The sequence below is a fragment of the Amphibalanus amphitrite genome, unplaced genomic scaffold, assembly GCF_019059575.1.
Source record: "Amphibalanus amphitrite isolate SeventyFive unplaced genomic scaffold, NRLGWU_Aamphi_draft 000069F_arrow, whole genome shotgun sequence".
NCBI classification, from domain to species: Eukaryota; Metazoa; Arthropoda; class Thecostraca; order Balanomorpha; family Balanidae; genus Amphibalanus; species Amphibalanus amphitrite.
In genome coordinates, this window is record NW_024881565.1 from 237,925 (window position 1) to 447,500 (window position 209,576).

The 209,576-nt window shown below is 51.2% G+C and overlaps 14 protein-coding genes and 2 long non-coding RNA genes across 49 annotated transcripts; 8 read left to right on the forward strand and 8 right to left on the reverse strand.

Moving 5' to 3' along the window:
* Positions 1-5,601: 5,601 nt before the first annotated feature.
* LOC122378986 (splicing factor, suppressor of white-apricot homolog) lies at positions 5,602-19,976 on the reverse strand. The gene is made up of 18 exons (XM_043360761.1): positions 19,894-19,976; positions 17,002-17,212; positions 15,708-15,877; positions 15,231-15,436; positions 13,589-13,802; positions 13,329-13,387; positions 12,690-13,032; positions 12,346-12,507; positions 11,889-12,071; positions 11,525-11,743; positions 11,189-11,359; positions 10,369-11,020; positions 10,136-10,210; positions 9,824-9,907; positions 9,340-9,438; positions 8,748-9,068; positions 7,358-7,631; positions 5,602-5,955 (listed from the first exon to the last, which is right to left on the reverse strand). Exons 2-18 carry the CDS (start codon positions 17,151-17,153, stop codon positions 5,902-5,904), a joined length of 3,438 nt encoding a protein of 1,145 aa, XP_043216696.1. The 5' UTR covers positions 17,154-17,212; positions 19,894-19,976; the 3' UTR covers positions 5,602-5,901.
* A 534-nt stretch (positions 19,977-20,510) lies between these two features.
* Positions 20,511-31,365, reverse strand: LOC122378987 (YTH domain-containing protein 1-like). Of its 11 annotated transcripts, none has more exons than XM_043360771.1 (4): positions 31,232-31,333; positions 24,299-24,997; positions 23,823-23,955; positions 20,511-22,525 (listed from the first exon to the last, which is right to left on the reverse strand). In XM_043360771.1, exon 4 carries the CDS (start codon positions 22,500-22,502, stop codon positions 21,120-21,122), a length of 1,383 nt encoding a protein of 460 aa, XP_043216706.1. In that variant the 5' UTR covers positions 22,503-22,525; positions 23,823-23,955; positions 24,299-24,997; positions 31,232-31,333; the 3' UTR covers positions 20,511-21,119. The 11 variants fall into 11 exon arrangements, with proteins under 11 accessions (XP_043216706.1, XP_043216704.1, XP_043216699.1 ...); XM_043360769.1 differs by having other exon boundaries at positions 23,819-23,955; positions 31,195-31,315; XM_043360764.1 differs by lacking the exon at positions 23,823-23,955 and having other exon boundaries at positions 24,802-24,997; positions 31,232-31,365.
* Positions 31,366-33,655: 2,290 nt separating this feature from the next.
* Positions 33,656-41,340, reverse strand: LOC122378989. 8 transcript variants are annotated; one of them, XM_043360774.1, is made up of 8 exons: positions 41,169-41,260; positions 36,385-38,894; positions 35,983-36,082; positions 35,582-35,694; positions 35,195-35,305; positions 34,739-34,953; positions 34,254-34,422; positions 33,664-34,051 (listed from the first exon to the last, which is right to left on the reverse strand). In XM_043360774.1, the coding sequence occupies exons 2-8, from the start codon at positions 36,611-36,613 to the stop codon at positions 33,726-33,728; spliced, it is 1,263 nt and encodes a 420-aa protein (XP_043216709.1). In that variant the 5' UTR covers positions 36,614-38,894; positions 41,169-41,260; the 3' UTR covers positions 33,664-33,725. The 8 variants fall into 7 exon arrangements, 5 of the variants coding, with proteins under 5 accessions (XP_043216713.1, XP_043216712.1, XP_043216709.1 ...); XR_006256109.1 differs by having other exon boundaries at positions 33,656-34,030; XM_043360778.1 differs by having other exon boundaries at positions 33,656-34,030; positions 41,169-41,340.
* Positions 41,341-43,160: 1,820 nt separating this feature from the next.
* On the forward strand, positions 43,161-58,342 carry LOC122378991 (RRP12-like protein). 2 transcript variants are annotated; one of them, XM_043360780.1, is made up of 11 exons: positions 43,161-43,224; positions 47,864-48,033; positions 48,252-48,450; positions 48,615-48,741; positions 49,112-49,297; positions 49,632-51,178; positions 54,855-55,865; positions 56,123-56,292; positions 56,690-56,836; positions 57,171-57,534; positions 57,871-58,342. In XM_043360780.1, the coding sequence occupies exons 2-11, from the start codon at positions 47,886-47,888 to the stop codon at positions 57,971-57,973; spliced, it is 4,002 nt and encodes a 1,333-aa protein (XP_043216715.1). In that variant the 5' UTR covers positions 43,161-43,224; positions 47,864-47,885; the 3' UTR covers positions 57,974-58,342. The 2 variants fall into 2 exon arrangements, with proteins under 2 accessions (XP_043216715.1, XP_043216714.1); XM_043360779.1 differs by having other exon boundaries at positions 43,191-43,228.
* A 2,564-nt stretch (positions 58,343-60,906) lies between these two features.
* On the reverse strand, positions 60,907-67,493 carry LOC122378992. Its single transcript, XM_043360782.1, has 6 exons — positions 67,137-67,493; positions 66,204-66,338; positions 65,212-65,433; positions 64,506-64,723; positions 63,842-63,976; positions 60,907-62,632 (listed from the first exon to the last, which is right to left on the reverse strand). Exons 1-6 carry the CDS (start codon positions 67,438-67,440, stop codon positions 61,814-61,816), a joined length of 1,833 nt encoding a protein of 610 aa, XP_043216717.1. The 5' UTR covers positions 67,441-67,493; the 3' UTR covers positions 60,907-61,813.
* Positions 67,494-67,987: 494 nt separating this feature from the next.
* Positions 67,988-93,957, forward strand: LOC122378993 (intraflagellar transport protein 172 homolog). 2 transcript variants are annotated; one of them, XM_043360783.1, is made up of 34 exons: positions 67,988-68,400; positions 68,869-69,012; positions 69,275-69,387; positions 69,778-69,963; positions 71,471-71,558; positions 72,904-73,005; positions 73,420-73,532; positions 77,361-77,528; positions 78,547-78,686; positions 78,957-79,161; positions 79,285-79,400; positions 79,643-79,821; positions 80,043-80,186; positions 80,474-80,669; positions 81,296-81,388; positions 81,620-81,769; positions 83,454-83,634; positions 83,923-84,125; positions 84,325-84,482; positions 84,698-84,766; positions 85,016-85,160; positions 85,877-86,067; positions 86,294-86,476; positions 86,756-87,057; positions 87,184-87,364; positions 87,534-87,740; positions 87,963-88,080; positions 88,363-88,507; positions 88,682-88,794; positions 88,989-89,080; positions 89,441-89,614; positions 89,861-90,076; positions 90,524-90,877; positions 93,305-93,957. In XM_043360783.1, the coding sequence occupies exons 1-34, from the start codon at positions 68,362-68,364 to the stop codon at positions 93,431-93,433; spliced, it is 5,337 nt and encodes a 1,778-aa protein (XP_043216718.1). In that variant the 5' UTR covers positions 67,988-68,361; the 3' UTR covers positions 93,434-93,957. The 2 variants fall into 2 exon arrangements, with proteins under 2 accessions (XP_043216718.1, XP_043216719.1); XM_043360784.1 differs by lacking the exon at positions 84,698-84,766 and having other exon boundaries at positions 68,005-68,400.
* Positions 93,958-94,339: 382 nt separating this feature from the next.
* On the reverse strand, positions 94,340-96,996 carry LOC122378994 (dynein intermediate chain 2, ciliary-like). The gene has a single exon (XM_043360785.1). It carries the CDS (start codon positions 96,828-96,830, stop codon positions 94,713-94,715), a length of 2,118 nt encoding a protein of 705 aa, XP_043216720.1. The 5' UTR covers positions 96,831-96,996; the 3' UTR covers positions 94,340-94,712.
* Positions 96,997-97,269: 273 nt separating this feature from the next.
* LOC122378995 (tafazzin-like) lies at positions 97,270-104,903 on the forward strand. 3 transcript variants are annotated; one of them, XM_043360786.1, is made up of 4 exons: positions 97,270-97,321; positions 98,159-98,287; positions 98,745-98,893; positions 104,080-104,852. In XM_043360786.1, the coding sequence occupies exons 3-4, from the start codon at positions 98,747-98,749 to the stop codon at positions 104,476-104,478; spliced, it is 546 nt and encodes a 181-aa protein (XP_043216721.1). In that variant the 5' UTR covers positions 97,270-97,321; positions 98,159-98,287; positions 98,745-98,746; the 3' UTR covers positions 104,479-104,852. The 3 variants fall into 3 exon arrangements, with proteins under 3 accessions (XP_043216721.1, XP_043216722.1, XP_043216723.1); XM_043360787.1 differs by having other exon boundaries at positions 97,319-97,616; XM_043360788.1 differs by lacking the exon at positions 97,270-97,321 and adding an exon at positions 97,331-97,616 and having other exon boundaries at positions 98,745-98,892; positions 104,075-104,903.
* Positions 104,904-109,734: 4,831 nt separating this feature from the next.
* On the forward strand, positions 109,735-111,876 carry LOC122378999. Of its 2 annotated transcripts, none has more exons than XM_043360798.1 (2): positions 109,735-110,533; positions 111,089-111,876. In XM_043360798.1, the coding sequence occupies exon 2, from the start codon at positions 111,136-111,138 to the stop codon at positions 111,772-111,774; it is 639 nt and encodes a 212-aa protein (XP_043216733.1). In that variant the 5' UTR covers positions 109,735-110,533; positions 111,089-111,135; the 3' UTR covers positions 111,775-111,876. The 2 variants fall into 2 exon arrangements, with proteins under 2 accessions (XP_043216733.1, XP_043216734.1); XM_043360799.1 differs by having other exon boundaries at positions 109,735-110,427.
* Positions 111,877-134,607: 22,731 nt separating this feature from the next.
* Positions 134,608-135,504, forward strand: LOC122378974. Its single transcript, XM_043360732.1, has one exon. The coding sequence runs from the start codon at positions 134,608-134,610 to the stop codon at positions 135,502-135,504; it is 897 nt and encodes a 298-aa protein (XP_043216667.1).
* Positions 135,505-155,288: 19,784 nt separating this feature from the next.
* Positions 155,289-158,595, forward strand: LOC122379001. Its single transcript, XR_006256112.1, has 4 exons — positions 155,289-155,491; positions 156,567-156,730; positions 157,099-157,174; positions 157,964-158,595. It is a non-coding gene; the product is annotated as an uncharacterized LOC122379001 (long non-coding RNA).
* An 897-nt stretch (positions 158,596-159,492) lies between these two features.
* LOC122379002 lies at positions 159,493-162,277 on the reverse strand. The gene is made up of 3 exons (XR_006256113.1): positions 162,009-162,277; positions 160,913-160,986; positions 159,493-160,352 (listed from the first exon to the last, which is right to left on the reverse strand). It is a non-coding gene; the product is annotated as an uncharacterized LOC122379002 (long non-coding RNA).
* A 10,297-nt stretch (positions 162,278-172,574) lies between these two features.
* Positions 172,575-175,252, forward strand: LOC122378998 (mitochondrial import inner membrane translocase subunit Tim29-like). Its single transcript, XM_043360797.1, has 3 exons — positions 172,575-172,789; positions 173,410-173,511; positions 174,757-175,252. Exons 1-3 carry the CDS (start codon positions 172,741-172,743, stop codon positions 175,182-175,184), a joined length of 579 nt encoding a protein of 192 aa, XP_043216732.1. The 5' UTR covers positions 172,575-172,740; the 3' UTR covers positions 175,185-175,252.
* Positions 175,253-175,350: 98 nt separating this feature from the next.
* LOC122378997 (protein diaphanous homolog 1-like) lies at positions 175,351-182,484 on the reverse strand. 7 transcript variants are annotated; one of them, XM_043360791.1, is made up of 7 exons: positions 182,443-182,484; positions 181,852-181,983; positions 181,260-181,492; positions 178,802-179,008; positions 177,684-177,869; positions 177,059-177,263; positions 175,351-176,839 (listed from the first exon to the last, which is right to left on the reverse strand). In XM_043360791.1, exons 2-7 carry the CDS (start codon positions 181,878-181,880, stop codon positions 176,539-176,541), a joined length of 1,161 nt encoding a protein of 386 aa, XP_043216726.1. In that variant the 5' UTR covers positions 181,881-181,983; positions 182,443-182,484; the 3' UTR covers positions 175,351-176,538. The 7 variants fall into 7 exon arrangements, with proteins under 7 accessions (XP_043216726.1, XP_043216728.1, XP_043216724.1 ...); XM_043360793.1 differs by having other exon boundaries at positions 182,455-182,481; XM_043360789.1 differs by having other exon boundaries at positions 181,852-182,032; positions 182,443-182,461.
* Positions 182,485-183,706: 1,222 nt separating this feature from the next.
* LOC122379003 lies at positions 183,707-197,162 on the forward strand. 3 transcript variants are annotated; one of them, XM_043360801.1, is made up of 10 exons: positions 183,707-183,781; positions 187,714-187,934; positions 190,421-191,732; positions 191,904-192,103; positions 193,380-193,563; positions 194,132-194,280; positions 194,476-194,595; positions 194,995-195,206; positions 195,460-195,644; positions 196,102-197,162. In XM_043360801.1, exons 2-10 carry the CDS (start codon positions 187,788-187,790, stop codon positions 196,251-196,253), a joined length of 2,661 nt encoding a protein of 886 aa, XP_043216736.1. In that variant the 5' UTR covers positions 183,707-183,781; positions 187,714-187,787; the 3' UTR covers positions 196,254-197,162. The 3 variants fall into 3 exon arrangements, with proteins under 3 accessions (XP_043216736.1, XP_043216735.1, XP_043216737.1); XM_043360800.1 differs by lacking the exon at positions 183,707-183,781 and adding an exon at positions 184,051-184,138; XM_043360802.1 differs by lacking the exon at positions 183,707-183,781 and adding an exon at positions 187,314-187,508.
* On the reverse strand, positions 196,833-205,512 carry LOC122379005 (lysophospholipase D GDPD1-like). 4 transcript variants are annotated; one of them, XM_043360805.1, is made up of 8 exons: positions 205,469-205,512; positions 202,783-202,939; positions 201,553-201,595; positions 201,043-201,227; positions 200,473-200,690; positions 200,078-200,211; positions 199,489-199,588; positions 196,833-199,054 (listed from the first exon to the last, which is right to left on the reverse strand). In XM_043360805.1, exons 2-8 carry the CDS (start codon positions 202,913-202,915, stop codon positions 198,902-198,904), a joined length of 966 nt encoding a protein of 321 aa, XP_043216740.1. In that variant the 5' UTR covers positions 202,916-202,939; positions 205,469-205,512; the 3' UTR covers positions 196,833-198,901. The 4 variants fall into 4 exon arrangements, with proteins under 4 accessions (XP_043216740.1, XP_043216739.1, XP_043216738.1 ...); XM_043360804.1 differs by lacking the exon at positions 205,469-205,512 and adding an exon at positions 204,350-204,616; XM_043360803.1 differs by lacking the exon at positions 205,469-205,512 and adding an exon at positions 204,207-204,490.
* Between the last annotated feature and the right edge of the window lie 4,064 nt (positions 205,513-209,576).

Below are 209,576 nucleotides of genomic sequence, written 5' to 3' on the forward strand. Positions count from 1 at the left end.
TCGGCAGGTGTCTGCTGATGCCGACACAGACCCGCCGGCCGGCCCAACATCAGTCAGACACCGGACCGCTGACGTCACCACTGAGCGCCCATCGGCGGCCAATTAATCACCTAGGCCCGCCAGCTGAGAAAACGGCCGAGCACAAAGCACGCACCGGTGGAAACTCAATGCCGCACGCGGGCTGAACCAGTAACCAATAACCAGGTCACTGCCGGAGGCGCGGGTCACGAGGTCGACCGCGGGGCACTGACCCCAGCAATGGAGAGCAGGCCGCGACGCGTCCTTCGCACACACGTCGCTGTATTCTCGACTGTATACATGAGTGTTTAAAACCGTGATCTCATCCTAGCGAGGTGGGTCTAAGTAAAGCCTGGTGACGGCCGATGGCAGGTTAGCGCGCTGCCGTTGGGTGCCGTTGGGTAGAATCAAGGTAAATGTTTGGCCCGAGCGGCGCTGCGGGGTTTACGCGGCGGGACAGAGCGGCGCGCCGGCCCGATTTACCGCCGTGCCGCGCTCAAAGGTCGCCCTGTGAGCGGTTATCGCCTCTCGGACGACGGAGCCACGCTCCGTCAGGCGCCGAGGGCTCCGCCACCGCCCGAGCCATGAGTCAGACGGTAGTGAGCTCTGTCACAGTCGGCCGAGTCGTGAGCCAGTTGGTAGCGGGTCCCGGCACCGGCCGTCGACCCGGTGGCGAACCCAAACTGCGCCACAGGTGAGGCGGAAACAGACGAGGGTGGAAACAGGTGTTCTGACAATGGCAGCCTCCTCCCTCCATACACACACGCTGCGTCAACATTACGCAGCAGACGTTTCCTTTGACCGCTTCCCATGGCGATAAATCATGCCTTCGCCCGTCACCGGCAGGCTACCGAGCCACAGCGGCACGCCCAACCGCTCGGCTATTACCCTAACTAGGGCTGGCTGGCCGGCGCGGCGCCTCCGCCGCAGACCGTTCGATTAGTTATGCCGCGGCACCCCCAACCCCGCTACCATGCAGTTGACCGTACTGGTGAGTAGGGGTCGATCGGAATAGGGGAGGGATACCCGAATTCGACGGGCGATCACCCTGGCCTCTGAAGAAGTTAACTATCCCCATTTGATACAGCTAAGCACAGCGTTCTCCAGCTGAGCATAATATATTAATTTCTTATTCACAGTCACTCTCAGCATTTTTAACAAAGATATTGATCATAAAATCGTAGCTCACCGTGGACTGGTGAGATTGACCCAATGGCCTTCAAATTCATGACTGACCAGCTGTTCCGTAACGTTGCTTCACGTTGTCAGCACTCATATTTTGGAGAAGTGAGTGCGAGAATTTTGCGCAAGGAGGACAGTTTCGCATAATTGTTTCGGAAGTACTTCGGATAATTGAATTTTACCGACTTTCGCCAGAACAAACAATGATGAAGAACATGTTTAAATAACTTCCTTCATTGATATCTTCCCAGTTAAAGGTAGTGTGCCACCTTTGAAAGATTTCCCATTTTATTTTTCCTAGGATAAGAAGCTTCTGTTTTTACCTAATATCGCAAAAAAATCAAAAATGGGCCTGGAATAGTGCCTTTTTCGCCTAAAAGTTTATCGGTTTTTCGATATGTATAACAACTGTGGTGGGCTGAACTGCAAACAGGCGTCGGCAACAATCGCGAATGCGGCGCACATGTGACAATAAGCAAAGGTCATTATAGAGTTACGACGTACGGGAATGAGTTATCAGCTGTCTAATCGTAGACAACACAATGTCGAGCCTTAAACTGTAAGCCTGTATTGGTATTGTTTCTTTTATTTGGCTGTCGAACATTATTTATGGTTTGAAATATGATTTTATGTAAAATAATTGATATGCAAAAGCCGTCTCTTAAGTTATGACCCCATTTCACCACACGCAAGTGGCAGAAATGACAATGATCAGCTGACGCATTTTTCTCGGCCGAAGTCAGAGCGCGCGGCCCGACGCACCACCACCGCACCACAAAGTATGAGCAGAAGCCGCGCCCAAAGCCAGGGCCCCGGTAACGTGAGGTAGCCGAGTCGGGGCAGCGTGCGCTGACCCAAGCCGGGGCCGCAGCTTTGGGCGCGGTCTACCGCATCCCCGCGGGCAGCCCCGGGCTATCACATGACACCGGGAGGACACGCGGCTCCGGCTTGGGTCAGCGCACGCTGCCCCGACTCGGCTACCTCACGTTACCGGGGCCCTGGCTTTGGGCGCGGTCTACCGCACCACCTAACAGACGTGTTCGAAACCGCAGGAGATGATGATGAACGGGTTTATCGAAACTTGATTGGATGAGCATATCGGTAATAGCGATTTCAGTGTGTGCATTTATTGTTCATAGTGGTGTGAAATGTGGTTGGGGTACGACCGACAACCCGTCGGGGCGAATTTCGCACTGGGGTACTCAAAATTTGAAGAATTTAAGACGTTTCCATGAGTTTTGAAGGTATGGATAAGTTCTAAAAATCCGGTTCTCCTTATCTGGGCCATTAACTCCATACGGTCCAGGAAAGCTGGCACACTACCTTCAAGAGCCACCGTCAGATTGTGGCACGGAAGTTGACAACCAATGTCACTTTCCGTTCAATACTTTGCATGGGACAGAGCGTACCCGCAGTCATAGGGGTCATGGGCTCAACACACGTATGCTGAGTCAAATATCCTGCGGACGCAGGATAAAAAAGTAAGCTCATCATCTAATATTGGATAGAGCCGCAGACCATGTAAGAAACCTTTATGAGAAAAAGCGATAAGCTGCGCCGAGCAGCAGCTCAGGACAGGCTGCTATTTATCCTGTCTATCTCATCAGTTCTGGATAGCTGATGGGATATTGGCGCGATATCAAGCAGAGCTGCCATTAGCCCGAACTACAGCAGCCGACAGTCGGTGTTGGCGGACAGGGCGCTCACAGCTACTGTTGGGACCTCAAAAACAATAAATCCTCCCCCCCCCCCCGAGCACTGATGAGTCAGTGACTCGGTTTGCCAGCTCAGAGACTCGTGAACACTTCCGCGAGAGCTGAATCTGAGTCAGAGGACTCGGTACAAGATTTGACGCAGCATATGTACAGTACAGCAACAATATCAACTATTCCACGGGGAGTACGATAAGAGGGAAAGAAACGAGCCAGATCCATGTATCAAAATTACCACAGTCGCTGTGGACAAAGCAAGTGACCGCATACTTCCGGATTCGTAGCTTTATTTATCAAAAAAAAAAAATATATATATATATATATATATATATATATATATATATATATATATATATATATATATATATATATATATATATATATATATATATATATATATATATATATATATATGTTACAGGGAGTATGAGAAATCAGTTAGTTTGCAAACTACCTAGGGAGTTTGCAAACTCCCTGAACGATCAGGTAGTTTGCAAACTCCCTAGGTAGTTTGCAAAGTCCCTAGTTAGTTTGCAAACTCCCTAGGGTTGTTGCAAACTACATAAGTAAAATGCGAAAACGACGAAACAACAGCCATATACGAGTACATATGTAGATAAGACGCGATGAATTGGTTTAGAGCTCAGAATGAAGCTTGACAGCAACGGTGCATAATGAGACGATGTGGTGTTTTGATGACGCTCTTTCGCAGCTTACTATTTATTTTTGTCTTGCTCGCAAATATCACCTTACAGATTAATGTCTGCCCTTTTTCTTGTAGTCGACAACATGTTACGTTGTCATCCACCTCCTTTCCTTGGACGTCAGCGGCCTCTCCTCCACCGGTCTGGCGTCCATCAGAAAGCGGATGACGTCGCCATGTTCGGCGTCTTCCACGACTCGAGAGTTATTGCCGCTCAGCGCTTCCTCCCACTCCCGGAACCTCTGATCGAACAGTTCGTGAGACATCCCCACAAAACCACAGAGCAACCACAAAACAGAAACTGCGATCACTATGCTGCCTCTCCACACTCCGCTCAGCACTGATGACCCGCCTGCACTGAGCACCGTTCACCAGCCGTGACCCAACAGCGCCTTTCATCCGTATCCCGCAGGCACACACTGACCTGACCTGTCAAGCTCGGGCCAGTCGACTGCTGGCTACCAGGGTCGGGTGGAAGCGGGGCGTTGGGTTTACTAAAGATGACATCCTGATTTCTAACCCGCGCCCCGTAGGGGGGGGGGGGCGAAACGGCCCCCCCTGTCCTTTTCCGTTAATATCTCCTAAACGGCTGCAGCTATCGCCATCAAACTTTCAGGACTTCTCCGGGCATCAATTTTACACATTGTGACCAAAATTTTCCAGAGGCTATGATAGGTTGGCCATAAATGACGTCAGAATGACGCAATGTTCTGCCATTTTCGACCGAAAAAAGTGCTTCGCGAGAAGAGCTGTCAGACCTACAGCTTTCAAGATATAAAACAATGATCAAGACTTAAAAGGTGTGAAATCAACAGGGCTACAAATCTGCAATCTCGGATTTTTGAAATTTTTGATTTTTGACCCCCAAAAATGAAAAATGAAATTGGATATATTACCCAAAAAATCAAAAAAGTTTTTTTTTTTTAAGTTTCGAACAAACGGAAAATATATGATAGTACCTACCAGTCAACCCAACGCCCCGCTTCCACCCGATCTTGGTATATAGTCAGCAGTCGCCTGCCCCGAGCTTGACAGGTCAGATCAGTGTGTGCCTGCGGGATACGGATGAAAGGCGCTGTCGAGCCACGGCTGGTGGACGGTGCTCAGTGCAGGCGGGTCATCAGTGCTGAGCGGAGTGTGGAGAGGCAGCATAGTGATCGAAATTTCTGTTTTGTGGTTGCTCTGTGGTTCTGTGGGGATGTCTCACGAACTGTTCGATCAGAGGTTCCGGGAGTGGGAGGAAGCGCTGAGCGGCAATAACTCTCGAGGCATAACTCGAGTCGTGGAAGACGCCGAGCATGGCGACGTCATCCGCTTTCTGATGGACGCCAGACCGGTGGAGGAGAGGCCGCTGACGTCCAAGGAAAGGAGGTGGATGACAACGTAACACGTTGTCGACTACAAGAAAAAGGGCAGACATTAATCTGTAAGGTGATATTTGCGAGCAAGACAAAAATAAATAGCTGCGAAAGAGCGTCATCAAAACACCACATCGTCTCGTTATGCACCATTGCTGCCAAGCTTCATTCTGAGCTATGAACCAATTCATCGCGTCTTATCTACATATGTACTCGTATATATGGCTGTTGTTTCGTCGTTTTTGCATTTTACCTATAGGTAGTTTGCAACAACCCTAGGGAGTTTGCAAACTAACTAGGGACTTTGCAAACTACCTAGGGAGTTTGCAAACTACCTGTTCGACCAGGTACTTTGCAAACTACCTAGAGAGTTTGCAAACTACCTGATCGTTCAGGGAGTTTGCAAACTCCCTAGGTAGTTTGCAAACTAACTGATTTCTCATATTCCCTGTAACATATATATATATATATATATATATATATATATATATATATATATATATATATATATATATATATATATATATATATATATATATATACGCTGTTTTCTAGACAATTCACAGATCTTCCTGATATCCTTTTCCATTTCACTCCTCTCACAACACACCAAAGACCGTTGAACAATACAAATACTATATTTCGTTTTGGACCGCCGCCCACCATCAGGGGTGACGGAGCGGTCCCATTACAGCACGGTCACAATCTCACAGCGGGAGTCAGTGCCAGCCACGGCCGACCCGGCTCCGGGCCAGCCGACGGACGGCTCACCGGCATACAGGGTCACAAGGTCAGAGAACGGGACACCGCCCGACACACACACACACACACCGGTACGAACACTGACATCACCACCAGCACCGACAAGGGTGCTGCAGATACCGGCATCCACGCTGGAGTCGCTCCCTGCCCGGCGCGGCCGGAGGGTTCACTTACCCAGCAGCGAGCCCTTCATCATCTCATGCACCTTGGCCTTCAGACCCTGAAACGAGCCGACAGCAGACCGGTGAGGACCGGAACTAACGAACATACTGGGGTGTAGACAATGGACGAATGAGGACCCAGGCATAGGGGAGGCGGTGTTACAGTACATTGTCCCGCTTCATCTCCTTCACACAACAATGCATCGTCACCCTGAAACGCATTAGACGAAAACACCATCTCACAAAAGTTTACACGAAGTCTAAAAGAGCGGAAAAATCAGCTGACGTGGTTCAAATGTGTGTTTGAAAAGTTGGTAGCGCTGTGAACTGCGCACTAAATGAGCTCAATCAGAACGCTGAGCCGAACAAAGTTTGACAAACCGGGACCGGGACCCAAACCCATAACGAGTCCTTTTCCTCTCGAGCTCTGTGCGTTAAGTTATTATCAGTGATCAATTGGGCTAAAGGCAACGTGCTTTCCTTCATTTGTGCATCGTATGATAAAAGATGGTGTTGTGTACGCATTTAATTTGTACTTTCTATCAAGAATCATCCGTCAATTTTGCATGGGAAGTTAGACTGGATAGCTTTTGATAGTTGGTGGGATGTTTCTTTAGTCGCTTGTGGAACGAACATTATTCCCTAGCGGAGGACGGAGCCGGATATTTAATATCTCGTATCTCCAGCACATGACAGCGCTGCATGAAAGCCTCGAGAAACGATCTCATCGGTCGGGCAGCACTGCGCCAGCACGGCGATTCAACGGAGACCACGGCTCTCGCAGCGCTAGAGAAAGTCTTCTGACCCGGTACATACATCCTCCAGCGATTTACAGCACAGGCCGAAAGAGCTCGGATATAACGCCACATCACAACAGCCGGCAGAGCATATCGCATTCGAGCAACTCCCCATGCTTCAATTTCAACCCAGCCGGAAATCCCAGCACTTAACTCAGCCGGACCAGGTTCGTGCACATTAATTGCTTCCATTAACATATATGCATGAGGCACTCTGGTATTTTGCATTTTACGTCGGATTCTCATTATAATGTTCCTCCTAAAATCGATGTCCCGACAACGAGCCCAGGAAATACGCTGTCACTGACAGACGCCTTCGCATTTCAGCTTTCGCTTTATCATCTAAACCCTATTAAAACTACGTGGAACTCGACGAACAACGCCAATTCTTAAACCGAAACTTTCCAATGGGAGCTTTGACCCAAAGGAGATTATCGATAAACGGCCATTAACACCTGACTGGCTGCCGGGTCGTCCCTCCTCCCACCCTCCTCTGCCCAGGCTCCCATCCCACCCCGGCTCCCGCCGTCGGCTGACCCACCTCTCCCATCCCACCCCGGCTCCCGCCGTCGGCTGACCCACCTCTCCCATCCCACCCCGGCTCCCGCCGTCGGCTGACCCACCTCTCCCATCCCACCCCGGCTCCCGCCGTCGGCTGACCCACCTCTGCCATCTGCGCCACCAGGCTGCTGCTGGCGGGGTCGGCCCCGCCCGCCCCGGCGCCCGCCGCCGGCCGCGCCGCCCCCGCCGACAGCCCGTTGGCGGGGCCGGCCGGCCGTCGGCGGTCCAGTTTGCGCTTCAGCTGTGCGAAGGCCTCGCGGGTTCTGCGGGCCTCTTCCTCCCGGTTGGAGAGCGGCCGCTCCTTGGGGCCGGACACCGGCGGTCGGTCCCGGTCAGAGCCGGAGGCTGCCCGGCCCACGGACCGCGGCGAGCCAGACCTGCAGAGGCGACAACGGGAGACCGTCAGAGGGGGCTGACACGGGCTGAATGTATACAGGGCCTCGTTTCATAAAAGGAATTACTTACGGCGTTCCGTCAATTATGCCAGATTTGGCGTATTTGATGCCAATTCGGTTTCATAAAGCCGGAGACCGGAGTAATTCACGCCATCGAAATAACGGAGCTTCATTTACGGCAAATGCTCGATTCCGGACCAATTGATGCCATTTGGGTTTCATAAAACGACGTAATTAACGCCAAATATTTTATCAAGCTCTTGATATCGGTGGTGTAAACTACGCACAAAAATGTTGCGTGAATTTGAATTAATGTGAAGATTCGAAGCTAATTTTTAATATATTTTATAATGTTGAGCCCGGTGAGGAAGAAAGAACAGCCAAAATGAGAAAAAGAAACCGCATATCTTCCGTACCAGTCGCTTTTTGTGGCCGCTATCGGAATTTTGTTTATTCGCCGCGCCGCGCCACTTTCGTAGTTAGGCACTTCTGCTTAGCTGGCTTTCTGCTGTTTTCAATATATTGATTTAATAAAGGATGGTCATCAATATCAATTTTGTTTTTTCATAAATAATTTTTTAAGATTTAAATTCAACATAATTGTTTTATAATTTCTCGTAAAAAATAAGTGTTGACATGAAATTGTAATTTTGTAGGACGCTTGATAAATTACGGTAACTACGCAAATGTGCTTAGTTACGGAGGTGTAAACAATTCCAGTTGTGGCTTTGTGAAACGGCTTCATTTGCGCTCCGTAGTTTGAAAGGGTGTGAATTACGGAAAGGTGTAAGTTACGGCAGAGCTTTATGAAACGAGGCCCAGGAGCACGAACAAACGAATCTGATCGTAAGTATCGTAACGAAGGGTCTGATACAAAATGGCAAAATGATGTTCACGGATTCTGTCAACATATAATACAGTTCACGTAACTTGGCAATCAAATGAAATGGCACCCTAGTCTTACTACACTACCAACAGCTTCATAGGCAGCAATCAGCTTATCATCCCGCGTCCCGCCCCTTTACAGGCATATACACAGTAACGATGTAGAAACAATCCCTCCACCCTCCCCGCCACTGAGATTTCCGCCGTAGTTACCTGGAGGAGGCGGCGGACCCGGAGCGGGATCCGGACCCGGAATCGGAGCCGGACTCGGATCCGGAGCCGGACGCCGATCTGGACCGGGACCGGGATCCGGCCGGTGACCAGGCTGCCGACGGTACAGGCGTGGGGGACGTGACGCGGGGGGTGCTACCGGCCGTCTCTGCAGCCGGCGCCGGCTCCGTCTCCGCGGGCGCGGCCGACTCCTCGCCAGGAGCGGGGTCCGCAGCGGGGTGCGCCGGTGGAGAGCCGGCTGCTATGGGCACCTCCCGTGGCTGAGAGAGCCGCCTCTCCGGCGAGTCCCCGCCGGTCAGGTCACTGAGGAGCGGAGATACAGGTTAGGTCAGGTCACCAGACAAACCAATTACGTAATTCAGAAAGACACAATATTTACCATGGTACCAGCTTTGTCTCGACCCACACATCACCATCAGGGCAGATGCGAAACATTGAGACGGCCCGCTCTCCAGGTTGGTATGCGTGATTCGGCCAGGAGATGTAACAAAGCCCGACCCTTACCCTACCTCTGGCTGAGCAGGGTCCCCACAGCTCCAAAGTACACTCTTTACGAGCTGCTCGTCACACTCACATCACATCGCCAGACGGAGCGACGACCGGCGCCGGGCTCACAGCCACCTCCGAGATGGACGGCTCACGGTCCAGGCGGGCGGCCGAGCGACTGCGGGACCTGGCAGCGGCGTCATACCAGTGTTAACGGAGGGACCCAGCGGACGGTCAGCCACTCAGCGAGGCAGTCAGCGAAACACGAGCGCTACGGGCGGCCGTATGGACAATCCAAGCGACAGCAGGCGGGCTCGAGAATGTTGCACGAAAAGGTAGTATGATTGATGGAAGAATAAAGGCATGCCTGACTGATAGGCTTCAGGTCTGTACCTGGACGCTAGAGTACACTAACATATCTAGTTAAGAGTACTTAAACATTAATGGTTTGATGAGAAAGAGTACAGCCCAGACAGTACACGAAATGACAGCCTTGCAAAGAACTCATTACCGAGCTAATACGGAATTATTCAATTCATCAAGCGCTTTTCCCTTAGCAGTAACGTACGTACCTCTTTGATCGTTTGCTCTTCTTTGACTTGTGTTTATGTCTCTTTGATGATCGCGATCTCTTCCGCTTGCTTCGTGCCGGAGATCTAAAAATGAAACATAAAACGGATAAGTAAGCGATCCAACTAACTCACCGATTCTTAAACGACGCCAAAATAACGCGGGTCAGTCGCTAATGTATTGTATGTATTGTACTGCATCGCACACATCGTGGCAAGCCGATCCATCCGAAAATGGCTATTATGGTCAGCCAGGCTCGGTTCACTAGGAACAGTCACCCCAGGAGTAATGGCGAGGGTAGGACGACCACCTACCGTGACGGTTCGCGTCGGGCCGACCGTCGCCAGCGCGACTCCTCCTCTACCGGTGTGATCTCGGACGACAGCAGTCTACCGGCAGCGGGGGACACACAGTCAGTGGTCAGTCAGTCGGGTCACACGTCCTCACGGACACGGACATTTAACTGCATCTCAGGTTAAACAAATATGATGGAGCAGTTACTTGAAACTAGAAATTGAATTCGGCCTAGCCCTTTTCACCTTCCTACCTTTTGTAGGAGGCCGGCGGGCTGCGCGGCCTCTTCTTGTGTTTCTTGTGCCGGCGCGGCGAGCGGGAGCGGACGGGAGAGAGGGACGCCGGTCGCTCCTGCTCGCTGCCCGAGTCGCCCTGTCCCCGTCGCCGCCGGTGTGAGGAGCGCTTCTTGTGCCTCCTCCGGTGGCGGCGCTCCTCCCTGCGCTCCCGGCTGTCCGCTCGCCGCCGGCTGCCGGTGGGCTCCCTGCTCTCCGCGCGCCGCCTTCTGTGAGCCGGGCTGTCCCGACTGTCCCGTCTGCTCAGAGCGGGGCTGTCCCGACCGTGTCGTTTACTGGGCGCGGGACTGTCCCGACTGTGCCGTTTACTGAGCACGGGACTTTCCCGACTGTGCCGTTTACTGGGCACGGGACTGCCACGGCTTTCTCTCTTGCTCGCACTCCGATCTCTCTTGTCCCGTTTGCTGACGCTGCGACTCCGGCTGTCCCGTTTACCGACGCTCCGGTCGCGGCTGTCTCGCCTGCTGACGTTCCGGTCCCGGCTGGTGCGCCGTCCCGTTTCGGGGCTGCTGTCCCGCCGGCTGGCGGGGCTGCTGAGACGACTGTCGGAGCCGTCACCGTCGGCACTGGCGCCACTGCCGGACGGCAGCTCCGGAACAGAGTGGGGCGAGTCTGCGGACAGGGGTGGAACGTCACAGTCAGAAACCGGTGACATCAGACAGTAGGAAATGGATTAGCGACATCCTTTAAAATAACGCTGCCTTACTTACATCACAATATAGCGAACCGAATCACTACCTGAAAATATCGTCGTGCCCGCAGCTTTTGCACTCCACTCACCGGAGTCCACCAGTTTGTACTTGTCCAGATCCGCCTCGTCCCCCGAGTCTTCCTCTTCCTCCTCTGTCTGCGCTCGGGAGGGAGGACCCTCCGCCGCGGCCGGCGGTTCCGAGCCGCCTCCCGGGTCCTCCTCAGAGCCGGACGGCAGCGGACCCGGTGGCAGCTGGGGACCTAGAGAGGGGACCCAGGGTCAGAATTGAACGAAAAACCGGTAATAATATCTGAAATAAAATCAACTTTTACTTACTTCATGCAGTCACCATACGATGAAGCAGACTTAAGGTCAACAGCTTTCCAGGAAGATTACGCAGAGTGGGTACCCAGAGTTCACGTTACCTATGACTGGCTGTTTGATCTTGTCCACGTCCTGCCGGAGTTTGGCCAGGAACTGGGCGGCGCGCCGTTTGCGGTCCATCTGGATCTCGTCCCTGCCGACTCCCGGCGCGGGCGCGACAATCGGCACCTGTCGAGACTGCCGTTTGGTCGGCTCGGGACGCGCCGCCGCTGCCGCTGCTGCCGGTGCTGGTGCTGGGGTCACCGCAACGGCCGCAGCAGCTGAAAACAAGTAAAAGATGTCAGCCGCCAGAACTCGAAGACCAACAAACATGCATGCAAGGCTCGTTAGTGTCGCAACCGTCGCACCTTCACCAAACTCATTGTTCTGTGCTCACATCTCAGGCAACTATTCTCCAGGTCGTACCTTTGTCCGGTCGCGAGCCGCCGTTGGCCTCCGCGGTGGCGCCGGCCGCGGCGGCCGCTGGTGAGGTCTGCGCGCCTCCCTCCTCTCCCTCCTCGTCCTCACTCTCCTCCAGAGGCAGAGCGCTGCGCTCCAGCGGCGCAGAATCCTTCTCAGACTTGGCGCGGATCGAGAACGACACCGGCACTGGATCGAACGAAAACTCGGTCAGAATAAATTCGGCACATATAATTCCTCAGCGCAGAAAACGATTAGCAATGTGATTCATAGCATGCTCAAAAATAAGAAAACAAAGCAGGTGATAGCATCTGTCACACAGCTAACAAAATAACCAGGCTTTGAACTGATGAAAAGCACCATTGCCAACTACGTAGAAAAATACACAATTTTCTCAAGTTCAGGAAAAAAATAACGAATTCACCGAAATACGAACAACAGTATTTTTTGTGATATCACTAACCGGGTTTGTTTCCCTTGTCCTCAGTAGTTTTGGCTGCGGCCGGTGCTGCCGTTGTCGCCGCCGGCTTTGACTTTCCCAGGTCCCGTTCATACTGCTCCAATTTGTGGCGGTAGTAGGCGTGGTGGGCGTGCGAGTCGCGCAGGAAACTGAACCGCTCGTCGCCTGGAAAACAGTTCGGGAGCAGACGCCATAAAGGTGTTATAATGCAGGCAGGGTCAGATCACACATCTACATTTCCTTATTACTTGGTGTTAAAAAAGAGGCATCAAACGATTACAAATGCAAAATACGCAGCACATGGCGGGAATCGTTGTGCAGCCGCCGTTACATCGTACGCCACTCACCGCGTCCCATCACGATGCCCTCGAAATCTCGGCCGTTCTTGGCCACATAGCTGGCCATTTTGTCGATGATCAGTTTGACGTCGGCCGGCGGCAGGGCGGGGGCGGTGGCGGGGGCGGTCCGCCCGGCCGCCTCCCGAGGACCGGCAGCGGCGGCCGGCGAGCCCGCGCGGCCCGCTGACGAGTCGGCGGCGGAGGCGGAGGGGGCGGCGGCGGGCACAGGGCTGGAGGTGCCGCTGCCGGTCGGACTGTCGGCAGCCTGGCGCGACGAGCGGATGTTCTTGACGAGTCGCTGGTAGGCGCAGTTGGCGGACGGCTGGTACATGCCGTCCGCCCGACCCGGAGCCTGGCCGTGGGCACAGAGGTGGTGCGGCGTTAGAAATTTTGATAATCATATTTTTGTCCCTAGTAAAAAAGTTATGTCCCTTATCAAGAGTACAACGCCTCACAGTATGTGACAACGCACAATCTGACATAGACTAAGCACTTTCCCCATACTTTTTTTTAAATCCCTAGATAAATTGCATCAGAAACCCAATGCACGCACATATTTTAAAAAATGTAGAAAATGATGAGAGAGTGCAGCAACAGCTCCGTATTTAAAGAAGACTTGGCCACAACCCAACCTTGGCTCTGACTCACAATGTCCGGGCGACTGAGGTTCAGCGCCGGGTGAAGGTACGCCTCATCCTCTTCCTCTTCTGAAACAAAAAAAAAAGGCTTGACATCACACAAAACTACACCGACAACACTTATACGCAAACATCGAAACAACGCCATGCCTAACAGTCAAATGCATATCGCATATGTTCACATCACATGCATGAGAGCTTCGCATTCATGAAAGTAAAACTATCCGCCTGCACCGCTCGCGCGCGCCGCCCGGAGCCGCCGCCACGTACCGTTGGGTTTCGGCGCGCCGATGGTGTACCGCCCCGCCTTGATCATCACCACCATGTGTCGAAAGAACGGCTGAAGCGGGTCGTCGAACGCCAGAAAGTCGAACATGGCGTTCTCAGACTGTTTGGCCTTGATGAGGATCTCCATCTGCGGCCCCTGACGCGCCACGAACAGCGCCGTTCGCTCGATGATGTCCGCGTGCCGCCGCGTCGCCGGCTGCCGGGCACCGTCAGAAGTTACACAGTGCCCGGTGCCGAGCGGACTGGGAGGGACGCAGACTGAAGGTTTGCTGCTCAAAGCCAGGATTGTCGTATTAGGGAACCTCTTTGTCGTGTTAACCCGCGCCCTGCTGGGGGTCCTGGATTTCCACGCCCTGCTGGGGGGGGGGGTGTTTGAACACCCCCCCTTGTAACTCGGCTCCTGGGCCACGTAGCGATACGCGGAAGGCGGCGTTCGAAAGAGCGTAAAAAATAATGACGAAATCACTTCGGTCAATTTTTTGGTCAGGTCAAAGGTCAGGTCACCAGAGGTCATTGAAGGCAAAATTTCGCCGATTTCCAGGTCGAATGTCGAAAATTTCCAAGAAGCCAACGCATAACTCGGGAACCAATAGAGCTACAGCGCCGCGGAAAAGCGCATTCGATAGCCCTATTAACGCCCTTTCTGAGTAATTCTCTCAGATTTGACCTAACGTCAACGGTTTTGCCTGCAGGGGGCAAAAACTGCAAAAATAGCCGATATTTTCGAAAACAGTTTTTCTGCAATAACTTTTGACCCAAGCCTTGTACGAGCTTACTTTTACCGGCATCGTGTTCCTCTCGTCAAGACGCATCGAATGAACTATAACTTGACCTTGAAAGGTCAACTTGAAAATTTGACCTCAGGTCAAGGTCATGACCTGACCGGAAAGGGTCATGTTGCATATCAGTCGATCCGTATCGTCGAGCTGAACACATCTAAGGCGTTTTCATCGCTCTAGCATGCCTCTATCAAAAGTTATTTGCGAAAAACTGTTAGATACCATTCGTGACCTAAGATGACCTCAGGGCATAAACAAGGGTCACGGACACCATTTTCATGTTCAGTGTGTCTAAACCACTTGTAATTCGGTGTTTGGGAGTGTGTATAATGTCTTTCATCCAAAAGAGGCGCATTTCAATTTTCTCCCATTGACTTATAATGGGGAGGTCGCAAAATTGACCTGACCTTAGGTCATCGATATCAAAATTCTGAGATATACATTTTGTACATGCTATTTCTCTGAGCAATCGCTGAAAGTTTCAAAGCGATCGGTCACTCGGTGTAGCTATGACAGACATTGAAAGTTTTTATGAGGTGAGGTCACTTCAAGTGACCTGGTGACCTGACCTTGAATGACCTTGGTCTGAAATTTTCACAACATGTGTAGAATTGATGTATGATAAGGTGTACCAAAAACGGCGGCGCTCCGCGCCGCCGTTTTTGAGATATTCGCGAAAAACCACAAGGGGGGGTGTTCAAACACCCCCCCCCCAGCAGGGCGCGGGTTAAAGCTAAGCAACTGCGTCAACGGTTTTACCGCAATGGTTTAGGAGATCAGGGACACAGTTGGTGTTTCCAGCGTAATGTCACAGCCCCGGTCCCCGTTTTCCGGCCCAGCCCCACCTGCGCCATGTCAGCGGGCACGTTAAGCGACGTGGGCGGCTCGTAGGGCTCGTCGTCCACGGCCGGGATAGCTGCGGCGGCAGCAGCCACCGCCTCCGGGGCAGCCCCGGCGCCGCCGGCCGCCGGCGCAGCGCCATAGCTGAACCCGATCTGGTTGTAGCGGCCAGAGTCGCCGGCCAGCGACTGAAGACGCTTCCACTCCTCCTCTGCCAGAGTCGGGGACAGGCCGGAGGGCGACGGTCATTCAGAGGCTAATAAGCGACGCCCCAGATAATATGCATTGTAGGTACAGTTGTTTATGTCATACAAAACAACAAAAATTACGAGAGCGGAAGACCTTTGAAGGCTAGCAAACACGCCATTTACGTTACGCAGCAGGCGAACGAGATAGCTATAACCGACTGTTATACTGGGTTTAACGGGCCAGTAATTTGTTAGCCATCGGTGTCAGTCGTCACACCTGTGGCCGGCACCGACCTTCGAGCATGCGCTCCTCGTCCTCGTCCTTGTAGAGGGCCATGTAGCGCTCCTGGTCGACCACCTCCTCCAGTTTGCGCTCGCGCTCGGTGAGCCCCTGCCAGCGGTCGTAGCCGCCGGGCGGCGGCTCGTGCGGCCGCAGGTCGGAGAGAGCGCCACGCCCGTCATACCTGCAGCAGAGGCGGCGCGTCACACGACAGCCGGAAGGGAAGGCGCCGCGCGCAGACGGGTGACGGAGGGGGACACATGGTACAGAGGCAGCGGCCGGGACGCACCGCCGGGGGTCAGCTGGGTATGTACAGGGATAACCGGGTGGTCAGGGATAGCAGCACTGAGGAAAAGCAGCGATCGTTTAGACCGAAATACGGCCCCTGTTCGTCCCGACAACGCGCTGAAAACGGATGCAGTCAAAGTCAATCAGAAATGCTAGCAGTCGCCTGCGGCGGTCGGTAGTAGCCAAGCGTGTACGAATGACATGATAAATCGCAAAATAGGTAATTGTCAAATCGATCATTAGATGGCAAGCAAAGAAAAAAAAAGTACTGGCCACTCAAAAGTAAAATAGCCTTTTCTAACAGGTACCTTGAAGTTTGATAAGAAACAGCTACTTACCAATGGAAGACATGCGACATGACATTTGTCTACAAGTGTGAGTGTGTTGTTTACAGAAAACAACAAGTTGTCGAGCAGCTGAAAATGTTTTAAGCAAAACTGTTATGCTTACTCAGTTAACAGATAATGACCAAAGACAAACCAAATTATACTTCTTACAATGCCCTTTGCTCAATCATTAGCAGTGATTCAACTGGGTCACATCGTTTAGATGGAAATGCAGCCTGAACATGTGGGGACTAAGTGGGATGAGTAACAAGTTCTGAAGAACAGACGCTATAATCATCCAGCAATGAAATGGTGTTACAAAATTCGCCTATCTTAAGCCTATTTCCTCCCATACTTACCGAAGATACCCTCATACTTACCGTCCTTACCCATACTACACCCCTGCGCCCTGCCTCAGCAGGCCCGCCGCTCCTCAGGTCGGCGCTGTAAAGGCTGTGCAGGATCGGTACGCAGACTGTGGACAGTGCACGCCTCCCGCGGTCAGAACATCACAACAGCTCAGTCAGGTACGAACCTAAGCCGGCATGGATCGCCAGCACCGTCTCTCCCGCTCGCTCAGAGCGCGGCCGCAGGCCAATGAAGCTCGCACCAGCGCACACCACATGATAATCGCGGCATACTTCTTCGGTAGCGCGGCACTTGTGTTAGGAGGTGGTGAGGGAAACCAACGGACCTGTCAATCTTCAATGTTTCGTCCGCCATCCAGGGTATGAGGTGTTTGCCGCTGTCGATGAACAGCGCCTTCTCGTCGTCCCTGAACAGCTTGCAGGCGTATCCGAAGACTAGCAGCTCTTCTTCGCGCCCTTTCTCCGCTGGCACCTCCATGGTCGCGCCCTCAGTGGTGTACAGGCTGACAGTCACAGTCCAGCAGAAACAGTGTGTCCCTGAAAACCAGACAGAATATTTCAGTATTTGATCAACTTGGATGTATCTTGCATGTGACCTGCAATTCCATTGATATATATCGATGTAGCACCTATAGATGCCATCAGAAATGTTATGTTCTCGACAAAAATATCCTTCAAAGTCCAACAACTGGGACATTCAGGTTTTCATAATAGGTAGATATGTGATAACAATGTATTCTAGTCCCTATATATCAAACATCCCACTATAGATTCAAGTACCTAAATGCTTTTGAAGCCCAGATTTTTAGCCTTAAGATTGTTCAGACATCAGTGGCTATTTTCACTGGCATAACTGTCAGCTTGCTTTATTTTCTTAACCTCTCAGCTTGGTCAACAGAAAAAATGAAAATTGACTTCGCTGTTGTATCCTGGCAAGTGTCTCATCAAAATATTCTGCTCTCCAAGGCCTACAGCCTGACCAGAGATGCGACAAACCAGAGTTATTGGAAAGGGCACTGGGCGAGGCTCTTTATGAATTCACTCACTGATAGACCCAATTACTTATATGCACAGTTTCCTAAGCCTGCATATGATGCTGAGTACCCACTCCGAAATAAATGTTGCACTATACATATTAGGTATGGTTTATGATGATTGAAGATGCCTTATTAGTAATTACAGCCATAATATGTAGGCATTGTATTAAGTGAGCTCAGAGCTGTGTCTCTACCTGAGACTGCAAATCTTTTAATCAGGGTTCTTACAGTACAAACTCCTTTAATATTTTCTAACCTTATTGTAGGCTCAGAATAGGAATGGGAACCCAACCAACCAGGTGAGTTAATGAGAGATGTGAAACCTTGCATGGCAGAACTTTCTGTTGGTTGTGGAATAGGCCTCAGGGCACTGGGCATTAGTAGAGCAGACATCACACAAAAGTTTTCCAACCAAGAAGATCATTGCACTGTAGGTTTGTAGGTTAGATTAGGTCAGGTCAGGTTAAGTTAAAGGGGACTTTTTCTGCACAATTGCCAACAAGTCAGCATCCTGGACAAATCTTTGCATGCATGACTGTCTTCAATCAGAGTAAATGGAATAAAGGTAACATAGCTGACCTGGCCTAACCTAAACAGACATGTTTTAACCCTCATTTGTGATTTGACCATGTGCAGAAGAAGAAAATACATTAAGTAACATCATGGATGAAATATTCCTGGATAGGACACTCCCTATTCCCCAATACTAGCGCCGGCGACCAAGCGGCCGCCCTGGTGGCGGAGCTCCGAAACATCGGCGGCGAGTGCGCCGGCGGCCGCCGCACCGGCTTGCGTGCTAAAAACGCGGTAATGGAGGGCGAAATTAGCGAACCTTAGCTCATAAGACACGATTTCAGAGACTTCACACATATTTTAAGTTCTTTCTTATAATTATTATGGCTCCATTTAGTCACTATCACATACGGAATCATTACTTGATGCTCATAAACTGAGCTGGTATCCTCGACTTGCCGATGCAATTTATCATCAAATATCATCGTTCCTCGGCAGTCAAACAAGTTCCTATTGATGATTTAATACAAATATCAACTTATTTTCATGTTATCGCATGAAACTTCACTTTATTCTAACATTGGCTCTTCGGCTGTAATCACGAACCCTCACTTGTCAGCAGAATTTAAGCAACTTCTGAAATCAAAACTGGGAAAAGAATATGTTCATGACATTCCTCAATTCCTGTTCTACCAGGTTCACAAAAATTGTCATCAAAATCGGTTACAGGTAAGTAGTAAACGACAAAAGTATACAAAAAGACACGCTCCGCCCATAGCCCGCAATGCTAAAATGGCGCCAGCGCCCTCGCCGTCGGGAAATCCGCCGCCGCTGCCGGGTGGTCGGAAAATCAGTGGAGTGTCCCATCCAGGAATACCTAATCCATGGTAACATGATGGAATATTTGCGGCAGCAAACATTAAAGGGACCCTCCCACCTTAACATTAGTTTTGAGTTGAGATAGCCAAGTTTGCGGCCAGGCTCAGAATCCACCATTTATCCTGGTCGCAACCCCCGCAGCTTTATGGTGTTCAAGAAATTTCTTCCCTTTACTTGCAGGGTGGGACCAGCGTGGTCCCCATCTCTTAACCATTACGGGAATCTGATGACGTCATCAGGCTTTCGAACGTCCGTTAAATGTTTGACTAAAACGTTTTGTAGCACGCGGTGGTATATGCTGCTTTGCGCGCAACAAATGCCGCACTTTCAAACAAAGTCGCTAGGAACAGCGGAGATCCCAAAAAGTAAACAAAAGTAAAAGTCTAATATCTTGAAAACCGGTGAATATTTTTCGATGAAATTTGGTAGAAATTTGTTTTTGCTCTTTCTGAACCGAGCGACATCACTTTCATGCCAATTCATTAACTTTTTTGAAGGTGGGAGGGTCCCTTTAACCTGATTATCTTCACAAAGTGTTTGCTCACATGGCAATGTTTCATTGAACATATGTATGTTGCAATTTACATCCTGAATAATAAAATTTAAAAAAGCAAAAAAACAAAGAATGTAAAATGATTTTCGTTCATACTTTGGCGCATGCGCGACATATACGAACGACGCTAAAACCAGTAATATCACAAAAAGTGCGCATGCTATTGACATATAATAGCTTTGAATAACAAGATATTCACGCCGTCTCATATCTACCCTAAATCTGTTTTTACCAACCTCAGATGATTGGCCAAAGCTTAGCACCGAGATCCACACACATTGGAGTCTGAGCGTACCACAAGCTAATAATAATAATAAATCCAAAATGAAAATAACAGCTTCAGGTGAATAATTACGTCACTAGTTCTGCAGACGCTTTTGCATCATGGTCCGTGCTCTTCATATCTATGGTCCGTGCAGTATCATCACGTGTCGTGTTGGTTGACTTGAAAAGTATGAAAACAAGTTGGTTCAGAGCTTTTTTAATGATTAATCATAAACTGCTTTATTTTACTTATTTTTCACTCAAAGCTACAAAAGTGGCCAGTGAGCCCGATGACCTCCCGTCCCGTAGGTAGTTGATCATTCCGTAGGTATACAGAACACACGTATCGTTCTGAATCGTTCTCATTCCGCAGACACAGGTATCTGTACACCCTGACGCGTATCGTCCCATCGACATTCTACATACATACCCTAGTGCCATCGTCCCAGGACCTACAAAAAAGAGCTGCCGTGCTGCTTTCAATCTGTCTAGCTAGGCTGTGTGCAGTGATTCATCAGCACCACTACAAAAATCGCTTGCCTATCTCCGTGCTTCGGAGACGTCCTTTGATTCTGGTAGAGTAGAAAAGTTCAGAAGCTTTCGTGTGTATTATGAAGAGTAGGATGACAAAACATGTGATCCCAATGCGACTCTGATCTAAATGCTGACAAAATGTCATCTACATCGGCGCGAGGGTAACGTGCCTGCGTCGGCCCTTTGCTCAAATGAACAGGTGATAAAGTGGGTAAGACCACAATCACAAATATGCTGTCCAATGCCGTGAAGCGTCGACGAAACGGTGAACCATCTGTGCCACTTTCAAAGGCACACCTGCTGGTGTGAGTGGTGTCTGCAAGAAAGGCAGAATGCCCCACTCCATCGAACAGCCAGTTTTGTCGCCTTGACACATCTGCTGTTGTTCTCGCACATCGGAAAAGAGTGCGATGCATCACCAAAGCAGACAGACAGTCGACTGACCGACACCGAATCACGCAACGTCGCGACGCATTACCGGCATCCTTATCCGCGCATCTCGCAGTACGCAAACCTAGGTGACGCTCTACTGGTCAGCAAGCGATGACAAAGCCCGCCCCGGTGCTCGAACGACCAATGACTGATTCCGGCCGCTGGCAGCTACTTCGCGGCACTGCAGCCCACCGATCAGGCCCACAGCACCGGGCGGCGGCGGCGGCGGCGCTCAGCGGCGGTCGCGGTGCCGACGCTCGCGGCTGCGCTCACGCCGGCTGGACGTGTGTCGCAGGAACTCCTCAACGGAGCGGTCGTACTCGGACATGCGGCGCTCGGCGCGGCTGGGCGCGGCCGGCGGCGGCGGCACGAACTCGGGCAGCGGCGGTCCGTCGTAGTAGCGCGGCGGCGCCAGCGGGTCGAACAGAGCCGGCGGCGGGTACGGCAGCGGCGGCAGCGGGCCGCCGCGCGCCGCCAGCTCACGCATCAGCTCCGGGTAGATGCGCGGCACCGGCTCGCGCGGCGGGTAACGAACCGGCGAGCGCTCGTGTGGCGGCGGCCGCTCGCGCGCGTACGGGTGGTAGCGCGGCGGTCCCGAGTCGCGGCGCGGCGGCGGCCGCGGGTAGTGGTCCTCGTAACGCGGCCGCCGGCTAGGCAGCCGCGGCGGTTCGCGGGGCGGCGCGCGGGGCCCGCCCCGGCCGCGGAACCCACCGCGCTCGCGGAAGTCGCGGCGGGCGCGGCGCACCGGGATGGGTGCCGGCATGGTGAGCGGCTTGCTCGTCTTGACGGTGCGGCTGGCGCGCTTCGAGTCCAGCAGGATCGGGTTCATGTCGATGGTGAGATCACGGGCGAAGCGGCGGCACAGCTCCTCGGCGACTCGCGGCTCCACCTCCTGGCCGTCGCGGCCGATTTTCACCGGCTTCCCGTTGTTCCACGGGTTATACAGGTGCGCTGTCTTGGGGAACGGCAGCTCGTTGCGGTTGATCCAGGCGACGCGGAACACGCCACCGAGCGCTCGCGCCGGTAGTCCCGGTGGCAGCACCCAGTTGACGGGAGACAGGTCGCGGCGCGACTCGTTAGAGATGCGGCAGAACCCGCAGAAGCGGCCGCTCTCCTTCACTGAGAATATAAGCAGCACGTTGCGGGACTCGCGGAACGCCTGGTTCAGTTTGGCCTCGTTCTGCGGGGGCGTGCTCCATACACCGCGCGCCTTGGCCAGCGTCACGTTCTCCTCGTTGTTGGATTTGATTATGAAGAAGCGCGCGTCACGGAACAAGTAGTTGAGCTTGGTGAGGTAGCTCTCGCGGCTGCCGGAGGTGGCGCCGGCCGCGGCAGCCGTCTGCCCATTGGTCGTCTCCTCGGCGGCGGCTGTGGCGGCTGTGGCGGCGGCCGGTGGCGCGCTCTTGGCCTCCCTCTCGTCCTCGGAGGTGACGCTCGGCTCGGAGCCGTCCTCGTCCACGTCCACGCTGAGCTCCGAGTGGAGCGACTTGGACGAGCCGCTGCTCACCTCCGAGCGCGTGTCGTAGTTATCGTCGGCGGCGGGCGCGGCTGTAGCGGCCGGCGGCTCTCCGCCCGTCTCCTCCGACACGGGGTCTGCAGCAGCGTCCACCTCCATGGCCGCTCACCAGGACAGCTGCTCTGTAAGGGGCGGGCGGAGGGGGGACCTTAGTCGGCGGGCGGGGATATCGGCGGACTAGGAGGGTGCATCCCACACGGACAGATGGTTCGGAGGAGGAGCATCCTCGGAATCGGCAGCTCTGGATTCCATTGGTATTGGAAGCCTCGATTAAGAAATTTCTTTAGACGAGCCAGCTGTGATGAATACGATGCAAATCGAGGCGCAAAAAATGTCTTATTTCAGCAATAAGGTTACCTATCATAATGGTGTAAGGCAAGAAAAGGATGAGGAACGATTTGTTAAACGGTCCTACTGAATTGTCTTTTAAACCTTCTGAGAATTGTTGGATTAGAAGTTAGTGCACCGTACATTTGTCGGAGTAGTGATTTAGGTTATTTATTATAAGCTAGAGAAAAACCTGTAAAAGAAACACTGAAAGCAGAAATTTTGACGTCGCAAAGCCATTCAGAGTAATATCCTGCTGACATTAGGTAAAAGTGTAGAGTATAATGCGTTCAGCTGATGAGCATATATTGTTGGTTTTTAATGTAAGGGCAAAATTGAGCGCGTCAGAGAGTGTGTGGAGCGGCGGGCCGGAGAACCAGAGTGCGCGTTAGGCCAGTCCGCCGTATGTTTGCCTCCGGCGGGAAAGGCGTGCCCGCCGGGTGAAAGGCAGCGGCTGGCCGGCACCTTGGACTCGCGGGCCCGTCTCTCGTGGCATTTGCCAGTGCGGTGTCGTCGGGGCAACATCTTTCGGTAAGCGAACTTTTCCCTCCCCCCTAAATTAATGCCGCAGCGCCCAGGCGCTGCGGAAGTCCCCGACAAATGTCCTGGATTTTATTTGGCGTTCCGACCCGCCGCAAATAGCGGTGGGCACCCCCGTTATATCCAGGGCCGTCTCGTCTAAATTATGTTCATCGGCGCGGCGCGTAGGGTAAATGAGCGAGCGATTGAAAGTGTGATGTGTGCTGTGCGCGTGAGCGATGGAAGTTGAGGAGTGATCATTTTATCCCGTAAATCTAAAATACATAGAGTTCGGAATGTGAGCGAAATATTTCAATGGGGTAAAGGCAGATGCCGGGCTGATACACGGTGAACGTGAACGAACAATCATACGGGCCGCTTAGTTTAATACACCCGGGTGGCAGGCGGGCATTGTAGAGTAACTTTGATTAACGTAATGTCTGTACATGGGGGGAACCAATAAAAGGTTGCAGGTTCCGATGCGAGAAACCCCTACATTAATTGAAATCCCTACGTCATATTTTTAGTTTAAAAAAAATCAGTTTAATGTTTTGTCTAGTTCCACTTACTTACCTGCGCCTCTGAAAGAAAGTATGTTCATGAGCAGCATAAGACAAGCAATGCAAACACTGATCAAATGAAGTTGTTTTTCAGAAAATCAAAATGAAGGAAAAAGCAAAACTATTATAGAACCTCATTTCAGCAGCTATTGAACACAGAAAAGGAAGTTGTTAAACTTAACAGGACAAACATTTGCATATGCCATAGACAATAGACAGCACAGACGAAATGCCTGCTGTCAAGGTCGCCTTGCATTTAGGTACTTAAGTTGAGTACATTGAAACATAGCCTTGATTGAAACATTCCTGGATCAAACGTAAAAAGTTCGATTAAGAAATAACCGTTGATACAGCTGGCGAGTTAGTTTTTTACAACTGCAAAAAATATACTTTACAATATCATAAAATAAATAATATGGTAGTAAATGATAACAAGTGACTTCCAACAAAATAGTGGCAGAAATTGTGAAAGAGGTCACTGGTGCACACATTGTTACAGCCATCGTGTGGTGCGGTCAACAGACACCACCACTCGTCTCCACCGGTCCCAGAGAGTCCGTCCCGGCACTGGGTGAGGCGGCCGGCGTCCACTCGGCGCGGCACACACTGGTGGCGGCGTGCCGTCTCCACTCACTCGCCGCCGCTGGGCGCTAGTCCGACAGTCCCGCGCCGCCGGGCGCCGCCGCCCGGCCGGCACACAGTCCAGCCGCAGCCGGCGCGGGCCGAGCCGGCCAACAGATACGGGTGTGTCGGGGGCGGGGGCCGGCCGGGCGCCCGCGCGGCCACACCGTCCGTCCGTGGTGCGGCCGGCGGCCCCGGCACCCGGTAGCTCGTCCATCACACCCACCCAGACACACACAGCCCGCGACCGTCCCGTCCGACAGTCTCTGCACCACACCGACAGACACACACACACAGAGAGACGGGGAGAGAGCGGCAGACAGTCCAGTCCTCGGGTGCAGCTGGCTGCAGGGCCGGCCGGGCCCCAGTACCTGCGGAGGGGCGGCCCCAGCCTGCGGTCCCGGCCCGGGCCGAGTGTGCTGCCAACACTCCACTGGTGTGCCGCCGCGGCCCGCCGGTAGCGCGCCTCGCAGGGGAGGCCGAACGGCGGCGGCGCCAGACCGGTCCAGACACTGGCCTCTGAGCAGCTGCTCTTCAGCTGTCAATCACGGCTTCTGACTCGGTCCGCTGAAAAGAACAAAATTTCTGATCAGGTAACATATCAGCAATTGTGTCTTTTCTGTACTGAGTGAATGAACTGCACTCGAGTCACCAGCTGTTTTCTGGCAAACTTTTGATGACATAAGACAGCGATGGTGACAGCCTTTATCGCAACCGAACCAAGAGTCGTCTCACATTTCCTTGGCGTGCTATATTCGTCAGAACTTCTTCGTACTCGTACATATATTCGTCCATCGTATTTCTTCAGCTCCTTAAATAGTCCTCCCAAAATCATGGGTCAAAGGTGGCAAGTAGGGGTGAGTCACAGAACACACGGTAAGCTGATGAGGTGAAATCAGCAAACATTGACCCTCGAACTTGTAGGGGAGGGGGTCGAACGCGGAGGTCTCAGCACAGAACAAAAGGGAGGACCTCGTGCGGTTGGTCGGGCGGCTGAAGGGACTCGATGCTCATTCTGCGCTCTATCTGCTCCGCAATAGTCTATGGCTCCCCAAGCTTCAGTACTTGTTGCGGGCTGCGCCATTTTTCCAGCATCCTGCGCTGCTGAAACAGCTAGATGAGGTCATCAGAGCGGCGATTGAAGAGCTAGTGAATGTCAGATTCAGCGACATGAACTGGGAACAGGCCTTCCTACCTACCGGACTCGGAGGGCTAGGACTGAGGAGAACGGAGGAAGTCGCGCTCCCGAGCTTCATGGCTTCGCTCCACCGCTGCCAGCAGCTGCTACATACCATCCTGCCAACAGGCTTCGCATAAAATCTTAAACGAGCTGAAGCAGGCAGAAGAGTGGCTCGTAAAAGCTGGCGGCAAGATGGCTCCTGCAGACGACACACGCGACCGACAGAAATCCTGGGACGCCCCGATCGCCGAACACCAAAGGGACCGCCTTCCGCTCGCAGCCAACCAATTCGACCGCGCTCGTATCCTAAATAGGCGCAGCGACGCCTGAAAGCGGAGCATGGCTCAGAGCTCTCCCGTCTTCTAGTCTGGGAACCCACCTGGACAATGAGACAGTGAGAATCGCAGTCGCTCTACGTGTCGGCGCCGACGTTTGCAGCGGCGTCCACGCCTGCATGTGCGGCTCGCCTGCCGACGTCAAGGGACATCACGCTCTCACTTGTCAGTTCAGTGCTGGAAGATTACCGCGCCACACAGCTCTGAACAACATAGTCAGACGTGCTCTGCTGACCGCAGGCATACCAGCTCAGCTCGAGCCGTATGGTGTCGACCGGGGCGACGGAAAGAGGCCAGACGGCATGACCATCTACTCATTCTCGCATGGCCGTTGCCTAGTTTGGGATGCGACATGTGTCAATACATTCGCAGACTCAAGACTGGGAGGTGCCGCGCTGAAGTCTGGGGCGGCGGCCAAGAAAGCAGAAGACGGGAAGCGCCGAAAGTACGCCCAGCTCACCCAGCGTTTCAGGTTCGAGCCAGTTGCATTGAAACAGACGGCGCCTGTGGTCCTACGACCAAAGCCTTCCTCCAAGAACTTGGTGCTAAAATTGCGGCGGTCAGCGGCGACCAGCGAGAGCTGGAGTGGCATTGGCAGTGACTCTCCATCGCCATTGTGAGAGGTAACGCCGCTTCAGTTCTCTTGGAGTGTGCCACTGATCCGTCCCAACAACACCTCAGCGCCGAACGCCCCGACAGGGAGAATGCTGAGCAATAGCTGGCGACGACGACCGGCTCGAGGCGGTCTGGCTGCTCGGGTGGTTCCCGGTTAGTGGCAAGCCAGCAGAGGTGGTCGCCGCCGTCGCCGAAGAAGTTGGAGGAGGAGAGCAGGGCCAGGGGTGGACTTCTGTCAAAATGTCAGGGAGGGTCCACGGTCCAGGCCGGCCAGATGGAGGCGGGCTGGATGCAGTACCATTGACTTACATAGCAGTAATTCGTTTTCAGGGGTGGGGTCCTGACCCCCCCCCCCCCCCCCCTCGAGATCTCTACCTCTGAGCAGGGCGCTGTAGCTGTACGGCGGCAAGGCGCACACGGCTCGCGAGCTACAGCTGACCCCAGCCGCAGACCCCGACAAGCCCGGCAACGATCCGCTCTACATCGGACTTCCCAATTACGGTAACTCGTGTTACCAGAACCCCACCCTGCAGGCACTGCTAGGACTGTGTCCGTTCTTGAACGACATGATAGCGGTGCACTCGGGCCCGGAGAAAGACAAATGTCACACGCTGCACGCCGTCGCCAAGCTGATGGTGCTCCGCGAGAAGCCCCTCAGCCATTGCGTCTCCAGCCACCTCAGCAACCTGCGTGACGTGTTCGGCGACATCGACCCAGCCTTTCGCGGTACCGAGATGCAGGACGCCAACGAGTTCCTGCTGCGCCTTCTGGACACGATAAAGGACGAGACCGACGCCCGCCAGCCGTCCACAAATCAATCGGGGGAGGTTTGGTCAATCGTTGTCATTTTTAGCACGTGCTATTTTTGTCACACGTGCCAAAAATGGCAACGATTCTGCTGTTTTTTTTTTTACAACGATGAAGCCGATTTCACTCCTCAGCGAGGAAATCACGGTTTTGGAAAGATAAGCACTGATTTTCGAAAAGAAGTGCTGCCATCTGGTGCAAGAAGAAGAGGCCAGCTTTAACATGCCCGTTGTTTGTATGGTAGTTTGTTTTGTGGCCTGAAGTTGGAACTTAAAATTGAAGCATCCGAAAATGATTAAAGGGACCCTCCCACCTTAACATTAGTTTTGAGTTGAGATAGCCAAGTTTGCGGCCAGGCTCAGAAACCACCATTTATCCTGGGCGGTGTTTCACGGGCTGCTGCTACCACGCTGCTATCAAATTGCGCGAGCTGACGTCACACTTGTGGTAGTGTTGGAGCAATGGGCCTGTTGATGTCTCCATGGAAACCCAATTTGACAAGTCGTAAAATCGGCGTGCTGCTATCACCGGTGAAACAGGGCCCTGGTCGCAACCCCCGCAGCTTTATGGTGTTCAAGAAATTTCTTCCCCTTACTTGCAGGGTGGGACCAGCGTGGTCCCTATCTCTTAACCATTACGGGAATCTGATGACGTCATCAGGCTTTCGAACGTCCGTTAAATGTTTAACTAAAACGTTTTGTAGCACGCGGTGGTATATGCTGCTTTGCGCGCAACAAATGCCGCACTTTCAAATAAAGTCGCTAGGAACAGCGGAGATCCCAAAAAGTAAACAAAAGTAAAAGTCTAATATCTTGAAAACCGGTGAATATTTTTCGATGAAATTTGGTAGATATTCGTTTTTGCTCTTTCTGAACCGAGCGACATCACTTTCATGCCAATTCATTAACTTTTTTGAAGGTGGGAGGGTCCCTTTAATATTGATCGAAAACATGATGTTGATGAAAAAATAATATGTTAGTTGAGAGAGGAGGTCATTTTATCCAGATGTGGTGGTTTACTTCTTGAAATTATTTTTGCTAATTGACGGCCGCGCATCATCCGTCATTGCATGGCGGTCGTCATAAACAAAAATAATTTCAAGAAGTAAACCACCGCATCTGGATGAAATTGCCTCCTCTTTCAACTCAACATATTCTTATTTCATCAAAATTATGTTTTCGATCAATATTGATCATTTTCGGATGCTGTAAATTGAAGTTCCAACTTCAGGCCACAAAAAAGGGTATACGTCAAGAGTCAACGATGGACTACCATGCAAACAACGGCCATATTAAAACTGGTTTGTTCTTCTTGCACCAGGTGGCAGCACTTCTTTTCCAAAATCAGTGCTTGTATTTCCCAAATCGTGATTTCCTCGCTGAGGAGTGTAATCGGCTTCATCGTTGCCAAAAATAGCTGACAGCGTTGTCATTTTTGGCAGGTTGCCAAATATGGCATGTGCTAAAAATGACAACGATTGACCAAACCTCCCCCGACTGAAATCCCGTCCGAGACAATTTCCAATTCCAAACCATGGAGAACTTTATGTGCATCAGGTGTCACAAAACGGTGCCGAGGCGGCAAGAAAGCATCACCTGGTTTGTGAACATGCCGCGTCGCCAGGGCAGCGAGGTGCCAACGCTGCAGGACGCGCTTCGATTGAGCATGCAGCCAGAGCGGCGGGAGTTGCTCTGCCAGCACTGCGGCCATGACGAGTGTCTAGTCACCACCAGTCAGCCAGCTGCCCAGGACGCTGATCCTGCAGCTGAACCGATTCTTCGTCCTGGGTGATGAGTCCCAGAAGATCCAGGCCAACGTAAGCATCCCAAAGTTCTTGTCGCTCAACGAGTACGTGTCAGGCGACGTCAAACGGCCGCCAGAGTGGAGATGCAAAAAGTCACTACAGGCAACCTGTCCTGTCAGACATTCAGGAGCAGGCCAGGCTGGAGCGACCGCCGGTTCTCTTGTTGCCGCCTCCTGCGCCAGCGCCGCTCTCGCCCACCCCGCCCAGGCCCCTACCGCCGCCTTCCCGGCGGCGACGGCCATCCCCACCCGGACGCCGCCACCAGCGCGGGAGCCCACGCCGCGGGCAGCGGCCAAAGCGCTCCAGCCACTGCTGGCCGCCCTGCTTCCGTCGGTCGCCGGCGAGCTGGTGGCACGGGACGCCGAGCCGGACTCGTGGTCGGCGCGGTCCAGCACGGAGGAGGAGGACAGTGGGGTGCAGGGAGCTATCGCGAAGGCGCAGGAGGAGGGCGAATCGGAAGACCTGGCCGCCGAACAGGGGCACCTGTCCGAGTTCCGTGCGGAGGACGACCAGTCGCGGCGCTCGTTGGACCTGGACGGCGACAACTACCGACTTGTGGGCGTGGTCAGCCACCGCGGTGGCGCCACGCATTCGGGCAACTACGTCGCTGACGTGTACAGCGCAGGGCGCGGCCACTGGTTTCACTATGATGATCGCAGTGTCAGCTGCGTGCAAGAGTCGGACGTGCTCGGAGACGGCCACCAAACCGCCAGAAACGGTTACATCTTTTACTACCTTCATATCGGCCTGTGCAGCCAGGTGTTAGCCGCTACGGCACTGGGTCATGGGCGGCACAGTTCCTTCCCGACCCCGGCTCCGGCAGCACCCGAGCCGTGGAAGGAATCCCCGGGGGCGGAGTAAAACGGCCAGGTGACCTGTGTGGACCGGGCGCTAATGCCGAACACTTGGGTTTGTCATCATTGTGAGTGTTTGAATATTGTGTATGCATGGGTATGTGAAAGCAGGTAGACCACCATATTTTGATTGATGCGTAACACATGTACCGTGTGTTTACAGCCATGAATATATAATAGCTCGGTAAATACATATTACATGAGGTCCACTAAAAAAAGCAACTTGTGCAAGGGAGCATTCAGTAAAATAACAATGTGAAATACACAGCCCTAAATCAGTTGGGGAAACTATGAGGAGCCAAACAAACAAAAATTGGATTAGCCAATCAATGGCTGGAGTGGGCGGGGCGATGACCATATATGGTCATAAAATCAGACAACTTCATCTTTTCAATGAATCCTAGCATTCAAATGAAAAAATAAGGCATAAGAATGTTTTTTGACCACACAAGGCCTATTATGCACTCACTCGTTATGCACTCACTAATTATGCACTCACTCGGTGCATAATTAACTGGCGGCTCTAAATCGCAGAGTTACAACGCAAGGTCAAACAGTGATTGGCAAATATGGCGGATTGAAACAGATGCTCCAAAAATGTAAACAGTAGGTACCATGGTTTAAAAATGTCATTATTTTTATTATTTTGTTTATGGTTTTTCTAACTGTGGTTTATTGTAATTAAATTCAATCTTTTACCAATTTTCTTTCAAAACACCAATCCATTTTTTGAATGGCCAGCTGATTGACGATTGTGATGCCCAGAACCTGCAGAAAAGCCGTTTTCCTATAGCCATATTCGAGTCAATTCGCCGAATTCAATCAAATCACGCTAATTCCCAGGGAAAAATGGAAGCCTTTTCTCTCCGATAAGCGGACGCGATACCACAAGTGCCGGCTTGTTATACCATTTTTCACCCTTAGTAGCGGGGGCTGCATTTATGCCCATATATGGTCATCAAAAGTCAATTTATTGACCAATCAATTTTTTGACATTCGCCTCGTAGTTTCCCCAACTGAAATGAGTAATGTAATGATATATTTTCAGCTGAATAATACCTCAACCTACTTAAGTACTTTTAAACCTACTTTTGAACGGTACTAGTGAACAGTATAATAACCACTAACTTGCTGCATATGTCAATGTTTTGCTGGATATTAAGCCCTACCTGTTTATACTGAATTTCTTTTTCGCGTTGTTATTACCAATTTATTACAGCAGTTCAAGTTTCCTTTTGAGGGTGAGGGGGTTTATATAGCCTTGGGTGAGGGGTTCCGTTCCTCCTCTTCTTCGATTCAAGGGACGACGGTGAAAACAGGGCGCCTGGGGCGATTTCATCAAGGTTCGTTAAATTTACACGTGACGTTTGGGATATAGAAGGCCCATGGAGCGGGAGAAGTTCCAAATGTCACGTGACTTATATGCCCTCCGGCGCCCTGTTTTCACCGGCGTCCGATCACGGACGTATAAATAAACTGGACTGACAATCCCAATGGACCTCCTATGGAAGATAGTGAAGCCGACAAGGCGCCATTTTACGTTGCCAAAAAACCGTGCTCTGGAAGGTCATCGAGCCAATACCATTAGAATTGCGTCCAAACGGATGATCGGATCGAGATGCTGATGGTACCGTTCGACGGGTAATTCCTTGAGGCAGGTGATGATGGATGCCACATGTCACCCGGTGTCACAAGGCGCGTGCCACGTGCCGACAAACTTACAAAGGGCAAAAACCTTTAAGCGACGCTTCAAATCAAACGAAGGGCGGCACAGGTGCCAAACTCACAGGTCACATGTCCCAGTGTTCGACCACTAACATATGGTATGCTCGGCATCAGGGGGTGCGGAATGCACGCGCTAGTGGCGAAAAACATGTTTTGAGGAGGCATCCTCCGATTCCGGAAAACCTTGACCTAGGCACACCAAATTTGGCACACCGACACTTCTGGACACGCGCTTTAAGGTGATGTACAAATAGGCGTGCTGGGGTACACGGTGCACGTGCTGTGCACGTGCAAACCTTTTGATGTTGCACTCTGTGTCACATATGCGGCTAGGGCAGGTAGCGCTGGCAAGCTCAAAGTGCCAAATTTACACAGGCCATCCAGAATGTATTCCAGCATAGTTATTGAGCATATCCATCTCCTGGTGGCCCCCAAAGGTGCGCTGTGCACGTGCAAAAAATTATCCGCGCCGGGCGGTGGGGATGATTGGACACCCTATGTGGATTTATGTAAATATCTCGAAAACGGCGTTGTGTAGCGCCGCTGTTTTCGGCACACCTTTTCATACATCTTTTTCACAAATGCTGCATAACTTTCAGACTTAGGTCGCTCAAGGTTAGGTCACCAGGTTACGTCCAAGTGGCCTTACCTTAGGAAAAATTATAATGCCCGTCATAGCTACACAGAATATACAGTCGGCTTAAAACGTGCAGCAATTGATAAGACCAACAGTATATGTGTAGAGTACCTACCTCTACCTCGAAATTTCAATATCACTGACCTATAGGGTTCTGTTGATTTTGCGACCTCAGACCACCAGCACGGCAAATCATCTATTTTGTCAAATTCGGGCTCCTAAACATTTTGCTACCCAGCAACGCAACTTTACGCCTCAATCGCCGGCCAGCGCAGCATAGGCATCTTTGCTATCTACGTTGTTTGCGCCTGCAGTAATACTGTACCGCAATAACCATTATCTTCATCTTTCACCCATAGATGGCAGTAGCAAAGCGCCTGCATCTATGCTGTGCCGCAGTGCTCTTACAATACGAGCTGAGCAATGAGCATTGAGCAAGCAAGTGATATTGAAATCATAGGCGGCGGAACGAGGGGGGCACCGGAGCACCGTGCCCCCCTTTCATGGCATTTTAACATAGGCCTTTACCCAGCCAACAATAATATGCGGGGCCCACGCTGGCAAACCTCGGGCAAGCCCACAGAAACACCTTGGGCTAGCCCAACCTCTAAGTACGTTTCTGCTCGGCGTATGACACAAAAACGCCAACCAAAAACGTACTTCAGCCACCACGGGGCCCTAGCTGGCATGCCCGCATTCAGCCCACGTTCTGACGCACTGTGTGGGCTATGCCCGCGTTGCGCCATGCCACTTCAAGCCACCGCAAGTGTGGCCCCACGCGGGCTCTCGCGTCTCAATTGCGCGGGCTGCCCGCATTGCGCCCGCCATCCACCGACGTGTGCGGGCTAAGGTGGGTTATGCCCGCGCTGCACCTTGCTCTTTTGAGCCACCGCAGGTGTGGCCCCATGCGGGCACCGGCAGCCGGGTAACGCGGGCTGCCCATGCTCAGCCCTAGTAGCGTCAACCTTCGTACCGCATTGAATAACTGTGGGCCCAATGTGGCAGAGCCCGCATTTTTGTGCGGGCATGCCCGGATGTTGCCCTTATTGCCTATAGGAATTCATAATGGCTCTCAACTGTGGCCCCATGCGGGCATGCCCACGTGGGCTAGCCCACCCTAAAACGTACCGGGCCCCATATGGGCTGCACGTCGCTAAGCCCAACCTGGCAGTGGCGGTTCCAGCCACCTCCCCCCCCCCCCCACCCCCGATCAGTGGCGGTCGTTTGACCGCGAGCTTGCGCCTCGAATCATTTGCTCAAACAGTTCGTTCTGACATTGTAATGTATTGCTCAACACTTGACTATACGTATATACACCGCCGCGCTGGTATCCTCCATCTACCATTGCTCCATGGGGAGTTCAGCCTCTTCGGCTTCAGCCTCTTCGGCTTCAGCCTCTTCGGCTTCAGCCTGGCGGGTTTCGAAGTCAGGCTGCCGGACCTCCAGCGTCTCGAGGTTCTCCACCGGCTGCAGTGGAGGTCGGTCGGTCGGGGCCTGGCCTGCCACTGACGGGCCAGCTGCCTCCTTGGTTTTTGAGAGCCTTCGGAGACGTTTGCCGTTCCGATCCCGGCTGCCGGAGAGCCAGAGGCCCACGCACCTCCCGACGGCGTCTCGGTTGGCGCCACCGCAGCGTCTCAGTGTCTCTGCCAGAAAAGCCACCCAAACTGCGTCATTATTTTGTGTGAACAAGGGAGGGATATGGGAGGGTGTACAAAGCACACCGATACATCAGAAAAGAATATACTGCATTTAAGAGACACGTGAAAAAAGAAAAAAAGCGCTCCGATGAATGGCAAACGAAAAGCAAAACATCGATAGCAAAAGCAAACATGCACGCAAATACACGCACACACAAGCATCACTCACCGCAGATAACGTCGAAGAGGACGGTTTCCGCTATAGCCCTCTTCCCATTCTTCCCTTTCAGGGAAAGGTGCTCGGACAGATCGGCCGACACAGTGCCGCGCATTACAGAACGGACGTTCCGCTCCAGGTCCGATCGGGCCATGGTGCAACACGCGCTGAGTTGCTCCACCTGGAAATGAACGCCAAATGATTAAGAAGTAAAATAACGCATTGGCAAAAACCCGTGACCTGATTCACGATCGAGTTATACCCCTACCGTGCCCCTATAATTTTTTTACGCGATTCACGTGATGATAGCTTGCCAGGTGAATTCTAAAATTTTGTTTTATCCAGGGAATAAATCATGGGCCAATCTGAGAAAACTTTTTGAAGGTGGTAGTCTTCCTTTAAGGGCACGTTTACTCCGGAATCATGTTGCTATAAATATTGACTTTTCCCCAAAATGGAACACTACAGCACTACTAAAAAAGGTATAAAATACTTACCACCTCGTTAAAGAAGGCCCTCTGCGAGTGCAGCTGCTTGTCCAGCTCATCCAGCTCCGCAAGGGTTTGGAGTGGCGCCATCCTCCGGGGTCTTGTCTGGGAATTGGAGATCTCCGCCCGCAGCGCTTCGATGTTGGCTCCGTTCTGTTTGACGACGTTTAGTATGCCTTCGACCGTCTTCAATATCTTCCCCAGAATGACAGTTTGACGAGCATCTAAAAGGAAAGTCACGATAAACTGAGCAGCACAAACGACCAGACTGGAGTTTTGGTCTTATATGTTATCTATGATCTTATCGATAATAAAAGTAGGCAAACAAATATCATTAAAAAATTACTACCAGTACAATACATACAACTATTCATTGTTTTTGGTACATGCTTAAAATTATTGTTGCACTATTTCCGGGATCAGTTATGTCGCAGGTTCTTTTACAATGCATGCAGGTGTACGTACCTGACGGCTGTCTGGGAGCACTCGTTGGCGTACTCGCTGGAACGCTGGCGGTCTGGACACTTGGTGATGAATTCGCAGGCCTACTCAGGGAAGTGCCTTGCCCCCCAGAACCTGTGAATGAATAACGAAAATAATAACAGTTTATTGTAAATTCCATCAGTGATGCCAACAAAACTACATTCAATCTGGAGCCAGACGTGAGTTAAGGTCAGGCTTACATTAGATCCCAAATTAAAAATATTGAAAGCTTATAGCACGCGAACCTGACCAGCTATTCGATGACGCAGAAACACATTACGCACTAACAACAACCGAGGCAACCACACTGCTCTCTTTCTCCTGATTGCAAAAGTCAAGTAGTCTTTCGATGTTGAAATATATGCTTACCGTCTAAGCCAAAGGTTCGTGGAGCGGGTGGTGGACGAGAAAGTCCAGTTGGCTCCCTTCGAGCACGGGTTCCGGTTTCTTCATCTGAATCGTCATCAAAACGTGGATTCCTCCTGTAAAAGTCACATTGAACATGAATGTCAGTAAAATAGGGGAATCATTTTAACACTACCCACTGCCAGTACCCCCCCCCCCACACACACACACACACAGCTATACACAATCAAGTTTATCTGTTGTCTGCCTTATCACAGCTATAAAGCAAAATGCTCGAAGGTACGAAATGAATCCGCCCGAGGGCACGGCATAAGTATGCTCTTGATAACCAGGGAAAAACGCCACCTTCGTTCTTTAATATGCCATTTCAATTGCCATTCACTGGTGTCATTCCTGGATTTTACCTCCTTATACGGGTAGTTGCTTCGACAGCTTCAGCCTCGCTGGTGAGATCGCTCTCCTCTTCGGCCTTCTGCGCCTTCCTTCTTGCCAGAAGTAAATCATCTGCAAATTATTTGTGTATCGTTAATACAAAACTCAATGCGGTGAACTTGTGGAAAGCATTTGATAACTTTGCGTGGTTGGACAACGTAAATGTAAGACAACAAATGCACTTGCGTTAGACAGCCAAAAAATGATTTCATTAAAGCCGACCTGGTTGTGTCTCACACTTCGCTCGTATTCCAATATTCAACCATGTTGCGAGAAATCCCAAACCAGCATTTGGCGAGATGCAATCAAGTGTTCGGAAAGGGATATTTTCAACTTTGCCATGTGGAAAATTGCTTCTAACGATAATCACTAACCTGTAGCGAACAGTGAAGTTGCCGGGTGCCTGGTCCACTGCCCGGTCCCCGTTCTGACAGGCTCCGCGTGAGCCTTCAGGAGGCGGTCGACGGCCCCACTCGTCTTGCAAGGGGGCCAGAATACGAAGCCTCGCGGTTTTCGAGTCGCCTCATCTTCTTCACCTGACCACCATTTCTTACTAACGACGGCTACTTCGGGCGCGTCGGAAAACGCGACGACCCGAAACATGTTACACCTAAACGAAGGGATTGGAACATAACATTTTACAGTGTCACTCAATGGCACTGCAGGAACTCTTATAGGTCAGCGTGTTCCATCAAGGACATACACCATCAGATACTCACAGCACATACCATGATCACACACAGTGCTAAGTTGAGGCAGTATAATCAAAATGGTCATGGATGACTGGTACACACACATGATACGTGGCATCGAGACTACCGTTGGCTAGAACGCATTTCTGAACTACATTCATTGTGTCAATCGATACTGTTTCACAACACTGCGAGAGGGTGTGCACTTTGTAAATACCCAACTTTGATGAATCAAAAGGGTAAGTGTAGAATGGTTCGTGCGATCGGAAACGCTGTATGACGAGCACAGTATCGTCAGTAGTTTTCAGTATGTTTCGGATAAGTGCTACACAATTACCATTGACCAGAACACAGTTATCACCCACAGATGTCGACAGTGTCAGATTGCCTACAAGCTTATGGTACTGATTCTGGACACGAGCAGTGCCGTGTGGAACTGGACCATCCGCGTGTGCCTTTGTCAACCTGTGTGCTTTTTTCAGGACATGCCTACTGCCATACACATCCCTTTCAGCTATACGCTTCATTAGCTGGATGGCGGGGGAATTCGGGCGACGCACAGCTCGTTTGAGTTGGTACAAGTAGCTTTCATATGGAAAGCAAGAAACAGAATCCAAACCTCCATAAGTAACAGCGTCATCTGCTAAATGCACAAGGCCGTGTACATTGTAACCAACATATGCGTTCCCGAACAATATGCCGAAATTTTTCACAAATGTCACAAGAAGCTCTCCAGCATAACTAGCATGTTCCTTAGCCAACTTGTCCGATAACAATATAGTCATTGCACTAGAGTACAGCAAGAATAGGTCATACATTTCCCCGGGGACGGCTCCCCTGAGAACAATGATGCCTGTGTACAGCATAAACTGTCGGAGCTCTGTAGCTTTCCAAATTCGAAACTCATAGAGACTGCGAGGTTTACGGGCAAACTCGACAGGAATTTGCGAACGAAGGGCACACAGTCTATCAGATATAAGTTCTACAGTACGAGCTGGAAAGCGTGCTACTAAAGGGCCACATAGCCAAAGTCGTATCATAAGTTTCATCACACCTAAGCAGCACAGATGCATGTAGTCCAGAGGTATATTTCGGACCATGTCCAACGGCAATGCCAGAAGTGGAGAGGGCTCATGATGATGAGGCTCATTATTCATAGACTCAAATGATTGATGAGTTCTTCTGGCTGCATTCACTTCAGGGAATGTCAGGCGTCCAGAAACGTACAATCCTCTCGTCTCACATCGTTCACAAGAATAATAACCGGAGTGTCCTTTAATACACTTCAGAAATGCCCTTGCTGGTGCATCACACATTACACTGTCTAGTACAACTGTAAAAGTTTTTTGACCATATGCGAGTCCGTGTTCACATAGAGTCTTGCAGTCCAGGATAAAATCTTTCAAGTAGGCATGAAGAGGTGGTTTTTGTTTGCCACAGAACAGTGCTATTGTGAACACATCTTTGGAAACATTTTTTATCTTTCCTAAAATAGGCCACACCACCACTTGTGAGCTACGAAAAAGAGGTAAACCATCAATATTGACTTGAAGTTGAAGCGTGCTCACAGTTGGCAGATTCGGTAGCTTTTTCAACAGACCTCTTATCGTGTTTGATAGGCCAAAGAAATGATATTCTCCTCCACCCATGACAAGAGGCTTTTCAAGCTGATGCGTTGCCAGCAGGGTTGCCACATGTTTGGGTAAATTTAGAGCGGAGTGAGCACTTAGAATCAGTAGCAATGCAGTCAGGGCTGCATGTGATATACCATAATCAATCGCCCATGTAGCAATCTTGCGCCTCAGTCCAGGGCCACTAAGGTCACCATCAGAGTCTGCACACTCTTCATTGCCCTGACAGTCTTCAAAGACATCAGGTTCTGAATCACCATCAGAGATGGAACAGTCGCTCAAAACCAGGTCATTATCAAAGGCATCATCAACAATCTGATCCAATTCCTCATCTCCTCCAGCAAGCTCACACATCAACATGTCAGCTGGGACAGATTGAATTTCTGCTGTAGCCATGTTTGCTGCACCATTGGTGGCGACAGGTTGAAACTCCATCTTTCCATCTTCCTCGCCCTGCTCAGCCCGCATGTTTGTTGCATACTGACTTATACTCTGCTTATAATACCTGTACCGTGTGCTTCGGCTAGCTTGCTCCATCGGATCCGAGCTTGATTTATACACCTGCACAATAGAGGCAGGTGGATAATGAAATCATCTACGCACATTAGGCCCGTTCAAATTTTATAAAGTTTTTAGAAACCCAGCTCCCCTGTTTTCTGATTGCTATATGGACCAATAAATTACTTGCACGTGATTGCAGGACAGTAATAACAGCACTAACCATTTTAAATTGTTGCTGGATAATATAAATCTATATTATATAAGAGCGCCCTCATCTAAATTCAGATTTTTTTTGCAGTTGCAGGACCAATTTTTCAGAGGTGACCTCTCCCCTCTCCAGCCATAGCAGGCAAGGTATGTTTCAGTGCCCCCAAATTGGGCATTTTGGGAATAGATAACAACCAATGGATGGTCATTTTTTCACTGTCATTAATAATGACAATTTTTAATCTGCTGCTGCATATTTGCACAACAAATGCTTCTAAAAACACAAACAGGATGCAACAATCAACCAACTCAAAAAATAGATTGTGAGAGATTGTTACAGGCAACTTTCACCGGCTGACATTTGTTCTCTACAAAGTTGTTTGAAGCAGTGACATGAATAGACCTGTCATTCACTTAGCATTAGGGTGTGGCAAGACCCGGGGGCATCTTAGCATACCCGTAATGCAAGACGCCCCACTTGCAAGGGTCTAGGAGAATCTCTCTACCTCGCTATCAGTCGGGCGCACTGTGGTATATTCGTCCATTTATAGAAACGTTGCAATATTTGGAAATGATGACCCATATATAGAAACGCTTGTTCCAAATATGGAAACGCTACGTTTCTATATTTGGAAACGGTAGGTGCACGCTCACCTGTTTGACAATTAGCGCAAGCCCCTGCAAAAAAAGCTCAGTAAGTGGTTACCACCAATGGAAAGCCAGCATTCTGTTCTATAAATTCAACAATGGTTATGTTGATTCAATGTTGGTCCTGGAAATGCGACAAAGTTTTCTGTATAATTGGTGAAGAGGATGGACTGAAACAGTCTATATAATTGGAGAGAATGAAGAGAAAAAACTTCCATTAAGGTTCCCTTCAAATATGACGGCCAAAACTTGATTTTTGGCAGAATATTGGCTAATTTGGGCTAAATAGATGTTTTGTTTTGGCAAAATTGATGTGTCATTTTCACCTGAGTGCTTCCTTGATGCCACTAGATGGCATTCCACTATCTAGAAAGTTAAATACGCAAGGCAAGTGTTACGTCACTTTCGCTGTGGAGACCGCAATCAGCTGCTGGGCACAACCGCCTAAAAATTATATAGCAAAACCCATAGTCAAATATTTATATTTCGATTCGCCGCCAAACTGTTACAAACTTTATCTGCAAATTATATGTTCACTGTTAAACAAAATATTTTTTTCATATGAGCCCATAAAAACATTCTGATATATCCTAAAAGAAAAGTTATTTCATAAAGAAATTCGAATATTTGACGTCAGTTCGTCTCAATTCGTCAGCTGTTGCTGAGTTTGTAAGCTGATTAAAAATAAACAAACTTTTCAACTGGTAAGTTAGTAACAATTTTTGCTTTATAAAATGTGTAGAGGTATTTTATTATTATTTACATTTAATTTTATTGTTTTTCCATTAAAACATTTGTGACTATTATGTCACACCTATTTGAAACAACTGCGCCATAACCGTAAGCAAAATCTTTTGACGAGATAACATTTCTTACACAAAGTGGCTGAATAATTCTTTAGCTAATTGTGAAGGCAAAAATTAGGTTTATTGCAACTGGTAAGTTTCCAGACAAAGTTTGTAGCATCAAACTGGCAAATCGACGATGTGATTCAGCCCCATTGGCTTTAACACAGGGCCGTCAGCCAAGTGTGCCCAGCAGCTGACGACGATTGTATTTGACGTCACGACTTGCCTTGCGTATAACACATCTTGCTTTAAAATAAATCGTCCGGAATGATCAGCGCTTCTGAGCGTGTCCATTTATGGAACACAGTGTTTCTATATTTGGAAACGTTTGCAAATATAGCAACATTTTTATAAATGGAACGGAATTACCACAGCACACCGACTGATATTGCGTCAGCCGAAAATGATTATTTTGATGTTTTTTGATAGACAAAAGATCAGGCTATCAAACAAAAGCAAAAAATGGGTGCCGGGTGGAAACATGATCATTGTGCTGGTGGTGTGGAATCAAACCTTAACCGGGGTGCGCTAGACGACTCTCCCCTACCCTGACCCACCCTGAATCCCACCAGTGGATTGTGATCAAAATTGATCAAATCATCTTAAGCATTAGACATAGATGGAACCTTACCTTGTCTAAATACAACCAAGCTTCAACCCACGGTATATATAGCACTATCAAACCCAACCTTCCCTAACGAAGTTCGCGTGCTCCGCCCGCTACGCTGATCCTCAATGAAAAATGGCGGAAATGGCGGACCGGTAGTGGCTTGGGTAGTGGTGCATTGGTGGCGACGGCGTCTGTTCGCAAAATAATATTGTAAATGTAATAAAATAATTAAATAATAATGAATTGATTGAAACTGACTATATAAATTCATGATGAAGATTTTTGATGTCAATTTTCAATATTTTTTTATAAATTTTATACAAAAATGAAAAACAAATATTTCAGCTATGAATAAAAACAATTCACTAAAATAAAAACAACGCACTGCTCGGTGACATAATATCATTTTAAGGGAGAATTCAGCTAATTATTCTTGAAACCAACATTTCACATCTTATTTTTTTAATTCCACCACTATACCCGCGCGGGATGCTTTGTCCGGCTTGTCCGACGAACCCGCAGTCAGCCCACACAACGCCCGTGACGGAACTTTCATCGGGCAGCCCGCGCATTGCCCGTAAAAAAACTGCATGGGCTGAGCCCACCCTCTGCCCACGTTCGTCATGCCCATACGGGGCCCTCGTGGGCACAGCCCGCAGTCAGTCCATGTTCGCCATGCCCACACAAAGCCCTTGCTATGTCTGACGAAAAAAACTCCTAACTGGGGCTAAGTTGGGCTGCGCCCGACTCCTGCCCACTTTGCCCGCACTGTGCCCACGAAAAATGTTGGCTGGGTAGAAAGAATGGGACCAAAAGTCGGCAGTGCCCCCCTTTAGGTAATTGAAGGTGTTCCGCCGCCACTGATTGAAATTCCGAGGTAGAGGTACTCTACGCATATACTGTTGCTCTTATCAATCGCTGCACGTTTTAAACCGATTGTTCAGTCTGTGTAGCTATGACGGGCACTATAACTTTTCTTAAGCTAAGGTCACTTGGACGTAACCTGATGACCTAACCTTGAATTACCTAAGTCTGAAAGTTACGCAGCGTGTGTGAAAGAGATGTATGAAAAGGTGTGCCAAAAACGGCGGCGCTACACAACGCCGTTTTCGAGATATTTACATAAATCCACATAGGGTGTCCAAGCATCCCCACCGCCCGGCGCGGATAATTTTTTTTTGCACGTGCCGAGCGCACCTTTGGGGGCCACCAGGAGATGGATATGCTCAATAACTATGCTGGAATGCATTCTGGGTGGCCTGTGTAAATTTGGCACTTTGAGCTTGCCAGCGCTACCCGCCCTACCCGCATATGTGACACAGAGTGCAATATCAAAAGGTTTGCACGTGCACAGCACGTGCACCGTGTACCCCAGCACGCCTATTTGTACAGCACCTTAAAGCGCGTGTCCAGTAGTGTCAGTGTGCCAAATTTGGTGTGTCTAGGTAAAGGTTTTCCGGAATCGGAGGATGCCTCCTCAAAACATGTTTTTCGCCACTAGCGCGTGCATTCCGCACCCCCTGATGCCGAGCATACCATATGTTAGTGGTCGAACACTGGGACATGTGACCTGTGAGTTTGGCACCTGTGCCGCCCTTCGTTTGATTTGAAGCGTCGCTTAAAGGTTTTTGCCCTTTGTAAGTTTGTCGGCACGTGGCACGCGCCATGTGACACCGAGTGACATGTGACATCCATCATCACCTGCCTCAAGGAATTACCCGTTGAACGGTACCATCAGCGTCTCGATCCGATCATCCGTTTGGACGCAATTCTAATTGTATTGGCTCGATGACCTTCCAGAGCACGGTTTTTTGGCAACGTAAAATGGCGCCTTGTCGGCTTCACCTGAATGGAGGTGGTTGCGGGTCCAGTTTATTTATACGTCCGTGCGTCCGATTCAAGGCTTCGATTTCAGTTTTTTTTCTCATGCAATAAATATTTTATAAATCGGCCTTGAGGCCCATGACGTCATTAGTTTTTTGTCTTCATATCCTGCGCAGATAAGACATATTAACACGCGACCAATGCCAATGCGTGAGTGTGGTTTTGGGGGGACACGGACACTGAGAGTGGTCGGGTAGGTATTTTATTCTTATTTTTTGCTGAATCAAAAGATGAAAAATGGTGTTCAGTCATCAGTGATCATACGTATAATTTTTAGGTGGTCACTGCTTTTTATTCCAACCCCAGCCAGCAATTTTACTCCGGGCCCAAGCAGGCTTAAGTGCGGCTTGCCCGAGATTTTAGTCGGGCTAAAGTCGGCGTATGACACAAAAACGCCGACTAAACCGACAGAGCCGACAGATAACAACCTGTTGTCCACTCATCAGCATGGCTTTCGTCCGGGCAGATCGTGCAGCACCCAACTACTAGAAGCATTAGAAGATTGGAGTAGGGCCATCGAACAAAGCAACCCAGTGGACGTCATCTACCTTGATTTCCAGAAGGCCTTCGATTCCGTGCCACACCACAGACTTCTCAGTAAGCTCCAGAGCTACGGGGTGTCCGGCAAACTACTCTCACCTGGTTCTCTCACCTGGTAGGGTTCTCCTTGCCTAGCAGCCATAAGGATATGGTAGTAGACATGATGGGAACCCATGATCAAAGGACACGCCAGTTCACCAACAAACATTGCCCGTCGTCTGTCGCTGTGGTTTAACTGGATTTGATGTGTCCACTGGTAACATGTCTGTGTAGAACAATCACTGATTTCCTGATAATAAATGCTTTTAACAAGTCGTTGAAGTGAGTTGAGTGAGTTGGAACTCACTCAGCAAACTTGTACAGGTCATCATGTATCGCTCGAGACAATGCAGTTTTGAAGGTGCTCAGGCTTCCTGCGGCTACTTCATTATCAGGCAGTCCGTTCCAGAGGGCTACGCTTCTGTGTGAGAAACATCGCTTGCGCACATCTGAGACTGGCTTGGATCCAGGCGTTCCTCACAAACAGAAAGCAGCAGGTAGTCATTGATGGATGTCCCTCGAACTGGACGGAGGTCGCTAGCGGCGTACCCCAGGGCTCTGTGCTGGGACCCTTGCTCTTTCTGGTATATGTGAATGATCTGCCAGACGTGGTCCACCACCGTGAAATTGTTTGCCGACGACGCGAAGCTGTACACTTGCACTCGTCTTCCTAGCGATTCGGCCGCCTTACAAACGGATCTTACGTCCTTGTCACGATGGTCTGATTTATGGATGATGCCATTCAACCAGAAGAAGTGTACAGTGCTGCATCTAGGAACAAGAAACTGTGGATCTGCTTACACACTGGGCAACACCTCCCTAGCCAGCACACGCCTTGAAAAGGATCTGGGAGTCCATGTGGACGCCGAATTGAAGTTCCGTGAACATGCTGCATCAGCAGCGGCAAAGGCAACTCAGCTCCTCGCAGTAATCAGACGGTCATTCTCCCTCATTAATGAGATCACCCTGCCTCTTCTCTTCAAGACTCTGGTTACCTAGAATACGGTAACCAACAGAGCGGACCAGCGACTGATTGAGAGAGTGCAGCGCAGGGCAACCAGACTGGTTGAGAACATCCGTCACGAACCCTACGTGCAGCGGCTCCGAATGCTGAAGATGCCCTCACTCTACTACAGGCGACGTAGAGGAGACATGATATTCATGTACCAGCTGTTCCACGGGGGGCTCGATACCGACCCTGAAACATTCTTCACGCTGGCCGATGGAGTTACTCGTGGGCATCCATACAAAGTCAGGAAATGTCCAGCAACCTCGAGAGTGCGACGATCCTCGTTCGCTCTACGAGTCGTGAACGACTGGAACCGACTCCCGTCTGAGGTGGTCTGCGCCCCATCGCTGAACTGCTTCAAGGCGAGGTTGGATGCACACTGGTCCCACTTACGATACACCATTCCCGATTCCGATTGATCCTGGACAAGCCAAATACCAGGAGCTCGATGAGATCGGGTACGACAGGCTCTAAGCCTAAAAATCCCGATACTGTAAGGTAAGGTAAGGTAAGGTAAAGCCCATGCTCCGCCGGAGGTATGCCCGCTCTGCGAGCTCTGGACAGCCGTAGTTTAGCCCTAGTTGTGCGACGATTGGCGGTAGCCCGATGTAAGCCCGAGCAAAACGTGACTGGCGCAGAAATGCGCATGCGTGAACAGCCGATCAAGTATGGCTAAACTCCGGCTTTACTCCAGTTCGAAGGGGTTCCTATGTCCTTTCCTACACTCGCCTATTCTCGCCCATGACTGACTCTACAGTAGTGACGAGGAACCCAACCAGGTGAGTCAACCAAGTGAGCCAAAGGAGACAGCCAGCTTGATCAGCCCGCGCTCCGCCCAAGTTGAGCCTGCTTTGGATGCGCGGGCGGATGTCGGGCTGAGCTGCAGCTGGCCACACTCGGGCATAGCTGCGGCATACCCAAGCTCAGCCCAAGTAAAAAATGCATTGGTTTTGATCGAAGTGGGCAAACCCAAGCTAAGCCCAAGCTGCCCGAGGTTTACCATAGTTTAGCCCAAGCGAATTGCTGGCTGGGACCGTGTTCACTGTTCAGTGTGTACTGTGTGTATCAGTATTGCTCAGGCTATTTGATTATTGAAATTGTGTGATCAATTTGTGTTATTTCGTCTTACTCTGACCCTCAGGTCTTTTCAGTTAACACTAAATATTACAATTTATAAGAATAAAGAATGTCCTAATAGAGATCGAATTCATTGTGCTAGATCATAGATGTCAATGTCAGACTCTTTACTCTGCAGTGCTGATAGGCAAGACTGGAAAAAATACACGTTATGCCGAATATGTCCGGCGTAGTGGCGGGATTGCGCCGAAAATTTCGGCGCACGTCCGGCGTAACTTCGCTTGTGCCAAATTCAGCGCATGGCGGCGGACGAATTTTTCGGCGCAGGGCGGTCGCATAATTTTTTACGAAAGACAGTCACCGAATTTATGCGGTACGCTGGTCAATCTAGCAGCAGATTCGCCCCGCGGGCGGCTCTGGAGAGGTTGCGGGACGAGACGTCCCCGCCCCGGTCGTCGCGTGCTGGAACTGGCGAGCCGCCCTGAGTCTACTCAGCGGAGGAATGGCCGCCCAGGTGAGGCCTCAACCTTCGGCGTAGAGATAGGTATGGAAAACCTTGTTGAACGTCGCCAAGCGTCGTTAAGCAGTAGCAGTGGGTTCCTGCCCACTGCAGTATCGAGGGGAATGAGAGCGCGGACGACCTGGCAAAACAGGCGGCTGCCCTGCCCTCAAACGCCCGATCGCTGACCAGGGCGGTTCATTGTGCGGCCTCGCATCAGTGGCGCGACAACTGCTCAGAATCACTATTCAAGCCACTCCTCGGGAGCACGCCGCCGCTCCCTATCCCCGGAGAGGACCGAGAGGATGCCATTTTGGTGCACCAGATGAGGGCGGGCCACCGGGGCCGCTCGCTCCAGTACGGCAGCGAATCGGCTGTCTGTACTCCGCCGCGTGCCAGCAGTGCCCAGACAAGCGGTGCCCAGCGGCGCTCTGCACCGTGAGCCGAGAAGCGGCTGATGTGCCGGAGCACGTGCTGCTCCGCTGCCCGGCCCTCGCTGGCTCCCGCCGAGGTATTGGGTTTACGTGGAAATAAAAAACTCATTCGAACGCTCAAACATGGGAGAGCGTACAAGGCCCCAAAACACTGTCTGGTTGATATAGCCTTGATCAGTAGATGTGCGCATGTGCTTTTTATGAAAAGGGCTTAATTTTCGCACAAATAGGCACCTAATTTTTGGCGCAAATCACGCAGAAATTTCGGCTCAAAATCGCTTGCGCCGAATTTCGGCGCAAGAGGGTCTCACGGGCGTCCGGCGTAGTGTATGGATGTTTTCCAGTCTGGCTGATAGGGGGGCAGGGGCCACTGGAAAAAAATTAATGTTACCAGTGATGCCGTACTGTCATAATCGCCTGCCATATTGCTGAAATGTGTGCACTGCCGCCTAACTTGGGCGTAAAAAGATGTAGTAATTGTCAGATAATTGTGCACAGGATAATTGTGAACTGTATTGTCCTTTGTACCTATCTCTTTTTTCATTGCCTCGTCCTCTTTGTGGCACAAAACAAGGGTGATTTTTACGGTCCAGATTTCAGCTCGTGACCACCACTTTATCTGGCTGCTTACGTCGTGTTGCTGATGCCTCAAACATGGACTGACCACGTTTGGGATTGAAGGAGCTTGAGGCAAACCTGTCAGAAATACTGTAGGGGCGTTTTGCCAGGAGCCTGCGCTGCCAGAACATTTCCTTGGAATCTGAGTGAGATCTGGGCCTAATCTTACCAAATGCCGTGAATGCGCATTCACGGCATTTGGGAACATTCATAACTATTCCACATTCACTTATTTATTCGTTCAGGCAACATTCATAATCATTCACGCTATTAAAATCATTGGACAAGATTAGCTGGATGTAAATAAAAAGGATATATTAGATATCAATGCCGTAAACTCCGGCCGGCCGGTGCTGCCAAATCCTATTTACGGCATTGGTAAGATTGGGCCCTGGATCCGGCACCTCAACTGGGGCCAAACCGGTCGGAATATTTCACGGCTCAACATTCCTGACCAAGAGGTCTGTCGATCACAATTCCAGCTTGAGTCAATGTGATCTTCTTCCTTTTGTGCCTTGAAACTATCTGGATGGTGGATACTCTTAGCCTTAGGTCTTATTTCATAGTGCAATTAGCTATGTATTTTTGTTTTATTTCATAACATTGTGTCTCACAGGTGATCTCAAGCTGGCGTGAAGATGGGGAAGGTGCACATCCGACAGAAGGGTCGCAATAAGGCCTACCGATGGGCCAAGGGCCACAGCTCGGACTCCAATCCACCGCTCAAAAAGTTCAGACAGAATGCTCAAGCTGGCTTCTTTCAGCCTTTGGGTGAGCCAAAGAAAGGTGAGAAACAGTCATTACCTGTTCTTGAATTAATAGCCGCTAAGCTAAAATAGGTACAGGATCGACCTATTTATTGCCTGATGGAAAGTTATGGAGAATGAGTTTGTGTGTTTTTGTAGATGGCTCACTAGTCAATATTCCCTTTACAGTCCGGTAGAAATCGATGACCAGTCTGCCACTGACCCCTGTGGCGGGTTCCACTCCCACCTCCTCCCCAGGCGGTCTGACGACGGACGCGCTCTCCAAGCATGACGCCGTGCTCGGTGTCTCCGAGCTGAGGAACATTGAGGACGTGGTTGAGGAGGATCAGGAGGACGCGCTCTCGGAGGGCGCGCTCACACTCGGCTCGCTCGGACAGGCCTCGTTCCGCACGTTCGCCACCGACTTCACACAGTGCACCGTGCCGTCGTTCAGCAAGTAAGGAAAGGTCTTAGATCGCCATGTCCAAACTCAGCAACATGCTGCCTGAATGTTAGGGCTGAAAGTCGGGATGCCACATCCCGACTTAGCGTTAGACTCACCTGTGTACTGTACCTCGATGTTTGTCTTTTGTGCCTTCAACGTCTGCACATGGTTCGCAGACTGCTCACGACTGTTCGGAAAGACTCGCCCATTTACAACGAGATGCTGGCGATCCTGGCCGCCGTCACCGAGGTGGTCAAGGAGAAAGAAGGTCAAGAAACCGTCACCGAGTATTTCGGTGCCCTGGTGTGTATAATGCGTTTTTTTTTTCTACGGATTTCATGTAGAATCAAATCTTAAGGTGTGTGGATACCAAGAGGCAGCGTTAACGAATTCATATTGGTATTGAACGCATTTCTCATTGAATGAATATTCGTATTATTTACATTATAATATGTCATATAAATCACCCTACCAATTCTAAATATTGGAATCTTTTGAGCATCATCCAGATTGCAGGCGGTTTTGTCTCTCGTCCGTCCCATCTGGGACAGATACCAGTGCCTGTCATGTCTGACAGTATGTCTGTCATGACGGCGCCGTGTGTACCAGATGTCTCTGTGCTCAGCTGCAGTCCGTTTGTCGGTGTCTGTCATGTCCGTCCCGTCTATGACAGATGTCGGTGCTCGAGTCCACTGAGGAGGAAGGGGTGCAGCTGCAGGCCGTCTGTCAGCTCCTCTCGCTCGGTATCAGGCATACCCCTCGGCCCGTGCTCATCTCAAAGTTCTCGCTCTGCTCCAAGCTGCTGATGGCGCGCCTCGAGGCCGTGATGGCCACAGGCACCGTGCTGCTCATCAAGTCGGTCAGTAGCAGAACTTCATTATTCGGGCGGTTGGCTAGCTTCCATCATTGGCTTATATCTTTATTCTATATGTAGGCGCTGAGTGTGAATGAAAATTTTAAAGATAAACGTCAGTATTATTTTCATAAATTCGAGTTTTCATTAAATTTGCATTTAATGCTAAGCCTTACCTAAAAGAAGCATCTTAGGTACGGAAAGTTACTACGACAGATCTCATTCTGTTGTCATTCCCTCGGCTGTGATCTTCGAGTGTCGTGTACTGTTTTTTTTTTCTGTTCCTGCGCTGCTGGCTGTCGCTCCAGCTGCAGCTCCTGACACGTTACTGCTCCGGCAGCTGCTGGAGTGTCTGGCGGTGCTGCTGCGCGCCCAGCCGGCCGCCACATGGGCGGAGCCGTCCACGCTGCAGATGTACTCGGGCGTGCTCAGTTTCGTCATCCACACGCGGCCGAAGGTGCGCCGCGCCGGCCAGCGGGCCGTCATCTCGACACTGCTCGGCTCGGCGTGTATGCGCCAGGACGAGGAGAGCCCGGCGCACCACCCGGCCGCGGCGACCACGGCCCAGTTCTGCCGGCAGCAGATGGAGCAGTGCGGCGGCGCCGGCCGCGCTGTCACCACGCTGCACGTCCTCACACTGCTGCGCGCCGTGCTGCACACCTTCCCCCGACAGCAGCTCAAGGCCGTCATCGAGACCATGCTGAAGCTGATGACGCTGGCCTCGCCGCTGGTGAAGCGCTCGTGTCTGCAGGCGCTGCAAGCCATGCTGGTGAACAGTCCCGACCGGCAGACGCTGCCGCCGGCCATGAACGCCCAGCTGGTGTCGGCGCTGTACGACTACCAGCCGCCGGTGGGCGACGCGGCGCCGCTCGTCTCCTGGCTGTCCGCCATGCACGCGGCACACACCTGTCTGTACGGGCGCGACCAGCAGCTGGGAGCGGCGCACCTGCCGCGGTTCTTCGCCGCCGCCGCCGCCTGCTGGGCCTCCAGTAAGCCGGAGGTGCGCACGGCCGTCACCGAGGCGCTCTCGGGCCTGATCGACGCCGTGGTGGCCGAGCTGGACGCGGATGGCGAGCCGGCAGCGCGCACCTGCTTCCAGTCGCTCATGGACGGACTGCAGTTCCAGTATGTGGACGCCTGGCCGCTGGTGCTGCGAACGCTGAGCAAGTTTTTCACGTCGTACGGCGCGCGCTGCCGGCCGTTCGTGGGTCCGTCGCTGGTGACGCTGGCCGAGCTGCGCGACACGGAGCAGTTCACCTACACAGCAGAGCTGGAGGCGGCCATCGGCGCGGCCGTCTCAGCCGTCGGGCCGCGCACACTGCTGGAGCACGTGCCGCTCCGCATCGCCGGCGACGAGAGCGACGACCCGGAGTTCTCGCGCAGCTGGCTGCTGCCGGTGCTGCGCGCCGCCGTGCGCGACACAGAGCTGGCCTTTTTCGCCGAGTACTTCCTGCCGCTGGCGCGGGCGCTGAAAACGCACGCCCAGCAGCTGGAGCAGGCCGACGACCGACGCATGTGCCGCATCTACAACACGCTAGAGCTGCAGGTGTGGGACTTGCTGCCCGGCTTCTGCACGGGAGCCCTGGACGTGCCCGACAGTCTGAAGCGGGTGGCACGCGCCCTGGGCTCTCTGCTCACCGAGCGCGAGGACCTGCGGCTGGTGGTGCTCTCCGCGCTCCGGCTGCTCGCCACCAAGTCCAGCGACGACGAGGCCTCGCGCGCCGAGGTGGCCAGATTCGCCAAGAACTACCTGCCGATCCTTTTTAACCTGTACATGACGCTGCCGAGCTCAGGTCCGGGTCAGGGCCACCGGGCCGCCGTACTGGAGACGGTCACCGCCTACCTGACCGTGGCCGACCACGATCTCATCAAGGCACTTGTCGACAAGTGAGTAACTAAGCCGCCGAGTGGTCACTGGGGGCGGGGCAGTTCGAGATTCCATATTGGTTTTAATCTACATGAATTTCCACTCTTGATATTGTCGTTAAATATGAAACTGACGGGCTTAGGTACTTAACTTGGTAACGAACTAAATATTAAGGTAACATGTTATTGGTTAGCCTTATTTTTCGTTTTTTATGGCCTGGGGGCCGGGGGTCTTTACAAGAAGGTATGCTGTCTGATCCGTCTGCTCCTCTTCTACAGGTTGTCCCAGAATTGACCGAACATTTATTTTCTGGCTAAAAGTACGATTGCGCTCGATTCTTATTAGATACGAGCATTATACTTTTGTGGGACATCCCTTAGCTATCGAGCTTGGAGACTGTGTGATTTTAAGTCAACTACATTATTTGTTGTATTGTATTATCCAGAGTCAGCAAAGAGTAGTCCCTTTCCGTTTTTAGCCTTAGCTGCCAAAAGGCAATCATGGTAAATAAAGTGCCGTTCTCAACTTCGTAAACGGGCTTTCGGCATGGTTCTTGCTGGAGATCTCCAGCAGCTCATCTGCAAACAGCTAGGAGTGTGCAAAGCGCAGTTATATCAGCGAGCGAAGCCAGAGAGAGCAAGAGATAGCCTGATCGACAAGCCTGGGCGCGACCAAGAAGGAGCATGCACCAGTCGTCAAGCGGGCTGTTGCCATGTCATGGAAAACGAACGTCACCCAGCTACCCAAAAACGAGCTAAACGACAGATCAGGGTTGGCTACAAAACATCAGTCTACTTTTGACCACTGGGGCATTCCACGATAGATCGTACCACTTTTTTCGAATTTGACACCCTCATCTCTCGGATTTTAACGATAATTGGTCTAAGGGGTAATCAGGGGCTCTGAATCCTCCTGTAACAATTTCAAGCTTATCAGATGAGTGGTTTTTGAGTTATAGTGTATAACATGTTTTGGATCTTGCGTTGCAGCCCCAAGTTTGGCGGGCTGTAACTCTAAGACGGATAATCCAAATGCCAAATGCTATACGGCATTAAACTTGCATTGAAACAAAGAATAATATGCATTTTCAAAATTTTGAAATATATATTATTTTTGATATATAACACCTCGAGTTTCCTTTAATTTGCATTTTTATGCCTTTGGGACCAAATTTTTTTGAATTTTTATTTGCTTAAAAACATTTTTGGATCATTTGTAAGTAGTATGCAAAAAATTAGGAAGGTGTTCTTTCTATAAATGTACTTATTTTGCGTCACCGTAATGGTCTCGAATTGTGATTTCGGAAAAGAGCCTACAAATGGTGTGGTAAAGCTGCCTAGTGACATCACTGGTTACTGAAAGTTCAGTTGAAGTCATTTTCCCCTCACTTTTGCATTGTTGATCTTTCGTGACGTCATTCGTACGTCACTAGGGTCATAAGAGTTTTTCGTCAATAACTCTCGATCAAATTGAGCTAGAGAGACGGGAAAGCTACCAATGGACTCGGAAAGACATTGTGAATCGAATGATGTGCAATATGATCTCATTCACTCAGCTTCGTGGCCTGACCCGACTGTTAACCATCTCTGTAGCGGCGCTGTTTGTCCAGCGCCGCGCTGGTTGGCTTTGCCGCGGACTCGAGCGGTCACGTGATGCCCGGGGGCTGGCTGCCGGCTGGGCCGCCCGGTCGGGGCGCGGAGCCAAATACACGGCAGTGTGCTGACCCGAGGTCAGCGACTTAAGCTGACTTCACCAGAACAAACAGTATACCATTCGACGCGCCGGAGCTAGGCAAACACAAAGATGCTAAAATCGCGGCTCTGCGACCATTTGTTGCGGAGTTATCTATCAAAAACCGGACCCGTAATTTGGGTCACTTGAAATGACCTCAGGGGTCACCAATGAAACCGAGACCTTAAAATGTGGTATTATTCGATGCATCTTGTAACGGCGCACATGCTCGTTTTTTCCGCAAGTTTCTAGCTCCATTAGGGGCGAAACGGCGAGCTGGGGTCGTACCGACCCCCGGAAACTCATTTTGTATACATTTAAATGAGGGACTTATAGAAAGAACACCTTTCTAATTTTTTGCATGTCGATTTTAAAGGACCTGAGGTTTATTTTGAAAAAATAAAAATGGCAAAAATTTTGGTCCCAAGGGCCATTATAGACAATTTAAAAAAAATACTACGATTTTTTTCAATATGTTAAGCTTTTCTTTCCAATTTTAAAAATACTGTATTAATCTTTGATTCATTGTTAGTTCAAAGCTGTTTACCGTTTGTTGCTTGCTTAGCTCGTTTTTGAGTTATAGCTCATCAAACTCACCCTTACAATCTGAAGTTTAGAAAATATTGTGCAATTTAACTCAAAAAGTTTTGATCTGAGAAGTCTGATATTTTGACAGGTGTTTTTGGAGCCTATGATTACCCCTTGTACCAATTTTCATTCAAATCTGAGAGATGAGGGTGACGGGCCTGGTACGATCTATCGTGGAATGCCCCCACTATCTTTCACAAAATTTTTGAATTTGGGGCCCCTAACCTGAAAAATAGGCCAAAACTAACGGAAAGACAGCGCAAATCGCTACCAATCAGCCAGAAATCATAACATATGCGACAAAAAAGTGAATGGGAACACACGTTGTGGTCTTACGAAGGTATCCTGCCCTTTGAACCGACAAAAAAGTTGGGTGTGGAGGTGGACGTCAGATGGTGACAACGTCCCAACAGCGAAGACGGCCAGGCACTCGTCGAACATCAAAGTGTGAGACATTTTGAGCCACGGTGCGCTCACTCAGCTTCACGTGATGCCCCAAAGACGACCGTTAACACAGATTGCCACTGCGGTAATATTCAAGCATTACAAAAACTGGTTGTCGTGAACTGAATGGCCCTAAACGGGTTTGTTCTGGAAACCAAATCTGTTGGAAGCCAAAGGTCACGCCATGTTCAGGCATGGAGGTTCTCCACTTCAGATGTCAAAAAACAGCGCAGCAGTGGTGTAGGCAGATTTTTTTTGGGGGGGGGGGAGAATGCCTTATGGTCTGGGAACAGTTTGGATGCAAATTTAATCGAAAATATTAATTATAGTATCCACCGGCAAGAGGTCAATGAAAACCGTCGTACAACCAGTTTCGGGAGACCCGTAAAACAACTGAAGCCAGCATCGTCTGGCATTTAGCTACAATTGTCGGCTAATCTTGTGGCTAGTGTGTATACTGTATATTGCATGTGCCATTTCGAAGCTAGCCTTATTGACTATATCGGACGATAAAAAGAAAAAAGTGCAATTATTTTTCTCTTATCCTATGCGCTGATTAACAGTGTTTGGTCAATTTTGGGACACCCTGTATGCCCGTATCTGACTGTACCGGTGTCGGTGGCAGGGCGCTGTGTGATCCGTGTGCTGCTGTGTCCGTATCTGACTGTGCCGGTGTCGGTGGCAGGGCGCTGTCTGATCTGTGTGCTGCTGTACCCGTATCTGACCGTGCTGGTGTCTGCGTCAGGGCGCTGTGTGATCTGTATGCTGCTGTGTCCGTATCTGACTGTGCCGGTGTGTGCTGCTGTGTCCGTATCTGACTGTGCCTATGTGTGCTGCTGTGTCCGCATCTGACTGTGCCGGGGTCGGTGGCAGGGCGCTGTCTGATCTGTGTGCTGCTGTGTCCGTATCTGACTGTGCCGGTATCGGTGGCAGGGCGCTGGAGAAGGTGGGCGCCGGCGAGCCGTCTGACGAGGACCGCGCCCACATGCTGGACCTGCTGCGCACCATGCTGCCGCACATGGAGGCCGACGTGATCGCGCGCGTCTGGGGCTACGCCGGCCCGTTCGTGGAGGGCGAGCAGCGGCTCAGCCAGAAGACCGCCTACCGACTGCTGGAGGACGTGTGTCAGAGCCAGCATCAGGGCTGCATCACATTCGTCCAGGAGAACCACATGGACCTGATGAGCGCGCTGAAGCGCTCCATGGCGTCGGCCAGCGCGTCGGCCAAGACCACCAGGCTGTCGTGCCTGGCCGGCCTGCTGGAGCACCTAGACGGCAGCAGCGAGCACTTTGTGGCCGGCGTGCTGCCCGAGGCGGTGCTCTGCTGCAAGGAGCACAACGAGAAGTCGCGCGCGGCCGCGTTCCGTCTGATCGTCCGTATCGGCGAGACACTGCGCCGCTGGGCGTCCGAGGCCGGCCAGGAGCCCGAGGAGGCCATGCGCACCTACATGAAGATGCTGCTGGCCGGCCTGACGGGATCGCCCAAGCTGATCGCCGGCACGCTGCTGGCCACGGCACAGGTGATCCACCAGTTCAAGGAGATCTTCCCGGCCGACCTGCTGGACCTGACGCTGGACAACGTGTGCCTGCTGATGACTTCGTCCTCCCGAGAGCCGGCAGAGGCGTGCCTCTCGCTGGTCAAGGCGCTCGTGTTCGCCATCGACCCGGCGGTGTTCGCGCGCTTCCTGCCCCGTCTGATGAAGGCCATCGCCATGATGACGCCCGACTGTAAACGGCACTTCCGGCAGAAGACGCGCGACCTGCTGGCCGTGTTCGTGCGCAAGTTCGGCTTTGACGTCATCTTCGGCCTGGCACCGTCCGGAGACGCAGTACTGCAGAAGCGGCTCAAGAACATCAAGAAGGTGGAGCAGCGTAAGAAGGCCGACCGGGAGGCGCGCCGGCAGCAGCAGGAGTCGGACGACGAGCTGGCACCCACCACCAAGAGGTTAGTTTGGAATACAGACGCTGGCCTAAAATAGCGAAGTTTTGGTGAGGTTCAATGTTCTGAATGTAAATGTCAGCGTTTGTATGGACCTAGTCTGCTGATTCCTAGTCGACCACTCTAAATAGTAATTTTTATTTCTTTTGCAATTCACAACAAAAAAAAAAGATGTATAAAAGCATCCCGATACGCGGCTAATTCAAGCTCTGTACGTCATTGGTGCCTGCTATTCTGACCACTCTTCTGCTGTTTGGCGGCAGCGTGGACGAGATTCTGCAGGCGGCCGAGGTGTCCTCGGACGAGGACGAGGGCGGCCGCTCCGAGCAGCAGCGGCCCGCCCGCAGGAAGGCCAACAGCGCCGCCTGGATCCGAGAGGACGCAGAGAGCATCGTCGACCTGCTCGACCCCAAGGCCTCTCGACAGGTCACCGGTAATAAAAGGGGACGCTTGTTGCAATGCTCTGGGCAGCCATCGTATTCAATGAGTGTTTGCGCGTTTTAGCGTTGTAGTCGGAGTCATTCGCGCAATTCACAACAACTTTCCATTCCCACAACAGTTGATTTGCGTTGTAGTCGTCTTGACATTTTGTCACTGAGGATGTGCTTAACAATCTATGTCAATTATTGGCTCAGAATTCGTTTGTTGTCTGCCTATTTTAAGAGTGAATCTGAATGCATTTTGCGTGAACTTCACGAAGTACAAATGTTATCGTGTGACCTGTGAGCGGAGACGGTGTCTTTTCGTTCGGTATAATCGCTATTGTATGACGGTAGAGTGTAGACCCCGTTCATTGTGTGCACTCCTGATGTGACCGGTGCCCTGCGCAGCGTCGCGGCCGGACCAGGGCGGTGCTGGGGCAGAGCGAAGGGAGCGGCGCCGGAAAGAGTTCGGCATCAGCGAGGACGGCCGGCTCATCATCGACACGGGCGACGACGACGACGACGAGCCGATCCGGTCCAGCGACGACGAGGAGGGTGAGACGCGGCTCTGTGGTATCTGAGAGAGATGGTGTCCCACAGTGACCAGGTGAACTAACATCATAAGTTTTTGCGTGCTGTCTGGGAGTATAATATCGCCCTTTGATTATTATTACTTGTTATTATTATTATTATTATTTTTTTTGCTTCCAATAAGGTGCTCCAGTGTCAAGGACATGTCAAGGACATCTATCTTACCAGCCATTTTAACAGCATATCGTCCATATCCCCGATCTGCTCCGTTCGCTGCGGAGTTTTTCCAGAGAGCTGCCAGTGACAGTTCATACTGACTCCCTGTGCGAGTTTTAATGACTGGTGGCGTTGCCCGCAGACGAGCCGGACCAGTTTCTGGAGGCGATCCGTAACACGGCCGGCCATCGGGCCAAGCGGAAGCTGGACGCCTGCAGCGCGGGCTCGGCGTCCGAGCCGGCGCCGGCGTCCAAGTACCGGGCCGGCGGCGGCGGCATCCACCGGCCGGTGGGCGGCGCCGAGTCGGTCCGCTCGGGCCGCTCGCACTGGTCGACGGCCGGCGCGTCGGTGCGCTCGGGCCGCTCGGCCCGCTCGGCCGGCGGCGGGCCCCCGGCCAGAGTCGGCGCCGAGTATGCCTCTAAGAAGGGACGCGGCGACGTCAAGCGGGCCGGCCGGCCCGACCCGTACGCCTACGTGCCGCTCAAGAGGAACACACTCAACAAACGGTCAGTGTGGCCAGCTGGCCGTCCAGGGTACCGGGCGGAGAACGTGTGGACTGGCCGACCGGGGTTGAGCCGAGTGAATGTGTTAAATGGGTTAGGGTAGGGACTGGATACCTCACTAGATGGCGCTGTTTGTCGTAAGCCTGTTATGTTGCACCCTGTGGGGTTCGCAAAATAAAACAGGCTTGAACAGCCTGAGAAGGTAGATCTTACAATGTTTACTCTATATTTCGGGACATACGAGCTGTTAGTTTTTTTACATTAACTTTACTATCCAACGCAGTTTCATGAAGTACCGGCGTCTGTATTAACTGAATGTTTCGTTTCTTTCGTTTCCAGGAAAAAGGCAAAGTACGAGGGGCAATACAAGAACATTGTCAGCGGCGCGCAGAAGGGCGCGACGAAGGGTGCCAAGGCCCGCGGACGCAGCAGGAAGCGCTGACAGTCGGAGTGTCACTAGGTCGAGGCGTTGTTGGTCGGACCTGCCGGCTGGACGGAGATCAGTGAGCGCTGCAGTGGGGGCGCCAACTGCCGGTGGAGCGGGCCGGCAGACTGCAGAACTGTGGGTCCCAACTACCATTGGAAGGGCGTTGCAGCCAGTCGGCGCGGCGGCGCCCTGCATGTGCGCCGTTCTGAAGTGGTCTGCCTCGGCAGAGCTGACGGGGCTGGGAGCGGTGAGAGGCTCTGGCGCTCGGCGACAGCGCGTGCGTGTTATGTGATCACGTGCAGACGTGTGAATATCGCTCTATCAGGAGGGGATCTGATGTTGCAGCGTGAATTTGGAGGCTTAAATATATGAAATGCTCTGTTATTTATTGAGTGAATACGACACCCTCTGCTATGCGGTCATTGAGGTCAGAGCGCTGAACTCAACTAAAGCAATATGTCAAAACGCGATTAGTTAGTGAAGGCGCGTACGTACATACCTCCAGGCAACATATTACGTATAACACGATGAGCACGCTGCTCATATGGAGTTTCACTTGATTGTAAGCATCGTGGATGCAACTTAGCACATCAAATATCACACAAGCATGCGGCACCAACCTCGGTGTCTTCCCGGTTGCAGGTCCTGCGAGCTCTCAGGCCGTTCGGCGGCCGCTGCGTTATTTGGCGTCCCCAACTCGCACTCGAGTTGGTAGCTCTATCCTCGGCCACTATTCACTGTCGTCTGAGTTTGGCTCGGCGGGCGCTGGCTCCGTGTGATCGCCGGCCGGGCGGTGGAAGTGACGCGGACAGGTGACCCCGCGCGGACCGTTGTTCACCAGCAGGTAGCCGCTCAGCAGGTTGTTCATGCTGACCGGTGGTATGGTGATGGTCTGCTCGTCTGGCCAGATGGCCTCCCCTTGAGTCAGTTCTCTCAGCTGGTCCAGTGTGATGTTGTTTCCGCGCAGCACGGCGCGGTAGTCGGTCGGCCGGAGCTGAGCGGCCGAGGCCGGGTCCTGGCTGCCGAGTCGGCTCACCAGGGGCGCCAGGTCGGCGGGCATGGCGCCCTGGCGCTGCCACTGCACCAGGCGGCTGCCGCAGAGCACCACGCCGGCCGCCAGCAGGTGGCGGCGCAGCGCGGCCACGTGGCGCACCAGCCGGCGCCGCTCGGCCCGGCCGCGGCCGCCCAGCGCGTCCACCTCTGACCAGAAGTAGCAGGGCAGTCGGCCGGCGCGCGCCGCCGCCTCCACCCAGTTCAGCACGGCCAGCAGCGCCCGGCGCGCCGCCCCCGGCCCCGCCCACCAGTCGGCGCCGTGCCGCTCCGACAGCCACAGCACAGCCGTCTTCAGATAGTAGCTCTTGACAGCGGCCACCGAGCGTCCCAGCGCTGCCTTGCAGTATTTGAGCGCCGTCAGACATGCACGCTGCTCAGGCGTGAGCGCGCGCAGCGCCGTGTGCTCGAGCTGGGAGAACGACAGCCGCCACTGGTGACGCTCGGCTTTGGTGCCTCGCGCGCCGACCGGGACCAACAGGACGCCCATGCGACAGAGCCGGCGCACCAGGTCGGCCGGCGGCCACCCGGACGGTCGCTGTCGGCCGGCGAACCCTGCGCTCGGCCAGGACGGACAGCGCACGCAGGCCACCAGATCGATATCGTACTGGTCCCAGAAGTTGACCGCCAGAGAGGGTCCGGCGCGGTCCAGCCGGCCGGGCCGGCCGTCGGCCGCCTCCCGGCCGAGATCGGCCAGCAGGCGCACGGCGCTGCCGGCCGAGAACAGCAGTCGCTCCCTGTGCCGGCACTGAGGCCGCCGCTGGTGGTGCAGCAGCACGAACCCCGGCCGGCCGGCCGTCTCCTGCGTGACGAACACGGCGTCCCTCTTAGACACCGGGCTGCCCTCGGGATCAGTGGACTCACTCTCAGACTCAGCAGAGGCGGGACTGGCCCGGCCGCCGTTTGACCTGGTGTCCTCCGTCGCGCCGTTATAGGATGGTCCGGCTGTCTCCGACTGGTTCAACCCGTCCGGTCTCTGCTCAGACAGGTCCGCTACACGGACCGGCCCCAGCTGAAACATCACATCAGCGTCGGAGCTGCCGAACGGCTCCCTCAGCCGGACGTCATTGCCCTCTGGTATACTGCCAGAGGAGTACACCCGCTCCACTATCAGCTGGCTGAGGTCGGCACAGGCGCACTGAGGCGCCGGCTGTCCCTCCGCCAGCCGGAGCACCTTCAGAGCGAAACTGGAGGCCGCGAACGGGCCGGTGAATCCCCGGGCGCGCCGCGCCACCTCTCGGGACTGCAGCATGGCCACCAGCAGCTGGCAGGTGGCGTCCGCCTGCTCGTCGGAGACCGGGGGGCTGCTGTGACGGGCGCCCATCGCAGCCGAGGATCGGGCGCCTGCTCACTGACTCACCAGCCGCGCCGTCAGTGAGCCGAGTCACCGCCCCGCCGCTCGCGTGACGTCACCGCTCAGCGGCTGATCGGGCCGGCTCACCGCGCCGGCGCGGCGGCCGCCCGTCCCGGCTCGGCGCGACAGCCTTGCGCAGCCCGAGAACTGGCGTCTCGCGCGGCGGAACCGCGGCCTTGGCCACATCGGATATACAACCAGTGGTTCACAAACTTCCGTCAAACGAGCTCACCGACAACAGTGGACATCGTGCACGCAGCGGTTTGCATCTTTTCGATAGACCGTCAGGCTTTCGCTCTTTGTGGGGTCATCAGAGACGAGCCCCGGTGGAAATACCGGAACAGAGGGCGGGTGATAAGTATCGTCGGAGAACGTGGCTTTCCACACCCACCCGTCACGCTGATCTGGATGGAATATACGCCTAGAACCATACAGAAACTGATATGACCCCTTTAGTCACCCTCCGAGCGTGCCTGTCCTACGTCCATTGCCCCCCCCCCCCAAAAAAAACAATGGCGACCACCAATCAACTAAAAACGACAGCTTCGCCAGTCCGCTTTATTGAAGGCCCCACACGCACACACTGCCCCACGATCGATCACTCGTTGGTTCCCACATTCGGCAATAAATAAATTCGGGCTGGTAACACTAAACAATTTTAACAAACGCATCAGTGAAAATACACATCTGCCCAGCGGCTAGCAAAATACGTTCCGTTCCCACCAGCCTGCCGGACGGCGCGGCGCCGGCGCAGAGGGTCAGTGGCGGCGGGTCAGCCGGGACTCCTGACGAGACGCCCAGCAGGCTGGCCGGTCAGCCGCGGGACGGCAGTCACCGCCGCCGCACGGAGCGGTCCGGCGTCGGCCGGTGCCGCACGGACCACTCGCGCCGCACCAGCGGCGGGGTAGTATTTCAATTAGATATCACAGATCGCATCGCAGTTCGCACGGTCCGGTCGATCGGCTCACCCGTTCGTTCGCCAGCTGCAGCCACTTATTTAGACGGAGCATTGCTGGAGATCAGACGCGCACCCACGAGGACAGCTTAAAACAAAACCAAGGGCAGCAGCTTTCCGGCAGAACAGAACACACTACAGCACACGCAACACAAGATATTTTAAAACAACTAAGCCCCTCCCGATTATAGATATGTCGAAATGTAAATGAACCGTACACAGCGTATGCAACACAGGCTTCTGCGTCGTTCCTTAGAATTCAATGGATCTAAAATTATGGAAAACAGAGTAGCATGGTCATCTTTCTTACATGACGAAATCTAGTAAAAATCACCATGAGATAAATTGATGAATCTCCAACGATGCAAACCATTTCGCGAGGTCAAACGGTGAAAATGATTGGATGTCAGCTGAGCTTGGCCACCGCCTTCGCAAGGCCTTCTCCAGCACCGCATGGCCTCCCAGACGACCGTGCTCGGCCGGTGCCGCCCGGCCCTCACTTCCCCAGTCGTATCCGGCTCCGGGTGACCGGCTTCTTGGCGGGCCGCTCGGGCCGCGCCGTCTCTGAGCTGCGCCGCTTGCGACTGACGGCCGTCGGCGGCGGCGGCGGCGCGTCACCGTTGTGGCTGCGCAGCGCCGAGCGCCGGGTGCGCGGCGGCGTACTGAAAGAGGAGCGCAGCTGGCGCACATGCTGGCTCAACTCGTCCGTTTTCCGGCGCACCTTCTGCAGCAGCTCGGCCGACGGACTGCGCCGCACGGCGGCCAGCGGCGCCGGCGCGCGCGCCGGTACCGACGCGGCGCCGGCCGGCGGGGCCGAGCGGCGGCGTACCGGCCGGCCCGGCGCCGCCCGGTTCTCCGTGTCGCTGTCCTCGCCGGCCGGCGGCGGCGCCCGGCGCGCGCAGCTCGAGCTCGTCACCTCGTTGATCTGGACGTCGCGCCGTTCGGGAGGCGGCGCCGGCAAGCTGGCCGACATGGCCGCCAGCAGCGGCAGCGGCGCGGTGGCCGCGGGCGGCGGCACCCGCGGAGGTGGCGGCGGCGGCGGCGGCGCCGTCATGGGCTGCGGACACGAGCGGCGGCCCACCAGCGCCGGCTTCAGCGCGCCCACCGGGTTAAACACCTTATAGTCGCGCAGCGGCGAGGCGCCGGGGACTCGCGGCTCAGCGCCGCCGCTGCGAAAGAAGGCCGGCCGGAATCGGGCGGCGGCCTTGGCGCGCTCGGCCAGCTGGACGGCGGTGGTGGCCGCCTCGTCGGCCGGACGCTTCGCCGCTGAGCTCTGCTCCGACTCAGACGACTGACGCAGACGCTTCTTCACCACCTGTGAACAGAAGCACGGTCAGCGACAGAGCACAACACACTGTCCTTCAGACGCTGTGGGATTGCCATTAGTGGCAGAGCGGGAACATGGACCGTAATAGCAGTTGGTCAGTTCGGTAATAGTGCATGATGCATTACAGCTTCTCAGATATGACATGTTACCATTTGCAAGTACCATGGATAACATGAATCTATTCAACATGAATCTATGAGCCAGTACCTTACAGGTAAACGCCACCTCATTAACCCGGCAGTTGCTGGGGTATTTCGCCACCCACCGTTTGCTGGGGGGGGGGGGGGCGTTAAACGCTCCCAGCCGATAACTCGAGAACCAATAGGCGCAGCGAAACGCACGAGGCGGCAAACGAAAGAACGCGACGAGACGCTTCAGATGAGTACTTTAAAGTTGAATTTTGAGGTCACAGGTCAGGTCAAACACCTGAAATCGGGCTTTCAGTAGCATGGAATTCAGGACTTCGCAATGGGCGCCTATCGTCATAAACTCTGTCAAAACGGTGCACAATCCATCATATAAGGCCTACAAGAGTGTCAGCTCCATGCAGGGGTCACTCAAGCATAGGTCAGGGTCAAGGTCAGGTCAACCGGGCAGGCACATATCCCCGAAAATAAAAACTGATATTCGCAGCCTGTGACACATGTTTTATGGGTAATTTGGGGCGTAGAACACGATGGTGACATTCATTTTATCATATGTGTACGTGTTTGGCTAAAAAAGTTCAATTTAAGTAATGCATGTATCATGGTCGTGAAGTAGTCACGAGAAATTGCCAAGATTCAGTGCAAGATTTTGGAAAATGCGGAACGATAATCAATAATCGAAGATAGCCATTTGATTGTTCATGGTATTGGCAGTCTAATAGCGTTTACGGCATGTCTGTATGTCTATTCTGTGATTTTATATGATTTTTTGAACATATGCCGTTTTTGGTCGAAAACTCAGAAATCATGACGTCACTAAAACCTCGATATCTCAAAAATTTTCCGACCGATTTTTTTGAAACTTTGTCACAATACACTTCAATCAATTGCCTACAGGTACCCAAAATTTGGCGCGCCTGCGGCGCGCCGTTTTTATGCTATGGCCCGGCGAAAAAAAAGTGGGGGCGTTTAACGCCCCCCCCCCCCCCAGCAACTCGCGGGTTAAAGCCGTACAGGACCAAGGCGCCGCCGGTGGCGCGGTGTTTCTGACCTGGACTTTGGGCGGCCCGGGCGGGTCGAGCATCACGGTGACGACGCTCGTGTTGTCCGCTCGTAAGCACTTCATCTTCCACTTGCTGAGGGCCAGGTCTACCAGCCGCTTAGAGGGGTTGATCCACTGGCGCTCCTGTGTAGAAAGATGATAAAAAGTCGTCAGAATTGCAAAAACAGTCGTGCAGCCTGTTCTATACTCTGCGCTGGATACGCTGGAAAACTGAAGGAAGAAGGAACAGTTGGAGATAAAATTAATAATCAATTCAGAATGCACAATGCAATACTGTAGGCCAACTTCTCAGCAGAATATGCGGCATTACGCCGTACGCGTTAGCTCCAACACAACGGCTACAAAACGGCAATCGAAAATGAGCAAACTCGATGATTCATGTACGATTATACAACATACAATATAAATTGCTGGGAAGCGAACTGTCCAATGAAGACCCGACCAGCCATCTTCCGGAACCTATGCCGTGAAGGTGGCGCGCTACTGCTCACCTCACCCATCAGTTGGAGTGGTTGGTGTGACACCCACCTATCCCATGTTGGTGTGATTAATGAGACACCTCTCCCGTGTTGGTATGGTCGACACTCACCTTTCCCGTGCGTGTCGCTGATGAGACACTCAGCCCTCCCGTGTTGGCGTGGTCGACACTCACCTCTCCCGTGTTGGTATGGTTGATGAGACACTCCTCGTTGAAGAGTTCGGCGTGCGCCACGTTCGAGACAGACTGCTGTGGTGACACCATGTTCCAGAAGCCGTCGGTGCCGAGAACCAGGCAGCGGTGCTGCGTCACATCCACCGTCAGCACGTCCAGGTCCGGCTCCGGCGACACCACGTACTCGTTGTTGGACGAGTTGAAGCTCCACAGGTCGCCTGCGGGCCACACTCGAGGTTAGAGCAGAATCTCCCAGTCCAGCCAGGCCAGATTGATATGTGCCTGGTTAGTGACAGCATATCAAAACCACAAGACCGTAACAGGCACAACCGTAACAGGTTTGAGCCGGTCCCGTAACTCAATCGGTAGAGCGTTGGACTCCGCGTGCTGAGAGCATGCGTTCCCGGTTATAACAGTCTGGGACTCTGGGCTTTAAACGCGATGGGCGCTTGACGTTTATGGGCCTCCTGACAGGTATAGTTGCGGTTGGTGGCAGGCCTTAGCTTGGCAAAGTGAGCCCTGGCAGGGTCAATGTAACAAGCTTCGCTTAGTGAGGGCTCTGTCCTTGTGAATCTCTCCATTCAAAAGGTTTGGACTAAATTCATAAAAAAGCACCTACCAACACATAAATAATCCAGTAAAACACAGCCTGATCTGGCCACCCCCCCCCCCCCACACATCTCTGTCACCCAGGCAGTTGACCCACCTAGTGACCTGGCCACGGCCAGGAAGGGGATCTCGTCAATCTCCGTGGAGCGCCGGATGGGGCCCTGGTGGCCGATGCGGGGCCGGTTCCACACCACGCGCGGCACGCCGGACTTGTTGATCACCTTGCCGCCGCACTGCTGGATGCGCTCGCACTCGTCCACCGACTCGGGCTTGTGGTCCCTGGTGAGCGGGCGCGCGTGCCAGTGGCGCGGGTCGTCCCCTGCAGGGCAGGGAGTGGAGCAGCGCAATACCGTTAGAAAGGGACACAGTCAGATTGTCAGCCTGCTGCAGGTGATCACAGCAATGTGCAAACCTGAAAGTTTTACACCTTGTGTGAGTGCTATGACATTCAAATAATTTGTGTTCAGCTCCAAAATACTGATCGATATGCAACATTACCTTTCCCAGTCAGGCCATGACCTTGCCCTTAGCTCAAACTTTAAAGTTGTTGAGCATAATAGGTCAAATTATAGCTTATTTGACATGTCTTGACAAAACAAACCCAATACTGGTAACATACGTGCTAATTTGGAGCCAAAAATTAACGCAGATAAGCATTTCCTATCAAATTTTTAATTTTCATTATTTTTTGCCCTCTGGAGGCTAAACTGTTGATCTGAGGTCGAATATGAGAGAATTCCTCAGAAAGAGTATTACTCAGAAAGAGTAATAAAAGAGCTACCACATGTGCTCTCATGCAACCCTGTAGCCCTACCTGGTCCCAAGCTATACAGTGATTTGTAAACAACTGTCAAAATTGGTGTACTCAACATCAGTGACTTCCAATGACCTCCAGTGACCTGACCTATGAAATGATCTAAAGCAAACCAGATACCTTTTCATAGTTTTTGGTTCTACTTCCTGTCCCTATGAAGCCTCATAGCCAAGTTTGACTGGGGGTGTTCTGTTCACTGTTCAGCCCCCTGCCCCAGCTGCAGCACATGACATGGAAATCCAGGAGTCCCAGCAGGAAGTAGGTGAATTGCCTACCTGGCTTCTGATATCCGAGTACAATGGCTGAGTCACCAACATGGCCAGTGTATATTTTTCCTCTTCTGATGAATGCAATGCTGGCTGTGGAGCCTGAGGTGCTTGGAAGGCCAGCAGACGTTTTTGGCCAATGTTCTGAAAAGGTAGTCAGAAGTCAGTGACCATATGATTCACATCACATTTTGCTGTTCGGCATTCAAGACTTACTGATTCACAACTCCTGAGTGTCTGCCTGAAAATCAACTAAAGGCTAGAACAAAAGCACTAGAGAACAGCCTGTAAGACAGAGCAATCAATTGTAGGTATGTGCTATATTTTTTATTTCTGTTTAAGCATTTCTGTTCAAATTCCTAATTCCCTGTGCCTAAAAAAGCCCAAGAACATCTTTATTACTTTTCTAAAAATAACTTAAACAGCCAAATCAAGTCTGACAGTTTCAGCAAAGCCATAGAAACTAGGTAGGTAAGTACCTACTATTCTAATGCCTATTTAATCAGTCATATTATGGCAACCAATGTGAGCATTGCACAAATCATAGAAAGAATTTAGTTCAGTAACAAATGGATAAAAAATGCTGGTATACATATCAGAAGAAGACATACAATTACATTACAGCAGTTGGTTACACAGGATAAAAAACAGAGGTGCTGAGCTCAAATCTGCCATGCAAAGGCAGAAACACTTGCATTTGGGTGAACCCTGGCCTGATTCAATGACCTTTGACCAGATGTGATCGTTCTTGCCTTTGTATTGCAAAAGTGCACACCCTGATCAAAATGCTCAAACAAGCAGATGCCAAGACTGCGAGTGTGAAATAACCATTAGGAAAATTTAGCCCATGTATTAGATGATGAAACTAAAAACATCAGACCGTATACCCAATTCTTTTCTAAACTACACCAGCTCGCGCCAGATTCGTCTACAAATTCTTACCAAGCTCTTTCCACATTGCCTGGTGCGTGGCAATGAAGCCTTCTCGTATAGCCTTAAGCACAAGTTCGTCATCATCTGACCAGAAATTCTTTTGGCTGACAACGAAGTCCATTAAGTTATCTTTAGCGAATTGAGCAGCTTCTCTTCCACCATGGCCGTCAAAAATGCCAAAGAAGGCATATTCCAAGTCTTTCTCATCTTCCGTTTGTTGATATGCCACAGAAAAGACATCTTCCATGTAGCGTCGATCGCCCTGGTTGCAGTGACCAGTTACACGCAAGTTGACACCAATATTTGGCGCCATACCAACGGCCACAAACTCCACAGCGCACACCCGCGTCCCCACTGCCGCACGCTCAAACGCAACGGTTTCAGGCAGGAAACATCGCAACAAAATGCTGCTCTATGATTGGCTACTGCTACGCTTGCGTCATTCGACCTTGAAAAGTGGCAGACTTTCACACTTATATGACCATAATTTTAGCATTTCTAGCATGATTCGAGAAATGGTTTAGCGTTTTCAATTTTTCTATAATGAATTTTATTTTTAAAAGAACATAAAACATGAACTCTAACATAACTTTTTATCAGCACTATGAAGTACTGAACCTCGAAGCAAGGCTAATGTTATTCATAAGTATCGGTTTATTTTCCTTCAAAATTATTTACATTTTATTTTAACTTAATTTCAAAAATACATTCCGTAGAATTAGTATGGAATGCCGGAAACTTGGCTGGAAAGAAGTTATACCTAATACAGTTGAGTCGGTTGAGTCTACTGATCACAGCCAGCCAATCAGACAGGTCGATTCAGGTTTCTACTGAAACTGGTATTGCAGAACAGCATTCCTAAATGTAAACAAAATAAACCGCGAAATGCCTCAGCAGAACGCCGACCCGCGTTACTCATTATTTTGACTGTATTTCTGTGCTGGTGCTCTGTATATATACGGCCTTGGTATAAAGTGGGATGGTTCAAAATACGCAACTTGCTTCAACGTTACAAATCCACAGAGGTTTGGAGGACGGGAGCGTGTAGCAAGTGTGTAGTATGCATGCGTTTAGCGTGCGAGGCGCTGCCGTTGATGCGGTGCAATTGTAGTCCCGACTCCGAGTACATAAAAGGTGCAGGTACCCACTTGGTTTCCTGTAATTCGTTCCCGTTCACATTTTTTAAGAATCGAGTTGTTTTTTCTGCTGACTGGGGCTACAGCAAGATATTAAAATGCTGCTGAAGCATCTGAAAACAATTTTACCCGCTCAGGTATGTCAGTCGCATAAATATCAACCTTTGAACGTAACCGATCAGGTGTCGTAGTTGTAGGTAGGTAAGGTACCGTTCGTATGTTACTTCAAATTCTTCAGTTATAGAAGTAGTTTCGCTCGAGTAATTTTGTAATCCTCTCACCTCTCACTCTACTCTAAATGAGCACTTTGCACTAAATGATCCTCTAAATGAGCCTGTGGACCTAATTTTAATTGGTGTTCCACAAAATTGCACTCAAGGATGTCTTGCTAGGTTTCACTTACCAAGTACCTACCCATTCTTGATTTCTTGCTCGAATTCACATTGCATTCGCCTACAAATGCAGGCATGAAGGCTAGGGCTTGGCACTCCAGAACAGGATAGTTACCGCACCTCGCTTTCAATGAATGTGTACCTTTCTGCGAACAATGTTCACCCTCCCCTCACCCCTGGTCCTGACACGTTCTCCTCCCATTATGTCATCAGGACGGCGCCGCCAAAATAACGGCCATGACGTGGTCTTACAACAACGTCAAGCTGGCCGTCTGCACCGCTGATCGCGTCGTTATCATGTTTGACGAAAACGGCGAGAAAAAGGACAAATTCTCCACCAAGCCCATCGATGCTAAGGTGCAATTTGCTTTATGAACAAATATTTCGATAGTCATGAGCCAAATGTTCCAGTACATAAGCCAAATATTTTCATTGTCAAATGCATATCGGAGTCATGCGAGAACGTTATGATTTTATACCGATGCCATGAGGCTAGTTAATAGGTCAAGCGATTTTAAGAGCCAAATCTAACCTTATTCGAACCCTGTGGAGTGTGCTAGAAGCATAGCGGTCGATCGTTACAAAATTCCGATCCATGTCACGCACCTGTGGTTGACAGTACGGCAAAAAGAGCTACGTGGTGAAGGGCCTGGCGTTCTCTCCAGATGGCACCAAGCTTGCCATCGGACAGTCAGACAACATCATATTTGTCTACAAGATCGGCGAGGACTGGTGAGCGGGTGTTCTTACGGGCCGGGAAGTGACTGGTGAGTGGTTTTGATTTCTGACCGGGGTATGGGGAGCTGGTGACTCGCGAGCGTACCTGTGGCGTGGCTGGCTGATGGCCTTGGAAACGCCACCAATCCTAAACATTTTCCGAAAAAATGGACAATGTATGTATATTACATTTTCACAGGAGCTTTCTTGATAAGCCACACCCTACGAGACAGTACAGCCAAATGTCATGGACTAATTAGAATATATTTTCCGATGTTTTGGGGTCCGCTAGAGAGAAGGTGTATGTTTGTCCCGTCCTACTCACCACCCACTCACATCATACCACTGACGCGGTGGAGCCTGTGCCGCTGACTAACGGCCGCCACCCGGCTGTGACCGCTGCAGGGGCGAGAAAAAGGTGATCTGCAACAAATTTGTCCAGTCGGCGGCGGTGACCTGTCTGATCTGGCCTCTCGAGGGTCCCATCGTGTTCGGCCTGGCCGATGGAAAGGTGCGCGGTGCCAACGTCAAGTCCAACAAGTCGCAGACGCTCTACCAGACAGAGTCCTACGTCGTCTCCCTCTCGCCCAAGTGAGCACAGTGCATGCTGTTATACAGCACTCATTTTTAAACGACTGCCTGGACGAAACCAACAGCACTCTTTCTTGGTGAAAATGATTACTGTTAAGAAATGGCCTCCTCATTCCATATAGTTGTTTTGTTTATTGTAGGTATTTGTTTGATTCTTTCGAAATTTCCATTCATTCCTTCGATAAATCATTTAAAGGGACTCTCCCACCTTCAAAAAAGTTAATGAATTGGCATGAAAGTGATGTCCCTTGGTTCAGAAAGAGCGAAAACGAATATCTACCAAATTTCACCGAAAAATATTCACTGGTTTTCAAGATAGTAGGCTTTTACTTTTGTTTACTTTTTGGGATCTCCCCTGTTACTAGCGGCTTTATTTGGAAGCAATAATTTGGCAGCCCTAAAGTGCGGCAGACGTTGCGCGCAAAGCAGCATATACCACCACGTGTTACCGATGGTTTTAGTCTAAGATTTAAAAATCGTTAAATCTCCGCTGACGTCACAAATTCTAAGGGGGCATTCCAATGCATTAGCCCCTTAGAATCCGAAAACTGCAAGTTTGAAATTCCATATCTTCGAATTAAAGCATTTTTCGATGTTGTGAGTGTCCAAACCGGTATTTGCAGGTCATGGCCACCAATTTGGCTATCTCAACTCAAAACTAATGTTAAAGGGACCCTCCCACCTTAACATTAGATTTGAGTTGAGATAGCCAAATTGGTGGCCATGGCCTGAAAATACCGGTTTGGGCACTCACAACATCGAAAAATGCTTTAATTCGGAGATATCGAATTTCAAACTTGCAGTTTTCGGATTCTAAGGGGCTAATGCATTGGTATGCCCCCTTAGAATTTGTGACGTCAGCGGAGATCTAACGATTTTAAATCTTTTACTAAAACGTTTGGTAGCACGCGGTGGTATATGCCGCTTTGCGCGCAACAAATGCCGCACTTTCAAATAAAGTCGCTAGGAACAGCGGAGTTCCCAAAAAGTAAACAAAAGTAAAAGTCTAATATCTTGAAAACCGGTGAATATTTTTCGATGAAATTTGGTAGATATTCGTTTTTGCTCTTTCTGAACCGAGCGACATCACTTTCATGCCAATTCATTAACCTTTTTGAAGGTGGGAGGGTCCCTTTAAGGTGGGAGGGTCCCTTTAACTCAAGCCTCAAGGCCATTTATTCGATGAACCACCGGCGAAGCCGTTACCTATAGTTAGAGCTTCCCGCGATGTAGCGTTTGTCATCCCGGCACAACGATGTTTTCGGTTACCGATGCTTTCGCGCTAGGAAAAGTAAGCTTGTCCTAGCATGCATCCGTGCATGCATGCATAACTCATCATTCTCTCGTATGATTGTACCGCCTACTTCCTTCAGTCTCGTGACAGCGGACTGGCCCGGTGAGTGACCGAGTGACCCAGTCCCGGCCGACTCGGTGAATCAGTGACCGTTACTGGCGCGGTGACGGGCGCGGTGACCGGTGACTGACCGGTGTGTGTCCCACTCGGCAGTTCCAGCGGCACGGCCTTCCTGTCGGGACACGCCGACGGCGCCGTCGTTCGGTTCTACGTGTCCAAAGATGAGGAACAACTGCCTCAGGTACGGTAACATGGGCATTAAATGCGACAATTGCTGACTTGTTTGCCGATGGCTGCGAAACGTTTGTGTATGATCGACTCAGTTTACCGATTATATCATTACTGCGGGATAGTGTGTTTTCACATGACTCTGTTGTCACGGATAGTATGCAGCCAGCACAGTCCAGTGACATTCTTTCTCGCCCTTCCTATTCCATTATCGCTCATAACTCCGCTTTCATCGGTAGTATACTGAACGACGTGGCCGACTGGTCATTAGTCGGTGTCCCCCCCCCCCTTCCTGACACCTTCCCGACCCTCCCGTCGTCAAACGGCATCTATGGCCGATCAGCCCCGGGTAATGGTCCCGCCAGGACACTTGTTATGAATGTGGAGAGGGGAGAGGTCACGGCCTTTTGTCCACGCCTCCTCTCGCCCCACCCCTCCCCCATTTCGTCGGTGGCCGTTGTCGGCGCCGACGGCGGCGGGGGAGGGGGGGGGGGGCGGTACTGCACGGCGGGGTAGTTTCACTTTCCGTCCACGCGCCGACGCGGCCGCTGCCGGCGTCTTCGGTTCCCCTCCCCGCACACGTGTTCCGTGGCCTGTCGTAACATGAAACGGCGCCGTGTGCGGGACGGGCCGACCCATTCATACGGTGACATACCGACATGCAGGCAGGCAGAGACAGGTGACGGGGACGGGTTCCGACTGGTAGCAGGCGGCAGGATGCGACCCCAGCAATCCTACCCGCTCGAGCTTGCGCAGCGACCCCACTGAACCTACAATAGTTCGTTTGAGACTTTGGTCCGACCGAGCAGGGGTTCAAAGTCTTGATGGTGGAGTGATTGTTGGTTGACGTCATGCTTTGTTGTCATCAGATGATTGATAGCTCGGTTGAACCTTGGTCACCGAATGATGTAGGACATTCGCCAGCGTCTATCAGTCTAGCGTGACAGAACCTGTCCTTGTCGATCTCGGTTATGTTTTATTATCTACATTCTACACACACGACTCGGTAACGAAATAAATGTAAATCCATGCTACCGACTGCGTCCTACTCGTTATGATGACTTATACCTACCCGAATGACCGGACTGAAATCAGCCGATACCAGATGGTACTGATATGCAACAATGATATTTGTGTGCTGTAAAAGGCATATAAACGCTTTATGCGTGATTGTGCGATGCTGTAAGCTCTTGCTAGGATGCTTCGTTTACTAGATTTGCCGCCGTTTGATTGTTGGGAGTTAAGACGTGCGGCGGCCGGGCCTGTTCATAGACTGACCTCCGACAAACCCTACCGTCTCTGTTGACTGGTAGGTACATATATGTAGTCTGACCGGCGGCGTCGACCCCTACCCGCAGGGTAAGATCCTACAGCACAACGTACCGCCCTACGCGCTCTGCTGGGCCAACAACCACATCGGTATCGGCGGCTGCGACAGAAAGTTCATCTTCTACACTAAGGTGAGTGCCGCACTGGTCCGGGCGCCGAGCGATGTGAACGTGCCGCCAGTCCGCTGCAGCTCGAATTCTGTCCTAACCGCGGTACCAACTCCACTGCCGTAGCACTCACTTCTTGTCATCGTTCATTGTCTATTCAGCTTCATCAAAAGCAAAACTTTTGCTGGACTTTGCGCCGGAAAATTTTGGGATTTATTTTCTCGAAAGCCAGCCGAAGTGCAAATCGGACGTTCAAACTGCTAAATATTTATCATATATTTAAGTTTGAGTAAAATGCAGTTCAACGCAAACTTATGGCCCCTGAAACTGTTCGTCGATAGAATGTCAGTTGTGACGGTACTTATCGTGGTGCCGCTGTGACGGTGACTGTCTTCCCGTTTCACCGCTGTGACGGTCCGTGTCGTACTGCCGTCGCAGGAGGGTCGGCTGGGACAGCAGTTTGACTATGCGCGCGACGACAGTGAGAAGGAGCTGACCACAGCCATCTGCAGCCCCAGCGGACAGAGTGTAGTCGTCGGCAGTTTCGACAGGTAAAGCTATAGCGTGGTCGTCGGTAGCTTCGACAGGTCAGTATCAGTCCTCAGTCCATGGACCGGTCCATGTCAGTCATCAGCCCCACAATCAGGAAGTCAGCTAACTCAGCAGGAAGTCAGTTACTATGCGTTTCAGACCCTGTGGAACAGTCCTTTTCGGCTATTTCTCGTTGTATATGCGTTTGATTTTAACCAAACTTTGACATTGGTAGTTTGAGATCCCTACCTAATTTTTATCAATATGGTCTATTAACGAAAAATGAAAAATAAAGGCACTTGTCATTGACTGATAATGTTAGGTCGTCAGAGCCCTGCTTAGAGGCTGACACAGGCTGGGCGCTGTCTCCCCTCTGATTGGTCGAGACGCACTAGCACACTGCGGCTTGGCTCCGCCCACTTGCGGTCCAGCCTCGGGTCATGTCGGCGGCAGTCGCAGTCCGGCCGGCCGGCGTGCGGGCCGCGCGCGCAGCGCAGCGGAGTGGAGCACTTGTTTGCATGTCATGAACTTTTAATAAGTTGTTCTACGACAAATAAGGACGGAGGAAGAAAGAGAAAGGAAGAAGAGACAAGGTGACAATGAGACGAACGGTAAACGTTGGCTAGTGGACAACAAACAATATGCATATACATAGCCGCTAGAGCAGAGACAGGAGACAAAGACGGTAGCCGAAAGACAGACAAAAAGATGGTAGACCAGAGACAAGTGACGAAGATAGAGATTAGGCTATAGACGAGAGACAATATATTATAAACGTATAGACGAGAGACTGACAAGGGGGAGTGAAGGATGGGAGATCATTAACTCTCGATATTGCATATCTACATTTTCAGATTGAGTCATCCTATATCTTTCCCTGTTTTATTGTTTTTCGGGCCTAAAATCTATCAACAACATTCTGAAAGCATTGTGGAAATGTCATGGAAAGATTTACCTATTATTTTCACCCCCCCCCCAAAAAAAAAAATATTCTTTTAAACAAAAAAACGAAATACCTACAAGTATCTATGTGGATATCTTCAATTAGATAAGGCCGTTGAATGCAAAGACAGTCCGGTGAATTCTGTCCCGTTACTCCTTAAATGCACAATAGCCTGTAGGAAAACGGCTGCGGAGAGGCTCGCTATAAATTATTGAAAATAAGATTATTTTAAGTCTGCATAGGGAATAACATTCTGTAGCTAGGAGTGGCTTATTGTTTTATACATACACCGATTTGCATTGCATTCTTCATCCTTATTCTCTCCGCGCGAGATACGACATTTACAATATTCACGCAATGATGCCTGCGTTAGCGTGTGTCTCGTTCCAGTCCGTCAGAGCTCCGCACCGCTCTGACCCCGAGCGGCGAATGACCGGTCCCGGTGTCGCGGCGCAGTGGGCGGAGCTTAGCTGCGGCGCAACAGCTGACGCTGCATGCAACGGCATGCTAGCCTCTACCACGGTGCAGAGTTTTCCGATCAATTTTTACCATTACAAGTCAACGACAAGTGCCTTTCATTTTGACATTTTGTTAAAAGACCATATTAGTAAAAATTAGGTAGGCCATTGAAACACATTGTGTCAAAGTTTGGTTGAAATCAAGCGTATAGGTAACGAGAAAGAGCCAAAAAGGACTGTTCCAGATTGTCTGAAATGCGTAGTAGTTGGCCAATGAGCCTACCGGCGAGGTATACGTTTCCAAAGTGATTCAGTCATAATAAGATTTATTACAAATGCCTATCTTCATTCGTATTTATCACTGCTGTGGAGGTCCGCCCATGACGTCAGGCAACCTTCGTAACCCTGGCCCATTTACGGGGGGTCGATTGGACCCCCCTCGGTTTTTCGCGAATAACTCGCGTGAAAAGCGGCCGATCGCAACTTAACTGTAAGTATCCTCGAGTTGATCCATTTTACACCTACCCTGAAAATTTCATGACCCTGACCCAAATGACCTTTGACCTGTGGCTTATTTCTCAGACCATGTTTGGCCGGAATCGCGATTCGGCGTATGTCGGCTCGCATTAGCCGCGCATTTGCAGTCTGTTCATGGTTTCAAGCGTTCAAACATGTGATATGGTGCTGGTCCCATGCATTAGGGTGGCTGTCAAGGTCAGGTCCGGTCATTAACCTTTGATGACCTTGGGTCACTTTTTCGAGTTTTACATGTTTTTAGGCTATTTTTTTGTAGCTGAATTCGAATTTAACAACCATTTGAACATTTCCGAAGTAGTTTTGGTGCCTTCGTAACATGTTTCGAATCTGTCAGAGGCGGTTGACACCAGACACCTATAACTACGAATACCCGGCGGGCGGCAGTAGGTACCCCAACTGGTTGACCTGACCTGACCTGACCCGACCTGGCCTAAATGTATGAAGACATCTGTGATCAAAACTTGACATGATATTCGTGCTCAGCACCCCGAAAGCCCCACAGCAGCTGCACTTTACGACGTTCTAACAGGTCCCGATTTTCCCGACTTTTGTGGCATTGACCTGACCTGGAAGGTCAACTGATGACCTAGGACCTTAACCCTCGCCGGACCTATTGGTTTTCTACATACGCGCCGGCCGAGGGGGGGGGGGGCGGGTACGACCCCCCCCCCTCGCCGTTTCGCCCCTGGTGGAGCTAGCGCGTCGCGGAAAAAACGAGCGTGTGCGCCGTTACGAGACGCAGAGATTGGTACCCGATTTTAAGGTCCTAGGTCAACCGGTGACCTCTGAGGTCAGGTCAAGTGCCCCAAGGTACGGTTCAGTTTTTGGTGAATAACTTCGCAAAAAACGGCCGCAGAGCGCCGATTTTGGCAGCATCGTGTTCGTCTCGCTCAGGCGCGTCGAATGATATACTTTTTGTCCGGGTCAGGTCAACTTGGGGTGTTGACCTCAGGTCAAGGTCAGGTCAGCACCCCCAGGTCACGAAGTTGGTCGAAAGGGGTCATGTCGCATATCATTCGATTCGGCAGGTATTCCTGAGTCCATTGGTGGCTTTCCCGACTCGCTAGCTCAATTTGATCAAGAGTTATTGACGAAAAACTAATATGACCTTGATGACGTCATAAATGACGTCACGCAAGGTCAACATTGCAAAAGTGACGCATCTAACCTTGCAAGGAGTGCATCAAATCACGATTCTGTGTGCTTGAGATAGTTGGAGATCGTTCCCGGCGCCAGAATAACAGTTTTCATTTTTCCCCATTGACTTATAATGGTGAGGTCACGAAAATGACCTGACCTCATATGACCTTTAGGAAAAATCCGAGATATACAAGTTGTGGGACTCATAATGGATACTAGATCCTGCAAGTTTCATTTCCCTGTGACATCTCCTCTGGCAGTGAGGGCGTTGCGAAGTTGCGACATCTGAAGACCGTGCAGAGGTTCACTTATGACGTCATAGGTCAGTGACCTGACCTGACCCAAAAATGCGGTTGGTGTCAAAAGATGCGGCTTGGATCAAAGGTCAGGTATGCCAAGTTTCAGCTCTCTATCGCGAGCGTGTTCGGAGCTATCGCGAAAAAAACCCTATGGGGGGGGGGCGGCACCCGCCCCCCCCCCCCTCGGCCGGCGAGGGTTAAAATTGGGCATCATCGGCTTCGTATCGTTACGGGAACCACGCTAGTTTTTTCCGTGAAGCTATAGCTCGATCAGGGGCCAAACGGTATGGGGGGTCCAACAGACCCCCTCCCTTATACGTTCGAGGCTGGCACTGAACACCAATACGGGCGAGGGTTGATTTCCAGTGTGTAACTCTATGTGTGTGAGGCGACGTGTCAGTGCCCAATCATCCCGGCGCCCTTGTCCGCCGCGCTAATCGGACTCCCACCGCTCCGCTCCCATTGCGGCAGGCTGCGCGTGTTCGACTGGAGCCCGCGGCGCAACATCTGGGAGGAGTCCAAGATGAAGGAGATCAAAAACCTGTACACCATCACGGCGCTGGCCTGGAAGCGGGACGGCTCGCGGGTCACCTGCGGCAGCCTGTGCGGCAGCGTCGAGCTCTTCGACTCGGCTCTCAAGTCAGTCCGGTGGCCGGCGGAACGGGGTGGGGAGCTTGGCGGGGAGGAGGGGGAGGGAGACGGGAATGCAGAGGGCTGGTTACGGTGGAGTGTAGAGCGGCGGACGTGGGGACCAGAGGCGGATCCAGCTCAGAGTTTTTTTTTGGGGGGGGGGCAAACCATAACAATTTATCGATTCTTTCCATGCATCGTCCATAGGCATAATGTTAAAATTATGCCGTTTGGGGGGGGGGCAAATGCCCATTTTGCCCCCCCCCCCCCTGGATCCGCCACTGGTGGGGACAGACGTGTTGGGACAGGCACTGTGCTTGTGCGCGTTCCATTTTGTTCTGTTGATGATAAGTATCTTAGCAAATTAGCGTGCTCAGTGACGTCGTGTCCCCGCTCTGACACGGCGCATGGGCCGACTGCGGGGCGAGAAATGATAACGGTCTCGCGGCGTGTGGTGTTTTATGAACTTCCATACTGCGGGACGGGCGACCGACGCAGACAGGGGACGGTGGGCGATAATAAATTACCCTGAGTGGACGGGAGGGGAGGCGGAGCGAGTCGGACAAGAACCGACCGGGAACATGGGGAACGAGGGAGGCAGGGGATACGGGTCGGGACAGGAACCGGTCCGGAGGGAGGGGTCATACAGGTCGGTGCAGGCTTTCAGAATGGACGGACATTGGACATTCGGTGATTAATGACGTCACAATAGTGAATAGACAAACCGCGGTCACGAGTTACGTTACTAACGTAAGTGGCAGGTATCTTTTCTGGGGAATGTCTAGGCTAGTTTGTTAGCTGTCAAAATATTTTAATGAATGCTCCCATCATCGATTTGCTGTGTGTGAAATGCTACGGCGCATGCTACGGCAAAAACGTTACAACTTACATCACCTTTTCTGTAATTGTCCGATGAAGTGCAACGTGATATGAAATATGACCTCTCCGATGTGACGGTTCTCCGGTGTCGGGTATCCGGTAGTGTCCGGATGCCCCGGTATGACGGTCGCTCTGCTGTGCCCGGCAGGCGCGCCGTCTGGAACGACCGGTGGGAGATGACCTACGTCGGACCGTCCCAGGTGCTCATCAAACCGCTCAAGGGCGGCGGCCGGGGCGTCATCCTCAAGTCCCAGTACGGATACGAGATCGAGGACGTCAAATTCATGGGTACGGTGGACATGCGAGGTCTCATGATGGGGCTCATGACTGCGCTGCTGAAATGTTTTTTATGATGATTAATAAACGATGGAAAAGCAGGCGTTCCTCAGAATCATTTTAACATCCTTATCTCTTATCTCTGTCGTGCTCATTCTTGGGTGACCCTGGTGGAAGTTACGAGTTGTACGCTGTTTGCGAAGAAAGGACTCTAGGCAAGGAGCGGTACCCAACCCTCGAGTGTTCTGGCCCTCAGCCCATCCGGTCTTCGCTGCTCCCCAGGCAAGGAGCGGTACCTGGTGGCTCGCACGCCGGAGACGCTGCTGGTGGGCGATCTCTCCCGAAACCTGCTCTCCGAGGTGCCCTGGATGGACAACAGCGGCAACGAGAAGTTCTTCTTCGAGAACACCAACTGCTGCATGATCTTCAACGCCGGCGAGCTGAGCATCATCGAATACGGCAACAACGAGCTCCTCGGATCAGTTCGGTGAGAGCGGACGGACCGTGTTGCGGTTGTCGTAGGTTAGATCATAACGCTGCATCATCTACGCTATATGTAACCCCACTGCCCGAGCTGTCTTGTGCTAACCGAGCTTGCCTGTGCCGACAGCACCGAGTTCATGAACCCGCACCTCATTAGCGTGCGAATCAACGAGCGCAGACAGAAGGGTGTCGAGGACAACAAGAAGATGGCCTACCTGGTCGACCTCAAGACCATCACCATCAGTGAGTGGCGGTCTATCTCTCGGAGTTTGTGTCGACTGCTCTGACTGGCGTGCCGAATGTCATTGCAGAATATTTTACATGTAAGACGTAAATATCGAATATATCAGAATCAGATGGCAATAGTGTCAGGTTTGTGCGATGGAATTGTGGTGTGCCAAAATTAACAATCCGCTTCCCCGGCAGTGGGAGCGACCCGATCCGAGCTCCTGACACTAACCTCACCTGACCGGTGTCTGCGACAGTTGACCTCATGTACGGGGTGAACCTGGGCGTGATCTCTCACGACACCAAGATCGACTGGCTGGAACTGAACGAGACGGGCCACAAGCTGCTGTTCAGGGACAAACGGCAGCGACTGCAGCTGGTCGACATCGAGACCAAGACCAACACCGTCATACTCAACTACTGCAGCTTCGTGCAGGCGAGTCACACAACTCACACGGCCTGTGGGCGGCGGCCTACCTGACAGATGTTTGTATACTACAATGCAAACGTTGGTGCACTGCGAAAGACATTCGATGTTAATTTTGTTTCGCAGTAAAAGGATGTTAAAATGTAGTTGCTGGCAGTCTAGATGATTGTGAAACGTTTAGAGATTCCCGTCTCACACCGTCTCGTCGAACGCCGTTCCGTCTCCGGCAGTGGGTGCCGGGCAGCGACGTGGTGGTGGCCCAGAGCCAGACCAACCTCTGCATCTGGTACAACATCGACGCCCCCGAACGGGTCACTATGTTCCCCATCAAGGGAGACATCGTCGACATCGACCGCAGCGACAACAAAACAGAGGTGCGCGCGACCGGCCGGCCGCGGGGCGTGTGGGTAGTCTACAGCGTGCAGCACTACCACGGGGATGTTGCTGAAGGGCTCGCCGGTCCGTCTTAATGCTAAACGGATGGAAGTAATTAATAATTATGTCGCCCAGGCTGGTTGTGGCTGATAGAATTGATCAACCAGTGATGTACGAATGCAGTCAGCAGTGTTGTTACAGCTTGATGCCATGATAGCACTGGAGGGCTGCCACTTTACTTGACGCTATAATCAGCCCTGATCTTTCCCTTCCCGATCATACACAGGTGATAGTTCAGGACAGCCGCCAGGAGTACTCGTACACGCTGGACGAGGGTCTGATCGAGTTCGGCACGGCCATCGATGACGGCGACCTGCTGCGCGCCATGACCTTCCTCGAGTCGCTGGAGCTGACGCCGGAGGCCGAGGCCATGTGGCGCACGCTGGGCCGGCTGGCGGTCGACAGTCAGCAGCTGCACATCGGTGGGTAGCGGATACTGGGGACCACAGAGACCTAACCTAACAGTCAGCACTCAGCAGCTGCACATCGGTGGGTGGCGGAGGGATGGAGGTATGGGGACTGAGCCAGCAGCTGCACAGTGGGTGGCGGATACTGGGGACCGGGCACTACAGAGACTGAGACAGTCAGCAGCTGCACATCGTTTGGGTGGGGTCGTGGGACCGGGCACCGTGACAGGAACACCGGGTCTACACGCGTCTTTTGTTTGTTACAATATATTTGAATTAGCTATCATCCTTGCCCATGACTGTCGTTCGTCGTGCAGCCGCGCCCATTTGATACGATGTAGGCCGTAGGGGGTGACTCTAATGCTGTATCAATAATACAGCATTATGTATGACTGTGGAGCTCTGTTAGCAATTGGTTTTGGTCGGCGATACGGTCCGCTGATCTCCTCTCTCAGTATGTGCAGCAGCCGAACGATGCTACGGGGACTGAGTAACGCTGCAGGCCGGTATAACTGTGTTTGTCGGCTGTCCGTCTGTGTCGCAGCCAAGCGGTGCTACGGCGACTGCTACGCTGCGGCCAGTTTAGCAGTGTGTTGGTCGGCGATACCGTCCTCTGATTTCTCCATCTTGGTCCGTCACAGCCGAGCGGTGCTATGCCGCCCTGGGGGACGTCTCCAAGGCCAAGTACCTGCGCGAGGTCATCATGCTCGCCGAACAGGTCGCCCAGAAAATGGGTGCGTACTAAAAGTGTCCTCGTCAGTCGTCACGTTCGGGGGCAGTCCGCTTCTGTGATCAATGCTCCCGGATCCGGTCCTACGAAACGTAACATAAGCGTGATCAGCTGTCCCAAGCCCGGTTCAGTTTCGGTTATTTCGACTGTGAGCCTGATTGCGATAGTGTCATCGAGCGTGAGAAAGCATGAGGACGACCTGCATCTGACCTTACCTGACGCTGATCCTCGTCAGGACACGGTGACGGCATGGACTTTTACGAGGTTCGGGCGCGTATGGCGGTGTTCAGTCGTCAGTTTAAGGACGCAGAGGCCATCTACCTGGACAACAACCAGGTGGACAGCGTCATCCGCATGTACCAGAACATGAACAAGTGGGACGAAGGTAGGTGATTCGGAACGGGGATTCGTTCTGTCCCAACAGAGGCTGCGATTATGACTTACGCTACCAACAACTCAAATGGATCCAATACAGGGTGTCTCACAAAAAGTGTACATACTTGTTTTGTAAATAGCTCCGTATTGTTAAAAACATACGTAAAAAACACAAATATCGCTGGAAAGCACAAAGCTTGCAAATTTATTCGCATATCATTTGCACGTCTTTATATTCACATACCGAATCAGTTTCCCATACTCTAGCGATGCGCTCATTTTTTTAGATGCTCAAAATGACAGCCTTTGCGCTCAGCGCACGTGGTGGCGCGCCTCATGGTCTCCTGAGTTACACGGGCGCATGTTTCCATGGTTATCCCGCGTATGGCTCCTCTGATGGCCTTTTTGAGCTCGTCTAGCGTGTGCGGCGCCTTCACGTACACGACATCCTTCAGATACCCCCATAGATAGAAATCCATGGGGGTGAGGTCGGGTGAGTGGGGTGGCCAGCTGTGGGGGGGCCCGCCTGGAGATCAGCCGGCTTCCCAGGCGCTCGGTCAGCCAGGCCAGCGTGGCTCTTGACGTGTGCGCTGGAGCGCCGTCCTGCTGGAACCATTGCAGGCAAATGGTGTCCGCGCACTTGCTGTTGAGAGACCGCCAAAAGCGCTTCAACACTGCCAGATAACGGTCTGAAGTCACCGTCACTGGTTCTCCGTCACCGTCTTCAAAGAAGATCGGTCCGATTATGCCCTGGGCGCTAAGCGCGCACCAGACCGTCACTTTTGGAGAATGTAATGGGACTTCCAAAGTCTTCTCTGGCGGGCTTTGCCCCAGTGTCTGTGGTTTTGACGATTAGGTAAGCCGTGAAGGTAAAAGTGTGCCTCGTCGGACCACCAAATGTTGCCGATGAAACTGGGGCAAGACGAGCACTTTCCTAAAAACCAACGGCAAAACTCCAACCGTTGTAGGCAATCAGACTTGGAAAGCTCTTGAGATGTTGATAGCCTGTATGCCTTGGTCCTTCCTAAGAATCCGATGCGTGGAACAGCGGCTAAGTCCAACTTGTGGCGCAAGGTGCCGCACGGACACTCCAGGCTTTTCCTCAACTCGCCGAATGACTTGTCCGATTTTCAAAGGTGTTCGGGCAGTTATCTTGCGGCCGCTGTTTCCAGTGTTTTGATTTCCGACTGTTCCGTGAGCCACGAAATGTTCAGTAAGCCGTTTTATTGTGTTTGCCGGCGGTTTCTCTCTTATTGTAGGGAAATGAGCCCTAAATTTCCTCTGAGTCAATACCAGGGAACCGGTTTGAAGGTAAAATTTCACGATTATTTTCCTTTCCTCTTCACTTAACTGTCTCATGACTCACTAACAAATTGTATGTCAAATAAATTGGCACGAGCTAAGCTTCATTTTAAGCCTGAATTTGACGTGAGCGCGTGCTTATATGCTGAAATATCTTCATTTTAAATGTGTACACTTTTTGTGAGACACCCTGTATTGCCGATATTGCCGATATTGAGCAACATTGTGCCACGGAATATGGTCGATGTGAAATTTTGGTCGACTTCTCTTAAATGCAGCATCTGTTGGTTGTTAGCTATACAAGTTGAGTGAGACAGACCTGGACGGGCGGCCGTCCCTCCCCGTGTCGATTGACGCCGTGTCGGTGTCCCCGTGTCTGTATTGGTACACAGCACTGCAGGTGGCCGAGACGCGGCGCCACCCGGAGCTGCCGCAGCTGCGCGCCAACTACCACCAGTGGCTGATGGCCACCCGACAGGAGGAGCGCGCCGGCGAGCTCAAGGAGCAGGAGGGCGACTACATACACGCCGTCCAGCTGTACCTGCGCAGCGGCCTCCCCGCCAAGGCGGCCCGGTGAGAAAAGGCGACGGTCCGACCCCGGCGGCTAGGTGAGGTGGGCTGAACAACAGTCCTGCTGAGAGACTGAAAGTGCCTGCGAGCTGCGAAGGCTATAATTCCCGAGCTATAAGTGCCTTTTAGGTTTGCAAAGTTGGCCGCCACGGCTCAAGATAACTGATCTTATTTGACCACAGCCTACCAAAGCTCTCCGACATTCCTCTACCATTGAAACAGTCACTGATACGCTGATGCTCGAGCGACGGCCACCAGCTACCACCTTTCTAACGCCCGCTCCGCGGCCAGGGTGACGCTCAACACGCCGGAGCTGGCCAACAACGTCGGCCTCATTAACGCCATCGCGCAGGCGCTCATCACGGCCGAGCTGTTCGAGAAGGCCGGCGAGATGTACCAGCGGGTCAACGAGCTGGAGCCGGCGCTCGACTGTTTCCGCCGCGGCAGCGCGTACCCGCGCGCCGTGGCGCTAGCCCGCTCCAACTTCCCATCAGGTGGGTGCACAGGGCTGGTCGGCCGCGACACGGGCTGGGGACGTAACTTATGTTAAATGTTGGAGTCGTAACTGTCACTCTAAAGGCACCTGGGAACCGGCATCGGATCCCAATACCGGATATGACTAGCCACTGGATCACTGACAAACTCGTGCTGTAAGCCCGGCCGGTCACCCTGCCCGTTCCGTTCCGTCCACAGTGGTGGTCCAACTGGAGGAGGAGTGGGGCGACTACCTGGTCTCCAAGCGCGAGATGGACGCCGCCATCAGCCATTACATCGAGGCCGGCAAGACCATCAAGGCGCTGGACGCGGCCGTGCACGCCCGTCAGTGGAAGAAGGCCATGCAGATCGTCCAGGTGGGTCAGACGCATACAGCAGACAGGGCTGGAAGGCGGCGATTGTGAAAATCGGGCAAGGCCTCGCCGGTGCAGAGGATGTGTCGTGGTATCACTTTTTCAAGCTCGAGTTCAAATATTGTGGCGTGTTGCAGTCTGTGATAATTGAATGCTAGGCGACCTCTCATTGTCCTAATTGTCCTTACCCTCTCCTCGAACCTCTCCTACGTTTCAAGGGCTACCTGGCCGACAATCCTGGAGCCGCACAGGCTGATGGGCAAAAGAAGAAGAAGAAAAAGAAGAAGGTATGAAACATCACGTCTTTCACACTTATGCTCGAACCGTTTTCCTGAAATCCAGTTTCCGTATTCCCTTGGGCTCGACCAGCCGCAGCCGATAGTTCATCTCATATGTGCTCCCACAGCCGCGGCCCTGCTCTGTTTTCTCCGAAGCTTTAATCATATTTGCGATCTACCTCATCATTCTGCCGGCGTGCTAGTTTGTGACCTCACATTCTTTTTTTACGTCTTAACCGTGCCTTGTGACGGCCACAGGCGGCTGGCGGCGAACAGGACATCTCGCCCTATCTGCTCAAGCTCGGAAACCACTTCGCCCAGATCGGCGACCACGCCACCGCCGAGAAACTCTTCATGGACGGTGGCATGTTCAAGGAAGCCATCGAGATGTACAACAACGCCGGTCAGTGGCGTCAGTGCGCCGTTCAGTAGTCGGAGGACGCAGGGCGAGGTTCATTTACTCACTCATTCATTCATTCATTCATTCATTCATTCATTCATTCATTCATTCATTCATTCATTCATCAGCGCTTTCTTGCATTCGTCCACTCATTTTTCGTTTATCCATGTACTCACCTATCATTTATCATTTATTCCATTCATTCATTCATCAGCGCTTTCTTGCATTCGTCCACTCATTTTCGGCACATTCATCCAATATGTAGGCTCACTATCATTTATCATTTATTCCATTCATTTATTCTAACATTGATTTGGTATTCGATCATTCATTTGTTAATAGATCCGTTCATTCATTCGTCCGATGGCCACCTGTCCAGCTCATGCCCGTCTTTCCCAACGCATACGCAACGTTCACTGGAGCGTAGACTGTACCGCGCGGCGACCGTGCACTGCGGCACAGTATATCGTCCAGTGACGGCGCCCGATCAGCCGACGGAACGCCGCGCCGGGCCGAAACAATGCCCACACCTCCGGCTAGAGTCGGAGTGTAGCCGATGCTAAGTGTGGAGCCCGGACTGTTGTCAGAATTTGCTCAAAGATATAACATTTTCCATGCTTATAGCTCTGAAGCCTTTGTTTGGGCACCTCCAAAACAGCTTCGCCTGTGCGTGTACACCCCAGATTTTTAACGGTCCCTTCTTCATTTTTTTTCTGCAGGCAAGTGGGACAAGGCGCACTACATCGCGCGCCAGCACATGGCTCCGGAGCAGGTGACGCAGATGTACATCCACCAGGCGCAGGAGCTCGAGGAGTCCGGCAAGTTCAGGGACGCCGAGAAGCTGTACATCACCGTGCAGGAGCCCGACCTGGCCATCACCATGTACAAGAAGCAGCGCCAGTACGACCAGGTGGGTGGGCGTCACGGTGGACCGTGCGACAGTGTGACGGAAAGTGGTCAGCAGGTTGAGTGGTTGGCCCAAGGTTAGCCTACTTCTTGTGCTACCTGTTTACAGTACCGCGAGTGTTAGTTGTGGACTGCGGCTGGACTGGGTGAGACCGGTCTGCGCACTGGTGCCGGGTGTTTGGCAGTGGCGATGAACTGGCATATGACTGACGCTGGTGCTGGTGCCGCAGATGATGCGGCTGGTGACGGAGCACCACCCGGAGCTGGTGAACCAGACGCACGTCCACCTGGGCGGAGAGCTGGAGAACGAAAACAACTACAAGGAGGCTGAGAAACACTACGTGGCCGGCGGCGACTGGAAGGCGGCCGTCAACATGTGGCGCGGCCTGGAGAGCTGGGAGGACGCCTTCAGGGTGAGCACACGGCAAACGGGAGAGTTACGTGGTTCTTGGCAGACAATTCACTAACGACAAGTGCAATGCCTATGTGCCAGTACAGCTTGACTAACTTGCTCTCACTCTCATGAAGTGATTTGTCCGACTTACTAAACGTCTTTATCCGTCCGATCTAACTGACTGTCTCTTCGCCGTCCGAGCTACCTGACCGTCTCATGTCTCCCGTCCGCGCTACCGGACCGTCTCGTCCCTCCCGTCCGAGCTACCTGACCAACCGTCTGTCCCGTCCGCCCCCAGGTGGCCAAGAACTCGGGCGGCAACAACGCCGCCAAACAGGTGGCCTACCTGTGGGCGCGCACCATGGGCGGCGAGTCGGCCGTCAAGCTGCTCAGGAAGCTCGGCTACCTGGACCAGTGCATCGAGTACGCCTGCGAGAGCCTGCAGTTCGACTTCGCCTTCGAGCTGGCCAAGGGCAGCCCGCCGAACAAGGTACAGGAGATCCACTACAAGCACGCCATGGCGCTCGAGGACGACGGCAAGTTCCCTGACGCCGAGGAGGCCTTCATCCGCGCCGGAAAACCGCGCGAGGCCGTGCTCATGTGAGTCATAGCACAATCCGTGCCGGGTCTGACTTCATACCGCGCCGTCAAATAATTTGACATGGAGAGTCGGTGGTATGTGTGACTTGCAGTAGCTGTCATTCTGTGTTCGTCTCTCCGCTGCAGGTACGTGCACAACCAGCAGTGGCCGTCGGCGCAGCGTGTGGCCGAAAACTACGATCCCGACTCCGTGCCGGACATCCTGGTCGGCCAGGCCCGCCAGGCGTTCCAGGAGCAGAACTACAGCAAGTTCGAGTCGCTGCTGCTGCGGGCCGGCCGCTCCGAGATGGCCATCGGACTCTACAAGGTAGGTGAATATGGCGGCGTGGACCATCTGACCCCTGGGGTCATAGATAAGTCATAGATAAGAGATAGGACTGGCCTACACACACATGGAAGACGAGGAACGGTAGTGTTATTGTGTCCTTGTGTCCGGATCCCTGCACTGACGCTGTCCGTCGATTTTCGCGTGGCAGGAGGCCAACATGTGGCAGGAGGCGCTGCGCGTCTGCCGCGAGTACGCACCGCACAAGCTGGACGAGCTGCAGGAGGAGTACGACAAGAACGTGATGAAGCAGACGGGCACCAGCACGGCCAGCGGCGACGTGCGCATGCTGCTCGAGCAGGCCGCCAAGTGGGAGCAGACCGACGACGTCGCCAAGGCTATCGACTGCTACATGAAGGTCAGGCGGGGCGGCGCGGTAGACCGAGTCGGGGGTTGCTTGGCCATTGGCCGCGGGCGTTTGGTATGCGATGTGATGAAACTCTTCTTTTTTTTTTAGCGGCCGGCTGAATGGAGAATATGTGCCTTGTTTGGCTCGCGGATAAATATCCCCATTGCCGAATCACACTATAGTTGACGCTGAAGTCCGTCTGACCCCGTGTTCCTGGTTTCGTGCGAACAGATCAACCCGTCGATGACTCAGGACCGCGCCATCGTGGAGAAGGCCTGGATGAAGGCCGCCGAACTGGCCATCAAGTTCCTCGGCTCCACCAAGGGACCCAAGCTGGCAGCAGAGATGGGTAAGAACTAGAAGCGGTGACCAGACTGACAGGCGAGTCATTTGCGCGTTGCCGGGCTGCTAGTAATCACCGCCGTTACCGAAAAGCCGAGCGGTTATCGGCTGCTTGTTACGTCCTATGCTTGCGTCCTATCGACCAACGGATTTCATTGATGAACAAGCCGACCAAACTGCTATTTTTTCGGACGTGTCGCTGATCCCCGACCGCGCTCATGGCTTTGCTCCGTTGTGCTTCGATCATCGATTGCTGCGCGGTGATCTCCGTTGACCCGTCGTCCGGCAGGTAAGCGGCTGCTGGAGATCGGCGCCAACAGCGCGGCCGCCCAGGTGTTCCTCGGCTCGGATAAAGTGCGCGAGGCCATCGAGGCGCTCGTGCAGGCGTCCGAGTGGCAGAAGGCCAAGAAAATCGCCCAGGAGATGGAGCCGAGGTATGTCACCGAGCCAGACCTGACGAACCTCTCGGTTTAGTGAACGTATTATATGTTATAGCGCACATGCTCCTTGCCGTCCCACAACCGTTCGCTAACCGGGGCTCCCATAATTTGAACTGCGGTAAAGCCTGAACTACCCCTTAAATGAACTTCACCGATTTTGTACGGCAGCTATCTGAAGTACGTGGAGGAGAAGTACAAGGAGTTCCTGAAGACCGAGGGCCAGGCAGACGCTCTGGCCAGCGTGGACGTCATCCAGGGGCTCGACATGTTCGTCCAGAAGGGTACGATCTCGCCAACTGGGGATGTCATTTGTTTTGACTCGATTCGCGAGGAATGCTGAGTTTTGAGGTGAACATGACTGCGCCAGGCGAAATGATGATGTTGACCGTAGTCTGGTTTTTAATCAATCACAACGGCTGTAAGTGTGCCTATCGGTGCTGTGACCCGGCCTGACCTGACCTCTGTGCGCGGCCAGGTCAGTGGCAGAAGTGCATTGAGACGGCCAAGCAGCACGGTCCTCAGGTGCTGCACAAGTACCTGGCCCTGTACGCCGCCCACCTCATCAAGGTTAGTCAGACGGTGATCGGGCGTTTAAAGACCGGGTGTTGGACGTAAACCCGTCCTTGAATATCAGCCAGATGGTTCGTCCATCAAAACGCATCGATCACCATGTGAAATGCCGCACGGCAGTGGAGAAGTGGCTTGCTGCGGTCGTCTCAAATTACTGACCTCATGTCCTTTGTCTTACCCTGCTGACCTCTGTCCGGTGTCTTACCCTGCTGGCCTTTTCGTATGTCTTACCGTGCAGCAACCTGACCTCTGGCCTGTGCCATAACCTGCTTCCCTCTGTCCTGTGTCTTACCCTGTTGACCTCTGTCCGGTGTCTTACCCTGCAGACTGACCTTTGTCCTGTGTCTTACCCTACAGGAGAACATGCCGGTGGACGCGCTGAAGCTGTACGTGAAGCACGGCGCGCCGGCCCAGTCGCAGAATTACAACATCTACAAGTACATCACGGTCAGCATGTTCGGCCAACACTCGCTGGCCAAGCCCGAGAGCTACAAGGTGTGGTCGGAGCTGCGAGAGTTCCTCTTCGATCTGGTGAGTATGGCGGAACAGACCGCCGGGCGAGCCGGCCAGCCAGGGAGCGGATAGTCATAGCGAATGCTGCAGCTGGACATTTGACTGTAATTGTGTTTGCCTCAATTATTTTCTTCCTATCTAGATATCGTTAAAACTTTGAAATTTCCCCTGCCTCTATCCAGGTCCAGCTTAGGTTGAAGTGTCTTTTCCATCCGTTAGTTGACCGAGGGTTCATCGGTCACGCACGCGACATTATCTGCACAGGTGGGCAACATGAACCACTCGGCGGAGGCGGGCTCGGCGGTGCACGAGGTGTTCCAGACGATGCTGTTCGTGGCCCACCTGCTGGCCGCCCGCTCGGCCGCCTACAGCGTCGACCAGCTCACCATGGTGGCCAGCAAGATCTCCGTGTCGCTGCTGCGCTACACCGAACTGGTGCCCGCCGACAAGGCCTTCTTCGAGGCGGGCGTCGACGCCAAGGTGGGTCGGCACGGCTCAGGCGCGGTGGCTGAATAAGCAGTGTGGCTATTCTCAGTTCCGTAGCCGAATTTTGTTTTTCGTGAGACGTAAACGTTAATTATGCGGGATTTCAACTCGTAGATTTAGAATAATCTCCAACGATCAAGTTTATTCCATCGCTGTTTATTCAGAAGGTTTTAAGCGAATCATGGTTCATTACTGTAGGTAGCTGGCCCATTAGCGCAGCGAGTTACCGGTATGTCTGGGTTGTCGGCAATTAATTTCATTTCCTTTACAGAGAGGTGCCTAGAATTAAGCGCTTGGCGCTTTTGCACCAATCTGCTATTATTTTTTCGAAACGCCTTGTATAACTATTTGTTTTCTACTTCCGTTTCTCTTTTTGGTAATACGTGTTGATTAATAAACATTCTGTGTGTGTGTGTGTGTGTGTGTGTCGGCGCTGTGCAGAAGGTGGGCTGGGACAACCTGGCGTTCGTGTGCTGGAACCACTTCCTGGACCTGGTGGAGGCCATCGAGGAAGGCTCGCTGGACACCATCGACCACAGCGACTTCGCCGACACGGACGTGCCGTTCGAGATCCCGCTGCCGCCGCGCGCCAACGTGGACGCCGCCGAGACGGAGCGCGCCAAGGAGTGGGTGCTGGCCGTCAGCATGGACCAGTCGGTGGAGCAGGAGCTGCCGCGCGACGAGCGCGGCTGCTACGCCGCCTCGCTGCTCAACCCGGACGGCAGCCGAGCGCCGCCCTGCGTCGTCACCGGCTACCCCGTGCTCAAGAACAAAATGGAGTTCCAGTACGGCAAGGTGCGTATGAGATAGGAGCCTGGGTGCGTATACGATCTGCGGGTGAGAAGGCACACTGACTGCTGAACTCGCAGACTAGTGATGGTGTGGTGCGACTTGCTACCGTGTTTTCCACACTCCACCGTATTTTCTGAGACTATCGGAGTAATGCTTTATTCCAATTGGGCCGCCCCATAACGTTTACATTTTATTGAATAAAACCAGTAAAACGCCTTTTGGGCGAAGAACGAGCGAGCGAGATAGTGAGCCCTGCACGTGCGTAAGGGCGAGAGGGTACTTCCAACGGGCTTGTGCAAACAGTGTCCCAAAATTGAGTTTTGTCTTGGGTGTCAGAGGGGAAAATTACCCACCAAAAAGAGGGGAGAGAGAATGAAAAACTGCTGATTTGATTAGATCCAAAAAGAGTGAAAAACAACAAAAAGCATGCATTTGATTCTAAGGTGTAGGATGCTTGATGCTAAGCTGGGCATCCACACAACTGCTCTTTCTATAGGCAAAAAATCTAGATTTCTTGGTTGGGAGTGGAAAATTGTTCTTAAAAATTGGTGGCGAGAGTGTAAAATGAATTTCATTTGGATGTCTTTACCCACCCAAATCGACAAATTTTGGGACATTGTGTGCAAAGCACCCTTCTAACCGGTCGCTAGCGGTGTGCCAAATTTGAACGCAATCGGCCCAGCCGTTCCTGAGATCTGGAAGCGGCATCCTGCACGTGCGCACGTGCAAACGGGGTCCAAAATGACTTTTGCACGGCACCCTACTAACCGGTCCCCGTGTGCCAAATTCGAGCGCAATCGGCCCAGCCGTTCTCGAGATCTGGAAACGCCCCCTGCACGTGCGCACGTGCAGTAGCACCCTAACCGCAACACATGGGAATGCATTGCTTGGTGGGTGCCTACCTATATGCCAAGTTTCAGCGAAATCGCCCCAGTAATTACCGAGTTACTGAAATGGGAACAAATTTGGCACCTCTTCTTTTTGTATTTTGCACGTGCAGTGAGGGTCACTCACATAGATCAAGAGTATCCGACCTTTGGTAGAAGGGGTGCAGCTATCCTATACAAATTACCGCAAGACAATCCCTCAAGCCGCTGCTGAGATATGGGCCTCTCAAAATCACTACTTTTGCAAAACTGCTTGAACACCCTTGACTTTTCACGTGGCACGTGCCACGAGTCACTGAGATGTATCAGAAGTAGTCAATTACGGGGTAGAAGGGATGGGGCTACCCAGCAAAAAAAGACCGCAGGCCAAATTATCGGTCCAGTGGTTGCTGAGATATAAGCCTCTCAAAAGCGTTACAGGCCGGGCCGGGCCGCTCATACTGAGATTTTCCCGTTATATTGAAAAGACTTCGCTGCGCTCGCTCGCTCGTAATGACGATATAGCTGCATTAAAGGGACCCTCCCACCTTAACATTAGATTTGAGTTGAGATAGCCAAAATGGGGTCCCTGGCTCACAATTACCGGTTTCGGCACTCACAACATCGAGAAATGCCTTAAATCGGAAATATTGAATTTCAAAATTGCAGCATTTTGATTCAGAGGGGCTAATGCATAGGAATACCCCTCTGAATGTGTGACGTCATCGCAGATATCTAACGATTTTTAAATGTTTGACTAAAACGTTTTGTAGCACGCGGTGGTATATGCTGCTTTGCGCGCAACAAATGCCGCACTTTCAAATAAAGTCGCTAGGAACAGCGGAGATCCCAAAAAGTAAACAAAAGTAAAAGTCTAATATCTTGAAAACCGGTGAATATTTTTCGATGAAATTTGGTAGATATTCGTTTTTGCTCTTTCTGAACCGAGCGACATCACTTTCATGCCAATTCATTAACTTTTTTGAAGGTGGGAGGGTCCCTTTAAAGGGACCCTCCCACCTTCAAAAAAGTTAATGAATTGGCATGAAAGTGATGTCGCTCGGTTCAGAAAGAGCAAAAATGAATATCTACCAAATTTCATCGAAAAATATTCACCGGTTTTCAAGATATTAGACTTTTACTTTTGTTTACTTTTTGGGATCTCCGCTGTTCCTAGCGACTTTATTTGAAAGTGCGGCATTTGTTGCGCGCAAAGCAGCATATACCACCGCGTGCTGCCAAACGTTTTAGCAAAAGATTTAAAAATCGTTAGATCTCCGCTGACGTCACAAATTCTAAGGGGGCATACCAATGCATTAGCCCCTTAGAATCCGAAAACTGCAAGTTTGAAATTCCATATCTCCGAATTAAGGCATTTTTCGATGTTGTGAATGCCCAAACCGGCATTTTCAGGCCATGGCCACCAATTTGGCTATCTCAACTCAAAACTAATGTTAAGGTGGGAGGGTCCCTTTAACGGTGTAAAGATTATAATTCAACAAGCGTGACGCCGTGTTTCCGTCCGTCGCTATTCGACTGTATGTCTGTCCCTCTGCGCTCTCAGGTGGCCAACAAGGACGACTGGAACTCGCTGGTGATGACGGCCAAGATGACCAACAGCGTGGAGCTGACGGACGTGCTACGGTTCGTGGGCACGTGGGCGGGCACCGGGCAGCAGGGCTTCCGGCTCTGAGTGGCCCACCTCCGTCCCGGCCGGGCCCGATTCCGTCCCAGGTCGTACCTGGTGCCCGGCAGTCATGCCGACCGGTATAATCTGTGTTACACTATTCTAGTCGCCCATGTGGTGCCACACGGGCTGCGTCCAGTGTTATTTTTGCTCCGCTGATATCGTTAATCGCTTGTTATTTGTCCCCCTCTGTGCCCGTCTGCCTGTGCCGCTCCATATTTCACTCACTCACCCGTCCAAGGCGGCCGCGACAAGGCGAGTCGCGGCGCCGCTTTACCCAGCGGCCCAGTCTTCGATGACTGCAATACCGCTGTGTACGCTCATTACTCCGGGATCGGGCAGCATTCGATGCCAGGCTTAGCCGAGGCTGCCGACCGCCATTGTCCACGCATATCTGTCGGTAGCCTGTGTTTGTCTGCAGCCGGCAGTTGTAACGAGTCCGTCCACTCAAGAAAGCATCGCGGTGATAAATCGCAGCAATGCACTGTATGTGTTATAATTACGAAAATAAAGTGTGCAATATAACCGGATCAGTGTCTGGTTGCGATGACGGCCGGTAAGGATGCGAATATGCGACAGTGTGAAAGCGAAGGTTGATGATAGTAATGAGATATCAGATATCGACGTTGCAGCCCAGTTTTCGCCTCGGTACGTGAATTCGGTACCCGTAATGCGGAGCATGAGGCCCCTACCGGAAGACATACTTACGTGAAGATATATGGGACAGCGAGGGGTCAGTAGCATTTCCACTCAATCACTGGTTCAATGGCCCGAGGGTGTTTGACAATTTGGACGTGATGTAAGCCACATCACTCGTCGGTTTACGGCGCTGTGGTCTTTACCTTCATCTGGCGATAGTATAACTTTTGAAGCCGAAAATAGCACTTTCGAGTAATCTCCAATATACAATCATGTGCTGTAAAAATATGCATTGTGACATTTTGAGGCACGTTCAACCTCAAAACACTAGGTTAAAATTAAACATGGCTAGTGTCTCTCCCAGACTACTAAAAAGAACGAGCTAACCAAATCCGCATAAATGACGCTGGTTGACGCTTCACTGTCATTTGAAACAAGGTTCCACATGGGTAAGCCCAGCCAACTTCGCTCTCCATACTCACTGATGTAAGCGCATGGAATGCCCAACGTAAGTGCAGAACAACATCACCGCTGGTTTGCCAAGGAGCTGGCCTGCCCTTCCAAACAAAATTATTTCCCTATGAAAATTGTTCACAAGCGGCACCGCTGAACATCCGCCGTACGACACCACCTAAGGACTTCCCTGTTACGCGGCTGGCTCTCTGACTATGCTTAGCAGCTTCTCAATCTTCTCCTGCTCTATCTCGAAGAGCCGCTTGGCGTCAGCATTCTTGGCCTCCTTGGGCTTTTTGCGCAGGTTAGGTGATAGTTTGAGCGAGGTGACGTTCCCACGTTCGTCTCCGACCAGGACGATTGGGTGTGCCAGACTGAACGAGACCCGCGTCATGCGCGTTTTCTTCATGTCGATGACGGCCTGGCAGCAGATAGGACGGTACTTGTCGATATCCAGGTCGAAGATGTGGATGCGGCCGTCTATGGTGGAGGCGGCGAACACGGTGGACGAGTAGGGCGCCCAGGCCACGTCGCCCACCGGCGCTGCCAGGTCGAACACGAATAGTGGCGAGCTCACATCCTGCTGCCAGATCTTCACGGTCCAGTCGGCACTGCACGTGGCGAAGATGCCTGTGTGGTAGAAGTTCCAGCTGATGCTGTAGATGCTCTGCATGTGGGCAGAAAAGGCTGACAGGAAGCTGGACGAGTAGGTGGTGGAGCACCTGTAGACATTGCCCTCCTCGGTGCCCACCAGGAAGACGGACGGGTCGGTGCGGTGGAAGGCGAATGTGGAGCCGCAGCCGCGCACCGGGATCACGGTGCCGTCGGGACCCTCGTTCTTCACCTCCGGCATGCCCAGCGAGGTGACCTCGGTCAGACGCAGCTCCGACTGGACCAGCTGCCAGTTGATGACGCGCCCGTCGGCCGATACCGAATAAAAGTTGTGGTTGCCGTCCATGTTATCCGGTCCCCAGCGCACCTTGTTGACGCTGTCCGCGTGCCGGCCCTTGACGGTCTTGCTGAGACAGACGGGCTCCCGTCCCTGTGTCTGGAGACTCAGCACGCTCACAGTGCCGTTGTACATGCCGATACAGACCAGGTGCGGGTACGTTTGGTGAATGTCCACGCACATAACACCGGAACTGGTCGACAGGTGGTACTCCGGGTATGTCGGGTTCTTCAGGCTGTACAAGCACACCTGGCCATAACTCTGACCCAGAAAATTGTATGATCCAAACGTAGCAGCGAACAAATCGCTATACGTTTCACTCCAACATATGTCCGTCACGGCCAGCTTTTTGACTGGATCAAAACTGAACCGCCAGAGGGGGAGAACTGTGCCTTCTTTCTCCTTGAACTCGTCCGATGCATCTTCATAGTACTTGAAGTCTTGAGCTATCTCGTCATATGTGTTCTGGTTCACGATGCGCTCCACCGTCCGACTTTGCCTACTGACTTTTATTATCTCTTGTTCATCCTTGCGCTCGAGGCTGACGTGAACCGGCTTGGGTGCCGGAGGTTTCGGGTGTGCCTTACCCTGCGCCTGGAGCTTTTCCTGCTGTTGCTGCTCGAAGTTCGACTGGTATGTGTCATAAATGCTCCATGCATTCACGTTTGATGACAGTGTCGATCTCGGCGGAGGCTGTGTCTCTACAGCAGCTTCCTTCAACATTTGGTTCATTGTTTGAGATGCACGCTCACAGAAATTAAATGCGTTTGGGAGCTTCTTTTTCGGTGGTCCAGGCATGCCCTCAGCATTGTCAGCTCCATCTTCTGCAGGCTTTTCAGCCTCACCAGCTTCTTCACTCTGGTCTACATTTACTGCTTCAGCATCATCTGAAGTTGCTTTAGGTTCGCCGGCCCCTTGAATTTCGCCATCCCCTTCACGGGATTCATCATTTGCATTTTGTTCATCCGCACCGTCTTCATTGGCCCCGCCGGGCGGTGGTGCATTAGCTGCATCCATCCTAATTTGGCACTGAGCCTCAGGGCTGTTGACGTCCAGTAGATAGCCTTTTTGGGTGAACAATATGAGAGTTCCCTCGTCGCATGGCTTTGAGACGAATTTTAGCGCATTGTTGCTGAATTGCACTTGGTTCTTGGGTGCCTGAGGATTTACTGCAGTCAGAACTCGCGTAAACTCTTCCTTCAGTTCTTCTGGGGTGAGCTGAAGCTGATTTGCCGGTTTGATTGTTGTTTTAGATTTGCCACCAAATTCGTTGATCTGCGAAGGCGCAGCTATCGATGATCTGCGACCTCTCGCATCCGGATTTGTGTTCGGGTCCATTATGCCGACTCTTGACTGCTTCATGTTTATCGGTTCACGGGAAAACGACGACTTACAATTTATATGTTCGATTTTTACCTCTCCGACCAAATTTATTTTAAGAATGACCCTAACGTACACACTTCCTACCCCTTTCAAACATCACCGCAACAGAATGACAAATTTGCATCACTTGTAAATGCAGACATCAGCTGATGAGCGGAATTTAGTTGTCATGGAAACAAGCTACCAGATCTATGCCCGTAGGAAAAATTATTTTTCACTGAGTAAAAGTATTTTATTGTATTTTATTTCATTGTATTTTATTACCAGTGTTTGAAAACGAACAGTGAAAAAATGGATGAATTATTTCAATCATGCCTGAAAAATGATCTTTATTAACTGGAAGACTTATAGAATAGAGTGTTTTCACTATTTTGATTCAAATACTTTCCCCTTTCATAAATTCCAAGAACCGGGCTTTTGAATACATTACTGACGCAGCTAAGCCATTTAGTGACGCTTTATTCTCGAGGGTTTGTATTTTTGTTATTTATGATGTTTACATATCTCTCGGGTGGTCGTGGTCTTTGTTTTCCTGTAATTTTTCATTATTTTGTTCATGAGTTTTTGTATACCTTGATTTCGTCCTAGCCATCGCATCCGGCATTTTTTTATCGGCATTTTTTGCCCTGAAACAAGTTAAAATGCTTCATAAAGAAGCTATCCCAGCATGGCCATTTGCTATCATGAAATCTCACCCGTGGCTATGGAAACTTAGAAAAAGCTGCATTGTTCCACCTGTTGGAGTACTGTCAAAAATATTTTTTGGTAAGTGCCCCTAGATGTTGCCTTGGTAAGGATGTAAGTAAATACAACTTGATAGGAAAATGTGCTCTTCTTTCCTTGTTATGTTTCTTATTTGCTCCCTTCTTGTCAGAGGTGGAGATGTCGGGGGATCGGGGAGGGGGTCAGGACCCCCCCCCCTGAAAACAAATTACTGCTATGTAAGTCAATGGTACTGCATCCAGCCTGCCTCCATCTGCCCGGCCTGGATCCCCGTGACATTTTGACAGATCTCCACCCATGCTTCTTGTTCAACCCCTCAGCTGCTGCTTGTTTGCTATAATGCAAATAGCCTATGTGGTTAGAGCCAAAGGTCACAAATTTGATGTTGAGTTTATGTGCAAATTACATGAAAATTCGAATTGACCACTTAGGCTAACAGCTATTAGTGAAAAACTGCATAGTTCAGCCTTTTTCCAAAAAGTGCTTAATTTTCAATACTTATGTTGCATGCCGTACTTGGTAGATTTTATGAGACATGTGGATGCAGATATTAATTTTTATGAATGCTTGCCTTATATTTTCAGAATACTTAAGCCGAAGCCAGGTATTTAACCGAGAGGCACTTTTGGAACTGGTAGGAAACAGAGCTGATGGCCAGGGCCTGGTCACTGTCTCCAATCACTACTCATGCCTGGATGAGCCTGTTCTGAATGGTGAGCTGTCACGCTATACCTGACCAAGTAACATGTGTCATATGTGGATTTGCTCTTGTTTTGCACAGTGTGGTTTGGCAGAAATAACTAGACAAATTTTGTTGCAGCATATCTTTGTCCATTGCACTTCTTGTGGACTTTTGCATTGGGTGTGACTAAGGCTTTGAGATGCCAGATTAAGTTAGGCTAGGTCAGCTTTGGTTATGTCTTTATTCAATTTGTTCTGTTTGATTAAATAGCTATACAAATATTTGTAATAGAATCATTATGCAGGTGATGAGGTGGCTTATGAAGACAGTGTAGTTTAGTGTAGATACCAAAACACTTCAATGAATTACGTGTAAAATGGATCTCCTTGAATTCACCCAAGATGTGAAGCTCTCTTTAAAATTTGTCAAGTAAACATGGCCTTTCTTTCCCACCTGTTTTCTATGCTCACACCTCTGGTCTTGGCCAGGAATGCTGAACTGGAGACACCTACTGAGTCCTGACGTGATGCGGTGGTCGCCGGCGGCGCACGACATCTGCTTTACTCGTCCGTTCCATTGCTGGTTCTTCACATCAGGAAAATGTGTTCCTATCGTTCGCGGAGAAGGTGTTTATCAGGTATGTTTCACTAAAGTAAACTAGCTGCTCTAGAACATGATATGTGAGACAAGTAGTGAGATGTTAGTCATAAATGACAAAGGTACAGGGTGACACAAAAAAAAACGGTCATCACCAAAATTCGAATAACTTCGGAAGTTTTATTCAGATCATCACCAAACTTCGGCCACTTAAGGTCACACCTATGTAGCAGACATCCACCAAGTTTCAAGTCTTCACTACGAATACTTTTAGTACAGTGTGTGTTTTACGGACGCTCCACAATGTGCTCCAGGTGAGCGCCCCGGCGCTGCAGGGCGTAGGCACACCTGCATCCGGCGGGCAAAGTTGTCGATAACCCGATAAGAATAACGTTTCAGGGGTAGCACACCCCCTGAGCACTGTCTCCAGAGGCCATTGCACTCTGTAAAGTGCACAGCCATCGGGTTATCGACAACTTTGCCCGCCGGATGCAAGTGTGCCTACGCCCTGCAGCGCCGTGGCGCTCACCTGGAGCACATTGTGGAGCGTCAGTAAAACACACACTGTACTAAAAGTATTCGTAATGAAGACTTGAAACTTGGTGGATGTATGCTACATAGGTGTGACCTTAAGTGGCCGAAGTTTGGTGATGATCTGAATAAAACTTCCGAAGTTATGCGAAATTTGGTGATGACCGTTTTTTTGTGTCACCCTGTATTATTTTTACCTTTGGCCGGGCTCAGCTTTCGAGTAACTTTTTTTTTTAATTTAGCTTGAGCCTCGAATGTTTGAATGGACGGATTGACAGAGCCGAAGCTTACGCTAAGCAGAGCTTGTTGCGTAGACCCCGACCCCTACCGTCCGATCGCGCAATTCCGGGTAACGGGAGAATTTAGATGCCAAAGTTTAACCCGCGCCCCGCTGAGCTATTCAGCCATACGCGCCCTGCTGGGGGGGGGGGCAGATTCTGCCCCCCCCCCCTGTCTAACTTCCGAACCGATGGTCGTTGAAAGACGGGGAAAACGGCAATCGAAAGCTCTCAACGAGGCGGATCTTAAGAGCCCAATTTTTTTTGCTTAAGTAGGTCAGAGGTCAGGTCAAGGTCAGGTCAAGGGTACAAAATGCAAGTTTCTACAGTATCGGACTTGCACCGTAGTTACCGAAGAATGGACTGAGACTGATTGTCCAAAACGTGTTCTTAGGCTACCATGACAATATTCGTTGCATACAATATCGTTCAAAGGTCAAGGTCAGGTCAGGTCAGGTCACCAACAACAAAATATAGAAAAGGGCATGTGCGACACATGTTTTATGGGTCAATTTATTCATAGTATTCAATAGGCACACTCAATTAGTGATATGGACCACCACTGGATGAATTTCAGGTCGAGGTCAGGTCAAGGTCAGGTCAAGTTAGGTCAAATTTTGAAGTTGGTTTTTAGGCCTAAAAAAGGTGTCTATCTGATGCAGTTTTTCACGGCGAATCGAATGATGCTATTTTTGTTTCCGTACGAGGTCTAGAACTTTCAAAAAATTCGTTAAAAAAATGTGTGTCGTGACGTCATAAAATTTTGAATAACTCCCACATTTTTTAACCGATTCTTCTAAAAATTGGTATGTGGGTGCATATAGACCATTTCTCCATATATTCCGGTTTTTCGATACACTCAAACTTTTGGATTTTATAATTATTTTCACAAAAAGTCAGGTTTTTTAGAAAAAAAAATTGGGCCAAATCCAAAATTTTCAAAAAACCGAGATAGCCATTTGATAGACAAAGTAGAATTACGTAACCTTTTTTACGTCTTGATTCCTTTAAAAATGAAGATGTTAGCGGCGTTTGAAATTTTGCCGTTTTTGAGGCGAAAATGGCGAACATGACGTCACTAAAACGTCATTTTCTCAAAAAATTCTAGACGGATTCGCTCAAATTTTCAGGGAACGTGTCAAATTGATGTATGATAAGGTACTGAAAGTTTGACGTCGCTGGCGTAACGCGTTTAGAAGTTATTGTTGAAAAACGGGAGGGGATAGATTCTGCCCCCCCCCCCCCAGCGCACAGTGGGCGATCCGGCCGGTGTAGCCTCGTGAAACCTATCGGCATTCATAACATCCATGTTTTTGAAGCTAGAACCACAATATTTAGGAGCAAGTTTCTTGAATATCCAATGAGCATATGTATTAAATAAGGACTATCTCTTATAGGATTTGTGCTCTGTAGCGAGCTTGCAATTTGCCTAATTGCTGCTCGAATAACGCATGAATACTTTTGAGGGTAGGTCGAAATTTATGACGATATGAGCTGGGTAGGACATTGAAATGGTGTGTACCTCCGTAGAAATTTGCTTCCAAACCATTTTTTTTATTCAAACGATTATGCCCTACCAACTCATACATATCATGAAACAGCGTAAATCTCGCCCGGCAAGGCCCCATTTCATAACGTGACCCAAGCAGCGGGTTTGGTTTTTGGTAACTAACTTCGCAAAAAATGGCCGCAGAACCACGATTTTGACATCGTCGTGTTCGCCTTGCTCAGGGGCGTCGAATGGTATACTTTTGTTCAGGTGAGGCCACCGTAAGGTCAACCTGACCTTGACCTCGAGTCAAGGTCAGGTCAGAGGTCTTCAAATCACGAAGTTGGTCGAAGGAGGTCATATCGCATATCATTCGATTCGGCAGGTCTTCCGGAGTCCATTGGTGACCTTGTCGACTCTCTAGCTCAATTTGATCGGGAGTTATTGACGAAAAACTCGTATGACCCTAGTGACGTCATAAATGACGTCATGCAAGGTCAACAATGCAAAAATGCAGCATCAGATCTTGCAAGGAGTGTTTGAAGTAACGATTCCATGTACTTGAGACAATTGAATATCATTCCTGGCGCCAAAATAACAGTTTTCATATTTCCCCATTGACTTATAGGTGAGGTCACGTGACCATCCTGACTTTATGTGACATTTAGGAAAAATCTGAGATATACAAGTTGTAAGACCTCTGAAGGAGAATAAGTCCTGCAAGTCTCACCTCCCTGCGAAAGTTACTCTGGCACTGAGAGCGTTGCAAGGTTGCGACATCTAAGGATCGTGCAGAGGTTCATTTATGACGTCATAGGTCAGTGACCTGACCTGACTTGAAAGTGCGGTTAGTGTCACAAGATCCAGCGTGCATCAAAGGTCAATTATGCCAGGTTGCAGCTCTCTATTGCCTGGGTGTTTTGAGCTATCGCGAAAACACCCTTTGGGGCATTTACCACTTGTGCTCAAGTGCACCAAGCCACGGCCAACCCTTAGAAGAAAAAAGTGTCTGGATGCCAGTGCTGCAAGTGGCTGCAAATTTTCACTGGCTCCCCTAATAGATAGTGTCTTAGTGCATGCGATACAGTATTATTTTCAGTTCATCCTCGTAAAACTTTTTTTGCTGGGCTTGGTTAATTCAGTGAACGTAATGTTCGGCGGTAGAAAAAATATAAAAATTTAACCTAATTATAAGACATTTTGAACTGATTTTATCTACTTGATTTCTATGGCGGAATCGTCTTAACATCTAAATTTCACTTTCCATACAAAATGGATGCTCAACACCTAGCAATTTCATCGTTCCGCAAAATATTCAAAGAACGTAAAAATCGGCTGTGATTATCCCCCTTATGAAGTGTTAAGGAACGCTGTCTTTAACGATACTTTTGTCTGCGAAAAAATGTCTCCTGAGCCATGCAAATGCACTAATTGTAATCTTTGATGAATTTTCTGTCGACCAGTGTACGTTGTTTTCCAATTTTCGGAAAAAAGTGTCTTTGAGGTTTCGCGAGGCTAGACCGGCCCGATCGCCTACCGTGCAGCGGGGCGCGGGTTAAAACCCTCGCCCGTATTGGTGTTTTTCCAGCCGCGAACGTATAAGGGGGGGGGTCCGGTGGACCCCCCCCCCTTGCCGTTTCGCCCCTGATCGAGCTAGAGCTTCGCGGAAAAAACGAGCGTGTTGCCCGTGACGAGAGGAAGCCGATGATACCCAATTTTAAGGTCCTAGGTCATTGGTTGACCTTGCAGGTCAGGTCAATGACCCCAAAGGCGGGAAAATCGGGACCTGTTAGAACGTCGTAAAGTGTGGCTGCTATGAGGTTTTTCGGGGTGCTGATCACGAATATCATGTTAGTTTTAATCACAGATGATGTCTTCATGTATTTAGGCCAGGTCAGGTCAGGTCAGGTCAACCAGTAAGGGTATTCGTGGTAGGTGGCAACCGCCTCTGACAGCTTCGTAACATGTTACGAAGGCACCAAAACTACTTCGTAAATGTTCATATGGTTGCTAAATTCGAATTCAGCTCCAAAAACTGGCCTAGAAACATGTAAAACTCGAAAAAGTGAACCGAGGTCATCAAAGGTCAATGACCTGACCTGACCTTCAGGTGACCTTGACACCCACCCTAATGCATTGGGGCAACACCATGTCACATGTTTGAACGCTTGAAACCACGAAAAGACTGCAAACGCGCGGCTAATGCGAGCCGACATACGCCGAATCGCAATTCCAGCCAAACATGGTCTCGAAAAGTAGGTCACAGGTCAAAGGTCACTTGGGTCAGGGTCATGAAATTTTCAAGGTAGGTGTGAAATTGATGAACGCGAGGGTACTGAAAGTTTCGTCGCGATCGGCCGCTTTTTACGCGAGTTATTCACGAAAAACCATGGGGGGGTCCGTTCGACCCCCCCCCCCCCCCCTATACGGGCGAGGGTTAACGTGCCCTTCAAAGCCGGACACGGCCTACCCCACTCAACTGACTTCAACTGGCTGCGGCTGCTCCCACCAACCGCAGACCATCCCCGTCAGGATTTTCAAATATCGAGCGCCGGAGCGACTCGAACCCGGGGCTCTCACCACCGGAAGTCCAGCGCTCTACCAACTGAGCTATGGGACAGGGAAACATACGTTAGGTAGAAGAAAAATGTCACTTTTGGTTCACGATGTAGCTATCTGCTTTAAGTAGTAAAGCGCAAATGCGAGTTGAAACTGAGACTGCTACGAATCAACTTGATCAATGGCAGTTACTTCTAGCAACAGCACATTGCGCCATTAATCAGGGATCGATCGGAATTCGAGGGGAAAGAATGCGTTCGCCGTTCGGTAGCACTGTCGGCGCCGCTAGTACGTCGATCGGACGGCATTGTGACTGAAATACAAATACCGTCTCCGTGACCCTGTGTGCACCGCTCTGTGTGTCGGCAGCGCGCCATGAACTTCCTGGTGGAGCGGCTGCGGCGCGGCGACTGGGTGCACCTATTCCCGGAGGGGCGCGTCAATACCGAACACGAGCACCTGCGGCTCAAGTGGGGCGTGGGCCGACTGGTGGCCGAGCCGGAGCGCACGCCCACCGTGCTGCCCTACTGGCACCTGGGCATGGACGCGGCGCTGCCCAACCGGCCGCCGTACGTGCCGCGGCCCGGACAGACCATCACCGTGCTGGTCGGCCGGCCGCTGACGCTGGCGGCAGAGGTGGCGCGGCTGCGGCGGCGCGGCGCCTCCAGCCGAGAGGCGCGCCGCACCGTCACCGAGCGCGTGCAGGACGAGCTGGAGCGGCTGCGCAGCCGGGCCGAGCAGCTGCACGCCGCCCGTCTGGCCAGCTGACGGCCGACACCCGGTGGGTGGTATAGGCGCGGTCAAACGGACACGCACAGTGCAAACTCAGACTCCCTCCCCGAATCGCAGTGTAATAGACATTTGTCGCGCGCTGAGCGATACCAGTCAACTAGAAACTACAACTCAAGACAAGTTGGAGCTACAATGCAAGTAGGTCTGTGCCAGTAGTCTTATTTTAATATTAAAGTTTAGAATAGTTGTGTGCTACTCTCATCTGAGCTACAGGATCACAGGTGATTACATGATTCCGGTTGCAGATACCAGGCAGATTTTTTTTACGAGCATCGCGGTACTGTTCATGCCGTATTGAAAAGGTGAGTTAACATTGTAAGCTGCAATAGATGGCATGATCTTGTCTTGTATTACACTGTTTAAACATATTAAGTCGGAAATGAATGGAATGATCAATGGCAGAATTCACGCGATATTTCGAAAAGAATGTAGGTATGGGTTCTTACGGACATGACAAGACGGGAGGCGGAGCATGAGGAAATTTACCGTTTCCAAAGCTATTTTGCGAGCAAGACATGTCATTTAACCATTCACAGCATTATTGGCAACTTTCTCTAATCTCTGTCAAGGAAGTTGTTAACTCTTCAATACGAATTTCGAGTTTCCGCAGCAAGTAATGTGATCGTACGCCGAAAATGGGAAAATGGTCCATCGATCCATCATGAAGTGTGAACTTTGCAAGCAAGTTCCATCCGAACCTATGGGCACTGGCGGATCCAGGGGGGGGGCCACCGGGGCCATGGCCCCCCCCCCCAAAAGCCTGAAAGGGGGGGCCAACATATCTTTTGGCCCCCCCCCCCAAAACGCTTGGAGAAAAATTAATGTGAGAAGGTTGCGTAGTAGATACCTACTAGAATCAGCAGCGTGATTCAATAGCGTAGAGAAAGTCAGGGGCGCGGGAACTACTTTCAGACTGGGGGAGCACACCATAATAGAGATCAACCTAGGGTCCCCCCAAATCTAGTTTTCTCACCGGTTTTAGGCCACTTATTTTTCATCCCTTGGCTTTTTCAACAAAAAAAAGAAACAGTTGCAAAAAAGGACGGTAATCCGTCTGAAAGTTGTGGGGGCACCGCCCCCACTGGCGGATCCAGGGGGGCCACCGGGGCCATGGCCCCCCAAAAGCCTGAAAGAGGGGGCCAACATATCTTTTGGCCCCCCAAAACGCTCGAAGAAAAATTAATGTGAGAAGGTTGTGTAGTAGATACTTACTAGAATCAGCAGCGTGATTCAATAGCGTAGAGAAACCCAGGGGCGCGGGAACTACTTTTAGACGGGGGGGGGGGAGGTCACACCATGATAGAGATCAACCTAGGATCCCCCAAATATAGTTTTCTCGACGGTTTTAGGCCGCTTATTTTTCATCCCTTGGCTTTTTCAACAAAAAAAGAAAACATTTGCAAAAAGGAGCGGTATTCTGTCTGAAAGTTGTGGGGGCACCGCCCCCACTGGCGGATTCAAGGGGGCCACCGGGGCCATGGGCCCAAAAAGCCTGAAAGAGGGGGCCAACATATCTTTTGGCCCCCCAAAACGCTCGAAGAAAAATTAATGTGAGAAGGTTGTGTAGTAGATACTTACTAGAATCAGCAGCGTGATTCAATAGCGTAGAGAAACCCAGGGGCGCGGGAACTACTTTTAGACGGGGGGGGGGGGGGAGGTCACACCATGATAGAGATCAACCTAGGATCCCCCAAATATAGTTTTCTCGCCGGTTTTAGGCCGCTTATTTTTCATCCCTTGGCTTTTTCAACAAAAAAAGAAAACATTTGCAAAAAGGAGCGGTATTCTGTCTGAAAGTTGTGGGGGCACCGCCCGCACGGCCCCAGAGTTGGGGGGGGGGGCAAGCTGCCACCACTGCCCCCTCCCCCCGGTTCCCGCGCCTATGGAGAAACTACCGGGTTTACTTTACTAGCTTCCTTCATAAAGTGTCGTCATGTCTTATCGTCACCCGAGAAGGTCTTATTGCATAAATATCGATTGAGCTGTCAAGTTAACAAACTTGCTGTGGCAGCCTGACCTGACATGACCCGGCAACTTTTCATTCACGGAATATGCGCAATAAATTTTTTAGGAAAACTCACTGAGTTTTCGTTGAAAAAAATTGTTTTGTTTCGTAATTGCACAAGAAGCATATGAGGGACCTTTTTGTCCCTTCCTGCGAAACGGTAAAAGACTTATTTCGGTCACAGCTCAGGCCAATCTCTAAGGGTCAGTCGGGTCACTTATTTCTTAAAAGGGTCCTTACGGCATCCAAGGACCAATTCCGGCTTTTGAGTGCGCCACATCAGCATTTGATGCTACGACAGATGTCGAAATCTGAATATATGTTACAGGCCGTATGAAAATTCGGTCCGTTTGCAAACGGCCTGGCCCAGTCAGGCCATATGAAACTACCTGAAAACACCGGCCGTTTGCAAACTATGACCTGAAATATCAGACCGTTTGAAAACGACCTAGTTAGTTTCGGCCTAGCGGATCCAGGGGGGCCACGGGGTCATGCCCCCAAGCCTGAAAGGGGAACAACATATATTTTTTGTCCCCAAAAACACTAAAGAAAAATGAATGTGAGAAGGGCGTAGTAGGTAGAGAGAAAATACCGTATCATTAAAAATCTGTGAGCTTGATAAAAGTGTTGGTCTTGTCTTCACCCAAGAAGTTCTTATTGCACACTTTAACCATGGATGAAAGAACCTTCATCCCCAGGTTCTCCTTCATCCATGCATGCTTTAACTCTCGATCGACGTGTGAAGTTATCGTGTAAGGTATCATGAAGCCGATCGCGACGAAACTTTAGTACCCTCATGGTGACAAATTCTGAAAATTTCATGACCCTGACCCAAGTGAACTTTGACTTGTGGCCTATTTCTCGAGACTGTTTGGCCATGTTGGAGGCCATGTTTGGCCGGAATAGCGATTCGGCGTATGTCGGCTCACATTATCCGCGCTTTTATAGTCTTTTCGTGGTTTATAACGCTCAAACATGTGATATGATGTTGCTCCCACGCATAAGGGCGGATGCCAATGTCACCTTACGGTCAAGTCAGGTCATTGACCTTTGATGACCTCGGTGCACTTTTCCGAGTTTAACATGTTTCTAGGATAGTTTCGTTTAGCTGATTTTGAATTTAGCATTTTGCAGCCATTTGAACATTTACGAAGTGGTTTTGATGCCTTCGTATCATGTTACGTAGCTGCCAGTGGTAGTGGACACCTGCTATACGGACGCCCATAAGTACCCCTACTGGTTGATCTGACCTGACCTGCCCCGACATGGCCTAAACGCATGAAGACATTATCTATGATCCAAACTAACATGAAATTTGTGATCAGCACAAAAAAAAACGTATTACAACCTTACTTTAGGAGGTTCTGACAGGTCCTGATTTTCCCGTCTTTTGGGTCTGTGACCTGACCTGGGCGGTGTTTCACGGCACGCTGCCAGCCGCTGCCAGCGCTGATGGCACTTTTGGTTTCAATGGAGACATCAACAAGCCTATACCCACAACACTACCGAAGGCTGACCTTAGCTCGCAGAATGCGCTGTCAGCGGCTGTCAGCACGACCGTGAAACACCGCCCTGGAAGGTCAACCAATGACCAAGGACCTTAAAATCGGGTATCATCGGCTTCGTCTCGTCACTCACGGGCAACACGCCTGTTTTTTTTTCCGCGAGCTCTAGCTTAATCAGGGGCCGAACGGCAGGGGGTCCAACCGACACCTCCCAGCCCGCGAAGGCTGCGCCACGCACCGACCCGGAGCGGGCTAATTGGTCGACAAAAGCAATTTGAAGTGTTTTCAAAGTAATATTTAGGCTCGGGTTGGGTGGGCTACCATTTCTATTTTTTTTTATTTTTAGTTTAAAAAAATATCGTTTCAGGGCTGTGACGAAAAAATAAGTGGCCTAAATCCGATGAGAAAACAGGATTTGGGGGTACCCTAGGTTTGGTTACTTGCAGGAGTTGGCCCCCCCCCCCAAAACGCAAGTCTGGATCCGCCAGTGCCTATGGGTGGTTATATAGTGAGGATTACCATGGAGGATTGTAGGCTCTGGTCTGGTCTGTGCTTTTCGAAAGTCGCGCCGCCGAGCCGTTACCCGACATATCATTCCGGCGTACTCCAGCGGGAATGATAAGCCGTTACCCGACATATCATTCCCGCTGGAGTACGCCGCGGCTGCGTGGCTGCCGGCGGCATCGCCCTCGCACGTCGAGCTGATCGATCGGGAGCTGCGCGCGGCCGCGCGGGCAGTGACCGGATGCACGGCATCTACTCCGGTGCACGCCCTGATGTCCGAGGCCGGCATGACAGATGCCTGGTCCAGGAGACAGGCACTGGCAGCGAGAATGGTGGGACTCGCGGCGTCCCTCCCCGAGGGAGACCCGCTGAGGTCGGTCGGGGAGGCGGTCGTCCCTCGACGACTCAAGACCACAGGATGGCGCGAGGTGGGCGCCGCCGCGCTCGCGGCGGCCGACGCGCAAGACATACCCGTCGAGGCCCGCCTCCACCACACCCTGCCGCCGTGGGCCGACAACTCTACCGTCCACTTCCATCTGGACCTCGGCCCGCGGGCCAGACGTGCGGCCCCGGAAGACGTTCGGCGTGCCGCAGCTGAAGAGCGTATCCGGGAGCTACCTGAGGAAGCCGTCTGGATATGGTCGGACGGATCGGCGGAGGACGGCGTCGCCAATGGCGGGGGCGGCGCCCTGATCCGCACCCCAACCGAAGATGACTGGGAGCTGAGGGTCCCTGCTGGCCGCCTGTGCTCCAGCACGTGCGCGGAGCTCGCCGCGCTGCTGGCAGCGCTGGAGGCAGTCGCTGAACTGCCGAGAAGCGCGGGCCTGCCGGTGGTCGCCTGCCTGGACTCCAGGGCGGCCCTGCTAACGCTGGCTGCAGGCGCCTCGGCCCAGACCACAACACTGGGTGCCAGTGTGTGGACCCAACTGCTGCGCCTACAAGCAAGCAACAGCTCAATTCACCTCCAATGGGTACCGGCTCACTGCGGGCTCCCGGGTAATGAGAGGGCGGACGCATTAGCGAAGGAGGCGGCCGGGATGTCCCAGCGGACGACGCCGGTCGACGCCCGCACCCTCACGCGGGCTGCTGCGCGGGTCGCCGGCAGGGAGTGGCGAGCGAGCCGGCTTGCGGGCTGGTACCGAGACGTCATGGCGGACCGCGCCCCCGACCCGGTCCGAGCCGCTACCAGGGAGGAGGCCATCGACATACACCAACTCCGATCGGGACACTGGGGACGGTCGGAACAATATCTCCACCGCATTGGGCGCAGACCGACACCCGAGTGCGCTCAGTGCAACGACATCACATGCCCGGCGGGTCGATGTCTCGTCTGTGGCGAGGCCGCGGACACCCCGGCGCACGTACTACTGGAGTGCCCGTGCCTGTTCGGCCCCCGCCTCCAAGCGCTGGGTAACATCACAGGCACGGCCCGAGACGTACAGCGCGACGACGTGGTGGCGGCCTTGGCCGCCGGCTACGCGGCCCACAAGAGCCGCGTGGCTCCGTCACCGCCTCGGCGGTGACCGGGAGGAACAACAACAACAACAACAACATATCATTCCAGATCAATTTGTCAAGTTATATGTTACCTATCTTCCCTTTCTGCACACGATTCAGGTTCAGACGCAAGAGATCTGTTTAGGACTTGCTGTCTTGCCAAAGTCTTGCCTACCTAAGCCCAAATAGTTGCTGCTCTGATAGTGGAGAAAGCAGCTGGTTCTGTCGGTGAGACGTTCGCATTTTTATTTGCTAGTCAATATTTGTTGTGTAAGTGGCGCAGCCGAGACAAAATAAGCTGGTGAACTTTGTAATAGGGTAATAGCCAAGGCCCTATATACCGTAATAGCCCATTTTTCAAGTAGGGCAACTGAGCTGTTCTGCGGGTTCAATAACAAAAATTCAAAAAATCAGGTGAGATCCCCTGCCATATAATCTGCAGTGAAGTTATTTTCAGTGGGTTGTGACAAGGCAGTATATACCGGTTGTGAAATGTGAAGACTTGCACTGACATGTTCAGGTGGGTTTGGCCGGATCTCTGTTTCTCTGCCTTTTTGTAAATATTTGTATTTTTGTAAATGAATTGAAATTGTAGAAACCACAAATGCACCGGTTTGTGATGTGACTTTCCATTTTTTTCACTTTTTAGTCCCACTTTGCCCAGTTGAGTCGGCTGCCCCTGGGCCAGGGCCCTGACTTCACTCATCATCATTGACAGATAAACAAGAAAGCTGATTTTGAATCATTTTTTAGCATTATCTGTCATTTGCATGTCATCTGTTATTCTGTGCTTTCTGTAATTTTTCACATTTCTCCAGTAATTTTCTGCATTTCTTCATTTGAATACTTGAGTGAGGTTCTTGTCAGGCCATCTGTAAGAATCATGGTCAGGCTTTGTTTCTGTTTGTAACTTATCTTTTGAACTCAGTCTTTACCCATATTGATGTGGTACCTATGTAATTTGGCACCATACAAGCGAAATGTTTTAATTCATTGCTGAATCAAATCCATTATTATGGCTTAACTTTTCTATTTAATCAAAATATATTTGTTTTGAAACTTTTTGTCTCTCCAGACACAACACCAGAGACGAGACTCCGTGGGACGCACAGAGTCACAAGGATGGTTTTGTCTCGTGAGGCACAGATCCTCCTCTATGTGCCAAATTTGATTGGCTATATTCGGCTGGCATGCCTTCTAGCCAGCTGGTGGTGCTGGGCAGAGCAGCCCGGACAGATGGTGCTGTTCTACGCTCTACAGGCCACTCTTGATGGTGTGGACGGCTGGGCAGCGCGCCGGCTTCAACAATGCTCCACGTTTGGTGCCTGGCTGGATGTAGTGTTGGACAATGTGGGTCGAACCATGCTCTGGTCGGTGCTGTTTGACTGGGGGTGGCTCGTCGCCTGCCTCGAGTGGCTGTGCTTTGTCTGTAACAGCGGCGCCGGCGGCCAGTGGAAGGCGGCCATTATCGCCGACGGGCCGCCGCTCTGTCGCTGGGTGATGGCCGACGGCTTCAAGACGCGCTGGGGCGTGCTGGCCATCGGCGGCCTGCACGTGCTGCCCATCTGGCTGGTGGGCATGCGGCGCGGCCTGTTCGCGTCCACCAGTGGCCCACTCGGCTGGCTGCCGGCGCCGCTGGTCGTGGCGTGCCTGGCGCTGCTGGTGGTGGGCCGACTGCTCTGCGCCCTCGTGGAGCTCTGGTGCATCCTGGCGCACGTGCGTGCCATGCTGCGAGAGGACGCCGCCGCCGCCGCCAAGTGAGGCGCTGACGAGATCGGCAGTGCCTGACCGTTGGCCGGAGTCACTGACCTGGGACGCTATTATTGGGTGAATAGATGTAGCTTTGTTATGCTGGGATTGTTATGAAATTTAAGTGCCTATCTTTAGGAGGCGTATATTATCAATGCGAATTTTGTAGATGCTTTGCTAGGTTGAACCGGCGTTATGTCAAGGGGCAAGCAGATAGTTTATATACCATTTTATTTTGAGAATAACTTACCTGCTCATAATATGCTCTTATACTGAGTAGAATATCATTAATTGTCGAACATGCATCATATGGTTGGCGGTTGCAATGATTGCATCAACACTATGCATAATTATTGCATGTCGTATTGCATCAAGGAAAAGAGGACCGTTTAGGCACCAGCGGTACTAGCAGTTGTCGTGTTCGCCGTGATTCCGCAGCAAGGGTTGACGATGACATTCATATGCTATAGAAACCTATGCATTCGAGCGTAATATTACGTTTACAATGTGTTGATCAACTTCGAGGATCTAGGTTTATAGGTACATATTGCATTATATAGCTTGGTTTATTATTATAAATCTGTTGAGCTCAATCAACACATGCGAGATTGAAAAGGTTTCGGCGTGTCGGCCGCTCAATTTTATTGTGATCATGCCGTCCAATTCCGTCAGCTGTGAAAGCCTCAACCCGTATTCGACAATAATGTGCGTTTACGGTGTGTAATTGTATTCCAGGTTGTGTTATGCATTCATATTTTACAAAAGGTTTATGTAAGGATGACAGTACATTCCCATTTCCCACAGATGTGTCAACATTCTTTTGTCATCGAATTACTGGTGAACGTACAGCCCTCAGCAGACTGCGTGGTAGGTATTCTTTTTTTGGAAAAAACTGATGATAATAACCCAAAGGCTACGTAATGAGTCGGTCGGAACTCACTGCAAATAGATGCGCCATGCTCTACTCCTTCGATTGGGTCCATCATTAAGCAAAGTATAGGTACGCCTTGTGTGGCAATAAAATGCAAAAGTTTGTTTTGGGGGCAAATGAACTTTTTGGTTTTGGGGGCAAACTGGATGGAAAATAAATACGATGATAATGTCAATCTAAGGTGCGGAGTCTCATGCGTCTTGCTATTACGATTTCCGAGTGACCGATAGCATAGTATTTGCGTTATTTTCGGTTTTGTCGAAAAAAAGAATGCCTACCACGCAGTTTCCAGATGGCTGTACAAAGATAGCCGATACGTTTATTATGGCCAGTGTTATAATCAGTGAATGTTGACATTGAGCTGACTACCGCATGCAGTGGCGTACGCACATACAGGACATTCCGTGCATGCCCTGTCCCTTTGGCTCATCGTCCCCGGCGCCCTCAGTGACTGGCGCCCCTCTGTCCAGTGTTGGCGCTCCTCCAGTCGATAGCGGCGCGCTTCTAGTTGATGGCGAAGCCCCTCTGTCCAGTATTGGCGCTCCTCTGCTGATAGTGGCGCCCTCCTAGACGATATGGTGGGCCGGTGGCGCCCCTTTGTCCAGTATTGGCGCCCAGGCGCGGATCCAGGGGGGGGGGCGACGGGGGCGGCCGCCCCCCCCCCCCCCCCCGCCATCCGAAAAAGGCGCCCATATCCCGCGGCAGAGAGGGCGCCCCGAGCAGAAGAGCGGCGACACAGCAAAGGTTCAGCAGAAATAGGGCGCCTCCAGCAGAAGTTGGGCTCACCAAGCAGGAGAGTGACGCCCAATTGCCTATTCCCAGCAGATGAGAGTCGCCCCAGCAGCAGATGGGCGCCCCCAGCAGAAGAGGGCGTCTCGTTACAAGAATATAAAATACCTTCTGTTCAAGAGGGGCGCCCCTGGCAGCGGAAGGGCACCCTTAGCAGGAGACGTGTCCCCCTGAAGAGGAGCGACGCCCCAGCAAAAGGAGAGAGGCGCCCCCATTCCGAGAAGATGGGCGCCCTGACAGCAGCTGGGCGCCCCAGCAAAAAAGGAGCCCCATAATAAGAAAATGGGTGTCACTGGCAGAAGAGGGGCGCCCCAGCAGAAGAGAGGGGTCTCCAGTAGGAGACGGGCGCCCCAAGCAGAAGAGGGGCGCCCCAGCAGAAGAGAGGCGCCACAGCAAAAGTTCATCAGAAATAGGCAGCCTCCAGCAGAGGTTGGGCCCGCCAAACAGGATATGGGCGCCCCATTGACAATATCCGGCAGAAGACAGACGCCCCAGCAGCAGATGGGCGCCCCCGGTAGAAGAGGGGCGCCCCATTACAAAAAGAAAAGGAGTATATTCTACCAAGAGGGGCGCCCCTGACGACAGCGGAAGGGCAACCCCAGCAGAGGGGCGGTGCCCCAGTAAAAGGAGAGGTGTGCCCCGCTCCGAGCAGCAGAGGGTCGCCTCGCCCCAGAAAAAAAGAAACAGGAGCCCCATAAGAAGAAAAGGGGTGCCTCTGGCAGAAGAGAGACGTTCCCCGCAGTGGAAGGGCGCCCCCACAAGAGTGGCGGCTCCAGCAAAAGAGAAGTGCCCCCTGCAAGAGAGGGGCACCCCACCAAAAGTTGGGCAGAAGTGGGGCGCCTCCAGCATAATTTGGGGTCGCCAAACAGGAGAGGGCCGCCCTATTCACAGTAGAAAAGACTCCTCAGCAGCAAAGGGGCGCCCTAACAGAAAAGGTGCACTCGTAGTAGAAGTGGGACGCATCAGGAAGAAGAGGGGCACTTCTAGCAGAAGATGGGCGTCCCAGATAAGTGGGCCGCCTACAGCAAATTGGTCGTTCTTAGAAGGAAGAAATGAGGCAACTTAAGCAAAGTGGGTCTCTCCATAATGGATTAGGCGATCCAAGCAGAGGTTGGGCGCCCCCGGGAAGTGAGGCATACCAGCATAAGTGAGACGCTTCCAGAAAAAGGAGGGGGCATCACCGGGAGAAGGAGGACTGCACCAGTAAATGGAAGTCACCTTTTTGCTAATATCTTTTGCTAGGGTAGCGGTGCCCATCTACGACCCGTGCCGTGCTGGTGGTCTGAGTTTTCCGTGTCCTGCTGGGGAGGGGGGGGGCACACTCCCTCGTCTAACTCGGCTCCTGGGCCGCGTAGTGACACGCGATAAGCGGCATTTGAAAGATCGTCAAAAACAGGACGAAAACAAAACGGTCATTTTTTAGGTCAGGTCGAATGTCAGGTCACCAGAGGTCATCAAAGGTAAAATGTTGCCTGTTTCAACATTTTTCCGTTTTCGAAGCAGCGGCACATAACTCGGAAACCAATAGAGCTATAGCGCCGCAGAAAAGCGCATTCGATAGCCCTTTTAAAGGTGTTTCTGCAAGCTGCGCTCAGATTTGACCTCAGGTCAACGGTTTAGCCTTCAGAGGGCAAAAGACTCTAAAAATAGCCTTTTTACGAACAATGTTTTCCTGCAATAACATTTGACTCAAGAGAGTCTCGACATTACGTTAGCCAGCATTGCGTTTCTGTCGTCGAGACACGTCGAACAAACTAAAGGTTGACCTTATGAAGGGTAATTTTGAGAATTTGACCTCAGGTCAAGGTCATGACCTGACCGGAAAAGGTCATGCTGCATAGCAGTCGATGCGTATCGTCGAGCTGAACACAGCTGAGGTGTTTTTATCGCTCTAGCTTGAATCTATCAAAAGTTATTTTAAAAAAAACTGCTGCGGACCTTTCATGACATGGGATGACCTCTGGGACATAATGAGTGGTCACACTAGGTGCAATGTTCTTATTCAGCGTGTTAATTTTATATGTATCCCAATGCTTGATATTGTCTAGAATGGCGCTCGTCCAAAAGAGATGCCTTTCAGTTTTCTCCCAAAGACTTAATGTGACGAACTGGTCTGTACTGTATTGGTTCTCTCAGCACACTGACGGCCCGCGGCCCCAACCGGCCCGCGGCCGACCCCACCGTGCCCCAGGGCAGACGGCGGCAGTACACATACGCGCTGACGTTACGGCAAGTGACGTCACCGTGACCTCACCGATCCGTGACAGAGCAGTAGAGCATCAAGGCAGAGCAATACACTACACTCCCCCTTCCTTAACTAAGCACTTCCTCGTAACACTAGTACAGGTAACAGGCCATCACATCCCACTCCCTGCCTGATATAGCTCAGGCGCTCTCCGCGTTCGAGTCGAGCGCCGCAATGTCCGCTCCACAGATGTCGCCACCTCTGGATGAGGCCCAGTCCCATCCGGTGAGCTCGGCGCCGGACACGTTCCAGGAGCGGACGACGGCCAAACGTCCGCCGACGGCTGCGGCGGCCCACCCGGCTCGAGTGACGACGGGGCGGAGACGGGCGACGGCCGATGCGACGATTGAGCCGGTACCCCCGGCCGCGTCGGCGACGACCGAACATTGGGCGGAGGCGGCTGCTGAGTGAGCGCCCCCGGCCGCGACTGCGACGGCTGCACGGCGGACGACAGCGGTGCCGGCGGTGCAGTCCCCTGAGACGCTCCACCTGGTCGCCCGGGCTGGACAGCAGCATCGGACGACGGCCGCCGGACCTCCCGTGACGCCGCCTCCGGCGGACTGATCGGCTCAGCTGACTGCCGCCTCCTCAGCTGGTCACCATGCCGTCTCCAAATCCTGCCATCAAACAAACGGACCACGTAAGACACCGGGCCATCGGTGCCGACGATCACCCCAGGCAGCCACTGCAACCCAACAGCGTAATTTCTCGCGAACACCGCATCGCCAACCAGCATTTGCCGACACTGAGCCGTTCGGTCAAAGTACGCCCTCTGTCTGTTTTGCTGCTGAAGGACTGTCTTGCCTATATCTGGAAACAACAGATCTAGCCGTGTGCGAAGCCTGCGACCCATCATTAGTTCAGCGGGTGTCACCATGGTTGTTGAATGAGGTGTTGTGCGCTGTCTCATCAGCCATCTGGTGAGTCTCAGGTCCCACGGTCCGCCGCTATCAGACTCCCTTTGTAAGGCCAACTTTACCTCCTTGACGGCTCGCTCTGCGAGACCATTACCCTGGCTGTGACGGGGCTCTATCGTGCGATGCACAATGCCGTTCTCTCTCAAGAATTGTTGAAATTCAGTCGAGGTAAAAGTTGTCCCATTATCGGTGCAGATCATATCCGGCAATCCCCATCTCGCAAACATAGCCCGGAATTTATTGATCGTCGGAGCCGATGCGGTACTGTACATGACTTCTGCCTCTATCCACTTAGAATGACTGTCAACAACTACCAACACATACTTCCCCTTCTCTGGCTCGGCAAAATCCGCGTGAATGCGGGACCAGGGTTTCGTGGGCCACGGCCACGGATGTAACTCACGATGCGGTGGCGAGTCACGACTCTCCTGGCACGCAGTGCACCCTCCGACGACTGCTTCCACATCCTGGTCGATGCCGGGCCACCAGACGACGCTCCTCGCCAACGCCTTCATCTTGCCGATGCCCGGATGTCCGACGTGCAGTTCCATCAGCACAGCTCTGCGGGCAGCATCTGGAATCACAACACGATGACCCCATAGCAGAACCCCAGCCGTCAGTGACAGTTCATCCTTTTTAGGGGCGAAACATTTGAGCGATTCCGGAATTTGAGTGGGCCACCCTCCAAACTGTACAAGGCGCACGACGTTCGACAACACTGGGTCCATGCTGGTCAGCTTGGCCACCTGCTTCGCATCTAACCAGCTTTGCGCTGTCAACAGCTCCAACTCTTCAGGCTGAGGACCTGCTTCCCCGACCTCAGCACCAGACCAGTCCTCATCTGCATGAAGAACCAGTTCCTCCGGCTGCGCTCCTTCAATGTAAGGACTGGGCAGCCTGCTCAGCGCATCGGCATTGGCAATCTCATGTGTTCGCTTGAACTGAATGCGGTAATTATAACCAGACAGTTTGAGAGCCCAGCGCCTGATTCGCCCAGACGCCATCTCAGGCAACGCCTCATGCTGCCCAAACAACTTGAAGAGCGGCTTATGATCCGTGACGAGGAAGAACGGTCGAGTTACCCCGCACAGATACTGGTGGAACTTGGTTACTCCCATGATGACCGCCAAGCCCTCACGCTCAATTTGACTGTACTTTTGCTCTGCTACAGACAATCTTCTAGAGGCGAAAGCGATCGGCGCCTCTACACCATTATCATCGAGATGAGCCAATACTGCAGCGACCCCCCTGCATGATGCATCGGTGGTAAGAATCAGCTGTTTTTCTGGATCAAAATGAACTAACAAAGTGTGGGAGGCCAGAGCGTCTTTCACAGAATTAAAACTCTTCTCTTGTGAAGGCCCCCATGTCCAGCTGGCCCCTGCCCTTAAAAGGTCATACAGGGGAGACAAGACCTCGGCACGCTGCGCTATAAATCGCGAGTAGTATGTAACAAGTCCGAGGAAAGACTTGAGCTCAGTCACATTAGCGGGGCGGGGGGCATCCACGATAGCCTTCACCTTGTCTGACGTCGGCCGAATTCCATCCCTGCTCATGTGATGTCCCAGATACTCCACGCTGTCTTGAAAGAACGCGCACTTGGTCTCCCGAACTCGGAGTCCAGCAGCCTCCAGTCGACTGAAGATCGATCCCAGCACCTTCCAGTGTTCTTCCTCTGACTGGCTGCCAACGAGCACATCATCAAGGTAAACAACCACATCTGGAATGCCGCTCAAAACGCGCTCTATCTCCCTCTGGAAAACTCCTACAGCACAGTTTACCCCAAATGGCATCCTGGTGTACTGCAGGAGCCCACGAGAAGTGTTGATGGTGAGAATATCTCGTGAGTCTTTATGTATCTTAACCTGATTGTAGGCCTGTGCTAAATCAATTTTGGACCAGACTTTCTTCGATCCTAGCTTTGCAAACATTTCTTCTGTCTTGGGCAGTGGGTACTTGTCAAGTTTCACAGCTCTGTTTGCAGTCAGTTTAAAATTCGCACAGACACGAATGCGCCCGTCAGGCCGCACGACTGGTACAATGGGCGCTGCCCAGCGGCTGTTCCTAACTGGGACCAGCACACCACTAGCAATGTCTGCGTCTAACTGATCCTCAACCTTCTGTTTGTACGCAAATGGTAAAGAGCGAGCCTTGAAAAACTTAGGAACAACACTTCTGTCGATATCAAGCCTGACTTCTACACCTTTCAATGTGCCCAGCCCCTCACGAAACACAGAGCCATACTTGCTTTTGAGTCGTTGTAGATGTGAAGTCCTCAGCGCGTGCACGTCAGACCAGCAGATCTGCATCTTCTCCAGCCAGTTCCGACCCAGGAGGCATGGAGCCGATCCATGGACGACCACGATCGGGAGTTGCCTGTACAGCCGACCATTGTACGTCACGTCAGTGCTGAATTCACCCAGTACAGGTATTGTGTTGCCAGTAAACGATCTCAGTTTAACGGGGCTGCTATTCAACTTCGGACGCTTTTGAAAACGACGGTATGTGTGTTCATCAATCAATGTGACACCAGCGCCCGTGTCTAACTCCATGTTAACCTGCGTGCTACAAATCTGAACAGGGCACCAAATAGGTGGCGAGCTCACCTGGGCGCGGTTAACCACATACACCGGCTGACTCGGAGTCGACAAGTTCTCCAGCAGGACCGGCTCCACCGCGCCGCTGTCATCATCAGGCTGCTCTCCAGACACTCCCTGGTGGTGAACTGAAGACGCCTGCTGCCGGCAGCATCTTGAAATGTGACCCTGACGACCACATGCGTAACATTTGGCGGACTCGAATCGGCATTTCCCACCATGCCGATTGCCACAGCGCCAGCACGATCGGCCGTACTTAGCTGAGTCAGCTGATGTCGGCGCGTCCCTGTGCCCGGGCTGGGCGCTTCTGATGGTCCGCTGCGGCCCACTGGCCACCCGGTTAGCAGCCGCGGCCACCTCTCCGCTGAAACAAGAAGCCTCTCTCTGCACCGCCTCCATGGCCTTGGCCTGCTGCAGGGCAGATTCCAATGTCAGATCAGACTTGCTCAACAGCTCTCGCTGACACTTGACATCTTTCATTCCACATACGAGCTGGTCCCTGAGCGCCGTATTCAAATAGTCACCGAAATTACATTCCTTGGCCATTTTCCTCAGCGTAGCAATATACTCACTCACAGACTCATTCGACTGTTGTGTCCGCTTGAAAAATTTGAACCGTTCCGCTATTTCCACGCTTTGAGGCTTGAAATGCCGAAGCAAACTGTCTCTTATTTCGGCCAAGGACGCATCAGAAAGCCCCACTGGGTGTAACAGATCCTTAATTATATCAAACGTGCCATGGCCTACAGTTGACAGAAAAACAGCCTTCTTCCGTTCCGCTGCTGAGATCCCATTTGCCTCACAGTAAAAATCAAACCGTTCCAAGTAACTTCCGATTCCTTCATTGCCCGGATCAAACTCACCCAACGCTCCATGTACCATACTTGTGCCAAATGTTCCACCTCCTCTTCAAGTCCAGTGATCCTCGTCGCCACTGTGACGAACTGGTCTGTACTGTATTGGTTCTCTCAGCACACTGACGGCCCGCGGCCCCAACCGGCCCGCGGCCGACCCCACCGTGCCCCAGGGCAGACGGCGGCAGTACACATACGCGCTGACGTTACGGCAAGTGACGTCACCGTGACCTCACCGATCCGTGACAGAGCAGTAGAGCATCAAGGCAGAGCAATACACTACACTTAATTATACCTACCTACCTAATGGAGACGTCGCACAACTGACCTGACCTTAGATCACAGATATCGAAATTCCGAGATATACATTTCATGGATAGTGTTGCTTTCATCAATCGCTGAAAGGTTCAAAGCAATCGTTCAGTCGGTATAGCAATGGTAAGCATTTGAACTTTTTCTTAGGCAAGGTCACTTGGCATAACCTGGTGACCTGACCTTCCATCACCCGCGTCAGACATTTTTACAACATGTGCAAAAAAGATGCATGATAAGGTATGCTGAAAATGGCGGCGCTGCGCGCAGCCGTTTTTCAGATATTTGCGAAAAACCTGAGGGGGAGCGCGATAACGCCCCCTAGCACGGCGCGGGCTTTTAGCTCCCGATTTTGACGGTTTGGCGCCCCCTTTGTATGGAGCGCCCCCGGATTGCCAGGTCGCCCCTATTTCGACTTGCCGCCCCCCCCCCTCCCGAAAATTCCTGGATCCGCCCCTGTTGGCGCCCCTCCAATCGATAGCGTCGCGCTCCTAGATGATGGTGGGTGGCGCCCCTCTGTCCAGTGTTGGCGCCCCTCCAGTCGATGCCCTGGTCCTTCGCAAATTCCTGGGTACGCCACTGACCGCATGAATATCAATAACCATATACCATGTCCATGACGTCAACGCGTTTTGTATCCTCGTCTTATGAACGGGCATGCCAGCCGCTTATGAGAACTTGTCATTGTGCCTTAGCCCTTAATCTACCGGCAAGGCAATGAGTGTTACTTGGGCTCATATAGCGCTACATTGTTTCAGGGTCTTTTTTCGTTCAACTAGCTGGTCAGCGCTTACGATTGTAGTGTGCCTTGCCGCGTTGTTATCCCAGCAGCCTTGTGTCTTCTGTGACGGCTCAGAGTCGTGATGACAGTACGGCTTTCTGCGCAGTTCCGGCGCCGAGACTGACAGATGTCGCTCAAAACCGTTGCCAGTATAGCGCTCAGTATTTGTCATTCCGCCGGTGGCTATTCAGAAGAACTAAGAATATATGTGTGGATAAATTCAGTGAATCTTTGCTGTGCTATTGTTTGTGCCTGGCGCAGTTTGGCTCTGCATGTACGAGATATGTGGTGTGGAAAGTTCAGGAGGGAAGTCACCTTAACATCGATTTGTGTTGATGATAATTGACTGCGGCAGTGTTGGGCGTTGCACTTCTTAGCCCGCGCCCCGCAGGAAGGGGGGCCGAAACGGTTCCCCTGTCCTTTTCCGTCGATATCTCCTAAACGGCTGGAGATATCGCCACCAAACTTTCAGGACACCTCCGGGCATCAATTTTACACATTGTGACCTAAATTTTTCCAGAGGCTATGATAGGTTGGCCAAGTTTGGTTGGTTGGCCTGGTTGGCCTCGTTTTTTGGCCAAGTTATAGCGAAAAAAGTGTTCAAAAATGATGACGTCAAGTTTTCAAACTCAATTTTTGGCAATTATAGACCTCGTAGGGCAAAACAAAGACCACCATTAGACTCCCCGTGACGAGCTGCATCGAATCGATATCCATTTTATGCAAAAATATCAAATTTGAAATTTGACCTAATTTGACCTGACCTTGAACCTGACCTTCACCAAAACGTGACCTAGGCTGGCCCCAAAGGCTGTCTCACCCACATAATCGCATTTGTCATGTAAAATGGACCATAAAACATGTATCACACGACACTTTCATATTGTGACCCCCGGTGACCTGACCTCGCTGTGACCTGACCTGATATCAGTGACCTCAGATAGCAAAGTATCTGTTTGACGAACAATGTACCATCGATGGTTTTCAATAAATTATCAATTTACTCGATTTCACAACACATTTCTTGAAATGCCTGTAAACGGTGAAAATTTTTAAAAATCGGCTAGTAAATTTCCGAGATCTCAGGGGGGGGGGGGCGACCGATAGCCCTACGGGGCGCGGGTTAACGCACTACTCGTACATTAGTTCAGTTGATCATTGCTGTATGTACAGTAGGTCTACAAAATAAGTCCCTCCGTTGGCGACTGAGTAGCGCTCAGGCGCTATGCCCGTTGGTGACCCACATACGGAGAGGACTTATTTAATATTTTGTAGACCTACTGTACGTTGTAGATTAAATGGACCTCCGTTCCACTCTACAGACGGGAGTGTCTCGTCTGGACGGGCCACCTAGCCCAGTCCCCAGGGTAGTATACTAGCCGGTCGCTTTTACGGTTACTGGAGGGGCCTACCCAGGCTTACCCATGCACCTTTTGGATGAGTGAAACCGAAACACAACAGGGTGGTCTGATAGAGGATGCGAAATGATTATTCCTGTTGAGAACTGATATCAGGTTGGGTCTGAGTAGGGGAGAGCGGGGTCAAATGTAACACGGGGCAATTGTAACAGCTGTTAATAACTCATAAACTTACCAATAGAATGAGCTGATGTTAAGACCGAAAATGCGTAATTCTATACTGCCTTTCTCAACGGAGTTTGAAGCGAGAGTGCCGGGTATGTCGATGGCTGTGCACAGTAATGTGTTTTTGAGAGCATTTTGTAAATTCTTATACCGTTATATTTGATTAGCTCATTCCCGCCATTGAAATGATATCGACTTCAGACTTTGTGCAAGCGTTGGCAGGCTTGTTGTCCATAAATTGAAAGCATTAAATGCTGTACATGCAACATCTTTTTTGCGCCAGTTTCGTCTAAAATATATCAAGGCGCGATGGGGACAATTGTAACATTTTTGCAGGGGCACTGGCGGATCCAGGGGGGGCATTAGGGGCATATGCCCCCCCCCGACAGGAGCCTGGGGAGGGCATTCAGTACAAGTATGCCCCCCCCCCGTTCAGACTTACTCTTCTTACGCCTATAACGAGGAACTAAATAAAAATGGATTAGAAATCCTTCCTAGTAACTACTTTTGTGATTAGAGTCGTTTTAGTAGCCTCAATTTAGTTGTCATTGCTTTATTTTGTAAGTATGTTGCTTCTTAGTTCTTACCACAGGGGAGTCATGCCGCTTCAACACTTTTGACCGTATTGTCTAACGATGGCACTCATATTGCGCAAACCAGGTATCGGCCGCCGCCTATGCTTGAGAATAGGGACGGTTAGAATATGATTTACCTTTATCAGTATGGCCGCAGCCAGTGCAGCGTAACCGGGGGGGGGGGGCACAAGGGGCGCGTGCCGCCTCATTAGATGCATGGTGCCCTATGGGCCCGAGAGGCCCTGCAGTGCCAATTGGCCGCTCAGGGTCCAAGCATGCCTTATTTCGACTGAGATAAGACCCGCAGGACTCGTGAGAGCACCTCACGGAGTCACGGCCTCCTGAGTCGCCACACATCACACATCTCCATAAGGGCCCCACTCCGGCTTCTGAGGGCCCTGTGCTGACCTCTGAGTGACCTTGCTGACCCATTAAGCGTCAGCTCAGCTTTAATTAGGGTCCTGACCTATACCCGCATGGAACGGCTCCACACCAGTGCCTCTGAGGGCCCATAACGGCGCCTGTGACTTGTGAGGGTCTCACACTGGCGCCTTTGAGGGCCCAACACCGCCAATCTGAGGGACTAACACCAATATTTCTTAAGGCCCTACATCGGCGGCCGCTCTGAGGGCCCCACACTGGCGCCTCTGAAGGTCTTACACAGGCGCATCTGACGGCTACCTACCTGCAACTCTGTGGGCCCCACACTGGTGACTCTGAGGGCTCCCAGTGACGCCTGAGAGTACCACGCCGGTCTCCTGGATCCCACAGGGCTCCTGAAGGCCTCTGCTGGCCCTTGCTGGTCTCTTGAAGACCCCTTGCCCCCATGCATGTGTCTCTGAGGAGTGAGGACTCCCACAACGATGCCTTTGAAAGTCTTCACCGGCGACTGAGAGGGCACCCCACAGACACGTCTGAGGGCCCTACACCGCCACCTCTGACACACCAGTGTCTCCTGAGGTCCCACATAGGCGACTCTGAGGGTCCCACACTGGCGCCTCTGGGGCCCCACACCAATGCCTCTGGCAGTCAGCCACCGGTAACTCTGTATGTCCTACACCGGTGACTCTGAGGGCCCCACCGGCGTCTGAGAGTACCATGCCGATCTCTAAGGACTCCACAGGGCTCCTGAAGATACTGCCGGCCCTCACTTGCCGGCCTGTGAAGGCCCATTGTTGGCATCATACGGCCCGTTACCGGCCTCTGAGGGCCCTTTGTCGGTCTCTGAGAGGTCCTACTGGGTTATTAAGCATTCGCATTTCGCACCAACCACTCCAAGGGCCCCACACACAGCCATCTGTGAATGGTGTGGGCTTAGCGCCACACCAGTGTCTGAGGCACCACAACGGCGTCCATGTGAGGGCCTCACACCAGTACCTTAGAGGGCCCACACCGGCTCCTTTGTGGTTCTTGCACCAGTGCCTCTGAGGGCCCCACACCACTGCCTCTGGGGAACCCACACCGATACCTTTGATGGTCCCTCGCCAGTACCTCTTAAGGTTCCACACCGGCGACCCTGGGTCGGCTCTTTACCTACACCGGTCATTCTGAGGGCCCCACCGGCCCCACCAATTTTCGTCGATTTCTGGCGCTGCCCGGGTGTTTGTCCCAAAAGCCTCCTCCTCCTGGATCTGCCAATGGGGGTCAGGTGTCCTACCATTTCTGTTTTTTTTTTTTTAAGAAAAAAAAAACTCGTGTCAGGGCTATGACGAAAAATAAGTGGCCTAAATCCGATGAGAAAACAGGATTTGGGGGTACCCTAGGTTTGGCTCCGTGACCTGGTATGCCCCCCCCGCGCTGACACCCTGGATCCGCCAGTGTGCAGGGGTCAAATGGAACAGGTTATAGGTCAGTGGCCATTATGTCAAAGTCGTCAAATTATCAAGGGAGATGAAACATTGCTAGAAGAATTAAGAGAACTGTAAGTTTTGTCGCAATTGGCAGCTTTTTACGCGATTTATTTGCGAAAAACCGAGGGAGAGAAGGTCCATCCAACCCCATGTATAAGTGCGAGGTTTTAAGCCTTTTTTTCCTAAGAAGAACCGTACCTACCAAGTCTGGGAAGATGAACAAGTGTTCAATACTTTTGTTAAATCAAAGTTTTGGAAAAAATGTGTTGCTGTAGCCTGAAAGTTAACATGTTACAATTGTCCCCGGGTGGTGTTACTTTTGACCCCGTATCTGGGGTGAATTGTAACAGCTGAATTGACTTTTTCGGACCACAATTTTGACCAGAATAAGAAGTTATTTCGCAAATGTTTTAACTTCATTTTAAAGACAAAACATCATAGTTTCTGAAAATAAAGGAAAGAGCTTTATAACTGCGAACGTGTTTGCACCAGATGATAAAATGCAAAAAATGTTACAATTGACCCCGTTCTCCCCTACATGGTTCGTCGGAAAAGTCATTTCATCCACAAAAGAAACGAAATATACCATTCGAAAGCTGACGGTGAGCTGATTCCAAAAATGTGTTTTTTTTTTTTTTTACCAAAATCGTTCGATGGCCTTTTTCAAAAATTGCGTTTTTGTAAAAACGTGATAATTTTTTATTCAACGAGCGGTCCAGGACACCCAGGACAGGACAATCATAGGCATGTTTTTTTTCGTTTTCGTGAAAGCTGAATGCCAAAAGAACAATACCTATGTAGCGGAAAAAATATTCTCAACTATTGATATGCGTCTCTCACAGCCGGCAACAAGGCGCAATCACACAAGTCAGTGTCATGATGGATCAAAGTAAGCCACACAAAAGCGTGAAATGACCCTTATCGACGCGAAGACCCGGCGCTAGGCCCGTCTGACCGGCCATGGAAGACGGCCTCTGACAGTGAAACCCCGCTAACTTTCCCTGTGTGGGCATTGAGCGCAGCGGGACGGAGCAAAACCTGCATAAGAAAATGTAAATTCACCCTATTACCTACTGGTGGGGGTGGGGGTGGGGGCGAATCGGCCCCCACCTGTAGTTTTTTGCTCTCGACGGAAAACCACTCTAGCTTTGGGGCTTGAAATTTGGTGACTTTTCCTTACCATTCATTGGGCACGTTGTGTCAAATTTTGAGTTTCTAGCTTGCGCAGAGGCGTCTCCAAGACGAGTTTCTCGGGGGTAGTTTTGGCCCAGCTTTGATTGTTCGTGTCGGGTCGCGGCCGGCCGGCCGCGGACCATTTTCAGAAGTGGCGGGCAGACCGTGCGTCGAGTACTTGCTTACTCGCGCAGCGGTACTGGGGTTCACAATCATTGTTTAAAAGTTTGTCATTTGCCATGAACTTTAAATTATACACTGTAATTAACGGTCATTTGTCAATTATTACGAGTTCTTCAAAATTCTTCAATGAAAGAAAACGATTTCATTTCACTCAAGAATTGTCTTGTCCACCACTACAACCGCCAGCCAGCCGCCATCCACTGGAAGAGATAGGCTCTGCGGCACAAAGTGTCGCTTTAAAGGGACCCTCCCACCTTCAAAAAAGTTAATGAATTGGCATGAAAGTGATGTCGCTCGGTTCAGAAAGAGTAAAAACGAATATCTACCAAATTTCATCGAAAAATATTCACCAGTTTTCAAGATATTAGACTTTTACTTTTGTTTACTTTTTGGGATCTCCGCAGTTCCTAACGACTTTATTTGAAAGTGCGGCATTTGTTGCGCGCAAAGCAGCATATACCACCGCGTGCTACAAAACGTTTTAGTCAAACATTTAAAAATCGTTAGATATCTGCGCTGACGTCACACATTCAGAGGGGTATTCCTATGCATTAGCCCCTCTGAATCAAAATGCTGCAATTTTGAAATTCAATATTTCCGATTTAAGGCATTTCTCGATGTTGTGAGTGCCGAAACCGGTAATTGTGAGCCAGGGACCCCATTTTGGCTATCTCAACTCAAATCTAATGTTAAGGTGGGAGGGTCCCTTTAAACTGGACTGGGAACCAATGTGTGATAACACTTCAAGCTAAATTTATGCTCATTATGTACCTAGAAGTATTGGGAACAACGCTCTGACTGTACATTTTTAGATTTTTGCCTCTAAATGCAAATATTTACAATCAAGTACTTTGCGAGCGCAGTTTAGAAGCTCCGGTAATGTTAAAGTCCTACCTCCGACAAGTATGTAGGTAAATGCTGCTCTAGGGAACCAACAGTTCGCATCGTACTAGCTTTAAAGGAAATAGTTCACTTTCACGAAATTATTTTTTTTGCAATGGATTTATGATTTTTTATGTTCAAAATGATCAGCAAAGAAAATAAAACCTATTTATAACAAAAGATTATTTTCTATATTTTGATATAGGAAGAACTTTTCAGTCTCTGTAAGGCACCCGCGATCCAGTATGAAAAGAGCATGGGTCCCGAAAATTCTTCAGAAACTAGAGAAATTATCGCGGCCACCGGCATTTGGGCGATCTGCTGCTGCTGAATGTCCTTATTGATCAGTACGAGAATTTCTGTAGAGTTCTCGTAGATAATTTCTCTAGTTTTTGAAGAATTGTCGGTACCCATGCTCTTTTCATACTGGATGGAAATATATGCAAGGCACGCAAGACACCTTTTTCGGGACGAGAAATAGAATATCTTTGCCTAGGGTGATCGTTGGGCTGTAAAAGCTCCTGATTTATGCTCGTCTCAGCCCAGGCTACGGAACTGCTATTCCAGTTCAAAACCCATGTTAAAAAGTGAACTATTTCCTTTAAATTATATCCATATTGTTCCCAGTACTTTCCTAAACACCGTGGTGAGTGTACATTTTTAGTTTTTTGCTTTACAAGCGTAAAATTCGTCTGGTTTTACACCACTTCATTCGCCTCCATAGCCCCGTAACGGCGCCGCGCGGCCCGGCCGGCCGGCGCCCGCTGTAGTTCCAAGCACTGCCCGATAGATGGCAGGCGCAGAAGTGGTCCGGGCCGTCCCGGTACGTCCGACCATTTGCCGCTAGGGAACGACTTACTTAGGTTTGTAATGGTGATCAAGGGCATCCCTCGTCATATGTATGCACCTAAAGACTATGTGACGTCATTCGATACAATGAAAATATTGGAATAGGCGGACCCAGGTACCTGAGAAAGGGGGATTATCTCAATGTACTGCTCCCCGTCTTAGCATGCCTGAATCCGACGTGTATTTTGTGCTCACGTTGCATATTTTAGGTACATGATATAGGTATGACATATCATGTCATAAGACACATGACATCAGACATGCCATAACAAAAACTCAAAACATCATCCCAATTCCGAAGTTAGGTTACCTGAATCAGCCCATGATTTTTGAAATATCCAAAATGCCGGGATATGTATGATAGACCAGTTCATGAAGAAGGGTTCCCTGAAGTTTTAGCAAAATCGGTCAAAAAATAAAGAAGTTTTAGAATTTTTAGTGGTAATTGGTGTAAAACGCGATTTTTTCGAAAACTTGTGCTTCCAGGACCCCCAATTTTGAACTTTTTTTTTACTTTTTATAGCGAATCTGAAAGTTCACGATGAGAGCGATCGATCCACCCAAATGCATGGGACCAACATCAAATCACATGTTTGAACGTTTGAAACCACGAGAAGCTTGCAAACGCGCGGCTAATGTGAGCCGACATACGCCGAATCGCGATTCCGGCCAAACATGGGTTCGAGAAATAGGTCACACAGGTCAAAGGTCACTTGGTTCAGGGTCATGAAATTTTCAGAGTAGGTGTAAAATTGATCAACTCGAGGGTACTGAAAGTTTTGTCGCGATCGGCCGCTTTTTACGCGAGTTATTCGCGAAAAACCATGGGGGGGGGGTCCATCAGCATAGGCGGCGGAACGATTTGAGACAAGGGGGGGGGGGGCACCAGCTCAAGGAGCCAAACCTAGGGTACCCCCAAATCCTGTTTTATCATCGGATTTAGGCCACTTATTTTTCGTCACAGCCCTAACACGATGATTTTTTTTCAACTTTTTTTTTACTAAACGAAAATGGCAGTTCACCCCCGTATGTGTGGTTAACTTTAAGCTGATCCTCAAGTACCTATGTGTTTGTCTTTTCCTTATTGTCATTTGATAAATTCCATTTATCCTACATGTATAAAATTCCCAAGAAGCCATCGCAGTACTTATCAGTGGCGAATCCCAGGGGGAAGGTCACATGGGTCATGACTTAGGGCCTGGGGTCACCACATGCCTGCCAGGAGCACCCCAGGCCGGACAGCCGACAGGGGCACCACAGGCCCGCCAGGGGTACCACAGGCCTAGCAGGGGCACCACAGGTCTGTCAGGAGCACCATCGGCCCAGCAGAAGCACTACAGGTCTTCCAGGGGCACTACAGACCTGCCAGGGGCACCAAGAGGCCTACCAGGAGCACTATCGGCTTCGCAGGGGAACCACCGGCTTCGCAAGGGCACCATGGGCCTTTCAAGGGCACCACAAGCCTGTCGTTGGCACTTCAGGATTGTCAGGGGCACCTGCGTTCTAACAGGGGCACCACAGGCTCGCCAGGGGCACCACAGACCTGCCAAGGCCCAGGGACACCACAGGCCTAGCAAGGACACCACAGACCTGTCAGGGGCACCACGGGCCTGTCAGGGCCCATGGGCACCTAAGTCATGTGCAGGGCCCACCGTAGGCAATTGTCAGGGGGCAGGGTAGGTAGGGTAGGTACCACGGTCTTTCCAGGGGCACCAGCGGCCTAGCAGGGGCTGATCAGTCATCACATGAGCTGGAGCATGACTAACCAAAAATAAAGAAAATAATTTAAAAAACTGAAAATAGGGCACATTGTGGCCGAAATCCCTTGAGGTTTTAATTTTGGGTATACCCAGTAAAAAATACCATTAGAAATTACCAAATGGTTCCAAATGGGAAAAACCATTTGACTTATTGAACACTTTTCCAAATGGTTCCAAAGAGGTTCCATTTGAAATGTGTCCAATTGGCCACCAATTGGTACCAATTGGAACCATTTCATGACCATTTGAAATGTATCCAATTGGTCACCAATAGGTACCAATTGGACACATTTCAAATGGTCATGAAATGGTTCCAAATGGAACCAATTGGTGGCCAATTGGACACATTTGAAATGGAACCTCTTTGGAACCATTTGGAAAAGTGTTCAATAAGTCAAATGGTTTTTGCCATTTGGAACCATTTGGAAATTTCTAATGGTATTTTTTACTGGGCAGCTGGATTACCATTTGAAGATCCTTTTGAAGTCCATGCATTTCATCCACAAAATAACAAACTGCACCGTGAATTATTTTTATTGTATTACTCTGCAAGCATATACATTTTCATCAGTACGTACCTACCAACATTAGACATTAACTACACATGGACATTGTTGTTTGGTCAACACCACATCGATGAGGCGACTGCTATCAGAATCAAGAACAGAATTACAATGTAGTTATAGGTACACTGGGCCATACGTACGCTATTACCTACAAATAGGCACAATGAACGACGTGCCGACAGATTTCATTCCGATCGGTGATACTGTCTGTTCTGACAGATTTCTTAATCTTCCGTGGCGATCAGAATTTTCAGAAGTCAGAACGTAGCCATACTGAAGGCATGCAGCCCATCTGGACCCGTGTAGAACTGGTAGACGGCGTCTGTCCGGTGCAAGTTCGTGCCTGCAACAGTGCAGGACAGCACGGGTTAATTTGGCGATGGGATCAAATTAATTACCACACAGAGTCATTTGTCAAATATCACAATATAATAACTTTAAGCTCATGCAACTTGCATTGTCATTTAGGCAGCCTGACCACAACAAATATGGCACTGACAATTTTCTGCTGGCAAAATAAATTGTGATCGCTAATTTTAAGCCTCTTTCTCACCTCTGTTAAACTCAGTAGGTACTTACAAAGATGCAAAATGCAACCAAATTTATTCAAATAACTATTTTCAGTATTTGCAGTCGTAAAACGAATATCGCATACAGAGGCACAAGAAAAGTCACTCACCAGCCGCGTGATTCTGCTCAGCTTCCTCTTTTACAGCAGGACTGGGTCCCGGTCGACCGCGGGCAGTCCCAGGCCCAGCGAACTCGAAACACGGTGGCGCGCCGGCCGGCCGGCCGACGTCGACGCCCGATTTGAACTGTGGCGCCCGGCCGGCCGCGGCCGGCCGGGCGCCAAGCCGCCAACGGTCGGGCGCCAACGGTCGGGCGCCGCCAGCGTAGGCACACAGAGAAAAAGTAGTGCTGTTTAAATGAGCGGAAACGGCTTGGATTTTGCGAATCAATTTTATTTAATGAAAAACTAAGGCCTTGTAGTGATGCTTATCAAGTATAACCAGTCAAAGGTCTTCCCATTACCTCTAAGTCTATTATTTAAGCATATGTTTAAAAACCATTAGAATTTAGAAACCATTAGGGTACCAATTGGGAACTAATAGATACCCAGTCCATACTCAAAACACACTTGAAACCATTAGAGATCATCAAGGTAGAAACACTTTTGAAGCATACTTGTCACACATCTGGAAACAGGGCTGCAAAGTGGTGGATTTATGACTCTAACTCCGACTCTGACTCAAAAATTGACTCCAGCTCCGACTACGGTTCGGACTTTGCTTTTATTCATCTCATGAAATAAAAGTTATTGCCATATAAGTATGTTTTTCTTGCCTAAAACGACCCTTGAATGCTTTTCAAATGCATTTTTCATTTCGACACCAGTTGAAATGGAATGGGAGACACCATTTCAAAACAGATTTGCTTTTCCATTTGGGAACCATTTCGACACCAATTGGGATCAAATAGGAAAACCATTGTCCATTTAATATCAAATAGGAATAAATCTTCCAAATGGAAACCATTTCAATAACAATTGGGATTAAATAAGACACGCATTATGAGATAAAATTCTATTTCGAAACCACTTGAACAATTTAGATCAAATAGGAATATCTCCCGACTCCCATATGGAAACCATTTCAAAACCAATTGGGATGAAATGGGACAAACCATTTGGGATGAAATCACTGGCGGATCCAGGGGTTCAGCGCGGGGGGGGCATACCAGATCACGGAGCCAAACCTAGGGTACCCCCAAATCCTGTTTTCTCATCGGATTTAGGCCACTTATTTTTCGTCATAGCCCTGACACGAGTTTTTTTTTTCTTAAAAAAAAAAAAACAGAAATGGTAGGACACCTGACCCCCACTGGCAGATCCAGGAGGAGGAGGAGGCTTTTGGGACAAATACACGGGCAGCGCCAGAAATCGACGAAAATTGGTGGGGCCGTTGGGGCCCTCAGCCCCTCAGAATGACTGGTGTATAGAGCCGACCCAGGGCCGCCGGTGTGGAACCTTAAGAGGTACTAGCGTGGGACCATCAGAGGTATCGGTGTGGGTTCCCCAGAGGCAGTGGTGTGGGGCCCTCAGAGGCACTGGTGCAGGAACCACAAAGGAGCCGGTGTGGGCCCTCTAAGGTGCTGGTGTGAGGCCCTCACATGGACGTCGTTGTGGTGCCTCAGACACTGGTGTGGCGCTAAGCCCACACCATTCACAGATGGCTGTGTGTGGGGCCCTTGGAGTTGTTGGTGCGAAATGCGAATGCTTAATAACGCAGTAGGACCTCTCAGAGACCGACAAAGGGCCCTCAGAGGCCGGTAACAGGCCGTATGATGCCAACAATGGGCCTTCACAGGCCGGCAAGTGTCTTCAGGAGCCCTGTGGAATCCTTAGAGATCGGCATGGTACTCTCAGACGCCGGTGGGGCCCTCAGAGTCACCGGTGTAGGACCTACAGAGTTACCGGTGGCTGGCTGCCAGAGGCACTGGTGTGGGGCCCCAGAGGCGCCGGTGTGGGACCCTGAGAGTCGCCGATGTGGGCCTCAGGAGACACTGGTGTCTCAGAGGTGGCGGTGTAGGGCCCTCAGACGCGTCTGTGTGGTGCCCTCACAGTCACCGGTGAAGACTTTCAAAGGCATCGTTGTGGGAGTCCTCAGTACTCAGAGACACATGCATGGGGGCAAGGGGTCTTCAAGAGACCAGCAAGGGCCAGCAGAGGGTTTCAGGAGCCTTGCGGGATTCTGGAGACCGGCGTGGTACTCTCAGGCGTCACTGGGAGCCCTCAGACTCACCAGTGTGGGGCCCACAGAGTGCAGGTAGGTAGCCGTCAGATGCGCCTGTGAAAGACCTTCAGAGGCGCCAGTGTGGGGCCCTCAGAGCCGCCGCCGATGTAGGGCCTTAAGAAATATTGGTGTTAGTCCCTCAGATTGGCGGTGTTGGGCCCTCAAAGGCGCCGGTGTAAGACCCCCACAGGCGCCGTTATGGGCCCTCAGAGACACTGATGTGGAACTGTGGAGGCGTTCCATGCGGGTATGGGCCAGGACCCTAATTAGAGCTGACGCTTAATAGGTCAGCAAGGTCACTCAGAGGCCAGCACAGGGCCCTTAGAAGCCGGAGTGGGACCCTTATGGAGATGTGTGATGTGTGATGTGATGTGTGATGTGACTCAGGAGCCCGTGACTCTGTGAGGTGCCCTCACGAGGCCTGCGGGTCTTATCTCAGTCGAAATAAGGCACGCTTGGACCCTGAGCGGCCAATTGGCACTGCAGGGCCTCTCGGGCCCATAGGGCACCATGCATCTAATGAGGCGGCACGCGCCCCTTGTGCCCCTCCCCCCCCCCGGTTACGCTGCACTGGCTGCGGCCATACAGGTAAATCATATTCTAACCATCCCCATTCCCAAGCATAGGCGGCGGCCGATTCCTGCATGATTTGCGCAATATGAGTGCCATTGTAGTGCCTGCAATTTGGTTGCGCTTTCCCTACGACAGCTGATTGTTTACGTTTCTGAAGGTCGCGCCGCCTCGAGACTCTCTCGGCACTGGCTCGCGGCGCGGTGTCAGCGTTCGGCTATTTTATTCGTTTCGCTCGTTTTTATGTGATGTGTGTGTAAAGTAAATATAACCTAAATTGTGTTAAACCTTTTACCGATCCACGCACAACATATTGGTGACCCCGACAAGATAAGCAACTAGTTCTTCAACGCAAATTTCGTCCAGTTTCGCCGGCGTGCCGGCAGCGTGCTCCTCCCGCTGGAGTTTCAGAGCGCCTGCCCCCCGAACTGGACCGTGATAACTCTACTGACATTTTTGTGACTGTGCTGTGTCAACGTAATCGTCAGGTGCCCGATCGCCGCGCCGACGAATTTTTTTTCTCATACACCGACAGCACGTGGCGTGTCCATCGGCCGCCGCCATCGCCGTCCTGCACCGGATACTGGTGGCGCCACCTAGTGAGAGCGAACTTCACTACAACTTCAACCAGTCGCCATGGCCGAGTCGCCCGATCAGCCGCCGCCGCCGCCGTCACCCGCACCCGCTGAGACCGCTGCCGCCCCACGGGCTCACGCAGCGTTCCGACTGCCTCCATTCTCGGCCGAGGACCCCGCCCTGTGGCTGGCCCAGGTGGAGTGTGCCTGCCGGGTGGCCGGTATCGCCGACAGCAGCGTCAAATTCGACCTGCTAGTCGCCAACCTGCCGACTGACGTCGCTCGGCAGGTCCGTGACGTCATCACCGCCACCCCGGCGGACTACACGGCGCTGACGAGCGCCCTGCAGGCCCGGCTGGCGCAGTCCCGGGCCGCACGCCTGTCCGCCCTGCTGCGCAACACCCAGCTCGGGGACCAGAAACCGACGCAGCTGCTCCTGCGCATGCGTTCGGAGCTGGGAGAGGAGGCGCAGGACAGCGCGCTACTTAGAACGCTGTTTCTGCAGCGCCTGCCGCGGGCGGCCACGGCTGCCCTGTCGCTCCTCCCGGAGGACACCACGCTGAGCCAGCTGGCCGCCGCGGCCGACCGATACGTGGAGGCGACCGGCCCTCACGAGCTCGCGGCCGTGCAGCTCGCCGACCCGACGGCCTGCGCTACTGCTGGCGATGTGCCAACTCTGCACAGCACGGTGGCAGCGCTGACGGCTGCGGTTCAGCGACTGGAGATGGCGCTCGGCGACCGCTCCCGCGCCGCCTCCCGGGACCGTGACGGAGGCGCAGTCTCTGACCGGTACCGCCGCCGGTCCCGCTCTCGCGGTCGACGGCAGCAGCCGCAGCAGCTGCAACAGCCACAGCAACAGCAACAGAAGCAGCTGTGCTTCTTCCACCGCCGCTTCGGTGCAGCGGCCAGGAAATGCGCCGAGCCGTGCTCCTGGTCGCCGTTAAACGAGACGGCCTAGGGACATCGGCGCCGTCCCCGGGCCGGGCATCGCCGGCGCCGCTCCTGCACGTGACGACCGGCCAGCTCACCATGATGGTGGACACTGGAGCTCAGATCAGTGTCCTGCCTCCGAGCCAGCTCCCGCCGGCCTGCAGCTTGGACGCGGCCGCCGCGCCCCGCCTGACCGCCGCCAACGGCAGCACCATCCGCACGCACGGGTACGCCGACCACGCAGTGGTGCTCTCCGGCCGGCCCTACCAGTGGCGCTTCCTGGTGGCTGACGTCACGTCACCGATACTCGGAGCCGACTTTCTCGGACACTACCGGCTCTCCGTCGACATGGGACGGCGTGTCCTGCGCTCTCCCACCGGCGAGACGTGCGCCACCGGCGTTCTGACCACGGCTGCGTCGCCCGCCGCCCCGCCGGGCGTGCTGGGCCTCTCCGACGACCCGTTCGGCGAGCTGTGGGCCGAATTCCCGGCCGTGACCAGCCGCTCACCTGGCGTGCGCACCGTCACTCACCACGTGACTCATCACATCCGGACCACGGGTCCGCCCTGCTTCAACCGCCCTCGTCGCCTTGCTCCCGACCGTCTCGCCGCAGCCCGCCAGGAATTCGACCGCATGCTAGCTGCTGGCGTCGTCCGACCGTCGGACAGCAACTGGGCCTCGCCTCTGCACCTCGTCCAAAAGTCATCACCGGGCGAGTGGCGAGCATGCGGCGACTACCGTGCGCTCAACAAAGCGACGGTCCCGGACAGGTATCCGATTCCGTACCTAATGGACTTCACGGCGCACCTCCACGGCTGCTGCTACTTCTCCAAGCTGGACCTGGCACGGGCGTTTCATCAAATCCCGGTGGAGCCTGCTGACGTTCACAAGACGGCTATCTCGACCCCCTTCGGCCTGTTCGAGGCGGTGTCGATGCCGTTCGGTCTCCGTAACGCGGCGCAGACCTGTCAACGCTTCATGGACGAGGTCACGCGCGGCCTGCCCTTCTGCTTCGTCTACATCGACGACATCCTGGTGGCCAGCGCCACTCTCTCGGAGCACCGCGCGCACCTCCGCCAGGTCTTCCAGCGCCTCAGTGACTATGGCGTGGTCCTGAACGCGCAGAAGTGCGTCCTGGGAGCCCCCAGGGTCCGGTTCCTCGGCCATGACGTGTCAGCGAGTGGAATCGCGCCGCTACAGGACCGCGTGGACGCCATCACCGAGTTCCCGCGGCCTACCACCGAGAAGCAGCTGCGCAGGTTCATCGGAATGGCGGCATACTACCACCGCTTCGTGCCAGATGCCGCAGCTCTGCTCCGTCCGCTCCACCAGCTGCTGACCAAGCAGCCAGACTCCAAGAGCAAGAAACTGCTGACATGGACGGACTCTGCTGAGGACGCGTTCGCACGCGTTAAGGGCGCGCTCGCCGCTGCTGCGCAGCTGGCTCACCCGGTCCCGGCCGCGCCGCTGGCGCTGCACGTGGACGCATCGGACAGCGGGGTCGGCGCGGTGCTACAGCAGCACCATGACGGCACGTGGCAGCCTCTGGCGTTCTTCTCCCGGTCTCTGACGCCGCGTGAGGCCCGCTACAGCACGTTCGGACGGGAACTGCTGGCAGTGTATCTCGCTCTGCGCCACTTCCGCTACGCAGTGGAGGGCCGCGAGCTGATCATCTACACTGACCACAAGCCCCTGGTCCACGCTGTCGGCTCCAGCACTGACCGGCACTCGCCTCGTGAGATGCGACAGCTGGACTACGTGGCCCAGTTCTCCACGGACATCCGTCACGTCCCCGGACGGGACAATCTGGTCGCGGACGCACTCTCCCGCACCGTCTCCATGCTGCTCGTCCCCCAGCCGCCGCTGGACGACTTCGACGCCATGGCAGACGCGCAGCGAGAGGACCCGACGTTGGACACGTTCCGGTCCTCTAACCACTCGCTCCGCCTCCGAGACGCCAAGCTCGCCTCTGGAAAGACGCTGCTCGTGGACGACTCCACCGGCATGCCCCGGCCGTGGGTGCCCACTGCCCTCCGCCGGCACGTGTTCCGACTGATGCACGACCTGTCCCACCCGGGCATCAAAGCCACCACCGAGCTGGTCACGGCTCGCTTCGTCTGGCCGCAGATGAAGAAGGACCTGCACACATGGACCCGCTCCTGCGTCCGCTGTCAGCGAGCCAAGGTTCAGCAGCACACCAAGGCTCCTGTGACCCCGTTCCGACCGCCGGACGAGCGATTCAGCGCGGTGCACATCGACCTGGTGGGGCCGCTGCCGCCGTCCGACGGCTACACGCACCTGCTGACGTGCGTGGACCGCTACACCCGCTGGGTAGAGGTGGTCCCGCTGCGCGACACGCGCGCGGCAGCTGTCGCCCGCGCCTTCGTCAGCACCTGGGTGGCCCGGTTCGGCGTGCCTGACCACGTCACCACCGACCGCGGCTCGCAATTCGAGTCGGCACTGTGGGCCGAAATGTCAGCGCTGCTCGGCTGTGAGCGCCGCCGCACCACCAGCTATCACCCGGCGTGTAACGGCCTGATCGAGCGCGTTCACCGACAGCTCAAGTCGGCGCTCCGTGCCTGCGGCCGCACCACCTGGTCCGACGCGCTGCCGCTCGTCCTCCTTGGCATGCGCACGGCGCTGAAGACGGACCTCGGGTGCTCAGCGGCCCAGCTGGTTTACGGCACCACGCTGCGCCTGCCCGGCCAGTTCCTGGAGCGCTCCGCCACTGCCGCTCCGACGCCGGACTCCTACGCGGACGGCCTCCGCCGGGCGCTGGACCAGCTGCGGCCCACGCCGCCGCGTCCGGGCAGCTCAGCGGCTCGCGTCCCGCGCGCTCTTCAGGACGCCACACACGTGTTCCTGCGCCGTGACGCCACGAAGCCGCCTCTCGCCTGCCGCTACGACGGCCCGTTCCGAGTCGTCGCTCGCTCGGACAAGACGCTGACGCTCGACCTCGGCCGCCGCCAGGACGTAGTCTCGGTCGACCGTGTCAAACCGGCTCACCTCGACCCAGCGGATAGAGACTGTCACAGCGAGCAGCGCCGGCCACGCTCCCTGTCTACTGGAGTGACTCCTGGCCGGCCCGCGCCCGCGCAGCCGCTCCTCGGTCCGCGTCCGCTGATGCCGGTGCGCGACCCGTCTGCTGGTCGGCCGCCGCCTGTGACGCCTACCGGGACGCCCGTGCCGTCTACCGCGCTGCCTGTGCCGCCTACCGCGCCGCCCGTGACGCCTACCCTGCCCTCCGTGCCGCCTGTGCCGCCCGTGACTCCTGCCGCGCCGCCCGAGGGTCAGCCGCCGTCGCGCGTGCCGGCGCGACCCCCGGCGCGTGCCCCCCGACCGCCGTCGGCGCCCAGCTCTGTGCCGGCGCCGCGTTCGATTTTGAAGACTCGATCTGGACGGGAGGTCCAACGACCCGCTCGCTACCGTGTGACGTTTGTCGGACAGTGACGTTTTTTCGTTGTGTTGTGTCGTGCAGGTTCTCCTTTTTTTGTCGACCGGTTCCGATTCGTGTTTCTCGTCACCGCTCTGGGGGGGAAGCATGTAGTGCCTGCAATTTGGTTGCGCTTTCCCTACGACAGCTGATTGTTTACGTTTCTGAAGGTCGCGCCGCCTCGAGACTCTCTCGGCACTGGCTCGCGGCGCGGTGTCAGCGTTCGGCTATTTTATTCGTTTCGCTCGTTTTTATGTGATGTGTGTGTAAAGTAAATATAACCTAAATTGTGTTAAACCTTTTACCGATCCACGCACAACACCATCGTTAGACAATACGGTCAGAAGGGTTGAAGCGGCATGACTCCCCTGTGGTTAGAACTAAGAAGCAGCATATTTTTAGACAAAATAAAGCAATGACAACTAAATTGACGTTACTAAAACCAGTGGCGCGGGAACCGGGAGGGGGGGGGGGGGCTAGCGGGGGCTGAGCCCCCCAGCCGAAAAGCTGGGGGGGCTCGTAATGTATTTGAGCCCCCCCCCCCCCCCCTCCAGCTGGAGGAATCGAAATCGGAAATCTACCAACACAATTTCATAGATTCATACATAGGCGCGGGAACCGGGGGAGGGGGCAGTGGGGGAAGCTTGCCCCCACAATTCTGCGGCCGTGGGGGCGGTCCACACAACTTTTCATGAGGCCAGGAACCGTTGGGCAGCTTGTCCTTCCCAAATTAGGGGTTGTGGGTCACATAGGAAGAAAGCATGTAAGTGAAAAATCCACCTCTTTCACTGGCTCGGCAACTCATTTGACAGATTAAAACCTTTACTCCAGGCTGCCAAAACGGTAGTTTCTTCACTCAGCTGAGACGGAATGCCTCACTTTTTGCATTTTTCGTTGTTTTTTTTTTTGTTGTTGTTGAAAAGACCAAAGTCTGAAAAATAAGTGGCCTAAAACCGGTGAGAAAACTAGATTTGGGGGTACCCTAGGTTGATCTCTATTATGGTTCAGCCCCCCCAGTCTGGAAGAAGTTCTCGCGCCGCTGACTAAAACGACTCTGATCACAAAAGTAGTTACTAGGAAGGCTTTCTAAACCATTTTTATTTAGTTCCTCGTTATAGGCGTAAGAAGTGTAAGTCTGAACGGGGGGGGCATACTTGTACTGAATGCCCTCCCCAGGCTCCTGTCGGGGGGGGGCATATGCCCCTAATGCCCCCCCCTGGATCCGCCAGTGGATGAAATGGTTTTCTTCCATTTGGAGACCAATTGGACACCAATTGGGATCAAACGGGAAAAACCATTTGAGATCAAATGGGAAAAACCATTTGAGATCAAATGGGAAAAACCATTAGATACCAATTAGGATCAAATGGGACACACCATTTGGGATGAAATGGTTTTATTCCATTTGGAACCAATTGGTATCAAATGGAAAGCACCATTTCAGACCAATTGGGAAGTTACCAATTGGAAACATCTCGATACCAATTGGGGACATACCATTTGGGATCAAATGGAAAGCACCATTTCAGACCAATTGGGAAATTACCAATTGGAAACCGTTTCGATACCAATTGGGGACATACCATTTGGGATGAAATGGTTTTATTCCATTTGGAGACCAATTGGACACCAATTGGGATCAAATGTGAAAAACCATTTGAGATCAAATGGGAATTTCTTCCATATGGAAACCATTTAGATACCAACTGGGATCAAATGGGACACACCATTTGGAATGAAATGGTTTTATTCCATTTGGAACCAATTGGAATCAAATGGAAAACACCATTTGAAATCAAATGGGATTTATTTTCCATTAGGAAACCATTTCAAAACCTATTGGGATCAAATGGAAAACACCATCTCAGACCAATTGGAAAATTACCAATTGGAAACCATTTCGATACCAATTGGGATCAAATGGGACACACCATTTGGAATGAAATGGTTTTATTCCATTTTGTGGGAAACTTTTCCCCTCCAACGCGGCCAGGCCGTGGCTGCCGCCGGACCCGGCGGACCGCTACGCGACCGCATCGTCGCCCCACCAGCTGATGGGCGTAGAACCATCCCTTCCGCCCCGCATTGCCGGAGGCCGGGGGCGGAATGCGGCAGCGGCCGCGCTGGGCCGCGCAAACATCCGCAGGGGAGGACGCGGCGCGGCGAAACCACGGAGCGGCGCAGCAGCGCGACCAGCGGAGAGTCCATGAGACCCAGGTGCCTCCGCCGGCGCGGGTGGACCCAGCCGGGCCACCTGGCACCGCCCCTGCGAGCTCATCTTCTTCATTACATGTTACGATCACCTGGCCGGCCGACTCCCACCGTTCGGCGCCGCCTGCCACTTGGAGGGGAACAACAACAACCCCCTCTGGACAGCAATCAGGGCAGGCCGGCGGCCGGACGGACCGTTACTAGGTCGAGTCGGCGGCACCATCTACTTCCTCGTTCTGCTCTGCACTGTTCTGCTCTGTCCTGTTCTGCCCTGCCATGTTCTGTGCGCTCTGTCCTGCGGGACTAGCCTTGCGTGCCGCGCCCGAGGCAAATGCCAACCGCCGGAGGCGCGGTATATAAGCTGAGTCCCGCAGTGATTTCTCTCTTCTCGCTCTCCACTCGGGAGTACGTTGGACTGCACAGTGCGCAACGTGTGCGTCCATACCTACGCAGTACGCAGCCATGTAAGTAGAAGCCAGCGGCCCCTTATTGGGGCCTTGTATATAGCCGTGACCAGTGTAATAATGTGTGCACATGTAAATAATTACCTTGAAAACTTGCACAGTCTGTTGTGGGACAAATGGTGGGGGAAGAGAATGAACGGCGAACTGAACTGAACGGCACCGAACTCGGCAAACGTAACATAGAGCGGCTCGGAAGCTCAAACAAACGCTACCATTTGAACGTCACAGTTAACTTCGGCACGCCACGCTACCAACAGTAATCCCAACCGTAGCAATGACAGAAATAAGGAACGTAACAACTTATAGAGAGAAAAAATAGTTTCACAGTGGTGGCAGCGGTGGGATTACTAAAAAAACTGACTTATTTTATTTTAAGCACGCCTAAGGCGAGCTAATTAATTTATTGTCGGTTCCGCTCCAAACAGGGCGGCGAACCCAACGTTTTTTTGTTTGTTTGTTTTTATTGCAATATATTTCTTACATTGTGATTTTGCTTTGCCTTTAATATTAAATGTAAGTCATGTATGTAGGTATCGGGCCGTTCATGTTCGCAGTGGTTCATCTCCCCCAGCTGTCCCGGCCAGTGGGCCAGGCGGGCGGCTTGGCCCTCGCGGTCAGTCACCGCGGGGTGCCAGCGCCGGCTCGCGGCGGTCCCGCGGCAATTAGGCCCTGCCCTCCGCTCTGTCTGATTGGTGTAGGGACGGAGGAGGGGCGTGGCCAAATTGAGTGTGGGGCTGAGGGGTGCCTCTGAGGACAGTGTATGTCCAGGTGTTCTTCCGCGTCATTGCTGAGGGTTCTCGGGCCCATTCGTGCATTGTGCTGAAAGCAACGAATTTTGAGGTGAGCGATGGAATTCGCACTTATCGAAGTCGCGATTGCCCTACCAGTGACCCGGGACGGTTGTTTATGAGGGACCGGCTACCGTCTCATATTTCAAGTGTACACGACCCAAAGCCCATCAACTGAGCGGTAGGCCAAGCGCGGCTTCGGGCCAAACGTTGTGTGGGGTGAAGCGCTGCTCCACGCCTGATTGGGACTGCAGCCCATCAGAGCGAAGTGGGCATAAACAATCGTCCTGTGTGAGTCAATACCCGACTAGAGATGGGTTAGTTTGGGGGTAGAGGCCGTGAGTCCATGACGCTACTCGTTTTATTTTCGCTTTCAGCACGATGACCGATCCGGAGTCCCGAGAACAACAGCCGGGAGGCACCACCGGGACCAATATGTACTCGGAAAATTATTACACCCTCCCAGCAGAACGCCCGCAGCCGGAAGCTCCTGTGGATTCGTCTGGAGCCCCAGGTCAGTCCGGTATACGGGGAACTGCTGGAATGGGCGGTGTGGTGGAAGGCGTCCGTGCACTGCAGTTAGGAGAGAGCAGCGGTCAACACGTAGAGTCCTTTTTCTTGCGTCAACTGGGTCATTTTAAAGGAGAATACAACGGCGAGGCCATTACAGAGTGGACCGATAAAGTAGAGTTGCTGAAGGAGATTGTGGAAGCCTCTGATGCGGAGATTTTGCGTGTCCTTCCGCTCCGCATGTCATCTCGTGCGGTTCAGTTCATGAGAGGATTTCTAGCCTCAAAACCAGTCTCAGAGCGAACCTGGAGAAATGTTAAGAATGCCCTTCTGACCCAATTTGGAGGGAAAATCGAGCCCACTCAGCTGGTTAACCAGCTACAGCAGGCGAAAATGGGACGGGACACTCCCGTCCGTGAGTTCGCCCTCCAGGTAGGTCGACTCGCTCGACTGGCGTATCCAGAATTATCAAGCGATCATGGTACCCCCGAGCAAAAGAAGCTCCAGCATACCATGTTTAACAGAATTGCTCTTGAGCAGTTCACTGCCGGGCTTCCGCCGCTCTTGAGCCGTCCCATTCTGGAAAACCGTGTCACAGACTTCCAGGATGCTGTTGAGTTAGCGGCACATCATGAACAGATAAATGCCAGATACATGAAAAAGTCAACCATTCACGCAATGCATGAATTCGAGGCAGGGTCTCACCCAAACCAAGCTCCCAACAGCAACAGCTCCGGGAGAAATAGCTCGGGCCCTGAAAACTCGCGTGGTCGCAACAGGACCCCAGGCCGGCGCGGTAAACCTTATCGCAACAATAAGCCAGTGATCTGCCATCGGTGTCATAAGCCAGGGCACTATAAGAGGGATTGTCAGGTCGGGATAGGTTGCGAGGTCTGTGGAGAGACTGATCACATTATGGTTGACTGTCGCAACATTGTTTGCGCCCTGTGCAAGGGAAACGGTCACCCTGCCAACAAGTGTCCTTCAAAAAACTCCCAGGGCCCAGCGCCGAGCCGGCCAAACATCAGCTAATGCAGCTCAAGGTCGGGCGGCGCGAGCTGTATGCTCTGGTGGACAGTGGTGCTCCGGTTTCACTGCTCAGTGCGGAAACTTATCGCGAGCTACAGCCAAATGGTGACGAATCTCTTTTACCTCCTAAGGTAAACCTAAAATCAGTGACAGGTCAACAACTCGAAATATTAGGCACGGGAGAGTTGCTTTTTGAGATTTCCGAAAACGTGACGGTGAAGCATCAGTTTCAAATAGCAAAAAATCTACAGCCTTATGAAGCGATTCTAGGATTAGACTTCTTGGCCGACCCCAGTCGACAAATTCAACAAGAGTTGTCAAACTACGTCCTTACATACAACAAACTTCCCATTCGACTTTTCAACTCGGATCACCACCGACCATGTGCAACCGTGATACCGATCAGGGCTAAAGGACGACACCAGTACGTTGGGCCCCATTCGGTAACATTCATCAGGGTTGAGGCCGAGAAACCCACGCCGGACTCTGCTCTGGAAACCGCGGATAATTTTGAATTTCAACCTCACATCGTTTCCGCCGGAGAACCTCAGCCCATTCCGTGTTTATTCGATCATCAGCAGTACCACTCGAATGACCTTTTTGTAGGCTTTCTCAATATGTCTGACCAGGGAGCGGTCATCAGAAATGACGAACCAGTTGGATTTTTGACCTCAGTCAGCGCTCAGCCATTTCATGACCTTGTGGCCACCGTCATCCGAGAGAGGGAGAAGGGAGCTCCCGGCGAGAAGGAGACAAAAGGTTCAGCTCATGAAACCGGCACAGCTGGTACTGATGCATTCTTGAAAGCATTCGAGTACGGTGAGCTGACTTCGGCTCAGCTCAGCGATGTACAAAACATGCTACTTGAGTATCGCGATTGTTTTGTCATGGATGGAGATGAATTGGGTCTGTGTAATCGCGTGATTCACAGAATCGAAACCACCGTCGATGAACCAGTGGTAACCCAACCGTATCGGGTCCCAAAGGCATTGGAAGCAGGGGTCAAAACGCTCATTCAAAAGATGCTTGATCAAAACTTGATCAGGAAAAGCAATTCTGAGTACAGTTCACCAGTGGTGCTGGTCGAAAAACCAGACAAAAGCTTACGTTTATGCGTAAATTATCAAAAGCTAAACGCGATATGCAAAAAACGCATGTTTCCTCTACCAAACCCTGACGAGCTCTTGGCAAAGATTGGCGAAAACCAGCCAAAATGGTTTAGTTCCACGGATTTAGCGGCGGCCTTTCATCAAGTCCCAATTCACGAAGGCGACAAGCACAAGACTGCTTTCACTCTACCATGGGCAACCTATGAGTGGAACATTCTACCCACAGGGCTTAGCTCGTCCCCAATTTGTTTTGCCAGGCTCGGGCAAGAAATTTTTGGAGACCTTCTGTCGGAACAAGGATTAGTTTTGTTTATAGATGACCTATGTATGTACGGGCCAACTTTTGAAGATCACATTCAGACCTGGCGCAAAGTCCTAAAATTACTGAGAGAAAACAACTTGAAGCTAAAGCCGTCGAAGACGCATTTGTTCACACAGGAAGGGCTGAAATTTCTGGGACATCAAGTGGGGCCAGGCGGAATCGCACCGAACCCACAAAAGATCGAGGCCATTAAAGATTATCCAACCCCTGAAAACGTTAAGAATGTCAGGTCATTTGTTGCGCTTTGTTCGTACTTCCGCAAACATGTCCCATCATTTGCAGCACTAGCAGCCCCCTTGAACAAACTGACCAGAAAGGGACACAAATTCAAATGGACTGAAGAGTGTGAAAAGGCTTTCACCGAAATGAAAAATGCCTTAGTGAACGCAAATCTGTTGTCATTCCCTCAGTTTGACCGTGAGGTTTCGCCATTCATTCTAGCCACAGACGCCAGCGATGCTGGTATTGGGGGATGGCTGAGTCAAGAGATTGATGGAGAAAGACGGCCAATCTCGTTTTATTCCCGGACCCTTACATCAGCAGAATCAAACTACAGCACAATAGAAAAAGAAGCATTGGCCATCGTTGCAAGCATCAGGGCTTTTCATTATTATCTCCATGGTAGATTCTTCATACTTGAAAGTGACCATGCTCCACTTCGATACGTCCTATCAAACGAACAAAAGGGAAGGGTCCAAAACACGAGGCTCGAGAGGTGGAAGTTGGCCTTACAAGGTTTGGATATGCAGATCAGATATGTAGCCGGTCCCAAAAACACAGTTGCGGATTCGTTATCGAGAAGCCCCTTACCGATAGACTGGAAAGAATTCCAGAAACTCCCCGCCATAGACGACCCAGACATTGGCATCACCCTCGCTACCCTTTTCACCGACGCCGAAACAGACCAGCCTCATCCACGGGTGGCGGCTGCCGATCCGACCCCTCCGACAGCAAGCCCTGTCGAACCACCCGTCCGCCCCGGCGGTCAGCCTGATACGGGGGCAGGCTCAGAGGTCCTAGGCCAGCTCCAGACGGACGCTAGCCAAACAAGGAAACAAACAGTCGACATCGGAACGCTGCAGAGGCAGGACGACCTCTGGAGCCCTCTGATTGACATCCTGGAGGGCAAACGAAAACGCGGGACGCCAAAGCTCTGGAGTCAACTCCCCGAGTTCCATCTCGATGACTCAGGTGTCTTGGTTTATCAGCCGCAGGGCGCTAAACCACGCAAGGTGGTGCCCACATCTCTCGTTTCACAGCTCATCTCGGAAAGCCACGACCACGCGCTCGCTGGGCATTACCATCCGAAGGCTGTCCATGAAATATTGAAAGAGCATTATTACTGGCCGTCAATGTGGAAAGACATCAAAGCATTTTGTGACAGCTGTGTCAGATGCCACAGCGTCAAAACAAATCACAGAGACAGGCCTGCGCAGCTTGGCACCAACCCACCCGCATATGGACCGTGGGAAACCCTTCATACCGACATTCTTGGACCACTTCCAGAAACCCCAGAAGGATTCAGATGGGTTCTTTTGGTGGTATGTGCCTTCTCCAAATTCGTAGAGCTGGTGCCGCTGAAAGACACCACAGCTGAGACGGTCGCAGAGGCTCTAGTTAACACCTTCTATCGGTACGGCATTCCTCATGAGCTCATCTCAGACAACGGCGTCCAGTTCCGGGCGAAGCTTCTCAAAGAAATTAACAACCTGCTAGGAGTCAAACACATCTTTATTTCGGCCTACCACGCACAAGCAAATTCAAACGCTGAGCGCATGTGTGGGATCGTCAAAAACATGATCGCAACTTCCCTCAACCGCTCACAACGAGAATGGAATCAGTTTCTGGGTGCTACACAGCATGCCATCAATGCTTCCTACCAAACAACAAACAAATGGAGCCCAGCATTCCTCATGTTTGGCAGACATTTCCAACTTCCAATAGAAAAAGCCATGTCATCTGAACTGTCTCCTAACTCAGGCGAGTTAGAAGATTTAGTCACGATTCTGAGGGAACGTCAAGCTGATGCAATTACGCAAGTAATTAGCAATCAGAAGGACGCCCGGAAAAAGCAACGAGAGTGGTACAACCGCCGCGCGCGTGAAAAGGGTTTCGAAATTGGGGATCTGGTCTATGTCTACACGCCTTCAGTTAAAACCGGAAACGCTCGAAAGATGACCGCAAAATGGCGCCCAGGCTTCGTGATTGAAGGAAAGCATCGGAACGGTCTCACGTACGAAGTTCGTAAGCCGGGCTCACACAAACCAGCAGACGCAGTGCACGTGGACCGCTTGAAGCCCTGCCCGCAGTCCCACGTATATCGGGCTGCTGGGAAGGCCGGACGGGTTCTCGGGACCAACCGAGCCGTTCAGGCCCAAGAGACCCTCCGTAGACAATTAGAAAAGCCGGGACGGGGAGATGACGGAGAAACTGACGGATCGACCTCGGATGAGGACAGCCTTTTTCCAGGTCGACGCCAGACCAGGCGTCTGTCGGGGACAGGGACCGCTGCTGGAGACGCCAGCAGCGGCATCACCACGGTGCTGGAGGCGGTGGAGGAGCCGCAGCTCCAGGAGGGCTTTTCGTCCTCCTCGGGAGCAGAGGCCCAAAGTGACTCCACGTCCACAGGTTCCTCAGGAGAGGAGGGGTCGGCACGGCCGACCCGGGGCAACGCCGTGTGGCCCAGGAGGTCCCAGCGGGAAAGGAGACCCCCTGACCGTTATAGTCCCTGAGGACCTATATGGCCGCCCTGAGGAAACTGAGTTGGGAGTAAAGTAAGGATAGTTTAGCAATCAGTTTGCGCCCCACTATGATGGTACATGGCTTCAAGTGTATAAATGTGTTTATAAGGCGAACAGACATTCCAGTGGATATTGATTTCAGTGCCTTTAGCACGGCTATCGTTAGCGGAGAAACAAGTACGCAGGTAGGTAACAGACTATAGGGTTCGCAAGTCGCAAGTGTCTAAAACGTTCTTGATGGTTTAATATTGCTTACTGCCAAACATGCAAGCGTTGCAACATCGGCCAATCAAGTGGTCAGATGCAAGGGTACAGTGCATTAGCTGCTAAAGTTACCGTAACAGAAATGTGATTAAATGTGTTGAATCATTTTGCCTAGAGGACTATGATGTTGTTAATGAATGTAAAGGACGTAGTGGCCTATTTGCTCCTAACCTTGTCCAAGGTACAGCACATTTATTTTACCAAATACCGTCTGCATACCTATGCCTTCCGGCGAAGTCAATGTCTTTTTTCAGTCAGTCTAAATGTAGTGCCATGAATAAGAGTGAGCGCTGCCAGAAGGCCAATAATTGCATCCGAACGCTGAACTGCCGAGACTAACTAGAACGCCAGGTAACGGTCATAAAAGTACAGCTCTATCGAAACAAGCATATTTGAACAACTAGACCAATTCTGCGGCAATGTCCATCCCTGGCCGTTACAAATGACGAGAATTGGGCAACGATGTTCTGAGCGAACTCAGCCTCCCGCGATATCATGACTCACAGAGCTGTCCGGTGTATGGAGCGTCGGCTCTAGTTGCAGTACTTGCAGTGGCAGATAGCCAAGAGCCAAATGGTTGCAAAGACAGCCCAGGCAGCACAAAGTGCACTCCTGCTTGCTCGCTTCTTGGGACCCTACAGCAGTGAAACCCATCGGCGTCCACAGTGGTGGTCTCCGTCTTCAACATGGGTCGACTCCATTGCAGATAGGAGGAGTTCGCGTCAGAGTGAGCTATCACTGTCTGGAAGGTCACCATTAGCGGGCTAAAAGGGTCACAAAGTCATGGCAAACTGTCCAAGCACAATGGTACTGGCACCTGCACACCGGCAGTCTTGTGTAGTCCAATAAATGGGACGGTCAATTACGCTCGGGACAGAGATGCTCGGCTGTCACTAAAATGGCATCAGTGATGGGACGTCACGGAGTCGCCCAAAAATTACATTAATATACATATAAGTTGTACAATGCTTAAGGACTAGAATCCAGTGAAACGTTTGTTAACGTGGCAAGGCAAGGATACTTTGTGTTTAGTTGTCCGGGTTTGGGATAAGGATGCGAATATACGGCAGAGCTGAGAGCGCTACTCGCACATTCAAAAGCACAAGAAGCCAATAACTAAAATTAAGCAAAGTCATAACCAGTTATTACTGAGGCTCGACTGTTTGACGCCATTCCGCTCCTCTCACGACCAAGTTAAATCCTAGTCCACACTGGTTCCAAATGGCCATATATTCTGTAAATGACAAGGAAGTAACGCATGTCATGCAGTACCAAGGCGACAGCAGCGCAGTAACGCAGTAAGAAATATTAAACCATAGTCGAGGATCTAGCGGAAGCAGTACCCGGGGCAGAGCTATACTGAGCTTTGGATCTCCCAATTCAGTTGAAATATCAACATGTCCAGGATTTGACAGGTGCTCTATGACCCACAGATCTACCCGGAGTTCGGAATCGCTCTGTCATCTATATTCATCGGAGGGATGTGGGAAACTTTTCCCCTCCAACGCGGCCAGGCCGTGGCTGCCGCCGGACCCGGCGGACCGCTACGCGACCGCATCGTCGCCCCACCAGCTGATGGGCGTAGAACCATCCCTTCCGCCCCGCATTGCCGGAGGCCGGGGGCGGAATGCGGCAGCGGCCGCGCTGGGCCGCGCAAACATCCGCAGGGGAGGACGCGGCGCGGCGAAACCACGGAGCGGCGCAGCAGCGCGACCAGCGGAGAGTCCATGAGACCCAGGTGCCTCCGCCGGCGCGGGTGGACCCAGCCGGGCCACCTGGCACCGCCCCTGCGAGCTCATCTTCTTCATTACATGTTACGATCACCTGGCCGGCCGACTCCCACCGTTCGGCGCCGCCTGCCACTTGGAGGGGAACAACAACAACCCCCTCTGGACAGCAATCAGGGCAGGCCGGCGGCCGGACGGACCGTTACTAGGTCGAGTCGGCGGCACCATCTACTTCCTCGTTCTGCTCTGCACTGTTCTGCTCTGTCCTGTTCTGCCCTGCCATGTTCTGTGCGCTCTGTCCTGCGGGACTAGCCTTGCGTGCCGCGCCCGAGGCAAATGCCAACCGCCGGAGGCGCGGTATATAAGCTGAGTCCCGCAGTGATTTCTCTCTTCTCGCTCTCCACTCGGGAGTACGTTGGACTGCACAGTGCGCAACGTGTGCGTCCATACCTACGCAGTACGCAGCCATGTAAGTAGAAGCCAGCGGCCCCTTATTGGGGCCTTGTATATAGCCGTGACCAGTGTAATAATGTGTGCACATGTAAATAATTACCTTGAAAACTTGCACAGTCTGTTGTGGGACAAATGGTGGGGGAAGAGAATGAACGGCGAACTGAACTGAACGGCACCGAACTCGGCAAACGTAACATAGAGCGGCTCGGAAGCTCAAACAAACGCTACCATTTGAACGTCACAGTTAACTTCGGCACGCCACGCTACCAACAGTAATCCCAACCGTAGCAATGACAGAAATAAGGAACGTAACAACTTATAGAGAGAAAAAATAGTTTCACAATTTGGAACCAATTGGGATCAAATGGAAAACACCATTTGAAATCAAATGGAAAAGTATGTATAAATAACCTTATGCTCATTCTTTGCACTTTTTTGTTGAAATTGAATAATTAAACAAAATCATGCACAATCACATCATCGTCATTCAAAATCTCCATTGAAAGAGTGTGTAAAGACGTCGCTGATTTAAAAATATCCGAATCAGTGGAAATAAGGAACCAAAAGCCATGTTTGAACACCCAAACTTCATCCTGGCCACTTCTGCAGCGTCCATCGTACACCCCCACATAACTATATTGTACATATCCACAAATTGATTGTGACAACTACTGTCTGATTGTGCCGTTGATTTAGGCTGCGCCAAACAATGTGATGGTTCATGCAGATTCTATATTGTTATTTTGTATATTGTATATTGATCTTGTGTGTTGTATATTGTACATGCATCGTAGATATCATGGACGGCGCATCGTTATTTCGAGAGCCATGTATATATGAAATTATTCTCTCATCAAGGAGCTGATTGAAGCGCTGCACGATTTATTGATTGATGGAATCGAATTTTGTTTGTTTGTGTCGACAATTGTTTCTGTACATTCTGAAGATGGCGCAAGCCGAAATATATCAATGATTTTGTTTAATTATTCAATTTCAACAAAAAAGTGCAAAGAATGAGCATAAGGTTATTTATACATACTTTTCTACTTATGATGATGCTCAAAGATGCCATTGCTCGCCTACAACAACTTGAAATCAAATGGGATTTATTTTCCATTAGGAAACCATTTCAAAACCAATTGGGACCAAATGGAAAACACCATTTCAGACCAATTGGGAAATTACCAATTGGAAACCATTTCAAATGGTCATGAAAACCATTAGAACCTATTTCAAACCATTTGACACATTTGAAACCAATTGGTAAATCCTAATGGTTTCAAATGGTATTTTTTACTGGGTAGGTAGGGGCACCACTTCGATTTTCAAAAGGGGGCACGGTGCCCCGGTGCCGGGTGCCCCTCCCCGTTCCGCCGCCCATGGTGAGTGATGTAATTAACACTTTGGTTTCAGTTTTTTTTCAGCCTGATGACTGAGTGCTGACCGACCTAAGTGAGCTCGGAGCGGGACAGTGCAGCAGCGTGAACATTGCATGATAGTATGATGTTTCATTGATATTCTGGAACCACTTGAAACAATGAAACCTATCAGTTATTACTTATTTAGTCAGTAATCATCCTGGAATGATACGCGGCAGCGCGGCAGTATGTACAGTCTGTCTTAAAAGTACCGCGCGTAGTGACGGTGGATCCATCAAGCCTGACCGAGAAAGGGTCTGCTTTAATTTGAAAGTCACCGATCCAGGGGCGGCGGATTCGGGGGGGCAGGGGGGGCAGCTGCCCCCCCTGGCAAATTCGTGGGGGGGCAAAAGTATCTTTTTGCCCCCCCATAATTTGTGACAAAGCTTAGACAAGAAACCATATACCTGATTATGCTGTTCGATCATCTGAAGATGTAACCAGATGCCCATATACTTTATCATACGTTGCCTTTCTTAAATGGCAAGCGTTCGCGTCCGATTGAGGTTTTCCTCTCTTCAACCTAGTTTTGGAGGCATTATAAGCGTCAACGTGACGCAGCGGCAACCCAGGCCTTCAGTGACCGCTTACAGGGGCGACGGATACGGGGTGGCAGAGGAGGCATCGTCCCCTAAGAAATTTTTGGAGGAGGGGCAAACGTATATTCTTTCCCCTCCATAATTTGTGCCCTAAACACGAGGAAAAGTTCCATAACCTGATATTGCTGCTATGCGCTCCTACAGTTTGTTCAACGGTGCCTTTTGAATGTGTGTAAATGCTAACCAGTTCCGCTTTATATCATTTTTTTTTTTTGTCTTTTCAGATTCGATTTAGAGATAGTTTTTATGTGCAAGAGACGCAACTCATACCTTCAGTGGTCGTTTGCCGCTATTTTGTACCTACATAAATGCCAAATCGCAAGCGAGCGGAGACGGAGGGGCTAGCCATTCGCTTGCGGGTAGTTAGGACTAATGAGCGCTCATAAAATAAGCCACTCCCGTGATTTTTTTTCGAGCGCAAACAGTTTCCAGCGCATAAAATGGTAAACACCGAGGTCGTACACATTGACCACATTGACCAATGCACGATATGGTATGACACCCAAAGACCAGTCATCAGAGATCTGCTTTGGGCCAAGGCCCTAACTTTGGGCATTCGGAAGAGCATCAAACACGAATAGTAGCGGCGGAACACCTGGGCACTGCCGACTTTTGGTCCCATTCTTTCCATGCAACGCCCATAGCGCTAACGTTAAAATGTCAAAATCAAAGGGGGCGCGGTGCCCCGGTGCCCTCCCCATTCCGCCGCCTATGAACACGATAGCAAAATCTAAGGCATTTTGGAAAAATGAGTATGCCCCGCAGCGTCCGATAACTACCACCTTCCAGTGGGTCAAGCCAACGGGGCCCAAGCCTATAATGGCACTTAACGATAGCACTAACCTTGTCTCACTTTTCGTTGAAGTCTGTTCCGAATGGTTTCGGCCACAGACTGGCTGCACTGAAGTCGTTTGGTATGTGCAGCTGAATTAAAGCCACATGAGGCGCCCTGACACCAGGATGAAGCTGGGTTGGAAATGTTCATGGGTGAAACTTTGACATCACCATTGGGGTCCCAAACGTCCAAGGGGGCCTCCATTTAGTGGGGGCCTCCAAGCAATTAAGGGCCTCCAATTGCGGAAGCGGTAATTTACGAACCACGCCAGGGCCTCCTCTAAGAAATTTTCACTGGGGGACCAGAGGCTCAGAAGCCAAACCTAGGGTACCCCCAAATCCAGTTTTCTCATCGGATTTAGGCCACTTATTTTTCGTCACAGCTCTGATGCCATGAGTTATTTTTTTACCTAATATTGATAAAGAAATGGTAGGTCACCTGACCCTACTGGTGGATCCAGGCCAGCAGGGTGACATTGTATGTAAATATCGGATCCCCCGCGGCGTCCGAAATCGACGAAAAATTATGGCTTTTTCACTTTTGACAATAAAACACAATGCTTTTATTATAGAAAAAAGAAGAATTTAACGGCACAGGCATTGCGCAAAGAATCTAGCCGACCCCAGAAAGTGTGAGGGTTAACCTTCGCCCGCACCTGGGGGAGGTTTGCCATCCCCAAGTTCTTTTTTTCTGCTCTACACTGAACATTTTTAAAGCTAGAAACCTTTTTTTTGTATAGCTGCTTTTCTATCTTTTCTCAGCGTCCATTGAAAATTTCAAGTTTCTGTGGCTTTTGGGTTTGGAGATATGACCTTGTTCTTCAGGTCATGTCATGTCCTAAATGACGAATACCCAATATCTTGCGTTGGCTATGGGCCTTGTGAGCTTTTGACACACTGATTTCGGCTTTTTTGCCAGTCTTACCTCCCACCTATCATTGAACATGTTATTCTGCGATGTACCTACAGATGTCAGGGTCAGGGTCAAGGTCAACCTAGTTCATCTAAAATTATTGCGCTTTAGGCAAGCTGAATTTACTTTTCGTGAAGTTTCTTTGACTGCATGTTTAGTAAAAGCTTTTCAGTTCATGATCTAATGTAATAGTGACACACAAACCAATCTGTGCACACATCAGTACATACACAGACAAACACAGACATACAAACACATATCATTGACCTTGACCTAACTTGACGTGAAATGACCACAGCCAGCAAATTAGTCGGATAGTGTGGCAAAGAGCTGTTCTAGCTGGCTTGGCACTAATACGGCAGCGTAATCGGTATATGATGGGTTGGCCCGCTGCTTGTGTAGGTATCTTATTCGACATCACCACAATTTTTTCTTACAAGATTTTAAGCTTCGCGGTCGAGAGCAACAGATTCTTTGGGAAGAGACGAATCCAATGATACCAATTTTACCTCATCAGGTCAGTCATTGACCTTCCAGGTCAGGTCAAACTTAAAGGAAAAGGGCCACCTTTAACATGGGGATTTAAACTGAGATAGCCATCTTGTAGCCCGTGTCCGAAAACCTACTTGTCCACCCTCTTACGGCCGATTTCGGCCTCCATTCGAAGTTATCGGCAATTTTAAAAGAAAATATGCCAGGAATGCGTCCTTATCCCAGGAATGCGTTCTTATCCGACAATACAGCCACCCGCGGCGAGGCTTTGGTTTTTAACCAATCAGCTTGCAGCAGTACTGATCAGGCACGGATCCCTGTACTAGCGAGCAGACCATGAGCAGTTGCGTTATTTTTCGTTGTCTGTTCTGGCAATCGGCCGGCGGATGAACATCCGCAATCGAATCTTGAATTCCGTCGCGCTGATTGGTGATGAGTTTCATGAGCTACTTTCATGAGGTCTATGAAAGTAAACCTATGCTATGCCCTGAACAGATGACATCTCGTTTGGTAGCCAATTGCTAAAATGTATTTTTATCTTACGCAAATGTATCTTTTATCTTTATCATATTTAATACCATGGCTCTGATCCGAAATCAGGGCATTTTTGTTCGAACAAATACCTATAATAACGATGAAGAAGTGTGTGATCTGCGGAGCAAACGACCTACGTCGGGTCGGGACTGATATGCGTGTGACTGTGCACAAGTAAGTAGGTACCTAGGTACCTAAATTCTTATTTATTGCAATGGCTCTTCTATTACTTTTGTTTTCACAGAACTCTCCCCTGGATTAGCAAATCTTTTTGAACTGTTCAGGCTTTCACAACTGAAATGCCAGACTGGATAAAAAAACATAAGTTATGCCGAATATGTCAGGCGAAGTGGCGTGATTGCGGCATTGCCCCGAAAATTTCATCGCACATCCAGCATAATTTTGCATGCGTCAAATTCAGCGCATGGTGGCAGCTGAATTTTTAGGCGCAGGGTGACCGCATGGCGCATAATGTTCATGCAAATGGCTGTCACCGAATTTTTTGACACGCTATGGTCAATCTAGCAGCAGACTTGCCCTGCGGGCGCTGGCAGGTCTGAAGAGAGTCGGAACTTCTGGCCTGGGCCTTGTTTCACCTTAAGATTCTACAGTGTGCCACACATATTGTGGTATTGGGTTTTCATGGGAACATTAACTAATTCAGACACTCAGAAAGGGAAGAGCGTCTGACTCTGAGGCCCCGGAAGGATCTGTCTGCTTGATATAGCCTTGGTCGGTAGATATGCACATGTGCTTTATGTAAAAGTGGCTTAATTTTGGTGCAAACAGGCACCCAACTTCCAGTGGAAATCATGCACTGGAATTTCAGCTCAAAATTGCCTGCTTCAAATTTTGGCGCATGAGGGGCTCACAGGTGTCCGGCGTAGTGTATGGATGTTTTCCAGTCTGGCTGAAAGGTAGAACTCAGACACATTTATCCAGCCCTTCAAATCCCATTTCCTGGTTGTGGTAACACCTACCTTTCCATGGGGGTTTGGTTCATCTCTTGTCTACACAGTTTTCTTTCACTTATGTGCTGACAAGAAAAGGAAACTCACCAGAGCCCAGTTTCACCAAGTGCGGTAAACTCAATTTGGGGTAAACTACCAAACTACCCCACTACTTAACTACAAAAACTACCCCAAGTTTACCGCACTTGGTGAAACTGGGCTCAGTGGAGCTATTCAGCTTAATACACAGAGTATGTGTTGCATGGACTAAGCATGTGTTGACCCTTTTTTACTTTTAGGTTCCCGCTAAAAAAAGAAGTACAGAGAAAAGTGGATGAGGGTGTGTGGCATGACCAATGAGCCAAGACCACATGACCACTTAAACTTAACAAGAAGTGCGCACCATGATAAGCACAGTCAAAAACGTTTGCGTCTAAAGAACAGTGCTGTGCCGGATCAGAATGTAAGTTATTTTTTAGAAGTGATGAAAATGCCTGCTATATTGTTTTAGAAAAAATTATCAAAAGACTCTGAATATTGTTTTTATAACACTTTACTCTAAAGTTATTCCTAGTACCAGACATTACAGCTTTAGTGCAGAGTCTTTATTTGTGATATTTTTAGCCAAAAATTATTACTAGTACCGAGCCCTTTCAGCTTTACAGCCCTAGTACCTTGCCCTTATTTTTTATATTTTTTAGCCATTTCAACCTAACCGAATATCTGTATGTTTGTATGTTATTGTTTTGATCAGTATTTTAACTCGTATGCTACTTCCCTATAGGTAAGTTTTATTAAAACATGTGGTAACGGTGTGCTGATTTTTTACAGATTCCGTGTACGCCTTGGGTTGCTGTCACTGCTCGGTCACCCACAGATGAAAGTGATCAAGAAATGGATCACTCAGGTAAGATTCAAGCGTCCTTTATTTTACGTCCAAATTTGAACGCAATCGGCCCAGCCGTTCTCGAGATCTGGAAGCGCCCCCCCCCCCCTGCACGTGCGCACGTGCAGTAGCACCCTAACCGCAACATATGGGAATGCATTGCCTGGTGGGTGCCTACTGCCTACCTGTATGCCAAGTTTCAGCTAAATCGCCCCAGTAATTACAGAGTTATTGAAATGGGAACAAATTCGGTACCTCTTCTTTTTGCATTTTGCACGTGCAGTGGGGGTCACTCACATAGATCAAGAGCATCCGACCTTTGGTTGAAGGGGTGCAGCTACCCTACAAAATTTACCGCAAGACCGCCCAAGCGGCTGCTGAGATATGAGCCTCTCAAAATCACTTCTTTTGCAATTTTGACAAATAACACCCTTGACTTTTCACGTGGCACGTGCCACGACGGTCCCTGAAATGTATCAAGAGTAGTCAATTACGGGGTAGAGGGAATAGGACTACCCAACAAAAAAAAGACCGCAGGCCAATCGGTCCAGCGGTTGCTGAGATATAAGCCTCTCAAAAGCGTTACAGGCCGGGCCGGGTCGGGCCGCTCATACTGAGCTTTTTCCGTGATATTGAAAAGACTTCGCTTCGCTCGCTCGCTCGTAATTAACAATTCATGGTTGACTCTATATGGATTAAGCTAAGTGATTGCGCTCTATTAGCACACTATCTAAGTAGCCCTTAATTGCTGCCGGTGCGTGGACTGTGAAAGTGAGCCGAGCTGTGACGCAAACCGTGCGCCTTTTTCAGGTGTGGGATCACTCGTGGAAGTTCACGGCGGATACGGAGCCGTGCATGCAGCTCTGGTTCGATCCTGCTCAGGGAAGCCCCAATGACGCCGTGGCGCGCATCTGGGCATCTGGGCCAGGGCGCATCGCGGCCCTGGCGGCAGCGGCCCGCTCCTGACCCGGTCGCCCTGTGCTGAGCACAGAGCGCCGACTGAGGTCAGTCTTGTGATCGAGCTTCCGCGCCGGAGGTGGAACAGGTGGAGCTGGCGGTCACCTGCGCGGGCACGGCAGCCTGTAAGCCGTGCCGAGACGAACCGCGACACTCTTGCTAGATCTGCACCCCATTGTAATCTTCTGTAGTCGATATTCGGTAGGTACTCAATGCTCATTTTTTTGATATTAGACGAGTGGCGTGTTTTGATGTTACATTGGAGACTGCTGTCTCGGGTGGCCCGACAGTGTTCGATTGTGGTGTAATGTAGAATCGTAGATACATAGACGGGATGCCGCGGCTCGGATTCGTAGCTGGACTACCATGTGCCTGTCGATTGAGATGCTTTGCCTGGCGATTGAGATGATTCGGGGCGCGGCCCCACACTGACGCCATGGTGCAATGAGTGACTGGCGACAACTAAGCAATTATGTACTTTTGTAGAGCACATGTTTTCATGGATACGAGAGGCAGTCCTTTTTTCGCTAGCAGTCATTTGGTTCACGATACTTTCGATACCGACAAATATGTTCGGGCGGCCGGTCCGTCCACAGCTAATGTGTGCTTGCCCGCCGATGCCTAACGGAGCGCTGTGCTGTCTACGCTCACTGGTCGCTGGCCCGAGAGCCGTTCGGTTGCTGCTGTTAAAACAGTTCTCACAAAAACACGCTGGCTGGCTGCCAGTTCTTCACCAATGAGAGGCCCAGTAGCATCAGCAGGTAGCATTGTTTAATATTACTATTCCATTTTGTTTACCCATATGTCCGACCTAGAGCCGACTGGTAGAAAGCGGCAACCGAGCAGCCCTCCGCAGCGCTGCAGATCATGTACGCTCGATTATACACAATATATGTGTCTTTCTTGCACACAGAGACATGACGTTTTGTAGAGCTTTTATATCGCTTGCGGCTGAAATGAATATTGTACATTTTAGAGCTTTCATATACGCGAGAAAATATGGTGCAAAAAAAAAAAACATTTATGAAGCCTGTTGAATTTTAAGTTGTTGGGGCATTTCACAGACTGTGTCGGTGGGCAGGGCAGCCCGGCCCCGGCCGCCGCCGCCGGCGCCGCCGCCTCCTTCACTGGTATGTGGCAGGGACGGAAGCTTCGTATTGATATACCGGGGTGCAACTCAAGCAGCATATCACCTATCAAACAACCTTCGGTTATGAAGTGAATGAAAACTAAATATTATGTATAACTGTGGTCTGCGCTGCGGTGTTTCCAAAGTGGAGGAAGTACGGGGAGCTGGACCCAGACTCGATGAGCCCTCTACTACGGATCTGGGTCTTCGCAGCTGATCGTCTGTGAATGAGAGATCATATGATACCAATGCATACCGAACGGATCAAAAACAGTGCCATTATATATTTGCAATTCTACAGCTTTACGTAAGCCCATCCTAGTGAATGCATTAATAGATTTGACAACTGACATCCGGTTGAAGGCGTTTTTTTTTTCGGCCAACAGCCGGCCAGCAGTTGTTGCAGGCCGGCCTCGTTGGGAAGCAGGTTCATTTTCCGACAGCCACTGCGTGCGGAAGCACTCTCTGATGGCGCGGACGGCGCGCGCCGGCTCCTGTTTCTGTGACGTGTAGAGGCGGGTGTCGAGCAGCTGGGCGCGTAGCGGGCGGTCCTCGAGCACGCGGAACGCGGCCGGTTGGCGCGGGTACAGGCGCTCCCTAAACAGCAGGCCCGATTGGTGGCAGAGTCGAGCGTCGCGGCGCGGCCGCCGTCTGTTCCAGCTCGGCGTCGGCGCGCCCCTCGGCGAACAGCAGGTGCAGCTGACGGTCGGCCAGGCAGAAGCCGCTGATGCCAGGTGTGCTGACGTCGCCCGGCCGGCGCGGCGCGGTGCCCTCGGCCGCCGCCGGGCTGGGCGGCTCGTTGAGCTGTTGGATGAGCTGCAGCACGCCGCTGCGCTGCAGGCCGCGCTGCGAGACCACGGCCAGCAGTCGGCCATAGGCGCAGCGCGCCGGCGCCGGCCGCGGCAGCAGGTCCAGCGGCACGGCCAGTGACACGGAGACGGACAGCTGCGCCGCCGACTGGAGCAGCTGCAGCGGCCCGAACGGCGGCTGACACGTGCCGCGCTCAATGTCGGCCGCCGGCGAGGCAGCCGCTCCGGCTGGCACCGCTGTTAGCGGCACCTCCACACTGAGCAGGCGCACGCCGCGCGTCAGAGCAGAGACATCCACCACCACCTGCCGCGCACACAGAGGGCCAACAGTGGTGACAGCGCGCGGCGGGTCAGACCTCACAGTGGGGATAGCGGCAGCGGGTCAGACACCCTTATAGAAACAGCACGGGGCGGAGCCGACAAAAGAGGACGAGGAGACGGTCATACAGCCGACTGAGGTCCGGGCACCGACTGACTCAAAGTGCTGAACATGTCACACATTTCTAAATGGCTTCTGTAGGACGGAATAGTGTCTCTTCCTTCCAAGGCTTCCTTGCAGAATAATATGGAAAGACACAATTTTACAAGTTGTGTTTTTATGACATAAGTTCTTTATAACATTTCAACACGCAAACATCATACCTTGACAATTGTTCACGATGAAGATCATGCAGGAACATTTCATATTTTGTCACCCTTGATTATTTTGTTGATAGTGATGCGAAAGGCAAGTTACTAAAGTATATTAAAGTATAACTGAAGTATAGTTACTAAAGTACCTGTGACCCCCCCCCCCCCCTGAGCAAAATCCTGGCTACGTGCCTGGAAATAACAAAGCACATCCTATCCTTTGATGCCACTTACCAGCAGCTTTGTGCACTACCAAACAGCCACCTTTGGGCCTTTGTTGTTCTTGTTTTGGGCATTGTCAGTGGTAACTGGAAATAATCAGACATGATGGTCAGAGTAGGGAATGTGACTACAACAAAAATCATTTGATTCCTTTCCTATAATATAGACATGATTTAATAGAAGACCTTCTTCTTAAGAAAGTGTGTCATGGATACCAGCTAATCTGTATGGTATTTATATCCAGTATTATCATATAGGTATAACAATTATCACCACCCGCCACCAATGAATGTAGGTTTTAGGTTGTAGGTTGTAGGTGGTAGGTCAGGTATCGGTAAAGCTGGTGTCACCATCAGCGCTAACCGGTAAATGTGTAGATAAAAGGAAGCTTAAAAACAATCTAACCTAACCTAACCTTACCTAGTACCTACTGACCTACAACCTACAACCTACCTACCTACAAGTTACAACCTACCAAACTAATATACGCTGACAGTGATGCCAGCTTTACCAATGCCGTACGTTGTAGGTTGTAGGTAAGGCTAGGTCAGGTAAGATTATGTTTCATTATATATTTACTGAGAAAACGGCTGAATGCTCTTGAGACGTGGCTATACATTTACATTTTGTAAGTAATTTTCAGGTTTCAATGAATATTTCCTAGTGGAATGTTTTGAAAACCATTCTAAATGATGACCTCTAGCATTCAATAGTACTTTAAAGCTAATTAACCACATCGCCAATGCTAGGTCACATTGCATGCCTACTTTCACCAGCAGCTCCATGGGATGTATGATAGGCAGGGGTAAATGAAATATTTTTTATTAATATTCTTGAAGAAAATTATAGGCATGAAAAGAAGATGATCTGCCTTTGAGATTGATATGTGATGCTGCCTACTCTGGAGGAACATAATCATAATAATTACACCACAATTACACAATCATAAAAAATGCAATGTAACCAAACAGCCGCTTATGCCGCAAAATGAGAATCAAGCCAATCACTGAGGATAAACAATTTCAAACCACCAAAACTATATTCTTGCTATTCACCAATAATCCCAAAATAGCGTTCCATGGCCATTATATGCATCTTTCACCCTTACCTCCGACAGATAACTAGCGCCACGGGCAGACACACGGGGCGACAAGTTGTTTACAACCGCTACAGTCCGACGAGTCTATCCTCCTCAAGGCTGATTGGCTTGAGTGTGACGTCATTGCTATGACATCATTCAGTAGCTGCGGTAGAGAGTATAAACATAGTACCAATATGTTAAATAGTTTGAAATACTTTTTAGCGAATTATGCACTTCTGGCACCGGTTTTGAAAAGAAAATGAAAAATAATAATGTCAAAATAAAAACCAACGATATCTTCATATTTCAGGAAGGTGGCACTTTTCCTTTAAGAATGTTGCTGTTTGGGGTTACCGTTGCCCGTTGGAATATCACGTGCGCTGCTCATCATATACCGATGACGCTGCCGTATTGTGGTGCCAAGCCAGCTAGAACCTCTCTGTCACACTATCCGACTAGGTTTTTGCTGGCTGTAGTCATTTCAGGTCAAGTTATGTCAAGGTCAATGACATGTGTTTGTATGTCTGTGTGTGTCTGTGTGTATACTGATGTGTGCACCGATTGTGAATGTGTCCATATTACATGAGATCATGAACTGAGAAGCTTTTACCAAAAATACAGTCAAAGAAACTTCACGAAAGTAAATTCAGCTTGCCTAAAACGCAATATTTTTAGACGACCTAGGTTGACCTTGACCCTGACCCTGGCATCTCTACATCATCGAACAACATGTTCCATGATAGGTGGGAGGTAAGACTGGCAAAAAAGGCCGAAATCAAGGCGTCAAAAGCTCACAAGACCCATAGCCAACGCAAGATATTGGGTATTTGTCATTTGGGTTGTGACATTACCTGAAGAATAAGGTAATATCTCCGAAATCAAAAACCACAGAAACTTGAAATTTTCAGTGGACGCTAAGAAAGGATAGAGGAGCAGCTATAAGAAACTTCCGACTTCTAGCAATCAAAATGTTTAGTGCAGAGCCGAAAAACTACCTGGGGGGGGGCAACCACTGCCTCCCCTCCCCATGTGCGGGCGAGGATTAACCCTCGCATGTGTGCGGCGTTTTCCAGCTTCTAATGTGTAGGGGGGGGGGGTCGGTTGGACCCCCCCTTGCCGTTTGGCCCCTGATCGAGCTAGAGCTTCGCGGAAAAAACGAGCGTGTTGCCCGTGACGAGAGGAAGCCGATCATACCCAATTTTAAGGTCCTAGGTCATTGGTTGACCTTCCAGGTCAGGTCAATGACCCAAAGTCGGGAAAATCAGGACCTATTAGAAAGTCGTAAAGTGTGGCTGCTATGGGGTTTTTCGGGGTGCTGATCACGAATATCGTGTTAGTTTTGATCACAGATGATGTCTTTAAGCATTTGGACCAGGTCGGGTCAGGTCAGGTCAGGTCAATCAGTAGGCGCCGTGACGGGTATTCGTAGTACGAGTCAACCGCCTCTGACAGCTTCGTAACATGTTACGAAGGCACCAAAACTACTTCGTAAATGTTCAAATGGTTGCTAAATTCGAATTCAGCTCCAAAAACTAGCCTAGAAACATGTAAAACTCGAAAAAGTGAACCGAGGTCACCCGAGGCCATCAAAGGTCAATGACCTGACCTGACCTTCAGGTGACCTTGACACCCACCCTAATGCATGGGAGCAACATCAAATCACATGTTTGAACGTTTGAAACCACGAAAAGCTTGCAAACGCGCGGCTAATGCCAGCCGACGTACGCCGAATCGCGATTCCGGCCAAACATGGTCTCAGAAAAGAGGTCACAGGTCAAAGGTCATTTGGGTCAGGGTCATGAAATTTTCAGGGTAGGTGTCAAATTGATCAATGCGAGGGTACTGAAAGTTTCGTTGCGATCGGCCGCTTTTTACGCGAGTTATTCGCGAAAAACCATGGGGGGGGGTCCATCCGACCCCCCTACACATGCGAGGGTTAAATAATTTGATTATCAGGAAAATAATTTATTCGACAGGTATTCCAACAGAGTCCCGCTTTTTATAGGTGACCTCCGATTTGTGTAGCATCTAAGTTGCCCAGGGGGCCTCTTATTTGTAGGTACAGTACAGAGAGCCTCCTACTTCCACTACTCGCACAGAGGGCCTCCCTCCCCTCCCCTCCTAGTGTACATACAGCTAAGCTTCTACAGGTCGAGCGCCGGTCTCTTGTACGTACAGAGAGCCTCTTACTGTTACAGAGGGCCTCCTGTTTGTCTAGGGGGCATCCTATTGGTTAATGGCGCCTCCTATTTGTCCAAGCGGCCTCCTATTCGTCTAGGGGGCCTCCTATTTGTCCAGGAGGCCTCCTGTTTCTCCAGAAGTTCCCCTGTTTATCCAGGGGGCTTCTATTTTCCAGGGGGCTTCCTCTTTATCCAGGGGGCCTCCTACTTGTTCAGGGGCCTCCTATTTGTCCAGGGGCCTCCTATTTATCCAGGGGTCTTTTATTCGACCAGGGGTCTCATATTTGTGCAGGGGCCTCCTATTTGTCCAGGGGTCTCCTACTTGTCCAGGGGCCTCCTTTTTTAAGGGACTCCTTTCTGTTAAAGGAGCCTTCTATTTGTCCAGGGGGCCTCCTATTCGTACAGAGGGCCTCTAGCTCCTACTTGTCCATGGGGCCTCCTATTTGTTCAAGAGGTCCCCTATTTGTCCAGGGGGCTCCTATTTGTCCAAGTGGCCTGCTATTTGTCCAGCGGGCCTCCTACGTGTTCAGGGGCCTCCTATTTGTCCAGGGGGCCTCCTATTGGTTAAAGTAGCCTCTTATTTTCCAAGCGGCCTCCTGTTTATCCAGAGGGCTCCTATTTTAAGGGGGCCTCCTCTTTATCCAGGGGGCCTCCAAATTGTCCTGGGTGTCTCCTTTTGTGAAAGGGGCCATCTGTTCGTCCAGGGGGCCTCCTATTTGTCCAGGGGCCTCCTAATTGTCCAGGGGGCCTCCTTTTGTGAAAGGGGCCTCCTATTTGTCCAGGGGGCCTCCTTTTGTGAAAGGGGCCTCCTGTTTGTCTAGGTCTAGGACCTTCTATTTGTCCAGGGGGCCTCCTATTTTTGCAGGGGGCCTCCTATTTGTACAGAGGGCCTCTTACTTGTCCATGGGGCCTCCTATTTGTTCAGGGGACTTCTTTTTTGTATGTACAGAGGGCCTCCTATTTGTCCATGGGGCCTCCTATTTGTCTAGGGGCCTCTTATTTGTCTAGGGCCTCCTATTTGTCCAGGAAGCCTCCTGCTTGTCCAGAGAGCCTCCTATTTCTCCAGGGGGCCTCCTGTTTTCTGGGGGGCCTCCTACTTGTTCAGGGGGCCTCCTACTTGTTCAGGGGGCCTCCTACTTGTTCAGGGGGCCTCCTATTTGTCCGACAGGGCCTCCGATTTGTCCAAGGGGCCTCCTATTTATACAGAGAACCTTCTATATGAACATCGGGCCTCCGTTTGCAAAGTAGCTGGTGCGTCTCGGGGGCCTCCACTATTGGGGTCCCAAAATGACAATTGGGGTCCCAAATGTTCGCATTGGGGTCCCACATGGGACCTCGAAAGTATACAAAGTTACACCCATGGAAATGTTTCGTCTTTGCAGACATCACTGGCCGCTGATTCTCGAGTGCCTGAACCGGTAGATGTCGTGGCAAAATTTGGTGTGATGATTTGAACCTTACTGCAGTCAGCGCACCCTAAAGCCCTAATAAAGAAACGCCCCACCCAGAGCTTCTGGATTCTCGTTCTAGGCCACCGTTCCTTCACGGTAAAAGGTATAGCAAAATATGGCGAAATATACGGAATAGCAATTTTTTATATATTACCCAGTTGAAAGCCGTGAAAACATCATTTAATTTACTTACCTGGGTCAAACAATGACATTAAAACCACACAAATATTTGCTCCCCCTCCTCCTGGCCCCTGCATCGCCCGAAATAGACAAAACGTACCTTATGTTTCCTAATAATAAAACTTTTATCAGGATTTTTTTTGCTTTATAGGTTCTGTTCAGCAGTAAGGAATCGAAATCCGAGGAGTTTTTGGATTTTGGACACTTTTTTTGGGGGGGGGTATGTCCCCTACAGCGTCGAAAACGCCTTTCTGGATCCGCCTATGACATCATCTCGACTGGGATCTTGCCCCCCCACGCCAAAATCGAATCCGCCGCCACTGCACCGATCAATTGACCTAAGGGAATGGACGAGGATGTCCATTGCTTCGGTGACTCAAATTTAGCAGTCCTTCATAGGTCAGGCTTGATGGATCCACCGTCACTTTGCGCGGTACTTTTAAGACAGACTGTACATACTACACGTTATGGACGTAAAGTTTTAACAAAAGTTTTAATGCAGCAATAAAAAGTTTACTCTTCTTGGCTACCAAATGCTTTTTTTTTTTTTTTTTTTTTTTTTTTTGCTCGGTCGGCCTAGTGCCATACCCGAGCAGGGGGCAGTTACTCCGGCAATTTTCGCCGGGCAGCAAGTCTTACGTTAAACCGGTTTATGTGAACCCGGTAGCAAAAACAACGTGGGATCCTATCTTAATGTGGAATCAAAGCTAAGGGAGGTACTTACGTGTATAGCCAAAGAGCCGAGATGTCTGGAGTCGCAAACACAACAGTGGGAATGACTTTTATTAACAATACATAATAGGCATAATAGGCATGAACACTTGTGAGCTGGTGTCAGTGTAATGGAGCCGGGAAGCTTTCATCGCACTGACAGAAGGTATAAGACCTTCTAGGCTCCAGCCCCCCGGCGGGGCCTTGTTGTGGGGTGTAATGGTCGGGAGAAAAAGTCCTAAATAATAAAAAACCCGACGCCTAACGCAAAGGGCAAAAACCTCGCACCTAAGCCAAAACGGCGCGAGGGAAAAAGCCCTGTAACCGCGATTAATTAATGTGTGAGTTTGGGGGTGAGCCGGGAGACGAGGGCTCTGATTAGCGTTTTAGGGGCGGCAGCCGCGGCCCTAACACGCTAAAGGCTCTTGATGATCCGAGCGTCGGCGAGAAAGACGAACAGAAGGTCGTGGATATCCGGATGAGTGTCGCCCAGGAGAGTCGGAAGGTCGAGAGAGAGTCCATGTGTGTTAATGTATTGTACTATATGTCTGCGGTGTTGGTGTAGGTGTGGGCAGTGGAGGAGGAAGTGTGAGATGGTGTAGCGTGGGTGGTCGCGGCAGTGGTGACATATGGGTGGAGGTGCTCTGTCCAGGATGTAGTTGTGGGTGAGTTGTGTGTGGCCGAGCCGGAGCCTGGCTAGGACTCTCTCTTTGATCCTTGTGTTTTGATGGGAAGAGTAGAAATGGCAAAGTTTCGGTTTAATGGAGAAGAGATGTGGTGTATGATCATCTATCCAGCATTTTTGGCGGTATCTCTGGAAGGCACGGAAGAGCGAAGACAGAAAATCCGGAAGGGGGAGAGCGAGATGATTTCGAGATGGGAGATGAAGACCTTCTTTGGCTAGCTTGTCCGCTTTTTCATTCCCCTGTATTCCAACGTGGGACGGAATCCACAGGAGAATGACGTGTTTGTTTTCATCGGTAAAGCCAATAATCATCTTTTTTATTTTATAAACGATTTCGTTTTTTTCCATTTTTCTGTGAGCTATTGCCTTTACCGATGAAGCTGAGTCTGTGCAGATCACAGCCTTTTCTATGTTTTTCGATGAGACATATTTGAGTGCTGAGTGAATGGCTATCAACTCAGCACTAAATATGCTATGGTCGTCGTGTAGCCTACTTGTTTTGTTATGATGGTCAGATGTGACAGCGGCTGCCGTCCTCCCGTCACAAACTGAACCATCTGTATATATGTATGCATAGTCTTTATGTTCTTCTTGATGCTCATAGAAAAGTTGAATGCTTTCTTCTTTTGTGACTTTTGATTTTGCCTCTGCGTACAGGAATGCAATATTCTCTATGGCTGGCAGAAAGAAAGAAGAGATGGGTGGCCGATGAAAAATAGATGGAAAATCCAACTGGAAATCACTGAGTGTCCTTTCTATGCGATAGGCGATTATCGGGTATTTGAGTTGGGCCGTTGTGGGAGGGTCGTCCGTATATCGCTTGGAGACAATGCGGTGCGAAGGCGAATAAGGGGACAAGAAAGTGCGCGCATAGAAGCGAAGGAGTTGGAGTTTACGGCGGTGAGAGAGAAGAGGAATATTACATTCTGCGTGGAGAGCCTTGATATTTGTGGTGCATTGGGCTCCTGTAACTATACGCAGGGCCTTATTTTGTATAACTTGAAGTGATTCGATCTGATTAGAAGCTATATCATCAAATAGAAAACTGTTGTAATCCAGGATAGGACGGATTAGGGAAGTGTATAGGTTAAGGAGGGTGCTGCGATCAGCACCCCAATCCTTTCCTGCTATACACTTAAGTATGTTGAGGCGCCTAGTGCAACGCATTTTAACGTCTTCAAAGTGATGTTTAAAGGAGAGTCTACTATCTAGTGTGATGCCGAGGTATTTGAACGTTTTAACGTATTTGATAGTTTGGTTCTTTACTTTAAGTTCGGTATCAAATTTAAAACGGGACTTATGGGAGAATATAAGTGCTACTGTTTTGCTGGGCGACAAGACTAGGCCCCATTTATCGCACCAGCTATGAATATCCTCCATTGCGTTTTGAACGGAGGCAAAAGCCGAGTCAATGTTTCTTCGCGTTACCCAAATGGCCACATCATCGGCAAAAACAGAATGCTTAAGGCTACTAGGTGGGTTTTGAAAAAGGTCGTTAATCATAATAAGGAAGAGGGTTGGGGAGAGGACACTGCCCTGAGGGAGGCCATGATCCTGATTAAGATTGGGAGAAAATGTGTTACCGCATCGTACGTTAAATGTTCTATCTTTGAGTAAATTAGAGATATAATGGGCCATGTGACCGCGAATACCTGTCTTATGAAGTTTGATCAGAAGGGCTTGTTTATTTACTTTATCAAAGGCGTTTTGAAAATCAATGAAAACTGCAAATGTATACATGTCATTTTGGAAGCCCTTCTGGATGTCATCAATGAGGTGGACTATATTGTCTGCCGTGGAGCGGCCGGACCTAAATCCTGTTTGATGTGGAGAGAGGAGGTAGTTACCTTCTAGATATGCCCTAATCCGTCCATTGACCATATGTTCTGTCAATTTAGCAGCGCAACTGGTTAGGGATATAGGTCTATAACTAGAGGGGGAGGAGGGTGGTTTGGAGGGTTTAAGGATGGGGACGATGGTACTGTTTCTCCAGCTCTCGGGGTACAAATTGTTTTCCCATAGATTATTGATTACTATCAAAAGGTTTTCAAGGCCGGATTCAGAAAGGTTTTTGAAGAAAGGATAGGCTATCTGATCCGGCCCTACCGACGTTTCACCACATCGAGATATGGCGTGTCTAAGTTCGAACAAGTCAAAGTGCTTGTTATAATTTTCAGTATTTGCTGAGTCGAAGGAGAGGGTGTCGAGTGTTGTGTTAAAGCTGTCATGTTGTACTTGTGTGTATTGTTGAGCAGAAGATATTCGTGCGTAATGTTGGGCGAATTGTGTCGCAACTTGAAGGGGAGTGGTGTAGTGGGTGTTGTTAATGTAGAGATGAGGAATTTTGTAAGTTGTGCTGCGCCTTGTCGAAAAAAACTCTAATTAGCGACCAGATTTTAGAAAGGGGAGTAAATCTATTAAAGCTGTTAGAGAAGGAGTGCCATCCTTCTTGTTTTGCTTTAAGTATTATTTGTGAAGCATCATATCGGGCCTTCCGGAGGGCATTTTCATGGTAATCGCAAATACATTTGTTAAAGACTCGTAAGGCACGCTTCCGCAGAGCTACAGCTCGATTGCAGTCAGCGTTCCACCAAGGGGCAGCTTTGTTTTCACGTGGGGGGTGGGTATGGGGAATATTTTGGTGAGCAGCAGCGAGAATCACGTTTAAAAAGGTGTTGATGTCAGGGGGAGGGGTGGGAGTGTGTTCATCTATATGTTTTTGAAAGGAGGCCCAATCAGCTTTCTTAAAGTTCCAACGAGGAAGAAATGTAAAATTGGCTTGTCCTGAAGGGACATTAAGTTGATAGTGAATGGGATAATGGTCGCTAAACAGTGTATCATCTCCGACGTGTTGAGTGAAAAGTGTCGCGGTGTTAGTGTCTGTGAAGGCCAAGTCGATGACGGAGTGTATGACTTGACCTTGGTTGCGTCTGGTGAAAGTGGGTGTGCGGTTGTTAATGCAAATGAGATCAAGTGAATCCATTATCTTATCAATTAGTGTTCCGCGCGCGTTGTTCGTTGTTGAGCCCCAGGATCTGTGGTGGGCATTAAAATCTCCTAGTATTAGGCAGGGGTGGGGAAGCTGGACAAACAATTGGCGGAGTTCAGAGGAGGAAAAGCGGTGGCTTGGGGAAAGGTACAGGGAAAGGATGGCAAGGTCATGTTGCGCTATTTTGACTTGAGCTGCGACCGCGTTAAGCGTGGTGCGGAGCTGAATTTCGTGGTGCAAGAGGTTATTAGCAATATAAAGGGCCGAGCCGCCTCGGCGGGGTTTTTCATTTACGTTATTTGTATATAAAGTATATCCACGTATGTTAAAGTTGTAATTAGAGGAATCTGAGTCCAGAAAATGGGTCTCCTGAATGGCGGCTATCAACGGTTTTTTATTCAATATATAGTTCTTGAATTCGCCCCAGTGGCTCACTAGAGAGGAAGTGTTCCACTGGAGGACGAATTCATCAGATCGATGCATGTTTTATGTGTGTTGAGTGTTAAACAGATTTTTCACGAGCAGCCGCCGCTGCGGCTCTGGTCTTCATCCCCTCTGACGGGGTTGGGGACGGGGCGCGTGTCGTGGCTCGCGGATGCTGAGTGTCTGCGTTTACATCCTGGCTCGCCGCTGGGGCGGCCTCATCCGTCTCTAAGTCGGCGGGCGGAGAGGCCACCGGACCCACGATTGTAGAGACGGTCTCTGTGTCAGAAACGTCTGAGTCCGCCCCTGTGTCCACGATACTGTCGACCCATGACTCCATCACCATGTTGCCGGTGCTGTTTGGAACCGATTCGTCGTCGCCGCGGTCGCACTGCGCCTGTCCCGGGTTGACAGCCGGAGGACCGGCCGACGTCTCCGTCTGCTTTCCGTCCGGGCTGAGGGGCGATTCAGTCACCCGCTCCGGCTCAGACGCGGGGGTCTCCACAGCCTCGGGCGCGCTCAGCTGTCGACGGACAGGGGCTTTCGGGGTGCGACTCTGGACCGGCGGGTTTTCGCGACTCGGTACGGTGTCCGTGAGTGAGGCCCTGCGTGGAGAGGGCGAGAGCGCCGGATATTCAGAGGCACCTGACTCCGAGTAGGAACTCGGCGGGAACGGTGGGGGCGGGGGTGGTGGCGCCAGCTTGGCTTTGAGCTTATTTTTTTGGTACTCCCATGCGGGGCACATCCGATCCCAGGCTGGGTGCGGGCCACCACAGTGGCCGCACCTGTAGAGATCCCGGTCGCACTCATCGACCTTGTGGCCGGATGTGCCACACTTCAGGCAGTTCAGTCGCTTTGACCTGCAGGTCGTCTGGTTGTGGCCGAAGCTGCCGCACTGTCGGCAGAGGCGGGGGCTGGGCTCCCATTCCCTGACCTCCAAGATTTCATATCCCGCGTATATAGCCGGTGGGCAGGTAAGGCCCAGAAAGTGGATTTTGATCCTCGGGTTTGGGGTGGGGCCACGCGAGCGGAGTCGAGTGACGAGGGTGACCCCCTGCGGCCGCAGTTCGTGTAGGAGCTCCGTCTCGTCCATGTTTTTCAGTGATGGGGCAAATACAGTGCCGGCCACCGAGTTCAGTTTGGTGGCAGGGCTGGCGGCGACTTCGTTGCCAAGAAAAGTCTGGATCGAAAGGGCCAGCGAGGCCTGAGCCTTGTTTTTAACCCGGATTAGAAGAGATCCCGATCGGACTACCTTTGCGGTGACAACCGGGCCGATTAAGGAGTCGAGTTCTCGTTTGATTCGAAACGGTGACAGACCCTGGAGGGACCGATCAGGACTAGTCAGGATGATAAACGACTGCCCGTCAGGCACGTCATCTAGCGGCTCCCAGCCTCGACCAGGCGAGCCCGGAGAGGAATCTTCGAGGAGGGGGCGGGTCAGGGGAGGGCGGGGGCGGGACAGGGGAGGGGCCATGTTTAGAGAATGTAGATGGTTGGAAATGCGCCGAAAAAAGCGTGCCAAACGCACGAAGAGGGTTGAAAAAACGAGATCTCACAGGAGGCACACCCAAGAAACGAGTATGAAGGAAACTTTTGATGGAGAAAGAAGCAAATTAACAAAACAGAGACGTAACAGTAAGGGGAGAACAGAGAACCTTACCGGTTTGTTCAAATCACGATTTTCCAGGTGGGAAAATGGCCGACACTAAACCGACGCGGACCGAGCGCGGCGCAGCACCGCCGCCGCCAGAATTCAGCAGAAATTCACAACGATGAGCGCCAAAAAGAGAATACCGAGAATGATAATTTCGAGAAAGTACTGGGAAAGCTAGCCAGTAGCCACGCAACAACAATCGCTTAAGATCTAATATCTAATAAGCCTAAGAGCAAAATCGCACACGTGCGTCGCCACGTAAACTGCCAAATGCATATGGTTGCGTTCCATTCACCGCGCGACAGAGACAAAAGTTCATCACTGCTCATTGTGGTTGTGTCCTGCCAGGGTATATTGAGTGTGTCCTGCAGCCTGCAGTCAACAGTCAACCTGCAGTTGGTGTCGGATGATGTGGGGATGTGCTATTTAGATATTTATATGGATATATATTTGTGAATTTTGGTAGCATTTTAGTATATAATCCTTATGTCGAAACTATTGACACGGCTCAAGAACGGTCCTCTCGCGAGATGGGGTGAGTGATCTGCAGCTCTAGGAGGCATTACAATTTTGATAAAAACACATCTTGCTTTTCATTTTGCTTGCATGAAAAATGTTACTAAAGAAAATTCTAAATGAGGTGCTGTCTGAAAATATTAAGTGTTTTTGTGCTATATGATCTCTTCTATTTTAATTTGGAATTGAATATGGACTCCGCAGTTTCTATTGACCACATTTATTTGAAGCAAAACCTTCTTAAATTGGTAAATTTTAGGAGTTTGATTATGTCTTGCCAAAGGATTTTCATATTTTGTTAATGTCTTAAAGTGAAATGATTGCTGCATTGCATGTTAAGTACTAGTGTAAGTATTTTACTCTTAACCTGTACTTCAACCTCACAACTTTTAATGGTTTGAATTTTAATTAGGTAATAGGTAGGTAGGTACTTCTTTTCCCCATCCTTCCTTTTTCTGCCTTTTGGGTGTCCCTGTTCCTTGCTGAATGTATGTTTCCTTTGCTGTATCCCTCATTGCTCAACCTTTCCTTTGGTATTACCTATGTGTGAATTTGATTGATGCCAATATAATACCATCACAATTCACAGACATATTGCTTGTAACTTGACATCAATATTACCTACCTATGTAATTTCAGGGGCATACTGGAAGCAGCTTGGACAGGACTATGCTGAGGTTTTCCATGACACAGTCAAAGACATAAAAAGCCATCCTTTGAGATCATCTGTCTACATTGCTGGTGAGTTTTTTTTTTGCTGATATGAATAGCACATGAATTTTGATTATTTAGCAAGTGAAAAATATGCTGACTCATGCTCAGTTAACACATTGTTGATGGTTTATTTTAAAGTTTAGTAGTTCCTGAACAATTTGGCTTTGAACTCTTTAATAAGAAGGCTAGTGAATAGTGATGCTTTGTTCCAGTATGAAAATACAGGGATGTTCACGAAAAACTGACACATTTTTAAACGACTTTGTGAACAAGTGAGAGCTCATAGAGACTTGATTTGTATGCCATTCGAAAGCCTAATGAAAAAGTTTTGTATGTGCATAACTCCTTTAGGTAGCATACCAGGAGTTTTCAAACAAATAAGAAAACGTTAAAATAGGGAAATTTGACTTGACGACGAAATTTCATTTAGCGGAAAAACAATGAAGCTTTCGCGGCGACGGTCTGCCAACAAGACTGAGCCAGTTCACGAATTCGTCTAAGATTTGGCAGATTAATTTTTCGAGGGATTATTTTTATACTATTAAGGCATACTGAGGGCAAATTTCTAAGGAACGCCAAGATTGGTGAGTATGGAAGTGCTGTTGTCATAAATCATAGTCACAGGCTGACAGGGCTGCAGAGTGTTACCGCGCCATCTTTTAACGGCTCCCGTTAGCTGCTGAAGCGGAAATGCGCCGACACCTACACCATTCGGTGGTTCTGGCACGTCCTGGCCACCCCACGTTCAGTAACCGCGATCATCGGTCTCATACGAGAACGGGGGGATGGGACATTATCTAGCGCATCACCTCTCACCCATAGCCGGCCATTTCCTGTGAGTTCACGGGAGTGACCTGGTCTGTATCAGCGGCCCAAAGGGCTTCAAAACTCCTGACGAGTGCGGTGGGAGGTGTCGCAATTTTCCAGGCGCGTGCCTGTAAACGGGGGATAATTTCCTGTTTCGGGCTGAGTCGTGCACTGTTCCAAAAACTCGTCATCTGCAAAATGCGCTGTAAATTCTTAGAAACGAAAATGATAAGTTCCAAAAATATAACTTCAATCAAACTTAGAAGTCCACTCTATTTGCCCATACCATGATCACCGTACTGAGGGCAAGTGTTCTCTCGTTATTCGGAAATAAAATGTGTCAGTTTTTTGTGAACATCCCTGTATAATAAGTATTGGTATGAAGTTGCATTGACATTGGCTTACACTATTTTAGTTCACCTTTGATTCTACCTCCCCTAATAATCCCATCTGTCTGGCTGCCAGGTACTGCCACGCTGCTGGTGGCCTGGAACACCAGTCCGGGCGACCAGCAGTTTTCTGACCAGCTGCTGGCCGCTGACGGCCGGCTGCGTCTGATCGCGCCGCAGCTGCGCCGGCCGGCCGCCGAGCGGCACGTGCGCCGGCTGCGTCAGCTGCAGGCCGACCGCCGGCTGCAGACGCAGAACCTGGGCCCGCTCAGCCTGCTCTGGGAGCGGCCGTACCCGGAGGGCACGGCGCTGCACGCCGCCCAGTGCGACTACCTGCGGCCCAGCCGGCTGGCCTTCCACGAGCGCGTGCTGGACGTGGGCGCGTTCGGCCGCTGGTGGCAGCTGTGGCGCACGATGCGGGACTATGACGTCAACGACGAGCTGTTCGCGGATAAGGCGCCGGTGGTGCCCGCAGAAGTAGAGGTGGCCACCATCACCAAGTGATAGCTACCCGTGTTTGCCTCATCGTGTCGTACTTGTTTCGATGTTGAAATGCAATAATGTTTATGTAGTTAATATTGTCGTCTATGTGCCCGCAAAAAGGAAATGATCACATAGTCACATACCGAGAAGACAATAGTTTTTCAGGACAATAGCATATAAAGACGGATGAATGTAATGCCAGTTGTATTGGAAGCTCGACACTTCACTAGTGTATACCAATTCGGCATCGCCGCATCATTAGGACGATCTAATTGTGCGTTGGATCGCGTTATCGGAGCCAGCCAGCCCGACTCCACTTTGTGCACAGTCCACCCGCCACATGCGGCGGTGCAAAACGGGTGATTTCGTGCTCCGCCGTCGGCATGACAACTTCACCTACCGGTCGCTCGACGGCGCTGGCTCCACGGGCGAAAAACCCGCCGACAAAAGGGACGGAACGACCACGGAAAGACGAGGACGCTGCTCGTCCCCGGGACGGACAGCCACGGGAAGGCTGCGACGGACGGTACTCGTTGACATACGCTGACATCTTGTCTTATTTCCAAGGCAACATCTCTAGCAGGTAGCGCAAGGGTGCAGTGCCACATTACGATCTACGGCACACCAATATCATATCAAAACACTGACTACCAGCTGACTATTGAGGAGGGAGGACGAGGCGAGTTGGGGTGTGAACCCTTCGAAAGTACAGCTGACTGCACTCCCCATCGTCAGACGCAATCTGAGACGTCACGCAGTGAGCGGGCTACAAGAGATCAGCCGAGACGGGCACGGCTTGATGCACTGAAACTGAAAAATGCTATCACAGACAATGACTAAGTAGTTGTGAAAGCATCGACTACAGGAAAAACGCTGTAGAGGACATATAGTGTCCTGTCAACACAATATTCAAGTCAAAAGCAAAGCAAATAATACCATCGTTTGCGAAGCAGGTTACGGGGCTAAAGAAATATACACTCACATACACTCACACAACAGACGTTGAGAATTAATGTACAATTGAACAATCAAAAACATAATTCATCAAAATGTATAAACATGCAAAATGGTCTGTAATTACCTACAGACATGCCAAAGTGGATATCGATTCCACAATCAGTCACATTTACATTATAAAGAAATCTGAGACACGGCCAGTATACCGTTTCATGTATAGAAACATGCGTATAAAAATGAAAGATTTCGACTTCCTTTGAGCTGTGGACGAACCCCGAACCCCGAGGTCCGCTCGCACTCCGACTAGCGCTCCGAATGCCCGGTCCAATGAGCAGCACTCTGTACTGGCGGCAGGGGCTCCTCCTTGTCAGCCAGTGACCGGCTTTCTCTGAGTGTCGTCTGCCGCCGAGAGGCTCGCTTAGCGCAGCTGCAGACCGCCCACGGCGGCGGCCAGCCCCGGCTGGGGGTCGTGGCCGCCGTGACCGTGCGGCAGCCAGCGTGGCACCGGTACCGGCGGGTGGCCGCGCGGCGCCGCCCCGTGCCCGGCTCCGGTGTACCCCGGGGAGTCGCCCGGGTACCCAGGGGAACCGTCAGGGTACGCCGGGCCGGATGGATACCCCGGTGAGCTGTCCGGATATACCGGAGAAGCTGAACTGTCCAGCGGCGCCGATGGACTGAAGTCACTTGCAGAACTCATGGAGGAGTTTCGCCACCCGTACCTGCCAGAACGCAGGTGGTAAGAAAGCATACCTAGGTCTAACTCTGGAAGAACATCGTCGTGATAGAATCGCTGTCTCAAGAGAGAATGGAACCATGTCGGCCCAGAGATCAACAGAGCGTCCACAACAAGGGTGTCAGACGGACTGGATGAAAAAGAGCACAAGGCTGACTAACATTGCATGGTGCACCCTTGGGGAGGGGGGGGGGGCATTACGTACCCCTGAGCGGCGCCGCAGCGACAGGGCGGCGTCCCGGCGGGGGCGGGGGCGGCGCTTTGGCGGCGGGTCGGGGTGCCGGCTGCGTACGGCGGCGGCGGCTCGGGCGGCACAGAGTCTGCCCGGCCAACCGCCGCCGCCGCTCCCGACTCCGGCGGACGGAGCAGCTCCCGCACCCTGCCGACACGCTGCTGACACCGCTGGGAACCTGAAACACAGGTCGTCCGGGGTCACTGACACCGGACTGACATATAGCGAGCAGATGCCACCCACGTATCTTTGGCAACCCCCTCCTGATCCCCCACCCCCACCCAGCCCGGCAGGCCCCGACACGTCACCGATAAAAAGATCATAAACCGTCCACTGTGAAATTGCGGCCTTTGTAAAAACATCCGGCATTACGAACGCAGCATAGCTATGCACTAGAAATACAACACCGCAGCTGCCGTCTAGCAACTCCCTAATGGCGCGAGTCCACACTCATCAAATGTGATATCTCGATCACGTATCGGTTTCAGAACCTTCAAAGAAGAGCTAATTGGTCTTCCGAGCCCCGCACGCGTAGCGCAGTGGAAATAGTCCAGCCGGCGCCACCTGATGCTCCCTGCGGCCCCGCCGCGGGCCGTACCGGTGAATTTGGCGGCGTGCAGGTGCTCGGCGTCGATGTCGGGCAGCTCGCTGACGATGTCTCGGTGCGCGCTGAACACCAGCTGGGTCCGCTCGGCCAGCTGCAGGTAGGCGTCCGAGAGCGTCAGCAGGCCCTGCTTCAGACGCGCCATCTTGGCCACCTCGTTCTCCCGCGTCCGCTCCGTCACTGCCGGGGGATGGGCCGGGTCACATATCCGTCACTGCGGGGGGATGGGCCGGGTCACATATCCGTCACTGCGGGGGGATGGGCCGGGTCACATATCCGTCACTGCGGGGGGATGGGCCGGGTCACATATCGGTTACTGCGGGGGTCGGCCGAGTCATAAGTCACTGCCGGGGGATGAGGCGGGCCACACAACGGTCATTGATCAATGCCCGGGAGTAATATACCGGTCAATGTCATAAAACCATATTACGCTGGGGAGCCAACATTTTTCTTTCTTCTTTTGAATTTTGATTTCTCTCCTGTTAGCGTCCTTAGCGTCAGCATAGCTAATAATCATGGCTATGAAATACCGCAATTACTCTTTAAATGTCATTGGCATGGACCGGAAAGGACGTAGAAGATAAATTAAAACGTTTCACAATTCACTGGTTGTTTACTTGAGCAGATCGGGCCAACAAGATTTACCCAATACCCAACTTCGAATGGGCTGGGCATGTGCCGGGCCATATGTCAGAAAATGGTGTGTCATAAATGGTGAATGCCGGGCGATATGCCGGCCGCTGATAAATAAATTAGCCACTGACTGGGGATATACTGGGCCATATATCGGCTCGGCCACTGCCGCCTGGAAAAATCGGTTATATGCCACCCACGGGAACATGTTCAGTAAACACTGGATGACTCGCCGGGTCATAGCCCGTCTGTTGCAGGGGATATACTGGGGCAGACTCAGTCGAACTCTGTTGACACGGATAAGTCAGAATCACACGTCAGTTTATAATACAGCGCAGCGATATAAAAAGGACATGGATTTAACATAACATGGCCGGAAAAGGCAAAACCGTTCGAGATGGTGACGTATTTCACAGAACGTTGCCTCTAAGCTGCGGAACTTCGGACTGTGCGGAGAACTCTCGACTGCACTGGCTCACCCTCGCTGAGCGCGGCGTTCTTGGCCCTCTCGGATGCAGTGAGTTTGAGCTCGGCCTGCTGCCGGTCGCCAGCGGCCGCCTTCTTCAGCTCGCGCCGGTACTTGCTCTCCTTGGTCTCGCAGGCGGCGAGTTCCGAGCGGCAGCTGTCCAGCTGCTCCTCACCCTCCAGAATCATCTCGAACTGGTACCGGAGCGCCTTCAGCTGGGCTGCCGGGGTGGAGCGCGAGAAGCGGACCATCAGGCGTAACTCGAGTGCAGCATATACAATAAAAAAAGAGATGTAAACAATGATATCGTTTAACCCACGAGCCGCTGGGGGGGGGGCATAAAGTTGCCCCCCCCTTTACGTTTTGTGAAATATCTCCGAAACCTGATGAGCTACGAACGTGAAACTTGGCATAGCTTCAAATGAATACCTAGGCAATGTTTGAGGAAAGTTTGGTGGTTGTAGTACCTAAGATGACGTCACAGTGACGTCATAAAGTTTTGTCGTTTTCCGATATGGACCGTTTCTGATGACGCTCAGGGGCGGATCCAGCATTTTGCCAAGGGAGGGGCTATTCCGAATCGGGGGCCCCCCATCGATGGGGGCCCTACCTACCCCCAAAAGTTTAAGCCTGGATTTCGTCCACTTTATTTTTGGGGGCCCCCTATCATGCTTTTTTTTTGCAAAAAAAAAAGAAAATGAGAAAGTCGCCCGGGGGGGGGGGCGCTATAGTCCCTATCGCCCCCCCTGGATCCGCCCCTGCTAGGAGGCCTTGTATGTGAACTAGGAAGCCCTCTGTGATAGCTAGGAGGCCCTCTGTGCAGATGCGAGCGCAGGCCCTCAGTACAGACTTGGAGACCCTTTGTGTGGATGCGAGTGGAGGCCCTCTGTGGAGATTAAGAGGTCCTGTGTTGGCGAAGAGGATATCTGTGCAGGCTTGGAGTCCCTCTGTGCAGGATAGGAGACCTTCTGTGTGAGTTAGGAGGCCCTCTGTGTTGGCTAGGAGGCCCTTTGTTCGGATGCGAGTGGAGGCCTCTGTGTAGGCTAAGAGATTTTGTGTTTGTTAGGACATCTGTGCAGGCTTGGAGGCCCTCTGTGCAGGTTAGGAGGCCCTGTAAAAGTGGTCATCTCTGTGAGTATAAGAGACCTCCAAGTTATGAAAAGCTTTACCAATCTTCTAACAAAGAAGTCTTCTCAGCTAGTCTTCTAAGAAATAACTAAGTGGGTAGGTTAAAAAAAAAAAACTCATCGGATTTCGGCCACTTTATTTTCAGGAGGCCCCTTTTCAGCTTTTTAACTTTTTATTTTATTTTTGAAAAAAATCGGCCAAGGGGGGGGCCATGGCCCCCATGGCCCCCCCCCTTGTATCCGCGCCTGATGACGCTGAGCATGAAACTCAACTGTAAATGAACTAGACAGCACCTGCTGTCATCCTAAAACATCTAACTACACTTCCATCTGGTTTCTGACCAATGTTCGACCCTTTATATTCGGTCCCATATATCTGATGTATCGTGAGGAATATGAGAGTCGCAAATCTATAATTTCACTTATGACGTCACTGTGACGTCATTTCAAATGGGATCGACACCAAATTTAGACACAACCTCGGCTAGTTATTCAGGAAGATGTGTGCAAAGCAGGGCTGCGGAGTCGATGGATTTTCGGCGACTCCGACTTCGACTCCGACTCCGGCTTTCAAAAACCAGCTCCGACTCCGACTCCGACTCCGGGCAGAATTGTCGACTCCGACCGACTCCAACTCCCGACTCCGACTCCGCAGACCTAGCAGGGCTGCGGAGTCGACAGATTTTCGGTGACTCCGACTCCGACTCCGGCTCGGGTTTCTAAAATCGACTCCGACTCCGACTCCGGTCACAACTGTCGACTCCGACCGACTCCGACTCCGACTCCGACTCCGACTCCGCAGCCCTGGTGCAAAGTTTCACTTCTCTATCTCTTCGCGTTGCGACGATATCGTCGCAGAAGTAAAGGGGGGGGGCAACTATATGCCCCCCCCCCCCAGCGGCCGCCGGGTTAAATGATCACAAGCATCCCATAGACAGTCAAAAAGTAACAACCTTGAGCTAAAGAGCGTCCGGTGAGTTTCACTCTAGACCACCGACACTAAACATTCCCAGTGGTCTATTGTTCGAGCCGGGCAGCGTTTCGTCGGCTAATGATCGCCCGGTCATTATTGTGTTCTGGCAGGCAGCACGGGGAGGGGAGAGTACCAAAGCGTGACGATGAGTCATCAACACATGAATCGCCTGACGCGAAACGAAACACCCCGACACGCCGGTCTCTTCGTCCTCATGGCCGTCCTTTACATACCTAGCTCTCAAGGCACGGGGACATAGTTATTAGTTGGTCGGAAACATTCCAGAATGGCAAGACATCACCATTGTGGCACCACGTCACCTCTCTCTCCCGGTACAGCCACTACACTCCCCGGCCAGGCCGAACGCTCACCATTGAACTCGGTCTGCACGTCGGCGTAGATGGCGGTGAGCTCGGCCAGCAGCTGTGCCACCTCCTGGACGGCGCGGTTCTCGTCCCGCAGCGACCAGCGCACCAGGTCCTGCGCGGCGCGATTCTGCGCCGCCACCAGGCCGCGCTGCGCGGCGCGCACCGTGCGCAGCTCAGAGATGAGTAGCTGCAGCTCCGAGTGGCGGCTGCTCAGCGTGCGCAGCCGCACACCGCCCCTGCAGGCCGCATGACTGGTCAGCAGAGCTCTGTTCGGTCGCTGTTTTTATATCAGCGTGCTGTCGGTTTTCCCCACATAAGGAAGTTATTGCTGGCGCCTGGCGCTTCATGGCCTCTCATTGATCTAACGAATAGACCACTTTAATTTGACCAATGAGGAGCCAAGAAGTAGCAGCATGCTCACAGCCTACTGGTAAATAACTGGGGGGGGGGGGAAAGTGCAAACAGAACTCGGGACAGCCACATGATTACCCTATACATGTCATTGGCTAGGACTTGACAGGAGATACAAGATAAACTAAAACATTTTACAGCAAATGGTTCAATTGGGCAGACAAGGCCCATATGGTTTACCCACCTTCGAAAGACTTTGCTGGCCTTGTCCATGTCAAGTTGCTTGTAAATAGGCACTTACAGCCCACAGGGAACTAGGCAACGGTTGAATGAACAGTAGGTCATAACATGCCAGAACATTTTTTTTCAAGCTCACCTACCAGAGGAAATGGTGTAAACTGTAAATTGTTCCCGTGCTCATGAATCTGAGAAATCAATCAGAAAGATAGCCTATTGAGCCATCAAACGCCCCTTTCCTTGGCACTGTGGCTCTATCAGCTTCCGAGTTATACATCATTTGTTTGTTGACATTCGATCTAAAAATCTGTGATTACCAGTAAATTATGCTGTCAATGAATAATTTGTGTGCCTAAGTTAATCTCACTCAATTTGTGTAAAATTAGACAATTATTTGAGTGAACAATAATAACTAACCCTCCTCGGTCGGTCGGTAACGTACGACCGTGCGAGACACCCGCTCCTCACAAAGGGTACTTTATGAATAACCCTATATATGGCCTTGCTAATAACTATCAGTTTTTTCGCAGTCCAGAAGAAATAACCAAACTGAAAATACACACGGTTAGAGCTTTACATACAAAAAAACATAACTCACTCCATTACACACAATCATACACACAACACCACACACACCACACTTAGATGGCCTTGCCAGGGTATATTGAGTGACGGGTAGGACGAACTTTGGTAGGAATTTCTAGTATACCTACTAGAAAACCTACTATATGTGGTCGGGACTAGCAAAAAGTTAGTTCAAACTAGAATATGGTAACGCTTATGGTTGGCAGCCATGACGCGCACGTGACAATCATTTCTTAAATTCCTTAAATAACAGGTTTTAGGGGCCGATAAGTGGGCAGATACATTCAATTATCAATTAATAATTGATTATGCAAACATTCAAGAATCTACATCATTCAATTCTAGCCAAAATCACGCGGCGCTCCCAGGATTCGAACTCACGACCCTCGGATCCGTAGCCCGATACGCTACCGACTGCGCTACCGAGGACCGCGCGCCGACGACCGGAGAGGCGGATCGCGGGTGCTGGCGTGCAGAGAAATCTTTACCCTGTACGCCGTAGAAGATCGGCTGGGTTTCGTGAAAAATGGTAGAGGAATTGTCGAAAGAAAATTCATCGATCTATCATTTGAGACTAAGAACCATTGATTCCTTCAAAGGTTGACCGAGATATCGCTCGCTGAAAACAGGCCATTTAACATGTAAACCCTATGGGCTGGTAGGAAATGTACGCCGTGGAGCAGCAGTGCTACCAACTAACTTCGGCGGGGGCCGGGCCTTGCACCCCTTGCAGTTTGCACCACGCACAAAGAAAATCTCATCAGTGAATCATGTGAGTGAAAATCAAGCACTCTTTGAAGTCTCATGACGTCATAGGAGACAGAAAGCCTGCCATAAAGGGCTTGGGCGGTCAGGGGCGAAATATTCTTTGGATATTCAAGCATATTTTTCACCTTTTGCTTTTCTTTCCGAAAAAATTATGTCCATTGAGTTGAGTAAATTTTCAGGAAACCTGATGGAAAGTTTTGCTTGCTGAAAAGCTAGAAATCTGCCTCTTGAATGTTCTTCTTCAATTTTCGAGGAAAAAGTGTCATTTCAGCGAAATAATTTGAAGAGATTCGCTATTATTAATGGGAGATAAATTTCTTCAAAATTTAAAACTACAAAAAAACAATAAAAACCAAATTAAAAAAAATATTTTGCAGTTGATTAGACAACTAACTTTTCACATGGATCGCTTTTGTCTTACTTGCGCCAAAACTACCCTCGGTGTTTCGTGGGCGCGCGCTTGCCTTGCGCTTGCCACCAACTTGCCTTGCTTGCCGCCGTGCGTGATTGTGCGGCCGCTGATCAACGCCGACGCCCCTGCCAACCCTGAAGAAGGTTTCGTACGTCGGTCGTCCTTTTTTCCTGTGAGTCTTTCAGTATTTTTATCATTTAATAATGCATATCAATTTCATAATTGGCATTATTGTTGTTTCCAGACCAGCAAGCTCTAACTGGTTTCGTGCACTGTTCCCAGCTCAAACTGTGCCAGTGCAGACGGCACTTATCGCCTTGGCGCGAACTTTTATATAGCCTTGGTGCAAACCATCTGCTTTAAACGCTAACACTAGTTACGATGATATTTGTTTGAATGACTGCCTACAGGCCAAGGAGAAAATCGTTGAGTGACTGTGAGGGCAGTCAATAACTGGAATGGCTTGCTTCAAACAGTCTTTGTCGCAGCCACTATCAAGCAGTTCAAATCAACATTGGATTCCCACTGGGTAAATACATGGTACCTGATAGGAGCTAGAAAGGCCTAAAAGGTCATGAGCATGATGAGGATGATTCTCGTCAGGGTAATTTGCCTCTAAATTCTGATCAGATTAAGGTACCTACCTTAAGTAAGGTAAGAACTGCTATCTTGTTGCATTAATTTTTATCAAATGTTTCTGTTAAATTGAGCTTTAAAGGGACCCTCCCACCTTAACATTAGATTTGAGTTGAGATAGCCAAAATGGGGTCCCTGGCTCACAATTACCGGTTTCGGCACTCACAACATCGAGAAATGCCTTAAATCGGAAATATTGAATTTCAAAATTGCAGCATTTTGATTCAGAGGGACTAATGCATAGGAATACCCCTCTGAATGTGTGACGTCAGCGCAGATATCTAACGATTTTTAAATGTTTGACTAAAACGTTTTGTAGCACGCGGTGGTATATGCTGCTTTGCGCGCAACAAATACCGCACTTTCAAATAAAGTCGTTAGGAACTGAGGAGATCCCAAAAAGTAAACAAAAGTAAAAGTCTAATATCTTGAAAACTGGTGAATATTTTTCGATGAAATTTGGTAGATATTCGTTTTTACTCTTTCTGAACCGAGCGACATCACTTTCATGCCAATTCATTAACTTTTTTGAAGGTGGGAGGGTCCCTTTAAGGAAACATTTTACTTATTCATTCAATGATTACCTACCTCATGCTTTTGCAGCCAGATTAGATCGCAAAGCATCACAATGCGATGCAATGTGATGGTGGTCAAAGGGGTAGCCCTTGTATTGGCACAATCTTGATCTAGTCAAAAACTCAGTGGTGTAGAGGCACTCATTCTCTGTGCATTGTGATGACAATTAACTGTGCAGATTGTGCAGATTTTGCATGGAGTGGTGTTGGCACACACTTGGCACTGAGGTGAACCACTCTCTTGATGTATTGTTGTCCAGGAAACTTATATGTGAGAGAATAGTGTATGACTATGGACACAAAATAAACTTTGTAGTCAGCACGCGCTCAGCCCTAAAGCCCCAACAAGCAAACAAGAGGCAATTAGTGTTGGCCACTGAGTATATTTGACAGTTGTTTTTGCACCATTTTGCGCCATCCAAATTCAGATGTGCTTAACTGCTTAAGTGTATTGCACTCAGTCACAAAAATGAATCACTAGTAGTAGTGTCACTCAAAAAGGTATCAAATCATAAACAGGCATCAATCACATAGCAAAGTTAAGTCTCAACCACCTGGCACCTACATTTTGTGATCACATGTGTCTGTGTGTGTGTGGACAGGTGCATAATTCCAATTGGATTGGTGTGGTGCAGATTGATCACCCTAGCTATGTGGCTTGTGATTTGTTGCCATGCTCTGCAACCTGGCAGTCAGGATCTTAGCACTTCTTTACATAGCCAGTTTGCAAAGAATGCCAATTTGGACCAGATGTTGTCAGTGCTAGGACTTTATGTTGTATACAGGGCAACTTTAGTGCGCTGTGGTGCTGATGTGGACTTTGAATGAAGTACATGTGGTAGCACAAACTTGCAAGAGTGCTGAACTCTCTTCTGGCAGGTGTCTACTGTCCAGTCAGTATCTGAAGGAATTGACAGTGTGAATGGGCTTCAACTTCCTATGACTTGAATTATTGATGTAAGATTCTTATTTCACAATCAAGAATCTGATTATAAATGAGGCAGCTAATTACAGGTCATGCAGATTTGTCCAGTTTTTTTTTTGTGAACATCACATATGATTGTGCTGCTTATGTGGTTTCTTAAGGAGTAGGATTGTTGCATATACTTTGTGTTATTATGGCAAAAGTTTATGCTTTGTTTTTGGTCAACTCCCTTCAGCTAGATATCTGTTGGTGATTGTGAACATGTGGGCACAGAAGTAGACCTTGGAACTGTCCAATGAAGAATATTTCCATTAGACATCCTTTCACCAGTTTCCTGTGAATGTTTATCCAGTCTGCTATTTTGTTCCAGTATGATCATTTTGCTCAAAACTGCAGTCTTTTTTTAATTGCTAAGTGCTTCCATGGACCATGAGGCATGAGTCCACGAGATGCTGTTTCTAGGTTGCAGTATTCTTTTTCTTTATAAGAGTAAACATTGAAACAATCATCAGACAACTGGTTTCGACTTATGACAAGTCACTGCATGATGGCAGCTTACATTAATGAAGTTGTATGATTGAGTGACCATGACAAGGAGTGGAAGTAGCGCATCACCATTCCTTTTAGCTCAAAGTGCTGTTGACATTTTTGCTGGGACTGCTGGGAAATCTGCTGGGACATTTTTGCGAAAATTGTCTTCGTTAACCCTCGCATGTGTAGGGAGGGGGGTCGGATGGACCCCCCGTGGTTTTTCGCGAATAACTCGCGCAAAAAGCGGCCGATCTCGACGAAATTTTCAGTTCCCTCGCGTTAGTCAATTTTACACCTACTTTGAAAATTCCATGACCCTGACCCAAGTGACCTTTGACCTGTGACCTATTTCTCGAGGCCATGTTTGGCCGGAATCGCGATTCGGCGTATGTCGGCTCGCATTAGCTGCGCGTTTGCCGTGGTTTCAAACGTTCAAACATGTGATTTGATGTTGCTCCCATGCATTAGGGTGTATGTCAAGGTCAACTGAAGGTCAGGTAAGGTCATTGATCTTTATTGACCTCGGTTCACTTTTTTTCTTAATATTCCGCCATCCATTAACAGATAACCAGGAGTGCCCCCACCGCAGTCCCAGCGACGCACAGAACCTTACGTTAACCCAGAAAACATAAAGAGAATTATTGTTCGTTTTTTATGTTCGACCCTCACTGTAAACATCTTTTTGGAAACAGCACGAGAATTGCTAGCTGAATTTCTGAGAAAATTGGTTAACACACTTTGTAATGGAGATATGAACTAATATTTTCAAAATAAGTTTCTAACACCGATTATATACTGTTACGTTAAACGCCGTGCGATTTATTAATTAGTCCAGTTATACTTCCTGACAAGTCCTCGATCCTTGTGGGGTTGCAAATACCGGGCTGCGAGTCTGGGAAAAAGGAGCCAGGCTGGAGCCAGGTGGAAATAATTTTGATACAATTGATCGTCTGCGAAATCACTGTGCGCCAACGAGTTTTCTCAGTAATTATACCAATTCTCGTGCTGTGTTAAAAAGACGTTTACAGTGAGGGTCGAACTTCGAAAAACGAACTATAGTCGTGGCACTCCCTGCCAAGAAAGTGAAAAAAAAAAACAGAATGATTTACTGATACCATGCAAACAGTATTTACGCCAAATCCAGCAATGACTGACCGCTATACCGATGCTACTCCATAGGACCACATACATATCAAAAAAGCAAGCATGCAATTTAGGAAAATGATAAGCAAGTGAGTAGATTCGCATGCACAAAGCAATGTAAGCACCACTTTCCCAACAACATAGGAACAACCTTGCCAATTGCCATTGTAAAGTCAGATGCCTTTCTAATGAACTGATGCTTTCCGTCATGGTGTCGGGCGTATGTGGACCAGCGTGCTCATGTGACATGTATGTATTGCATGCTGTGAAGTGAGCTGATCGGTATGTGTGCAGGCACGGCGGCAGGACACATTGCCAGCGGCGCGGGTGATGCGCTGAGCGCGGCCGACGGCGCCGACTGAGCAGCCATGCTGAGCGATGCCGAGCTGCGAGATGAACTGGTGCGACTGGGCGCCAACCCGGGGCCCATCACTGCCTCCACCAGACATATCTACCAGAAGAAACTCATGAAGCTGCTCGATGCCAGCAAGTCGGCCAGCAATGGCATCAGTCAGGTGGGTGTGTGACCCGACCGAGATGTGTCCGGGCGGCCAGCCACTTGGTAGACGATTCGGGCAGAGTTGACAGCCAGAGACGAACAGCCTGCTCACTGCTGTATGTCTCAGCCTACTGATGCCCTGGCTCGTGCGATTGCTGCCAGCTAAAAACACTTATGCTGCCCATCATAGCACCGATTTAACCCTCGCCGGACCTATTGGATTTTTACATACGCGCCGGCCGAGGGGGGGGGGGCGGTTACGACCCCCTCGCCGTTTCGCCCCTGGCGGAGCTAGCGCGTCGCGGAAAAAACGAGCGTGTGCGCCGTTACAAGACGCAGAGATTGGTACCCGATTTTAAGGTCCTAGGTCAACGTCCGGTGACCTCTGAGGCCAAGTCAAGTGCCCCAAGATACGGTTCAGTTTTTGGTGAATAACTTCGCAAAAAACGGCCGCAGAGCCGCGATTTTGGCAGCATCGTGTTCGCCTCGCTCAGGCGCTTCAAATGCTATACTTTTTGTTTGGGTCAGGTCAACCTAGGGTGTTGACCTCAGGTCACGGTCAGGTCAGCGCCCCCAGGTCACGAAGTTGGTCGAAAGAGGTCATGTCGCACACCATTCGATTCGGCAGGTCTTCTTGAGTCCATTGGTGGCTTTCCCGACTCGCTAGCTCAATTTCATCGGGAGTTATTAACGAAAAAATAATATTTTTTCCTAAGAGGTGGAAATAAACCAAATATAAGCACAAAAGAGGGCCAGGGATGTTAGTATGGTGTAAGAAGAAGGCAGAAAGAAGTCAATGGACTAATGAGTCATTGACTGAACCTCCCACTACGATCCCGAAAAGAACACTCATACTTTTCATTCATACATTGGGTAAGGGTTAGAGGGGTCTCATTCATACAGTTGAAAATAAGGCTGGTCATGCATTAGTGTGTTATTATGGCGTGATCTGGGAATCTCGGCCAGCTAAGCAGAGCTTGTTGCTGGTCGAGTCCCCAGGTCACAGCATATGAATGTGGCAAAAGGTGTATCCAGAGACTTAAGGTATGGTATATTGTTCTGTGTGTTGTTGTTAAAAGGTACTTATCAATGTTAAAATATGTAAATTTTAATAGACTGACATGAAAGGGCCTTGTTCATCTGTGCACTGCTATGTATAATTGAGGATGAGTTGCGTTTTTGTATGTTTTTTAATAGTTTCTTTCGACAATTCAGGAATTTCTGACAACAAAAAGTGGGGTGCTACAATACTGTTCCAAAGTCGAGGACCTTGCCAGAAGGCAGTTTTTGTGCGATATAATTTTCGTGTGAATGTTTCTCGGAAGTGGTGTGTAGTTCTTGTTTGGATGTTTTGGTCAGCCTGCAAACAGAAAAGAGTTTCAAGAGATGGTGGTAAAGATCCATTTAACTTTCGATGCATAATTAGAAGAAGCTGTTGTTTAGCAATATCTTTTACTTTTAGCAGGTTTAGGGCTTTGAAAATGGGATCCGAATGAGCAAGTCTAGGCTGATTATCAATGATTCTGATAATACGTTTTTGAAGGATTTCAATTTTGTTTAGGTAAGTTGGAAAAGTGAAGCCCCATACGACAGTGCAGTAGTTTATGTAGGGCAATACTAATGAGTTGTAGAGCAAAAGAAGTGATTTCCTGTCCAATAAGTATTTAATTCTGTTTATGATTCCTATGTTGCGGCTTATGGCCAAATATGACCATAATGACGTCATAAATGACGTCACGCAAGGTCAACATTGCAAGTGACGCATTTAACCTTGCAAGTGACGCATTTAACCTTGCAAGAAGTGCATCAAATCACGATTCTGTGTGCTTGAGATAGTTGGAGATCGTTCCCGGCGCCAGAATAGCAGTTTTTATTTTTCCCCATTGACTTATAGTGGTGAGGTCACGAAAATGACCTGACCTCATATGACCTTTAGGAAAAATCCGAGATATACAAGCTGTGAGACTCGTAATGGATACTAGATCCTGCAAGTTTCATTTCCCTGTGAAAGCTCCCCTGGCAGTGAGGGCATTGCGAAGTTGCGACATCTGAAAACCGTGTAGAGGTTCACTTATGACGTCATAGGTCAGTGACCTGACCTGACCCAAAAATATTGTTGGTGTCAAAAGATCCGGCTTGAATCAAAGGTCAGGTATGCCAAGTTTCAGCTCTCTATCGCCAGCTTGCTCGGAGCTATCGCGGAAAAACCCTATGGGGGCGGCACTCGCCCCCCCCCCCCCTCTCGGCCGGCGAGGGTTAATTGACGGCTTTCCTTTATGAAATTTGTCGCAACGATGTATTTATAAACTTAATTTTTCCCATTTCTGACCATTCAAAAAATGTTTCGTAATGTGGGCTTGCGTCTTTTCATGCATCTCATCTTGTTATTCTGGTTGTATATTGTGGTTGTATATCTTAGGAAAAATGAAATTTGCTAATCAGGATTTATTTTAACAATCGTTTTACTTTCCTGAATTAGTATATGTTTGCTTGCGTTTGCAGTCGGTGGCTCCTGATGTGCCGTCCAACGGCCACGAGCAGACCGACGAGCTGACGGACTCTCAGCTGAGGCAGCAGCTGCAGCGACTGGGACACAACCCGGGACCCATCTCGCCGGGTACCCGGGGGCTCTACCTGAAGAAGCTGGCCAAACTGCGGGCCTCCGCCACTGCGGATGTCAATGGGCACGGCCTGCTGGCGGTGGCGGACGGTGTCGGTGCCGCCCGGCGCCCGCGGCCGCCCCCGGCGCGCGAGCCTGAGCCCGAGCCGGCCGAGTTCTCTGAGCCGATGGACGAGGTCGATCAGATGGACGACTCGGAGACGGCCGCCTTCGAGATGGACGAGTCTGATCCGGGCGCGTTTGGGACGGACGACTCGCTGGCCTCCCAGAGTCCGGTGGAGCTGGGGTTTGGCGCGACGTTCGCCGGACGGTATGACTCGCCGGCCACTGGACGGTTCGACTCGCTGTCGGAGGTGCACCGGCCGGCCGGCCGCAGCCCGATGCTGGACGCGGACCCGCCGCAGCAGCCGGCCGGCTGGTCGTACCGCTTGGGCCGGAGCCCGCTGTTTGGAGAAAACTCGGCGCCTACACCGCCCGCTCGCAGCGCGATGTTCAGAGAGGACCCGGCCCCGCCGCCAACTCCGCCGATCCAGAACTCGCTGTTCCGCGAGGAGCCAGCGCCCACCAGCCGCGGCTCTGTACCGCCCGAGGACCCTCTGGAGGCGGTGCGCAGCCGCTACCGGCCGGAGTCGCTCGACCGCACCCGCCTCTATCCAGAGACGCTGTACCCGCGCGGCGCGGGCACTCGTCTGCCGGAGCGGCGCCCGACGCCGGCGGCCGCCTCCGACTGGCGCGCCGACCCGAGTCCGGTGACGCGCGCCGAGCAGCCGCCGGCCGAGCGGCCCGGCTCGCTGCGCCAGCGGGTGGCCGCCTGGTGCCGGCCGGCCGCGCCGCCGCCGCGGCCACCGCCGGCCGCCGCCGACTACGACACGTGCTCGGACAGCGAGCCGGAGGAGGCGGACGACACGCCGCCGCCACCGCCCTCGCTGACGCCCAGCCAGCAGCTGCAGGCGTTCCGGCGCCGGATGGCGGCCGGCGGCAGCGCGGCCGCGCTGTCCGAGCGGAACCAGGCCGGCTTCCAGTCGGCGCCGGCGCACGCTCATGGCGCCTCCCACCTGGTGCCCTACTGCATCCTGCTGGTGGCCGTGCTGTTTTTCGGTCTGCTCGGACTGTCATACCTGCGGCTGTCGAGGACCGACGAGGCGGGCGCTGTGGCCCAGCTAGAGGCGGCGGCGGCAGACACCTCCGGTGCAGGTAAGTGTTTTGTGTTCTGTGCACCGACAGAGGACACTTTCACTTCTGCAGCTGAGTCACAGTCATGATCGCTACTTTTGTCAATGTATTGATGGTAGACGCCCATTGTCCCGTGTACTGGCGCTGGTCGTTCCTGTCTATTAGTGACGTCCTCTCCCCATGTGCCGGCAGTGGGCGTGTTTCCGATCTGCGGTGACCCGGATTTGGACGATCGCGGCTGCGTGTCGCGCGAGCGGCTGGAGCCGGCCGTGCAGCTGCTGGCGGACGTGCAGCCGGCCCTGGTGGCCGCCGCCCGGGACGCGCTCTGCGGCCGCCGCGAGCTGGCGGCCGTGCCGCTCCCGGAGCTGGCAGAGACCACCGGAGCACCGCTGGTGAGCAGAAGGACGGCAGGAGGGACACACAGGACGGCGGGAATCCCGGGTGGCTCCGATTTAACCCTCGCCCGCACATGGGGGGGGGGGGGGTGGTTGCCACCCCCCAGGCAGTCTTTCTGCTCTGCACTCAACATTTTTAGAGCTAGAAGGCTGATTTTTCGTATAGCTGCTCCTCTATCCTTTCTTGATGTCCACTGAAAATTTCAAGTTTCTGTGATTTTTGGTTTCGGAGATATGACCTTGTTTTTCAGGTCATGTCATGACCCAAATGGCCAATTCTCAACATCTTGCGTTTGCCATGGGCCTTATGAGCTTTTGACACCCTGATTTCGGCCTTTTTTGCCAGTCTTACCTCCTACCTATCATGGAGCATGTTGTTTGACGATGTACAGGGGTCAAGGTCAGGGTCAAGGTCAACCTAGGTCACCTAAGATAATTGCGTTTTAGGCAAGCTGAATTTACTTTTTTTGAAGTTTTTTGACTGCATTTTTGGTAAAAGCTTCTCAGATCATGATTTCATGTAATATGGACCCAAAAACAATCGGTGCACACATCAGTATACACACAGACACACACAGACATACAAACACATATAATTGACCTTGACCTAACTTGACCTGAAATGACCTCAGCAGCAAAATTCTGGTCGGGTAGTGTGACAAAGAGGTTCTAGCTGGCTTGGCACCAGAAAACAGCATCGTCATCGGTATTTGATAAGCAGCACACTTGATATCCAACGGTAACCCAAAACAGCAACATTTTTTAGTTTGACCTGACCTGGAAGGTCAATGACTGACCTGAGAAGGTAAAACTGGGTATCATTGGATTCGTCTCTTCCCAAAGAATCTTTTTGGTCTTTACTGCTAAGCTCTATCTCCAACAGGAACGAAATGGCGCGGGGGGGGGGGGGGTGGCAACCACCCCCCCCCCCATGTGCGTTCTAGGATGGGAAAATGGCATGTGCGGGCGAGGGTTAAGGGATTGGTATCGGCCCGCCCCTCTGCGGAAGGGGATATGTTAGCTGTGTGTGGCGTGATATCAAGCCTTTGGAAGGGAATGACGCGGGTATAACTAAGCTCACGGTGGCGAGTCGCCCGCCGGTGCTCCGTTCCGCGTCTGTTACGCGGCCAGTGCTGACTGCACACGCTCCCCTCACATGTTTGTTACCCGGACGTCCCGGACGTGTCTGTTATCCGGACGGTGTACACTGTATAGTTCACTGACTACCGCCGTCCCGTGTCGTACACTGACCGCTGCCGCCCCGTGCCGACAGGACCAGCTGCGGGACCTGGCCGTGCTGGTGGCCTATAACGCCGCGCTGGGACTGCGCGCCGAGCCGCTGGCGGACGGCGAGGGCGACAAGGCGCTGAGCGCCACCGGCGTCTCCACGCCATGGCTCTGTCTGGCCGGCGCCGCGCTCGCCTTCATCGTCAAATGGGCGTTCCTGCTGGCGGCAGGTGGGTGTCTGTCTGTTCCAGATGAGCCGTGGCGACCGGGGTGTGTTTGGGTGCTAGACATCAGCTTTGGAGGGTACATGGTCTTCACAGAATGATGAATGCTGTGGATGGATAATGGACACTGAATGCTCATCTACTTTGGCTTTTAGGCATGGACACCCTGAAGGGCGCACAAAATGTCCTTTGCAGTCGTTGCGCCCTAAGGCCTCAATAAACAAATGAAAGTACAGCGCGTGGTAGCAACTCCGGCTGTTGGCTTCCGAACCGGCTAGGTACCTTCCATGAAGCGTTCGTTTTCGCATTTCATTGTTCATCACCGTGCCCCTCTATAGCGGCCGTCTCCCCCCCCCCCGCAGCGTTCCTGCTGTTCCTGACAGCGCTCCCAGCCGCCGCCGCGTCCTGTGTTACTGTATTTGTCCGCCGTCCGGCAGCGTTCCTGCTCTTCCTGACAGCGCTCTCAGCCGCGTCCTGTGTTACTGTATTTGTCCGCCGTCCGGCAGCGTTCCTGCTGTTCCTGACAGCGCTCTCAGCCGCGTCCTGTGTTACTGTATTTGTCCGCCGCCCGCAGCGTTCCTGCTCTTCCTGGTGTTGCGCGCCGCGGTGCTCTGGCGGCGCCGATCCCAGCAGCAGCAGCAACAGCAGCTCTACCAGATGGTGGAGAACATCATGGAGGTGGTCCGACGACACACGTTCCAGGCGGCCGGCACCGCCGACAAGGTACAACCTCCGACCGATCTCTCCCTCTGCTGTTTGACTGCCTCAGTAATGCTAAAGTGAACATTTTATGTTTCGGTCCCATATTGGACGTTGACCACCTTTCTGGTGCCTTATTTGTGTGATAGAATTAATAAACGTGCTTGTTGAATTTGCTGTTTCGGTACCAGCTTACTGACTCGAGTTGCGTTTTTTCAGCCGTACGTGGCGGTGGACCATGTGCGAGACGAGCTGCTGACGCCGGCCGACCGCTCCAGCCGGGAGCGTATGGCGCTGTGGGAGCGTGCCTGCCAGTTCATCAGGGACCGAGAGAGCCGGGTTAGTCAGGAGGCCGGGAATGGGTGGGTTCGGGGAGAGCAGGGTCGGAGACAGGAGGGAGGAGAGAGTCACTTCGAACAGGGAAAGTCTGGTCAGTCACAGAGAGATCTACCCGCTTGGGTCTTTCTGGTATCTCCCTGTCAGACTATGAGGCCGGCGGGGAGGGGGGACCTAGTCCGGGGACAGGGAGAGGGAAACAGGCGGGGTCGGGACTACGCCGATAGAGTGGCGCTGGAGGGTGCGATGGTGTAAGGATCGAGCTAGCACTTTGATGTGGCTTCATTCAGTCGTTGCAGCGGACGCAGAATGTTGTGGCAGCTGTTCTCGTGTTTTCTCTTTGTCTTATCCGACTGGTTAACACATTGTCGGCCCGCCCCCGCCCCCGCCCCCGCCCTGCAGCTGCGCGAGGAGTGTGTGCTGGTGGCCGGCGAGTCGCACACGGTGTGGCGCTGGCTGCCGGGCGCCGCCGGAGCCGCTGCCTCGGCCGCCGGCGGCCGCGACCGGCGCCGCGTCTGGCTCGGACAGGCCTTCCAGACCAGCAGCGGCGTCAACGCGCCGGTCCACACGCGCACCAACTGCCTCAAGATCCGGCACATGTTCGACCCCTCCTGGTCAGTCGCACTACACCCTCAGTCTTTTATTGTTCTTTGTTTGCTGTCATATTTACTGCCAGCGTGGAACAACCTGTCACTTGTCAGAATATGGTGCTTTAACATCGGCTGCAGCCGAATGTGTAATCCGATGAGCCGATACTGATATTAAGAGTGACCTAACTCAGGCTGCCCTCCATCCCTGGTTGTGCTGCGTGAAGTGGCCAGGAGATGCCATTTCCCGTACCTAACCTATGCGTTTGTGTTTTTGCAGCGAGACGGCCAGCTCGGGGTGGCAGCAAGACGTGCGGGACGCTCTGCTCGAGAAGTGTGACGGCGTGGCTGTGATGCACATCGCCGTCGACGACCGCAGCACCGAGGGCCTCGTCTACGTCAAGTGCCGCACCGACGCCGACGCCCTCAACGCCTTCAAGCGCATCCAGGGCTGCTGGTTTGACGGTAAGCCGATAACTGGCCGCAGCCTGAGACAGGCTACATTAAAGTTTGGAGCAGGACGTGTGTGTGTGTGGGGGGGGGGGGGGGTCTTGCTGTGCTATAAGTTACATAGTCACCTGATGAATTAGGCAATTTTGTTCAGGCGCAGAGGCCGCACGAATACGTTGAAGTGGAGCCCTTACAAGATTTCAATTAGGGAAATACTGACTGGATTCGTGCGAGCTAATGCGGTTCGGTATGCTGTTTTTCTAAGACATTTGACGATCCGGAGGGCTGGGTTTAAATCTAATCATCTTTTCCCATCGTCGATTACTCAAATGTGCCGAAATCCGTTAGGTAGCGTTCCGATGTTGTCCTGTTAGTTTGTGGCTGGGCTGTTCTCTGGCGTTCTACATCCCACCCGCGAATATGGTTCACTGTGCCATCTGGAGTGACCGGTGGTCCCCGCGCTGTCGGCCAGGTCGGCTGGTGTCGGTCAAGTTTATCCGCGAGGAGCGCTACCACGAGCGGTACTCGGACGCGGCCGGCGTGACGGTGCCGCTGCGGCCATCCAACGGCCTGCGCCGCTCGCTGGCCGACCTGCCGGCGCCGGCCTCTGCCGAGGACGACTGAGCCGCCGCGCGCACCGGCCACCTCACTGCTAACGTGCCTTCAGAGACAGCGCCGGCGCCGCGGCCCGGCGCGAGTTGCCCGTGTGGGTGTGTTGGCGTACCTGTGTGTGTCCGAGGCCGCGGCGTGGCGCCGAGGAGCGCGCTGAGAGGAACGGGCCGGCGCGCGCTGCCGCCGCCGGCCGCTCACCGGCACCGTGCATATGTCAGGCTGTGGACGCGCGAAATACCCGAGTGAGGTGTGACAGTACAATGTGCTCCGAGACGGCGGCGCCGCCCGGCTGATCCCGCTTCGGCTGCTAACGACCCAGCTGCTTGTGCCCCTCCACCCGCCCTCCCTCCAGCCGGCACTGGGAATACACCCCGCCCCTCTGGGACACAGCACACGCATCTGGTCGCCGCGCCGGTCCGAGAGCCCTTGTCGTTCCCCTGTGGTTCCCCTCTGTTGCCGCGTCCTGTTCAGCGGCGGGTCAGATAGGGGACATGGCTTGGTGAAATGTGGACCGTCCCCTCCCCGGCGCTCGGCAGTGGCGGCCCGGGACACTGAACTGCACCCGCACTGCGCAGCGCGTCAAACGCGAGCTTTCCAAAGGCGTTTGTATTCAGTGCATCGTGGCGCTGTTACCCCGTCGTGGCGTGCTCAAACATCAGTGAGACGATGGAAATCAGACCAGACCGGACCTCGTTCATTTGCGGGCCGATGTGTTACCGGACAGCGGAGGCGGAGGTTCGGGACCTCCGCTGGCGCGAGAGGCGTGCATCGACAATAACAACGGCGGCTTCAGAATATAGGCAAACAGATTAATAGTGCAACGGGGTCACCGAGTTTTCATAGTGTATGTCATCTGCTTGTAAATATCGCTACACCCGACGAAAACAAAACAAAACAAATAAATAATCATGTAACACTAGAGATCACATTAGTTTCACTACGATTCGGATTTATCACAAAACATTATAACGAAGACAACAAGGATACGCTATTTGAGCTACAGTATTCAACACAGGACAGTGGGGTTCGTTCTATATAGCAGATCGCGGCTGAAATGAGTTCATAGAACGCGGCGGCAGCGCGGCCGGACGGCTGGACAGTGTGAGCGCCGAGCGGGTTGTGTGACCCGATCAATTGAGGTGACCTGCCAGTGACCTGGCACCATGCCGGGTATGTCTGGGATGGATAATGGGCTGGACAACACTGGATGGATTGAGCTGGGATGGGTGGCACCAACTGGAAGGAGACTGAAGTCGAGCTATTGAAGCCTTAAGTATACTAGCCCCACCAATGCAACCGCACGGCTGTTGGAGCAACCGCAGAGAGCCTTTGGGTCGAAATATGCCGTTATCACGAATTATGCAATCAAAGGGACATAGCAACCATAAAATGGATTATAAATTGGTAACCAGATGGGTTGTATCACTGATAATAAGTATCACGCCTACTCTCACATGCCCGCGAAATTAAAACACGCATTCCATCAATAGTCACTGATTGACACGTCTAATACTGAAGCTCGGGTCCGTTACATCCCAGGGCCGGCCTGAGTAGTGTTCCCACACATAACTGGGCTGTCGTGGCCGCCGGCAAAAGCAATTGCCATAAAGGAAGAATCGGGCTTAACAACCGCTAGGAACTAGCCTATTTGGTATGACTCGTCAGTCTTCAGCCTATCGGGTCAAAGGGAGGCAAACAGTTGTTCTTTTCGTCCATCTCCGACCGAATACTGAATTACATACTAATTGGAGAGGAGCCATTCGGAGAACCTGCCCGCATACAGCCAGCCAGTGGTTCTGGCATGTCCTATCAAGGCCACCATAGCAATGCGACGTCCAATAAACCTTCACAATAACTGACTAGTGCCGTTACCGATAATGCACGAGAGCGAGAGTGGAGTAACTAAGAGCTCGTGGTCGCGTTCACCACAGTACGAATTAAAATACGCGCACGTCGCGCGTGTAATAACCATAAACGTACCAGGCGTGACCAAATGAGTTCCTTAGAGGCCAGCTATGATCCACAACTCACTAGAAAAAAACTAAAACATGATTATAGGAATAAGAGTAATTTGGGCGAGCAATCACTCCCCTTTTGTAGTGACACTCATTACCTCAATCAATTACAATTACACTAACCCCCCAACGACAGACCCGTCTATCCACCTAACCATGGGCCGGGCGCGCGGGACCCGATAGTGGCATTGCATACGCCGTTTGGCAGCTACCGTCCACCAAGAGCCCTGCGGTCAATGGTAGCAAAACACGGGTCAACATTATTTTACGAGCGGAGCGCCCGCCTGGCAGAGCTCCGGGATGCCAGAGAGGGTCTCAGATAGCCCAGTATAGTCTGTGCTGAGACTAACGGGAAGAGTGAGCAATGTAAAAGCAGGGTTGTGTAGGATCGAAGAGTCGATAGGCAGAGAAAACGGATGAGGACGTGACTGACAAGTCCGTCCACACCGAAATAATGTCCGATAGAATGTAACCGGACCGCAGTCCTCCATGAGAGCCGATGACAGTATGGCGGGTGATCCCAGAGCCCCACCTCCGGTCGGTTGGGCGGCCTGCGTGCGCCGGCCGGCGGCGGACGGCCCGCGGCCGCGCGCGCGCCACACGCTATCACAGTCGGGCTGTTCGAGTACGGCCGCGCGCCGGCGCTCACTGTTTGAGGCGGCGGCCGGGCGCCGCGTACTGCGGGTTGTCGCGCAGAAAGTGCCGCAGCAGGGACGGGTAGTCGGTCATCACGCCCGTGGCGCCGAGCCCGAACGCGCGGCGGTACTCGGCCTCAGAGTTCAGCACCCACAGGTACACCTGTCCGAGCGGACCGGTCACACATTCATCCATCGGAATTCGGAACATCGCTTTTTAGGGGGTGCGTTGATAGCGAGGTCATAATGCGAAAGCCCGAGCTGAACATAACCAGGCGGGCAGTCAGCATTCACAATAAACGGTTGTCATCAATGTGCCCTTTGCCTGTCACTGTAGTGTCATACACACAGCACATCACGAACATAGATCGCACAGATACGTCATAAGGACCGACCTGAATAACCCGCACATCCCCAGTACCGCGTTTTGAGAGCGATATGGCACGAAAAGTTGAAAAAGACGATGTACCTATCTAACGACAGCTGAAACTGCATACAAATGATCAATTTGCGATACTGACACTGCGGAAATTCGGGTTTGAGGCAGAATACAGCACGTCAGCTGCTCGAAATGTCGCAGCTGGAGAGGGTACACACCTGCATACCACGACGTCTGAGGTGGTTCAGGATGAAAGGCCGCATCAGTAGCTTATCGGCGAGCCACACCATACACTTGGCGAACCTGCCTTTAACCATTCTGTCGGCAAACGGCGGGCGGGGCGGCAGGTGGACCGTCACACTCCGAGCCGATGAGGTTAGATAGGTAAGAAATGCATAACATGCCAATTGTCAAGAGTAAGACAGATAATGAACATTATGCCGAGACGGATTTCTTTATAAAAACTACTGGTAGTTACATATATTCGAATGTGCAATTTGTGGTTCGTGATAAGTAACGGCATTAATGCCATTTCGCAATGACAATATGTGTTTGTGTAATGTGCATGGATAATTAACTTCTGAGGCCACAATTGTTAAGGCATTTACAGGTCTGCTTAAAATGACCGAGCTAGAGGCCGACGGTATCAAAAGTTAAAGGTATTTGAGCAACTAAAGAAGTTAACTCTCACTGATTGAGCAGGTATCTGAAAAACAAGTAACATAGGGAGCGCGCTTTTGTACTGAAAGGCCTGCTGTCGCCGCGGTGGTGGTGACGGGGGTGGCACGGGGCGTGTGGCTGCCTCACGGGTACAGTATGCTGGGCATGGGCACCTCGAAGAACGTCTCCCTGAGCGGTAGGAACGGCAGCAGGCCCACGTACGCCGACAGCACAATCTTCACGACCGCCGGCATCGAGCAGAGCAGGCCGATACTGGGGTCCTGCAACCGGCCGCCGCGGCACCACGGTCACACTTCGGTATTGGCTCGGAAACACGCGCAGCTTCGCACCGAACAGCAACATGCGTATCTTCGGACTAATAGCATGCACATTGCACATGACCAAACAACCTGAGCAGTAGCACCAACAAACCATATGGTACGTAATATGTAGGTACTTTCACATATGTAGACAGACCAGTCTGTTGAACCAAACAAGCCTTCTCCTGGTGTCGCCCCACCGCCCCGCTGTTGGCACTGTACCTGTCTGTAGCACTTGTTGGTGACGGTGGCGCTGAAGTTGCCCCAGACGGTGATGGCCTGGCGGCGGTACTGGGCCACCAGGCGGCCCACGGCGGCCACCAGCTCGTCCCGGTTCACCTTGATGTCGATGTTGATCGGTGTGTCGGGAAACCGCTCAAACACCTCCGACAGCAGCGGCAGCGAGCGATCGTCGAACGCCGACGCGTCGAAACTCTCACCTGGACAGGGGACGGTGTAGGGTGGGATGGTCAGCGGGCGGGGAGACGGCCTGGACGCATGGCTCGGACTGGCGGGTTGTTACGATATAAGACATGTAAAATTTCCCGAAAAAAAATACTACCTAAGAACGTTGTCTGATCATGCTGAGACAGAGGCCACTAAAGTACCACATCAAACGCACTGGTAAGAGGATGCCCTCCACCCCTTCCCTCCTGGCACTGGGTGAGCAGGGAGCCCAAGTACTTGACCCAGCATAACTGTCGTCAGCAGCCAACATCAGTTCGTCATCCCACTGCCCGGCAAACAGAGTCAGGCGTCACGGGGCGGTCCCGGCGGCAGTTGCCCGCTCACCGGGCGCAAAGTCGAGCGGTAGGCGCGTCAGCAGCGGCGGCAGCTGGGCGTAGTCCAGCTCGGCGATGGCCAGTTCGGGCTGGCCGTCGCGCCGCAGGTGCGGGTCGTGCGCTACCACCACCCGCCCGTCGCGGCTCAGGTGGCAGTCCAGCTCCAGCATGTCGGTGCCGCAGTCCACCACCGCACTGCCGGTCGGCAGAGTCACAGCCAGTCAACCGCAGGCGCGCCGCACGCCGATACACGGACCGTGACCAAACAACGAGCCGACGGCCGTCAGGGTCGAGCGTCTGGTAAAATCGAGATTGTCAGTAGCCTCAAATACATATTGCATATACTGCTTACTTTTCTCCAAACAAATCTTGAAATAACCTAAAAACTATTTCCCAAAGTTAATCTGATTACCTGAAGACATCATGCAAACCATTCCTCACAAAAAAACACAGTAGCATTTATCATATAGGTAATAACCCAGAAACTAAAGCTGAACCCCAGCCGACCACAAGCACTCACTGTTCAAATGCAGCAATTGTATTTTCAGGTCCTTCACCTGCACCTGTAAGGGGCAAGGATAATGCAAATCATCAAAGAGTATGCGGACATGGCTCGTACAATAACCAAACTCCAGGTATCAGGTGTATAAGATGTAGGTAAATGCTCACAGAGCTGGTCTGCTTTCTCAAATGCATTCCTGCATTGTTAAACACACATCATATTACACATTTTATTTCACATTTATACACAATGATCATACGCCAGGTCAGTCGAAGTTATGTTGGAATGGAATACCTTGGATTATAAGAGAAAACACCAGTCCCGGCATACCAGGATATCCTGGTCTTTCCCTCGAAAATCCTGAAATCCTGGGATTGGGAAAAAGGTCTGGGATCGACATCCCTAGTGGTGAGCCTGTAGGGCAGCTCAGAGCTGCAGTGGTTACGGAGCGAGCGAAGCAAGCGGAGTCTTTCCTTAGATTAACGGAAATTTCTGAGTATGAGCGGCCGGCCGGCCGGCCGTGGTCACGATTTTGCGACGCTTATATCTCAGCAAGTCAACCACTTGACCGATTTACACGCGGTAATTTTTGTAGGGTAGCTTCATTCCTTCTACCAAGTATTGAACTATTCCCGATGCATGTAGGTGACCCCTTATGCACGTGCCACGTGCAAAACGAAGAGGTGTCACTTTTGTAATTGTTGCAATATCTCGGTAACTACTTAGCCGATTGCGCTGAAAGTTGGCATGTGGGTAGGCACCCACTAGGCAATGCATATCCATGTGCCAGAGTTGGGGTGCTGTTGCACGTGCGCACGTGCAAGGGTCGTTTCCAGATCTCGAGAATGGCTGGACCGATGGCGCTCAAATTTGGTACACGGTTAGGGACCAGCTAGTAGGGTGCCGTGCAAAAGTCAGATGGGACCCATTTTGCACGTGCAGGGTGCCGCTTCCAGATCTCGAGAACGGCTGGGCCGATTGTGCTCAAATTTAGCACATCGCTGGAGACCAGTTAGAAGGGTGCCGTGCACAAGTCAGTTGGAGGTACCCCCTCGCAATTTCGCACGTGCAAGGCCCACCCTCTCGCTCGCTCCGTTAGTCGCCCCAAAAGGCATTATACTGGTCCTACTGTGTGAGTAGGGGGATGGGATCAGCTGTGGTGGTGAATGGTGATCCTGTATGGGAGCAGGGTGCTCAGATATGTCTTGATCATTCTGAATAGTTGGTAATTTGGTCAGCATTACTTACCTCCTCTGTGACTGATATGCTGGCATACAAATGCCGCCTGCTTCTTCTTGTGCAGAATTCCAGGGAAGAACAGCAGCACAAGTGAAAAGACCACATATGAAGCCACCACTCCAGCCACAATTTGTAGAATCATGGTGCCAGAAGACTTAATTCTCACCTGAAATAATGGCAAATTATGGTATATTAATTTTGTTATACCCTGAATTTAATAGATACCTAGCTAAGCACTACTAATGTTTGTTGAGCATGGGTGTATATTGCAGGCCCAGTTTTGCAGCCTACAAATATAACATGCAGACATGCAGTGAAGACCATTACAGAAATTAATTAGTGAGTAAAAGGATACCAGTATTATTCAGTATATTTGTAATGGTTGATCAAGATCAAGATTACTATGCAAATGGGCAAATAATTCCATACAGACCAGATATAACTGTATGTGTGAAGATGAAGTCTGAGTGGTATGTAGGCTGGTACTGGTAGGTAGGTAGTAGGTTGGTAGATTGGACTTGGAGTATGTAGGTTGTAGGGTTATACCCTGCTAACTGATTAAAGGGACCCTCCCACCTTCAAAAAAGTTAATGAATTGGCATGAAAGTGATGCCGGTCCCGTAGCTCAGTTGGTTAGAGCGTTGGACTCCGCGTGGTGAGAGCACGCGTTCCCGGTTATGACAGTCCGGGTTCGAAGCACGACGGGCGCTCGACATTTATGGGCCTCCTGACAGGTATGGTTGCGGTTGGTGGCAGGCCGTAGCCAGGCGAAGTCAGCGAGGGGACCGGCCGTGCGCGGCTTTGTGCGCACGTTAAACTTTGGACTAAATTCTGCCATAGAATCGGAATTGCGCGATCGGAGGGTAGAGGGCAGGGTCATCGCAACAAGCTTCGCTTAGCGGTGGCTCTGTCCTTGTGAATCCTTCCCATCAAAAAGTTCGGGCTAAATTTATTTAAAAAAAAAAATGTCGCTCGGTTCAGAAAGAGCAAAAACAAATATCTACCAAATTTCATCGAAAAATATTCACCGGTTTTCAAGATATTAGACTTTTACTTTTGTTTACTTTTTGGGATCTCCGCTGTTCTTAGCGACTATTTGAAAGTGCGGCATTTGTTGCGCGCTAAGCAGCATATACCACAGCATGCTACAAAACGTTTTAGTCAAACATTTAAAAATCATTAGATATCTGCGCTGACGTCACACATTCAGAGGGGTATTCTTTTGCATTAGCCCCTTTGAATCAAAATGCTGCAATTTTTAAATTAAATATTTCCGATTTAAGGCATTTCTCGATGTTGTAAGTGCCGAAACCGGTAATTGTGAGCCAGGGACCCCATTTTGGCTATATCAACTCAAATCTAATGTTAAGGTGGGAGGGTCCCTTTAAGCATGTGGTGCCAAATCATGAAAACAAAACTTTCTACCCTCTTACCAATTCAACAAATGAATTCTGTCAACAAATGAAAACAATCTCTTGTTAAGGACAAAGATCAAACAAAAATGAAAATGCCACATCACGATTACCCTGCACATCAAAGCTTTTACGTTTGCTCCAAGTTACAGAAATCTCCTTACCGTGGGACACACCACCAGCTTTAAAAATCAACTAGCATTCCTGTGGTATCAGGAAATAATTATCATTACTGTAAGTATAACTAATTTTTTTGACATCTTACAATTTTCCAAATAAAAATATCATAGCGCCGGACGATCCCCGCGTTCGATGTCTCCCGGACGACGAGGATTCTACGTCGTTCGGCCAATCACGTTCCATAACCGCAGCCGAGCCCCCGCTGACCTTGAACGTGATTGGCCGGACGACGTAGAATCTTCGTCGTCCGAGAGACATCGAACGCGGGGTATGTCTCTGTTCAAAAACTGCAGCAATCGTATATTGGGGGAGGACATCTCTGTGATTCCAGCAGACCGCCTAAATCAGGTGGAGGGGATGGTCTATGCCCCTGAGCTCTCAATGGAGTCTCCTCAAACCATACTTGAGGAAGGGGAATATTTGTTTCTGGTCCCTAAAAAGCTGTTTCTGGCACCTAATTGCTGATCAGCCCCAAAATGCTTACTCGACCCTAATATCTGAATCTGGCACCTAATTGCTTCCACACAGCCTAAAGTTGCCAGATCGTCTAGTTGAACTCCGTATTTGCTGTTTGCTGATTCAGCACCAAAACCAAAACATCCAGCACCTATTTTATTCCACGTTTGCCTACCTTATTCGCGTAATCTTCCTGATTTTATGTATCCTAACAAACATGAACGTTGCATTCGGTGATGTCAAGTGCCATTTTCGCCAGTGGAGATAATGATTAATGCCATTTCTAGCCAAAAGAGAATCACTAGCCAGCTATGGTGCAGCATAGCAAGACGCTCCTATACCAGCCCGCTATGTAGAGATTATTGCACCCTCAGCCATTTTAACGTGAAAAGTTTGGATCCGTCACTTCCAGCCAGGCTCTCAGGTCATAAACTGGAGTAAAGCAAAATGTCAACTCTGAACAGACATGCCACGCAACCGGCCCTCTTTTCAATAGCTTTCTGCAATCATCGTCTGACTCCATCTCGATCAAACGCAGCATCCGGTTTCTACAGGGGCGTTTGACTGACCGGCCACACAATAACCAAAAACAAAATCAAAGCTTCATGCACACATAAGTAAGAAACGGATGAAAAAGGCACAACCACGGCACAACTCTGCGCGGCAAACAACGGACAATGTCCCACGCAAGATCTCGCGTTTCTTCAGCGGCCTTGAACGGAATGAAAACATTACATTTCTTTTTTGGAGCTATTTGATGACGTCAAAAATGCAATACCCGTTTTAATGGTTAAAATCGAGACAATTACTCACAAAAATGTTTCCCTTTAAGCATTACAAATAAATACTTTTAAATATTTAAATGACATTGTTTTTTTTTCGAACAAATCAATATTATTTGCTTACTTAAACGTCATATACAATGCTGAGATCACTACGGGGCTGTCTTAGAGTGTAGCTGCACTGGCAACCTTTAGGCTAGACTCCAGGGGTCATTATACTAGAACAACATGATTCTACCAGCCAGTAGTTCATTTTTCTGCTAGATTGGTGCTACGCTCAGCATTTAGGTGCCAGATTCAGAAAAAAGAGTAAGGCGTACCGATGAATAGGTGCCAGAAACAGCTAATTAAGGTCATTTTCCATGATTGGTGCTGGTATCCACCAAATAGGTGCTGAGGACCAATTTTGGGGCGAGTCAGCTTTTAGGTGCCAGAAATAGCTTTTCTGGGACGCAATTAAATGGCGTCCCTTGAGGAAAGCCGTGACCAGGGTGTCACAAGTGTCACACGCCTCCCTTCAAAAAATTCCAGACCGAACCCACTGCTCAAGGTGAGGTTTTCGGCCACACAGCTGCCTGAACACCTTTATGCAGTGTACATGCGCTATGAAGTCAGGCCATCTCACCAGCTGCCTCGGCGCTGTGGCAAGTGCCAGCGTTATGGACACGGACAAGGCACATGTAGGTCTCGTGCTGAAATATGCAAACGTTGCTCAGAGGAGCATCCGTCTACAGGGTGTGTCGCCCCTCCCCACTGTGCTGCATGCAATGGACCGCACCCAGTGACTGACAAGAACTGTCCCGTGTGGGTTGCAAAGGTGCAGGAGCTCCGCGAGGCCACACAACGCAGATCTGGACACGTGGCTGGCACCCACGGTGGGTCACCCCCCATGACCCAGCCCAGCACCTCCCACCACGAGGGAGTCCCGCGCCATGTGGGACAAACACAGGCTCAGATATCCCAGGCTGCAAACCGCCCACAGGACTGGCCAGCTCCCACCCCCTCGGGATCTGCCCCATGTCGCACGTCACGCAAAGCTGACGCCACCAGCCCGCAAAGACACGAGCCCGCCAGACCACCCAAGCACCCATGCTCGGAAGCGCACGGCCGCGACGCCGGAACTCGCTCGGTCTATCGATGTAGGCTGCGCCCGGTCGACACCGACACCCAAGACAGTCCACCCTGACTCTCCCACCGTGGTTGATCAGCGAGAAACAGGCCCGCACAAAAGTGGTGGGACATGACACCAGGCCCAAACACCAGGCACCTGTGAAATGTCCCCCAGCAACCCAACTGGCGTCTCCGTAGTTACACCACTCCACCGGACAAGGGCTACAGATTCCGACGACGACACATGCTATGATGCCAATACGACGAGCGAGGACGAGGAGACCCCCAAAATGGTCGCCGTGTCTTCCGTCCTGCGATCGCCATCAGTCATTGATGACAGCGATTCCGACACTCAGCTCACCCTCCATGCAGAAGGCCCCAAAACTCGCCTCCGAGCACGCTCAACAAAGGAGAGGAAAAATGTGGGCCTTCGTACCCAGGTCGTGACCAGACGATCCTTCATCCCAGAATAGCGCGCCAAACAAACTAGATAGCTGCTGCAATGGATTTTTTGCTTCAATGGAATGTAGGAGGACTTCTATCCCATTTGTCTGAATTTAAACAGTATATACAAAAGCAGAGGCGGATCCAGCTCAGAGGTTTGGGGGGGGCAAACCATAAAAATTTATCGATTCTTTCCATGCATCGTCCATAGGCGTAATGTTAAAATCATGCCGTTTGGGGGGGGGGCAAATGCCCATTTTGCCCCCCCCTGGATCCGCCACTGTACAAAAGGAAGCTCCTCTTCTAGCCGCGATTCAGGAAACTCATTTTAAAAGCACAGATCATTACAATTACAATGTGGCTGGATATACTTTGTACAGACAGGACATAAATCTAGCAAATAGACAGGGTGGCGTAGCTCTTTATGTAGCAAACTCAGTGTCACAACGGAAAACAAACATAGCTTCCCCGCTAAATGTTGTAGCAGCTACTGTTTCACTACTAAACCGCGAGTTGTTGGTTGTTTCAGTGTATTTGCCGCCAAATGCAACTGTTGTAAACCGGCAAAATCTGAATGACCTTCTAGAGCAAATGCCAGAAAATTGCCTTCTGCTCGGCGATTTCAATGGTCATAGTCCACTATGGGGCAGCCGACACTTATCGCCGAGAGGCAGGATAATTGAAGCTGCACTAAACCGCCAGTCCCTTGTAGCTATGAACGACGGCAACCCAACGTTTGTCAGTAGTAGCTACCACACAACCTCTGCAATTGTGTGAGAAAATCACGGTCGCGGTGGGCGCGACCGGCGTCGCCACCTTCGGTGACCGTGCCACGATCGCGGTGGATGTGACCTGCATCACTGCCTCTGGTGGCGCAAGGCTCGCTGCAACACCACGCAGCGGCGGCGTGGACCGCGGCCGGTGCCGTGGTGAGACCGTACCGCCCACACGCACCGGCGAGGCGGCACGGTGTCGCAACCTACGCACTGGCCACTGACCGACCTTCGCCCGACCCCTCGGGACGTGACGGTGAACCCGGGACGGAGCGCGAGGAGATGGCTTTAGCCCGACCCTGGGGCCGGGCGCGCTGGCGAGACCGGGCGGGCGCGCGAGGTCACGACTTTCACGCCGCACAGCCGTGCCACGTGAAGTACGCGTTTCTCCGACGTTTAGAACATGTAGTTTTTATATTTATGTAATTAGCCCTGCAATGGATTGGAACAGGCTTTTTCTCCTGTAGCTCTGTATAGCTAACAACGAATAAATAGGAGCAGACCTGGAATACGGATCGATCGCATTATTCCTTGTGTGAAATAGATTACGACGTATTACGGTAAATACGTGCGTAATAACTTATTGCAGGACCGACCCTCACGGACTGCATGATTTATTGTACTTTACAGTGTTCGATATGCCACGTTCTAAGCTGATGTATGTCGCCCAATTTGATACGGGTTGCATGGTCTATTGCACATATAAGATAAGATACCTTAGAGACAAAACTGACTGTGTCACGGAATGTTCACTATTTTACGTGGTTTCACGGGTTTTCCATGAAAGCAGAAAACATAATGCTAGTTTCATTGTTTGTCGGTTGCATTAGGTACGTTTAAAAATTGGCAATGTAACATTACGAGAAACAATACGGGCCTTCTGGTACAATAAACAACGATGAGGTACCGGGTCGCATTGTTTATTGTAATGATATTAACTGTTGACAAAAAGTGTGTGACTTTATATCCTATCTGGTGTTCTAGTTATATGAAAATCTGACATCTTGTGAGTTTGTGAGTTAGCGCTTGTTTCGCTGGTGGTGTCGTCATTCGCGAATAAGGACGGATTCTCACGGCCATGCCTGTAACGTGCGTGTATGTGTATTATTTCTATATGTTATACTGTGGCCCTTGGATTGCGTGAAAGTACGCGGGTTGTGACGTCACACTGCGTGTGACGGTATAAATACGCGCGCGTGGCGTAGGCTCGGGGCTCGCTCTACTGGCTCGCTTCTGGCTCTCTCTTGTTCGCCTTCGCTGGCACTCGTCCGCCCCGTCACGGACGGAGCGGTGCTCCTCCGCGGCCTCGCCACGCAGTGATGTGAGTACCGGTGGGTCGCCGGTCCAGTCAGGACCTGTTTGTGCCCGAGTGACGCAGTAGTGTTTTCTTCACTGTGCGTGTAGCGGGTAACATTGCGCCTGTCTGCCTATTGCCTGGTAACTGTGCTATTGCTTTACTCGAATCTAATCTCATGTCTTTTATAGCCTGTAATGTAATATACCTGTTCCAAGACAAAGCAAATTCTTTGTAGTTGGTAACGTTTACATCCGAAAGGGACGAATGCTTTAGAAGTTGGGCTAAAAATAAAACTTTCATACTCCTAGACAAACGACCTGCTCAGCAGACACTTCACGCGTGAAGCCAA

Excerpts from the sequence above, each read along its gene's own strand:
- LOC122378993 (XM_043360783.1), top strand. The coding sequence starts at position 68,362 with ATGCTGCTGAAGCATCTGAAAACAATTTTACCCGCTCAG. Across the intron at positions 84,126-84,324 it reads CCGCTCCAACTTCCCATCAG|TGGTGGTCCAACTGGAGGAG; the intron begins GTGGGTGCACAG and ends TTCCGTCCACAG. Across the intron at positions 87,741-87,962 it reads CTATCGACTGCTACATGAAG|ATCAACCCGTCGATGACTCA; the intron begins GTCAGGCGGGGC and ends TCGTGCGAACAG.
- LOC122378989 (XM_043360774.1), bottom strand. The coding sequence starts at position 36,613 with ATGTTTCGGGTCGTCGCGTTTTCCGACGCGCCCGAAGTAGCCGTCGTT. Across the intron at positions 36,083-36,384 it reads AACTTCACTGTTCGCTACAG|ATGATTTACTTCTGGCAAGA; the intron begins GTTAGTGATTAT and ends AATAATTTGCAG. Across the intron at positions 35,306-35,581 it reads ACGAACCTTTGGCTTAGACG|GTTCTGGGGGGCAAGGCACT; the intron begins GTAAGCATATAT and ends ATTCATTCACAG.
- LOC122378987 (XM_043360764.1), bottom strand. The coding sequence starts at position 22,502 with ATGGAGGTGGACGCTGCTGCAGACCCCGTGTCGGAGGAGACGGGCGGA.
- LOC122378992 (XM_043360782.1), bottom strand. The coding sequence starts at position 67,440 with ATGGCGCCAAATATTGGTGTCAACTTGCGTGTAACTGGTCACTGCAAC. Across the intron at positions 65,434-66,203 it reads ACTCGGATATCAGAAGCCAG|GGGACGACCCGCGCCACTGG; the intron begins GTAGGCAATTCA and ends CCTGCCCTGCAG. Across the intron at positions 64,724-65,211 it reads GGCCGTGGCCAGGTCACTAG|GCGACCTGTGGAGCTTCAAC; the intron begins GTGGGTCAACTG and ends TGTGGCCCGCAG.
- LOC122378994 (XM_043360785.1), bottom strand. The coding sequence starts at position 96,830 with ATGAAGCAGTCAAGAGTCGGCATAATGGACCCGAACACAAATCCGGAT.
- LOC122379003 (XM_043360801.1), top strand. The coding sequence starts at position 187,788 with ATGCTGAGCGATGCCGAGCTGCGAGATGAACTGGTGCGACTGGGCGCC. Across the intron at positions 187,935-190,420 it reads CCAGCAATGGCATCAGTCAG|TCGGTGGCTCCTGATGTGCC; the intron begins GTGGGTGTGTGA and ends TTGCGTTTGCAG. Across the intron at positions 192,104-193,379 it reads AGACCACCGGAGCACCGCTG|GACCAGCTGCGGGACCTGGC; the intron begins GTGAGCAGAAGG and ends CCGTGCCGACAG.
- LOC122378991 (XM_043360780.1), top strand. The coding sequence starts at position 47,886 with ATGGGGAAGGTGCACATCCGACAGAAGGGTCGCAATAAGGCCTACCGA. Across the intron at positions 48,034-48,251 it reads TTTGGGTGAGCCAAAGAAAG|GCGGTCTGACGACGGACGCG; the intron begins GTGAGAAACAGT and ends CCTCCTCCCCAG. Across the intron at positions 48,742-49,111 it reads CCGAGTATTTCGGTGCCCTG|ATGTCGGTGCTCGAGTCCAC; the intron begins GTGTGTATAATG and ends CGTCTATGACAG.
- LOC122379005 (XM_043360805.1), bottom strand. The coding sequence starts at position 202,915 with ATGATTCTACAAATTGTGGCTGGAGTGGTGGCTTCATATGTGGTCTTT. Across the intron at positions 201,596-202,782 it reads GCATATCAGTCACAGAGGAG|GTGCAGGTGAAGGACCTGAA; the intron begins GTAAGTAATGCT and ends TGCCCCTTACAG. Across the intron at positions 199,055-199,488 it reads TCAGACGTCGTGGTATGCAG|GTGTACCTGTGGGTGCTGAA; the intron begins GTGTGTACCCTC and ends CCGCTCGGACAG.
- LOC122378974 (XM_043360732.1), top strand. The coding sequence starts at position 134,608 with ATGGCCGAGTCGCCCGATCAGCCGCCGCCGCCGCCGTCACCCGCACCC.
- LOC122378997 (XM_043360791.1), bottom strand. The coding sequence starts at position 181,880 with ATGGACAAGGCCAGCAAAGTCTTTCGAAG. Across the intron at positions 177,264-177,683 it reads GCACGCCGCCAAATTCACCG|GTTCCCAGCGGTGTCAGCAG; the intron begins GTACGGCCCGCG and ends CCTGTGTTTCAG. Across the intron at positions 176,840-177,058 it reads CGCTGCGGCGCCGCTCAGGG|GTACGGGTGGCGAAACTCCT; the intron begins GTACGTAATGCC and ends GCGTTCTGGCAG.
- LOC122378999 (XM_043360798.1), top strand. The coding sequence starts at position 111,136 with ATGGTTTTGTCTCGTGAGGCACAGATCCTCCTCTATGTGCCAAATTTG.
- LOC122378995 (XM_043360787.1), top strand. The coding sequence starts at position 97,493 with ATGCTTCATAAAGAAGCTATCCCAGCATGGCCATTTGCTATCATGAAA. Across the intron at positions 97,617-98,158 it reads ACTGTCAAAAATATTTTTTG|AATACTTAAGCCGAAGCCAG; the intron begins GTAAGTGCCCCT and ends TTATATTTTCAG. Across the intron at positions 98,894-104,079 it reads GCGGAGAAGGTGTTTATCAG|CGCGCCATGAACTTCCTGGT; the intron begins GTATGTTTCACT and ends GTGTGTCGGCAG.
- LOC122378998 (XM_043360797.1), top strand. The coding sequence starts at position 172,741 with ATGTCGAAACTATTGACACGGCTCAAGAACGGTCCTCTCGCGAGATGG. Across the intron at positions 172,790-173,409 it reads CGGTCCTCTCGCGAGATGGG|GGGCATACTGGAAGCAGCTT; the intron begins GTGAGTGATCTG and ends ATGTAATTTCAG. Across the intron at positions 173,512-174,756 it reads ATCATCTGTCTACATTGCTG|GTACTGCCACGCTGCTGGTG; the intron begins GTGAGTTTTTTT and ends TCTGGCTGCCAG.
- LOC122378986 (XM_043360761.1), bottom strand. The coding sequence starts at position 17,153 with ATGGAGGTGCCAGCGGAGAAAGGGCGCGAAGAAGAGCTGCTAGTCTTC. Across the intron at positions 11,744-11,888 it reads CGGCTCGCGACCGGACAAAG|CTGCTGCGGCCGTTGCGGTG; the intron begins GTACGACCTGGA and ends ACTTGTTTTCAG. Across the intron at positions 11,360-11,524 it reads GATCAAACAGCCAGTCATAG|GTCCCCAGCTGCCACCGGGT; the intron begins GTAACGTGAACT and ends TCCCCTCTCTAG.